General features: G+C 39.4%; 1 protein-coding gene and 1 pseudogene across 4 annotated transcripts; both read left to right on the forward strand.

Annotated features, from left to right (window-relative positions):
* The first annotated feature begins 20,780 nt into the window (after positions 1 to 20,780).
* Positions 20,781 to 159,315, forward strand: PRRG1 (proline rich and Gla domain 1). 4 transcript variants are annotated; one of them, XM_070257788.1, is made up of 4 exons: positions 20,781 to 20,914; positions 93,543 to 93,593; positions 117,577 to 117,737; positions 155,235 to 159,315. In XM_070257788.1, exons 2-4 carry the CDS (start codon positions 93,584 to 93,586, stop codon positions 155,718 to 155,720), a joined length of 657 nt encoding a protein of 218 aa, XP_070113889.1. In that variant the 5' UTR covers positions 20,781 to 20,914; positions 93,543 to 93,583; the 3' UTR covers positions 155,721 to 159,315. The 4 variants fall into 4 exon arrangements, with proteins under 4 accessions (XP_070113889.1, XP_023489809.1, XP_023489810.1 ...); XM_023634041.2 differs by lacking the exon at positions 20,781 to 20,914 and adding an exon at positions 37,680 to 37,831; XM_023634042.2 differs by lacking the exon at positions 20,781 to 20,914 and adding an exon at positions 38,508 to 38,861.
* A 35,999-nt stretch (positions 159,316 to 195,314) lies between these two features.
* LOC100054781 (ferritin heavy chain pseudogene) lies at positions 195,315 to 203,145 on the forward strand (annotated as a pseudogene).
* Positions 203,146 to 288,358: the final 85,213 nt, after the last annotated feature.

A 288,358-nucleotide genomic window follows, 5' to 3' on the forward strand; every position in this document is an offset into this window, starting at 1 on the left:
TATGTGGGGGATCCGGGACAGGGTACAGAGAGCAGGTAGGGTGGAGAAGACTGTGTGGAAAACCTCAGGCAAAAGGATGCTTATAGTGGTGAGAAGAGAGAGGGTTGCATGAGAAAAATATGAAAGGACAAGTTTCAAATGAAAGGATATTCCACAAGTTTTCCCATGGCTGCTTTGTTCCCCAGTGTGTCCTTTCTCCTTATCTTTAGAAGCATTTATTGCTAAAAATATGCAGTGTTTCCGTATTGCTCCTATCACGGCAGCCAGGGTTATGTGTCAGCTGAGCCTGAGGAACCCTCGCTTGTTCAGTTTGTAAGCTATACTACAAACGAGGAATACGAACCATAGGACCAAAGGGATGAGTAACTGTCATATCAAATTGCTCAGAAAGAAAGCTTACTCCACATATCTTTAAGAAGAATCTTAAATACTCAAGATTCTTCATAGCACTTTGACACAATATTTTAAAAAACACTGAAACAACATTCACAAACATCACCATATTGTACAATAATTAATTACGATAGTTTGTTAAATAAGATCACCTTTTCTAACCCCTAAAAAATATTTAACACTGAAAAGTGAGAATATTGTATAAGATGTAAAGGTGGTTTTGGCCTCATAAAAAGATTTCAGCATTTAACAGGCTCAGGGCCTTATATATTTCCTGGTTCAAAAGAGGTATGCCTTATTTTGGCAACTTGCGTTTTATCTTCTTCCTGAGACTCTGTAAACATTTTAAGTATGGTCAAAGACCTCAACTAAGGTGAACATTGAAAACTCCTCTAGTGAGAATCAAAGGAAAAGAATAGAAAAAATAAAATGAAAAGCACATCTACAGTTGGTAAAAAGGGAAGGGAGACACGGGGAAAGTATAATCATATTCACTAAAATTGAGAGTAAATGTAATATTGATAGAAAGTTTTAAAGTTAAGAGACTAAAAATTGTTCTCCAACTTCAGTGCACACCTATATCACCTGGAGAGATTCTAAAGGACAAATTACTAGTCCTCGCCCCAAAAGTGTCTGGTTCAGAAGTCTGAGGGGAAGCCTAATAATTTGTATTTTTAGCAAGTTTCCAGGTAATGCTCACGCTGCAGGTCTGGGGATCTATACTTTAAGAACTACTGGACTAGAGCAATGCTGCTTATACTTTCAAACCGACTACTCCCAATAGCACAGGAGAGCAGACAACCACCGCCTGCATGTGATTGTCTTCTGCCAGTTGTTTTTTCAGGAGTGTAATATTTCTCCATGTAGATTCATGTAACCTTGGCTTATACATTTTAACTGATCCGTACCATGTAATGTTATAACTATACCAGCCATTTTTTTAAATTCCTGTTCTCAAGCTAACTCTATACTTAATAAATTAGTCTCTGGGGATGGGTCCCAACCATCAGTATTTTTTCAAGTCTCCCAGGTGATTCTAGTGTGCCATGGAATTTTTCTTTTTTTTAGATTGGCACCTGAGCTAACAACTGTTGCCAATCTTTTTTTTTTATTCTTCTCCCCAAAGCCCCGCAGTACATAGCTATAGATTCTAGTCGTGAGTGCCTCTGGTTGTGCTGTGTGGGACACCGCCTGAGCATCGTCTGATGAGCGGTTCCATGTCCGCGCCCAGGATCCGAACTGGCAAAACCCTGGGCCCCCAAAGCGGACCTTGTGAACTTAACCACTCGGCCACGGGGCCGGCCCTGTGCCATGGAATTTGAAGATCAGGGCCCTACCCTAGGACTTACAGTTTTACTTGAAAGATTAAGGGGGTATAATTTTTGTATGAAAACAAACAGGGATATATCATAGAGTAGAATGCCAAATTCATGAAGCAGTCAAGTACCTTAGCCAAGGTCTCACAGTTGGACCCTGCTGTGGGGTGCTGAGAAAGTCTGAGGGGGGGGGTGTCTATTTTTTGAGAAGTCCCCCAAATATTTGAAATTGCGTCCCTTTATTCAAAAAGAGTCTTCTGGGGTGAGAGTTCTCAGAATGGTTTTGAGGAGCACTGCTGTATTGGATGGTGGACACCATCATCAAACATTCAATGTCATTATTAGTCACCCCAAATGAGTGTAACTTAAGTCTATAATGGGTGGACTGTCATAGTCATCCTTGAGCTCCCACCCCTGCTAGCAAGTTAGAATCGGGCAATTTAGATCTGCAGGTAGTTCAAAGTCTGGAGGTATGCTGGGGATCCTCAATACCACAACCACTTTCAGAGATTCACTAGAAGGACTCAGGGAAAATGACTCTTGGGAATCAGCATATAGTTATATTCAGGGTTAAGATTTATCACAGCAACGTAGTAAGGATACAGGGCCAGATCATAAAGGGGAAAGACATGGGTGGAGTCTGGAGGAATCCATGTGCAGGCTTCCTTATGCTCTCTGCCTTCCATGAGGGGTCACACAGAGCACCCTCTTCCCCCAGCAATAAAAATGCAGAAACATGGGTGATGTTTCTGCCCAAAGAAGCCCTTTGAGACTCAGTTTAGGGTTCTTACTGGATGCTGGTCACATGGGCACCCTCTGCTTATCGAGTAGCAAAAGTCCAGAGTTCCAGAAGAAGACAGGTGATCAGAATAAAACATTGTTTGTATAAGGAGTCCAGGTGTAGTAAACACCCTTATCAATTAAGGAGTGTTAAGAACCCTCCCGAAATCCAAGCTTGGAGACACCAGTCACGGGATAAGTTTGCAAGCAGGCCTTCCTAAGGATACCAGTCTTGGGTCTGCTATGTTGATGCTTTTCTGCAGAGGACAGTTGGTGGACACCTCAGATAATACAATCAGAAGTATTACGGAACTCTGTGGGATAGAATGATGAGGTGAAACCAACAAGGTGAAGCCTATTAAGGGAAAACAAAAGCCTTGTATTGAAAGTCCAAAAGATCGATTACTAGTCTCTGGATAGAGGAGACCCAGCTTGACAGCAATTAATGTGAAAAACACCCAGGGGAGTTTGTTGCTCAATATCAATTAACAGTGTTAACTGAGCCATTGGAAAAACTAATGGAAACATTCTAAATTAATGAGAATGTCATGTCCAGATCAATGGACGGAGAACTCCCATGGTATTCTGAAATGATCCAACACCAGTTGGAAAATGTATGCATTTCTAAGGTTCTTATTCTAATACAGGTGTGACTAAATAAGAAGTGCACTGGGTAGTGCGGGTCACTGGGGTAACTCTGATATGTGAGCAGTCTTACCATTTGTGAAATGAGGTTTTGAAAATTTTGGAATGAGTCATGGTTATTCCCTTTGCTCCATTTGGCAAAATTGAGAACAATGGTGGCAGCTTCAGGGAGGCAGATGGACAAGCAATATAAAAAAGAATTAGACAGCCCAAGTATGGGAGTAGCTGACTTGGACAGGAACGTGTTTCCCAATAACAGAAATATTTGTGCGGCTGGATGAACATGTATCTTTAGACTGGATAAGACATTGAACCTGAAGGTCTATAGAGTTTCTACTCGAAAATTCTTGACTCTATGCTTCTATTAATTTAGACATTTTCCATTGTGCCTGTGGCTTAGATGCTGCTGAATGGAAAGCCAAAGTAAAAGCCAGTGTCTGAATTTTATTCTGTGTGTTGCAGCAGGAACCATGGGAACGCTCACAAGTGCTGTGGGCTCATTTCATAACATTTCCTCATAAAAGCAGGCCTTAAATTTGGAGACAAAACCTTTTTCATTGGGAATATTCAGGCTTGAAATTTCCAGCCCTAGAATTCATCTTAAAGGATTATGTGACAAACATCAAGACACTACCTAAATGAGGGACCCTATTAAATTTTAGATGTGATTTCATGAACACCAGGAAGTTCCTTAGTCCCAACTGGCCAGAAATCCTCAGATAATACTGTTAAATATTCATTCCTCTACATCTTGGAGATATGTTGACTTTCACAAAACCCCTATTAAAAACAAATATCACTGGGGGAAGTAACGCTTTAGCTAATATCATGTAAACCAGGGGTCTCTAAACCTTTTGTATCATGTACCCAATCAGTAAAAAAAATTGAGTTGTATCCCCACCCTTTATATATGCATTTATTTACTTACATCCTTGACACCCTTGTGTCTCATTCAAACTTACATCCTTAAAACAACCACAAGCCTAGTCCCGGCCAGCTCTCTGCTTGCTCTGCAGCTGTGCCCTGCTAGTGCATTTGGCTGGAGTAAAACTCATAACCACACAGATGGGTCTCTCCAAATTTATGCTGCAAACCTCATGTGGGCCCTTAATGCTGCTGGGCCATCAGACTACTCTTTACTAATCTAGTCACTCTCCCTAAAGTGTGTCCCAAACATTAGTGTGCTATAAATCACCTGAGGATCTTGATAAATACACTTTCTGATCTTGCCATGGAGTATGACAGACTGCATTTCTAACAAGCTTCCAGGTGATGCTGACACAGCTGGTCCTTGAGTAGCAAGGTCCTACATGACTATTTTATACCTTATTAACTCTCTTCAAACTTCTAAAACCTCCTCCCCACCCTCATTTCCAGCCAGTGACCTGCTTCCTACTCTACTGAGAACGTTGTAGGAATCATAAGAGGACTTCATAGACACCAACACCTCATCTAGCCACCTTTCAGCATCTGGACTTATACATTCTGCCCTCTCACCTGTTAATAGCTATCTAAAACATATTTTGCTCAAAAGTGAACTTCTAATGTTGCTCCCACAATTGCTTCTACCAAGTTCCATATACCCATCTATGCTGGTGGCATTGTCATTTCTCTAGTTGCTCAAATCAAAAGCCTTGAAGTAATCCTTCTCATGTTTCTTGCCTTCACACTTTATATTCTATCTTATTTGCCTCAAAATATATCCATAGTCTGAGCACTTCTCCCCAAGTGTACTGTTACCACCCTCTCCAAGTCATCTGGATCACCATAATCATCTGGTAAATGGCGTCCCGGCTAGGGTCTATTTAAAACCAAGTAGTGGGAGTGATCTTGTTAAACTTACCATATGTTATTGAATCTAAGATGCCATCTATTGTAAGAAGCAGCCTTATTTTATGTATAAGTGACATTTCCATGAATTAAACTATGACACTTTACCTTAATAATAATCTTGTGCAAAACATCACTTAGTCTCACCAGGATCTGTCTGCTTTGAAGATTCTTCCACAATTCCGGAATATTTGACACTTTTTAATGAATCCATATTCATTGCTTAATGTAATGATAGACAGTCCTTTCTGATGTATATGAACAAAATAAAACCCAAGTCCATCTACTCATTACATATTTTCTTTTGTCTTTTAAAGTACTCACTTGGTCATTGCTTTGCAAGAAATTATGGACTTTCAATCATTCCTCCAACAATGAACATTCATTTCACTAGTATCAAATTTTTACTGTGCTGCTGTGTTTCCATGACATTCTATTACACCCTGACTTTTTATTTCAATACCAAATCATCATGTAACTCTTTAGAAGACATTTTTAAAAGCAATTAGAGGAGTGACATCAGCATCATGGCAGAGCAAGCTCTTCCCTTAGTCTCTCTCCACGAAAATACAATGAAAAGGACATTCATAAACCAATAGAGGACATTCACACAAGACAATAGATGTCTGAGAGATCCACACAACCATATATCTGAAGGCGAAGGTGCTAGACCTCCCTGGGAGGCAGTGGAAGGAGATAAGGGGATCTCCTCTCCCTCCACAAATGGCAGTGATCTAGGGCATGGGACAAAGTACAGCAGCTGGCACATGACTCTGAGAGGAGGGGGGGAAGGGCAGACCTCCATGAGAATGGCTTTGCTCTCAGAATTGTCTACCAGCCCGTGGGAAGGGTCCACACTGAGGAGGCTAAACAATCATGGGGGCATCTTCACCAAGCCCAGCAGCCCAGGAGGGCAAAAAGTGAGCACAGAGCAGGAGCACCCCTGGAATTGCACATGCAAAAGAATGAGCCCCTCCCCCTCGCCTGGCACACCAGCTGGGCCAATTGGCCAGAGCAGGGGACCCATGCCAGAGCGCCTGCACACCTATGTGTGTAAAGCAGCAGCAGGCAAATGCAGAAAGGCCCAGTTTGGAACAGCTTCCAAAGGACAGGCACAGCTGTCAGGGATCATAGCAGGCTCAGAAAGCACAGATCCTGCCCCCCTCAGTGGTGGCAGATGGAATCTGCAACTGGATACTACCACTGTGCGATGGCACAAGTCACCCCATAAAATAGCATGAAGAGATATATTAACACTCAAGACCAGAAGGAAAATGACAAGTACCCATAAATCAATCCTGAAGTCACAGAAATTTACAATCTAAATGACAGAGAATTCAAAATAGTTATCATAAAGAAACTCAATGAGTTACAAGAAAACTCAGAAAGACAGTTCAATGAAATTGGGAATAAAATGAATGAACAGAGGGAATTTTTCAGAAAAAATATTGAAACTATAAAAACATAGAAATTTTGGAGATGAAAAACACAATGGATGAGATAAAGAAAACTCTGGAATCCTTATATAACAGAATTATGGAGGACAGAATTAGTAATTTACAGGACAGAAATATAAAGCTTCAGATGGAGGAGAAGAGAGAACTAAGACTAAAAAGAAGTTAAGAAATTCTCAAAGAGATACCCAACTCAATTAGAAAATGCAACATAAGGATTATAGGTATTCCAGAGGGAAAAGAGAAGGAGAAAGGAGTAGAGAGCTTGTTCAAAGAAATAATAGCTGAGAACTTCCCAAACCTAGGAAAGGAGCTGGAATTACATGTAAATGAAGCTAATTACATCAATGAAAAAGACCTTCTTCAAGGTCTTTTAGTAAACTGGCAAAAGTCAACGCCAAAGAAAAAATATTAAGGGCAGCAAGGCAGAAGAAAATAACCTACAAAGGAACCCCATCAGGCTTTCAGCAGATTTCTCAGCAGAAACCTTACAGGCTAGGAGAGAGTGGAATGATATAGTGAAAATACTGAAAGACAAAAACTTTCAGCCAAGAATAGTCTATCCAGTGAAAATATACTTCAGATATGATGGAGAAATAAAAACCTTCCTAGATAAACAAAAGCTGAGGGAGTTCATCACCACAAGAGCTTTCCTACAAGACATGATCAAGAAGGACCTCATATGTGAAAAAAGAGAAAGTGTTTTAAAAGCCTTGAGCAAGAAGATAAACAGACAGACAAAATTGGAAAATTGCAGCTCTCTATCAGAACAGGTTAGCAAACAATTAAAACATGAAAGGGAAAGGGAAAGGAAACATCAAAAATCACTATAGTCACTTCATTTTAATCACAAACTCACAACACAAAACAAAATAAGTTGTGACAACAATAACTTCAACAGGATAGGGGAACAGGATGGAACCTGCTTAGACTAAGGAAATAAGAGGCTATCAGAAAATGGACTGTCTCATCTACAAGATCTTTTATACAACCTTCACAGTAACCACTAAACAAAAAATCAGAACAGAGACACAAATGAGAAATAATGAGAAAACCATCATAGAGAACCACCAAACTGAATTGGCAGTCTGAAATACATGGGATGAGAAACAAGGGAAATACAGAACAACCAGAAAACAAGTGATAAAATGGCAGTATTGAGTCCTCAGATATCAACAATCCCTCTAAATGTAAATAAGTTGAATTCTCCAATCAAAATACACAGAGTGCCTGGGTGGATTGAAAAACCAGACCTAACAATATGCTGCCTCCAGGAAACAAATCTCAGCTCTCAAGACAAACAGGCTCAGAGTGAAGGGATGGAAGGTGATACTCCAAGCTAATGATAAACAAAAGAAAGCAGATGTTGCCCTACTTATATCAGACAAAGTAGACCTCAAGATGAAAAAGGCAATGAGAGTCAAAGAGGGGTAGTATGTAATAATAAAAGGAACACTCCACCGAGAGGACATAATGCTTATAAATATATACGCACCTAACAGAGGAGCACCAAAGTACATAAAGCAACTATTAACAGACCTAATGGGAGACATTAACAGCAACATAATAATAGTAGGGGACCTCAACACCCCTCTTACAACAATGGATAGATCATCCAGACAGAAAGTCAACAAGGAAATAGTGGAATTAAATGAAAAACTAGAGCAGATGGACTTAATAGATCTATATAGAACACTCCATCTGAAAACAGCAGAATACACATTCTTCTCAAGTGCACAAGGAACATTCTCAAAGATAGATCATATGTTGGAAAACAAGACAAGCCTCAATAAATTTAAGAAGATTGAAATCATATCAAGCATCATTTCTGATAATAATGCTATGAAACTAGAAAACAACTACAAGAAAAAAGCGGGGAAAGTGACAAATATATGGTGACTAAACAACATGCTACTGAACAACCAATGGATCAATGAAGAAATTAAAGGAGAAATAAAAAATATCCCAGGAGAAATGAAAATTACAATACACCAGACCAATTCACATGGGATGCAGCAAAAGTGATCCCAAGAGAGAAATTCATAGTAATACAGGCCTTCCTTAACAAACAAGAAAAATCTCAAGTAACCAATCTTAAACTACACCTAACAGAACTAGAAAAAGAAGAACAAACAAAGCCCAAAGTCAGCAGAAGGTGGGAAATAATAAAAATTAGGCAGAAATAAATGAAATTGAAATCAAGAAAACAGTAGAGAGGATCAATGAAACTAAGAGCTGGTTCTTTGAGAAGATAAACAAAACTAACAAACCTTTAGTAAGACTCACAATAAGTAAAGAAAGCATACTTATTCACAGTAAGAAAGAAAGAGAGAAGTCTCAAATAAATGAAATTAGAAAGGAAAGGGGAGAAATTAAAATGGATACCAGAGAAATATAAAGCATTATAAGAGAATACTATGAAAAATATATGTCAACAAATCGGACAATATAGAAGAAATGGGTAAATTCTTAGAATCATACAACCTCTCAAAACTGAATCAAGAAGAAATAGAGAATCCGAATAGACCAAGCAGAAGTAAAGAGATTGAAACAGTAATAAAAACCTCCCAAAAAATAAAAGTCCAGGATCAGATGGTTTCTCTGGAGAATTCTACCAAACATTCAAAAAAGTTGTAATACCTATCCTTCTCTAACTATTCCAAAACATTGAAGGAGACAGAATACTTCCCAACACGTTCTACGAGGACAACACCACCCTGATCCCAAAGCCAGACAAGGACAACACAAAGAGGGAAAATTATAGGCCAATATCACTGATGAAAATAGATGCAAAAATCCTCAACAAAATATTGGCAAACTAATACATTAAAAGGATCATACACCATAATCAAGTGGGGTTTATATCACAGACACAAGGATGTTTCAACAGCTACAAATCAATCAATGTGATACACCACATTAACCAAATGAGGGATAAAAGCCACATGATCTTCCCAATAGATGCAGAGAAAGCATTTGACAAGATCCAACATCTATTTATGACAAAAACTCTCAATAAAATGGGTATAGAAGGAAAGTACCTCAACATAATAAAGGCCATATTTGACAAATCCACAGACAACTTCATACTCAATGGTGAAAAACTGAACCATCCCTCTGAGAACAGGAACAAGACAAGGACGACCACTCTTGCCACTTCTGTTCAACATAGTACTGGATGTTTTGGTCAGAACAGTTAGGCAAGAGAAAGAAATAAAAGGTATCCAAACTGGCAAGGAAGAAGTGAAACTCTCACTGTTTGCAGGTGAGATGATTCTATATATAGAAAAACTTAAAGAATCCATCTGAAAACTATTAGAAATAATCAACAACTAAGCAAAATTTCAGGATACAAAATCAACCTTCAAAAATCAGTTGCATTTCTATACTCTAATAACGAAGTAACAGAAAGAGAAGTCGTGAATACAATCCCATTTACAATCACAACAAAAAGAATAAAATATCTAGGAATAAATTTAACCAAGGATGTGAAAGACCTATACAATGAAAACTATGAGACATTATTGAAAGAAATTGATGATGACATAAAGAAATCTAATGATATTCTATGCACATGGATTGAAAGAATAAATATAGTTAAAATGTCCATACTACCTAAAGCAATCTACAGATTCAATGCAATCCCAATCAGAATCCCAATGTTCTTCCCAGAAATAGAACAAAGAATCCTAAAATTCATATGGCGCAACAAAAGACCCCAAATAGCCAAAGCAATCCTGCGAAAAAAGACCAAAGCTGGAGTTATCATGATCCCTGGCTTCAAAATATACTACAAAGCAATAGTAATCAAAACAGCATGGTACTGGTACAAAAACAGACACACAGATCAATGGAACAGAATTGAAATCACAGAAATAAAACCACACATCTATGAATAGCTAATCTTTAACAAAGGAGCCAAGAACATACCATGGAGAAAGGAAAGTCTCTTCAATAAATGGTGCTGGGAAAACTAGACAACCATATGCAAAAGGATGAAAGTAGACAATTATCTTTCACCATACACAAAAATTAACTCAAAATGGATTAAAGACTTGAAGGTAAGACATGAAACCATAAAACTCCTAGAAGAAAATATAGGCAGTACACTCTTTGACACTGCTCTTAGAAGGATCTTTTCAAATACTGTGTCTACTCCAGCAAGGGAAACAAAAGAAAAAAATAGACAAATGGGGCACATCAGACTTTAGAGCTTCTGCAAGGCAAAGGAAACCAGGAACAAAATGAAAAGACAACCCACCACCTGGGAGAAAATATTTGCACATCATATATCCAACCAGGGGTTAATCTTCAAAATATATAAAGAACTCAGACAACTCAACAACAACAAAGCAAACAACTCATTCAAAAAATGGGCAGAGGATATAAACAGACATTTTTCCAAAGAAGATATACAGATGGCCAACAGGCACATGAAAAGATGTTCAACGTCACTAATCATTAGGGAAATGCAAATCAAAACTACAATGAGGTATCACCTTACTCCTGTTATAATGGCTATAATTACCAAGACAAAAGACAACAAATGTTACTGGCCGGCCCGGTGGTGCAGCAGTTAAGTTCACATGTTCTGCTTCTCGGTGGCCTGGGGTTCACCGGTTCGGATCCCTGGTGTGGACATGGCACCACTTGGCAAATCCATGCTGTGGTAGGCGTCCCACATATAAAGTAGAGGAAGATGGGCATGGATGCTGGCTCAGGGCCAGTCTTCCTCAGCAAAAAGAGGAGGATTGGCAGTAGTTAGCTCAGGGCTGATTTTCCTAAAAAAAAAACCAAGAAATGTTAGAGAGGTTTTGGAGAAAAGGGAACCCTCATACACTGCTGGTGGGAATACAAACTGGTGCAGCCACTATGGAAAACAGTATGGAGATTTCTCAAAAAATTAAAAATAGAAATACCATACAACCCAGCCATCCCACTGCTGGGTATTTATCCAAAGAACTTGAAAGCAACAATTCAAAGAGACTTATGCACCTTTATGTTGATTGCAGCATTATTCACAATAGCCAAGATGTGGAAGCAACCCAAGTGCCCAACAACTGATGAATGGCTAAAGAAGATGTAGTATATATATACAATGGAATACTACTCAGCCATGAAAAAGACAAAATAGTTCCATTTGCAACAATATGGATGGACCTTGAGCGTATTAAGTGAAATAAGCCAGACAGAGAAAGACAAACACTGTAAGATTTCACTCATATGGCGGAAGATAAACAAACACACAGACAAGGAGAACAGATTAGTGGACCAGAGGGGAGGGGGTTTGGGGGTGGGCATAAGGGGTAAATGGGCACATATATATGGTGACTGACAAATAATAATGTACGTCTGAAATTTCACAGCTATAAACTATTATGACCTCAATAAAATAAATAAATAAATAAAATTTCTTTAAAAAGTGAAAACAAATATTGAAGTCTAGTTAATGATACACAAGTTGAAGTGTTTAATGATGAAGTATATGATGCCTGCAACTTACTTTGAAGAGAGAAGAAAAAACAAAAGATGAATGGATAGTCAGATAGAAAGATGGAGAGGTTGATAGCCATATAATAAAACAAGCATGATATTAGTTGTGGAATGCAGGAGGTAGGTTCATGGGTATTCACAACTCCTTCTACTTTTCTGTATGTTTGGAATTTTTCATAATGAAATATTGGAAAAAGAAGACCAAAAAAACCACTGACAACAATAAAATAAAATTGAAGAAGAAAAAAAAGCAATTAAACTCAACATGTGTAGTATTGATAATGCACAGAACTCAATCAAGGGAAGAAAATAAGAAGTTCCTTGAACAAGGTCCTCTTTGTGCAATGACAACTATGTCTGAACTGCCACCTGGCAGCTGACTATTGTAAGACAGTTTCTACTAAGATTATCCCAATAACCCCAATTCAAGATATGAAAAAATTGTGTCTTGGAATAGGTAAAATTCAATAAGTCAGATCATGTTGCTTCTATACTCAAAACTATCAAAGGCTCTTCACTGCACTTGCCAGAATCCTTACCGTATCCTACAAGGTGCTATGTGAGCTCCCTGCCCCACTCCCAGCAACTACATCTTTGCCCCAGGGGGATTTTGTCATTAGAGTGACCAGGTGGGTATTTGGAATCTAGCCACAGGGACATCAGTTTGGGGATATATTTAGTTCAGATTTCTGAGATGTATTTATGTGGTCCACAGTCCTACCTAGAGGTAAGCTATTTCTAACTTTTCCATCCCTGGAAGGAATGGCTTCCAGAATTTTCCCGGCCACTGTGCTGGCTCACCTACAGTTGGGACATGAGGATGCAAGGCCAAACAGTGTTTGGTGACATAAACATGTTCTATGGCTCTTGGTACCTGAAAGTATGTAGGTAGCGGGAGAGAAACAAACTGAACTGTATGGCACCAGAAGCTAGACTACGGGAAACTTGTAATCACCAGACATATAGAACTGTATGCAGAGTGGTTTGCTCACATCAGTGCTTGTCCAAACAGAAGTTCTCTACTATCAGGAACATACCTGAAAATGTAGCACATCCAATTAAAAGCTGCTCTGTACTTCAGGATGTTTTATGTTTGTGTTATTTGCTAGCGTTTTAAAGTTTGTAATTCATTGCAATTTCTTTTGTCATTCTACGAAAATCTTCAATTTTATACCTAATTTTGTATTTGTACATTTGAATTCTTTCTCTTAAAGAGGAGTCGGAAATTGTATAAGATTCGGGCCTCACAAAACCTAGATGTGCCCCTGCTCTGGCATCTGAACCACTGCCCCTGCCCCCATCCCCAACAGTTGCCCTGGGCTCTTGCCATGCTGGCCTGCTCGCTGGTCCTGGACAATTCCGACATTCCCTGGTCTCTGCACTGGTGATTCCCTCTGTCTGAAGCCCCTTCTTCCAGACAGCTGCATTGCCTGCTTCCTCTCCTTTTGAAAATCTGTTCTCAAAATTTACTTTCTCCATAAGGCCCTCCCTGTGCTGTCCTTTCCTTTTAAATGTACAGCCCATATCTATACACACTCCTGAAACTTCTTACTCCACTTTTTCTCCTTTCTATAGCATTTTTCAGACTCTAAGGTAGATGGATTGGTAACGATTGATTGATCAATAGATAGATAGATGATAGACACTGAAGCCAGGTACCTGAGGGGTACTGTAGATATTAAACCAATTTGTTATTTTCCTGTTTAACTTGAGGGGTGACTCAGGGGTCTCGAGGATTTGTGACCTTGTTTTGCAGAAGAAAGAGAATGCCTTCTGGGAGGTTGTGATCACCGGATGGCTGGCCCTCAGCAGCCATTGAAGCCTACAAGTCAGATTGCTTAGGGGTTCATCGGAAGTGACCCCTTTGTTTCTCCGAAGCTCCTCCTGCCAAGCCCCTTAGGTCTACAAAACCCCCCTGCTTTCTGTTCTTGGGGAGGCAGATTTGCTCCAACCCAGGCTCCCACCTACTTGTTTTGGCCAGTTCCAATAAATCTTCCTCCATCTCCCAGTGCTGATGTCTCAGTGTTTGGCTTACTGTGCATCAGGCACACAAATTTAAGTTTAAGAGGTTTGGTATCAACACTATCAAAAAATAATCAGGTTATTATGCTTCAAGTTTATTGCCTGCCCCTCCACTAGAATGTACTCAATAAGTGTTTGTTAAATGAATGAAACTCTCCTTATATCAAAATCTGTGAAATTCTCCTTATATCAAAATCTATGAATCATTTACTTAAGTAACATACACACACACACACAATGCTCTTCTAAACCAAAATGAAAACAACTCCTTCTGAGACCTTAAGTGAACCCTTCACTATGCCTTGTGGAAATTTAATATCAACATGTTACTCTGGGCCCAGGAATGTGAAAGTGTGGGGCAAATGTGAATCTTTAATTGAAAAGCCCCAGGGATATATTGTAGGGTTCAGTTGTAATCAGTCGTTGCAGATTCTTTTTTTCTTTTTTTGATTGTACGAAGACATTTTTTAAACTATTTTTTAGAGCAGTTTTAGGTTCACAGAAAAATTGAGAGGAAGGTACACAAATTTCCCATGTCCCCTCTGCCCAGAGGTTGCAGATTCTTACTACAGAAAAATGACAGGACAATCTTTATAGTTGAATGACTGCATGACAAAAGACAGAAGCTGCCTTTGAAATAAAGCTTCTCATACTCATAGTTCTCAGTTCAGGAAACCAGAGTATTCTATCATGGTCATTATTTAGAACAATGAGGAAAATGCACACAGCAGAAAACGTCGAATGCTGTGAGCATTGGACACAAGCCAAACATTTGAAATGATTGTTTATTAACTTCTTTCCTGCCTGAATTTTAGTTTTCTTTTCCTTGACTGAGAAGTGAGGATCATTTTTCTACATCTGCATGATACCGTAGCATCAGGGCCATGTTTCCATCCCAGTGCGCGAGGGGACGGCAACAGGATTCTGTGGATGTAAATTTGGCCTATGGCTCAGAACTTCACATTTGTTCTTCCTCCTTGTCTTCAGCAAAGTAAGTTATAGTTAACATCTATGTTTCTTGTGTTTTCCCCTGGCTGTGGGTTGCTGCAAGCAACTTCTGTCAGTGTGTGAAAGGTTAGATGTTTCTCCTTTTTGCTGAAACAAAAGAAAGATTCAGGCATAATGTTTTCTACTTGGCTTAGCACATGTACTGGGACACTTACAAATTTTGCATAGCTGTTCTGTGGAAATTTTAATTTCAAGAGCAAGTATCCCCTATGAGAATCAGTTATTGGGATGGTAAACCATTTTTTCTCTTCATTTATTTTACAAACATATATTTGTAGCTTTGGTTCATGTCTCATCTTGACCCTTGGCAATTGTCAGCGAGCTGTTGTTGTCTGTTCACAGCATGGTGGACTGGCAAGAGATGGCCTTCAATGGGCACAGGCTTGTGGGGCCTGATGGCTTATGGGACAGAGGGAGGCCATATGTGCCAGGGCTTGTGAGGCTGGTCCTATGAGGTTTGTTTATTTGATCATCCAAGTGAATAAGATACTAGGCTCATCACCTCCACCCTGGCCCCCACAGTCTACTGTCAACATAGCAGCCAGAGGGATCCTGTTAAACCAGAATCAGACCATGTCACTCCACTGCTTCACACTGTGTTCTCATTTCACTCAGAGTAAAGGCAAAGTCTACACAATGGCCTGAAAAGCCCTCCTAGATCTGACCCATGCCTTCCTCTTATCTCTCTAACCTCTTCTATTACTCTCCATCCCCGTCACTCCACTTAGACCACACTGGTCTTCTTGCTGGTCCTAGAACACGCAAGCACACGCCCTCCTCCAGTTCTTTGCATTCGCTTTCTTCTGCCTGGAATTCTCTTCTCCAGATTTCTTATGGTGCCCTCTCTCATCCTCTAAAAGTCTCTGCTCAGAAGTCACCTTCTCACTGAGGCTTACCCTGACCACCACATTTTAATTAGCACCTCGTGCACACGCACAGATTCTTTCTTCCCTGCTTTATTTTTCCCATAGCCCTTTATCACTATTTAACATTCTAGATTATTTTTCTTGATTATTGTATTGTCTCTCTTCCCTACTAGAATGTAAGCTCCAAGAGGGCACTGAGTTTTGCCTTGTCTTTGCTCTTCACTGCTCTAATCCAAGCCCCTGGAGTAGCACTTGGAATGTAGCCAGGTGAGCATCCATACTAGTTTGCCAGGACAGCCCCAGTTATGCCTGTTTTCTTGGTGTGATTATTAATTACACTTCCTTCACTGTGCAAAGTGTTGGGTGATTATATTTATGATCAGCATACCCAGAAGAGATGCTCAGTACATAGATTTTAATTGAGAGGCTGCTCCCTCAGGGGTAGAGCCTTCTTCAGTTGTGGTTCAGGCAAATAGTACCAGGAGAAAATCAGAACACCCATCAATCTGAGGCAGCTGAGGCTTAAAAAGGGTGGTAGAGAAGAGCAGTTGGCATCTGGAAGTGTTACTGAGCCCTAAGGGACTGGTGACCTGCAAGTGGGTCCTTTTGCTTGGAGCTGCTCACACCAGTAGAACGAGACTGGGTTCAGGACAGCAGAGCAGAAATTTTATTAATTGATCAACAAATGCAGAGGTAGAGCTCATGCCCTAAAATATCTCCCTGAAGGGAAGGTGAGCAGGGTTCTTATGGGATGTGAAGGAGGCAAAGTCTCCAAGTCGTCACTCAGGGTGGGGGCATTTGGGACATGCGCAGATCTTCTCTTCTTGCACATGGCACCTTCTGCACACATTTCCTTTTGCACTTGGCACCCCATCACCATCTCGGACCTTTCTGGTTTGGACCAGTTCTGCAGTTTGGCCATCTGGCAATGTTCTGCCTTGGTTCCTATAAGCAAGCACAAGTTAAAAACAAAGCAGTAGACATGGAAAATGTTGTAGGGACTTCTCTGCGTGACAGGTCAGTCTTTGGACTGTGGTCCGTCAATCTCTATATTCAGGAGCAGACTTCCAATTTCCAACAAAAAGCACAGCTGCTCCTGCAAGAAGACTTGAGGACTAGAAGGTTGACCAGAGCAGAAATACAGAATAGCATCTAAAACAGAAATCTAGCTTTATAAACTGGGCTGAGGAGGGTCGCAGCCAGGTAATCACAAGTTCAGTTAAAAACTCAGCTAACAAAAAGGATCCTTACTGCTTTACTCTCTTGAACAAACACTTTGAACCCTTTATATATATTCAAAATCATCCTTTTCATAATGAAGACTGTGGCTCCCCTTCTATTCATCCTATCTGTGACTTTTCCTTTTTTCAAAATATATATTTGAATTATCTTTTTAAATGTATATTTCACTTTGATTTCCATTAGTCCCTGTACTAGTTTTCTATTGCTGACACAGCAGATTGCCACAAACTTAGCAACTTAAAACAACACAAATTTATTATCTCACAGTTCTGTAGGTCAAATGTATGAATTAGATCAGGAGGTTTCTCTGCTCCAGGTCCCACAAGGCTGAAATCAAGGTATTGGCTGGCCTGGGCACTTGTCTGGAGGCTCTGGGAGATATTTCCCTTCCAGGCATATTTAGGTTTTTAGAAGAATTCAGTTCCATGCTGTTTTAGGACTGAGGTCGCCATTTCCTTGATGACTGTTGTCTGGGAGTTGTTCTCAGCTTCTGGAGGCTGGCCACATTCCCTGGTTGGTGGTCTCCTTTATCTTCAAAGCCAGCAACAGTAGGTTGAGTACCTCTCACGCTTTGAATCCCTCTGATCTTCCTGTCTACAGTGTCTCTCCTGCACTCTTCCCTTCTGCTGCATCTCTCTGACTTTTCTGCCTTCATCTTTTGCTTTTCCGGATTCATTTGATTATAGTGGGCCCACATAGATAATCCAGGATATTCTCCCTGCTTTAAGGTTAACTGATTAATAACTGTTAACCAGTTATTAATAAACAGATAATTGTAATAAACTGTAATAACTGCAATAAACTGATTAATTACATCTGCAAAGTCCCTTCACAGCAGTACCTAGGTTAGTGTTTGATTGATTAATCAGGAAAAGGGAATCTTGGGGGAGTCACCTTTAGAATTCTACCTACCACACTCCTTCTGTATTTGAAAATGTATACTCGAATTGCGTTTCAAGATATTTATTATCAGGCAATTGAGGTTTCTTTACTTGTGACTATGAGGGCCTCCCTGCCTTGCAGCTCCAAAAATTATGCCTGTAAAGGTAGTGAAATGGGTGGGCAGAATCTTGGGCTGAATTTAAATAAACTCATCTGGTGAGAACTGATGCATGAGACTCTCCAGCTTCTGGCTGTTACTCAGTCCCTTCATTCCTTCCTACCAGCAGTGTTTAGCAAATAGCAAAATCATATAGCAAAAATACATGTCCAAGTCTCTTATTTCCAAGGCAGGGTCAATGGATAGCAGGATATGCACAGTGCTCAGAAAACTCCAGCACAGGAGCATAATTATCAAAATGGTGCACCCAGGAAATGGAGGTGGGAGGTTTACACAAAACTGAGACCCACCAGATGTGAATTGTGACAAGGTGCGTGTGGTGATGATTCTGAAGTGACTGCAGTGTCTCCTGTCTGGATCCAGGATAGATCAAAGGCAGTGGTTCTCCAGGTGTGATCCCTGGACCATCAGCATCAGCATCTCCTGGGAATTTATCAGAAATGTAAATTTAGGGCCCCAACTTAGACCTATTGAATCAGAAACTCTGGGGATAGGCCCCAGCTGTCTGTGCTTTAACATGGCCTCCAGGTGATTCTGATGCAGGCTAAAGGGATTCCAAAGTGGGCTGCTTTCAAGATAAAGGAGAGAAAAAAAACACAGGTTTTCTCTCTGGTGGGGTACCCTTCCTTTAGGCCACCACATTACACAATAAACTGAAAGACACACATTATCTGAAGGAAGTAAGGATGTAATATAAAAACATCACGGAGATTCTCAATTACCTCTTAAGCATAACACTATGGTAGTGATTTTCCAAGGAGATCTGGACACAAAATTTTTTCCTCTAGAAGTTTACAAACAAGACACAGTTCTTTAATACCAAATTTGAACATTTCCCCTAGAACAGGAGTTTTCATTGCCCAGAATCTCCGGGGACATTTTCAAGTTACAATAATCTAGGGTTATATTTAGTGCCCTGGAACAGGAATATCTGAATTTTGTTTTTGAGAAAGATTAGCCCTGAGCTAACATCCACTGCCAATCCTCCTCTTTTTGCTGAGGAAGATTGGCCCTGAGTTAAAATCTGTGCCCGTCATCCTCTATTTTATATGTGGGACACCTTCCACAGCATGGCTTGATGAGTGGTGCATAGTTCCTCGCCCAGGATCTGAACTGGCAAACCCCCAGCTGCCAAAGCAGAGTGCATGAACTTAACCACTACGCCACCAGGCCAGCCCAAGGAATTTTGAAAATATCTCAATTTTGAAAAATATTCCCCAAGAGATTCTGATCAGTTTCATCATATTTCGCCTCCTGGTGAAAACCATTAAGGAAAAAGTGTTAACTTCAGCATTTCACCCAAATTTCTAACCCGAGTTGAATATATTCCTAAATCATTCAACTGAAGCAAGATTCAGATCTGTCAATGTTTCACTCGTGACCCGGGGTGTGGAGGGCACTGTTACCAATTTGGCTGCTAAATGGCTAGTGCTGAGTAAAAGTAAGGGTCTAAATAGCAACAGTGAGCCCTATCTCTCTACACAGTGAGCCTCTCCTTTGGCTGAACTTGGCAAACTGCCTGGCCCATCAGAGAGTGAACGAATTTATTGTGAGTGAATGTGGCAGGCAGAGGGAGTGGAAAAGGTCAAGGACATGGTTGAACTCATACATCTGCCTGAGCTCTAAAAAGAGAGGGGTGAACCTGTTTAGAGGAATTGAGACTTTGTCCTGTCTTTCCTTGCTAAATAATGACTGACTCCCTTTTCGCTAAAAGTATATGCTTTTGGTTTTGTTTCGCTTTGTTTTATTTTTTTGGTTGATCTGGAAGCTCTTAAGACCAAAAGAAATGGCTTTTCTTGATGTTTTTACATTCAAATTTTGACATACCAAAGAAGCAACTCCTGAAACATGTTCCCTAAGAGCTGCTTGCACCCCAGTGCTGCCATTGCCAAACTGTGTGAGCTTGGGCAAGTCACTTAGTGTCTCACTGCCTCCTCTGTCAAATGTCAATATAATCATTCTTACCTTTTAGGGTAATTTTAAGGATTAAATGAGTTCATAAATGTCAAGCACTTGCAACTGTGCCCTGCATAGGATAGGCACACAACAAATGAAAATTATTATTGCTGTTGTGGGGGTGGTTTTCCTTGCCCTGGATCTTTCACCTCTCACACTTCCCATTCCTCACCCAATACATACCACAGGCCTGGTGAGCATAACTAGGGGAGAAGAGAGAGGCTGTTGATTGGAGGTGAAACAAACATTGAAATTCCCCAAATCACCACACCCCATCTGCGTGCACAGTACCTCCTGTCTTCTCTCACTGACCATGGAGTCATTAATAAAATGGCAGGAAAGTGAAAGAATAACAAAGAGTTACTCTAGTGACCTTGTAGCATTCAGAAATGCAAAAAGTAGAAACTAGCAAAAACAAATTTTTAATCATTCAACATAATGTGGAGACTATATCAGTTAGGGTAGGCAAAGTCTTGTACAGTAACAAAGAAGCCCAGCATTGTAACAATGTATAACAACAAGGGCTTATTTCTTGCTCACATAACCTGTCTGTCATGGAGAGGCTGGGTCCCTACTCCATAGCTACTCCATAGCTGACTTGGGCTGATAAAGCAACCAGCATCTGGAGAGTTGCTGTACAGTCACCATGACACATGAAAAAGGAGATGAGACAAATCATGCATTGGCTCTTAAAACTGTATCCTGGAAATGAGCCATTTCTGTTCACATTCCTTTGGCTAAAGCAAGTCAAATGTCTGTGCTTAACTTCAACAGCAGATGGAAAAAGGCAATGCTACCAAGAGAGGAGACACTGGAATATTTGTGATCCATCCTAATGCCTACATGCAGGTAGATTTACATTGCTCTCGTTTATATTCAGATGAAGAAAGATGCCACACCAATAAGCAAATGCCTCCTGGCCTGAACAGAGAAGCTACTTAAAGGGATAAATAGCTTTATAATTTCTTAGTTGATCTTTCTCTCTTCCTTTTTTTTTTCCTAGATTTTTTTTCTGCTTTTTCTCCCCAAATCCCCCCAGTATATAGTCGTATATTTTAGTTGTGAGTCCTTCTAGTTGTGGCATGTGGGACGCCGCCTCAATGCGGCCTGATGAGCGGTGCCGTGTCTGCGCCCACGATCCGAACTAGTGAAACCCCCGGCCACCGAAGCAGAGCCTGAAAACTCGACCACGGGGCTGGCCCCTCTCTCTTCATTTTTGAAAGCAGTGGTCACTGTTCTGTACTTGTAATATGCTATTGGGTATGTTCTTGATATTAATGGTTAATACACGGAAGTAGCTATAAGGTTTGTATAACTTTGTACTTCTTTGTCCTTTAAGAGTCATACTATTATCTCCACTCTTTCTGTTAATCCCACTGTGGAAAACGGGTGCACGCTGAGACTCCATCCTTAAATACTAAGATGGCATTCATTGTGGCAGGGGTTTTATCAACATACATGTGATTAGGCAGAAAAATATTTTATTAAAACCTCCCAGAGGAGCATCTTCTTGTCACAATATTCTGATTCCTTCAATAGGAATAAGTTTGACTAAATAAAGGGCTCAAGGGAATTTTTAAAAATAATTTAGAGATACTTTCATATTTTTTTAGGATGAATGTTTGTAATCATCTGCCTGATTTTTGTTATCCAATCTTTACTCATGGTAATGTTATGAGAAACCATGACAATATTTACTTGAATAACAGTGACCCATACACCCAAAATGCATTACTTTAGAAATTGCTATTTTTGTAATAAAACTCTGGCATTCTCTTCAGAAAACTAAAATTATGCTTAGCAGAACATGTTTCTGATCTCATTTTTAATCAAAGTCAGTCACTGGTATAAGGCAACATAGGATTGCCACTTATAAAATTAAATGTTCAGACAAAAAAATATATCATTTATATATATATGTATATACATATACATATATATATGTATATATATATATATACAGTGCCCATTTCCTATGTAATTATAATATTCTAACATTCAAGGGTAGGCCAGATCATCTCCCTTTCTACATTCCTGGAAAAGATGGAGGAGGATGCCACAAGTTTAATGTTTATTTGAAATAATGTTTATCTAAAAGGAATTCTCTCAGCCACCTCCCTCCACGCTTCACTCATCCAAATACTTCTCCATCTGGAGGTGAGGAAGTGAAAGGGGGCACAGGAGGAATAGAATTGTGATTTGCTTGAAGGCTTATATGGTGACTTTGTCTTCTCTTTCTGATAAATACCGTATCATAAATTTATCATTTCATTTCTAGTGGTGCTACTTATATGTGGTTGTCTTGTTGTAAAGTTGCTGCTGGTCATGATAGACTGTTTTAAATTGGGGCGGAGAGGGGAAAAAGAAGATGAGGTGGGGAATACATTCTGCATCCTTTACGAGACATTTACATACCTTAATCTCAGAAGGATATTTTCTCAGATCTTTAAATTGCCTTTTTTCTATGTATAAACATCTTAGTATGTTTGCTGACATAGTAATTTAGTTAGTAAACCATGTTTCCTGCCATTAATTAAAACTTTTACATGTTGAAATAATCAGGATAAGTAAATAATATCCATGTTATCTCCTTCATTATTGGCCTAACTTGATTTTATGTGTGTTTCAATGGTAGAGAATATTCATGGTGAAAGTTAAGATCTTGGTTCTCTCTGTCCTCTTTGGATTGTATTATACCAGAAATAGTCTGCTCTTTCAGCCTGGATCCCACTGTATAGACAAATTGGAGGAGAGCACAATCCTTTCACAATGATCATGTAACACAAAGAATAAAATACGTTTGTTGTACACCACTGAGATTTCCAGATTATCTGTTATGGCAATATGTCCTAGTCTACTCTCATCCATATACTTTATAAACCAATTTTTTTGTAAATGGAAGCAAATTTTAATGCATTTAATAAGTTTGCTTTTTTTAAAAAAAAAATCCAATGACAAATATTTTACTAAAGCAATCTCTAGCCTACTTAATTTATATTTTGGATAAAATCAATTTCATATAGCAAATGTGGTTAAACTACAGTGTGCATATTCAAAAAGAGCCTGTAATGGCCAATAATATATTTGGACCCATTCTTAACTCCAATTACTGAAATGAATATTCTGAAAAATCCTTATTTTGATATTTTTCCTTTTTAGTTTTGACTTGAATTTGACTTGACATTAATAAATGTAGTTTCAAATACTGAATAAAAGTTCCCTCACAGACACTTTAATGGGTACATTAAATCTTTGAAGTTATATTCTAATAACCATAAACATTATAACCTGTTGCTTCAAAAGAAATAATTCAAATATTTATTAATTAACAGTATAAAAACACAAATCAACCTGAAATGAATCATCTCAACTCTAACTGCAAATTATATAAATCCAATTTTTTTCAGTCTTTAATATTTACATGATTAATATACTTTTCCAAAACCATAATCACAGAAGAATGACGTAATTTTCAAACATTTCAATTGTCTAAGAAACAACTGCATAAAAAGATCAATCTCTTTCCCGTTTTAGGACAATAGAGAGAAAAGTAGAACTTTTTCTTGAGTTTTTGTATTAACCTAAATTCATAGATACATATATAATTCCTAAAGTACATTTTCTGTAATATTTTTTGTTCCTGGTGTTCAGCGTGTGCATATATGTATTCAAATTGCTTTAATCCAAGTAACTCCTTAAAAATGTACTTTGGCTAGGAAGTATATTTTTGAGAAAGTCTATCAAATTTATTAGGTTGTAAACATGTACTATTTTTTTTTTAAGGTAACATTGGTAATTCCAGCTGTACTATTCAATGTTTGCATTTCAAGCCTTTGTTTTCTTAGGGTGGCCCAGTGGCACAGCGGTTAAGTTCACAGGTTCGGCTTCGGTGGCCCGGGGTTCTCCGGCTCGGATCCCGGGTGGGGACAGGGCACCGCTTGGCACGCCATGCTGTGGCAGGTGTCCCACGTATAAAGTAGAGGAAGATGGGCACAGATGTTACCTCAGGGCCAGTCTTCCTCAGCAGAAAAAAAAGAGGAGGATTGGTGACAAATGTTAGCTCAGGGCTAATCTTCCTTTAAAAAGAAGCCAACTGAATTATCCATAGTCAGGGAATAATAATAATAATAACAACAGCATCTTAATTTACTAAGTTTTCTGTACTTATTTCATTTAATCCTTTTAATACTCAGAAGCAGGAGCTATTATTTCCCCCTATTTTACACATTTGGAGATTGAGGAGAGGCTAAGGGCCTTAACAAGGGTCACACAGTAAGTAGAGAGAGAACACTCAAATTCTAGTCTCCTGGCACCAGAGTCGGTGCTTCTAAATACCACGCCAGGCTCAGTCTCTGCCCAAGCCCCACAAAGTGAAACAGGACAATTTCAATTATCCAACTAATTTATCCCTGAATATATAAAACAAACAAAGGGTTACTTAGGGCCAGACAAAATACACCCCAGTGAGATAAGAGTACATATAACTTACCCCAAAGCATCTTTTACGATCTGCCCACTAGTGGAATGAGCCCAACACAATGATATCTATGCTTAAAGTATGTACTATTGAGTAGCAGGCTTTCATAGGTTCAAAGAATGAAAAAACAATTGTGCTTAAAGATAAGCAGCTGAATTCCTAATGTTGAAGGAAAAATAATTATAAAAAAGAATTGCGTTAAACTGATAGACAAGCCAAAGCTTTCATTATTAAAAGTAGAGATGAGCAGCAAAGAATGTGCAGTAGTTTCAACTCACCTGTTAAAAAATGAACCTCCAGGCATGCCTAGAGACTTATAGTAGCCGAAGGGTCATAATAGGCTTTTAGTTTTCAATAGGATCAGAGAGGAATTACATTTTAACTCAGATTAATTCCAACATTCTGTTAATTGAATACCTTGACAAGCTGGTTAATGAGACCATTGACCGAGGAATGTAAGATCAATTGTTTTTTATTGTGACTTTTCAGTTTACATTCTCTTCATAAAGAAAAGCTGATAAATGACGTTAGAAAATCTATATTTGTAACCAGGAAATAAATTGCTATTACAATAACTTTGCTGAGGTAGGTAGCCTACAGGAAAAAGGGCATTTATTTTTAGGTCAATTGCTGGTTTTCAAGAATTTTCTATTTGCAAGGCTAGCTTGGTTAGCCACTGTGCAGAAAAGAGTTAAGATGCCAGGCCTGAGACTGCTATCCTAAGAAAGGTCTGCTTTTAAGGTTGGACCTAGGCTGGCATTTGGGAGCTTGAATTTCTGGAGTGTTCCCACCATTCCCAGAACGGATAAGGGTAGCTCACTGCGTCTAAACTGTTTGTGCAAACAATTGGTTTCTGCTGAACTCCTGCTTTCCTTTTGGGGGTCTGGAATTTTGATATCTGATTGGCAGAGGGCACCTACGTGACCAGCCCCCAATAAAAGCCCCAGATGCTGTATCTCTAATAGGTTTCCCTGGGCAGAAACATCATGCACATGTTGCTGCATTTTTGTTGCTGGGGAAAGAGTGCCCTCTGAGTGACCCTCATGGCAGTGAGCATAGGAAGCCTGAATATGGATTCCTCCAGATTCTGCTTGTGTCTTTTCCCCTCATGATCTGGTTGCATATCCATACTACATCGCTATAATAAATCTTAGCCACGTGTACAACTGTATGCTGAGTCCCATGAGTCCTTCTAGTGAACCTCCGGATGTGGGGATGGTCTTGGAGACCCTTAGCACAGCCACTTTCCACAGGCATTTACCTCCACAGGCTTTAATTTAAAAAGCAGTACTGAGAGGGGACTGGCCCGGCGGCACAGTGGTTGAGTTCACATGCTCCACTTTGGCCGGCCGAGGGTGTGCTGGTTTGGATCCTGGGTGTGGCCATGGCACTGCTTGTCAAGCCATGCTGTGGCAGGCGTCCCACATATAAAGCAGAGGAAGATGGGCACAGATGTTAGCTCAGAGCCAATCTTCCTCAGCAAAAACAGGAGGATTGGTGGCAGATGTTAGCTCAGGGCTAATCTTTCTCAAGAAAAAAAGGGCAATACTGCGTTTGTCTCCTCAGAAAGTTGTGGAAAGACTTGGCGTTTCGCCCCTCTTCTGACAAGATAAATAAAACTCCAAATATATTTGCAATCTGTGATTTCAGTACATCAGCTTGCAACAAACATTTTACACAGTAAGAAGCTCTGGAAGGGAATCAGGAAGGCAGTGAATGCACACAGCAGAAACAATAGCGCACTTTTAAAGAAAAATAAGCAGAAGTGTCATTGTTCCTTTAGCCTTGGGGCACAATTATTCTTTGTTCTGAAAATTGTGAGAAAAAAAAATCTAAGAAGCCATAGGAAGATCTCCTGCGGACCTCCAAAACTACCAGCTGAGGGAGAAAATGGCAGAGATAGGAGGGATCATGTTATTAACGAATATCATCTTTTAAAATTACAACGTCACCTTCACTACAACATTGTATGTGTTTTATCTACTCTTCTTTTTCAGATGCTGGAAGGCTGTTAAATATTTGTGAACAAAGGAAGGAAAAATATTCACACAGGATGTTTTGAAATGGAATTGAAAACAAAAGAAAAGAACAAAGCAGAGTGTTTCTTGATCTCATCACATTTAACAGAAATGATGCCTGACATCAGATAGAATTAAAATGCCAATTCCATAATAAACATGTCATGAATAGCTACTGTAACACAATATAACATGTTGGGAAATAATAATGCAATGTACATATCTTTTAAGCATCACTGTAATTTTTTCTCAACCTTTCAAACAATGTGATTTTTCAGAATGCGTAAAATGCAATGTTTTGACAGTGTTTAACACATTTCATGTAGTTGCACAGGATGTTTCTAGAAAATGAGTAATAATTTAAGAAAGAGATTTCATCCATTGAGAGTATGGCTCAGATGCTTTTCCGTCCCTCTGAGATTCCTGTGACATTTATGTATCCTTATCATCTGCCCTCCTTGTCTTTCCCCTTGTCACCCACTTACTACTTTGTAATTAACTTTATTTTTCTCCTGAAAACTAAATGACTTCTTAATGGAAGAGGAGTTAAAAGACTGGCCTTTAAGGGGAAATGGATTTTGAGAGAAAGTTGCAGGAGGATAAGACTACAAGAAGAAAGGTAGTGAGAGAGATGAATGGTTTGAGGACTATAGATTTTTATCACTGGTGTGGAGTTATTCTAATTGTAATGTGAAAGCTTATTGAAATGATCTGTCATTAAAATAGAAGTGATGCGGGGCCTGTCCCCGTGGCCTAGTGGTTAAGTTTGTGTGCTCCACTTCGGCAGCCTGGGGTTCACCAGTTCAGATGCTGGGCACGGACCTACACACTGCTCATCAAGCCATGCTGTGGCAGCATCTCACATAGAAGAACTAGAAGGACTTACAATAGGATATCCAACCATGTACTTGGGGCTTGAGGGAGAAAAAAAAAAGAGGAAAATTAGCAATAGATGTTAACTCAGGGCCAATCTTCCTCACCAAAAAGGCTGGGAATCACCAGCTGCTCTTTAAAAAATAAAAATAAAATAGAAGTGAAGTGACAAATAGTCATCTATCAAATAATTTTAATATTGTCATAAAAAGGATTTTAGGGGCTGGCTCCGTGGCCGAGTGGTTAAGTTTGTGCACTCTGCTGTGGCGGCCCAGGGTTTGGATCCTGGGCACGGACATGGCACCGCTCGTCAGGCCACTTTGAGGCGGTGTCCCGCATCCCACAACTAGAAGGACCTGCAACTAAGATATACAACTGTGTACCAGGGCCGTGGGGGGGGGGGGGGGAGGTTGGGTGTTTGGGAAATAAAGCAGAAAAAAAAAAAAAAGATTGGCAACAGTTGTTAGCCCAGGTGCCAATCCTTAAAAGAAAAAAAAAAAAGGATTTTTTTCCAATTCTCCTAGTCAGAACATTTAAAATCTTTTATAACAAAGACATTTTTATCTGTTACATCCCTCATAATAAAGGTGAGTGGATTTGGCTTGACAAAATTCTAAGATTTTAAACTCCTTTAAGGAAGAGAAGCAAATCCATTACCCTTTACTTACATTTTTCTCCCCACACCCTCAGACTCTTCTCTGTGCTTACTCCATAATAGGAATTTGGAGAAAAGGGTAGAGGGTGATGGGATGATTTTACTTTGTAATTCATAACTGAGAGGTGGACTGCAACTCGTATGATTTCACTTCTAGAATTTCCGCTGCGTTCTTTTTTTTTTAAAGATTGGCACCTGACCTAACATCTTTTGCCAAGCTTCCTTTTTTTTTTCCCTTCTCCCCAAAGCCCCCAGTAAATACATAGCTGTATATTCTGGTTGTAGGTCCCTCTGGCTGTGCTATGTGGGACACCGCCTCAGCATGGCCTGATGAGTGGTGCTACGTCTGCGCCCAGGATCCAAACCGGTGAAACCCTGGGTCACCAAAGCAGATTGTCCGAACTTAACCACTCAGCCCGGGGGACCAGCCCCTGGGTTCTTTTTTATAGTTCCTGTTTCTTTGCTGAGATTCCCTGTCTTTATATTCACTGTGAGGGTATTTTTATTTACTTCTCTGAGCATAATTAAAATAGCTCCTTTAATATCCTTGCCTAATAAATTAGACAACTGGGTTATCATAGGGTTGATCTCTGTCGATTGTCTTTTCTCCTAAAAATTGGGCCACGTTTTCCTGTTTTGTTGGGTAGTTTTGGATTTTACCCTGGATATTGTGAATGTTATGTTGTGGAGGCTCGAAATTCTGTTATTGTCTCCTGAAGAGTTGATTTTGCTGTTTTGTTTGTTTTGAAATCAGGTACATCGTTTGGTTGGTTTCAAACTGCATGATCTGAGTCTCCTGAGGTGGCAACATCTCAAATTTCAGTTCTTTTAGGGTTAGCTGTGTTAATCTGAGCCTACTTCAGCACCTGTGTGTTCAGGGGTCAGCCACAGACTTGAGCAAAGTTTATAAGGAGAAAGTGGTGCACTTTGCCTCTTTCTCCTTTTTGGTGTCACTCCCTTGCTTTCCAATGGCTGTGGTTGTCCTGGACTCTGTCCTCTGGTTCTTCAGGCCAGAAATACCGCAAAGTTTCTATCAGAGTTTTAGACACTCCATGTAAACATATCTTTGTTCTGTCCTCAGGCTAAAAGATGGAAAACTGGCACTGTGCCCTGTTCTTTCTTCCAAGGTTCAAATCCCCTCCAGGATCTACTTCTTTTTGTTTATTGTTCTGTGCCTTCCAGTCACTGTTTTGTATTATTTTGGGTATGTTTTCCAGAATGTTAAATTCTTTCCTGTGGCAGGGTTGGATCTAATAGAGCTACTCAGCTATACTTATAGCAAGACTTTATAGCTCTATGTGATTTCAAATACTATAACTGTAAAATAAACTTTGTGACTAAAAGTTTCTATGGTGTTTTGGCTAGTGAGATATTACAATAAAAATAATAGATCTAGCTAATAAAGGTTGAGCCTACCAAAGATAACTTTTATATAAGCTATTTTTAGAAACTTTCAAGATTGTAACATAAAATAAGTAAATAGAAAGATAGTTAAGGGGCCAGCCCGGTGGTACAGCGATTAAGTTTGTATGTTCTGCTTTGGCGGCCTGGGGTTCGCTGGTTCGGATCCCGGATCCCAGGTGTGGACCTACGCACTGCTTGGCAAGCCATGCTGTGGCAGGCGTCCCACATGTAAAATAGAGGAAGATGGGCACAGACGTTAGCTCAGGGCCAGTCTTCCTCAGCAAAAAGAGGAGGACTGGCAGCAGATGTTAGCTCAGGGCTAATCTTCCTGAAAAAAAAAAAAAAGAAAAGAAAGAAAGACAATGACTTGGAAATTCATATTACAAATTAAGGACATTTGAAGGAAGAATAAGTGGTATTACAGACACCATAGGGCAGGAAGTAAGTAGAAAGACTGTGAGCTCGATTCTAAGTCACTATAGATGAAGATATTGGACCTCAGTACGTTTTCTCCCTCAAAGTCTGATGTGGATTGGCAGGCTCTCTCTTCCATTTAGTGATTCAGGGATCCAGATTCCCACCATCTTGTGACATTGCCATGTAAACATGTGGCTTGCATAACCTCTGCTTCAGGGAAAGAAAGAGCCAGAGAGTTGCTCGCATGCTGGCTTTTTATAGCAAGACCTGGAAATGGCATGCCACTACTGTCTACATCCCATTGGCTAGACCTCAGTGACATGGTCCCAATCCATCTGCAAGCGAGGTTGGCAATGTTGTTTTCCTGTGTGTCCAGGAAAAGAAAATGGTATAGCGGACACATAGCATTGTGTGTGCTACATTCTCCTTTTATTTAAGGCTATTAGGAGAAAAAGAAATGATTTTTGCTCCACATCTCTCTTCGTAATAGGAGAGAGAAATTACTTTCTTTCCAGAGTTGCTACTTCTTGCATATTACAAGAATATTGATAGGACCAAGACTACCTCAGAAAAGTATTTATGCAGTTGATCCAAAAGGAACAAAGGGGCCTACTTGCCATGAAGAGTAATATCTTTTTTTATAAACAGAATATTTTGGGGGTTTCTGGTATTCTAGAAAATGTTATTTCTACTCCCTTTTCTCAGTAGTCCTAGCAACCTGCTCTTTATTATAAAGGCAATATAGTGTGTGGTTGTCTACAATAAGAGATATAGTGTATGTAGTTTTTATACACAAGAAAGTAATTTACAGCCTATACGGAGGGTAGGAGCACTGGGGACCTGCCACTGAGGGTTGGTGAAGCTGGGGCTGCCTTCATGCCGATTGCCCTTTATCCCCAGGGAAGCCAGTGAGCTAGGCTTTGACCTTTCTCTCTTGGGGCTCTCTGCCTTAACAGGTGTGAGAGGCCTAGATGTAATCCATTCAGGAATCCCAAAACCTTAAAGGTTCTCCACTGATTACCCATTCTCTCTTTAAAAGTATACCCTACATTGGATTTTGGACTTACCATGCATAGATTGTTTCATTGTTATAGTTGGATTTTAATTGGTTTTTTGTGTTTTTTTTTTCTGGAGGAAGATTAGCCCTGAGCTAACTACTGCCAGTCCTCTTTTTTGCTGAGGAAGCCTGGCCTTGAGCTAACATCCGTGCCCATCTTCCTCTACTTTATATGTGGGACGCCTGCCATAGCATGGCGTGCCAAGCAGTGTCATGTCCGCACCCGGGATCTGAACCCGCGAACCCTGGGCCACGGAGAAGCGGAACGTGCGAACTTAACCGCTGCGCCACTGGGCTGGCCCCCAAGATTTTAATTGTTTTTAAACTTAGAATATCTTAGCTGATTTTTCATAGTTTATCTAGTAGGTTTCTGTGTATTATTGTAACTATCTAACTTTAAACTCTTTCCTCAATTTTATTAAGTAAATATTTTAAATACTTAGTTTTATTTTTTTTAGCTCTTTTCATATACATTTACAGAAAGGGGGAGAAGTGGAGAGAGAAATTAAAAGACACAGGAACAGATGGACACTTCTATACAGAATACCGTATTTTTGTGCAGAAATTATCAAAGACTATTTTCTGAAAGAGCCAATATCCCTGTCACAATAGATTATTTTAGCAAAAATTCATCTTATTATTTTAATATAATATATAGTATTTTCTAGAATTATATATTACATATAACGTATAGTATAAATGAATATATTAATATGTTATATATGGTATTTTCTGGAACTCATACAATGTAAAGTATATAAAAAATACACCAAAAAGTCTAAAGAAAAAGAAAAAATCACTCATAGTCTCATCATTCACTCATTGTTTACAGTTGAGAAAACTTCTGACCTGAAAATAATGATATTTGTAAGCAGATAGCAAATCCACTACAAAATCATGAACAGCTGGTTAGTTGAGGAGGCAATCTGTAGAAATGGAGAGGATGGAAGATTTGAAACATTGACATTAGAAGAGCATAAAGCCACTAAATGAATGAAAACGAGTAAAAATATTATACAGGGACAATTTTAACATTTTTAAGGGGCGAGAAAGCGATAAGCCACAAGCAAAATCTCTTAGATCATGAAAAATCCCGAGTGCTTGTTCCTCGATAGAAAAAAGCTAGAGATAGCTCATAAGCCCCCAATATAGAAAAACTGATGTCACCCCAAAGACTAATGACATTAGCCCTGAGAGCCCTGTGGGACTTCAGAGTAGCCAAAGTGCCTCAGAGTGTTCTTCCCGACGGAGATCAACAGCATGAGGGAAAACTAATTCATCTAATTTCATGGCCTAAGTTGGAAAAGAGCAATCTGGCAATTTCCTCACTGAAAGCAAGAAAAATAAATTATTCTGTTTACAGTTATTTTGGTTATACATTTTATATGTAAGTCTAGACTCTTTTTCAAATAAGTACTGCCCTTCCATTTAGGATTGATAACAGAAAAATGCACATTCAGGCTGGGATTTTACTTATTATTGAGTTCAAAATTGAATAAGAAATGACTGTAAAAGCTCAGGAACTTATACAGAATCATGAAATAATTTATGGAGGAGCATATCTGAGAGAAGGAAGGGCAGAAGACTAGGAAGCAGATAGCACAGGAGGGAAAGAAGGAAGGCAGGTAGGAGGGAGGATTTTTCCTTAAATTTTAAATAGATTTTGTTTGTAAAAGAAATGAGCCATGTTTGCCATAAGTTCACAAATTCAGTCTGAAAATCTCCATTACCACAGTTCTTTAGATGCTTTTAAAAGTTAAATTACTGTTTAATTTCTCACATTATATGCGTTCTAGGCATTCCTGTTTAAAACATTGACGTGATTTTTCAGTTTACTCTTTTGGAAATTAGTTCTTTACTCTCTACTTACGCCGAACGTGGTAAACTGAATAACGACCCCCAAAGATATCCATGTCCTGATCCCTGGAACCTGAGAATATATTATGTAACATGGGAAAAGGGTCTTTACAGATGTAAGTTAAGGATCTTGAGACGGGAGATTGTCCTGCCTGATTTAAGTGGGCTTCAAATGTGATCACAAGCATTCTTATAAGAGGGAGGCAGAGGAAGATTTAGCAACAGAAGAGGAAATGTGACCATGGAAGAAGGGGCTGGAGAGAAGCAAGAGACTGGAGTGATGTGAGGAAGGGGATGCAGGGGACCATTAGCCAAACAGTACAGGTGACCTCCACAAGGCAAGGAAACGAATTCTCCCCTGAAGCCTCCAGAAAGAACACAACCCTGCCAACACCTTGATTTTAGACTTTTTTTAGATTTTAGACACTTCTGACCTCCACAACTGTGAGAAACATATGTTGTGTTAAGTCACTAAGTTTGTGGTAATTTGTTACAGCAACAACAGGAAACTAATACAGCAAGCTAGTTTGAATAGATCTAAAAGCTTTAAAAAAGTCCATATATAAAAAGGCCATATTCATATATATATATACACATATATAAAGGATATATATAGAAGTTATTGATATATATTCATATAAAAAGCCTTTTCATATATATATATGAATCAAATATGTGACATGATAGACTTAATAAAAATGGAAAATACAACACGTTCCTGTGGAATCATATGAAGGTACTGTTGTGATATGCAGTATCACTATACTACTTGCAATTGTGGTAAAACACAAACGAAGTTTAAATATGGCAGAAACCCTCTTAACTATGCAACCAGAATACAGAATGTTAATATCACCTCATAAAGTTATCTCATGCCCCCTTACCACTTCCCAGGCTCCCAAAACTCCACAGGGAAATACCAGTCTCCTTTTTTCCCACCATAGATGAGTTTTGCCTGCTCCAGAAATTCATGTAAATGGAATCATATATACTCTTTCATGTGAGGCTTTCTTCTCTCAGCATACTTTTTTTTCCGATTCATCCACATTGTTACTCGTTTCCGTAGTTCATTCCTTTTTATTCCTGAGTAACATCTCATTGTGTGAAGATAACTGAGTTCGTTTCCCCATTGTCCTACTGACGGACACCTGTGTTTCCAATCAGGCTGCTATGACCCTTCTTGTACTAGTCTTTTTTATATATACTTGTTTTCATTTCTCTTGAGTAAATACTGAGGAGGGAGATTGTTGGGCTATAGAGTAGGCATATGTCTAATTTTAGAAGAAATCGCCAGGACATTCTCCAGAGTAGTTGCATGGTGTTTCACTCCCGCCAACAATGTATGAATGTTCTAATAGCTCCATATCTGCACTGACATTTGGTGGTGTAAATCTTTTCAATTTTGGCCAAACTAGTAAGTGTGTTTGGTTAGCTACTTGTGGTTTTATTTTGCATTTCCCTGATGACTAATGATGGTGGACACATTGTCATGTGCTCATTGGATATTTATATCTCTTCCTTTGTGATAGTTCTACTCAACTTTTTTGTTTTCATTATTGAGTTTCAGGAATTCTGTATGTATATTGATACCAATATTTTGTGAGATATATGTTTTACAAATTTTTCTCCCAGCTTGAAGATTATTCATTTTCTAAATGGTATCTTTTGATAAGCAAAAGTTTCCAATTTTTATGAAGACTAATTTACCATTATTTTCATTTGTGGTTATTGCTTTCTTTTTTTTTTTGAGGAAGATTAGCCCTGAGCTAACATCCACGCCCATCTTCCTCTACTTTATATGTGGGACGGCTGCTACAGCATGGCTTGCCAAGAGGTGCCATGTCCACACCCTGGATCCGAACCGGCGAATCCCGGGCCGCCAAAGCGGAACATGCGCACTTAACTGCTGTGCCACCTGCCGGGCCCACGGTTATTGCTTTCTTTTTTCTATCTTAGAAAGCTTTGCCCACTCTCAAGTCACAAAGATATTCTATGTTTTCACATAAAAGATTTATGTTTTACTTTTCACATTTAGGTCTATGTTCTATCTCAAATTAATTTTTGTTTATGGTATGAGGTGAGAATCGAGTTTCATTTCTTTGCACATAGATATCCAGTTGTTCTAGCATTATTAATGGAAAAGTCCCCATTAGTAAGAAAGAGATCAAAGATATTTCCAAGGCTTTATTCCTTAAATACAGTTGTTCCATGGTGAACATTTTTTTTTTTGTCTGTCCCGCGCTTCTCTCTTCTGCAAATAGCATCTTCTTCTACTTTTTTTTGAGGAAGATTAGCCCTGAGCTAACAACTGCTGCCAATCCTCCTCCTTTTCACTGAGGAAGACTGACCCTGAGCTAACGTCGTGCCCATCTTCCTCTACTTTATATGTGGGACACCTACCACAGCATGGCTTGCCAAGCGGTGCCATGTCCACACCTGGGATCCGAACCAGCGAGCCCCGGGCCACTGAAGTGGAACATGCAAACATAACCTCTGTGCCACTAGGCCAGTCCCTACTTTTTGTTTTTTTATTGAAGTATAATTGACATACAATATCCTATTAGTTTCAGGTGTACATCATTGTGATACATTTATATACATTACAAAATGATCACCATGATAAGTCTAGTTACCATCTATCACCACACAAAGTTATTATAATATTATGACTATATTCTCTATACTGTACATTACATCCCTGTGACTTATTTATTTCATAACTGGAAGTTTGTACCTCTTAATCCTCTTTACCTATTTCGCCCAACTCCTCCACCCCCCCACCCTCTGGCTACCATCAATTTGTTTCCTGTATCTATGAGTCCGTTTCTGATTTGTTTGTTTGTTTTGTTTTTCAGATTTCACATATAAGTGAAGTCATTCTATCCTTTGTTTTCATTTACAAATTTTCTCTTCATTTTTTTCTCCAATGATGTGGTTCTGTTGGGGGTACCATTCTTACGTCACACATATACTTTCTTTCCAAGAATGGTTATGTTACTCAATCTCGCCCAGTCACGCTCTTTATCTGGTGTTCTAAAAAATGGAAGTGAGGGAAGAGAGGCACATTCTGTCTGTTAACAGCTTGGTAGGTGTGAGTCCACAGTTTATCAGAAGCCAGGTTCCAGGCTTACAGAACATGACTTTCAGAGGTTCTGAAAGAATGACCCTGGCTGAGAGAGGCAGGGTTGAGAGCATAACCTGGAATTTGAAGCATTCCAGTTACTGGTTCCATTTATTCCTAAGGCCAATCGTAGACTTACCCTTTTGCAAGTTGGGTTACACAATAACTTTCTTTTTTTGGCTTAAAAGACTTCATTTTAGTTTTGGTCACTTCAATCAAAATATCCTGACAAATTCAGACATAAAATAAGAAAATAAACCCAGTAATCAAATGAAAGTTAACAAACATATATACATATCTATTAAGGATGCAAAAATTATCTTTATTAACCCAGTGTTTTTGTTTTAGCATCTTTGTATGTGAAACAGTTTACTAGTGAAATGAGTAGGGCAAGGTCCTATTTCCAGGCACTTACAGCTTTAGTCATCCTACAGAGTCTGTGTCTACATTTACGAATATGCATACCCTCTTGCAATACATCCTCACTACAGGTCCCCATGCTTATTTGACAAATGCAAAATAGAAACAAGTTCAAGAAGGTCTGGTTTGTAAAATACACAAATGGAAGAACCACAAAAGTTAATGGAAAAAATTTCAGGATATTCAGATCTCTAAGGGCAATTACCAGACTCTCCCAAAATATGCTCGCTTCACAGTCAGAATACTTGCTGGAAAGGACCATTGGTGTGGCCCTTTGACAATTCTTTTATTCTTAATAAGCCAAGTGTTTCTCAATTCCATCATAATGAAAGTCAAAAGAAGAAGAAAGGAAAATCTGGAATAAATCACTTCAGGCCCACAGGCCAACTCACTTTGGATTCACTCAGGTGTGTTTATTTTAATGGCTGATCTGAAGGCACGTGAGATACCACAGCTGACCAGATTCTAAACAGAAAAGCATAGAACTTAAAACTAAGCACGCATGCAGCATGGAATAATAATCAAGTTAGGCTTCTTAAAATGCTAAATGCCAAAAAACCTGAAACCATTAGGGCAAAGTCCACACAACAACACAGGCCGAATATTCTGTTTCTCAGAGGGGCTTTTAGAAAGCTCCAATTCTAAGGTGGTTACCTAAAAAGCCGTCAGAGATGGGTCTTATTTGACAACCTGTGTTCTTTTTCCCAAGATATTCTGCTAAGTTTGTTCAAGACTTTTTTTAAGAAAAAGCAGATTGTTGTCACCAAAAGTCCAGACACAGCAGCAAGAGTTTGTTCCCAGGGAAAGGGCTGAGCTGCAACAGTGGGCAATGGTCAGTAGTCACCAACCAGGTTCTGGACTCGGACACAGCAGAGATATGTTAACTAGGGTGCCCTGCACAGGCGGCCTGTGGATGAGAAATTTCCATGCCCCTCACCTCCGGAGGACTAAGGACTGCGCGTGATGAGGAGAAATGCCCGCGAGGGGAGCGGGCGGGAGGGGGAAGAAAAACGTGTGGGGAGGCAGGCATGCAAAAGGGTGAAAGGCCAGGGAGTATCCAGGGTGGCTCCAGGGAGAGGCATGGTGGCCCAGGGGGCTGGCTAGCTTGGCGTCGCGCCAAGCCAGACTTTCTAGACAGTGACTGTGGGGGTGCACCGAGGGGCCTCGATGACTTCTCTGCCAGCGTTATAAATAGACTTCGAGTGGAAAGCTCCAGCCTGGTGCCCTGAGCCCTGGGGCTTCCGGACCCAGGCGACGGAGGCCCCGCCCCTCCCTTTCCCACCCCGCCTGGCCCCACCCCTCCCCTCCTAACCCCGCCCGGGCCCCGCCCCCGCCTCTTCCCTGCGCTTCGCAGGGCTTCGCAGCGCCCTTCCCATCCGCTCCTGGCTCCAGGCTCCAACCGGGCTGGGCGGCGGGGAGAGCGCGCAGGCGCGGCTGGCGGCTGGCAGAGCGGGGAGTAGCGGCGCGGTGAGTGAGGTGGCCCCGCGGGGCTCGGTGCGGGGGGACGTGGTTCGGGCCGAGCGTTCCGGGAAGCATCGGATGTCTGCGGGCGACTGCCCCGGGAACCTTCGGTTCCGTCGGGAGAAACCCGCCAGACGTGCGGCAGCAGGCTTGGCCGCGCTGCCTCCGGGGGGTCCGACCCGGCCGCGTGCGGAGCGGCGTGCGTGGTGGCGGCAGCGCGGGAGGGTCTGTGCGAGGAGGCAAAAGGAAGGACAGGGCTCCGGAGCCTGGCAGTCCGTCCTCGGGCTTGGCGGGACCCGGAGGCTCGCCAAGGGCGCTGGGGGTGTCCCAGTTTCAAGTTCAGCGCCCGGCGTTTGGTGCCCCTCAGTGGCGTCCCGGCCCATCCCTTCCCCCGCGCTGCGGGCTCAGGGTGCGGAGTTGCCAGGAACAGTCCTCGTCGCAGGCAGAGGATTTGGGGGAGGTGGGCTGTGTCCCAGGCTAGTGCCAAGGAGGGCGTGGCGTTCGTGTGACTTTCCTTCAGCCCGCCCCGGGAATGTGTCCGTCTTCTGGTACATTGTGCTCATGGACATTTTAACAAAGGCTTTGACTGTTTTCTGGGCAGTGGCAGTGACAGCGGGGGCGGCTCAGGGCGGGGGGAGGACGAGGTCGCGGTGCGGTCCTGGGGGCAGGGGGAGCGAGGCGGGGCGGGCGTGGGGGGAGTGGGAGGAAGCGAACAACCTTCCTCAGCTTTTTCCTTCTTCCTGGTCCGCTGATTTTGATCAGTGCTAGGATCAGCCTCGAGAGGGATATGATTGGAAATTAGTGTTCAGACTCTTGGCTGCAGCCGATTGGTTTTGTAATTGTGCTGTTGATGTATTTTATAAGTGTCCCTTCAGGAGAAAAGCGAAACTAATGGAATTGAAAAGGAATTAATTGAACGAAAGGGTGAAGAGGTGGAGTGTCAAAACTTAGAGCTAAATTAATGCCCTGTGATAGTCATGGTATAAATAAAGCCAGACTCTCAGACTCTGGAGGATGTGAAGGTGCCCAAGTCAGGGTAAGTGGCAAGTTGATTAGGGTGCTGTTAATTGTTTCAATCAAGAGTGGATTACTGGATATATGTGTGCAGAGGTGTTGCCAAGTTCTTGGGCAGACTCACTTTAGAAGCCTGAAAAATGATCTTGAAAATATAACACACTAGGGCAAATACTGTAATATTGGATAAGATTCCAAGGCTTTCATTTTCAAACTTCGGATCTTTATGAAAACTAGTATATGTGTTCCCAAGCATAAATGTTGATATTTTTGCTCATTTGTTTAACTTAAAACAACAAAACAAATTGAACGTCTTCCTCCTCCACCCCTTTCCCTTGATTGTGAATCCTGTTTTATAAACATTTACTTTCAGATCTGAAGTGTGGTTAAAGGCACGATGCCCCCCCCCCACCCCAGGCATGAAGTGAATAGGATTTCTTGTGTTATTGTCATTTTACTCTTTCTTTTCCTGTTATTTTAAGTTAAATGCCACTAAAGTTACCAGATTTGGGGAGTGAGGTGTTAGGGATACCTTCTCCCTTTTCCATTGCCTAATGAACTCCTTTTCGTCCTTTCAGACTCAGCCCAATTCACTTCTTTTTGCCAAAATTTTCCAACTCCCCCAGAATGAATTAATCACCCCCTTTCCTGATACCCCTGGCCTTATTTCTCTCTTGCTATTAGAACCTTGGTCTTCTATGTTACTCCAATACCTAGGGCTGCTGGGTGGGTACTGAGTGCCTAATAAATGCACTTACAGTTAGATGTTAATAAATGCTGTTTGAAAGATAATTCGTATTGCATAAAGTACATGGGATAATAGGAGAAATATAGAATGCTGAAATTATATTTACTATTTGAACAACATTTGGAATGTGGATAAGAAATAAGTATGGAACTACGTTGCCATGTATTAGTCTGTGGTTTATCCTTCTAAAAGAGGTGCAAAAGCTTTGCAGATATAGGCAAAATGAGCACCGGAAAAGCCCCAATTTTAAAAAAGGTCACCTTCTGATACTGAACCTATTGAAAAGTCAACATGAAACAGAGGTTAATGATTTGTAGAAAGACACAAATAGGGTGCTGTTGGAACCTAGGAATTGACAAGTGAAGCAAGCTGGCCAGATGGTATCCGCTGAAGGCTTAAACTGTAACCCATTAGACCTGTTAGACTGATGAGTTGTATTATACTCCTAAATCTTAAGGTGCTTTGAGCGTTTGAGTCTCTTCACGTTATAGTGCCCTCAAAGGGCTTGGCCTGACTATTTCTGCCAGCCTGTCTTTGACATCTTTCTTAACGCCACCAGCGTCATTGGCCTTCCAGTCACCTCTAGCTTTTAACAGGAATTATGTTCCTCTGCTCCTTACCACTCAGGCTCATCACTCTCACTACTAGCTTTCATCTCCTCAATGGGTTTATCCATTGAAGAGAATATTGTGAGCAACTGATCACTCAATTTATACGTGAATAGAATTGATACTTTAGTTTAAAAATGAGTCAGGATGGGCTAGTTGGTTAGTCCAGGTTTCTGTGCCTGCAAAATAGAGATCCTATCCTGGCTAGTAGTAACTTCTGTTTTTCTCCCCTCACTTAATTTATCCCGTCTCCACCTAAATGTAAAAGCACTTTTTCTCCACGTCACTTTTTTTTTTCTTTTAAATAACATTAACTGTTGTTCCTTCCACAACACTTCACATTAGTGCCTGGTTTTTGTGAGTAACACTTGCGACTCAGAGAAGATGAGTAGAGTCCATAAAACTTCTTTTTAAAAAAGTTCTACGTCCTCTGTGGTCTTTAGACTGACTTACTAAAAAAAGTATTCCAAAACACTGTGATTAAGCCTTCCTTCTTAGAACTTTCTCACCTCGACTTCCCATACTTCTGGTTTTTCCTCTACTTCTTTGACCAGTCAACCTCAGCTCAGTCGTCGTCTTAAGGTTCTTTCCAAGACTCTCTTTCTTTCCCATTCTATATAGGAGACAATAATATGGTGATCAAGGGCATGGAATTTGGAGGCAAGATGTTAAACTTCATTCTCTAAGTGTCAGTTTCCTCATCCGTAGAAATTATACTACTTACCTGATAAGTGAGATTGGGTGTATTAACAGCTTATCATAATATCTAGCACATGCTAATTGTCCTAAAAATGGAAGTTATTGTTATTTGTAATTGCTGTTTCTTATGAGAAATATAATTTTAGTAGCAGTTCAAAATGTGGATGTATTGACATCTTCTACTCTGAGTATCTGTAGATTCCTCCCATATGTCTAAAACAGTTGGCTTAGCACAGTGGTTCTCAAACATCAGCATGCACAATAATCACAAGAGTGTGCTGATTTCTAGGCCTCACCCCCAGAATTTGTAGTCCTGTATTTGTAGATTCCTCCCATATGTCTAGAACAGTTGGCTTAGCACAGTGGTTCTCAAACATAAGCATGCACAATAATCACAAGTGTGCACTGGTTTCTGGGCCTCACCCCCGGAGTTTCTGATGTCTGGGATGGGGCCTGAGAATTTTCACTTCTATCAAGTTTCCAAGTGATAGTGATGCTGTTGGCCCTCGGATCACATTGAATTGCACTGATCTAGATGGCACCCAGACAAGTTGGCAGGGAGGAGATCAAAAGACCAAAAAGTTATCAAAGTTAAGAGAGGTGTGTGCTTAAAGATGGTGGTATCATATAAAGTTTGGAAAGGATAGAACTAAGAGAACACAGTTGGATTTGGTGACCATGATCCTTTTTATTTGTTTTTTTGTGTGTGTGTCAGGTGCAGAGGGTTGATTTAATTGTACTCCTCAGTTGGTGGAATATTACTATTATTATGACTAGAAAAACGCATGGCAGATATTTGAGGAAATGGTTCTTAATCTGGGGTTTGTATTAGACTCTTTTACGGAGCTGTTTTTGTCAACATGCTTATGTTTAGTACCCCTCCCCCTGATGTAAACCTGTCAGATCAGAATTTCAGAGCGTGGAACCTGGGCATGAAAAAATTCCAGGAGATGTGGATGTACACCCTGGTTAAAGAACCACTTTTTTGAACAATCATGGTCAGGAAGTGGAAACAGTGAAAGTAAATTAATGTTTTGGTAAATTGTTGGTGAAGGGAGAAGGGAAGGAAAAAAAAACCCTGGAATTTGAGAACATTAAGGGATCAAGAAAATGCGAATGAGTGGAGAGAGGTGAAAAGCCAGCTGGAGCAGGGCAGTGATTGAAGGTATAACGCTAAGGGGGTATAATTGATGGAATAGAATACTGGAGCTGAAGAACAGGAGAGAATGGAATCAGGGATGCCAAGAGAAGAGAGGAGAGAAGAATGAGTGAAGAAAAAGAAATTTAAAGATAGAGAGCGGAGGGCCGGCCCCGTGGCTGAGTGGTTAAGTTCCTGCGCTCTGCTTCTGCAGCCCAGGGTTTCCCCGGTTCGGATCCAGGGCGCAGACCTGGCACTGCTATCAAGCCATGCTGAGGCGCTGTTCCACAGCAGAATTAGAAGGACCCACAACTAGAATATACAACTATGTACTGGGGGGCTATGGGGAGAAGAAGAATAAAAGTTTGGCAACAAACGTTAGCTCAGGGCTAATCTTTAAGGAAAAAAAAGAGAGAGGGGAGAAGTTGAAGGAATGCTCTCTAAGAGAGGTTTGTTTGCACGCTACTATTCTTAAGTGGAATTTAAATAGTCCATGAACCCTATGGATTTTTCAAGTTTAATAATGCTAATAAATAAACTAGCAATTTCAGCAGTTCCAGCTACCTCTAATGGTTACACAATTGTGTTTTTTCAAAACTTCTCATTTAGAAGAATTTTTTGAAATTAAGTCTAGACATGCTGTACTGTTACTATAATGCTATTGCCCCAGCCCTTGCTGTAAGATTGACATAAGTTTTTATATGATTACCATTCAACAAATATTTGTGTACCTCTCAATTGCCAGGCATTGTTCTAAGCACTGAGGATAAACAGTGAATAAAACAATTGTATTTTATTGGAAAGTTCTGTCTTTAAGGAGCTTACAGCGTATTTGGGGGGGGGGGGTTGATAATAAGTAAAATGTAAGATCTCTCTCTATATACACACACAAAAACACAGATGTATTAAATTATATAGTGTTGCAGTCTTTGGAGAAATACAAAGCAGGGAAGGTGAGTAGTGGAGCACCTATAGGTGTAGGTGAATAGGATGTGTTGGAGGGTGATGATCAGGGAAGACTTTGCTGTCAGCAAAGACTTGTAAGAGATGAGAGAACCATTTATTTGGAGGAAGAGCTTTCTAGGCATAGAGAACAGCAAGTGCATAGGTCCTGAGGTGGCACCTTTTTGCTAGGAATCACAAAACAGTCCTTGTGGCTAGAGTAACATGAATGAGGGGATGTGAATCATAAAAAGGGTCAGATAAGTAAGAAGGTGTGTTGGAGGGTGAGAAGATAATGCAGGGATATTAAATGCATTATGGGAGGACATTATAAGGATACTGAGTGAGAAGGAAATCCATGGAGGCTTTAGAGAGAGAAGTGATTGGATCTGATTTCTGTTTTGCAAGGGTCAGTCTGAGTGCTTTGTGGAGACTAGATTGCAAGGGGAGCAAGAACAGAAGAGACCAATTAGAATAGAGGTTGTGGTGGCTTGGACTAAGGTAGTGTAATGCTGGAAGTATGATAAGTGATCAGATTTCCTGCTCACTTATTGGAAGGGGAATGTCACAAAGGATGATGCCAAGGATTTCGATCTGAGCAACTGGAAGGATGGAGTAGCCATTTAGTGAAATATGGAGGATTGCAGGAAAAGAAAATTTGAGAGAAAGAAGATCAAGAATTCAGTACTAGGCATGCTGAGTTCAAAATAACTATTTGATATCCAGGTGACATTCAGGAGAGAGGTATGGGTGGATAAGAAGCTCTGGGAATGGATCAAATCATTACAAGGGAAGAGAAGAGGTCACTCCTTTGCTTTTTAAAAACAAATTAATGAACTATTTTTAGAGCATTTTAGGTTCACAGCAAAATCGAACGGAAAGTACAGAGAGTTCCCATATACCCCCGTCCGCAGGCACACATAACCTCCCCCACTATCAACATCTTGCAACACAGTGGTACCTTTGTTATCAGCAATGAACCTACAGTGACACATCGTTATTACCTAAAGTCCATAGTTAACATTAGGGTTCACTGTTGGTGTGGTACGTTCTATGAGTTTGGACAAACCTTTAATATGTATCTACCATTATAGTATCATACAGAATAGTTTCACTGCCTTAAAAATCCTCTGTGCTCTGCCTGTTCATCCCTGGCAACCCTGATCTATTTACTGTTTCCATAGTTTTACCTTTTCTAGAATGTCATATTATTGGAATTACACAGTATGTGGGCTTTTCATATTGGCTTCTTTCACTTAGCAATATGCATTTAATTTTTCTCCATGTCTTTTCATGGCTTGATAGCTCATTTCTTTTCAGTGCTGAATAATAGTCCATTGTCTGGCTGTACCGCAATTTATTTATCCATTCACTTACCGAGGGACATCTTGGTTGATTCCAAGTTTTGGCAATTTTGAGTAAAGCTGCTATAGACATCTCTCTGCTGGGTTTTGTGTGGACATAAGTTTTCAACTTTTTTGGGTAAATACCAAGGAGCGTAATTGCTGGATTGTATGGTACGAATATTAGCTTTTTAAGAAACTGACTGTCTTCCAAAGAAGCTATACAGTTTTGCATCCCCATCCACAACAAATGAGAATTCCTGTTGCTCCACATCTTCACCAGCATTTGGTTTTGTCAGTGTTTTGGGTTTTGGCCATTCAAGTAGGTGTGTAGTGGTATCTCATTGTTTTAGTTTGGAATTCACTAATGACATATGATAGTGAACATCTTTTCGTATGCTTACTTGCCATCTGCATATCTTGTTTGATGAGGTGTCTGTTCAGATCTTTTGCCCATTTTTTAGTAAGGTTATTCATTTTCCTATTGTTGAGTTTTAAGAGTTCTTTGTATATTTTAGATAACACTCCTTTATCAGATATCTATTTTGCAAATATTTCCTCTTAGTCTGTGACTTGTCTTCTCATTATTTTGGCATTGTCTTTCACAGGGCAGAAGTTTTAAATTTTAATGAAATCCAACTTTTTGATTATTTCTTCCACAGATTATGCCTTTAGCGTTGTATCTAAAAGTTATTGCCATACCCAAGGTCAATTGGGTTTTCTCCTGTGTTATCTTCCAGGAGTTTTATAGCTTTGCATTTTACATTTAGTCTGTGATCCATTTTGAGTTAAATTTTGTTAAGGGTCTAAGTTCTGTGTCTAGATTCATTTTTTTTTTGTAAGTGAATGTCCAGTTGTCCCGGCACCATTTGGTAAAAAGACTGTCTTTGCTCCATTGTGTTGACTTTGCTCCTTGTCGGTGATCAGTTGACTATATTTATGTGAGTCTATTTCTGGGCTCTCTATTCTATTCCATTAATCTGTTTGTATTCTTTCACCAATACCACACTCTCTTGATTACTCTACCTTTGTAATAAGTCTGTAAATAGAGTAGAGTCAGTCTTCTGACTTTGTACTTCAATATTGAGTTGGCTGTTCTTGGTCTTTTGGCTCTCCATATAAATTTTGGAATAAATTTGTTGATATCCATGAGATAACCTGCTGTATTTTGATTGGGATTGCATTGAATCTATCAATCAACTTAGGAAGAACTGACACCTGACAATATTAAATCTTGATATCCGTGAACATGAATATTTCTCCATTTATTTAGTTCTTTGATATGTTTCATCACAATTTTGTAGTTTTCCTTGTATAGATTTTGTACCTATTTTGTTAGATTTATGTGTAAGTAATTTGTTTTGGAGGGTGCTAATAGTAATGTATTTTTAATTTCAAATTCCATTTATTTATTGCTAGTATATAGGAAGTTGATTAACTTTTGTATATTAATCTTGTATCCTGCAATGTTGCTATAATTGCTTACTCCAGGAATTTTTTTTTTGACTCGCTGAGGAAGATTTGCCCTGAGCTAACATCTATGCCAGTCTTCCTCTACTTTTTAGTATGTGGGCTACCAGAGCAGCATGACCTCTAACAGAGTAGTGTAGGTCTGCACCTGGGAACTGAACCTGGGCCACCAAAGTGGAGCATTCTGAATTTAACCACTAGGCCACCGGGAACTTTTTTATTGATTCTTTTGAATTTTCTACATTGACAATAATGTCATCTGTGAACAAAGACACTTGGATTTCTTACTTCCCAATCTGTATAAATTTTATTTCCTTTTCTCGTCTTATTGCATTAGCTAGGACTTCCAATATGACGTTGAAAAGGAGTAGTGAAAGGGGACATTATTTCCTTGTCCGTGATCTTAGTGGGAAAGCTTTGAGTTTCTCACTATTAAGTATGATGTTAACTGTAGGTTTTTTGTAGATGTTCTTAAGTTCGGGAAGTCCCCCTCTATTCCTAATTTGCTGAGAGTTTTTAATTATGAATGGAGTTGGATTTTGTCAGATTCTTTTTCTGCATCTATTGATATGGTTGTTTGATTTTTCTTCTTCAGCCTATTGATTTGATGGATTATATTAATGATCTTCAAATGTTGAACCAGCCTTGCATACCTGGGATAAATCCCACTTGATTGTGGTGTAAAATTCTTTTTATACGTTGTTGGATTTGATTTGCTGGTCTTTTGTTGAAGATTTTTGCATGTACGTTCATGAAAGATGTCAGTCTGTAGTCTTCTTGTAATGTCTTTCTGGTTTTGATATTAGGGTAATTCTGGCCTTATGAGTTAGAAAGTATTCCCTTGGTTTCTACCTTCTGGAAGGAGTTGTAGAAGATTGGTATAATTTCTCCTTAAGTGTTTGATAGAATTCACGAGTCAGCCCATCTGGGCCTCTTACTTTCTGTTTTGGAAGGTTATTGATTATTGATTCAGTTTCTTAATAGATATAGGCCTATTCATATTGTCTATTTCTTCTTGTGTGAGTTTTGGCAGATTGTGTCTTTCAAGGAACTGGTCCAGTTCATCTAGGTTATCAAATTTGTGGGCATAGATTTGTTTATAATAATCCTTTATTAACCTTTTAATGTCCATCTGATCAGTAGTGGTATCTCCTCTTTCTTTTCTGATACTGTAATTTGTGTCTTCTCTCTTCTTTTCTTAGCGTGACGTTTATCAATTTTATAGATCTTTTCAAAGAATCAGGTTTTGGTTTTGTTTATTTTCCTTTATTGATTTCTTGTTTTCAGTTTCATTGATATCTGCTCTAATTTTTATTTTGCTTAAATTGCATTTAACTTGCTCTTCTTTTTCTAGTTTTCTAAGTGGAAGTTTAGATTGTTGACTTTAGGTCTTTCTTCTTTTCTAATATATGCATTCAATACTATAAATTTCCCTCTAAACACTGCATCCCACAGTATCTGATAAGTTGTATTTTCATTTTCATTTAGTTCAAAATATTTTTAAATTTCTTTTGAGAATTCTTCTTTGACCCATGTATTACTTAGAAATGAGTTGTTTAATTACTATATTTTGGGATTTTCCATTTATCGTACTGTTACTGATTTCTAGTTTAATTCCATTGTGGTCTGAAAGCAGACATTGTATGATTTCTATTCTTCTAAATTTGTCAAGGTATGTTTTATGTCCCAGAATGTGATCTGTCTTGGTACATATTCCATTGAGCTAGAGGAAAATGTGAATTCTACTGTTGTTGGATGAAGTAGTCTGTAGATATCAGTTATAACCAATTGATTGATGGTGCTGATGAGTTCAACTATGTGCTTATTGAATTTCTGCCTGCTGGATCTGTCTGTCCATTTCTGTTAGGGAGAATTAAAATCTATAACTATAATAGGGGATTTATGTGTTTCTCCTTGAAGTTCTATCAGTTTTTCCCTCATATATTTTGACACTTTGTTGTTATGTGCATACACATTAAGAATTGTTACGTGTTCTTGGAGAATCAACCCCTTTATCATTATATAATGATCCTCTCTATCCCTGATAACTTTCCTTGCCCTGAAGTGTACAATGTTTGAAATTAATATAACTACTCCTGCTTTTTTTGTTTAGTTGTTAGCATGGTTTATCTTTCTCCATCCCTTTACTTTTAGTCTATATGTGCCTTTAGATTTAAAATGGTTTTCTTGTAGACAACATACAATTGGGTTTTGTTTGTTCATCCACTCTGACAATGTCTATCTTTTAATTGGTCTATTTAGACCATTGACATTAAAAGAGGTTATTGATATAGTGTAATTAATATCTACCGTATTTGTTACTGTTCTCTATTTGTTGCCCATGTTCTTTGTTCCTGTTTCTGTCTTCCACACTTCTTCTGCCTTTTGTGGTTTTAATTGAGTGTTTTATAGGATTTAATTTTCTCTCATTTCTTAGCATATCAATTATGCGTTTTTTTTTTTTTTTTTTTTTACTTTTTTTAATGATTTCCTTAGCATTTGAAAAGTATGCATTTTCAACTCATCCAGTTCCACTTTCAGGTAATACCGTACCACTTCATGGGTAAGCATGTACCTTGTAATAACAAAATATTCCAAATTCCTCCCTCCCATTCCTTGTATCATTGTTGTCATTCATTTTACTTATATATAAGCATATTATATGTATGTAAGCATTCATAATCGAATACATTGTTGCTATTATTTTGAACAAACTGTTATCTTTTAGATCAGTTAAGAATAAGAAAAATAAGGGTTTTTTTGTTTTTTTACCTTTAGTTATTCATTCTTCAGTGCTCTTCCTTTCTTTATGCACATCTGAGTTTCTGACCTATATTATTTTCCTTCTCTCTGAAGAACTTCTTTTAACGTATCTTGCCAGGCAGATCTACTGACAAAAAATTTCCTCAATTTTTGTTTGTCTGAGAAAGTCCTTATTTCTCCTTCTGTTTTGAAAGATAATTTCTCAGTACAAAATTCTGGGTTGGTGGATTTTTTCTCTCCACACTATAAATGTTTTACTTCACTCCCTTCTTACCTGCATGGTTTCTGAGGGGAAGTTGGGTGTAGTTCTTATCCTTGCTCCTCTATAGGTAAGGTTTTTTCCCCTCTGGCTTCTTTCAAGATTATTTTTTTTAATCTCTGATTTTCTGCAGTTTGATTATGATATGCCTAGATGTAGCTTTCTTTTCTCCCCCCAGCATTTATCCTGCTAGGTGTTCTCTGAGGTTCCTGAATCTGTCATTTGGTATCTGACATTTATTGGGGACATTCTCAGTCATTATTGCTTCAAATATTGCTTCTGTGCCTTTCTCTATTTCCTCTTTCTAGTATTCTCATTACATATATTATATCTTTTGTAGTTGTTCCACAGTTCTTGGATATTCTGTTCTTTTTTTAATTTAGTCTTTTTTTTTCTCTTTTTCAATTTCGGAATTTATCATCATGTTTTCAAGCTTAGAGATTCTTTCCTCAGCCATGTTCAGTCTACTGATGACCCCATCAAAGGCGTTCTTTCTTTCTGTTACAGCAGTTTTGATTGGTAGCATTTCTTTTTGATTCTTTCTTATAATTTTTATCTTTCTGCTTACATTATCCATCTGTTCTTGCATGTTGTTTATTTTTCCCATTAAAGCCCCATATCATATTAATCATAGCATTTTTAAATCCCTAGTCTGATAATTCCAACATTCTTGCCATATCTGACTCTGGTCCTGATGTTTGTTCATTCTCTTCAAACTGTGTTTTTAGCCTTTTTGTAGGCCTTGCAATTTTTGTTGAATAGTGAACATGATGTACTGGGTGAAAGGAGTTGCAATAGATAGACCTTTAGTAATGTTGTGATAAGGTGTAGGGGTAAAGGAACCATCCTATAGCCCTGTGACTTGGTCTCAGTGTTTGGTGAACCTGTGCCCCTAAACTGTGAACTTCACTAGTTTTTCTCAGATTTTTTTCCCCCTTTACGTGGTACAGGATGGCTAGAGGGGGCTGGAGTTGTGTATTTCACTTTTCCCAGGCAGGTTAGGCTATTATAAAACCCTAACTTGTTAGGCTCTGGTAAAATCAGTTCTCCTGAGGGCAGTCCTTATTAAGAACAGAATGCTTTGGTGTATTTCAAAATGGTTCCTTTGCCCCTTCCCTCACCAGAAGCATGGTGGGGGGGTTTTCTCCGGTATTTAATGTGAGAACCAGGTCCAGCTCCTGAAGATAAATCTCACAAAAGTGTGCTCCTCCTCCATGGCTGGGGCCACTTGAAGAGTTTAACTCGCAGACTTTTCTGTATTGCGCCACCAGCAACTCATCAATTACACTTCAGGTTTTGCTACCTTGGCACTGGTTGCCTCTGTGGTTTCTGCTCTTGGTTAAGCTGTCATTCTCTGTATCTGCCTGCCTGTCTCCAGTTTTGGGGGCAGTGGTTTGCCCTGTGACCTCACTTCTCTAATGGATTTAAGAAGAGTTGTTTTGTCAATTTGGTCAGCTTTTTACTTGTTGTTAAGATAGAGTTACAGCTTCTAAGCTCCTTGCATGCCACACTGGAAACCAGAGGTCCTGCTTTTCTTGAGATTTTACCACCTGCTTGTCTCTATTAGTTATTTTTGCATGTTTTGAACTTTATATAAATAGGATCATCTATGTATACATACTACTTTTGCTCATCATTACATTTGTGGGATAAAGCCATTAGTTTTGACACTTGTCAAACATTGGTGTGCATGCGCATCCCCTGGAGAACTTGTTAAAGTGCGGATTCTGATTTAGGAGGTCTGGGGTTGGTCCTGAGATTCTGCCTTTCTAACAAGCTCCTATGTGATGCTGATGTTGCTCTTCCATAGACAGTACTTGGAGTAATAAGGCTTTAGTTCATTCCATTTTCAACTGCTTGAATACTTTAGGTAATTTACTGTATAGATTTTTCTCCTGGAAGAGGAAAAATGTGGCAAACTGTCCTTTGTCTGTCCAGTATCATTTTCCAGAATTGAGAGCTAGAAGGAAACAAATTATTTCCTATTTAAAATGGATATTGTCATCAGTATAGTAAATTGAAGATAGTATTTGAATAAAATATTAGCAATATAGTCCTGTAAAATTTCTCACATTGCATTTTTAGTTGTAGGTAAGGTTTTGTCAACTTTATTCTCTACAGGTAATTTTTAGTTAAGGCAAAATTAAAAAGGACAAATTGATGTGCTCGTGTGCATGTGTGTGCACTCACCTGGACGTGTGTGGGAGTAACAGACAAGACATAAAGCTTTCTTTTAGAGCTTTTGACAGGAAATAATAACTCCAGTGATTTGTTTTGATTTTTTTTCCTATTCAAAGGGCTTAGAAGGTAACCTCTTCTTATAATAGAACCTTTCCTACAATGGTGAAGTGATTTGGTTATCCTGAAAACCTTGAGGACCATAGAAATAAGATTGTCAGTGCAGTTGACTTTTAGAGTCTCCTAAGGAAATGGCTTTATACAATATATGTCAAACTTTAATCAGTATTTATTGAACTTCTGTTGTGTAAGGGGTGTGTATACTAGCTTTACCCTTTGTAAGGTAGAAACATAAATACTTCGCAAGAATGTTGCGCATAATGAAGTGAGAAAGTGCCACAAGGCAGGGATAATCAGAGCTCTTAAAACTGCTCCATGTTGCTTTGCTTTCCGCATTAGTGGGTGGTAATAACTGGTATACTTATTTTCAAGCTCATTCAAATACTGATGATGAATTTTTGATAGCACTCATTATCTTCTTGAAAGCCTTGGCAGTTAAATGGGCCAGAATTTAAATAACAATTTGAACTTCTTAGGTACATTTTTCAGTGCCTCAGAATTTAGAACCTAGGATTTCTTTAGGAAAATGTGTTATATTTTACATTCCTGACTTGGAGTGAGTTCCTTGTGTTCTGTTTTTCCCCTTCTTTCAAAACTATGTCTTAGAAAATTTGTGTTATTTTCTGGAGTCCTAGGTAACCAAACTCCTCCTTTTTGAGGGACAAAAGCCTTATTATTCAAAGCACTGTATGTTCTGTGTATCTGCTCCGATCTGTCTCCAGTGTGCCTGCTCTTTGTGGTTTGGTTTCTAATGTTATGCATTCCAATTTTTGAAAAAAAAATCCATATGACTAACTTTCCACAGTAATCCTCTCTGACATGTTTGCTTGAGGGAGAAAGCTGGCAAAGTTAGAAACATATGCCTAGTTTTAAAATTTGCTGTCACTGCAAAAAAAAAGTTAATGGACTATATTTCTAGTTTCTTTCTCTGTGTTAGTATTACTCATGGGACCAGATTAATGATTTGGCGAGGATATATTTACTTTCCTATGTAATTTTATCATGCTTCACTCTCTCACTCATTTATCAAGAAAATATTACATATAGAAGTAAAAAAACTTGTTTCGGCTCATAATCAGTCTGAAAATACTAATGTTGCTTTATGAACTATACTGCAAAATTCAGTGTGTTCTTTGAATTTTAAAGTTTCTTTAATTTAAAATGCAAATGCTAGACATTAATATTTATTAGTAGCATTTTCTTTATATTTCATGCTCTAAACTGAGTATTCACCCAGTTTATAATTGACCTTTGCGAAGTTTGAATAGTCCATTCCTTCTGGTTGTCCTAGTTCAGGGTTCATTACTCCTTTCCTAATGCTATAATTGTATTCTTTTTACTGGTTTCCCCATTCATTTATTACCAGTTCTTAACTCAAGTCTGCTCATCCACAGACACTGAAAGCCTCCAGCCTGCAGGCACCCCCCTTCACAGTGCTTCTAGAAAGCCCTATCCACCCCTATAGACCGAACTATTTACTTTCTCAAAGGTTGTATATGCCTAACTTTTCTGAGTTGGCTTCTACTTTTTCCAGTTGCTCACTTGCATTTCAGTTCTTAACTATTTAACTGGGGCTAGTTCTCTGCCAGAATCTCAGCCTCATTAGCCAGGGGGCAGAGCATCTATAACGTCTGTGTTTACTTTGTCTCTGCCTGGTTCTGAACACTAGGAATCAAGATGATGAATACCCCTGCACTCCTTACCACTAGACTTTAGTCTCCTTCAGTAGGGCTGATAAGATGAAGAGGATACCAGGGCCCTCAGAAGATCAGGAAGGGGACTGGGGCAAATCCTGTGTAGAATGTGATGTTGTTTTTTTCTCTGGAACCCAAACCCACTCTTGCAGCCCTCTCCTTCACAATATAGTGAGTTTGTTATTCAGAAGATTGCCTAAATTATTTTTTCTTCTTATCTCTCAAGCAACTCCTGGCCACATGGGTTATCTTCCTTAATAACAACAGCAGCAGCAGCAGCAGCAGCAATGACAATAACCCCTCAATGTTGTACCAGATCTTTTTACTTTCATTATTTTTATTACTCTGTATGGTATATGACATTTATTGCCACTTTTTGTGAGGACACTGCAGTTCAGAGAAGGTAAGTGCCCAAGGTCACTTTGGGGTATGTGGTAGAGCTGGAATTCCAGTCCCTGTCTCTCTGATACTAAATCTTGGACCTTTTTTCAGGAGGCCTCATTGCAGGAAGCATGCCTTTGGGCTGCCTCTTCCCATTCTCAGTTTCACATAGTAAACACACAGTAAAACTCTGTGTTGAGGAAGGGAAAATGTCTGTGAAATCCTTACTGTGCATGGCATGCATTTCAAGCATCAAACATTATGGTCTAGCAAGCATTAAGCACTTAGTCTTGAATAAATGAATGAATGAGAGGATACTATGTAAATTAGAAAAGGTAACCTCACTGTGCTTAACACAGTGGTAGGCATGCAGTAGGTCCTCAAAAAATATTTGTTGAATTGATGGCAATATCCATTCAAATATTGTTGAATTAATGAGATTATCTACTGTACTCTTCTATTAAAACAGATGATGGTGAATATAAGTATTTGAGTCATAGATCTAGTCTTCTGGTAAAGAAAAGATGGGCTTTAATAGACGCTTTTCCCTTTGGATCCCTCAAAGCGTAATTGATAACACATGATGAACTTTCTCTTCCAGAAGAAGGCTTGTTTACCTACTTCATCATAGTGGACCTCTTACTCCCTAAAACTCTTTCCTTCATTTCTGCCCTTCCCTTGGATGATGTCATTAATTTCCATGACTGCAGCTTCCTTCTGCACACTGACAATTCCCACAGCTATATCCATTCAGAAATGTTCCGTGAAGATCCAGGGTCATATAAATGACTGTCTAGCTTAAACTAAAATGTCTTAGAACTTCTCCACCTGCCCACTACCCCACGTATATATCTGCTGCTTCTCCTTTATGTCCCATATTGTTAGAGGAGAAGGAAGTTCTATTCAGGATGAAGACCTCTGGGTAAGAAGCAGCCTGAGTATATTAAGCATGAATGTGATGACATGGAGTTTTCTTAGCCACTCCTTTGGAGAAATTGCAGTCCTGGTCCTACAGTTAAGGCCCCTAAATTAAGGGGCTAACAGTAGTCTCAGCCACCCCTTCCAGAGAAATTTTTGTCTTTCACTGCTTTTTTGTGCCAGCTGACCTACTCCTCTTTGTTGATGCAAGTAGAGATGGCAGGAGAGTGATGCCCCTTTCTCATTACCTCCTTTTCTCAAGCATATGTGAGAGAGTGTACTCTGATTAGTATTTATAACAAGTCTCATTCCAAATTTTATCTAAAATACAAGTCTTGGGATTAAAATCTTTTCATCTAATATTTAATTGACTACAATAGTCATATGACTTAGTAAGTTACTTTGACAGTTTGTACTGCATTATAGGTTTAGCTTATCCCAGTGTCTATCTGTAGCCCTTAATTAGTGAAGACAGTTATATTATCTTGAATCTTCATTGTGATTTCACATTCACAGAACTCTCTCAAAGGTTTGTGTGGATTTTCCGCTCATTGTGTGTTTCTTTCGTAGCTGGATAATAGACCATAAATTGTTTTGTGAGTTATTTTTCTTGTATTCCAGGAAGTGTTACCAGACCCGGAGAGTATCCTTCTGTAGGACAAAGAATGAGTGGTTAGGGAAGTCATATAGCTGGTACAGCGCTTCCTTCATTGTGCAATACACATACCTCCCACCAAGAGGCCCCTGCTTCAAGGGTGCCTGCATTTGGAGTGGTTAATTCCATTAGCCTGTATGGGTAGATGACAAAGGATATTCTGTTAAAAACTTCACACTCACCCTCCTCTACCATCACTTTCTTTTAACTAATTCAGGGCCCAGCTGAAATACTCAGTGTCACCTCTTAGTGCTTCAGAAATCTTGGCAGTGAATATCAGTCTAGTACTTCTGGTTCACAGAGTAGCAGGTAAGTTCAGCACATTCTAGAAAAGCTACTCTGTGCAGCACCCTGGCAACCTTGCACGTCTTCATTCAGGCCCTGGGGGCAATGCTTGACTATAGTCTGACTCACGTCTTGGTGAAATGCCCTGCGCTTCCTCCCAGAGCAAGGGTTGATAAGCAGTCTGCTGAGGAGCCTCCATGAGGCAGTTTCTCATAACATATCTTGTGGGAAACGGCCATAAGGCCATTTCTCACCCGTCTCCTAGTTTCAGTTGACTGCAAGACTTTCCACCTTGTACCCTGTGGGGTGCAAATTCAGTTTTCTATATAAGGCTGTATAACTGCTTGGGTTTAGTTTGGAGGTGGCTCCTCAAAAGCAGCATGACACATTGCTTGGACCATCTGTCAGCTGGACCCTCCTGTTTGATGTCATCATGTGGGACTAGGGACTTGGGAAGCTGACACCATGATGATTTTGCTTTTGTTGTCTATATGAGTAATAAATTGTCTGAGTCCACTTGAGCTCATTGTCTCCTTACCAGCCGAATCTATGGAAGTGTGGCAAGCCAGTCTAACAGCTTCAGTAATAATACCTGTGGCCCTGTTAGCCACACTTGCTGCTTTGGGAGTGTTTGACTGTCTGATACAGTGGGGCTCTCTCTGGCTGCACGTTCAGCTGCTGTATGTACCATGGGATACTCTTTGAGCCTTGGACTTGTCTCTGGGCAGAATGGGATCCCCAGTTTACAGGTGGACAGAAGCCAGGGCTTTCTATTAGAATTACCCTTTGCTTTTATTGCCAGGCCAAGGAAAATTCCAAGACTGGCTCATTAAAAAGTCTTATTTTTACAACTGGAAGGACCACACAAATTCTGAAGCTGCCTCCCTAACACACCCCACTAAGTGTGGTAGGAAACCAAGTGTAATCACAGTGTTTGGACCTACTTAGAGTGGTGTATTTTAAATGGTGCATTCCTACTCAGGGACTGGTTGCCTCCTGCTCATAGATCCTGTGGTCTCTCCAGTCTATGGTATTTTGGTTTCCAAAGAAACCATATGTTTCACTATGTAAGCATCTACAAAACGTTCCTATTCTGACATTAGATCTGGAAAAAGTAGAAGATAGTGTGGAGGGTAATTTCTACTTAGATATTTTTGAAAAATTTTCTATAGTATTTGTTGATTTTGCATTATGCTTTTTTGTAGTATCAACATTTTAAGGCTATAAATTTCCCTCTAAGCACGACTTTAACTGCATTTCACAGATTTGGATGTTGTATTTTTATTACCATTTAGTTCAAAATATTGTCCAATTTCTCTTGTAATTTATTTTTTGATCCAATGATTAGAGTTTTATTGTTTACCTTCCATATGTGCAGAGTTTTCCTGGTTTTCATATTGGTGTTTGTGAGGAAAATCTTAATGGGTCTGGTTGCTAAGTCCTTCATGTCTCTAAGGGAACCTGGAACCATGCTTGACTGTTGGTCAACCCCTGGGAATGTAGCCCTCTGAATGTTTTTGTGTTAATGGTTGATTTTGTTTTGTACACCAGGAGCAATAGACCGTGCTGTACCTGTTTGTCAGAATCACTTTGTACAAATATCCAGATTGATGATGTGTGTCTGGTTTCATTATTGGGGTCCTGAGTTTCAGTTACCATGGTTGGTCACGTAGCAGGATGTGCTTGCTTGACCAGCCCTCCATACAAGCCATGAACACTGAGACTCAGATTCTCTTTCTGCTCTTCCCTGGGCAGAGATGTTTTGCCCATGTCCCTGTATTTTGTTACTAGAGAGAAAGCATGTATAAGAAGCCTGTGTTTGACCTCTCTCTGTTCTACCCAATGCATATCTTTTCCCTGCTGCTTTTACTCTGTACCCTTTGCTGTGATAAATCTTAGCCATGAGTATAACCTACTGTTGAGTCCTTCTGGTGAATCATAAACTTGAGGGTGAGCCTATGTGCCCTAAAACTGTATCCTAATTTAATTCTATTGTGGTCAGAGAACATACTCTGTATTTCAGGTTTTTAAAAAAATTATTGACTTGTTTTATGACCTAGAATATGGTCTCTGCTGGTAAGTGTACCATGTAAGCCTGAAAAGAATGTGTATTCTGCTGTTATTGGTTGTATTGTTCTCTAAATATCAACTAGGTCAAAGTGGCTGATAATGTTGTTCAGATCTTCTATGTCTTAGCTAATTGTTTTTTCTAGTTTAATCCATTGCTGAGACTAGAGTGTTAAAGTCCTCAACTATGATTGGGAAATTGTTTATTTCACCCTTCAATTCTGTCAATTCTTGTATCTTACATTTTGAAATTCTGTTATGGGATGCGTACACATTTGGGATGATGCCTTCCTGTTGAATTGACCCTTTTTTTTCCATTATGAAGAGTCCTCCTTTATCTCTGGTAATACATTTGGTTTTGAAATTTGTCTTGTGATATTAATGGCCATTCCAGCCTTTTGCTTACTCTTTGCAACGTATATATATTTTTCATCTGTTCGCTTTTAACCTGTTTCTTTATATTTAAAATGAGTGTCTTATAAACAGCACAGACTTCTGTGGGGGTTCCTTTTTACTTCTCACAATCTCTAATGCTTAACTGGAGTGTTTAGACTAATAAACTTTAATCTTTAACTATTGACATGATTGGGCTGAGGGCTAATATTTGATTTTTTACTTTCTACACATCTCCTCTTTCTCCTTCCTCTCTTCCTCCTTCCTGCCTTGTTTTAGAGTATTTGAATATGTTTTGAGAATTCTGTTTTATTTTTTCTATTGATATTTTAGCTTTTCTTTTTTTGTACTATTTTTATAGTGGCTGCCCTAGGGATTACAATATACAAACATAACTCTTAACAGTCCACTTAATTAGTTAATAATGTACTACTTAGTACATTTGTTAATAATGTACTACTCCAAGTAAAACATGGAAATCTTACAAACTTATAGACCCGTACCCTTCTCCTTTTTGTTATAGTTGTTACATGTACACACACACACACACGCACGCACACACACCCACACCCCACAAGACACTGTTATCATTTTAGTTTTGAACAATTATTTGATTTATAAAGAAATTTAAAGGAAAAAAGCAAAACATAGTCTTTAGCATTTACTCAGCCATTTACCATTTCTGATGCGCTTTATTCATTTTTGAGTATCCCAATTCCATCTGGTATCATTTCCCTTCTATCTAAATAAATTCTAGCATTTCTTAAGGTGTAAGTCTGATACCAACAAATGCACTTCTTATAGTGCAGGTCTGCCAGTGACAAATACTTTTTAGTTTTCTTTTATCTGAAAGTATCTTTATTTTGTTTTCACTCTTCAGTGATACTTTTGCTGGATATAGAATTCTGGGTTAACATTTCTTTTTTTCCCCGAGGCTTTACAGATGTTGTTCCAGTCTTTTTGTCCTTCATGGTTTCTGATGAAAAGTTAAGCACTAATCAGATCATTATTCTCTTGACTGTGGTATGTCATCTTTCTGTTGCTGCTTTTGAGGTTTGCTCTTTATGTTTGGCTTATAATGTACTTTGGGCTTCTCTGATTCTCCTGCTTTGTATTCATTTATTATCTTATGTCTGTGAATTTCTGTCTTTCATCAATTTTGTGAAATTTTCATCCACTGTTTCTCCAAATAGTTTTTCTTTCTCCTATTTGTGTGGTATTCTGATTACACTTATTTATGACTGTTTAGTATCATCTGACAGGTCCCTGAGCTTCTGTCCATTTTGTTTTCATTTGTCTATTCTTCACCTTCTGTAATTTCTATTGATGTGTCTTTAAGTTTTCCTACTCATTCCTCTGTCATGTCTGTTTCTCTGTTAAGTCAATCTAGTGATTTTTTTTCAGAAGTTGTATTTTTTCATTCTAAAATTTCCTCTTATTTGTTTCTATACTGAAACTTCCACCTTCTCTGCCGAGGTTTTCATGAATTGATCATTCCAACATCTCTGCCATAATTGAGTCTGATTCTCATGCTTTCTCTATCTGATCAAACTGTTTTTCTTTTGTTGTTTTATTGTGCTTTGTAACTTTTTGTTGAAAGCTGGACATGATGTACTGGGTAAAAGGAACTGACGTAAATAGGCCTTTAGTGTGAGGTTTGGTGTTTATCTGGCTAGAGGTTAGACTGTGTTTAGTGTTAGCTGTAGGTGTCAGAGGATAAAATTTCCTCCAGTATCTTTGTTTTTGACTTCCCTGTTGTCTTTGAATTCCCCTAAGGAGTTGTTCTTAAAGTTTCAGATGTGCAGTTCTTTCAGTTGTATTCCCTGTTATTATCCAGGAGTCTTATTGATGTGGTGGTAAGTTTTGGGGAGAGAGGAAGTGTTCTATAATCCTATGATTGGGTTTCAGTCTTTTAGTGAGCCTGTGCCCTGGACTGTCACCTTCACAAGTGCTTCTAATTTATTTTGTGTTTCCCCTTTAGATGAGACAGAAAGGCTAGATAGAGGCTGGAACTGGGTATTTCCTTTTCCCCATATGGAAGTCTGGCGGGGGTTAGAGCCAACTGGGTATCTGGGCATTTTGAGCCAATTTGGGTATTTTATTTCCCCAAGGTTGGTTAGGCTCTGGTAAATAGTTTCTCTGGAGGGCAAGCCTTGTTAAGAAGAGAATGTTCTGTGCATATTACAAAATGGCTACTTTTCCTCTCTCCCTGCTGGAAGCCTGAGGGAGTTTTTCTCTGATTTTCGCTGTGAGAACCTGGTGGGGCTCCTGGAGGTAAAACTCAGAAAAGTGTGAGGGTTCCCCTAAGATTGGGTCCCCTAAGATTGGGTCCCCTTGGAATTGTTAACTCTTACACTTGTCTACTGAGCCTCCAGCAATCAACTACAGTTTAGATTTTCCTACCCTGGTACTGGTTCTAGAGTTTTCTGTGTGTTCCTGAGCTTCTGCTTTGGTAAGTTTGATTTTCCATATCTACCTGTCTGTCTCTACAATTTTGAGGGCAGTGGTTTGCCCTGTGAGCTCAATTCTCTGATGGATCTAGGAAGAGTTGTTGGTTTTCAGTTCGTTCACCTTTTTTCTTGTTGTACGAATGGGAGTGATGACTTCCAAGGTCCTTATATGCCAGACCAGAAACTGGAAATCAGGTTTTTATGAATTGAAAACATGCCTCCTTGTATTTTATTGAGGATAGCTACTTTAACATCTTTGTTAGTTCCAGCGTCTGTTTCATCTTGGAGATGGACTAGAATGACTTTCTTTTCTCCTGGTAACGTGCTATATTTTCTCAATTCTTTGTGTGCTGGGTACTTTTGGATTATATCTTGGATATTATGAATGTTAAATTGAGGAGATTCTGGACTATATTATTCTTATCCAATAAGTATTATTATATTTGTTTTAGTAGCTAGTTTTCTTGGCTGAGCTTGAACAGCTAGCTCTTTCTTATGTGGTGTCTCTTGTCTTTCTTCAGATCTCTTGTTTTTGGATAGGCTGCTGAGAATCTACTCTGTACAAGCATTGTTCAAAGTTTAGTCAGATGTGGGTAGTCAGGGTTTAGGGATCTACTCTTTGGCTTTTTCTCTTCAGTGCTCATGGTTTCCTGGATTCTTTTTATCTCTTTGTTCCAGGCCTGCATGACTGGATTTTGCACACATGCTCACTTCTGCTGTGAGCACTTGGACTGCATCTAATCCCAGAGTAAAAGGCACACCATCTCCCCTCCTCCAAGTTGAGTGCACACTCTCTGCCAGTGTCTACTTCTTTTCACTCACCAGCACCTTCTGGGCGGCAGCTATAGTCTCAGCTCAGAATTTGTTCTTTTGCTTTGCATTTGTTCCACACCAGCATGGTTCAGGGTTCAGTTAAAGATGTGGGTAGACAAAGTTTGGGAATTCCCTCTCTGGCTTTCTTCCTTCTGGGATTCCCCAACTTCCCTCAGCATTTTCCCAGCTCAACTTTTCTGGTTCCCCAGGCCAGAATAATAGTGTTTTTTTCCGTATATGCCCCCTCCATTAGCTGCTGTTCACCACAAGTGCTGGACTTAGTCCCGGGCTAAAAGACCATGGTGATGAAAACTTATTTGTATAGCTCCCTGTCTCTATTCCTCCTAGCAATTATGAGTTCCCTGTGAGAGTCTATATGCTCTTGTTCACTGTCCAGTATCTTAAGTTCATTTTTCTATTATATCGGGTTTTGTAGTTTTCTGTTTGTGTGCACGTGCACATGAGAGAGAGAGAGAGAGAGAGAAAGAGAAAGAGAGAGAGTCCTATAGGTTCTGAGTTTATCATACCCAGGAATGGAAGGTTTTGAGAAATATTTCCATGAGGGCAAAAAGAAAATCCAATTTATTTTACTGAATTACGTCTTAGAAACCAAGACCATGTGTTCCTTTAGTGAATGTTGATAAGGAAGAATTCTGCCATGTCCTAGCCTCATGTTTTCCGTACAAAAGGAAGTAGGGGAGGGAGAAATTTTAGAGATAAGCAGAATCCTTTGAGGACTATGAGCAACCTATGTGATTTCACCTCAATAAGTTGTGTTGAAAAATAGAATAACTTTTCACAAAGCCTGGAGATTTTTAGAAACCTATTTACAACTGCTTTGAACCAAATGCTAGATTCTACTTTGCTTAGTACAATGCCTGTCATAGGTATTCAGTAAATGTTATTTGAATCTGTTAATTATGGATTCACCATAATGAATTACTCACCATTAATAAATTAGTTAAGAGAGAGCATTTTCATTATCTCAGAAATAAGGTGATTAAAGAACAATATTTGTATGTTTTTCTTCTTGTACTCATGTAGATACACAGCTAATATATTTCAAGCTATTTTAAATAAAAGATTAATTTGTCCATGGTATACTTTGTTATATAGTGCTATGTAAATGAATTCTTTGTCGGGGGAATCCCTGTAATGGTTATTTCTTCTAACTCATTTGTTGAAGGACTGTAGGGAATAGTGAGCTAGGTAATTTAATAAAGTTCATTTTGTAACTTTATACTTCATATAACAGCCAAAGTAAATGAGATTATTAACTTGAATGCCTTAAGAATGTGTATAATAATTAGGAGGCTTATAGAAATCATCAAGGAATTTAGGTCATAGACTAGCAAAATATTAAATTTAATATTGGGGTTAAAGTATTCTGGAGAGTATGCCTACACACATAAAGTGTAAGATTCATCAAACTACAACTCATAACACTTTTGGCTCATTACCTTTTTGTTAATTCACATGTAAGAGATTATGTGGGGTCTTGATGTCATTCTAGTAAATCACAGGCTGTACTGTAGGTGCTACTCACTATTGAATGGGAATGTGAGATCAAAGCAGACATTGGTCTGTCACCAAAATTAAAGATTTGGCATTGACTTGTCAGTGTGATTATTATGAAAGAGATGTAGTATGGAACTATTTCCTGAGATTAATCCAGGTATTCAGCATCATAACTCAGAAACTCCCTTCAATTCTCTGCCCTAGGTCTCCATTTACTCAGTGCTGTAGGCAGATTGATGAACCTGGAGAAGGCTTCGGACTTCTAAGGGGCTGTGGTAGCTATCTTCCTGCTGGCTCTAGTGACCCATAGCTATGGATCTCCCTGTATGCAGCCTCCTTCTTCCTTAGGTAACCTGGGTTGAAATCCAGTGCCCCAAAACTGCTAGAGGCCTTAATTGCATGAGTGAGCACTGAAAATGTGAAAACAGTCGTAGACTAGAATAACAAGGTAAGTAAGGCCAAAGAATGTTTTTATGGATATTCATGCATGTTGCCCAGCAGGATTCAATTTTTTTCCAGATGATTCTGAAAGATTCATTTATAATTTAACAAATTTATGTTTGATTCTTCTGAGCACATTTCTGTTGCTTCTGTTCCAGACCGCATTAATTACTACCTTTCATCTTACTTGTTCTCTTCTAAGGTAGGCGAATGCTTCAGTTGAATGGGAGGTAAAGAGCTATGTTTTCAAGGGACTATTATGTTTCACAGTGTCTGTGTGATAAGAAGGGCAGGGAGAAAGTCTGTTTTAGAGTAAACTGCACAAGGTGTTAGAATTCTATAACGCTTATATGAGGTTTGGTGAAATGCTTTTCCAAAGAGAATTTTTTCCTCGAATTAGTAACTAAATTGGTATGTGGGAGGAAACTTCCCTAAGACTGACTCTACTTGGTAGTGAAAGCAAGACATTGCAGACATTTCAGAAGCAGTTTGCAAGGAGGTGAATAGATGGTAAGGTAGTTTTCTTACGTATTGAATCCTAATTGTCTCCAGAAGATTTGGAGCTGTGAGTTACAGAATAGACTGACCTGATCTCTTGGGATCTTTGCCAGGTTCATAATTCAGAGATTTTTAGTGATCACAAATGGCAATATGATGTCCTTCCCTTTACTCTAGGAGAGAGGCAATTCCTAGGTGATAAGGAAGAAGAGTAGTATTAGTTTGGAAAACTTGGAAGATCAAACTTCTTATAGGCCAAACACAGCAGTATATCTAAGATACAGTTATGCAGTCACTGAGTTGTGAATCCTTGTTTTACTGAGATAGCTTTGAAAATGTCAGTTAGACTGTAAGCAACATGAGGGCTGGTTTTATGTCATTTTGGTAATCACTGAGTCCTGGCACAATGCTTGGCTGTGATAGACCCTTGTAAATTTTTTTGGAAGAATGGGAAATCTATTGTATTGCAGTGTTGTAGGTTTATTTACTTGTTTTAGCATGGGAATAGAGGTAGCCGTGTTGGACAAAAGGCAAGGTGAGATATTCTTTCCCTTCTGCTCCTGGCAAACAAGTCTTCATTTTTCAGGACTCTCAAGTGTTACCTGGTCTTTGAAGCCTTCATGTCTTTTCTGGGTACGATTGACCTGACCACTCTTCCCTTAATGAATCCTTTACTTCTTTTACAGCTTTTACATGACATTTTTATTGCATTTTTGATGTGTATCTGCCTCTTTATATCACAGTGGAGACCTCAATTACTATTCATTTGTCTACTCCTGGTATATTAGTAGGAATCAATTTGGCTGCAGCTAGCAGGAAATGCAGTTAATAGAGGCTTAGATAAGGGTGTAGCTATCTTATAAAATAAGTTTAGAGGCAAGCAGTTCAGAGCAGATGTCTTCAAGGGAGCATATCTTTCTGTTTGTCCAATCCACCAAGCTTAGCATGTGGTTCTCATTCTCATGATTGTACAGTGGCTATTCTCCACACCTCGTATCTGTATTCCATGCAGGAAGAAAGAGGGCAAATGGCAGAAGGATTTGCCAGAAGTATGTACTCTTGAAAAGAAGACTTTCCCCTTACATCACATTGTGTAGAACTGGGTCACATGGCCACCCTCAGTTGCAAAGGAGACTGAGAACTTTTCCAGCCCTTCTACTAGAGAAAAGCAGGGGACAAAGGCATTGTGGGTGGCATTGATGTACGTAGTCTACAATGTCATGTTCATAATTGGGGTCTCCCACAAAAATGTCCTGGCACGTATCCAATCAATTATGTCACATATTGAACATATTTTGGTGGTAAGCTTACCATCTTAAATCTCAAGGACAAAATATGTTTCTTTGCTATTTCTTCAGATTCTTTGTTTCTATTTTAAAAGTGTGGTCTGGCTCATGGTTTCAAATTAAACTTGCTTGGCCATTTGCAAGATGAAGGATATGGTCAGAGATGGAAATAGCTGTAGTACAAGAGAATGCGGTACCAGGAACTTGGCCACAGCAATATGGAAACCATTTAACTCTGTAAGTGATGGACTCCATAAATAATCTGTCTGCTTGCTAGGGTTCTCTGATTTCTAGATGTCCTTTAGCTTTCATTTCCTTCCTCCATTTGTGAATTGCATTTGCTAGAGGGAGGGGCTGCAGCATTTGATAGATCCCCTTATTTGTAGTGCGAATTTATTTTATCAACAAAGAGTGTCTGAGTGTCCTCTTCTTCAAGCTGGTTGGAATGAAGCGGAGGGCAGCTGGGAACCTGTAGGACACTCTAATCCTTGTTGCTGCCCCCTTCTCTTACTCTGCATTTTCTTTTTAGGGCCTTCCTTCCTTTGATTCATGAGTTTACATGCATTCTTTAGATAGTTGTGAATTTTAATGTCTCTTTCTTTATCCAAATACAGCATATTTGTTTTCAGCCATAAATTCCCCTGTGCCTGTTTACCACAGCAACAGGAAAAGCTTACAGTCATATCTATTAGACAAACCCCTTTCCTCAGAGACCAAGCTTTCCTCCACAGGCCTTCTAGTTAATTGTTCTAGGAAAGGAAGTAGTTTTTCTGAAGGCCTTTCTATTTTTTAATTGCTTCTAGGAAATTTATGTTCAATTCAGTAGTGGAGAAATTTTTTCCTTTGAGGGCCACAAATAAAAGGAGGAAGAGATCAAGTAAGGGCCACACATATAAAGATCCTACTTAGAGAGTGGTCCTTTTGGGTAGAAGTGTTATTTTTGAGAGGTAATGTTCTTCATGCATGCTTTTGAAATTAAAAACAGAGAGTTCACATACCAATAAAGAACAGAGAGCACAAAAATTTAACCCAACGCTGTAGGTTCATAAACAAAGAAAGAAATACAGCTAGCTCAGACATTATATATTCAACCCGACTGGTGATCAAGAGCTTGTAAACTAAAGCAACAAGATACCATTTTTAATTTATTGAATTCACAAATTTGAAAAAATGCTAATACTCAGTGCTGACAAACATGAGGAATGGTTTTGTTTTTTTATTTGTTTGTTTGTTTTGAGGAAGATTAGTCCTGAGCTAACTACTGCCAATCCTCCTCTTTTTGCTGAGCAAGACTGGCCCTGAGCTAACATCCGTGCCCATCTTCCCCTGCTTTATACATGGGACGCCTACCACAGCATGGCTTTTGCCGAGTGGTGCCATGTCCGCACACGGGATCCGAACCGGCGAACCCCGGGCCCCCAAGAAGTGGAACTTGCGAACTTAACTGCTGCGCCACCGGGCCGGCCCCGAGGAATAGTTTTTTAAAAATTTTTTAATTATTGGGGCTGGCCCCGTGGCCGAGTGGTTAAGTTCGCGCGCTCCACTGCAGGCGGCCCAGTGTTTCGTCGGTTCGAATCCTGGGCACGGACATGGCACTGCTCGTCAGACCACGCTGAGGCAGCGTCCCACATGCCACAACTAGAGGAACCCACAACGAAGAATACACAACTATGTACCGGGGGGCTTTGGGGAGAAAAAGGAAAAAATTAAAAAAAAAAAATTTTTTTTAATTATAAAAGGTTAAGCATACCAAAATGAAGAGGCCTATATGATTAAAACTTCTATGTCCACCATTTTATTTCAGATCTTCTTTTTAAAGACCCAACCCTCCCTAATCTGGTTCCCTTTCTTCCTCCCTCCTCCTTGCACTGTCAATCCCCCTAATACTAACCACTCTCTGTAAACAAGCACTCTTGTACATTGGTGGTGAAAATGAAATTGGTTCACACTTTCTGGAAGGCGAGTTAGCAATATGTATCAATCGCCTTAGGAATTTCATGTCAGAAAATAATAAGAAATGTGCATAAAAATATAGGTGGGTATATATGTCAGCATTATTTATCATAAAGAAATGAAACCATCCTAAATGAACACCAGTAGCAGACTGGTTAAATAAATGATGAATATTTATAGAATGAATTGTGAAGCAGCAATGAAAATTTATGCATGTTCCAAGTTGTCTGCCTTAAGTATACATCAGTTTGCCAAATTCAGAATATTTCCCATGCATGTTAAGCAAGAATCTGTGGTCAATCCAGTGTTAAAGTATATAATTTGGTTTTGTGTTATGGACAGTTAAAGTAGACAAAGAAAGGTAAAGGGGAAAATGGGAAACTAAAAGATTGGTTGAGTTATAGTGAAAGAAAGATAGTGAAGTGGGCAGCTGGTTGGTTTAGGCTATTCAGTGGACTTGGTGTCTTAGCCATCGGTTAGTGAGTCCTTTCTCTGTATCACATGGGTACTGGATGCTATGATCAGTGCAGAAAGGCCTTATCCCTCAAGCATCTTGCAATCTGGGAGAGATAATACACACACAGTTAGAAAATTGGTGAGTAACAAGAGAGAGTAATATTTGACAAATGAGTACTAGAGATTTGAATGCTACAGAAATTCAGAGGGCAGAGAGATTATATCCTGCTGGGCTGATAGAGATATATTTTTAAGGAAGTGAGGAATTATACTATCATTAATAATGGATTAGGATTCAGATAAGCCAAAAGGAAGGGACATCATACTTAAAGGAGATGATATGAACAAAGGCTTGGAAGTGGAAAGTATATAGCATTTGTGGAAGGTGGCTTGACTTGATTTCTAGGATTCTTGTTGGAGTGGAAAAGTAAATAAAAGGGGCCAAAACAGCCTAGAATGTCAGCCTCATTTTAGGACCTCTGATTCAGGTTTGCATGCAGTTGTTGTATTTGTTGCTTTTAATTGTAAGTCGCAAAAGTGGCCATTTTATTATTGGAAAATCTGCTGTAGGACATATGAAATTAAGCTGAGAGCTGAAAATTTTCTGTTCTTGGTTCAGTACTACAGTGGGGACAGCATCAAAGTGAGAATCAGACCTGGGCTGTGGTCCAGGTTCTATCAAATAGTGACTCTGTAACCAAACCAAGCCTTGGTTCCCTCATCTGTAAGACAAGTAGGATATTATTTGCCTTACTGGATGCACAGTGTTCCTAATGTGAAGATCAAGTAAAATGATATAAAGATTCTTCTTAATATAGAGCTGGGAGAGCAAAAAAACAGTCTTCAGACGGAACCCCCCCCCTTGTATCCTCTGCACCCTCACCTCAACTCTGATGAAAAGTAGTGTAACTAGGGGAAATAAAGGATTTATAGAGAAATTTGACCCCACTTGAAAATTGAGTACTGAAGTGGCAGTAGTCCAGAAAAATGTTTTCCCCACCGGGTACCATAATCTTTAGTGCGTTGTCCCTGGACAGTTGGACTCCAGTATAAGGTTTTGGGGTTACCGTTTAGCCATTACATATCATAACAAACATCATCTTTTGTTTTGGCTGATTAATCCCAGGACTGGACTGATTTGGTAAACCAACTTGGCAAGCTTTCCACAATGTATTTCCAGGGATTAGTAATTCTTAGCGACCCAAGGGTGGCCTTGGGTCCCTAAGATGAACTATAGTCCCTCACCCTTAATTATTTAGAATGGAATGATATTCTCTTGGCCCATGGGGTTGCTTATTGGCGTTTCTTTCAGGGCTACTGCTCTTTTTTTTGGAGAAGGGCCAGCAGAGTGAATCAGATTTTTCAGGTTTTGTTTATAAAGTGGCTGTCAGGATAGTTGTCTGGATCAGCCAGGTGCAATGAGTTTCCTTTGGCTTGGCCATTCCACTGGGCCTCGTGTGTTTTCTGTTGTATCTAGGCTGTTTTAGGAAGCCGTTTGAGTGGGTCGCTTTCTAAACATATTATACAAATATAGGGTACACTGCTTCTGTGCTGTCTTGCCGTTGGCCTACTTATAAGAAAGAAACTATAAGAAATTGTGCTATAAAATGCCTTACTGTGTTTATTATATGGATGTTGAAGATGTCGTTCATTACATATCTTCTTTTGTGGACATAAGGGATCATTTTTGTCTCTAATCTCAAAATCCTAAGTAACAAGGCTTCCAGGCACCTGGTTTGTTTTTATCTTAGGGATACCACGTCTTGTGTAACTAATTGTGTTGTTCTCTTGGCTTGGTTTCTGGGAGGTTCGTCTCTTCCTTTAATAAAGATACAGAACCTTGCAGCATGTTTTTTGTATACAAACCTGAATCCTCTCTATTTAGGTTATATTATTCTGAATCTCTTCTGTACTTGATTTCTCCCTTTGTCTTATTTTCCTCACCTCTTATATTTTTAAATTTTATCTTTTATTATGTGATTTTATATAAATCATCTTTAATTCTTTCCAGGACAAGGTAGGGTATGAGTAAATGCAGTGAATTTGATACTGAAATGTCAAGTTTAATGTGTTGAATTGGTGTCTGTTTTCCTTTTTTTGTTTATCACGATTTGGTGATGATCTAGGGTGCAAAATTAGATGATATCCTGAAGTATATAACAATTGAACTTTTACATAAGTTAGCATGAGAGGTAAAGCAACAAGTGGTCATATGAGTACCTCAAGGTGTGCACAAGTTACATCTGGGCCCTTTCCTCCCAAGCTTCTCCAAGTCTCAGTTCAGTTCACCAGGAAGCCTTTCATAGGAGAGAAAAGAGAGTCCTAGAAATGTCTCCTAGCTGATTAAGTAACAAGAGGAAGGACTAGGCCACTGCATAGTCCCTGGTCAGGATGAATTCACCCCACCTACCCTATGTGATCCAGCCCTTTCGCTGCTGGACGGTCTCCACTTTACCATAGGAAAACTACAATTTTTGTAGTCTGTTTCAGCTAGGTATTAAGAAGCAAGCTGACTAAATTAATTTACACATATCTGAAGAGCTGATAACCCTCTCTAATTTTCCTAGAAATATATGCTTCTTGCTCCAAAGGATAAGATAGCTCTATCTATAGATGTCTAAATCCAGCTTCTCCCATTTATCTGTCCCAAGGAAATTATCAGAAATGAGAATAACAATTTCTATTTAAAAATATACACTGCTACATTGTTTATGACAGCAAAAAAATAGAATCAATTCTTAAAGGTTGCATAATTGTTTATTGTATGGATGTAACAAAGTTTATTTCTGAATGATAGAACATTTAGGTAATGGTTAAATTATGGTACATAAAAATAATGCAGCCATTAAGAATCATGTTTATGAAGTATTTAATTTTATAGGAAAATTATTACAATGTATGAGTGAAAAAGGTTGGACACAAAATAGAATATCATATGAGCTCAACTTGTTAAAATACAATATTCAATAAATTTTTTATTCAATAAATTTTGCATGTCTAGTATATGTCAAGTATAGTGATGAGTATGAGGATAGCATCAAACAAGATACATACATGATCTCCGCCAGCATTAAACAAAATAGGACATCATTATGAAATTAAATCTCCCTTTGGGGTTTGGTGATTTTTAGTCAAATGTGATTAAGCTCATTTTCTAGTTTGTGGACTCTCCAAGACCTTGGTTTCATTTCTCTTCTACTTTTTGTCTGAGAGTTTATAACTTTCCAGTTCAATTAGATTGAGCAGTGGAGTGTAAAAACAATAGCAACAGGCAATCAAGCCTGGCATTCCCCATCATCTTTAGATTTTTTTTAACCTATGTGGTCAGTGTTGCCCAACATCAGTGTAACAGCTTCTCCTAGGAATCCATTATTGTGATTTTTGTCTGGGCTGCTTCTGCAGGAGAACATATTAGTTTGCAAAGGAAAAAAGCATTTCTACATGCACCTTTTTATTTTACCTTACAAACAAACTTATACTTTCATAGAATGGGATTCTTCTTGTTGTGTAGTGTTATCAACTTAATTTTGTTCTTGATACAGATTTGCTTCAAAAAATGTGAATGATACTTCCAGGAAATAGACCTTTACTGAAAAATAGTTTTTATTGAAAAAGCTATTAATTCTTTTTTTGAGGAAGATTAGCCCTGAGCTAACATCTTTTGCTGAGGAAGACTGGCCCTGAGCTAACATCCGTGCCCATCTTCCTCTACTTTATATGTGGGACGCCTGCCACAGCATGGCTTGCCAAGCAGTGCGTAGGTCTGTGCCGGGAATCTGAACTGGCAAACCCCAGGCCGCCAAAGCAGAATGTGCAAACTTAACTGCTGTGCCACTAGGCCAGCCCTTAAATCTTTTTTTTTTTTTCCTTCTTAAAGATTGGCACCTGGGCTAACAACTGTTGCCAATCTTTTTTTTTTCTTTCTGCTTTTCCTCCCCAAATCCCCCCAGTACAGTTGTATATTCTAGTTGTAGATCCTCTGGTTGTGGCATGTGGGACGCTGCCTCGATGTGGCCTGACGAATGGTGCCATGTCCACCACCAGGATCCGAACCAGTGAAACCCTGGGCCGCTGAAGCAGAGCATGCGAACTTAACCACTTGGCCATGTGGCTGGCCCCTAAGTCTTTTTTTTTTTTTAATAGTTGCTGTTTATTTCATCTTTGCCTGTCCACATCTTTGAAATACATGTTTTCTACTGTAACTATAGCTGTTTACAAACCTGTTTTTCCCTTAAGTGTATTGGTAAACACTGGGGATAAAGGAATGTAAGATGAAGTGAAAGGTATTTACATTTGAAAAGGAAAATTTTGCAACAAAACCATTTTTTGTTCTTACATTTGATTACTTAAAAACACAATGTTTGTAAATATAAAATTAATATAGCAGGAGATTTGGAAAAATATATCAGCATGAAGAGAAAAGAAAATGTTCTTATAATCCCAATAATCAGAATTAACCATTGTTAATATTTTCGAGTATGCTTTTTCAGTCTTTTTCTCTAACCATATACACACGTAGATATGAAGTGTAAAGAAAAAGATATATATATTTATACATATACACTCATAAGATTGTAGCTGCTTCTGCCTTTAAGAAGATGATGGAATTCATCTCAAGGAAGATTTATTTTAATTTAGAAACATTCCTAATGGTCTTCATATAGTGTGAATAGTAGACACCTCTCACCCCTACTCCCTTCCAGGGCTTGGAAAGAGGAGGTGAAACTAAAAGAGTAGTAAATTACTCTCCACAAGAACAAGAGGAAACTTTGAGCTGGCCGCTTGACAGACGAGGGGATGAGGGCCCGGGAAGTAGAGAGAAGGGGAGATGAGAGAAGGGGAACTGGGGAGAAGCTCGGGAAGCGTAGAAAAGGGTAAATTCTCTGGAGGAGCACCACCAGCGAGGAATGCCCGCTGGCAGGGAATGTCTACTGTTAAATGTGAAGTGCTTTCCTGCCCTGGGCTGTAACTGTACTCCGTGGTTCAACCCTTCAGTAAAAGTTTGCTATGTACAACACCCCCCTTGGGTTCGTGTTGCTTTGGTTGAAATAAAGCATGGAATAAAGTGGAGTGGTGAGAGAGCAGAGGAGGTGGGAGTAGAGACTAGGAGCAGACATTATGGAGAAGCAGAATATACCACGGACAAAGAATTTTGTACTCAGCCTTTTTCATTTAGTGAAAAAAATAGCAGCAGCATGTCCTCATTTCATTAGATACTCTACCACGTCGCTGTTGTAGTACTCAACCTTATAGTTCTAGCACTCTTACAAATACTAGAATTTTCAGTGACACAGTTGAAGAGATTAAAGGACTCAAGACAACATTAAATATATCAGTAATAATTATGGTACAATTACAAATACAGTAAAATACTGTTTGCAGTTTCTCTCCCTCAGAATCTGGGTAGAGACTCTGCTCCTAGGTTATACATATAACGCTGTAATAAACGTCCTTTAACCTCAGCGTTGCCCACATCTCTGGTTTTTTCTTTTAAAATCCCAGACATGAGGGCCAGCCTGGTGGCCGAGTGGTTAAGTTGGCACTCCAGTTCGGGGGCCCAAGGTTTCACCAGTTTGGATCCTGGGCACGGACATGGCACTGCTCATCAGGCCATGCTGAGGTGGCATCCTGCATAGCACAACCAGAGGGACCTACAGCTAGAAATATACAACTGTGTACTGGGGGGCTTTGGGGAGAAGAAGAAGGAAAAAAGAAGACTGGCAACAGATGTTAGCTCAGGTGCCAATCTTTAAAAATAAATAAAATCCCAAACGTGGAACTACAAGGGTCAGAGAAGCATTTTAGAACACTTGACTGGCATTATCAATTGTCTTCCAAAAAAGTGATATCACTGTTACTTCCTTCCCAAGACTGGGTAATACTATTTCATATTTTTTCACAATTTCATTTATAGTTTAAAAAATAGCCCATGACCATTTTTATTTTTATTTATTTTTTTATGAGGAAGATTGTCCCTGAGCTAGCATCTGTTGCCAATCTTCCTCTTTTTGCTCTAGGAAGATTGTCCCTGAGCTAACATCTGTTGCCAATCTTCCTCTTTTTACTTGAGGAAGATTGTCCCTGAGCTAACATCGGTTGCCAATCTTCCTCTTTTTGCTTGAGGAAGATTGGCACTGTGCTAACATCTGTGCCAATCTTCCTCTATTTTATGTGCGATGCTGCCACAGCATGGCTTGGTGAGTGGTGCCAGGTCTGCACCCGGGATCTGAACCTGTGAACTCTGGGCTGCTGAGGCGGAGTGCGTGAACTCAAACGCTATGCACTGGGCTGGCCCCTTTATTTTTATCTTTTGATCACTACTTGTGAAGTTAAACACTTTTCTGCCCGTCTGCATTTTTCTGTTATGGATTGTCTGTTTCTGTCCTTTGCCTATCTTTCCTATTAGGGTGCTCATCTTTTTCTTATGAATTTTTGTAATCTCATAAAATAATAATTATTCTTTGGTTAATATATTGCAGGCATTTTTTCCCTAATTTGGCATTTGCCTTTAATTTTAGTTATGGTGTTTTGGGACTGATAGATGTTTTAAAATTTCGTGCAAATTTGTCTTTTTCTTTATGGATTCTATATTTGGTGTTATAGTTTAAAAGACTTTTCCAAACCCAAGATTATATGTTTTTGTCTAGTTCTTTTATGATTTCATTTTTTTACATTCAACTCTTAGTCCATTTGGAATTTGATATAAGGAATGAGGTGGAGCTTTAGCTTAACGTTTCTCCTAAAGACTAGCCAATTATCTCAGCATCCTTTATTGAATAATCTATCTTTCTCCACTGGTTGTAAATGTCACCCCTACGTTATGCTAGATTATACTAAACGCTTATGTGTAATTTGGTCTGTGCTTCACTGCTAGAGACATCCCAAAATCCCTTCTCCCCTTCACCTTTAGTAATAGAGCTTTCTAATATAACAGGGCACATTGTTCCCCTAAATCAAAACTATGTTTCCCAACCTCCTTTGCTGCTAGGTACGGTCATGTGATTATGTTCTGGCCATTGAAATATAAGGGGGAATGTTGTATGTAACTTTCAGGACATGTCCTAAATGAGAAGGGCCATACCCTTCTTTATTCTTTTCCTCCTGTCTGATAGATGTAATGTACGTGTGATGACAAGAACTCTGGCAGCCATGGTGGGCCGTGAGTAGAAATTACTTGTTGAGCATTATTGCAAACTAGAAGAAGTCTTGGTGTCTACAGAGTCCTTGATGACTTTCTATCAGCTATAGATTGCTTATCTTTAAAATTCCAGTATGTGAGAGAATGGTAAACTTCTATCTTGTTTAAATCATTGTTATGTTGTTTTTATTGGTCACTGCAAGTGAACCTAATTCTAACTGATGGGGTTTCTTATTAGGTTCCACTAATATCTGTATATTCATGTAACAAGGCTATGCAGTATGGTTTTAACATTGTAACATTTTAATATGTGTCAATGCATATACTTCTCTTTCTTCTTTTTCATTGTTTTCTTGGTTATTCTCATCTGTTATTCTTCTTGGTAGACTTTATGATAATTATGTCAGTTTGCAAAAATAATTCCTTTGGGATTTTGATTGAAATTGCATTGAATTTATGAATTAATATAAAAGCACTGACATTTTTACAATATTGAGTTTTACCATTCAGTATATGGTATGTCTCAAATCTTTTATAATTTTTTCTTATATCAGTTCTATATACTTTTAAAAAATTTGTTATTTTTTGAGGTAACATTGGTTTATAACATTATAAATTTCAGGCGTGCATCATTATATTTTTACTTCTTCTTTTTTTTTTTGAGGAAGATTAGCCCTGAGCTAACATCTGCTGCCAATCCTCCTCTTTTTGCTGAGGAACATTGGCCCTAAGCTAACATCCGTGCCCATCTTCCTCTACTTTATATGTGGGATGCCTGCCACAGCATGGCTTGATAAGCCGTGTGTAGGTCTGTGCCTGGGATCTGAACTGGCAAACCCTAGGCCGCCAAAGTGGAGCGTGTGAACTTAACTGCTATGCTACTGGGCTGGCCCTCATATTTTTACTTCTATATAGACTACATTGTGTTCACCACCAAAAGTCTAGTTGCCATCTGTCACCATACACATGTGCCCCTTTACCCCTTTCACCCTTCTTCTACCCCTTTCCCCTCTGGTAACCACCAGTCTGTTCTCCGTATCTGTTTGTTTGTTTATCTTCTACATATGAGTGAAATCATATGGTATTTGACTTTCTCCCTCTGACTTATTTCACTTAGCATAATACCCTCAAGGTCCATCCATGTTGTCACAAAAGGCAAGATTTCATCTTTTTTTTATGGCTGAGTAGTATTCTATTGTATATACATACCACATCTTCATTATCCATTCATCCATTCTTAGGTACTCACGTTACTTCCAACTCTTGGCTATTGTGAATAATGCTGCAGTGAACACAGGGAAACATATATCTTTTTGAGTTATTGATTTCATTTCCTTTATATAAATAGCCAGAAGTAGAATAGCTGGATCATATGGTAGTTCCATTTTTAATTATTTTGAGGAATCTCCATAGTGTTTTCCATAGTGGCTGCACCAATTTATGTTCCCACCAGCAGTCTACAGGGGTTTCCTTTTCTCCACATCCTCTTCAACACTTGTTATTTCTTGTCTTTTCAATAGTAGCCATTCTTTTTTTTTCTTTCTTCTTCTTCTTCTTTTTTTTTTTTTTGGTGAGGAAGATTGGCCCTGAGCTAACATCTGTTGCCAATCTTCCTCCTTTTGCTTGAGGAAGATTGGCACTGAGCTAGCATCTGTGCCAATCCTCCTCCTTTTGCTTGAGGAAGATTGGCACTGAGCTAACGTACGTGCCAATCTTCCTCTACTTTGTATGTGAGATGCTGCCACAGCATGGCATGATAAGCAATGTGTAGGTCCACACCCAGGATCCGAACCCACCAACCCCAGGGCACTGAAGTGGAGCATGCAAACTTAACCACTACATCACTGGGCTGGCCCCAATATAGCCATTCTGATGGACATGAGGTGATATCTCATTGTGGTTTTGATTTGCATTTCCCTAATAATTGGTGATGTTGAACATCTTTTCATGTACCTGCTGGCCATCTGTATATTTTCTTTGGAAAAATGTTTGTTCAGATCCTCTATTTTTTTTTTTTTTGCTGAGGAAGGTTAGCCCTGAGTTAACATCTGTTGCCTGCCAACCTTCCTCTTTTTTTGCTTGAGGAAGATTAGCCCTGAGCTAACATCCATGCCAGTCTTCTTCCACTTTACATGTGGGTTGCTGCCCATCATGGCTGATGGGTGGTGTAGGTCTGTGCCAAAGATCCAAACCTGTGAACCCGGGGCACTGAAGCGGAGTGCACCAAACTTAACCACTACACCATGGGGCTGGCCCCACCTTGTCCTTTCTTTGATCAGGTTGTTTGTTTTTTGTTATTGAGTTATATAAGTTCTTTATATATTTTGGATATTAACATATCAGATATAAATCTTGTTTATTTAAGAACTTCATCCTGCAAAGTATACCTTATTTAGAATTGAGGTTAATGTTTTAGTTGTCTGTGTCAGACCATTAAATTTTGATTCTCCCGGTAGCTTTAATGTAATATCCTCAAATATATTCACTACATAGTGATGCAACATTATTACATGTCATAGAAGGAACTCTCAGATGTATATCAAATTTTTCCCATATACTATTTGTGATGATTTCTCAATGCCATTTTTTGTAATGTGCATACATAATAGGAGAATGGGAATATTAAAAATGTGAGAACCTGTTTCTTTCTGGTTGAATTGTAAGTGTTGAACTCTTGAAGTTATTTAGTATATCTGACCTCATTTATTGAAGAAAAAAGAAGGAATACCTGAACTTCTTATATGATCGCATTTAACGTGCTAATTTGTTACATTTGGGGCTAAGGTTCTGTGCTGTGGTATGCCTAGGATAATCCAACCAAAGCCACATTATTTATTCTTCTACTTTTTCACTCACACATGGTGTCCATTATGCATTGATCTTGTCTAGCAATATTAACTTTCTTTAACTGATTGTTCTGCTATCTGAAGAGTCTTATTAAAATTTAATCAGTAAACTAAAAATAAGCAGCTAATGACATAGTGCACTCTGGAAACTCATGAAAGAAAAGAAGAAAGTAAAGCCTAATGTAAGCTTGTGAGGTTAAAGGAAGGTGAATATACGTTTATTGGCTATTCAAGGGTGTATATAAATTAACATTTTCTCTCTCTCAAAGTGTGATGTAATGGGATTACACTTATCGGTGCTATACTTTTCCATTTGCAGAATATTTACTATTTTTCCTAGTAGCACTGAACTGCCCTGAATTATATAGCACTATATAATATGGGTAAAGCCCATCTGTACCCCTTGTTTTCCTCAGAAAGCTTTTCTGGACAGTGACTATGGCTACCATGATTCTTGAGCGATGTCCTGTGTGTGCTGCTCTTCCATCCACCAAAATGAAGGAAATTGTACTCACATGCATCATCTTCATAATGGCCTCTCCCTTTTTGTCTCATTCTTATGTTGAAGGTTCCTTCTGCCTTAATGCTTTTCTAGTTTTTCTTCCCAAAACATTTTTAGATTTAGAAGAGTCACCTAACCATATTCCTACTATTCTATCTTACTTTTTCTTTTTGGTGACTCTCTTTTGCGCCTCAAAGGCACTTGTTTTCACAATACCACAGAGAAAACCCATTAGTTTATAAAATTATGGCGTTTTGCTGATCTTAAAAGTATTATTTGCTTAAATGGACAAAAGACTTGAAACAGGCACTTCACAAAAGATGTCCAAATGGCCAACTAACATAGAAAAAGGTGTTCAACTTTATCACTCATCACGAAAATGAACAATGTGATACCACTCCCACCCACCAGAATAGTAAAGATGAAAAAGACAATACCAAGAATCTGCAAGAATGTGGAGCAACTTGAACTCCACTGTATTCCTGTTGAGAGTGTATATTGGTACAACCGCACTGGAAAACTGTTTATCGGGTAATGAGTAGAACTGAATATAGACATGCCCGTGACCTAATAATTCCACTTCTAGGCATATGCACAACAGAAATAGGTATATAGGTTCATAAAAAGACATGTACAAGAATGTTCACAGCACTATTTGTAAACTTGAAACAACCCAAATGTCCATCAATAGTAAAATGAATACATTAATGGGGATATATGTCTAACACGGAATCAGTAGTGAGAATGAATGGACTATAGCTACTTGCAACCACGTGGATGAATCTCACAAACATGATGTGGAGCAAAAGAAGGTAAATCCAAGAGTATATACTATGATTCCGCTTATATGAAGTTCAAAAACACCTGAGCCTCATCTATGGTGTAAGAAATCAGACTAGTGGCTACCCTTGTTGGGAGGTAGTGACTGGACAGGGGGCGCAAGGGAGGCTTCTGGCATGCTGGTAATGTTCTGTTCGGTGTCCTGATTTGGGAACTGGTTACATGGGTGTGCTCACTTTATGAAAATTCAACAAGGTGTATTCTTATGATTTGTGCACATTATGTATGGTCTATTTTAATAGTATTTTATACAAAAGAGTAGTAAGTGCTCTATTATTTATCTACTGCAGAACAAATTACTCCAAAACTTAACAGCTTAAAATAATAAGCATTTATTATCTCACACAGTTTCTGAGAGTCAGCAGTCCAGGAGTGGCTAAACTGGTTGGTTTTGGCTCAGGGTCTCTCATGAGATTGCTGTCAAGTTGTCAGCTGGGCCTGCAGTCATGTGAAGGCTTGACTGGGGCTGGAGGATCTGCTTCAAGGTGTCTCAGTCGTCTGCATGTTGACAGAGGCCTCACTGAAAGCTCCTCCTCTTACCACGGGCTGAGAAGCCCCCACAGATAGCATTTTATTTACTTATATAAGTATATATATATTTTTTCAATTTATTTTTACATATGTGTTTATATATATTTAACAAATTATATCATGAATACTCTCATAATGTTTTTCTCCATTCAGTACATTGTGGGCATCCTTTTTTTTTATGATTGGTTCATCTGTAGATCTAATTTATCATTTTTTCATATAGCTCTGTTGAGGTATAATTGACATACAAGCACATAAAGCGTACAATTAGATAAATTTTTGTGTGTGTATATACCCATACAATTGTCATCACAATCAAGATAATGAGTAATTTATCATCCCAAAAAGTGTCCTCCTGTCCCTTTTTAATAATCCCTCCTCTCATCCTTTTTAATGGCTGAAAAGCTTTATTTACATGTATAAAGTGCCTTTAAAATCCACACTTACATGTGCTTACACATAACTCAATCTAGTTTGTTTAAATTGTAGAACTCTCGTCCCATTTGGATGAAGAAATCTCCACCTCTCCAGTCAAGAACATGCAGCTAGATTGCCTGACTTAGAATCTTAGCTCTGCCACTTTACAAACTGTGTGACCTTGGGCAAATTGCTTGCCTACTCTGCATCAAATTCCTTATCTGTACCTCTAGTACTAATGATAGTACTATATGTAACTCATTAGATTGCGAAGATTGAAGGAATTAACAAACATAATGATCTGATAACAAAGCACTATGTTACTGTCTGCTCCTGTTATTATTCTCATGGGTTGTTATGCTGAAAGCCTAGGCTCTCAGGTTCTCCTGATGATATTAAAACTATGAGTTGGTAGGGCCCTGCATTCATATATCTTACCAGCCCTTCCTCTTCCTGTCACTCCTTCTTCTGTATCACCTCCCTCTGAGCTCCTTGCTAAAGGTGAGCAGGGGTATATATTTAATGCTAGGCTCTTTTAGTATTCAGATAATCTCTTAGGGACTTTCATCTGCTGAGAGATACCTAAAATAAGATGCTTAAAAAAATGCCAAGACCTTAGAAGTCAAGATATCAGAAAGCCACTTGCATTTCTACGTTAAAAATTGTTAGTGATCACTTTGATAGTAGTGATTACACATGTACAATAGCTATTCCTTGAATGCATATAAGTGTATATCTTATGAAAGATCCAGAGATTTAAGATATTTCCTGTTCTTGAGAAGCTTACTACCAACTTAAAGAACTATGATTAGATTTTTAGTGGTGAATATGAAAAGACTGGGATCAGGTATTAGAGATACAGGAAATGAAGAGTGAGTAGGTCTTATTGGTTAGTTATGTTTGATTGAGCTAAGGATACTGCCACTGTTGTAAACCCATGTAATGGGAGTGTGTTTTACTACTTTGCCTAAACTGGAAACAGTCCAAATGTCCATCAGTGGTAGAATGAATAAATAAATAGGGATATATACCTAATATAGAGTCAGTAGTGAGAATGAATGTACTACAACCACATGCAACAATATAGATGAAATTCACAAACATGAAGTTGAGTGAAAGAAGGTAGTTCCAAAAGACTATACACTATGACTCCATTTATATGAAGATCAAAAAACATGCAAAACTCACCTATCGTGTAAGAGATTAGGCTGGTGGTTACTCTTGCTGACCTCCCATCCCCCGCCTTTTCCTCACCTTGTTGATTCCAAGTATAGGGCTTGCCCTCATTACCATAACCACCACTACTACCATCACCCCCGTGGAGTGTCCAGGGCTGTTTTCTTCTGGGCTTATGGTCCAGGGAAGTTGCAAAGAGGGCTGTCTTGGGGCTGTCAATGGGGCAAATTGGATGCTGCAGACCAAATAAAGCCTCAGGCATGGATAGGCATCCTTCTAGCAGGGAGCTCATCAGCAAGGGGATGACTACTATCTAAGCGGAGCCCTCGCCATGTACCACCAGGAAAGATTCTGTCCATATGCTTGCTTTTATGTTGATGCTAAACCCACTCCCAAGGGACTCCTGGGCATTCAAGCAATGCCCCTCACTAAAAATGGCGCATCATTTTGAATCTCTTCGGTCCCTTCAGGTCTGGCCCTTCTATCCTAGGCTCCACTGACTGCTCGCCTCTCCTTCCTTTAACCCAGGGGAACCTTTCTAGCCTGGGAGTGAGTAAATGGGATTAAAGGGGGAACCCCCTTGCTCTCATTATTTTCTTCAATCATGTTTTCTCTGCTAGAAGACCTCTCATTTCTCCCAAGTACCTTGGAAGACAAAGTTAGGCAAACTTTTTTTTTAAATCTTTTTCTGACCCAAGCTTATCTTTCATTTGAAGCAATGAGCACAAAATGGCTTAGCTACTTCTGGGGGAGGTGGTAGGTAAGGATTAAAGAAAGAAGGAAAAAAGTGAACTCTTGAGAGAAACAAAACTTTGAATATCTTAAAATGTCATCCCACAACGCTTGAGTTGGATGAGAGAATGAAGATATCGTTAATGTAATTTGGAATTTAGAAGGGAAGCTAATTTGTATGTGTGGTGGAGAAAATATTTGGTTTTGGATCCACGATGTTTCAGTTGGTAGCATGATATCCAGGTGTAGATTTCTCTGAGGCATTTGGAATTGTGGAAGTTAGGGAGAAGTCAAGGCTGATTGTATAGATTTGTGTTTTGTTGGGAGGGAAGTGATAATTGAAACACCATCATGGATGAAATGAACTATTTTTGTTAGGGATTGAAGTTGTTTTCATCGAGTGATTTATAGGGCATCGAGATTATTTGATGTAGTTTGTGATGACTTCTTTTTGTTCACTGAGGTTCTTCTATAGTTTTAGCATGATTTATTTAGATGGTTACACCATTATCTTTAATATTTTATTGTGTACTTGAAATATAAGTCCCACTGTCATATAAAATTAATATGTCTAACTTAAAAGTTATTAAAGAATTTTCTAACTGTTGTTATTGATGGTGCTGGATCTTTGTGTTTCAGTAATGTTTATGCTGGACTGACTTGTATTTCTTTTGGCTTGTAGATTTATGAAAATTCCGTAAGCTGTTTCATTGTATACTCCAGGGGTTGACAAATAATGGCCTGCTACCTGTTTTTGTATAGCCCGTGAACTGAGAATGGTTTTTACACTTTTAAATGGTTGAAAAGATTTTTTAAAAATTCATGACACATGAAAATCATATAACATTCCAATTTAAGTATCCGTAAATGAAGTTTTATTAGAATATAGCCACACACAAATTCGTTTCTGTGGCTGGTTTTGTGCTACAAAAGCAGAGTTGAGTAGTTGCGACAGATACCATATGGCCTGCAAAGCTTAAAATATTTACTCTGGCCCTTCGCAGGAAAAGTTTGCTGACTCCTGGTATACGCCAACAGCTGTGTCACAGATAAACTACTAAAAGACAAACAAAAAAAGTGCTTGTCTGACACAGACGATCATCATTTAAATAATTCCTGTCCTCCTTTCCTGCCTTGTTTTTTTTCTCCTTATGTACCACTATATATCACGATTTAACAGGCTAGACATTTTTTAAGATTGGTACCTGAGCTAATGACTGTGGCCAATTTTTTTTTTCTGCTTTATCTCCCCATATCCCCCCAGGTACATACTTGTGTATCTTAGTTGCAGGTCCTTCTAGTTGTAGCAAAGACATTTTGCTTGTTCAAATAAACAAGCACAAGTTAATTATTTCTTCCCATCTAACTTTCATGAGGGTAGGGATTTTTGTCTCTTTTTTTACTGCTGTATCCCTAGCACTTAGGCATGTGGTAGAAACACAATGTGTATTTGAGTAATCACGCAGTATATATTTATTGAATTGAAAAGATGGCTGCACTGAATCTGCTGCATATTACTTTACCAAAATCTGAGCATAACTGGAAAACAGACTGAAACAAAGTATACTTGTATTCATTTGCATAACTTGCCCAACTTTGCTCTCCAGAGTCTTAAAGGTAAGTATCCAAGGAATTCAGCAACATCTGACAGCGCTTTTGATGCTGCTGCCTGTGTATATCACTGGAAGGAACAGCATCTATAAACACTTATGTATTACATATTTTAATTTATAAGATTATTTGATAATATATTATGATTTTATAATTTATAATTATATTAGTGCATAGTATTTATATGTTATAAATATATACTTCCAAGCCCTTATGTCAGTTATTGTATTTATACGTTGAGGTTAATAAGCCTAGCGAAGTGAATGGTACATAGTAAGTACCCGAAGCTTAGGGTAATTGAAGAATTAAGCAAGCTCTGCAGCAATAGGTTGTTTTTTTTTTTGTTTTTTTTTTTTAAGATTTTATTTTTTCCTTTTTCTCCCCAAAGCCCCCCCGGTACATAGTTGTGTATTCTTCGTTGTGGGTTCTTCTAGTTGTGGCATGTGGGACGCTGCCTCAGCGTGGTCTGATGAGCAGTGCCATGTCCGCGCCCAGGATTCGAACCAACGAAACACTGGGCCGCCTGCAGCGGAGTGCGCGAACTTAACCACTCGGCCTCGGGGCCAGCCCCGGCAATAGGTTGTTTTTTGAATGCAGGGGTATTATTTAGTGGTTTTCCACCACATTTAGAATAAAATTCAAACCCTTTTTTATCCAGTAAAAGCTTATATGATTTGACCATTAGCCTCTGTCTCCACCCTCTTCTCTCTTGCTTGCTGTGCTGAAGCCATACTGAATTCCTTTACATTCCTCTAATACCTTAAGTTCCTTTATATATAGTTTAAAAAAAATTATTATGATTCCACCATAGACTCTAAGCTCCATTAGGGCAGGGATCACATCTGTCTTATTCACCATCAAATCCCCAGCACTTAGCAAAATTACTGAAATGTAGTAAGCAGTAAGTCAATATTTACTGAATGACTGCATATGTGGTTGGAAGACCCCTGGACTTGGTGTCAGAAAGCCTAGGTTAACATCCTAGAATGTGTTCTGAATCTTTATCTGGATGCTGGTAAGATAGATGTGTTTGTGAAGTCATCGAGCTGTACAGTTAGATTGTGAGCGTTTTTTTGTTTTTCTAGTAAGTATGGAATGATTGAGTAGTACATGATTTTATTCCAGATGAGGCACAAAAAGAGCTCTGAAAACTAGACGGTGATTGGGTGACCAAATGCCTAATTAAAAAAATTAAAGCTGTAGAAATATGTCAAGTCTTAGAATGAAAGACACCTGTGATCCCTGTGTCCTAATGATATTGAGTTTGGGGGTGCCAGCATGTGTATAGTTGACAGTGACAGGGATAGGAAGAAAGTAACATCATCAAAGGAGGATGAAAGGAAATGGCCTAGAATTGGTAATGACCTGGAGGTTTTTATCCTTGATTCGCATCAGCTTGATGACATCCCAGGATTCAGTTTTCAACATGTGGTGCCTGTACCAGCAGCATCAACATCACCTGGGAACATCTTAGAAGTGCATGCAATTATGAGCACTTTTTATGTAAATATGTTGATAAGTTAAAAACAGCAATCCTGGAATGACCCTACTTACTAATTATATAAACACGAATAGTTCAATTTCTCTGAAATTTAGTTTTACCAATATCAGTAGGTATCATTGTACTTACCTCATAAAGTTGTTGCAAGCGCTAAGATGACATATGTGAAATTGACATTATTGTAGATATACAACAAATCCAGTTTAATCTTTATTATTTGAAGGATGTGCAAGTGGAGAAGATACAGAAGGGAAGCACTCAGAAACCCAGTAGAACAAACCCATCACTTACAGAAGGGCCCTTAGGAAGCTGAAGAGAGCTGAGGCTTTAAGAGACACCATGAGAAAGAATGGATTTCATCTCATCTCTAGAGTGTGCCACAGGTCCTTTAGGCCCTTTTACTCTTAAAACTTAGAAGGGCCTTGGGGCTTGGGGAAGAGCAGGAGACTAGGCCTAACAAAGCCTTTAGTAGGGTGGCCAGAAATTAATGTAGTGGTGTATTTGGACACACTGGAGGACAGTGAAGTGATTGACCTACCTTAACTAGCTGTGAGAGAGAAAGGTGGCTGAAAAACAAAGCCAACCTTGAAGTGCTTCTCTACAAATTAAAATGTGGCCTGCAGTGTTTCAAAACTAATAAAGAGCTAGATATAATTGAATCTCAGGATTACTGGAAGGAGAATCACAACCAGGATTAGGAGTTACCAGGCTGATTGTCAGTGGAAGGCTGGGAAAAGAGGGGAAAGTGTGTGTAAGGGATATCAAAAAATGGCAATGGAAGCTCTTAAAGAACTTGAGGGTACACATTCCAAACTTAATTAGTACATGCAGCTGAAGCTAAAACTTTAAAATCAAGTTTTAATTTTAAAAATTCAGCTTATAAAATATATATTATACTCCCCTCTATCTTAAGTAGTAATGGTTACATTTAATGTGTTGAACTAGATTGACCAACTAGAAAATAAACTACCGGAACTAGATTGAACCAAGACATTTTGGGGAAAAAATATCTTGGTTATCATCCTCATAGGTTCTGCTTACTGTGCCTTTATTGCTACCAAGAACTGTTCTAACTGTTCTCATTTAATCTTCCCTCAAAGCTATGAAATTAGGGCTACCATTAATAACCCCATTATGGGTGAAGAAACTGAGGCTTAAAGAGGTTAAATAAATTGCCCAAGGTCAGATAGCTAGTGTTGGTAACGCAGGACTCAGACCTTGGTATGTGTGGTGGTAAAGCCCATACTCTGACCTGTTCATGGTATTCTTGTTGGGATGTATATAACCTGCCGTTATGTAAGAGGCCATGGTACTGGAAATCTTCTCAGTGCCAGCATACCTTCCATATATAAGAAATCCACACAGAAAAGAAATTCTGAAAAATGTAGACTAATGAATCTTACTTGAATATACTGGAAGAGACTGTCATCTGTAATATTCTGTTACTGGATTGTAAGCTCAAAAAAAGCAAGGATTTTTCTTTCTTGTTTGTCACTGTTTCTCTAAAGCAAGGTTTCTCAACTTTGACACCATAGACATTTTGGACTGGATAATTCTTTGTTGTTGAGGGCTATTCTGTGCATTGTAGGATGTTTAGCAGTATCCCTGGCCTCAACCCACTAGCTGCTAGTAGCGTCCCTCTCCAGTTGTGACAAACAAAGATATCTCTAGACGTTGCCAAATGTCCCCCAGGGGTAAAATCGCCCCCATTTGAGAATGACTGTCCTGAAGAATAGAACAGTGCCTGGCGAGTAAAAGACACTCACCAAATATTTTTGAATTGACTGAAGACAGGAATGAACAGTGTTCCACAAAGTTTACTGCTTGTGATATGCAAAATAAACAAAGGGAACCTTGAAAAAGTTCTAGAACTTAATAGTTATGCATTTTTAAATGTATTAGAAAAATATAGCATCAAACCCATGCTTGTATATACTTTTTTTATAGCACAAGGCCAAAGTGGATACTGAAGTAAAAACAATGACTTAATTAAAAGAAACATTGAGTAAGTATAGGCAATGAATGCATTTAGCAAAAATCATAAAATTGATTTAGGTGGTGTGTAAATGATTAGACTTTGATGCACTGATTTGTCCTAAGGGAAACTCAGGCAAACATTATGTGTTCTGAACGCACGTGGTATGAGAGCTTCCCCTAAGTCTGGTTCGTGTAGGCCACTAGAACCCTCATTGGGAATGATCTAGTGCCCTGCACGAAGTAGACACAGATGTAGAAGACAAATTGCCTACCCTCTGAGAATTGGACAGTCTGAGAGATACTATAAGGTCTGCACGTCTGTATGAGATAGCACCTAAGTTCCATATTGTATGAGAGTTCAAAGGAAAAAGAGATTACTTCCTGTTCAGGTAATGAGGAAAGGCTTCACTACTGATATTGAAGGATGAATGGAATTTTGGTAGGTGTGGATAATGCATAGGAAAAGAGCAGAGGCACAGAGTTGGAACAATTTAAAGGCATATTTAAGGGATGAGTAGAGGCTGGTTTCGCTAGAGCATGGTAGAGTTGTTAAGGAAGATGGAACCTGCTTGTAGAGAGTGTTTCATGCCAGGCTGGGTAAATCCGTGAAACAGTGATTTTTATTTCCTAATGTCTGGCTAAAAGCTGCTTTGTTGTTGTTTTTAAGTGTGTTCCATTACTATAGAGGTAATGTTTAGTTTGGGATGGGGACCTGAGAATCAAGATTGACAAATACTCCTGCTTAGAAAGGTATAAAAACTAGAACACACATACCAGCTGAAAAAAGAGAACAGAGCAACAGGAGATCAGAGTGGAAAGAGCAGGCTGAACCCCGGCAACAGAAGAAGCTGGAAAGTAACCCGGGACTGGGGGAGTTCAGGGTTTGGGGGTGATACAGATCGTGGGCCTTGAACCCCATATCTCTCTCCGGATATTGTCTTCTTTCAAACAAGATTCTGATCTTTGGAAGTTTATTACTGGAATACTAGGTGAGGCGGCTGACAGGTAATAGTGATTTTTGCCTCCTTGGTTTCATCTTTCCCTGGATTTTTTTGCCTCCGATGCCTGTTCTCTCCCCCATGTTGACCTCTGGAGAGGCAAGCTGGCTTTGAAAATCCTGGCCCATGCCTGACAACCCTTTCCTTTGTGGTTCCCCTGGCACAACTGAGAATGGCTTGAGTCTTTTCAAAAAGATTTTATTAAATATTAAAGAATAAACAAATAAAATACAAGAAGTCCTGCCAGATATACCTAGCATCTCTGATATCACTGTACTCTCACCAGTCAAATCTCTTTTCCTTACTGCCTCCAGAGATATCTTCTTAAAATCCATATTTAGCCATATGACTCCTCTACTTAACTCCTTCATCGCTTCTTACTTATACAAGGATTGTATTTTAGTACATTAACTTTCTTATGGTTTTTCTAGGAATGAGAAAGATTTATAATTCTCTTTATATAATGCTTGTTTTATTTATCTCATTTGGAGGGGTTACAATTAAAATTGAGAAAATACTTGGGAAGGGTGAAGGACCTTCCTGTGAATATGTATGAGGGTTCCAGCTCTTTCCTAAAGCCTTCCCAGAATAGCTTCATCTGAAGGGTCTGGAGTCAAAAATTCAAACTCTGCTTTTTGTGGCACTGGGTTTCTGATGAGGCATACCTAGGCTGCCTCAAGGAGAAATCCCAGTGGGTGGGACTACAGCCCTCCACCTCAATTCAGCCTGAAGAGTTCGGCCCTAACCCATTTTATATATGTTAGTGTTCTGCATACGATCTCTTGAGAGTGGTCTGCTGCTTTAAATAAAAGGTGGGGTGGTGAGAAATCATTAGATAATTTCTAAAGTTTATTTTGGTTCCAGAATTCTCTGAGAATTTAACCCCCTTGACTTCTTTCCTGATTCACTTTATGTTAATTTTGTTCCATACAGTTAATACCTTGTTAGAAAATAATGACATTTCAGAGCTGCAAGAGGCTTTAGCAGTTATCTTGTCCAAAAAAGGTTATGTAGCCAAGTACATTGAGAGACCGTACTTTTGTCACATTGCTAATTAGCATTTTTAAAGCTCTCTAAAAAGTCTTATAATAAAGAAAACTATTTAACCTTAAGACAGCATTGCTTATATTTATTTGATCAGAGTCCTGTTTTGAATAACGTACCTTTTAACATCCTGTGGAGGTCAATTTGGGAAACACTCATCTAGTTCAGCCTGCTCCTTTTGCGAGGAATTTGAAATAGAAAATGATTTTCCTGTGTCACACAACTAGTTATCAGATCTCAGTCTCATATTTATTTCCTGATTATCTATTTCATATATGCTTCACTCTTTTTCAGCTTTATCGAGATATAATTGACATGTAACATTATGTAAGTTTAAGTTGTACAACATGATAATTTGATACATGTATATATTGTGAAATGATTGCCACAATAAGGTTAACAGATCCATCACCTCACATAGTTTTTGTGTGTGTGTGTGTTGAGAACTTTTAAGATCCACTCACTTAATGTAGATCTTTCAAATAGACAATGCAGTGTGGATAACTATAGTCACCATGCTGTACATTACATCCCCAGAATTTATTCATCTTAAAACTGGAAGTTTGTGCCTTTTGACTGCCTTCACCCATTCCCCCACCCCTGGCAATCACCAGTCTATTCTCTGGTTTTATGAGTTTGGTTTTTTTATATTCCACATGTAAGTGAGTTCATACAGTATTTGTCTTTCAATGTCTGACTTATTTCATTTAGCATAATGCCCTCAAGGTTCATCCGTGTTGTCACAAATGGCAGAATTTCCCTTTTTATGGCCAAATAGTATTCCAGTGTGTGGGTGTGTACGTATGTATATGTATCACATCTTTTTAATCCAGTCATCTGTCGGATATTTAGGTGTTTCCGTGTCTTGACTATTATAAGTAATCCTACAGTGAACATGGTGATACAGAAATCTCTTTCAAATAGTGATTTCGTTTCCTTCAGAAATGTACCGCTAAGTGGAATTGATGGATCATATGGTAGTTCTCTTTTTTTAATTTCTTGAGGAACTTCCACACTGTTTCCCATAATGGTTACATTCCCACCAACAGAGTATGAGGGTTTCCCTTTCTCCACATCCTCACTAGCATTTGTTATCTCTTGTCTTTTTGATAGGTGATATATCATTGTGGTTTTGATTTGCATTTCCCTGATGATTAGTGATGTTTTCTGTTGTTTTCCTATTGTATATTTCATTCATTTCTGCTCTAATGTTTAGTGTTTCATTTTTCTGCTGACTTTGGGCTTAGTTTGTTCTTCTTTTACTAGTTCCTTGAGCTGTAAAGTTAGGTTTATTTGCGATCTTTCTAATTTCTTAATATGTATTGCTATGAACTTTCCTCACAGAAATTCTTTTGCCGTATCCCACAGGATTTCATATGTTGTATTTCCATTTTCATTTGTTTCAAGATAATTTTTTATTTCCCCTTTCTTGTTTCTTAATATTGATGTTTATTGCTGTAAACTTTTCTCTTAGAATTGCTTTTGCTGTATTCCCTTGGTTTTCTTATGTTGTGTTTATGTATGTGTCAAGATATTTTTTTACTTCCTTTTTAATTTCTTCTTTAATCCATTGGTTGGTCAGGAGTGCGTTGTTTAATTTCCATGTATTTATGAGTTTTCCAGATTTCCTCCTGTTATTTCTGCTTTCATACCATTGTAGTTGGAAAAGATACTTGATATAATTTCTGTCTTCTTGAATTTCTTGAGACTTGTTTTGCAGTCTGCCATATGATCTGTTTTAGAAAAGATTCCATGTATCCTTGAGAAGAATGTGCATTCTGCTGCTATGGATGGAATGTTCTATATATGTCTGTTCTGTCCATTTCATCTATAGTGTTGTTTAAATCCACTGTTTCCTGACAGATTCTCTGTCTGGATGATCTGTCCATTGTTGAGAGTAGGGTATTAAAGTCCCCAACTATTATGGTATTGCTGTTTATGTCTTCTTTTAGTTGTGTTAATATTTGCTTTATATATTTAGGCATTCCCATGTTGGGTTCATGAATATTTATAATTGTTATATCTTCTTGATGAATTGACCCCTTTTTCATTATATAATGACCTTCTTTGTCTCTTATAACCATTTTTAGCTTAAAGTCTATCTTGGCTGATATAAATATAGCTATCTCTGCTTTCTTTTGGTTATCATTTGCTTGGAAAAGCTGTTTCCATCCCTTCACTTCATTCTGTGTGTCCTTAAAGCTAAAGTGAGTCTCTTGTAGGCAGCATATCATCAGTATTTTGTTTTTATCCATTCAGACATTCTGTGTCTTTTGATTGGAGAATTTAATCCATTTACATTTAAAGTAATTGTTGATAGGTAAGCACTTACTATGGTCATGCATTGCTTAATGACAGGAATATGTTCTGATAAATGCATCATTAGGTAATTTCATCACTGTGTGGATATCATAGAGTGTACTTACACAAACATAGATGGTATAGCCTACTACACACGTAGGCAATATGGAACTAATCTTATGGGACCATTGTTGTATATGTGGTCCTTTGTTGACCAAACGTTGTTTTGCAGCACATGACTATATTGCTGTTTTGTTCTGTTGAATTCTTCAGTCATGATTCTTCAGCTCTTAAGATTTTTTTGATGGCTTCTGTTTCTTTGTTGTACTTCTCATTTTGTTCATGCATTGTTTTCCTAATTTCTTGTAGTCATCTGTGTGTTCTTGTAGTTCACTGAAGTTCTTTAAGAGAATTATTCTGAATTCTTTTTCAGACAGTTCGCAGATCTCCATTTAATTAGGGTCAGTTATTAAAGCTTTATTAGTTTCTTTTGCTGGTATGATTTTAACCTGTTTTTTTTGTGATCCTTGATTCCTTGCATTGGTATCTGTGCATTTGTTTAAGCAGTCTCTTCTTCGACTTTACCGGTTCACTTTGGCAGGGAAAGACCTTCACCAGTCACTACAGCTTGAGGGTACTGGAAAGGTCAGCTGGTAGCCTCTATGGGCAGGCAGGGCTTTCTGTTGGGTCTCTAGTTGGGTTAGGCTACTGCCCATGCTCTGAGGTTGGGGGATACTGCTGGCTGGGCTCCAGGGTTGGGTGGGCCTGTTGGCTAGGCTCCATGTTTGAGCCAGGACCACTGGGCAACCATCTCCCTGTTTGGATGGGACTGTTGATTATGCTCTGCAGTCAGGTGGAACCACTAGCTGGGCTCTGCAGTCACCTCTGGTTGGCTGAAGTCCCAGGCTGTGTTCCCTGGCAGGGTGGTGCCACTGGTTGAACCCCACGATTGGACAGGGCTATAGGCTAGGCTCTGCAATCTGCCCCTGGTTGTGTGGGGTCTCAGACTTTGCTCCACAACAAGATGGTGTCACTGGCTGGACTCTGTGTTTAGGCAGGGTTACAGGCAGGGCTTAGTGGTCTGAGGTTGCCTCAGGCCATGCTCTGAAATCAGGCGAGGCTGAAGACTGTGCCCTGAAGTTGAGCAGGGCTGCATTCTGGTCATTGTGATCACGTAAGTCATTGGCTGTGCTCAGCTGGTAGGCAGGGTCAGTAGCTGGGCTTTCTTGTTGGATGGGGCCACAGGCTATGCTCCTTGATTGGGTGGGATTACTGGTTGGGCTTTCTGCCTGGGCAAGGCTGCAGGCTGCGTTCGGTAGTTGGACAGGGCAGTAGGCTGGGATCCTCTGTTTATCAGGGTTGTAGGCTGGGCTCTGTGTTTTGCTGGTACCATAGGCTGGGCTCCCATGTTGCCCAGGGTCACTTTTCAGGCTGCCTGGTTATGTGAGGCCCGAAGCTATGCTCACCAGTTGGGCGGGGCTACTGGCTTGGATCCCTTATCAAGTGGGGCTGTAAGATAGGCTCCTCAGCTGTTCTAGTTCTCTGGCAAGTCCTTCTGGAAGGGTGGGACTGGAGTGTATGCTCAGCACTTGGGCACGGCTTGGAATTTGCTTCCCTTCCTGGGCAGGGTGGTAGAATAGGCTCCACTGCCAGTATGGACCATTGACTGGGAATCCAAATCAGGCAGTACTGCCAACTGAGCTCCCTAGTCAGAGGGGGCCACTGGCTTGACTCTACAGATGGCCAGAGCTGCTGGCTGGGATCTTTGCTGAGGTACTGCTGCAAGCAGGAACACCATTTGCCAAGACCTGGGCACTGTTTTTTATTAGTCACTCCTCTTCTCCATCTCTATCAGATCCCCAGTGGTCAAGCCCTGCAAATTCCTTCAGTGATCCCTGTGAGACAAGCCCTGAGTGGGCCTCCTGGGCAGCATCCCACATGCTGGGGAAGCTGGATGTCCACCTTGGGCTCTCTTTTCCCACTGTAGAAACCATAGGCCCCTGGGGTTGGGGAGCCCTCTTGGTGTGGCACTGTGCCAATGTGGGGGAGGGGCAATGCAGTCAGAGTGTATCTAATCCTCTTACCCTTCTAATGTGGAATTTTCACAGCAGTGTCTTTTCTATGGATAGTTGCTAGTAGGTCTTCTTGTGGGAGGAACTGAAGTTGAGAATGACCTATGTGCCCATCTTGATGACATCACTCTGCCCTATATGCTTAACTTCAAATAGGTTATACATTCCTTAATAGACTGATAAATTGTCTTATAGTTTTGCTTCTCTGGTGCTTAGCTTCATATTGGGAATGTGGCAGGTGAACAATAAATGTGTAATTCTATGATTGAACCCTGTAAGAAAAGGAAGCATTATGGTATGAATTAGCTTCTGTGTATTTATTTTCATCTTTTAAAAACAGAATTGCTGCTCTTCTGTGCATACCTGCATTTGCAGTATGTAGTTTTTTTCCTCCAAAATTTCTGTTGTCAGTAGTTCACAGTTATTGTTTATTGGTAATAACTCTGTGGGCTGCTTTGCCTCAGGGATAATTTGATTAGGGGTACTGCTGTTTGACACCATTCAGGAAAATGTTACACTATAAAGGGTATTGGATTTGTCACAGAATGACATTGAAGAGAAACCAGGGATAGGCAAACTAATAACATGCTAGCCTGAGTCTTTTGGCAATTTTGTCCACCATTTTTTGTTGATATCACTGCCTTCCTAAGAGATAAGCATGTGACCAATTTGGTGACTTATTTGGCAAGGGCAGAAATTAATACCAGATAAACAAGGTCATAGTAAGTTGATTTAGAGCCCATGCTTCTAGAATACTGTTTTTCTATCCTGTGAGGCTATATATCTGTTTGTGATGGAGAAAACATTTGTGTAAGGAGACAAGATTGGGATGCACTGAAATGAAAGGCTCATGTTGACCACATCAACTTTAATGGAGCTTATTTGATGTAGTGACTCAGCCTCTGTGAATCTGACTGTGATATGTGTTGTATTTTGTACAGGAAATCATCATCCAGGGACCTGCCAGAGACCACAAGAAAACATGGGGAGGAGTAAGTTTCTCTTCACTTTTAAATTATTTAGACTCTCTCCGTATTAATCCGCTGTATCCAGGAAATTAGATTTGTATCTCAGAGTGTTTTTGTGGACACATAAATTGTATTTCTGGTTAGTGTTAGTAACTTTTTGTCTGAAGCAGGGCTGTACAGAGAAAGACCAACAGACCACATGCACTGGCAAGGGTCTTTTTTTTCCTTCTGTTCTTTTCTGGATATCTCCCAGTACAGAGAGAGAAGGCTCAAACTTGATACTATATAGAGCTGCCCTAATCCAACTTCTTTACAACTCTTAGCAAAGTTACCCATATGCTTCCAATGGCTTCTAAGTTTTGTTGATAATAACATAAACAAAAAAGTGCTTCTACTATGCAATCAATGACAGTATTAAAAAGTTCATCTTTGAGGTTGATTTATAAATGGTTTTGATTTCCCCTGAAATGTTAAAGCCTGGCATTAAGAACTGTTAGATTAATTCCTTTTGTTTATTTTTCCTTTCTCACAAGGCTACTTATGGACAGTGGACAATAGACAAATTTAAGGTCGTTTTGTTGTTAATATTAACTAGCCACTAGTGACTTCATAAATAATCCTAATCAGTGTAGACCATAAAATCAGATGCTGTAAAGGACCTCAGAGGGAAACCTGGTGTTGTGTAGCACAGTGAGAAGAGTACTGAACATAGAGAATCAGAGGCCCGAGTTCAAGTTCTACCTCTACTACTTTGATCAAATCCTAGAGCTCCCCTCAACTTGTTTTTTCATCTCTGAGGTAGGATTAATACGTTCTGCACTTCTAGCCTCAGAAAGTTGTGATTGGCGTAATGTGATAATACAGATGCAAGTGTGTTAAGAACTCTAAAGTATAATGGAAGAGAGCAGTGGTATCTGCTCATTGCTGTCCTTATTGAATTTGAACAGTTAAAATGAGGCTACTTGATCAGATGCTTCTGTAGGCAGCAGGGCTGGGACTGGGGTTGTGCAAGTGACAGACAGTGCTTCCTTATGTTTTGTGCTCTGGGTACTTTGCTTGCCCCACCCTAGTATGGGCCCTCGTGGGCAGCCCAGGATTATGGATGAATCATGGAAAATACTTTCCTGAATCTTGCTGAGTCAGATTTTGCCTCTTTTCTCTGGAGCTTCCCTTGGAGATTGATTAGCCTAGGGATTCTGGTTCTTTCTCAACCTTCACAAAAGATACCAATCTCTGATAGTTTAGAAATTTAAAAAAATGAACAAATTAAAAAAAACTGGTCAAAGTTCTGGAACTAATTCATGCCATATCCTAACCCCAAGTCAGCTGTCAGTAGAAGCTTCCAGAATAACTATTGTGCCTTAATCCTTACCTAATCTCAAGCTTTAGGTGGATTTGGAGAATGTTCTCATTGTTGGATTTCATCATGGCCATATGGAAAAGAGAGCTGCACTGAAACAAGTCAACACATTTCTTCTTGTTTCCTCTCTTCCTTTTCAAAATGATCGTCAGGTCATTAGCGAGTAGATCATTAGGTGCTTACTTTAAAAGGTGCCTCAGCAAGTATTTGTTTAAATGGCCAGGCAATTAATAGAGTTCTTGCTAAAGGACAGGACATGGTAATGTAATCTGCAAAGATGGGCATGTTTCCAACCTGGAGATGAGATAAGGAAAGTGCTTCAAAACATGCTGCTTTTACAAACAGAATCTTGTAATAGCAGCATTTTGGCTCTTTGTGTTGACCACTTTAAAAGCATCCTTAACATCCTGAATCGCAAAGACTCTGTCCTTTACTCTCCAAGCTTTACTTAGTTTGCCTGATTACACTTGTTAATTGCTGACACTGTTAGTGGAAAAAAAGATGCTACTGTGTGCTTATTTTTTTCTTTTCTGGCAGTGTACAATGAAGTTTTTACTGGGTTTGGCAAAGACTCTCACAAACATAGCTCAATGTGTCATACAAAGGGACAGCAGAGGAAAACATCACAAAGACATGGGACCAGCCTCATTAATTAAGGAGCCATGAAAACAAAGAACACAGCTGGAAAAACATACACTGTAGGTGAAAAATTAAAATTGAGGTGAATTTCTTTTAGTATTTTTTTTCTCTTTTTTTCTTTTGTGTGTTTGTTTGTTCTTTTGAGGAAGATAGCCCTGAGCTAACATCTGCTACCAATCCTCCTCTTTTTTTGCTGAGGAAGACTGGCCCTGAGCTAACATCCATGCCATCTTCCTCTAGTTTATATGTGGGACACCTGCCCCAGCATGGTTTGACAAGCAGTGCGTAGGTCTGCACCCCAGATCTGAACTGGCAAACCCCAGGCTGCCGAAGCAGAACGCAGAAACTTAATCTCTGTGCCACTGGGCTGACCCCTCTTTCAGTATTTTTTGATATTGGATGAAGAAATTATTTATAAATATGTGTTAGATGAATCATTCTTTAATTTATGTGACATGAAAAAATTTATAAACAAAGTCTTAAAAATGGTGGAGAGGATGAGAACAGACTTGTGTTTTTAATTTCTTACTAGGCCACAGTCAGTATCCATTGAATGTGGCATTGAAATGCCATTTGCTATATATGAGTTCTGAGCTGGGGCTTAGTATTTAGGACTCTTAAGAATTATTATTTTGATATTAACAAGTACCTGTAGAGCACTTCATAACTCACAGATATTTCTCTTATGTTATTTTATTTGCGTTCTAAGAAAACCTTGTGATCTAAGTAGGGATTATTATCTTTATTTTATGTATTCTAAAACTGAAGGTCATGAGAGAAAGTCTTAGCTGAAGTCCACAGCCTATAAATGGAGAGCCAAAATGCAAACCTAGGCCTCCTTATGGCATATCCAGTTTTTATTTTCTTCCAATAAACCATGTTCTGAATACTCTAGTCATCAGTAGTGTAGAAAGTTTATTAAAAACTTAGGAGCTGGGGCTGGCCCTGTGGCCAAGTGGTTAAGTTCACTTGCTCTGCTTCAGTGGCCCAGGGTTTGCCTGGTTTGGGTCCTGGGCGTGGACATGGCACCGCTCATCAGGCCGTGCTGAGGTGGCATCCCACATAGTACAACCAGAAGCACCTACAACTAGAATATACAAGTATGTACTGGGGGGCTTTGGGGAGAAGAAGAAGAAAAAAAAGAAAAAAAGAAGATTGGCAACAGATGTTAGCTCAGGTGCCAATCTTTAAAAAAGAAAACAACTTAGGAGCTGTCTGTTGCTGTGAGAAGTACAGAAGAAAATATTTTCTAAGATCTACAATGATGTTCATATATTTCTCACAGCATGGGGGACTGGACAGATAGGCAGAGAGAAATAGCTCAGTGTTCATCACCATTTATGGCAAGAGCTAAAGCACATGTGTATCAGATAGTGGAGTGCCTCAAATATCAAAATCCTCTGAGCAGCAATGATCCTTGGCTGCAGTGATTCGAAGGCAGCAGCACTGATTGGCAGTCACCAAGTTAAACAACAAGATAAGTCAACTCTGAAGCTTCTTATACACAACCCACGGTGGGAGATGCCTAGAGTAAGGGGCCTAAGACACCACTTACCTGGGGAAAGTCATCATTCTTGATCGATAGGGTTTTATTTTTGCAGTTTTTCTTAACACAAAGAATATAATACATCATAAAACACTAGAACAGTATGAGACATTCAAGGGGAGATGCTGTTACAAGAAAGAACACTATGTATAAATAAAATTATGTATAAGATTTTAGCAGAGAATTAACATTTTCACAAAGAAGAGAATGTAAAGATTTTACAGATGCGTGTATATAGGCTCACAAAATATTATGTGTGTAATACTAGAGTGTTTATCTTTAATCATCTTCAGATGGAAATTAAAACTTTATTCTGCCTTTTCATTCCCCCCTGAGCAGCTGGTTTATTCAAGACAAAATTTCAAAAGTTTCAGTACTCCACAAAGCAATTTCTTGCTAAAAAATTTTGGGGTTATTGTTTTTGTTACAATGTTTGAGTAGAATTTGATTTTTAAGTCAAACCTATTTTCCATCTGAATTTTTTTCTATGAGAGAACACACTTCTCTTACTGCATGTTCTTGTGCTATAGCAGCAATTTATGGCATTTATTAGCCTAATATCAGTTATTAATGGCTAATTTCACTGTCTTTAAGGACACAGCTTCTGGAAGAAATTCATCATGCTGTCTTTAATAGCAAACCACAAGCTGCTCCTACTCTTCTTTTACCAATGAGAGTAATATTTAGCCACAAAACTTCAAAAGGATTAATTTTGTTTAGTTGTATAAAAAACAATACCTGGAATAGCTGAATGACAGTAAGCAGATAGTCTTATTTGTGGAGAATAATTAAAATAAAAATATGAAGATACTTTAGCATTTTTTTCTGTTTCTCCCCTTCCAGTATTTAGTCTTTGGGAATAGCTTTTACCTAGCATAGAAGAAAACCCTCTCTCTATAAAATCTTAATCTGAAAAGTCAGTTTCTATCTTTATTTTCTGTACTTCATGATAACATGCCCTTGATGTTCTAGTATACATGAACATATTTCTGTGCTATGAAGAAACAGTGGCATTTTTGCTGCCAGTTAGTCTTTGTTTTTTATTAAAACACAGCAGCATAATTCCTTTGGGTCCCTGGATGTGCTTGGCTCCTTTAGCCCAGGGAACCCAAATATGTCCCCCTACTTATCAAGACTTAATGGAAGGAAAGATGGGTTATAGCTACCACAGTAAATCTCTAAGCTCTTAGATTCACTGCTGCTCAGTTGAGGCCAATCCTAAACGTTAACTCTGAGCATACAGCTCCATATTTTCAAACAGAGAATGAATGTTCAAACTGGTAAGGCTTGTAAAGTGACTATCTCATAATGTAGTGCCTAATTTTATTTGACAGCTCCCTGGTTTATAGTTCAAGTGAAGGCACATATTTAAAGACAATTAATTATTTCATTTTCTGGCCTATATTAAATCTGAGAGTCTCTTTATTACAGTAGCATATTCGTGCCTCTGCAGTTTAGATGATGTCACCAATTTATCGTAAACCCTTATCTTCATAATTTTATAACAGTAATACAAGTCTGCTTGAGGCTGACAACAGCCATTATTTTTTCCTGGCGAGTCTTTCCCACCAGAGAAAAATGAGCTATTTAAGGGTCAGGCCACTTTTCTTTTTTTTAACTCATTATAGTGCTTGATGCTTTTTGTCTTTGATGGAGTCCTCTCTGCCTTTTACTTTTTTAAGAAGAAGAAAACCTTTGGTATGTAAATTTAGAATGGTTTCTCAACCTCAGCACTATTGACTTTTTTTAAAAAAAATTGAGGCAAAATTCACATAACATAGAATTGACCATTTTAAAATATACAGTTCAGTGGCATTTAGTACATTCACAATGTTGTGCAACTATCTTGTTCTAAAACATTTCCATCACCTCCACCGGAGACCCCATACCCACTAAGCAGTCAGTCTCTATTCCTTCCTCTCCCCAGGCCCTGGCAACCTATAATCTGCTTTCTATCTCTATGGATTTATGTATTCTGGATATTGCATATAAATGGAATAATACAATATGTGACCTTTTGTGTCTGGCTTTTTTCACTTAGCATAATGTTTTTTAAATTTATCCATATTATATTAGTATTATTCCTTTTCCTTTCCTTTTTATGGTTATTCCTTTTTATGGCTGAATAATATCCCATTGTATGAACATACCATATTTTGATTATCCATTCATAAGTTGATGGACATTTGGGTTGTTTCCACCTTTTGGCTATTGTAAATAGTGCTGCTATGAACACTGATGTACAAGTTTTTGTTTGAATATCTGTTCTCAGTGCTTTGGAGTATATAGCTAGGGAGTGACTATTGACATTTTGGGCCAGATAATTCTTTATTGGGGGGGGTACTGTCCCATGCATTGTAAGATGTTTAGCAGCATCCTTGGTCTTTGCTCACTAGGTGCCAGTGGCACCTATTCCAAGTTGTGACAACCAGAGATGTATCTATACACCACCAAATGTTCCCTGGGTTGTAAAATCGCCCAAGGTTGAGACCATTGATTTAGAATAAAGGAAAGGAAATCTTTAGACATAAGCCATAATTCACATATTATGTTGTTTTTCATAGACGTAATTTGAGTCTAAAGGAGAGTATTATATGGTTCCTGAAACCAAGGTGTAGTCCTGCCTCTCTAATTAAGCAGCCATGTCCTTGGATAAGTTACTTAACCTCTGGATTTCATTTTTTTGTCAGTAAAATGAAGGGATTGAGATGGATCAGTGGTTTCCAGTGTGCTCAGTGAAGCCCCAGGGTTTCTGAAGTGGTCCCTGAGGAGCCACCATGAGGGAAGGGAGGAAAATGAAATCCTCCTGGTATGTAGCACCTCCCTTTCAGATAGAGCAAGCAAAAGTTTGAATTCTGCTATCATTTCTAGAGCAAACTCAGATATAAACAACATTGATTTCACCAGTGAAAAGTCATTTCTGAAATCAATGTGCTAACTAATAAAAGCACTAATTTATCAATGAGACTCCATTTCTTAAATCCATTATGCTCTGCTGTTGTGGGCAGGAGGGAAAGATAGCTGAATGCTCTCTTTGAATGCTATTTGAATAGCCACCACTGGAATGTGGCTTTTTGATTAAATGTAGTATGTGTTCTATTAGGACAATTATCCACTCCTAGAGTCTAGATTACAGCTAACTAACACATAGATAATATCATACCATCTGTGTTGACAAGTTGTAAAGCATTCACCATAACATAGAGTTATGTATTTAAAACTATATTTTATATTTGGTGCGTTCTATCTACTTACCTTTTTTCCCAGTAAATGGTGATTATTAGTTATAGTTATTTCCATATTCTTCCATATGGGACAGAACTGTAATCAGTGTAGATGGGAATCCATAACTAAAAAGAAAGTTTTATGATTGTAACAACTGTAAACCCTAGGACTAATGATATTCTTGCTGATATAATTGAAGTACTAGTGATAGGAGAAATACCCATCTTTAGAATTCTCCTGTTTTGATGATTCCACATGATTGTGTGCTTAATTTTGTGCAAATTAGAGCATTTGATATTGTTACCTGCCACATACACAGGTTCTTGACCCGCTACACAAGAGGAGCCAAATAAAAAGTGGAATGCCAGGCTTATGGCAAGAAAAGGGTTTTTATTTCGGATGACGTCAGCCAGGAGATGAGACTGAGCCCCCAAATTCATCTTGTCTCCCTGAAAGATGGGAGGCAAGGGGTTTTTAAAGGTTGCAAGGAATGAGGCTGCTTGTAGGGAGGGGGGAGCCTGTGGCCTTGCTAGTCAGCACTTTCCCACCAGCCTGCATTTGACCTTGTGAGGCTGCTGCTTGGAGGGAGGGGGAGTTAAGGGATTCTGCAGGTGGCTGTTCTTGGCCATCTGTCTCTGTGGTGGATGGTGGATTCTGGCACCAGGAATTCAAGGAGTTGCGGGCCTGGGAAGCTTTAGTTTCTTGATATTCTCTGGATATCAGTTTCCCTACAATAAACTTCAGGGACCTGTGATTAGCCAAAACTTTAGTGTGAGGCCACCTGGGCTTTTAACAATTTGTAACTTTTATTTGGTTGTAAAGCTCAGGGAGTCAAAGGTTAAAGAAACAGATATTTACATATGAGTGTAACTGAAGAAGCAGGGGAAAGGAATGAATGCTTTTGGTTTTAACCCCATATATGCTGGGTTCAATGTAAGGGAACTGATATCAGGGCTGGTATCAACTCCCTCCATTTTATGTTTCTTGCTCAATCTTGAGGGCTTTGGGACGACAGCCCATCTAGCTACTTCCTGCTGAATCAGGGTGTAGATCTGGGCTAGAGGAATGAAGCTGTTTAGCACTCATTTGAAAATATTCTTTTGTTCTTGACTTTAGGTTGACATTTTTTAGAACTTTTGTACCTTGTTCAACAAGTTGGAACAACATCTAAAGGCACATTAAGTATATAACCAGAAGGATAAGAAATATAGACAAGCCAAATTTTAACAGTCCCTGAAAAATGGGCTTAATCTTTTGAGGAATCCAAGAAGACAGCCCTGAAAATCGGTCTAGACCTGGTACCTCTGCAGATACTTGCTGATAAGGGTCATAGGTTGTTCCATCTTATTGAACCAGTCTTTGCATAAGGTGGTGATGCAGGTGGGCTCCCAGAGTTAGGCCTGTCTTGTATAAGTAAGTATTTAATAAGGTATTTAATAAGAGGTATTTTTAGAGAAAGAAAAACAAAATCAGGGTTAATGATTGGAGTACATTATAAATTAGTTCCTGAGCCCCAAGGGGCAACCAATCAAGAAGACTTTTAGGAGTTAGGGTCAAAGCATCTTTTGCAGTTTGAAATGTCTCTGATGGTGTCATTGGGCTCTCAGGTATCTTGCTGAGTGACTTACATAGTAGCAGGCATGAATCTTTTTAAGTTTATATTAAGATGACTAGCTTCAGTTTGCAAGGTTTCAGGAAAAAGGGCGGATTCAGTCTCGATTCTCAATGAAAATGATGGAAAAAGTAGAAAACGTTAGTTTGGAGATTTGTTATTTTGGATATTTCAGGAGACTAGAAGAATTCAGGATCCAATCCAGTTAACAGATATAAAACAAAAAGCTCAAAGACAATTATCAGAACCAAAATCCAATATTCATGAACCTGTACCATAGTTTCTACTGAAACATAATATTTTCTCTCTCTAAAATCACCCTTATTTTTACTAAAGATGGTCAAATTAAGACCCATTGGTTTACAAAATAATACAAAAACTTATTTATAAAAATAAGTTTAATAAACTTGGCCCAGTTAGTTACATAAATACAGTAAGAACAGCAATTGATCATATAGGCTCTTTCAAATTTGCTTTGCTGGAACTTTTTATGAGGAGTTTTAGACTGAACTTAGATTGAAGGCCTCTCAAGGCCAGGAAAGGCAGATCAAGAACTTGTTATTAGACTCCTCCTGTAATACATACAGATTTGGGTGAATTCCTCTCTTCTCTTGAGGCTCCCCAAAAAGATTTTGAGGTTCCCTGCACCTGCTGGATAAGTGACCTTACTTACTTACCAGGTAAGGTTGCTGGGAACGTGTAAGCAAGGCACCAGGCAAATATTTACAAGTGGCTTTATTCCAAAAAGTCAACCTTTATTCCTCAAAAGCTGTCTTGTCATATCTGAGTCTTTATTGTTACTCTCAAATATGACATTCCAGTAAAGCCTCAGTAATATAACCAGTGTTTCCAGTTGTGTCCTGTTATAAGAAGAACAGATCCTTATTGAACTTATACAAACAACCATATTGCCATGAAAATAAGAATACTTATTCATCAGGAGTTTTCACATTTTGGAGGGATCAGATAGAAAAAAATAAATGTTTCAATTCTGTTTACAAATTGTTCTAAGTTATAGTTCCTTAAGAGAATAAAGAAAAAGTTTTCTTAAATCTGAAAAAACAAAAATTTAAAAATCCACAATATGTTAAACAAAAATTCATAAAAATTATAATCACCCCATCAGTTTATTTAGTTTTATATAACCAACTCTTGATCTTCTGTTGGCGGTTTCATGAGGCCATCAGTTTTTCAGTTCTATAATTTCTTGCCCAGTTCAGTTTCATAATCTGAAAGTTTATCAGAAAGCTGTATTCTAGAGCATGTGTCAGAGTCCTTTCCATGAATCTCTCTGAAGATGAAACATATTTGCAAAAACATCAGAGTAAAACAACTGTCTGCAAACAACAAAACACTTTAAAAAATGGCAATTGACAAAAAAACTTGGCTATTTCTTTGACATACAACACTTTGAAACAACCAGAATTATGGTTGATAATCAGGACAGATCAGAATTTTAGGAATGTTACATAATTTTCAAAACATTTATATCAATAACATTTACCCATATAATATTATAGGTCCCCATGAAACAGTGTTTAGTTATCCCTTTAACCATGGTGACAACCAAAGATCTTGAAGGCAAACAGAGAGAGCCAAATAGTTAAAAAACAAAAAACAAAAAAAACCTTAATAGAGAGACCTCAGTCTTTTTGAACATAGGAGATTATTTCAACAAAACATAGTTTTTCTGTCTTTTAGGTAAACTTAAAGGTAAAGAAAAACCTTTTATAACCTCTTTATCAAGAGCAGACTAAAAGTTCAGGAAAATTGTTCTTTTAAGAAAGAGAGTGAGTCAAATTTTAATTTTCGCACCAGTGTCTTTTGACATCAAAACTTACTTATTTAATTGGCTTTACTTTAATCTTAGTCAACTTGACCAGGCATAAAACTTTTCAGGATTTTCCTTTTACAAACTTTCTGTCACTTCCTTTTTACATTAAGAATTTGTCCAATGTCGTCTTTTTTTTTTAGTACTTTAGGATAAATTTATCATTTTTAACAAAACAAAAATATCTCTCTTTTTATCTTTTTTTACTGGAAACATATGTTTTACTTGTCTTGTATACAGACTTTTTAGAAATACGTGTTTTCTCATAGAAAATTTCTCAGCATGTACAAAACATGTTTATCAATAAACTTAAGCATCTTTTAGTTTCTCTGAGATAAGAAACCACAGGCAGACAAATCTATGCCCAATAATCAATTTCTACTATTTTATATTATGTGAAAATGACCTAGATACTCAACACATTTTATCATTTAACTTAATTTAGTAAAACTCTAAAGTTGTAAGTTACCAAAAAGATTTTGGGAGCTGATTTTCAAATACACAGACCATAAAACATAATTATTGCACTCAAAAACTTTTGCCCATCTTTATCTATTTAAATTCTTTGTTTCCAGCAATTATGTTTAGATTATTCTCGAAGAGTTTGTGTGACATTAAAGCATTTAGCCACCATCTTAAGTTGTTTTAAGTACATACATCATAATACATAATTATTGTTAAAAAGTTTCTCTAAAAACTTTTATTTTTTTACATCTATTTAGTTTACTTGTCCTCAACAATTATATTTAGATCATCTGTAAAAACCATCTACAAAAAACATGAGACATCAAACAAAATCAGCTATTATTTTAAGTTGTGAACTTTTGCTGACAAATTTTGTAACAGATAACATGTCTGTATCATATCCAATGTTGATAACTCTGAAAATATATTTATTTTAATCAAACCAACAAACTTAAACAGGCTTTTATTTACCAAAGATTATTTTATACCATGTTACATAATTTTGTCTTTTAGAAGTTTCTGCATATTAAGTGAAGACTGCATTCTATTATGAGAGGTTTTGAATCCCCTCTTTTAAGGGTAGCCCTTAAGGTGGACTCAGCTGAAACAGAGGTTCCCCAGAATGGCCATTACAATTTCAAATTATCTCAAAAGTTTATACTTATTTTCACGTGCTGAATTTTAGATCAGGAATTTCAGGGGAGTTGAAGTGGGGAAGCTCAGCAAGAGAGGAGAGAGGAGCAGCAGATTTGGCTTTGGCTGCTGGCATGTTTAATTGTTTAATTATTTTCTTTTAAAGAAACAGTAAAATATTCCTGATTTTATTTAGAACCTTCAAAAGATTAAAATAGGCTTCCTATTGGTTGTTTAACTTTGTAGCTGGCTTTTTCCAATTGCATATGTAAATACACCAGTTTGGGTGAACTGAAATTGCCCCATTTTGGCCATTTTAAAGTGAGTTCTCCTTTAGCATGTTTAATTAACATTGCCTGAAGGGTGGATTTATATGCTCTTACAATATCAGGCAGGGGAAATGTTCCCCAGTGAGACATAATGTTTATCCCCATAACATAATCTATAGCACAGCCAGGCAAAAGAGATACAGTCATTTTACATAAAGCTCATTTAAATATACTGAGTTTTATAAAACTTTATCTTTTATCAACTCTTATACCTCTAATTATAACTTATATTAGAATTCCATTAACAAGTAATATTGTGTAGGGGAAGCATTTCTAGCCAGACATGACGTCTGTTTCCAGAAAAACATTCAGGCAAAGTTAACATGACCTCTTTATATGATATTAGCTTAAACACTTTAATCTTTATAGTCTTAGCATCCTGAGTAGCCTAACTGTTGCCCCAAACAATTGTTGGTCAGGTTTCTCATCGTGATTTCTGTCTTCTGGCTTTTTAAATTCTTTCAAATTGGGGTGAATAGAACAGGCCTGTCTGAGTTCCTTTAATGTCCTTTGTTTTAACTTTATTTATGTCTGTTCTATTCATCCCATTTTCCTTTTTAATAACTAAAGATTTCCATCCTGTTGGGATGAGTCCTGTGACTCTTCCCTTTCTGATTTCTCTTCGTTAACTTAATGTTTTCATTAGCACCTGTAAGACCACAAGAAGAAGCTGAGACCCCAAGTTTGATTATGTTTTTAAGACTAGTCATTGTATTTTCCTTTTAATTTGGTCTTTTCATAGGTATCAATAAAACAGTTGTTATGATGAGAGCTCTCTAAAAATTTTTCCAACTTAAGGAGCCATTGTTTGGCCATTTTCCCTCCAGAGTCTAAAGAATCTTGTGGCTATGTGGTGTTACAAAAGAAAATTATCCCTTTTAGACATTGGCTTATGACTATAGGTTAACCAATCAGCCAAAATTTTTCCCAAGGGGCTCTTAGGTAGAATAGATGCAGCACCACCCATGTTAACACTTTTCTTAAAAAAAAAACAGAAATAGAGATGGACAGACACACAGCTCCAGACAGAGAAAAAACAGACATCAGTGAACCGATTTAGGGTAGAAAGTCCTACAACTGTTCCCACTCCAAATGTGCACCCAGATGGCCCCTCCATGAATGGAAAGGACCCCAGAAGGAGGAGAAGGAAGTTCACAGGTATCTCCGAGGTGACTTACCCTATTCCAGATTGAGTCCTTTGACTCATCAGAAGCAAAAACAAACAAACAAACAAACAAATCTAAGCCTGTTTCCTTGCTATAAGAAAATGTGCCTAGGGCCAGTGGTGCTGGGTCAGAGAGAAAGTACTAGGGGCAGCCTCTAGGGCAGATCATCTAGGCAGCTGCTGGACTGCTTCCCAGGAAATCCCAGTTGGCCTGGGGCCGCAGAGCCATGGGCAAAGAGCCTCCTGGCTGGTTTGCCAAATTGTTACCTGCCACATACACAGATTCTTTTCCCTCCACACAAGAGGGGCCAAAGAAAAGCTGGCATGCCAGGCTTATGGCGAGGAAAGGGTTTTACTTCAGGTGACATCAGCTGGGAGACGAGAGTGAGCCCTCAAATTTGTCTTGTCTCCCTGAAAGATGGAAGGCAAGGGGTTTTTAAAGGCTGCAAGGAATGTGGCTGCTTGTAGGGAGGGGTGAGCCTATGGCCTTGCTAGTCTGTGCTTTCCCACCAGCCTGCATTTGACCTTGTGAGGCTGCTGCTTGCAGCTAGGGGAAGATAAGTGATTCCACAGGTGGGTGTCCTTGGCCATCTGTCTCCGTGGTGGATGGTGGATTCTGGCACCAGGAAGCTGAGGAGTTGGGGGCCTGGGAAGCTTTAGTTTTTTGATATTCTCTGGACATTAATTTTCCTATAATAAACTTCAAGGACCTGTGGTTAGCCAAAACTTGAGTGTAAGCCCAGTGTGAGGCCACCTGGGCTTTAACAATTTATAACTTTTGCCAATGTTTTCTTATTTTTTTCTTCTCCCCAAAGGCCCCCAGTCCTTGGTTCTATATTGTAGTTGTAGGTCCTTCCAGTTGTGCTACTTGGGTTGCCACCTCAGCATAGCCTGATGAGTGGTGTCATGTCCGCGTCTAGGATCCCAACCAGCGAAACCCTGGGCCACCAAAGCAGAGCACATGTACTTAACCAGTCAACTACGGGCGGCCCCTAACAATTTGTAACTTTTATTTGGTTATAAAGCTCAGGGAGTCAAAGGTTAAAGATACAGATATTTACATATGAGTGTAACTAAAGAAGCAGGGAAAGAGGATGAGTGCTTTTGGTTTTAACCCCATATATGCCGAGTTCAATGTAAAGGAACTGACATCAGGGCTGGTATCACTATTTCTATATTTGTTTCCTGCAGGTGAGGTACATCCCCTGGTCCATAAATATCATGCATTACAGTACCATACATTTAAACCAATTGTTATAATTGCTAGTGACTTGGTTGCTGTCATCTACCATTTCATGAAGAATTCTTTTTGATAAAGAGTTCTAAATTGTAAAATTCCTTCAAAGAAAAGTTGGCCTTTTGCCTTCCTTTGTTGGAGAATCTATTAGACCATTTCCCTGTATTTCTTATTCCTTACAAAGAATAAAATGGTTAGACAAGAGACATCTGAATATACAATCTAAAATTTGGCTTTAAAGAAAACCATACTGAGTTAGTAAGACTCACTCAGGGGGGAACCATGTTTATTTTGTTTTTAAAGAATATTGACTTTATAGATGTACATTACCTCTTTTGTCTTCTCTCCTATAGAACTCCATTTCTGGCATTTTATCCACACTTAGTCCTGGAAACCTGCCTCTTATCATCTGGCATTTCTTTGCATATCTCCAGTAGCACAAAGATACATTTTTTAAAAGTCTTAGGTAGCGATCATAACCACCACATTATCCTTAAGAAGCAGGTTCAGGATATTAAAGATATTAATAACAATTATTTCTTCTCTCAAACCCTGAGAATTCCTACTCTGACTAGCTCAGTGCTACAACCTTCAAATTATTTTTTAAATATCTAAGTTCTTGAATAGGTTTCTGCTCCCTAATTTCTGTGAAAATATATAGTATGTGCCACTCTAACTAAGTTATCAGTTTGTGACAAACTTGTTGGGTACATGAACACCACCATACAACAAATTCTCAATTATAAACCTACCCGCTATGAAAGAATAAACCTTTAATTTCCACAAATAGGTTACAGTGGTGAAATACAATTGGGAAATATTCTATTTTTTCAGCCTTCCTAAATAATAGGATGATCCAAATAGCATCTTTTTAGTTTGCATAATTTTCTTTTAATATGAGACTTTGTTTTTCTAGGGAAAGTTATTTCCATCAGTCTGTGATTAGAAATACCTGTTTAATACCTGTTTCGGTAGAAAAAGCCTTGAAGGCATTGTATGCATGTACAAATGAGTAAATAATAGTATCAAAATGGCTTAGAAGCAAGAAAACAAGGAATTATGAGTATGAATGACACTTCCTAAGATTTCTTTTTTTATATAAATCTGAGAACAGAGTTGGGTGGGGAGGTTGCCTTGTTGATTTTTCTCTTCTTGTTTATTTTTGTTGTTGTTGGTTTGGGGCATGATGGTTGCTTGCCTGGAAAATGATATAGTCCTATCTCAAAAAGATTTGGATGTGATACATTACTGCCACTTGGCAAAACTTTTCAATTATAAAATGCTTCACAGTTACAACTGAAAGGACCTAAGAAATCATGTATAACAACTTAGCTTCACAAATTTGGAGACAGGCCTAGATAAATTAAGCAACAAATGCAGAATCATGCAGCAAGTTTAGTGCCAGAGCTGAAATAGAAACCTTCATATCCTGACTACAAATTCAGGACATTTTCACCATACCTCACTTTTCTCTTTTCCTGCAGTTTCATATATCTGAATATGGGGTTGGTGAAAGTGGTGAACAGATACTGGCTTTTTTAGACTTCGACAAGATAGTCTCAAAAGGCAGTTTTCATGTGACAAACAGAAGGTTCAAATAATTGGATAGCTTAGCATGTTCTGCAATCTTTTGTGAGAAATTCACAACTAAATAAGGTATTAGAGATTTATAGCTTCATGGTTAGCCTGTGGATTCATTATAGATTCAGTCTGTGGTTCACCAGCATTTACACACCATTGTCTAGGAACAAACTTTCTGATGAATACATACATTTTCCAGATTGTTGATGCTTACCTTCTTACTAAGTGTTAAAAGAAAACTTTTTGAAAACTGTTTTTATGGAAATAGTTCTAAAATAGATAGTATAATTTACTGCATTCCTAAACAATATCCTAAACATCACATGGTCCTTTCTTGATGACTCAGATTCACCATTGTAAACATAATCATTGATGCCTACAGCTGTGGAAGCTGTTAGTGTGAGGGGGGTTAGAGCCTACTCTAAAATAACCCTCAAAGAGCCCTCTGTCTCTTTTCCCTTGTCTTCAGATTAATCAGCTTTCACTTCTTGTTGCTGTCAGTGTGTTGATCTAGTTCAGCCCACCTCTGCCCCTTCTACTTTTCAGCTTTAATGTGTGGTGAGGCTTTCAATTCCCAAAGCCAGGCTCATGGATGAGGGTTGAATAAATTGATTGATTAATCTAAGGGAGTTGGGGCTCCCTGTAGGTAAAGTATAAGATAAGTTGTAATGCACGTCCTTAGTCATCTCGTGTTTCTAAGTTCATGAGACTGGGTTTATTTGAGTGACTTCTGCATAAATGATGTATTACTATCATTAATATCCACAATGATTATGTAAAATATTCACTAGCTACCTGAACTATCAAATAACCTAGAAATCAATAGAACATAATTTCTTTATTGTTTTTTGTTGTAGCTACTCATGATTCTCTAAACATATCTGTCATGGGTGTAATTGTCATTTCTTAATCCTTCTTAAGAGCTTATTTGTGGTCTGTTGTTAAAATTCTAATGATGATAGGCTATCAACATACCAAGATTGAAGTTAATAAAAGTAAGCATATAAGTTATGGTAAAGGATGCATACCATGAGTTTGTTACAAATATCAGGTCCTTATAAATAAGGACCAGAAATAGACCTTAATTTACATTCTGATGAATTTCTGAAATTTTCAAATCTCGTGATATCCCCAAAATATTTATGAATCATCAAAGTATATTATAGCCACTGCATGATGTTACATAATTGAAAGGACCTATGAGATTCTGATAAGGCTTTAATAATGGCCAAAGGTACAGTGCAGCAGGAGAAAGATGGCTCCTAAGGCCATTTTTAGTTATACAGGTCGTGCTTTGTCTTCTAATTGTGAACCACCAAGATATGTGCAAGATAACCTTGGTGTCAGGAGAGCCAAGGCACAAGTTTACTGAGAATCTTTGACCACACTGGTCACATAGCTGAAAGTAGGCTTCATAATCAATTAAATCAGATTCAAACCATCAATCTATACGTTTTCAACAATGTCGACAAGCTAGTACAGAGTGCCTCCAAGGGAGTTTCAGACTTTTAAACAGCACTTTATAAAGCTAGTACGTTTCATCCCAAACTTGACCAAGGAGACCAAACTCCCAGGCATCCCTGGAGTTAAGCATATAGACTCACTGCAAGTTAACCCTGTCCTTACTCATTTATTCTGTATTTTCTAAGTGTATTTTTATTATTGGCTTGGTAAATCTCTTGTTTTTCCTTTCATGGAATAACTGCCACCATGACAGTGACAACTAGTCATACTACTGTTTATTGAACATCCATTCTTTGCCAAGATCTGAGCAAAGTGCTTCATGTACATTACCTTGTTTATAACCATGAGATTGGAGCTGTTATTCCGATTTTACAGATGAAGAAGGGAAGCTTAGGGTTTTTGCTTTCCTCACATAGCTGTTTGCACTAACAAGTCTTTTTGCTACTTTCTAAGTGTATAACCGATGTGCATTACTTAACAAGCTTGGGATACCAATGAGATCACTTTTGTTATTCAAATTAAACAACCACAGACCTTGGTAATACAAGAATGTCCTTCTTCCTTCCCTGACCAACCCTGTTTCTATGAGAAATTCAGGAACTCTAGGGTTGCATATTAGGTCTAGAGGAGTAGGCCATGAGCCTTGCATTGAAGAAAAGATAATAGAATGCTACGTTCATTTGTAGAAAGTCCCTATTCTCTGTTACTTTTCATGTTCTTGCTACCATTACTACTATTGCTGGTATACGTCAAAACGAGGGCACCCAAACCAGGCTTTCACATACCCAGAACAGTTCCAAGGACACTGAAGGGATCACTAGAGTAACTGAGGCATAGATTGCCTCAGCTGGGCTGGTAGTAATTTCCAGCAATGCTGGGAAAAGAAAAGGGCCCCCTTCCTACCTAGCATTTCACTCACCTGTGCTCAGTCCATTAAACAGCAGGCCTGATTTCCCAATGTTTCAGCTATTTAGTGACCCTGTTGTTTCAGTTTTCACATCCCTAGCCTTTTCCCCAGGCAAGCTCATAGAACCCGAGTGGCTAATTGAGGAAAGACTAGCTTAGGAAAACCTACAAATGAATGATATGACTGGATAGTGTAGGGGGCTACACCGTATTCTTTCTCTGCTAGCTGTAACTTTTATCAGGGCGGCAATAACCCATCTGATGGGTTTCAGTAACTGAACTTTCAAAAGGGATCTTGGTCTCCTTCCTCAGAGAAGGAGCTTCCCAGCCCATTCAAGCTTGGTGTGCTAGATTTGAGAGAGCAGTGGCAAGACTCCATCTGTCTTCAGAACCCCTAGGTCAGAGGTTCCCAAACTTTCCGAATTTATGGTGCCCTGAGTTGTCACAGTGATTTTTTTGTAGCAGCCACAGCCTAAAAGAAATACCTGATAGTTCCATTTATTAAGTAATAAGGTCTAAACAACTTAATAAGTATTTACATCCTGACAACTTAGTAGCCATTTGAAAAAAATACTATACATAAATTGATAGAAATTAATATTTTTATTTCAGTCTTAGATAGCCATGGAATTACTTCCTAACGGGATGTATGTGCCTGTTGGGCACCACACAGCTTCTTAAACCTTGGAATAAAATTGGATACTGTCACCTCCATTTCCTGTTCTGCATTGATTTTTCACATAGCACTTGTTTTTTTTTAATCACAGTCAAAAATCCATCTTCACAAAGGAAATGCATGTGGAACTATCTAATGGTGAAACTGTGAACCACCTTAAGCTAGTAGTTTGTGTGATGTCCAACAGATATTGAGTATGAATGCATTTCCTTCAAAAATCTAAAATATCCTGCACATTCTCCATGAATTTGCTGCAGCAACCTGGGGGGCCTTGGTGCACACTTTAGGAACCATGGTGCTAGGTTTCTTGCTAAGCCAAAAAGCATCTGGCTATGTCCTCTTCCCAAAACACTAGGCATCCAGCTACTCTACCTCTACATAACTATCAGGGGAAATCATATGGTTCTTACAGAACAAAAACTGTCCGCTCCAAGAGGAGCACAAATAGAAATATTCTACAGATTTCAAAAGGTAGGTTCTCTTGCTAAAAAAAAGGATATTCAAGTGCTGTCTCACTAGAAACTTTGTTGTCAATGTATTCAGTATTTCACAATCAAATATTAAGTTTGCAGTGCAGTTTCATAATTAGAGGTACGATTCATGGCTTCCCAGCTTCTAGTCTTCAAGTTTCTCTCATTCTGCCTTTTCATTTATTCCACACTTACTGAATCCTGTTCTGTACCAAGTTCTTTACTAGGTGTTACGAAAGACAGTGGTTGGATCAAAATATTAATAATACATGGGCTCTGCCCTCAAGAAGCTTATAGTCTTGAGGAGGACCCAGATTATAATTCAGTTTAATTAATTGCTAAAATTGAAGTATACATAAATACTGAGAGTCTATAGCGGCTCTGTTGAAGTGGGGGGTAGAGTCTGGGAAACGTTTTTAGAGGATGATACATCTGAATGGAGTAGAAATTCACTAGGCAGAAGAAATATCAGGTACAAAATTATGGAGGCAATAAAGAGCCTGTTTGGAGAATGGTAAGATTTGGTTTGACTGAGAAGTAAGATACATGGTGGGTGTAGTGGCCAAAGAAATCACCCAATATCCATATCTTTGACTTCTGTCCCTTTCTTTCCACCCCTGCTGCCACCATTCTAATGCATGATCTCATTATTTCTTAACCTGGTCTATTGTAAGCAGCCTTTTACCTGACCTTTTTCTCCTCATCCTACCTCCAAATCTGTTTTATATATATGGTTTCTACATTATTCTCCCTGAAGTATTGGTCTAAAATCTTAAATGCTATCAAGTAGTTTAACTATCTTAGCCTAACATTAAGTGCCTCAATGGCATGGCTCTTGGCCTGTTTCCAGTTTCATTTCCCACTCTTCCTATTTTGAATCTTGTACTTTGACCCTACTGACTGGCTCACTGTTCCTCATTTATACCCCTCGCTTTATTCAATTCCAAGCCCTCACTCACTGTTTTGTTTTCATAGGATGTCTTTCCTCACCTTCTTTCCATGTCCCAATCCTGCCAATGCTTAAAAGGCCAGCTCAAATACACTTTTTAGGATCTTTCTACAGTTCCCTCCCTCACCACCAAACACACCTACCTAGTAGAAATATGCCTGCCTTTGACCTCAAAAAGCATCCACCATGTTGCCTTGCCTTAGAGCTCTTTGTGTATCTCTTTTAGCTTTATTATGTCTTGCACTGAGGAGCCTTGAGGGCAGAGGCCATCTGCTACTCATCTTTGGCTTGTCATGATCTCATTGTACTACTTTGTGTTCAGTAAATACTCCTAAGAAAAAGAATTTTATTTACTTAAAAGAAAATGTAAACATTTGCAACTTTAAATAGTGGCTCCTTCAGTGAAATCAGGCCCAAGATGAAAGAACTGATTAGATAATTGGAGTAGAGATTTTTCCAAGTGGGCTGTTAATTTTCAGGCCCTATGATCTGCTGTTTTTTGCCAAATGTATGCATGTGATTTTACTTGGCTGAGGATTTTTGGCATTAAAATATCAGTTTTAGTATCCTGCAATGCATTAAAAAATATATTACACAACTACATATTTTGGTTTAAGGCCATAATTTAGGGAGTTACTTGAGAAGCCATCTTATTTTATTCTTTTTGAAGAGAAAGCATGGGTGAGAGCTCTTTATTTTGAAATTATGAAAAAGTAATTACCCTTTTTGAATAAATATACTTTCTTGTGGGTGTATGTGTATGTATCAGTCTTAGATTTTAAATATTTTCTTTTGTAAAGGTGTTTCCCATCTGAATCTAAAGAAAACAGTTTAGGGTTTTTGGGTTTTCTTTATTTCCTTTAATGAGAAAAGCACACATTTTATCCAACACCTCAGTTTGACTAACAACATAGTTCTTAAAGTAAATTTACATTCTGTGTAGTTGTCACATCATGTTATCTCTGATGAAGGCATACACATGACTCCAGACAGCTGTGGGCTGACTCACACAATTTGATAAGGAGGCAGTGGGAAGTGATCTACTTTAGTTTCAAACATCACTTCTTTAGTTTTAGAAGTCCAAACACAGGCCCTTGAATCATGGAAATTGCCCAGTATTTTAGGAAGAGATAGTCTGACCCCATGAATAGCAGCAGAGCATTGTCTGATACAGCACCAGAAGGTCAGAGGATGGCGCAAAAACGGGCAGCATTCTGCTCTGCTGTACACAGGGTCACTAGGAGTCGGAATCGGCACCCACAACACCGTCGGATCTTATCCTGTAGGTTCAAGCTGCCACCTTCCCCTTTGTTTTGTTTCTACACTGAAAAAAATCCTAATTCTGGTGTCATCCATTAGGTTTCCAGATTACTTTCATGAGGACTGGAAAATACGCTGCCACAACTTCCTGTTTCCTATTATATGGCAGACATAACTAGTCTATAACAATATCTTTCCCAGTCAGATTCTTATTCTAGGTGGTATCTTCTAATTGACCAGATTTGGCAAGTGAGATAAAATCTACTTGCCAGCTTATTCCATTTAGTGTTTTCAGTATTATATTACCTTGCCTCCCAGTACAAAAAATACACAGAAAGTGTTTGTAGCATGCTCTTAGTAATTTGACTAGGCTGGGATTAGAACCATGTCCTGCTACATTACCTTATAGTTGCTTAACCTTCTGAATTAGATGGCTTTCTGGTTACAACAGTTAGCTGCTTTCCTTGATCCTCCTTTTCCATGTAGATAGCATATAACAAAATTATTTTATCTTAGAGTTTCAGTTTTTTTCTCTTAAAAGCTTAAGATACATTTTGTTTATTGTTTGGTTTATCTTCGAGAAAACTGTCCCAAAAGCCAGGGATATCTTAGACTGAATAGCATATCTATTATATTTAAAAACAAGGGGCAGATAGTCCTGATCAGTTTTGCGCTTGTCAGACCATACATAGAGTATTGCACTCAGTGAAGAACACTGTATTTTATGAGAAGAAGATGGTGCAGAGAGTCGTATTTATTTTATATGACCAACAGATGAAGGAACTAGACAAGTTTATCCTGGAAAAGAGAAACCCCAAGGGAAATCAGTTACTGTCTTCATATATTAGTTGGCCTGTTATATGGAGGAGACTTATGTGTCATTTCAGAGGGTGTAAATAAGACCAATGGCTAGGAAGTTAATTCAGTGAAATGTCCCTTGAAAAAGGGCTCTGTAGTCAAATAAATATGACAAATGCAAGTGTCATGTTCCTTTTCTGGAGATTTATAAATATATATTAAACATATATTAAGGGCCCTAAAAAGTCATGCAGTGAAAGATCTTTTTAAGTATGTTAATACCAGCATTCCACAAAAACCTTCCTCAGAACTAGTTTTCTAAGATACTCACATTTGGGTAGTGGTTCTCAAACTGCGGTAGTGGGACCAGCAGCACAAGCATTACCTGGGAACTTATTAGAAAAGCAACTTCTTGGCCCCACCCCAGACCTATGGAATGAGAAACTCTGGGAGCTGGGCTCCACGTTCTGTGTGCTGTTAAGTCCTCTAGGGGATTCTGATGCTCCTAAACTGTGAGAAGCAATGCTAAAAAATTCCGCTGTCATTCTCCAATTCAACAGCATCCTTTTAGTTTCCTTCATAGCACTTACCACAATTTTTACTTTTTAAGATTTCTTCTAAAGATATTCTATGACTCTCTGATTCATTTTATAGATGGTTACCCTTATGAGGTACGGAACAAGGGAAATACTTAGAGAAGGCCTACCATAATTTTCAACCTAGTGTAGGTGCCATCTAGCTGCTATCAATTTGGATACTTTAAAGAATCCTAAGTAACAAATCCATATCTTCTGTACAGTGAAAACACATTTCTATAATGAGGCAAGCCTTAAATTCATTGCTATTGTTGCCATTTTTAAAAGAGCACTGACTGTTTTTCATTTACTTCAAAATGTTCTTTGCAAAATGTAAACTTTTTTTAACATTTGAAGGTCCTGTTGCCTTCTCCCATGTCAGAAGTCTATAAGATTAGGGAGTTCTCTAATTTCCTTGCATTAGCAGAGATTAAATTCTGGTAGCATTGTATTCATCTCTCCAAACAAACAGGACACTTTTTGGAAAAATGTAATTGAAGTAAAGTTTAAAATTAATCTGATGTAAAAATAAAAATAATTCCCCGTAAGTGTGCATATAACTATTGCCTTATTTATTTTACTGGGTATCATAAATATACAGTTTGAATGTTTATATAAAATGCCTCTATAAGCCATACAGAAGTATTTTCTTTTTCTGAAGGACAATAAAATGGGGTTGAATATATTAAATTGTCACAATATGTTTAACTTAAGTGCATTTAGAAAAAATTATTAGTAGTATTCCTTGGAATGAATTATGGCAAAATTTATCTTAATTTCTTGGTCATCTCTTCTTTTTCATACAACTAAGCATTCTTTGGGTTTACATTATTAGGTCAATTGGAGAATTATTTATTTATTTTTGGTTCGGGGGACAACGACTGACAGTCTAGAGACTGGATTTTGATTTGCTTGCTGCTGTCCAACAGCAGCATGCCTTGGGATATCCACTTAGAGTGATGAGTATAGTATAGCGGTCTCATTAGTACTGTATTTAAACACCCATGGTTGGCAGGAATGTGCTAAAGTCTGAATATAACATGGTTAATTATGTCACTGTCCCTGCCCGGGGCAACTGCTACTGAAAGGACACACTCACATGACGAGGAAGATGGCAGATGTGGTGGTTTGGAGCTAAAATGTTACTTCATTGCTGACTCTCAGAAAGAGGTTTAGGATGTTGGCTGTGTTTTCTAAAGAGCATCTAGCAGTTTTCATCTTGTATGTTAACTTTCCACACGGTTTTTTTATTACACTTTTATGCTTATTATTATATCTCTTTTTAGTTTTCCTCACAGAAGAAAAAGCCAATTCAGTATTAAAACGTTACCCAAGAGCTAATGGCCTTTTTGAAGAAATAAGACAGGGCAACATTGAGCGTGAATGCAAAGAAGAAGTCTGCACATTTGAAGAAGCAAGAGAAGCTTTTGAAAATAATGAAAAAACTGTAAGTATATTGGCAGTTTTTAAAAAATTTTCACAGATTTGCCTGCCTTTTTGATGTATGAGTGAAATCTGCACCCCAAAATTGTCTGCATTGCTATCAATTAAAAATTACCCTCATAAAGAACTCTGAAAGTAGCATCTAACTAAGAATGCTCTGTGGGCAGGAGAGCTGGGATCACTTCCCTGTATGTTGGTCTGTTTTTAAGGACTCTATTTCCATAGGGCTCTGCTGAGCTGAGATTTATCATCTTAGCAAAGGGGGGAGCATTTGTTTCCCACGAGGCCTTGTTTGGGGACAGTTATAGATAACTTCATCCCCTTACTCTGCCTGATTAGAGAGAAGGTGTGGAGGAAGCATATAGATACTGACACTTTTAAAATGTTTTACTTCTCGTACAAAAGAAAAGGCATACCCAAACTCCCCTCTCCACTCTGAGAATACTCCTCTTCACCTCTCTTTACTCTGGACTGCATGCTACTCAAGGAGAGCAGGGATGGGAAAGCACAGGGCGGTGGTGTAAATTCTACAGAACTGCTCTACAGTTGGCAATGGCATTACCAGAGGTAGCCATTATATGGAGATCCATTCCTGTGCACCAACCGTGACAATAACAGAGTAGATATTAAACAAGTGATGTCAGTTGTGCTAGAAGACAGATATGTCTCAGGAGCAGCAGAGGCAGAAGTTCTAAAAAAAAAAAAAAAAGGGGGGGGGGTTGATCTCTTGTTAGATAGAGAAGGACCTGGAGGTAAGAGGAAGGAGCTCAAGGAGAGATGACCAGAGAAGCATCATTGCTAGATTCCAGGGTTCACAGCAAAAGCAAAATCAGTTTATAAGTTGATAAGCTGTGAGCATCACTTTTTAAAAAAATCTTACTTAAATCACAATTAAAAATGGAAAAAAAATACATCATCCATAATCCCATCATGCAATCACAAAGCACTGTTGGCTTTTTAATTTCTTTCCAGCTTGTTTTCTTCTGCATCTGCTTAGCCCTTGTTGGTTTTATTTTATACCTTTATTTTTTCTTCTTATAAAATGAATTAATGTTCACTATAGAGAAGTTGAAAATGTAGTAAAACATGAAATGAATAAAATGTTTTGAATTTTTAGCACCACTAGTTTTATAATTTTGGTATATATCATCCTGGCCTATTTTTAATAATCATCTTTAATAACAGTAGGATTATAATATAGTGTTTTGGAGCATGCAGTTTTTAATAAAAATTGGCTCATGTCCTTAAAACATAAACAAAACTTAGTTTTTGATACAATCATGTGCCGCACGAGGACATTTCAGTCAACAATGGACCGCATGTACGACCGTGGTCCCCTAAGATTAGTATCACAGAGCCTAGGTGCACACTAGGCTATACCATCTAGGTTTGTGTAAGTGCACTCTGTGATGTTCACACAACGATGGAATTGCCTAATGACACATTTCTCAGAATGTATCCTCCTTGTAAAGTAACACATGACTGTATTGTGTTTTTTCAAAAAATGCAAATTTTAGTCAGTCTGTGGTTTTCATAAAGCTAATGACTTACCCTGCTTTTTCACTCTCTTTGAAAGGAAAGCTAAGAACTTTAGTGGGAAGATACTTTGAAACTATGTAACTATTCCATTCTTCACCAAACTTCTACCCACTAGTTTTAACATCTGCTTTGATGATTCTTGACTGAATCAATTAAATTACAGTTGAGAAATAGTCAATTTCTAACTGCATCATTCTATGTACATTTGTTAGTTGGAATTCCACTATGGGCAGGAGCTTTCCCTTTATCTGTCTGTCTGTCTATTTATTTTTCAGTTTAGCCTCAGATTATTTTATTCAGTGAGTTATAATCCAGTTCTCCCAAATTTGGCTAATGGAAGTTTCTTCAAGCTGGCTTCTCTGTCTTTTGACATGTCCTTATCATTTTTTGAGCATTTTTAAACTTTTTGTCCCAGCAAGACGTTCCAGGATAATCTTGTACTTTCCCTGCCCCCAGCCTTGGCATTGGCTGTTTCTCTGAGGAGCCCTGGTTGCTTTTAGTGAGGAATAATATTTAGAAACCGAGATCTGGGAGCTAGAGGGTCCTCACTGCTGTTAATCACCTCTTCCGGGCCTTCTAGCAACAGAGCTAGAAAAAAAAAATCACACACATATATGCATATAAATGTATACACACACACACACACACACACATACACTCACATACACATACATACATACATACATACATACACATACAAACGTACAAATTTATCCTGCTGATCTCCAATTCCAGTACCCCTCAGGGTTTTTCCTCGTTTTCCCCATTCTGTATTTGTAGATGAGATGTAGATATTCTTTATAGATGTTCTTCCAAAATAAGAACCCTGGCTCCGAATAACATCACTATATTAACCCATTTGCTCAGTCCTACAACACTCATACAAGGGTTTCAGAATTGTAATACCCATACCACAGTGGGGAGGGAGAAGACTTTTATATTCATTCATTTATCCATCCATCCAGGAAATCACTCCCTATGTATTCACAGAGATTATCCTATTTTTTTAAAGTGATATAGTACTTCTTTGTAAGGATATGCCACAGTTCATTCAAGCAATTTACTCTATTTGGGTATTAAGTAATTTTGAATAAGAATTTTGAATTATTTGCAATTAAAAATAATGTTGCAGTAAATAATTTCATGCATATGTATTTTTGCATTATTGGAAGTGTATCTTCAGGGTAAATTCTTAGAATGGATTGCTGGTCAAAGGGTTAGTGCATATGTAGTTTTGTTAGATATTGCCAGAGTACCCTCCGTAATGGTTGTACCATTTTGCATTTCCACTAGACATATGAGAGTGCTTATTTCCTCACAGTCCTACCAGCAGAGTGTATTTTGAAAGTTTTGACGTTTTTGTCAATCTGCTGAGTGAGACACGGTATCTTGGTGGTGTTTCAATTTGCATTTCTCCTGTGAGTGAAGTTGTATATTTTGCCATGTATTTATGGGCCATTTTTATATCTATCTGTGAATTATCTTTGTCTTGTCTTTTATCCATTTTTCTATCAGATTTATGATCTTTTTTCTCTCAGTTTTTAAAAAGTATATTAGAGATACTAGCTTTTACTGGTGATATATATTTCAAATATTTGCTTGCAGTTGTCATTTATATTTTGACTTTAATCGTGGGTTTTTTTCTATGCAAATTTTTTTCACTTCCCTTGTGGCCATAAACATATTTTATTGAATCCAGATTTTTAATCACAGTAGAAAACCTCCCTCTGTACCTTGGTAATAGAGGAATTCACAGTTTCTTCTAATATATTTGAGTTTTTACATTTAGATTTATGATTCACTTAGTTTATTCTTGAGTATGGTGTGAATTATGGATCTGATTTTTTTCATATGGCTATCCAGTTGTCCAAACATCATTTATTATAAAACCCCTCTTTGCCCCAGTGACCCTTATCATATACCTAATTTCAATATGTATTTAGTTGATTTCAGGATTGTATATTCTGGTCCATTGGTCCATCATTCTGCTCAAATGCCAGTACCACATGGTTTTAATTAGAGGATTTCTAGTATATTTTAGCATAAATTAGAGCTAGTTCCCCCTTATAAGCTCTTCTTTTTCAGTGTTTTGTGAGCTATTCTTGCATGCCCATTCCTCTATGTAAATTTTAGTATTAATTTGTATAGCTCCAGAAAAAATAACTTGTGAGTATTTTTTTTTGGATTTCTTTCCATTTGTAAATTAACTTAGGGAGAACTAATGTCTTTAAGATATTAAATCACCTTCTCCAAGAAGAGATTCCTATTTGTTGAAGTCGACATTTCTGTCTTTCAGGAATCTTTTATAGTTTTCATCATGTAGGTTTTGTATATTTCTTAGGTTGATTCCTAAGTATTGCTTTGTTGCTATTGTAAATGGGGTGTTCTTTTCCATGATATATTCTAACCTGTTATGATTTGTGTATGTGTAAGCTATTGATTTTTTCAAACCTTATTGAGTTATACTTGACGTATGATTAACTGTACATATTTAAAGTATACAGTTTAGTAAGTTCTGACATATGTATATACCTGTGAAACCGTCACCACAATCAAGATAATAAACAAATTTATCATTCCCAAAAGTTCCTTCTTGCCCCATATAATTCCTCCTTCCTGCCTCTTTTCACAAACCTCTACCATCCCCAGGCAATGACTGACCTGATTTCTGTCACTATAGATTAATTTATATTTTCTAGCATTTTCTATAAATGAAATCATACATTATGCATTCTCTTGTCTAGCTTCTTTCACTCAGCATAATTATGTTCAAATGCATCCATACTGCACATATCAATAGTTCATTCATTTTTATTGCTGAGGTCTGTCACTGTATATATATGGATATTTGGGTTTCCAGTTTGGGGCTATTACAGATAAAGCTGCTATGAACACTCATGTACTAGGCTATTTTTTTAAATTAAAGAATGATATATTTATTTTGATTTGAGTTCTAAGAAATCCCATTGTCAAAGATATACTTTCAAGAATGCATTTGATTATTTAAAACTTTTTATTTTGAGATAATTATAGGTTCACAGAGAGGTCCCATGTAGCCTTCACCCAGTTTCCCATGATGGTTACATCTTCATAATTGTAGTACAATATCAAAACCAGGAAGCTCACATTAGTACAATCTGTCTATATAGCTCTATGCCATTTTATCACTTGTGTAGGTTCTTGTAACCACCTCTACAATTAAGATTCAGAATTCTTTCATTACCACAAAATTCTCCCTTAATAGTCACCCTCTTCTCCCCTACCACCATCCCTAACCTCTGGTAATCAATAATCTGTTCCCCACCTCTGTAATTCTGTCATTGCAAGAATGTTATATAAGTGGAATCATATAATATGGAACCTTTTGATATTGGCTTTTTACACTCAGCATAATACTCTTGAGATTGATCCAAGTTGTTGTGCATATCACTAGTTCATTCTTTTTTTATTACTGAGTTAGTATACCATGATATGGGTGTACCACAGTTTGTTGAACCATTCACTCATGGAAGGACATCTGGGTTGTTTCCAGTTTGGGGCTGTTACAAATAAAGCTGCTGTGAATATTTATGTACAGGTTTTTGTGTGGACATAAGTTTTTATTTCTCTAGGGTAAATCCCCAGGAGTACAATTATTGGGTTGTATGGTAAGTATATATGTAGTTCTTTAGGACAGTGACAAACTAATTTGTCATTGTACACATTACCATTTTACATTCCCACCAGCAGTATTTGAGTGATCCAGTTTCTCTGCATACTCGTCGGTACTTGGTGGTATTACTGTGTTTTACTTTGGTCATTCTGATAGGTGCGTAGTGATATCACATTGTGGTTTTAATTTCCATTTCCTTAATGGCTAATGATGTCGAACATCTTGTCATGTGCTTATTTTCTATAGTCTCTTCCGTGAAACCATCCTCCATGTCTTTTGCTTATTTTCTAATTGGATTGTTTCTTTTATTATTGAGTTTTGAGAGTTCTTTATATGTTCTAGACACAAATTCATTGTCAGATACATGTTTTGTAGGCTGTTGATTTTTGTGTGTTAATTGTATATCTTACTACCTTACTGAACTCTTTTATCGCTTTCAAGGTAAACAGTGTTTTTAATGCTTACCTCTCCTGCCCAGATGCATCTCAGTGCTTCTGTGAATCCCTTCCTGTCTGCAGAGACAGGACGCTGCATTTCAGCAATCTTTGAGGCAAACAGAAGAAGAAACTCCTTTGGCAATTGCTCAAGCAATTCTCTGTGCTCTCCAGCGTCACTGTTTCTTCTCTATAGAATCATTCTCGTTAGCCTACAGACCTTTTAGAAAAAAGTAACTCTCTTCTCCCCACATCCTTCTCCAGCAACCACCTCATTTTTTGAAATTCTACTCTGCTCTGTCTATACTCATTCCCCTGGTGAGCTTTCCTAGTCTCATGGCTTGAAATGCTAATGACTCTCAAATGTATATCCTGGAGGACTACCCTGAACTGCAGACCTGTATGACTGTCTACTCAACACCTCCATGTGAAATTGAATATGGTTCTCAAAGTAAACATAGACAAATTTGTGTCCCTTCTTAAAATATCTGCCCCGCCACAGCCATTCTGATCTCAGTAGGTGGTAACTCTGTCCATCCATCACTTTGCTAAGCCCCAAAGCTTGTTCTCATCCCTGACTCTTCTCTCTTTTTCATATCCACACCCCATCTGCCAATACTGTTGGTTCTAACATGAAAATTTATTCAGAATCTAGCCACCTCTCAGCCTCTCTACTTGTTAGCATTTTACATCCAGGCTACCATCACTCTCTCATCTGTATGATTTCTTGACCCCCTACTCATAGTTGATTCTCAAAACAGCAGGCTAGAGTGATCCTTTAAAGTGTATTCTCTGTAACACTTCCCATCTCCTTCAGTAAATGTCAAAGTGCTCAGAATCACCCACAAGGCACTACACTATCGGTCCTCATCGCTCTGCACTCCACACCTCCCCTGTGGCTGCAGTTTTTTCTGTACCACATGTCCTATGATGCTCCACCCCTTATTCACTTTACTGTGGCTTTCTTGTGGCTCCTTATACACACACACACAACACATGTCCTGCATCATGGCTTTGGCACTTGTTCTTGCCTCTTCCAGATGGGTATGTCTGAGCTCCCTCACTCACAAAGGCAAGTTTACTTTCTCAGTGAGGAAGTGTCCTACCTTGAATTGTAATCTCTTGCCCCTTCTGTGAATTATTTTTCTTCCCAGCACTTATCACCATCTGACATCTATTTGTTGTGTTTGGTTTTTGTTGCTCTTCCCCCAGAACTGTTAGGTCGATGACAGCAGCATTTCTTGTCTGTTTTGTTCATAGCTATGGTTCTTAGCATATAAAACAGTGCTGGCACATAATAGGAACTAAATAAATATTTGATGAATGAATGAATGAAAGAATGAACAAATGGATTGGCATATTATAAGGTACATTTAATTCATAGGAAGAAGTGATTTAAAACTTCACAAGTGGCTGATAGACGTAGATTTCATTGAAAATGTTTTTTTCTTATTATGTTGGTGTTAGGTTCCTTTCCTTATGGTTTAAAGCCTATCATCTGAGTTTGCTTATGCCATTAAAACCATACTATGTACAATAAGATCATACTGTTTACATAAAACCATACCATTTACCAAGGACTTTTGGTCTAATAAGTGTCATAGAAATGGTATTCTGATCCTTGATCTATTTCAGAAGAGTGTTGGGTGTATGTTAAGAAGGATTTGTTCCGTGTTAAGAAGCATTGACCAGCACAGTTTCATCTTTGAAGTTCATGATTGGTTAACCCTGGCAGTGAAGAAAATAATTGGCTTTTGGGATTTGCCTTCTACTCTTAGACTACTATTAACTATCTTTTTGTTTACTAAAATTTCTCACTTAGAACATGTTTACTCATATATACTTTCATCATCCCCAAATCTGAACTGTGTAAATTTAGAAGTATGATTTCAGTAGAATGGTTTTTTTTTGTAATTTTTTACCTGATTTGGGACAGAAGTCTAATTATAACATATAGTGGAAAAAAAAAAAAAAGTATTGTGCTTCCTGGCCTTCATTTTCACCATATAGAAATCTGGTCAGATTTATTCAGATGTTGTCTGCTGAGTGCCTACTATATACCAGACACAGGACATGCAACAATGAATAAGCTGACCCTCCCTCTTGGCATTTGAGATCTGGTAGAGACAGCAGATATACACACAAAAGCTCACATGAGCAGTAGTTATCAGAATGCCATGCCCAAATCCTCTGCTTTGAGAATCATGTGGACCTGATTTGGTATCTCAGCTCTGCCACCTACTGACTGTGTTGCTTTGTGCTGACGTTTCACCTTTCTAGGCCTCAGTTTCATTATCTTTTCAAAAGGAGAAATTATACCTACAGCATTAGGTTTGGGGCTGTGCACTTAGCTTAGTGCCTTGCACAGAGAAGGCCTTCAATAAATATATTTTATTCTAGTTTTTAGGTGCTGAATTATAGCCACTTTATTTAGGAATCATTGGAATCATTATTTGATCTCTATGGGCCCATCGAGTACTTTGCGTTTTGGAACTTTTAATCTTGAACTAATATGAAGAAAATAGTAGTAGTTCTTTAAAACAACTATTTCAGAACTTTTCTTCACAAATTATTTCTAGTTTATTTATGCTTGACTTTACAAAATGGTGGTCCTCAAACTTTAGAGTGCATAAAAATCAGCTTGGCTGCTTGTCAAAACTGCATAGTCTCACTCAGCACTCAGATCTGGGTTTCTAATACCATTCCGTAATAAAATAAATCAGGACTATTTGGGGAAACGGCTGGTTCTAGGGCTGGGACAGGGAGAATACAAGATGAGCTGGAACATACTGTAGTACCAGTAAGTAAGGAAGTGCTCCAAAAAAACAAAGAACAGGAGCATGTTAAAGGGACATAGAAGCCAACCTGAAGGAGCTCTCAATGGCCAAAGCTGGAACCATTTGAGTAACAGAATAAATAATGTAGTATTGGATTATAATCCAAAGCATACAATAAATACACAAGTCCATAATGATAGAAATCAATGAAAGAATAAATAAATAGGTGAGAAGAGACAAATCTACACTACACAAGAATTCCAAATTATGTATGTAAATACTCCTCTCTCCAGGAGGCAGAGCTTAATTCTCTGTCTCTCTCCAGTGTGGCTTGGACTTAATGATCTGCTTCCAAAGAATGGAGTGTGGAAAGTGGGGGGAAATTAACTTTACAGTGGAGAAATCTGGCAAACACTACCTTGACTGATCAAGGTAACATCATCAGTGATAGGTCGTGTATATCATGTGATAAGAAGGGACTTCACGTCTGTGGTATTTTTCCCAAAAACCCATAACCCCAGCGGGATCATAAGAAAATTACCAAAGATATCCAAATTGAGAGACATTCTACAAAATACCTGACTCCTCAAAACTGTCAAGATCATGAAAAAGAAGAAAAGACTGAGACACTGTCACAGACCAGAGGAGACTAAAGAGACATGATGATTAAATGCATTGTGGATTGGATTCTGGAACAAAAGGTCATTAGTGGGAAAACTAGTGAATCCAAATCCATTGTTAATAGTAATGGACCAATATTGGTTCATTAATTATAACAAATGTACCATCCTAATGTAAATTGCTAATATTAGGGAATACTGGGTGAGGGGTACAGGGGAATACTCTGTACTATCTTTGCAACTTTGCTGTACATCTAAAATTATTCCAAAATAAATTTATTTTAAAAATGCACGTTTTGCTAAACATTACACTAAACGAAGTAAGTCAGACAGAGAAAGCCAAATACCATATGATTTCACTCATATGTGGAAGATAAAAACAAACACATAGATAAGGAGAACAGCTTGGTGGTTACCAGAGGGGAAGGCAGGAGGGGAGAGGACAAAAGGGGTAAAAGGGCACATTTAAAAAAAAAAAAAAGCTACTGGAGCTATATTATTGAACAGAAAAGATAAAGTTCTTGTCCTCACGGAATTTATAATCAGATAAAGGAGACAAACCAAAAAGCAACCAGTAAATGCAGTACTTAAAACTTGTAACAAATTTTGTGACACAGAGTATTGAGAGAATATCAAGAGAGAAGCTACTTCATTATATCGAGTAATCAGGAAAGGCCTCTTTGAGGAGGTGACATTCAAACTAACTTTGAATTTTAAGAAAGAACCAGAAAGTGGCTGGCAGAACATTCTAGACATGTGAAAGATTATTAAGGCGTGAAAGACCTTGCCTTGTTAAAAGAGCTAAAGAAGATGCTGTAGTGGTAATGGGGAAACCACTTTTTGGTGGTGAAGGGGGGAATCAAAAGTTAAAAAAAACTGCACAGTTCAGAGTCCACAGGTCTCCATGGGGCCAGGGAACCTGCTTTAATGGCCAGTCAGGGATTCTAATGTAGGCGCTCAGCAGATAACATTTTGTTAGCTTGTAAAGCAAATGGTTTAACTAAAACTGCTTAGTTGGAATACTCAAAAAGCTTTGCAGTGGGTTGTATTTCTGGGGGTGTGGATGGACGACTGTCCTGTCTGGATACATCATCCCAAGTCCTCATGCCGTTCCCTGTGCTGTTCATGCTCCACTCACCCCCAAGTCGTGGTTGCATTTTAGAAACTGAGTTAGTAACGTCCAAGGATTTTAAATCTTAGTCCAGTGATTCCTTTTTAGATAATACCTCTCATTCCAAACTGTTGCCATTTAAATTTGTTTTGTGTGAAAATTGTTGAAAGAGAAATTGAAGAAAGAGATGTGTAGTGCCCCTTCATACTAGGATATGTTATAAAAGCTACACTGGAAATCTCTGAATTCAGAGTCCATGGCAGGAGGTAGCCAGTAGATGCTTGTGGGTGGAGATGGCAATTACATGAAGTGCTCAGTGTCTGAGGTATTTAAGAGTTGGTCACTAGCTCCCTGGAGATTACTCATCACACTTGCAGGCAGAAACTTGGATTGTGTGGCGTTGTTCGGAAACTCCTATTTCACTTAGCCTCTCACAATCCACTGACGGCACTCAAGCCACCGATTCAGAACTTTGCCCTTTGAAGGATGAGGGAATTCAGGAAGGAAGGGAGGTGGGAGTCAAGTCTGGACATAGACATATAGGGGCGAACATGGGGCATCACTGGCCGGTTCCCGGCCATACTGTATGCATTTCCATCTAAATCTTCCCACACCTTCCCTAGATCCACTCCAGACCCTCCTGGGAGAGCCAAATATGAGGCTTCCCTTCAGCCACGTGGGGTTGGCTTCCTGGGGCTCCCACAGGCTTCCTCGCTACTTCTTTTGGGATCTCTTGCAAGTAAGTTAAACAGGGCCAAAGTATGTTATTTTGTGCAACTGGTATTGTGAGCTACTGGAAAGATGAGGAAGGTCTGACTTCTGCAGGCAGACATCACTTTGTCCATTATATGCTCATTTAAAGTAACTTTTTATTATATTGTTGATGTTATTTTTTAAATTAGTGGTGAACTTTATTCTCTGGCACCTGGGCCCTTTTGTAGATTATAAATCCTATGTAGTCTCAGTTAATTCTTTTCAGGTTATGGTAGTAACTTAATTTGGAGGGTTTCAGCCTGTATATTACCAAAGCAGTGGACTTGCTAAAGTGTAGGTCTCTCCTGCCCATGCCAGCAGTCTGTTAACACTGACCTGAAGTTACCTGAGCAGATTTCCTCTCCCGGTGCCAGTTAATCTTTTTCAGACTTGCCCTCAGAGGCTGGGTACTGGTGGTACTGACAGGTCCATTTTTTTTTTTTGTCACTTGTAGAATCCTCGGCTCCATAGATTTAATATAAAAACTCTGGATATTGTAGGCAGCAATGTCTAGTTAGTAATGCCCTGTTTAACCTCCAAATATGTTGCCATTTACCTATGATTACACTGAAGGCACATTTAGAATTTCAGAACTCATCAGTGCTCCTCATTACAATTAATTTCCCAGAAGGAGTACTTCAAATGGATCTGGTAGAAACCCAAGGGTTTCATGGCAATATTGCACCAGAGTTTAAGGTCACATAAATGATGAGTCAGGTGTATAAAAAGGCCCTGCCTTGTGTCGACACTCTAGTTTGACAGTCTAAACTCTTGTTCTTTAGAGACAGGCAGATCTCATACCTTCCTGTGCACTTTCGGGCATAGAAACTCCTATTCACTCTCTTCCATTTAAAACTTTGGTGTTGGATTCACTTTATGCTCACCTTTTCCTCCTCCACTCCTCCAGCTCCTGCCACACCTTGATCTTAAGATCGTGGAGTGAGGAAGAGGGACATAATCTGCTCTTTAACCCTTTCCCCTTCCCATTTCTCTCTCCTCTGGCATTTTGAGGACTGGGGAAAGGAAGGGGAAAGAAGATGGATATCTCTAACTTAACTGGTATTGCTGTAGTTCCTTCTTGGCTGTCACTAATTCTTTGGTGGGCCTAATTATAAGTTGGGTGGGAAGTATACAGTGTTCTTCAAGGGGTCCTAGAAGAAGCCTCCCCACAACACAGTTCCAGAAATAGGAATTCTGAATCTGTGTTGGCCTCTTTTGACCCCTTCCCAGCTGGCTCCTATCCTGGAATGCATACCTCACTTCCTTGTTGGGGCCCTTTGCCTGGCAAACAGCCCTCTGGGGCAGAGTAGCAGCAACATGTCTCAGGCTTTCCACAGTATCTACCTATCCTATAGGAAACTCTTACACCCTCATTTTAATCCTTGGAAAGAGTCTGCTTTATATCTGACCCTCTTCTCTACCTTGCTTTTCCTCAAATCCATCCTGCCCTTCATATGGGCACAGGGGGCAGGGGTGGAGCACATCAGCCAGTCCACTGCTTAAGCGGATGTCCACTTGGGGAATGAAATGTAAGTTTTCTCTGCTTGCAAGTACCTACAACTAGCTTTCTTGGAGCTCCCCTCAATAGTTCAAAGTCTTTGGGGTCTAAACAGTACCTTTGAATCTATGAAAAAGTGTGACATGCCAACCTAGCATGTGCAGTAGTGATCCTATGGCCCCGTCAGCCACCGTGCTGCCGCTTTAGGATGCTTGACTGCTTGATGGGCAGTACTGTCATTGTTAGAAATGGCTCACATTATCCAGCAGTGAGCTGTAGTCAGTCAGTGGAATTGATGAGAATAAAACCTACACATTCAAATTGGGATTTGAGTAGGAACCTAGATCAGCAAGTTTGCTTGGTAAGTGTGTAATGCATCTATTATTTCATCTGAAAAATGATGTCATATGCCTCCCATAACATGCTAAGAAGAGGTTAGCTATGAATTCAGAGAACAGGGCTTTACCTGTTACCCAAGGAATTACATTCCTCAGCCTAATACACTAAACCTCTCCCTCTAAAAAGGAAAAGAAAGAAGAAAAAAGTCAGAAACCACCCATTCTAGGATGAAGATGAGGTGTTGTAAAATGACACAATATCTAACAGAAAATGACAATTTTTCTTATTAATGTTTTCTGTCTTTGTACATGATGCTGTAGACTGTTAATTAGGGTCACAAATAAATTACCAAAAAGTATAAATAATTATGAATAGTAAAAAAAAGTAGCTACTTTGATAAATGTATTCAGGCAAGTGGATGACAAAACCCAATAAATATTACCATATTTCATCAATTCTCCAATCATTTATTCACATTCTAACTTTTCTCAAATCAAGGTGCAGCCTACAATCAGTGATATATCATGGATTAGTTAAAAGAATGTGTTTTTCTTCTTTAATACATAAAAAAATAGTGTGCTTTTCAATTTATAGTATATTTGATAAAATACAGCAACCCATCACCACCCCTGCCCACTCCGAAGAGATTCCCATCTTGGTGGGGCTACTACTGTAAATCATTTTATGTCACAGTAGGTGGCCACTATTCCTTAAGATTGGGGGTTGTCACTGGTTCTCTCCCTCAGTGGTAGGGCACAGTCCCCCCAGGGCAAGGCTTCTGACCATGGCTCTCACGGTTGGAATCTCAGTAACTGTAGAAATAAGATTCAGTTTAGCCACTTCCAAGGTTCAATAAAGTCAGTGGCAAAGGAAATTGGAACTTTTCAATAGCCCTGTGTTGTCAGCCCTAGGTCTTGGCTACCATTAAGCTGAAGAGGGGATACATTCCCCCACTGCACATACAGCAACAGCAGAGTGAAGAGGACTTTGCCTTTTCTTAAATTGAGGGTCACGCTAATGCCATAACTTAAAATAATAGTAGTATTTGAATGTTAAGATATTATCCCATTCCCAAAGCTAATATTTGATACCAATCACTGCTCATCTTGAATAGACTAAAGGTTGATTTTTCTTTCCATTACATTGTTGAAGAAAGACTTATGGAATAGGCTCCAATCTTTTTTTTTTTTTTTTGGTGAGGAGGATTTGCACTGAGCTATCATCCATTGCCAACCTTCCTCTTTTTTGGCTTGAGAAAGGTTACCCTGAGCCAGCATCTGTGCCAGTCTTCCTCTATGTTGTATATGAGATGCCTCCAGAGCATGACTGATGAGTGGAGTAGGTCTGTACCCGGGATGCAAACTCGTGAACCCAGGCTGCTGAAGCAGAGTGCATGGAACTTTAACCATTTGGCCCCTGGGCTGGCCCCTCCAATCATCTTTATAACTGAAAGGGCCCATGAAAACCAAATAGGTCAAGCTCTTCATTTCACCAATAAGGAAATAACAGTTCCAGAGAAGTTGTCGATTTGCTCATTTTCCCATAGCAAAATACGAATAGGTGCAACCTGAAATAGGACTCAGGTCTTCCTAATTCAGTGTCTTCTTTGCCCTCCCTTCCCTCCACATTGAACACAGTTCCCTCCTAATTTAATTGGTGATGGTTATGCTGGAAGTTTTACGATGGAACAGGTTACCTCTAGGCTTCTTATGCCAGTTCTTATTAGGCCATTAGTAAAGGTACATCACAATATAGTTATTCAAGCCCAGATATGATTGAAATGGAAAAATTGGTGGCTGGTACCTACTCTTAGCGGTATTTTTATTTTTACTGTTTCAAAATGCTTTAGAACAATACCACCTGGGGCAGACAAAGGAAGTGATATTCTTTCCATCCTTAGACCAATATTGTAAGTGCCAAAAAGACCAATGATGCACCCAATTTTTGTAAGGAAAGTTGTAAGGAAGGTTGGCCCTGAGCTAACATCTGTTGCCAATCCTCCTCTTTTTGCTTGAGGAAGATTGTCGCTGAGCTAACATCTGTGCCAATCTTCCTCTGTTTTTTTAAGTGGGATGCCACCACAGCATGGCTCGACCAGTGGTGCTAGGTCCGTGCCCAGGATCCGAACCCATGAACCCCAGGCCACTGAAGCAGAGCATGCAAACAATGAAATTAACCACTATGCCACGAGGCCGGCCCTGATGCCCCCAATTTTTGACTGGAATTGGAACTCATGGCTTTCGATTCCTAATCTAGTACTCATGAGCATCATATATCATGAGCTGACACGCATAGAGTATGAGGCAAGATGTCTTGAAGAAACCCTAATAGAACTTGCAATATAATTGGGAATATTGCCAATTAGGAAGGAATATAGGGGTAGGCTGAGATTTCCTGTTATTACCTGAGAAGTGGCAACCAGAACTTTTAGACAATTTTGGACTTGTCTGGTTTGATGTGAGATCATTTTCAAGGGAGCTGTCTTTAAGCTAAATAAACTGGTGAAGTTTCATTATAATTCTAGAGTAATGTCTGAAGAGATAGAGGAGATGATAAAGAATTAGTTCTATTTAAAGTTAATGAAACTTTTCACTTCTACAGAGATTCATTTTTATTACTTTGAAAGACATTACATTATAAAGATCCAGGTATGTACTAATAACTAAAATGAGATAAACTAGTAAAAAATAATAATTCCCCATAAACCTAGCATTTATATTAGTTTTTCATTAAAACTGTTCTATTCCACTTTGCCGTTTTCTATTTTAAAATATTAAAGTTCAGGGCTAACTCTAGACACAACAGATAAATAATTTATCTGCTAGGGATTTTAGTATCTTTTCAACTTACCATAACAAGATATTTTGTTCCAGTATACACCATTCTATTTGCCTTCTCCACTCCACCACCTCTTGTATTACTCACTTCCATTGTCCTAGAAATCCTGTGCTCATTGCAGTTTGATTATGGATTGCCCTACCACCAACATTCTTGGGGAAAAAAGAAAGTAATTGCCTGAATTAATGTATTCTAAGTTGCTAATGAAAAGAAGTGTGGCAGACACTTGATTATTGATCTAAAAACCATTTTACCTCTTTCTTCCTTTCTAAGAGAACCCTGATTTGGGGGAGTAATAACATACCCAGCTGCTAGAGGTGAATCATAATTAGCCTGAGTCAGTCATGGCAATTTTTTTCCCTTTTCATGATCTGTAGTAATGGCTTCTCTCTCACTCTTGATATTGGTAATTTATGTCTCTACTTTTTTCCTGATCAGTCTGTGTAGAGGTTTTTTTTTTAATCTCAAAGAATCTGTGTTTGGTTTTAATTATTTTCTCTATTTTTTGTTTGTTTTCTATTTCACTGAATTCTGCTCCTTTATCATTTCCTGCCTTCTGCATGATTTGGGGGTATATCACTCTTTTCTAGTTCCTTAAGGTAGAAGGTTAGATTTTTTATTTGAGATCTTTTTTCTTTTCTAATGTTGTGTGATTTGAATCCTTTGAAATTTATTCAGACTTGGCTATGGCCCAGAATATGATTTGTTTTGGTAAATATTCCATGTGCACTTGAGAAGAATGTGCTTCTAAAGAATATATTTTAAAGTTTCTTCACTTCTGTCTCTTGAGTATTATTTCTTCCTTTTCTTCCTCCTCTTCCTCCTGATTATAACAAGTAATACCACACTGGTTGCCTGCAGGGAAGAGAGCTGTGTGGCTTTTAACTATGTGAATATATTAGCTATTCAGAAGATTATTTACAGTTTTAGAAATTAAAAAATGATAATTTAATCATGGTAGTGATTAAACACACCCAAAAAAACCTACACACAAACACATGCGCACGCGTGAAAGAGTATCATTAGCAGAACAGAAATTATGAGGAATTCTTGGCAGATAGAAAAAGTAGATGCTATCAGATTGGTTAATTCAGAGAACTTGAAACACCTGCATAGAAAACCGAGCACAGAGAAGCTTCAAGAACAGTCAACAAAACTGAAGCATTGCAGAGGGACCTCGGTCAACTGTGAGATTAAAGAGCTGCTCTGTGAACAGCAGATCTGTTTTACCCTGCCCTGACCCTCCCCCACTCCTACTTACACTGGGAAGTAAGCATTTGTGGTATTTAACCCCATTTAAGCTCCCAATTCTTCACTCCAAAGACAGTAAATGAGCTTGAGACAAATGTAGATCTGCACAGCAGAGGGGAAACAACAGAAGCACACATCTACCTAGAAGGAAAAACACTGGTCTTCCATTGTCAGAAATGCCATGTTTATTTTAGCAACAGGGAGGGTCTGTATCCTCCCTACAAGTATGCCATGTACCCCCAAAGGAGAAGACCACTGAATAATTGACACACTCTGCCTTCTCATTCCAAAGAAAAGCTTATTAGTGAAATGGACATCACAACTGTAGATCAAATCCATGCTAATTACCCAGGCTAATCAAATGTGCCCTTTATTCCTAAATATGAATGAACAAAGGCTTGCAAAATATTTGAGGAAAGAGAAAATCATGATAAACAGAACTGTTTCTGGTGGGGAAAAAACCCATATAATACAAGGAAAGAGAAAAGAACTTGAACAAAAAATTCAAATTTATATTCTCAGAATTTTAAGGGAAGATGATGGGTTTATAATATAAGAACAGGCTGCAACAGAAGTGATCAATTGGAGAATAAGAGAAATATTTGGAAAATAGAACTGTTGCAAAATTAAAAACTTAATAGACGCCAGGTCCTCAGCACAGACTCGCCCTTGCCTCGTTCAGCCTCAAATGGACCCTGGAACACCGCACTTATGCACTGGCTTTCCCCCAACACCACTCTTACCCGAACCTGCCTCCCCTCCTTTCCCCATAAGGGGCTCTGTTTCCGGTCCCATCCCCAACTGCTGCTTGGACCCAAAGCTCACCTGGTCACACCCTCCTGGTTTACCCTGAGAGTGTTCCGAGGTCCCCACCGCTGCCGCAGACTCGGCTGCCAGGAGCCCTCATCGTCCACCCTGGAAACACTCCGAGGCCACCGCCATCTTTGCCGTGGCCCTGCTGCTGCGTGCCCTGCAGTCCCACTTCTGCGTCACCAGCCATGATGACCACGCAGCTCTCGCAGGTGCATCAGCACTACCACCTCGACTGTGAGGCCGCCGTTAGCATCCAGATGAACCTGGAGCTCTACGCCTCCTACGTGTACTTGTCGGTGGGCTACTACTTCGACGGGGACGATGTAGCCCTGAAGCCCTTCTCCCACTTCTTCCTGCAGCTGTCGTGCGAGGAGAGGGAGCACGCCCATAGGCTGACGCAGCTGCAGAACCTGCACGGAGGCCGCCTCTGCCTCCGTCTCCACAATATCGGGAATCCAGACCAAGACGACTGGGAGAGCGGCCTGGAGGTCATGAAGTGCACCTTACATCTGGAGAAGTGCATCAGCCAGAGCCTGCTCGATCTGTACCAGCTGGCCACCGACAAGAATGACGCCCATCTGTGCGACTTCCTGGCGAATCACCACCTGAAGGAGCAGGTCAAGTCCATGAAAGAGTTGGGCGGCCATATCACCAACCCGCACAAGATGGGGGCCCCAGAAGATGGCATGGCAGAGTACCTCTTTGACAAGCTCACCCTGGGTGACGGCAATAAGAACTGAGCTTGGACTGCCTTCCCCAGAGCCACGGGGTGACTTCCCCTGGTCACCATGCTAAGCATGCATATTGTAATATTACCCTTGCAAAACATTCACTTAAGCTTTTTTCTTCCAGTTTTGCCATTTTTTCCAATAAAGTTATGTGGTTCCTAAATAAAGGTCCCTCCTTGATTCATGTGTGCAAATCTCTCACCTTTTAAGTTTTAAGACAGGTATCCAGGAGTCTCTCCACCCACCCACATCCTGTCCAGGATCTCTGTGGATGGGGGGAGAAGGTATTCCATGGGACTCGGGAAAACACAAAATTAATCTTCCCCTTATGAACAGTCTAGGGGTGGCTGGTCTTGGGCCCTGGTGAATGTGAGTGCCTTTGCATGGTAAAAACATAGGCTGAAAATCGTGGTTGGGGTTGATCTAGGGAAAGAGTGAAGGGAATGGGATTGGACAGGGATTAAGATAAACAGGGTCTTCAACTTTACCTGAAAACTTCTAGTTTATTAAAACATGCAGGTATTAACGTTTGTTGATTCTAGGTAGCAAGGAGGGAACCCCAGAAGCCACCATGGCAGAGTATCTCTTTGACAAGCTCACTATGGGCAACAGCAATAAGGGAAACTGAGCCTTAGGCTGGCTTCCTCATAGATGTGAGGGTGACTTCCGGTGGTCCCTGTGTAGGACATGCATGCTGTCATTAGAAAAACCTCTACTTCCCCTATAAACAGTATGGTTATGTGGGGTGGAGAGAGATGGGTGAGATCATACAGTATTTGTCTTTCTCTGTCTGACTTACTTCATTTAGCATAATGTCCTCAAGGTGTTGCAAATGGCAGAATTTCCTTCTTTCTCAAGGCTGAATACTGTTCCATTTTACACACACACACATATATGTATACACACACATCACGTCTTCTTTATCCATTCATCTGTTGATGGACACTTAAGTTGTTTCCATATGTGGGCTATTGTGAATAATGTTGCAATGAACATGGGGATGCAGATATCTTTTTGAGATCTTGTTTTCATTTCTTTCAGATAAATACCCAGAAGAAGGATTGCTGGATCATATGATAGATCTATTTTTAATTTTTTGAGGAAACTCCATACAGTTTTCCATAGTGGCTGTACCAATTTACATTCCCACTAACAGTGCACAAAGGTTCTCTTTTCTTCACAACACTTATTACCTCTTGTCTTTTTAATGATAGCCATTCTAATAGGTGTGAGGTGACATCTTGTGGTTTTCATTTACATTTTTTGGATAGTGATGTTGAGCACTTTTTATGTATTTCTTAGCGATTTGTATGTCTTCTTTGGAAAAATGTCTATTCTGGTTCTCTGTGCATTTTTAGTTGTGTTTGAATTTTTTGCTATTGAGTTTTATGAGTACTTTATATATTTTGGATATTAACCCCTTATCAGATATATGATTTGCAAATATTATGTCCTATTCTCTATGTTGCCTTTTAGTTTTACTGATTATTTCTTTTGCTGTGCAGAAGTTCTTTAGTTTGAGGTAGTCTGGGTTATTTATTTTTGCTTTTGTTGCTTCTGCTGTTGGTGTCATATCCAGAAAATCATTGCCAGGACCAATGTCAAAGAGCTTGTTCCCTTGGTTATCTTCTAGGAGTTTTATGGCTTCGGGTCTTATGTTGAAGTCTTTAATCCTTTTCAGGTTCATTTTTGTGAGTGGTATAAGATAGGGATTCAGTTTCATTCTGCATGTGGTTGTTCAGTTTTCCCAGCACCATTTATTGAAGAGACAAGATTATCCTTTCCCCATTAAGCCTTCTTGGCTCCCTTGTCAAATATTAGTTGACTATATATGCATGGGTTTATTTCTGAGCTCTTGATTATGTTCCATTGGACTACGTGTCTGTTTTTTATGCCAGTACAATACTGTTTTGATTACTATAGCTTTGTATTATAGTTTGAAATCAGGAAGTACGATGCCTCCAGCTTTGTTCTTCTTTCTCAAGATTGCTTTGGCTATTCAGGGTCTTTTATGGCTCCTTAGGAATTTTAGGATTGTTTTTCTATTTCTGTAAAATATGTCATTGGAATTTTCATAGGGATTGTACTGAATCTGTAGATGGCTTTGGGTAGTACAGACATTTTAACCCTATCAGTTCTTCTGATCAGTGAGCACAGGCTATCTTTCTAATTATTTGTGTCTTCCTCAATTTCTTTCATCAAAGTCTTAAAGTTTTCATTGTACAGATCTTTCACCTCCCTGGTTAAATTTATTTCTAAGTATTTTATTGTTTTTGATGCTATTGTGAATGGGATTGTTTTCTTTATTTCTTTTTCAGATTTTTTTGTTGTTAGTGTATAGCAATGCAACTGTTTACTCTATGTTGATTTTTGTATCCTGCAACTTTTCTGAATTCATTGATTGGTTCTAACAGTTTTTCGGTGGAGTCTTCAGGACTTTCTATATATAAAGTCTTAGCATCTGTAAAGACAATTGAACTTCTTCTTCCTTTCCACTGTGAGTGCCTTTTCTTTCTTTTTGTTGCCTAACTGCTCTGGCTAGGACTTCCAGTATTATGTTGAATAGGAGTGACGAGAGTAGGCACACTTGTCTTGTTCCTGATCTTAGAGGAAAAGCTTTCAACCTTTCACCATTGTGGATGATGCTAGCTGTGGATTTGTCCCATATGACCTTTATTATGGTGAGGTATCTTCTTTCTATATCCAATTTGTTGAGAATTCTTATCATGAAAGTGTGCTGTATTTTGTCAAATGCTTTGTCTTCATTGGTTGAGATGATCATATGATTTTTATCCTCCACTCTATTAATGCAGTGGATCATGTTTTTTTATTTTCATGCGTTAAACGATTCTTGCCTCCCAGTGATAAGTCCCACTTGATCGTAGGGTATGATCTTTTAAGTGCTGCTGAATTCGGTTTGCTGGTATTTTGTTGAAAATATTTGCATCTATATTCATCAGGGATATTGGTCTTTCTTTTAGTAGCCTTATCTGGCTTTGGTATCAGGGTAATGCTCGCCTCATAAGATGATTTTGGGAGTGTTCCCGCCTCTTCAGTTTTTTGGAAGTGTTTGAGAAAGATTGGCATTACTTCTTTAAATGTTTGGTAGAATTCACCAGTGAAACCATCTAGCCCCACGCTTTTCTTTTGGGGAGATTTTTGATTACCACAATCTCTTTTCTTTCATTATTGTTCTGTTCAGATTTTCTGTTTCTTCATGATTCAGTCTTGGTAGGTTGTATGTTTCTTAGAATTTATCCATTTCTTCTAGGTTCCAATTTGTGGGCTATAACTGTTCATAGTAGTCTCTTATGATCCTTTATATTTCTATAGTATCAGTTGTAAGGTCTCCTCTTTCATTTCTGATTTTATTTGCCTCAGTCTTCTCTCTTTTTTAGTCTAGCCAAAGTTTGTCAATTTTGTTTATCTTTTCAAAAAAACAAGTTCTTGGTTTCATTAATTTCTGCTATGATCTATCTTATTGTCTTCTTTCTGCTAACTTTGGGCTTAGGTTGTTCTTCCTTTTCTAGTTCTTTGAGGTGTAAAGTGAGGTGGTTTATTTGAAATCTTGGTTTTTTCTTGATGTATGTATTTATCACTATACACTTCCCTCTTAGAACTGCTTTTGCTGCATTCCATTCATTTTCATATGTTGTGGTTTCTGTTTTTGTTTGTTTCAAGATACTATTCTATTTCCTTTTTGAATTCTTCTTGACCTATTGGTTGTTCAGGAGTATGTTTTTTAATTTCCACATGTTTGTGAATTTTTCAGCTCTCCTTCTGGTACTGATTTCTAGTTTCATACCATTGTGTTCAGAAAAGATCCTTGGAGGGGTCAGCCCCATTTCCAAGTGGTTAAGTTTGCATACTCCACTTCGGCAGCCCAGGGTTTTACCAGTTTGGATCCTGGATGTGGACCTAGCTGTCATCAAGCCATGCTGAGGTGGCGTCCCACATAGTAGAACTAGAAGGACCTGCAACTAGAATATACAGCTATGTACTGGGGGGCTTTGGGGAGAAGAAGAAAAAAAAGAAAAAAAAAAGATACTTGTTATGGTTTGAGTCTTCTTAAATTTGCTAAGACTTGTTTTGTGACCTATCATGTGATCTATCCTGGAGAATGTTTTGTGTGCGGTTAAGAAGACTGTGTATTCATTCTCCTGCTGTTGGATGGAATGTTCTGTATATGTCTGTTAAGTCCATTTGGTCTAAAGTATAGTTAAAGTCCAACATTTCCTTGTTGATTTTAAGTCTGGATGATCTATCCTTTGTTGAGAGTGGAGTATTAAAGTCCCCAACTATTATTGTATTGCTGTTTATTTCTCCTTTTAGTTCTGTTAGTATCTGCTCTGTATACTTAGGTGTTCATGTTGGGTGCCTAAATATTTACAATTGTTATATCTTCTTGATGGATTGACCCTTTATCATTACATAATGGTGTTCTTTGTGTCTTTTGATCATTTTTAGCTTCAAGTCTATTTTGTATGATAGAAGTATAACTACTCTTGCTTTCTTTTGATGACCATTTGCTTGAAATATCTTTTTCCATCCCTTCACTCTATCTATGTGTGTCCTTAAAGGTAAAGTGAGTCTCTTATAGGCAGCATATCATTGGATCTTGGTTTTTTTATCCATTCAGCCATTCTATGTCTTTTGATTGGAGAATTTCTCTCTTTTATGTGTAAAGTAATTATTGATAGGTAAGGACTTACTATTACCATTTTGTTAATTTTTTCTGACTGTTGTAGATCCTGTGTTCCTTGTTTTCTCTCTTGCTATCTTCCTTTGTGATTTCATGACTTTTTGTAGCAGTATGCTTCGACTCCTTTATCATAATTTTTTCTATCTAATACAAGTTTTTCCTTTATGTCTTTGGAGTTGGTTACTGGGAGATTGTTGTGATCCTTTGGTTGTATCATGTTTCGTTGATTTTTTTTAATATTCCTTGAAGTTTTGCATTGCTGTCTTTTTATTTGAAGTAGCAGTCACCTCCTACAGGCTTTATTAATTGCCTTCAGGAGAGAAATACTTGCCATTGGCTCTGATAGCGATTCTGAGACTTTCTCAGACCTTCTGTGGATACAGCTGCTCTGTACTTTTTGCTCTCTCTTGTGGCAGAATTCTTAAGCTTTCTCTTATGTTTTCTCTTGATCTGCAATGCACCAGGCCAGGTGTTTAGTCTCACTTTTGTTTCCAAAAAAGTGGCGCTAAAGCTCAAGTTTGTGGTCTCTCCCTGGTCTGCAGATTTGGGCTGTTTTCTGTGTTTGCTCACTAGTCCTTAGCCAAAGCTCACTCTTGCTACCCGCGTTGGGAGTACACACAGGGAGCTGACCACAGTGTGGAGGTGTGTGGAGGAGGCATGCCAGTTAGAGTCCTCCGTGGGCAAGATGTTACCAGTGGCTCATGGGCAGGCTTCTTAATGGAGTACACAGCACAGTTAGTAGGATCCATGTCTCTTTAATACCCTCTGAGAGCCCTATCTGCTACTTTCCCAGCCTCTTTATGACCCCTAGTCATGCAGCTCAGGATTCAGTACTCCTCTCCAGTGTGTCCCAAGTTTGTATTATTTTGTTTCAATGGTGTGCTGGAACTTCCCTGGAAACCTGGACTTCCGCAAAGGCTCTCTCATGTGTGGGTGATTGTCTAAAACAGTGTTTTCCAGAGGTTCCTGGACCATGGCCAAGAGGGGCTGGAACCAGTTCATAGGCCACTGCAGTGTCCATAGCCAGGACCAAAGTTTATTTGCCCTTTACCCAATGCACAAGTGGCCGAGACTCCTTCCGAGTCACTTGGCATATGGAGCTGGATCATCCCATAGCTCCCACAAGGCACTTTTGTTCGTGGATGGAGGCCAAATTGTAGCCGGCGGGGTATGACAAAATCAAGGGATGTCTTCTTCCACCATGATCCTGACATCACTCTCACCAATATTTCTGATTTTGCATCTGTCTGTACTGAAACATGTAGTTTTCTTTTATATGTGTACTATCTTTATCCTGCTTTCTTATTAGGATTATTCCAGCCTTCTAAAATAAATTGGGAAATTTTCTCCATTTTTATACACTCTGGAATAGTTTTCATATCAGAGAGTTTTTTGTTCTTAGAAGATTTACTAGAATTCACATTAAAATTGGATCTGCTCTCTTATTAAATATAGACACTTTTATTTCTGTTAAAAATGGCTTTGGGATTTGATAGGGATTGCATTGAATCTGTAGATTACTTTGGGTAGTATGGATATTTTAACAATATTAAGTCTTCTAATCCATGAACACAGTATGTCTTTTATTTCTTTCCTGTTTAATTTCTTTCAGCAATGTTTTGTGTCACATTGATTGATTTTCATATGTTCCACTATCTTTATATCCCAGGGATAAATCTCAAATGGTCATGATGTATGATCCCTTTAATGTGTTGTTGAACTTGGTTTGCTAGTTTTTTGTTGAGATTTTTTTGCATCCATGTTCATCAGAGATATTGGCCTCTAGTTTTCTTTTCTTGTGTCTTTTTCTGGCTTTGAAGTCAGAATAATACAGCCTCCTAAAAGGAGTTTGGAAGTGTTCTCTCCTCTTCAGTTTCTTGGAAGAGTTTGAGAAGGATTGACATTACTTCTTCTTAAATTCATATGGAGCCACAACAGACTCCAATACCCAAGACAATCTTGAGAAAGAAGAGCAAAACTGGAGGCCTCACACTTCCTAATTTCAAACGATATTGCAAAGCTACAGTAATAATAACAGTATGGTACTGGCATAAGGACAGACATATAGACCAACAGAACTGAATAGAAAGCCCAGAAATAAAGTTACACATACATGGTCAAATAATCTCCAACAAGGGTGCCAAAAATACACAGTGGGGAATAGATAGTTTATTCAACAAATAGTACTGGGAAAATTGGATATGTACATGCATAAGAATGAAATTGGAACCCTACTTTACACCAGACACAAAAATCAACTCAAAATGGATTAAAGACTTTAACATAGGACATGAAACTATAAAACTCCTAGAAGAAAACATAGGGGGAAACCTTCATGACATTAGTCTTGGCAGTGATTTCTTGGATATGATACGAAAAGCACAGGCAACAGAAGCAAAAATACGTAAGTGGGACTACATCAAACTAAAAAGCTTTTGTACGGCAAAAGAAATGATCAACAAGATGAAAAGGCAGCCTATGGAATGGGAGAAAGTATTTGCAAACCCTATATCAGAAAAAGGGTTAATATTCCAAAATATAGAAGGAACATATGTAACAATAGCAGAAAAACAAATAACCCAATTAAAAAATGGGCAAAGGACTTATAGCCATTTCTCCAAAGAAGACATACAAATGGCCAACAGGTACATGAAAAGATGTTCAACATCACTAATCATCAGGGAAATGCAAATCAAAACCACAATGAGATATCACTTCACACCTGTTAGGATGGTCATTATTTAAAAAACAGAAAATAAGGTTTGATGAGGATGTGGAGAAATTGGAACTCTTGTGCATTGTTTTTGGAAATGTAAAATGGTGCAGCCACTATTGAAAACAGTATGGATGTTCCTCAAAAAATTAAAAATAGAACTACCATATGATCCAGGAATCCCACTTCTGGGTTTTTATCCAAAAGAATGGAAATTAAGATGTCAAAGAGAGATTTGTACTGCCATGTTCATTGCAGCATTGTTAACAATAGCCAAGAGATCGAAGCAACCTAAATGTCCATTGACAGATGAATGGATGAGGAAAACGTGGTGTAGAAATATAATGGAGGGGCCGGCCCAGTGGCACAGTGGTTAAGTGTGCATGTTATGCTTCAGCGGCCCAGGGTTCGCTGGTTCGGATCCTGGGTGCAGACATGGCACCACTTGGCAGGCCATTCTGTGGTAGGCGTCCCATATATAAAGTAGAGGAAGATGGGCACGGATGTTAGCTTGGGGCCAGTCTTCCTCAGCAAAAAGAGGAGGATTGGCAGCAGATGTTAGAAAGAAATATAATGGAATATTATCAGTCATAGGGGAGAAGGAAATCCTGTCATATGCTACTACACAGAACCTTGAGGACATTATTCTAAGTGAAATAAGCCAGTCACAGAAGGACAAATACTGCATTATTCCACTTATATGAGGTATACAGAGTAGTCAAACTCATAGAAACAAAGTAGGATGGAGGTTGCCAGGGACCGCAGGGGAGGAGGAGATGGGAAGTCGCTGTTCAGTGTGTGTAGTTTCAGTCAGACAGGATGAAAAAGTTCTAGAGATCTGTACAATGTCGTGCTTATAAACAATATTGTATTGTACACTTAATTTGTTAAGAACGTAGATCTCATTTTATGTATTTTTTACAATAAAAAAATCACTTATAATAGATGCTTTATAGATATGAAAAATAAAAATAATCTTATTTCTTCTATGCTTAGCAATCTCTTAAGATTCTTCCTAATTTAGATTTGAAGATATAAATTGCCACTGCATACCATTTTGGCCATCCTAACATATAATTCTCCTATTGCTTGTGATTTCTAAATAGCTTAGAATTTCTATTTTTATTTTCCCTTTAACTCGAAATTTAGAAAGATGTTTTTAAACTTTAAAATAGATGTTTTGGGCTACGATTTTTTAAAAAATTTCTAATTGTATAGGATATGTAGTGAGAGAATGTAACTGCCCTATTTTCATTCATTTCTGTGTTCATTCAATCATTTAACAAATTTATTGCATGCCTACTGTGCATCATGCACTATACTCATCAACGAGGATATACTATGGTCGGACAAAGGCCCTTGTCCTCGAGGAAATTAAAACCTAAAAATAAATAAGTAAAAGATAAGTTTTAATTTGGATTAAAGCCATAGAGAAATGTTCAGGTTACTGTGATAGAGAGTAACTGTTGCTGGAGGACACATTTTTATTATCTTGAATAAGGCGAACAGGGACATTTCTGTGGGTTGATGTTTGAAGGCCAAAGGATAAGTGAGAGTCAGCATATAATAGCCAAGTGAAAGCATCTTAGATGTTAGGGTATCAGAAGGGAGGTGTACATTGCTGGGCTATAATGAATGAGGTAGAGTTGTACCAGGTAAGGTAGAGATGTAGGAACTTGTAAGCTATTTTAGAGTAGTCCAAATTATATTCCAAGCACAACAGGAAAGCTGTAAAGGGGTTTAAGCAGGCAGCTGACTCTGGCTGCTTTGAAAAATGCAGAGGTTGGGGGAGAGTTGAAGCAAGAGGACCAGGTAAGAGTCACTGCAGTGGTCCAGGTGAAAGACCTGGTGCTTTGAACAACAATGGTGGCTGAGGAAATGGGGAGATGTAGACTAATTTCACATGGATTTTGGACAAGTTGACAGGATTTGCTCATGGGCCAGAGGTGAGGAATGAGAAATGGAGAAAATAATCTAGATTTGGGGGTTTGTACTTGAGCACCTGGATTGATGGTAGTGCTATTTATTAATTTGGGGACTTTTGCCAGGGCCACATCTGGGGTGGAAGGTGGGGAAGGCCTGGCATATAAAATCTGAGATGCCTATTACATATGCAAGTGGAAATGTCATGCAGGGAGCCAGTGAATCTGGAGCTCAGGAGGAGGTCTTGTTTTGAAATACACATATGGGAGGCATCAGCTATAGATGGTGTTAAGGTCACTGGACTGGATAAGCTCGCCAGAAAGAGAATGTAGAGAGATTATGGCCCAGCCAGCCCCACGCCCAGGGCAGCTGACATTAAGGATGGGTTGAGGTGTTGGAACACCCAGAGGGCTGCTGGCCCCACCTGGGTCATTACCTCATTCCCAACTGCACCCCCCTGTGGCCACCCCCAGTGTCCCCAAATGAGCCTGTTTCTGACTGCAGTGTGGCCTCTGGTTCCTCCTTTCAGGATGTGGAAAGGAGTTAGCCTGTTACCTTGTCTTCATGGCTATGTATAGAATGAAATTATTTCTCAGCTAAAAAAAAAAGGATCTTTAAGGAAATGATCTGGTTTTTTTTTTTCTGTTCTCCTTTAAAAACTCAGTGCCTCTCTCAATCCACTTTATTTGACCAGATGAAATCTGTACCCTTGTAAACCCTAAGGTTGTTCCCGCCTGGAAAAATACTCAAAACATGTATCTTCTGTGCCAGATGTGGTTACAAAGATAAAAGTTAAAATTTACAGATTCTGCATGCTTTATCAAGGACACATGGCTGGCTTAAGTCTTTTTAAAGTTTGCAGATTGCTTTGAACATTTGCTGAAATATGCACAAGCTTAGCTACACAGTAATTATCTTTCACATTTTCTTATGACGTGCTTTAATACTCTCTTAAAAGTGAGGATTATGGCCCTTCAGTTTCCAGAAAATGCTCTTGCCCCCTTTCCTCTTGTTAGTCAAACTTGATGTTTTCACTCTGTTTCTCTGCCTGCTTGGAGGACCTCTCCTCTCTCTGACTCTATCTCAGTTCATATATATATCATTTAACTGTTCTCCTCCTGATGTGAAGAAGCACAGGGAAGCAGTTTGCTGTGGTGGTTTCTTAACCTCAGATTGCCTGGGTTCGAGTCCCAGTTTAGCCACTTATTAAAATAGATGAACTTAGGCATGTTATTGAACTCTGTGCCTTGGTTTCCTCACATGTAAAATAGGGATAATAAAAGTGTCAACCCCATAGGGGTTTTGCAATTAAATGAGTTATATGTAAATTATTTTGAACAGTGCCAGGCTTCATGTAATGTTTTCCATTCAGTGTGAGTCTAAACAGTGATCACTATAATGGCAGGATGGGCATGGTACCAGGCAATGTATATCCAAGTGAGGAGAGGGATGGCCCTGGTGTGAATATTGGTGGTTCTAGGGGCTTTTCTCTTCCCTTCTCCCAGTTCCTCCTCGCTTGAGTCCTCAGTAACCCTGTCAACTTTTCCCTTGTGGGCAGGGACACCTCTTGAGCTGTGTTTCTTGCTTCTGCCCTGTTCAGGGGAAAGCTGAGGGGGCTCAGGATCTGTGGTATCTCAGAGGAAATGAGCATATAGCCTAGATGGATCTTTAAGAAGTTTATGGCTTTTAGAGTTACCTTTAGAGATACTGACTAGTTGACTATTTCGGCAGCTATGAGTAACGATTCAGAGTCCATTCCTGAAAAACCACAAAAGCCAATTAGTTCCCCTTTCTCCTTCCTGTTGTAAAAAATCTTTAAGAAAGTTTTGAATTTCAGTTAAGGTATAGTTCTTTTTTGACTTGTTTCTACTTCTTGATTTTCTCCCACTACCTTAATCTTACTTACATAGTTGCTGGAAAATTTTGGATGACATCCCTGTGTGCCCTTTTTGTAGGCAGCTGCTTTCCTTTCCTGGGATCAGGATCTGCCTCCACTAGCACAATATGCACAAGGTTTTGGGAGAAGCCCCTGGGCCTCTGGAGCATAATACCAGAGCCTTGGCGTGTTGGTATACTTGGTATACTGTGGCACTGCACCATGCCCAGGAAGCTTCCAAGAAGTTTTGCATTTATCAAGGAGCTCGTGTACTTCTCGGGGTTCTCAGGAGGCACTGGCACCAGATGTTCAGGACATTTATATTTGTACATTAATTTGTCAGCAACACTGTGCCAGGGACTGGGCCCATGATATCCCATTGGGTCAGGGGACAAAGAACAACAGTAGTGAGTGAAGTGGTGACACAGAGACCATAAGCCTCTGTTGTAGTTCCCCTTATCATGGTGCCATTGGTTTCCTGTTGCAGGGCAATTAATTTCACTCTTCTCAGTTAAGACCCGTAGTCCAGGCATAACCCACCAACTCAGTGGTTGTAGGCAGAGGTCTCCCATCCTCCTTAGGTACGAGGATCCTTTCCTCCTGGCTTTAGCCCAGAGCCTCCCCTTGGGTGGTGACAAGAGCCTTGTAATTCAGTCCACCCTCTTTAGCTCTCAGCCTCAAGGTTCAGAGAACCCTCACGCACATTAATAGTCAATTAAACGCCTTTATAATTAGCGGCCTAATTCTCTCATAAGACCATATGGCCTTGACCATGCTGCTCTGAGGAGATTGTTGAATTATTATAGCAGCTGTGATATTCTGGGATGGATACTGCAGACAACACAAGACAGAGGCAATATGCAAAAGCACATAGCAGTGCAACAGACCTCCAGTAAGCACGGTAAGCACAGTAAGCAGTGCTCCTTTCCCAGATGGGGTTACCCACCTGAGTTAGGTGATTAGTAAGCAAGTTGCAGCTAAAGGGCATTCTCCTTGGTTAACGGCAAGGGCAATCATGCAATCCTGCTTACTATGCCAGTTCTTGTGTGCAGGTCTCAGCCTATGGATAACCAGTGTTGTGGCTGGACCGGCCCTTGTGGGTTTTATTATGACTGCAAGACACACTCAGCAATAACTATCAGGAAGCTTTGAAATAGATAAGGTTTATTACTTCTAGGTCCTGGGAAGCACATGGCACACCTAGGATCACAGAGCAAGGTCATGGGTAGAGAAAGAGAGGGAGAGCATGGGCCTGGGGTTCTGATTTTACTGAGTTTGAAGTAAGGGCTGAGAGTTTTGTGGGTTTACTTGTTATTGGTGAATTTAAAGCTTAAGAGCAGGAATTTAAGGCACAGGAAGAGAAAAACAAGAAGCCCAAATGGTCAGTTATCTAAATCAACGAAGGTCTCTAAAGCAAAGGAGCCACAGAAGGGGGGCCTGGCTCTTCATCTAGTCATGTGGTGGTCAATTTGTTTGTTTGAGATCACCATCTTTGAAGTGGATGCCTGTTTGAAATGGATGCCTTGTCACTCAAGCTTAAATCAGGCACTTGCATTACAAAAAAAAATTATGAGAGCTTGCACTACAATGTCTTATAGTTTTCATTGTACAAGTTGTTCACCTCCTTGGTTAAATTTCTTCCTAGATATTTTGTTCTTTTTGATGCAATTGTAAATGGTATTTTCTTAATTTTTCTTTCTGATACTTTGTTGATAGTATATGGAAAAGCAACAGATTTTTGTATATTGATTTTGTGTCCTGTAACTTTTCTGAATTTGTTTATTCTAACAGGTTTTTTGGTCAAGTCTTCAGGGTTTTCTATATAATATAGTGACAGTATTACTTCTTCCTTTCCAATTTGGATGCCTTTTATTTTCTCTTGCCTCATTTCTCTGGCTAGGACTTTAAAAACTATGTTGAATAAAAGTGATAAGAGTGAGCATCTTTGTCTTCTTCCTGATCTTAGAGGAAAAGCTTTCAGCTTTTCACCATTGAGTATGGTGTTAGCTGTAAGCTTGTCATATATGGCCTTTATTATGTTGAGGTATGTTGCCTCTATACCCACTTTGTTGAGAGTTTTTATCATAAATTGATGTTGAATTTTGTCAAATTCATATGATTCTTATGCTTCATATTGTTAAAGTCATGTATCACATTGATTTGTGAATGTTGAACCAACTTTGCATTCTTGGAATAAATCCCACTTGATCTTGGTATATGATCCTTTTACTGTATTGTTGAATTCAGTTTGCTAATATTTTGTTGAGGATTTTTGCATTTATGTTCATCAGGGATATTGGCCTATAATTCTCTTTTCTTGTGGTGTCCTTGTCTGGTTTTGGTATCAGGGTAATGCTGGCCTCATAAAATAAGTTTGAAGGTGTTCCCTCCTCTTCTGTTTTTTGAAAGAGTTTGTGAAGGTTGATAGTAATTCTTTAAATGTTTGATAGAATTCACCAGTGAAGCCATCTGGTTCTGGACTTTAGTTTGTTGGGAGGTTTTTGATTACTGGTTCAATCTCCTTACTAGTAATTGGTCTCTTCAGATTATTTTATTTCTTTATGATTCAATCTTGTTAGGTAGTATGTTTCTATGAATTTATCCAGTCTGTTGCCTCTTGCTGTGCCCTGAGGGTGTCAAGAACTCTTTCTCAAGTGTTTACAATCCTGTGGGACCTGTGAGCATAAACCCTGCTGGCCACCAGGGCCAGGTGACCTAGAGGTGTCCCCTGGGTGGCAGCTGCAAAAATCGGGGTGCCAGACAAGGGTACAAAGTCCTTTCTGGGAGATACCGGTAAGCTGAAGCAAGACAGAGGGAGAGTGTAAAGATCGCGCCTGCTGTCTCCGTCCTCAGAAAGTATTTCAGTAGGCCCCTAGATGTGTGTTAAGTTAGGTGTCTTCCTCTCTTGCTGATGCTTTAAGATAAGCACATAAGCCTCTTTCACAGAAAGTCCAAGCGCTTTTCAGTTGACTGCCTCTGTTTTGGGTGAGTCCACTCATGTGAGGCCTTTAAGGGCCATTTCTCAGTTTGCTGTAGTGTTGTGGGTCTTGTGGGTCTTGTGGACGCAGGTCCCATTGCCTTCCAAAGCTAGATGTTTTGAGGGCTCGCCTCTCAGGTGCAGGTCTTAAAAGTTGGGGTGCCCGGTGTGGGGGTCCAAACCTTTTGCTCCTCAAGGAGAAGCTCCAGGTTTTGAGTTCTTTCCTGATGAGGGGGTCATCACTCCGGGGGTGGGGTTTATGGTGATAGTGTGTCTCAGCCTCTCCAACCCCCTTCCATGTTTTTTTTTTCTCATTTGCCCAATGTGTAGGAGTCGCTTAGCTAGTTTTTGGGGTTTTTTCTGGAGGAAATTATTCCATATGTAGCTGTAGATTTGGTGTGTCTGTGGGAGGAGGTGAGTTCAGGATCTTCCTACATTGCTATCTTGAATTGGAACACTGAAAGAATTAATTTTTAACAGTCAATTTGTAATACTGGTCACTAGGGATATTTGGGGACTTGAGATTCCTCCTGTTGCCTCTTACTCTGGGACAGCTATCAGTTCTCCCCCTCAACTATCCTAAATCCAAACCTTAACAGTTTCCAAATAATTTTAGCTAAATTGAAGAGGTTTTGCTTTAAGCTGTATGCCACTTTGCAAAATAGTAATCTCCATAATTAATTTTAGAAAGATGCAACAAACCGTACCCTCTTTCTGCATCCCCCAGCTACAACATTTTCAATTTGTAGTAAAATATATTAACACCATACTCAGCATAAATATTCTTTCTCAGCAACTTGTCTACACCCTAATGGTAATTTTCAAGATAATGCTTTCCTTTTTGTCTAGTACTTTACAATTTACAAATGTTCTATTTTCTCAGAAGTTAGATCTACATCATCCTACCCTGTTTAAGGAAGGAATTAACAAAAAGATATTAAGTGACTTTTGTGTAACTCCAGACATTTTCCCTAGAACATCCCTCTTGATAAAGAATCTTAAAATTTTTAGACAACCTCTTGCTGGAATGTGCCAACTTAGCAAGGCAGCTTTTGGAGTTAGGATTGTGGTTTTTGTCCCTCATCTCTGATAGTCTTTCTTTCCCTTTCCTGTCCTACTTGTTCAAGGAAAGGGAAAAGCCATGTGAGTACTGGATATAAATGCTGCTTGGCCCTCCTCAGCAATACAGACTCACTGGGAGCATCACCCGCTTTCAAACTAGGTAGTTGTAAGCTGATTAATCCGATTGTAAAATATGCTCCACTCTGCTCTTTCCCATCTTGAGTCCTGCAGGTCTCGAGTCACTCAAATCCCTTTCAGAATTCAAAACAGAAAAACACGCAATTTATACATGAGCAACAAATATTGTTTAATAGAATCTTGCACATACTGAATTTTGTTCTAAAACACCTACCATGATGAAACATCTACCCTGGGGCTCTTCTCTCTGAAATGGTTCAAACCTCTCTGGCAGGTTCAGATTACATTTATTATTGGTATAATTTTAGCCTGATCTAAAACTACTGGGACCTTTTAATTTTTTTTTTCATTAAACAAATTTTCATTACCTCTAAAGCACTGCTTTGCCAAGTCTTGAAATCACTTGCTCTTTCTGAATATCCTTGGGCTGCTTTCAGTAAGATAACTTTTTAAGTAGCTTAGAGAGACATGAACTGGGTTTTTTTGTTCGAATGACAATTATAATATTAGTCTTGATTGCAAGTGAACTTTCATCTGATTCTGTGGCCTCAAGGACAGTCTAGTTCCCAAAGAAATAAATCTGTCAATACTTTTTTTATTCAGATCAATGTTACTTTAATTGAAAATATTTACTTTATAAAATGAGCCAACTCACTTTTGACTACACATTTAACATGATGGGAAGATGGAATTTTCCAGGAAAGTGGCCAAACAGGTTCAAAATATCTTATATATCAAGGCAGGTTGCTTTTTGATTTGCTCTGATGCCGGGCCTCTTGCATTCAACTCCCAGCTCCAGTAGTTACGTGTTCAATGACCTTAGGTTTATTATTAGGTAACCTCTCTGGCCTTCCACTTCCTTGTCTGCAAGTGGGGATGGTAATTACCCCTTCATTATTTGGCGTGGATTCATTGAGCTGCTGTAGGTAAAGTAAGAACTTGGTTTTGTAATTCTACTTTTGTCTAAGCTTTGCTGTTAAGTCTTCAAATAAGAGCCTGATTATTTTCTTTTAAAGGCTTTTTTCAAAAAAAATCTATTAGTCTGTAGATTTATTTCCCAGTATGCCAAAGAAAGCAGAGAGATTGAATTATACAAGCATGAAAAAGAAGAATCCTTTTCATGTGCATTATTGATGCTTGATTATCCCAAAGTGATGTGCGCAATATAAGAAAGCCACTTTTTATTATGTTTGTCTAAGGTTAGATTACATAATTATTTGAAATCATATATTTATTGGTTTTCTGGATAAGGCTAAATGTGGGACAAAGGAGATAGTGATCTGTGAGATTAGGAAGAGAGAGGGGACATCCTCATCTGTAGATAAAAGAAAACTGACTACAAATACTTGGTAGGGCTCTGTAAGTAGATGATTAAACATTTTATTCTCAGTTACTAAAGTTTGATTCCAGATTTCTAAAGAATGTATATTTGCATAAGGCTTCAACTGTGAGTTGATATGAATGTGGAAGAAAGAACAGATGGAAAACATTTTTAAATGATGTTAACCAAAACTGGTAATAGTGATTATATCTTTGTAATATAACTGCAGATGATTTTTTTCTTTTTTAAGATGTTTCTGCATTAGTAAAATTTCATACAATTAATATATATTACTCTATAATCAGAAATAAAGTTGGCAATCCTAAATTGACAGTTATACAAAAAGTTGAAAGTGTACAGTTTTAGAAGCACATTTATTGGGGTTTGTTTGTTTGTTTTTAGGAAGACTAGCTCTGAACTAACATCTGTCAATCCTCCTCTTTTTGCTGAGGAAGACTGGTCCTGAGCTAACATCCGTGCCCATCTTCCTGTTTTATATGTGGCATGCCTACCACAGCGTGGCTTGCCAAGCAGTGCCATGTCCATACCCAGGATTCGAACCGGCGAACCCTGGGCCGCCAAAGTGGGAATGTGTGCACTTAACTGCTCTGCCACCAGACCAGCCCCTAGAAGCACATTTATTGTTAAAAAAAAAAAACAACTTGGGGCATAGTGGTTACTTCAGCAGCCCGAAGTTTACTGATTTGAATCCTGAGTGTGGTCCTACACACCACTCACCAAACCATGCTGTGGCAGTGTCCCACATACAAAATATAGGAAGATTGGCACAGATGTTAGCTCAGGGAAAAAGAGGAAGATTGGCAGTGGATGTTATGTCATGGAAAATCTTCCTCACCAAAAAAAAAAAAAAAAGCTTCATGCATCGGTGTTTCATGAGTTTTCACCTGTGATTGATTTTTTATTATTGAAACAAATGAATCACTTGACAATTTCAGGTTTTTTGGTATTGTCCCAGAATGAACGCTGTATACTTTGGGGTGTACTATTTCTTACAACATGCCCAAATTTATCTTAGAATCACAGAATGCTGGAGTGATAATTTAGTACTTTATAGAAGACCTAGCGACACTGATGACTTTGGTTCGTCGTTAGGCCCGCAGAGTACTGTAAAAGCCTGTATGACTAAGTAAATAAAATATGACTGTAACAAGCAGCATTAGTGTCCACAGTCTAACCTTCAACCAGATTCATAAATTTATGTTAATGCCGTGGCCCCGTGGGACATCTGAGATTGCAGTCCCTGACCTCATCCACCTCCCTCTCTTTGTCCATTTGGATAGTGACCTAGTTCCCTTCCCAACTCCACTCTTTCCAGTTTGGATTCCGAGGGCTCCCTCCCTTGAAACCAGATATTTAAATACTATCAGTGACCTGTAGTGCCTGCACATAAATATGAGTGTGGGAAAAAGCACTTATTGGCTAAGTTTAAGCATTGAAAATAGAATCAACAGCACTGGGATTGGGGGTGGTCTGTGTACCAAGGTGTGGGATAGATTAATCAGCCAATTTGAAGCAGAGACTTGATTATGATAAACAAAAATTAATAATCATCACTACTACTTATTAAGTGTTTATACGGCAGGAACTAAATTAGATGTGTTATATATGTCCTCTCGTATGATGCCCAGACAGCCTGTAAGACAGGTTAGTATTTTCCAGTTTTACAGGTGAGGAAACTAAGGCTTTAAAAGGGTAACTTGCCCAGGTCCCAAGCCAGTAATTGGGTCAGGTTTCCTTGTTATCTTTTCCGTGTTTCCCCACACGCACATTAAAGACTTGAACTACTAGACCATATGTCTTTTGGAATGACAGCCTAGGTTTGAAAAGAACCTGACACAATTTCTTCACTCGCCTCAGCTTTCTACTAGGGGCAAAATGTAATTACAACATTCAGTCAACATCTGTGTACTAAACTTGGAGGGTGGAGGAGCTGGGAAAGAATGTCAGGTGGAAGGGGACCCCAAACAGAGCCATTAGAAAACAAGGTGTTCAGCTGTGACGCATTCGAGCCCGGAAAGCCCACAACAGCCTCAAGTGGCACAGACTGTGAATGCTGAGGGGGCTCAGCGATGAGAACTTTGTGTTTGGACGTGGAAAATGATACTCGACTTCTATTTTTAAGGGAAGATTATTTGGTGTGATTGGGAAAGGGGGCATCCCTGATGCTTATTTTTCTTTCTCAAATGTCATAGCTGAAGATACAACTCCAAGTCTTGAAATAGAGCTTGGATTTCTGACTGATTTTTAGGAGGATCCAGAGTGTGCACCATGATTTATTTGTAATTTCTGGTCATGGAAAATATAGGCTGTAAGTCATTTGAACCAACAACTCCGGTTTTGGTTTTTTTGTTCATTTGATATTTCCCATCTTTTTGATCATACCGATTTTCAATTTATTTTGTCTTTTATTTTCAGAAGGAGTTTTGGAGCACCTACACAAAAGCGCAACAAGGGGAGAGTAACAGAGGAAGTGACTGGTTTCAGTTTTACCTTACCTTTCCATTAATCTTTGGCCTCTTCATTATCCTCCTTGTCATTTTCCTAATCTGGAGATGCTTCCTAAGAAACAAAACTCGTAGACAGACAGTAACTGAAGGCCACATTCCTTTCCCTCAGCACCTTAATATTATCACTCCGCCTCCCCCACCAGATGAAGTGTTTGATAGCAGTGGATTGTCACCAGGCTTTCTGGAATATGTAGTTGGGCGCTCGGATTCTGTCTCCACTCGCCTGTCCAACTGCGACCCCCCACCGACCTATGAGGAAGCCACTGGCCAGGTGAACCTGCGGAGAAGTGAAACAGAACCTCATTTGGACCCACCCCCGGAGTATGAGGACATCATCAACTCCAACTCAGCCAGTGCCATTGCTATGGTGCCTGTGGTCACCACCATCAAATGAAACTGCAAACTTCTTTTTACTATAATCATTTTTAAAATACTAATGAAAGAACTTTCTAGCACTTTACCACTACATAAATGTGCATTGACTCATTTGATTGGACTCTGACAGCATACCACATTTTCTGATTTGATTTTCATTAGTTTTATTTCCTACTATAAAATTATTATCCATGCTCATTTTTGCTGATGGAAATAGTTAAGAGGGAAAAACATACTAGTGGACATCTTCATGTGATGAGATATATATGTGTGTGTGTACATGAGCCAAGTATATGTGCAACTGTCTTAAAAGGCCATTAACTTCTGTCTAAATCACCTGTAAAGAGAACATTACTCACCAAAATTGGAAAAAAAAGGTACCAACAATTTGTGTAGTAGATAGCCAGCAACATGCTGTTGATTTTTGAAAATAGGATGAACTTAGCACGTTTTCTAATTCTTACTGGCTTTTGTTAACCTCCTCCTTCTTCAACTACCTTAAAAGGAAAAAAAAAATGCAAGTAGTCCATCTTGATTTTAGGACCATCTCAGAAAGAGAAGACAGACACAATAAACAACTTGCTTATAGTGTATAGCAGGAAAATCAGTGGTCATTAGTGGCCTTTGGCCAGTTTTGTAGGAGGGATGATTTTGTTGTTGTTGACTGCCTCCTCTCCCAAATTAAACAGCATTTGCTTAACATCTTTGAATGTCTCATGCTATTTGTATTAACATCTTGATGGATAGGATTTCCTGGCAACAGAATAATTTCTCAAGTAGATATATGCATTAATGGTAGAATAGATAGAGCTCTCTCCTTTGCTCATCAATTTTTGGTGACAATTATTTTCTTCTCGCTGTTTCCTTGCATTTTACTCTGTCTACTCTCTCTCTTCCCACCACAGAATCTTCAAGCACCTAAGAGTTTAGTTAAAGTAAAACTCTTGAAATTATTTTCTTAATGTTTTTGTATAGACTGAAACCTGCCTCAAGATGAGTAGGAGGCACTTTCCCATTAAATTAACAACTGTGATTTTTATATTGCTCTCCAGTTGTTGGAGGAAGATTGCAAAGTCTGTGTTGTGCCAGGTGCACAATAAATCTAGTTATAGCTTCACATAGATCTCATTATTGTTGCTATTTCATTTTGTATTTTCATCAAAGATTTTTTTTAACTGAAGGATTTTTATGTTTCTCTTGGAGCAGAGGGAACAGGCTGTGAATGAACTGCCAACATAAACCAGCTCAGAAAGAAAAAATAAGATGGTGGTTTTGTATGAAGTTCCATTATGTATGCACTGATCGAAAATTCATCATATTGGTCACTCTCAAGACTGCTCAGTGTTGGATAAAATGGTTGAGGAGGCAGAAGGAATGCAGGTTTCAGAAGTGTCATACCCTACTGCCTCCATCTCCAGCCCCACCAACCCTTCCCCTAATCCTGCCCTGGAACCCAAGGAAGGAGGAATGCTGGGGAGAACCCTAAACTAGGAGTCAGCTGACCTGAATTCTAATCCAGTTCTGCAATACACTTGCCATGGTAACTTGGGAAAGACCCATATCTGACCCTCAAATTCCTCACCTCTAAAACAGTGATAATATTATTCATCCTGCCTCTCTCCAGGGGCTTTAAAAGGATCTAATGAGATGGTGTATGTGAAAGTAATTTGTAAGACGTGAAGAGCTATCTAGTTCTAAAGTCGTAGCATTGTTCTTATTGTGCTTAAGGAGAATTTTCTCCCTCTGTGTCCCTAAAATTTTTCAGAGCTTTCACATAGTGAGAAATAGAGTAGACTGCTCCATACACGGCTAACATGTTCCTAATCTGAGTGTGGGGGCTATTAGTTAAACTCCTGTCATTCTCTGGGCTATACCAAGGCTGTGCCAACTTCAAGACAACTGCCAGCTCAGCACAAACAGGATTAAGTAAATGTTGGAAACTAAGATGTGTGTGTTTAGTTAATAGCTTTTGTAGCTTTCCTGGGTTAAAAATGAGTAAATCTTGACCCTGATCTCAGCAGAAATGACAATATTGTTTTGAATTTGGCCATGAATACATGGTGACCTTTGGCTTCTAGTTAAACCTGAAAGGGCGAGTGTTTGACCCAGCAACTTGTGTGTGTGTGTGTGTGTATATTTGGGGTTATTTTTAAATGAAAATTAAGGTTCCTTTTGTGTGGACTTTTTTTGGTCATTAATACCAAGCCTTAGATTAGACCAGCAGTTTTCAAAGTGTGGCCCATAGACTCCTGGGAGTCCTGGAGAGCCTTTCAGGGGATCTGTGAGATCAAAACTATTTTCACAATAATATTGTCTTTTTCACACTCTCTCAAAAAGTAGTTGAAAATATAAAACAATGCCATCTCCCCACAAATCTTTTTTCTGATTTAGAAAATATAGCTATTTTCTTAAAAATGTTATGTTAGCACATAATGGACTTTTTAATTTTTAAATGAATAAATACTTTTAAAATTTTCAGTTTTATTTTCTGTGTCAAATACTGATAGATATAAACTCCATAAACAAAAGCTCTTTGGTATCCAGATCCCCCATAAATTTTAAGAGTTTAAAGGGGTCTGGAGACCAAGTGTTTGAGAATTACAGAATTAGACAAAGGAGCAGGATGTTCTCTTACTAAGTATATATTCTTACAACTTTATTTTACATTTTAAACTCCTGATATTGGATTTAATGCTGCCTCTTAGAGATACCTGAATTGTAGTATAAGAATGAATGTTGATCCTTGCAGCAAAAGCCAAATGCTTAAACTGATCAATGACTACAGCTTTTTAGACTGTCAAAGAAAACACTGCTCCATAGTGATAACTGGCATCAGCCACAGGTCTCATGGTGGCATTTGCGTGATAACGACAGGATAAACAAAATACCACTTTCTTCAAGAACCATTCTCTTAGATTGGTTTATTTTGTTTGATTTTTGGTTTGGGTTTTACATTTTTAAAAACCCTTTTGCTATCCCATCTGGTTTTATAAACTGAGTTTCTTAACATTTGTTATAATTAAAGGGGCTTGTCTGGAATAATATATATTTTTTATGCTTTTGCCTTTCTTAACTGATTGATATTACATTCACCTTTGATCATTTTTAATAAAGGTTTATTTTTGCAGGATATATTTAGTACCTTTCTTAAACAGTAACTAAATTGAATCAACCACTTTGCATTTAAATCAAAGAATGGGCGTAATGGTCGTCCAGCAGAATGGTTTCCAAGCCTCCACGTGCAGTGGTTGTGTCTGGAACCCTAGAACTGGCACTTTCTGCCTCCCTGCTTTGAATGTCACAATGAATTGTATCTGTTTAAATTAAATGATTTCTTTTTCTCCTACTGACCAGTAGAAATACAGATGCTGTGTTTGATTCATTGTTAATGAAGACTGATAAAACTGATGATTGATGATATGATATGATAACTGTGGAGGTAGCTTTAACTTGGTTCTGTGTAAATAGCATGTATTTTATTATAATATTTCACATTTTTAAACACTTGGTTTACATTAAATTATGGTATTTAACTTTTTATGTTTATACTAGCTAAGGTTTTTCTTATGTTTCTGTGTTTTTGGTATGCTAAATAAAGCTATTTTTAAACCCAAGAGATTTCTTCTGCCACGTGTTAATTATATTATGGTTAGGTGCTAAACATGCTGCAGAAGCTCTGATTAATTATGGCCTTTTTAACAAGGTAAAATTATGTTTCTTTTTTTCTTATGAATTTCGGGGTTATTGCTCAATAAATCAGAAATTATCTGGTGAAAACCTTAGGGTGTTCTCAGCATAAGAAAGAACTTTCTGTACTACTTTTGAACGATGCTAGTATGATGATACAAAACAGGAACACTTGCTCCAAAGGGATCGATTGAGCTGCCTGCTGTGGTCTAGTTTGTCAAGTACTGGAATAGTGTTGTCTGCAGATACCAAGGAGCTGGGTTTTTCCTCCTTAGCAGAACAGCTTGTATTTGACATTTGAGAAGATGAGAAAAGAAAGCACAAGGTGGAAACATTTGTGACCACAGGGCATCATCCTAAGTGTAGTTACCTCAAAGACGAAAAGCTGATGTGACATGCCATTAACCAAGGAAATGTAAATATGACTTGGTGTTTATGGTATAAAAAATTTAAATTATTATCATTTATATTTAAAATTCCTTCTTAACTATAAATCTGAGTATCCATTTTGTAAGCGTAAGTCCCCAGAGAGTTATCCAAAATGTCATAAAAAGGTACTTTAAAAAATACATAATTTCTAAAAAATATATAACTTACAGATTAATATAGACATAAAACTCAACCCTTAGATAAGACATTTCCAGCACCCAGAAGGCTCCCCTTATAGCCCTCTCCTTAAAGATAAAACTACTCACACTTATCATAAGAGATCAATTTTTAAAATTTCATACTTGGTTGTGGCCATATGGACTTGCCTCTTTTCCTTTTTTAAATTCTTAAAGTATTTCAGAAAATTTCAAGCTAGAAGTTCCAGAGCTGCTCTTCCATTTCTTGGCCCTCCTTGAAATCACCTACTAGTTCTCTCTAAGCCTTTTCTACATACCTGAAGATTTTTGAGGGCAAGAATTCTGTTTAATCCTTTTAATTCTGTTCCCCAAATATATCAAATACCTAAAAATGGGGGCTTTTTTAAGACTATGAATTGACTAAAACATCAGCTTTCTGGCTGGTCTCCTGAATGCTTGTCTTTCTGCTGTAATTCTTATCGCCTGCCATTTCCTTCATCTTTGTATGATGATTTTTTGTTCTCTGTAATTTTATTTACTATGATTTTTAGACCTCAAACCCACTAGAATCTGGTCCGACAGACTTACCTAACCTTATTTCCTTCCATAGCTGATAGGATAGATACTTACAAAGTGCCTACCTTGTGTGAGACACTAAGGGGTTTAGGAAGTAGTGGTGCCGATAGCCCTTGACCCTGGGGTTTCACAATAAGATTAAGACTGGGATAACCTTCTAATCATCTAAACTAATGTAACCCTAATTCTGCTCCTGCTAAGAGATTCTTTTTGTGCTGAGTCCCATGGTGTTTACAGTCATCTTTATCATGCAGTCCTGTATATAAGTCTGTTGTGATTTTTATATGTTGTTATCAATGGAAACTAACTTTCAAAAAAATTTTCATAGGACCCTAATATATGAAACAGATGAGACTGTTGTGATTGACTACAGAAGTGGGAAACATGGAATCCCACTGTCTGTGACCTTCCTTGTCATTCCCCCTGACTTCAGGTCAGTCCAAGTCACCTCTGCAAACATTAGAATTTGATAAACATAATTAGAAGACCACTGTAATATAACATCTATTGATGTCCAATTTCATAGTCCCTCATCTTTCCACACACACACACAAAATCTACAGAATCTCCTCCACTAACAGACTGCTGACAGTTGAAAATGCTCTTTTTAGTCCAATTGTTCCTAACTCACAAGTGTATTCCACTGGCCACCAACATACACTATCTATTCAATTCATGTTTGAAGAGAACCTTGGAGTATTAATAGTTCTGATTCTTTGTTTACATCTTTTCCATCATCACCATACTTGTTATATTTTCAATACTCAGTCCTTTTGTATTTGTGGGAAAGGATGGTTTTAATATACTCATAAACCATATTTTAAAATAAGCATAGAGTGACGTCAATGAAAATAGGAGTAGGGAATTCCAAAAGCATGTTCTTCCATAAAAGCAGCAAATAAACTAGCAAAAACTGGCAATCAACTTCATCAGAACTCTGGAAACTAAAGCTTACAGCAACCAGGCAAGAAAAAAACCCTTTAACTTACCCTGGCCGTATCCACTGTTTCCCTTCTCAGTGGCATCTTGGAAGACAGACAACAGCCCACATTCCAAGTATAGGTTCCTAGTACCAGAGGGAGCAAAATGAACTTTATTGCCAAAGAATTGAGGTTGTTTGTTTAGCTCTGTGTTTCAGCTTCCTGAGGTATCAGCTCAAGGGCATGTCTTTATTTTGCCTTACTTGGAACTCTGAAGTTGGAGGCAACTGGCAACTACCGGGGGTGGGGGGGTTGGGGGGGGTTCAAAAGTACTTAAAGGTAAAGGCATTAGCTGCTACCACCTGGACAAAAGATAACAAAGGCTGGGGTAAACAATAGACAAACTGAAAAACTTTGGGGGAGGGGCTGGGGAACAAAGAAAATAAGGACTTTAAAAAGTTCCCACATAGTCTTAGGAATCTATAAAGCTAATAAGCACATATCCAGAGCTGGATGCATACTCTAAAAAATTCTGAGATTCTCTAAACTCTCACTTTTGTCTGATATTCAGGTTCTACATAAGCAGGAAGTGAAGGTTATGATAGAGTTATATATTGTCTGGCTGGAAGTTGAAGGTTTGCCCCAACACACAGAACCCATCTACAAAAACTAGGATACTTTTTTGGGGGTGGGGGGTGATTTCCAAGTGTTTGAGGAACTCTGTCAAATTACTGCCTGAACACTACAATAACAGAAACAAGACTTCAGTGGCTATACATGACAAAGAATACAGACTTCACAAAACAACTTAAAAACATCCTTAAAACAGCAAACAACAAACTATAACAAGTATCAAAAACAAACCCTGAGGAGAGAGGAGAATCTGATATCTGGAATTGCCATTCTAAAATATTAATAGCCCCACCCACTGCTGAGTATAGTACCTAGTTCTGACTATCTAGGAAACCTGTCCAGAGAACCCGGGGAACAGAAGAGCCGCTCTTGGACAGGGAACCAAGCCAAGAGTCCTATCGAACTGTTCTCAGCCAGGAGCACACACCCCCAACCACAGAGCTCAGGCAGTGGCCTCACCCGAAAATAGACCCTTATAGCAGGCCCCACCTGCCCAATGATGTTACCAGCAGACACATCCAGAAACCTAAACTGAGCTGACTGGCGGAGAACTCTCTCTGCCGAAGTGAAAATGTAAAGTCTAAAAAAGGAGACCACCTACTCAAATGTGCAGACACCAATGTAGGGAATCAACGATCATGAAAAATCAGGTAAATATGACACCACCAAAGGAAACTAATAAAGCTATAATAACTGACCCTAAAGAAATGGCAATCCATGAACTGTCAGAATTAAGAGTAATCCTTTTTTTAAAAAGTTTCGTGAACTGCAAGAACATACAGACAGATAACAAAATTAGGAAAATAATCCATGAACAAAAATAGAAGTTCAGCAAATAAACCATTAAAAAAAAGAAGAAAAACAAATCCTAGAGCAAAAAAGTAGGACTGAACTGAAGAATTCAATAGAGAGCTTCGAAAGCAGACTTGACCATGCAGAAGAATCAATCAATGACGCACAAGATACGACATTTGGAATCTTCCTGTCAGTGGAGCAAAAAAAATAAATAAATAAATGACAAAGAGTGAAGAAAGCCTATGGGACTTACAAGACACAATCAAAAGAAACAATATCCACATTATGGGAATTCCAGGAGACAGAAAGAGAAAGGGATAGACAGTATATTTAAAGCAATAATGGCTAAAATATTCTCAAACCTGGAGAATAAAATGGACATCCAGGTCCATAAGACCCAAAGGCAAAGGAACTCAACTAGATTGAGTCCAAATAGGGCTACACAGAGACACACTGTAATTAAATTGTCAAAAGTCAAAGACAAACAATTTTGAAAGCAGCAACAGAAAAGAGAGAAATTAGATAGAAGAGAACTCCCATTAGACTATGGGCGAATTTCTCAACAGAAATATTTCAGGCCAGGAGAGAATGGGATGATGTACTCAAAATATTGAAAGAAGAAACTGTCAACCAAGATTTCTATACCTGGCAAAGCTGTCCTTCAGAAATGAAAGAGGGATAAAGACTTTCCCAAACAAACAAAAGCTGATGGAGTTCATCAACACTAGACCTGCCTTACCAGAAACACTAAAGGGAGTTCTTTGAGTGGAAGTAAAAGGACACTAATAAACATGATAAAAAAATAAGAATGTAGTGTAAAACCTACTTGTAATGGTAAATATATAGTCAAAGTTAGATTCTGTAATATGATAATGGTGATACATAATTCACTTGCAACTCTAATTTAAAAATTTAAAAACATAGTAAAAATAACCATAACCATAATACTGTTATTAACCAATATAAAACATATGTATAAACTGTCAATAGCCTAAATGTTATTGTAATAAATTTTACAAAAAATATCAATAACCTAAAATGTGAGGGGGAGAAGTAAAATTGTAAAGTTCAGAAATTCAATTGAAATTGTTATCAGTATAAAATAGGATGTTTTAAGTTATTTTATGTAAGCCTCATGATAACCACAAGGGAAAATCCTTTAGTAATTACACAAAAGAACACAATAAAGAATTCAAACTGATACAAAAAGTGAACAAACACACACACACATAAAAGGACAGCAGGACAAGAAGGAACAATGGATCTAGAAAACAGCCAGAAATAATTAACAAAATGGCATTAGTAAATTCTTACCTATCAATAATTACTTTAAACATAAATGGATTAAATTTCCAATCAAAAGACATAGAATGGCTGAGTGGATTGAAAAAAAGATCCAAGAGACTCACTTTACCTTTAAGGACACATATAGATAGAGAGTGAAGGGATGGAAAAGATATTTTAAGCAAATATTAAACAAAAAAAATCAGGAGTAGCTATAGTTATATCAGACAAAATAGACATTTAAAAATGGTAAAAAGAGGCAAAGGAGGTCATTATATAATGATAAAAGGGTTATCTATAAGAAAATATAGCAATTGTAAATATTTATGCACTCAACATTGGAGCACCTAAATATGTAAATTAAAAACTAACAGAGCCAAAAGGAGATATAAACAGCAATACATTAATAGCTGAGGACTTTAATACCCCACTCTCAACAATGGGTAGATCACCTAGACAGACAATCAATAAGGAAACAAGAAATTTGAACACTATAGACCAAATGGACCTAACACACATATACAGAACGTTCTATCCAACAATAACAGAACACACATTCTTCTCAAGTGCACATGGAACATTTTCTAGGATACACCATATGTTAGGCCACAAAACAAGTCAGCAAATTGAAGTAGGTTGAAATCATACCAAGTATCTTCTCTGATCACAGTTGTATGAAAGTAAGAATCATAACAGGAGGAAAACTTAGGAATACACAGAAATTAACACTTTTCTGAACAAAAGGGGGAAAGAAGAAACTAAAGGAAAAATTTAAAAGTATCTTGAGGGGCCGGCCTGGTGGCGCAGTGGTTAAGTTCGCACATTCCGCTTCTCGGTGGCCCAGGGTTTGCCGGTTTGGATCCCGGGTGCGGACATGGTACCACTTGGCAAAAGCCATGCTGTGGTAGGCGTCCCACATATAAAGTAGAGGAAGATGGGCATGGATGTTAGCTCAGGGCCAGGCTTCCTCAGCAAAAAGAGGAGGAGTGGCAGCAGTCAGTTCAGGGCTAATCTTCCTCAAAAAAATTTTTTTTAAGTAGAAATAGCATATGATCCAGCAATTCTACTTCTGGAAATATATCTGAAGGAAATGAAAACACTGTGTTGATGAGCTATCTGCCCACCCCCATGTTCATAGCACGATTATTTATCTTAGCCAAGACATGGATATGACCTAAGTGTCTATCAATGGACAAATGGATAAAGAAGGTGTGGTAGATAAGGAATATTCAGTTATAAAAAAATGAGGATACCCTGCCACTTATGACAATGTGAATGGGCTTTGCAGGCATTATGCTAAATAAAATAAGTCAGCCAGAGGAGGACAAATACTGTGGGATCTCACTTATATATGGAATCTAAAAAAACAAAAACAAAAAACAAAACTCACAGAAAAAGAGATCAGATTTGTGGTTACCAGAGGCAGGGGGTGGGGGAGGGGAAATTGGATGAATATGGTCAATAGGTACAAACTTCCAGTTATAAGAAAAATAAGTGCTAGGGGTGTAATGTACAACATGACTATAGTTAAATTTTAAGAGAGTAAATTCTAAGAGTTCTCATCACAAGGAAAAAATATATATGTATATTTTCCTTTTTCTTTATCTTTTTTAGATATATGAGATGGATGTTAACTAAATTTATTGTGGTAATCATTTCACAATATATGTAAGTCAAATCATTATGCTATATACCCTAAACTTATATGATGCTGTGTGTCAATTATATCTCAATAAAGCTGGGAAAAAACATGAATCCCCCCAAATCATTTTCAATAACATAATATGAGGTTTTGTGCAAAAAAGTATGACTCATACATATGAAAGAAGAAATTAATGGAAACTGTCCCCAATGAAGCACAGTCATTGCACTTATTAGACAAAGATTTAAATGATTAGACATTTAAATAAATTATTTTAAATTCATTTAAAGAGTTAAAGGACACCATGTACGAGAAACTAAAGGAAACCATGAGAATGGTGTCTCACCAAATAATATCAGTAAGGAGAAATTTTAAAAAGAAAAAAATATGGAGTTGAAAATAACTGAAATGAAAATTTCACTAGAGGGAGACAAGAGCAGATTTGAGCAGGTATTAGAAAGAATCATCTATCTCAATGCTAAGTCAGTTGAGATTACCCAGTCTGAGGAGCAGAAAGAAAAAAGACTGAAGAGAAATGAGCAGAGCTTGAGAGACTTGAGGAAACTAACAACTGTACCAATATATACATAAAGGGAGCTCCAGATGGAGATAAAAGATAGAAAGGGGCAGGAGGATGATTTGAGGAAATAGCCAAAATCTTCCCAAAGCTGATGAAAAACATGGATGTGCACATCTAAGAAGCTCAATGTTTTCCAAGTAGGATAAACCAAAAATATCCACACCAAGACACATTGTAATCAAACTGTCAAAAGACAATGAGAAAATCCTGAAAGCAGCAAGAGAGAAGCAACACTCCACATACAAGAGATGCTCAGTTACATTAATGGCTGAATTCTCATCAGTAACCATGGAGGCCAGAGACAGTGGAATCACAATCAAAATGCTGAAAGAAAAATACTGTCAATAAAGAATTCTATATAAAGCAAATGTATCCTTCAAAGTGATGGAGAAATAAAACCTTCCAAGATAAGCAAAACCTGAGAGTGTTCTTCACTAATAGACCTGCTCTAGAGAAATGCTACAGGGAATACTTAATGCTGAAAAATAGACTGACAAAATAAGAATTCTATATGATACAAACTTATTATATGTATATATTTCATATATGTCATATTTCAAATACTTGAGCATAATTATTAAATAGTATTGCAATCATCATATTTCCTTAAGGAATGCCATAAGATGACCATTTCAAGAAGAATGCAGAGAGCTGAGTTCTTTATAGTACTCTTTTTTTTTTTTTTTTTACAAACCTGTAACTGTTAGGAATCACTCCCTTAATAGATGTCTTGTGTTCTTGGGCCAGAAATATGACACTCTTAAGAACCATTCTTCCTGGGATACATTTATGGCTGAACCAGTTTTGCAAAATGCCTTCTTAATATTTACAAAGGAGATCTACAAGTTATTTTTTCCCCTTAACGTAAGAAACATAAAAGAAACTTGAGAAAGTACTTTAGTAATTCCATGTCAGCTAGTATATAACCTGCAGTTGTATTTTTCCAATCAAAGGGGGAAAGCATAACTCTTAATCTTTTGTGACTGCAGTGCATTGCTCTTTAGAGATGTATCTCATGTAACTGCCAATTTACATAAAATATTCTCTTGGCAACAATCACCTACCTATAAAGCAATAAACACACTCTTTTTGACAACAAAGTTTTCACCTTTAAAAGTGATCATATTGCCTTTATAATTAGAAATCCACAACATTTAAATACAATGTCTAATTGCGACAATATTTTTACATAAAAAGAATTCTCACTTTAAAAAATATACTGAAATTTTTATAGATGAATTGATACAATGTCCTAGATTTTCTTCAAAATAATATATCGGGGGAAGGGGAAATAGATCACCATGAGTTAATAATAGCTGAAGCTGAGAGATGAGAACATGGGAATTTATTATACTATTATATTTACTTGCATATGTTTGAAATTTTCCATTATTAAGAGACAATTCATCCCCCCAAATGCAATTTAGATAGAACACAGCAGATCCTTTCACACATAGTTTCATCACACAAGTATTACAAAAACGATAGCTTTAGTGGTTTTATGTTTACTTTTGAGATTAGTATACAGCACTATTTTAAATTCAATAAGTCATGTTTGCACTAATAACCAAAAGAGAAAATAAATTCTAGTTAATTCTCCCTCACACAAATTGGTTTCATAAGAAGTGAGTTTCTCATATTTATACTATTTTTTCTCCTTTTTTTTTTCCTGAGGAAGATTCACCCCAAGCTATCATCCATGCCAGTCCTCCTCTGTTTTTCAGTATGTGGGCTGCCAGCACAGCATGGCCGCTACCAGAGCAGTGTAGGTCCACACCCGGGAACTGAACCCGCACCACCAAAGTGGAGTATGCTAAACTTAACCACTAACCCACCAGGGCTGGCCCAATATTTATACTATTTTTAAGTAGATTCTAGAATTTTCTGATAACTTTTTCTAATATTTAAATACCACCATTGTTGGATAACTTAACCTTAAGAAAACAGTTTCCACTCCTGATTAAAACAATGATCCATAAATATTTTATTACACACAAACTCAGCTCCCATAGAGATTTGAAGAAACTAAGAGAATGTGTAGATTTGTTTTATGTATAGGAAACATATGGTTTTGCTATTTTTAGAATTCTTGGTTGACAATATAAAAATGATTTAAATTTAACTTCCAAAATTAACTTTATTCATAAAAATTCCTTTTGGCAATTAAGACTTCAAGAGCACATGAGAGGCAATGATTTCTCAGTCCACTTACAGAAAATGTAGCTTTACAGGCTTTTTCATCAAACAGCTAATCTAATATGTAGTTCATGGAAACTTAATCCATTGCCATGTTCTACAAAGCAACAATTGTACTCAGCCTTAATGACTAAAATAATTGGCACTAACTTTGGAAATAACAATATAATTTGAAGCTTATTTCAAACATGGACGAATCTAGAAAATGTGTTTTTTTATGAACTATAAACATAATAAATGGATCCAACTGATAAATATGGGTCACTTCATACCCTAAAGAGTTTTTCTCCTGTGTAAAGATCTCCACCAGAGACAACATTGCTCATGGCCCTCAACCACCAACAACACAACTATCTCCTCTTTCCCTTCCTCTCTCCTCACATATTTGCTCATGTGACATTTGCCTGTGCAAGCCCCAGACCAGAAGTTTGAATTCTATGGCATAGTTGGATGGTGATGACTGAAGAGTATGCAGGCACTTGATAGCTAGGGTTTGATATATTGATCAACATTGTAGCTTGCTTCTAGCCTATGGGCCCACAGACTTATGTTATACCTACTTTTACACATGCCCTTATCTCATGCATTACCCACTGTTTATAGCCTTTCATCACAGTTGCTAAAGGGTATGTATTATTAATCACTTTCACCAGAACACAGCAACAAAGCATATGAAATACCATGCAATGTTCAACCAGCTTGCTGCCATAGGCAACTGGGGCTCAATACCACTAGGGAGTCTCAGAGAGACTGAAGTATGTATCTCAGAACTGTCCCTTCCATGACAAGGAACATGTAGTATTTACGTACCAACTACTGTTCTTCCTTGTTTGAGGGCTGTTCCTATGGGCATTAACTCCCCAGAACTTCTGACTGCCATCCATGGACTGAACTCACTTCTGGGGACAGAGAAAACCCTCAGGCAGAAGGCACAGGAACTATCTTCAGATGACCCCAGGGAAGCCAATGGTATATGGGCAGTTGACTAAAAAACTTTTTTACATATATTTGTATTTTCTTAATCACAAGACAATCTACGTACTTAGGAAAATAGCAGTCCATTGCAAGCCATTATTCAACCCTCAGACAAAGCACAGTGAACATGTAGATTTGTAGGCCACCTGCAATAACTCTGAAACTGCATTCCGCCCTACAGCCCACACATTCTCTACCAGGGTCTACATCCCAAAGATTAGGACAATTGTCCTACATAATTTTAGAAATAAATGTTACAGTAAAGTGGCAATATTATTTTTATTGAAAAAAATCATATAGTGAGGGGCTGACCCCATGGCCGAGTGGTTAAGTTCTTGTGCTCCACTTTGGCAGCCCAGGGTTTTGCCAGTTCGGATCCTAGGTGCGGACAGGACACTGCTCATTAGGCCACGTTGAGGCAGTGTCCCACATACCACAACTAGAAGGACCCACAACTAAAATATGCAACTATGTACTTGGGAGACTTGCGGACAAAAAGCAGAAAAAAAAAAAGAAGATTGGCAACAGTTGTTAGCTCAGGTGCCAATCTTTAAAAAAAAAATCATATAGTGGGAGTGACTTCACCGAGATAGTGACATAGGTTGTTCCTGACTTTGCTCCCCCTCACAAAAAGAACAACTAACAACTATTCGTGGACAAACCACTAGGAGAATCCTAGAACACAGGAGTAAGACTGAAGCACTCCCCTGCACCATAGAGACCAAGACAGACTATATTAGAAAGGCAAGTGGAGTAGCTACATGCTGATCACATTGCCCTTCCCACTAGCTGGTGGAGTATCACATCAAGAGGTCACCCCTGAGTTTACAGCTCCCCCAGTGGGAAAGGAGGGCCCATGGTGGGCATCCAGCTCCCCTCCATCATTGTGTGACACTTCTTGGGAACTCCCACTCTAGTCTTGCCTGATGAGGATTGCAGGAGAATCTGAAGGGCTTGAGCACTGGGAATCTGATGGTGACAGAGACGGAGGGAGGGACTTGCAACAACTGGCATTCGGATCTTAGCAGACCAAGTTTTTACCTGCAGTACCCAAGTAGTAGTCCCAACCAGCAGCTTTCCTCATCTGAGGAACCAGTCTGGTGCAATCTGACCAGGGAACTCATCAGGGCACAGTTCTGCCTGATTTGAGTCTTCATATGAAAGATTTGCTGGCCTGGAGCCTGGTATGCCCCCACCTAGACAGGGGAGCTGAGTCATAGCCCTGTCCAATGCAGATTGAAGCTCCCAGCTCCCTGCCTGACAAGAAAGGCTGGAAAACACACCTGGAAGCTGTATAGTCCAGCAATGCTCAAGCAGAGAGTCTGGCAGGCAGAGCTGATATTCTGCAGAGCAAAGCCAGTAGCCCTATTTGGCCAAGGAACTTGAGGTTCAGGTTGGCTTGAGTCAAGACCTCAAGACCACAAACAAAGAGCCTTACTGGTCTTGGAGCTGCTTCTCCTGCTGTGCCCTGGCAGGGAAATTAATTCATAGCTCTGCCCATTCCTGAATACAGCTTTCAGCCTGGCCAACCAGGAAACCCAACCAGAGCACATGGGAAAATGTATAGACCATCCAACAGCCCTGTTAACAGTGGCATTTGCAGAGAGCACAGCCCATGGCTCTCCCCATCTGCAGAGCAAAACTAGTGCCCCCATCTGGCTAGGGAATTCAGTGCACAGTCTTGCCTAATTTGGGTCCCCAAACAATGAGCTGTGCAGGCCCCGGGGCCCATCCTGCTACTCACCAAGGCAGAGAAGCTAACTCATAGCCCCACCTACTGCTGAGTATAGTAGTCCTGATCATATAGGAAGCCTGACCAGAGAACCCGGGGAACTGTAAAGATGATCCTATAGCTTCACTTGGGCAGGGAACCAAGCTAGCAGTCTTATCCAACTGTACTCAGCCATGGCACCACCCCCCAAACCTCAGAGCTTGAGCAGTGGCCTCACCCAAAAGTAGACCCTGAGAGCAAGCCCCACATGCCCAAGGATGTTACCAGCAGTTACCCAAACTGAGCTGACTGGTGAAGAACTGTCTCTGACAAAGTAAACCTATAAAGTCTAGAAGAGGAGACCACTTACTCAAATGCACTAATACCAATGTAAGGAATCAAGGATCATGAAAAGTCTGGTAGACATGACACCTCCAAAGGAAACATAAAGCTCCATAATGGACCCCAAAGAAATAGAGATCTATGAACTGTCAGGCAAAGAGTTCAGAATAACTACTCTTAAAGTAGTTTAGTGAACTAAAAGAACACACAGACAACTAAACAAAATTAGGAAAACAATGCATGAACAAAATGAAAAATTCAACAAAGAAACAGAAACCATCAAAAAAACCCCAAACAGAAATCCTAGAGCTGAAAATCACAAGGACCAAACTGAAGAATTCAATAGACAGCTTCAAAATCAGACTCAACCATGCAGAAGAAAGAATCAGTGAGCTAGAAGACAAGACATTTGAAATTATCTGGTCAAAGGAGAAGAAAAATGAATGAGAAAGAGTGAAAAAAGCCCACGGGACATATGAGACAATCATAAGAAATAATATACACATTATGGGAATTCCAGACTGATAAAAGAAACACAAAGGGACAGAAAGTAAGTTTAAAGCAATAATGGTTGGAAGAGAGAGATCAAGATGGTGGAGTAGGAGGATCCTTGGCTTACCTACTTCCACAGATACACCAAAACTACAACTACATGTAGAACAACTATTGCTGAGAATAACCTGAAGACTAGCAGAAGAGATTTTCCATAATTAAAGATATAAAGAAAAGGCCATGTTGAGATGGGTAGGAGCAGTGGAGATGCAATCTAGTCAGGACGCATACCCTTGGTGTGGCAACCCACAAGTGGAAGGAATATCATAACTGTGGATGTTCTCACAGATGAGAGAAGCTCCCAGGGAACCTGCACCAGGAAGATGGACCCCCACAATATCTGGCTTTGAAAACCAGTAGGGCTTACATCCAAGAGAGACAGAGGGCGATAGAAAACCAAGACCCCATTCCTCAATGGTGCACACACAAACTCACTGACTCCAAATCTCAGTGAAGAGACAGCAGTTTGAAAAAGGCCTGGGTTATATATGAAGGAGTTTCATTGACTAACTTTAGGGCATGTGCTGGAGGGGCAGGGATCTGTTGGAACATTCTCTGGGGGCAGAAGTGCTGGTGGGCACCATTTTTTTGCTCTCCTTCTACCTAACTGGCTCAATCCTGATGGGCACCACTTTCTAACACTCTCCATTTACCTTGCTAGCATCACTTTCCCTGCTCAGCATTACCCTGCAGATCTGCCCCACCTGATGCCCCTCCAAAGTGGCTTTTGCCCTGCCCAACCTGGCAGGCAGCCCCAGCCAGCACCACAGCCCCTCCAAAGCTGTTCCTGTCCTGAGGGGCCAGCCCTGCACACCAGCATACCTGCAGCAATCATGGCCCAGGCAGAACAGGAGGGTGCAAGCAGCCTACACATGGGACACACCTGGAGCACCTGGCACTGGTGACTAGGGGGGATTGCACTACATGGTCCCACAGGATATCTCTACATAAAGCCACCCCTTCAAGACAAGGAGACATAGCGGATCTACCTAATACATAAAACAAACGCAGAGAGTTAGGCAAAATAAGGAGACAACTTAATATGTTTCAGACTAAAGCTCTCAGAAAAAGAATTCAACAAAATGGAGATAAACAATCTACCAGCTAAAAAGTTCAAAGTAATTATCATAAAAATGCTCACTGAACTGGGAAGAAGAATGGATGAACACAGTGAGAACTTCAACAAAGAGGTAGAAAATATAAAATAGAACCAATCAGAGCTAAAGAATACAGTAACTGAAATGAAATACACACCAGAGGGAATCAATAGCAGTTTAGATGACGTAGAAGAACAGATCAGTGATCTGGAGGACAGAGTGCTGGAAATCACCCAATTGGAACAGCAAAAAGAGAAAATAATTTCAAAACACCAGGATGGCTTAAGGGACCTCTGGGGCAACATCAAGCATACCAACTTTTGCATGATAGGGGTCCAAGAAGGAGAAGAGAGACAGAAAGGGTGAGAAAACCTATTTGAAGAAAAGATGCTTGAAAACTTCCCCAACCTGGCAAAAGAAACAGACATCCAAGTCCAGGAAGCACAGAGAGTCCCAAATAATATGAACCCAAAGAGCCCTACACCAAAGTTAAAGATAAGGAGAGAATATTAAAAGCAAGAAGAGAAAAAAACTAATTACGTACAAAGGAACCCCCATAAGACTATCAGCTAATTTTTATAGCAGAAACTTTTCAAGCCAGAAGGGAGTGGCATGATATATTCAAAATGCTTAAAGGAAAAAACTTACAACTAAGAATACTCTACCCATCAAGGTTTTCTTTCAGAATTGAAAGAGAAATAAAGAATATCCCAGACAAACAAACGCTAAAGGAGTTCATCCACTAAACTGCCTCATGAGAAATGTTAAAAGGACTTCTTTAAGTGGAAGAGAAAAGACTATAACTAGAAATGAGAAAATTATGAAAGAAAAAAAAATCTCACTGATAATGGCAAACATACAGTAAAAGTAGTGAATCAACCATCTGTATAGCTAGGTTGAAGGTTAAAAGACAAAAGTAGGAAAGTCATCTATATCTACAATAATTAATTAAGGAATACATAAAATAAAAAGATGTAAAATATGATGTCAAAAACATAAAATGTTGGGGGGCCAGCCTGATGGTGCAGTGGTTAAGTTTGCACATTCTGCTTTGGCAGCCTGGGGTTCACTGGTTTGGATCCTGGGTATGGACCTCTGCATTGCTTGTCAAGCCATGTTGTGGCAGGCATCCCACATATAAAGTAGAGGAAGATGGGCATAGATGTCAGCTCAGGGCCAGTCTTCCTCAGCAAAAAAAAAGGAGGATTGGCAGATTTTAGCTCAGGGCTAATCTTCCTCAAAAAAAAAAAAAAAAACCATAAAATTTTGTGGGGGAGTAAAATATAGTACTTTTAGAATATACTGGAACATAAGTGACCATCACTTTGAAATAGACTGTTAAATACATAGATTGTTATATATAAACCTCATGGCAAATACAAACCAAAAGCCTATAATAGATACACACAAAATAAAGAGAAAGGAATACAAACATAATACTAAAGAAAGTCATCAAATCACAAGGGGAGAGAGCAAGAGAAGAAAAAGGAACACAAAAGAACAACAAAAACAAGCAGAAAACAATTAAAATGGCAATAAGTACATACCCATCAATAATTACTTTAAACATAAATGAACTAAATGCTCCAATCAAAAGACATAGGGTGGCTGAATGGATAAAAAAAATAAGACCCATATGTATGCTGCCTACAAGAGGTTCACTTAAGATCTAAAGACACACACAGATCTAAAGCGAAGTGATGGAAAAAGATATTCCATGCAAATGGAAATGAAAAGAAAGCTGAGGTACCAACACTTATATCAGACAAAATAAACTTTAAAATCAAGACTGTAACAAGAGACAAAGAACTGCAGTGCATAATGATAAAGGCATCAATCCAACAAAAGGATATAATGCTTGTAAATGTCTATGCACCCAACTTAGGAACACCTAAACTCATAAGGCAAATATTAGCATAAAGGGAAAATTTGAGAGTAATACAATAATATTGGAGGACTTTAATGCCCCACTTACATCAATGGATAGACCATTCACACAGAAAATCAACAAGGAAATATTGGCCTTAAATGATACATTAGACCAGATGGATTTAATAGACATATACAGAACACTCCATGAAAAAAAGCAGAATACACATTCTTTTTAAGAGCACATGCAACGTTCTCTAGAATAGATCACATGTTAGGTGAACACAATAAGTCTCAATAAATTTAAGAAGACTGAATTCATTTCAAGCATCTTTTCCAACCACAATGGTATGAAACTAGAAATCAATTATAAGAAGAAAACTGAAAAAAACCACAAACATGTGGAGGCTAAACAACATGCTACTAAACAACCAATAGGTCAATTATGAAATCAAAGAAGAAATCAAAAATACCTTGAGACAAATGAAAATGGAAACCCAACATTACAAAATCTATGGGATGCATCAAAATACTTCTAAGAGAGAAGTTTATAGTGATACAAGCCTATCTCAGGAAATAACAAAAAAAATATGAGATAATCTAACCTGACACCTAAAGGAATAGAAAAAGAAAACCAAAGCCCAAAGTTAGTAGAAGGAAGGAAATGAGAAAAAATCAGAGCAGAAATAAATGAAATAGAGACTAAAAAAAATTAAAAGATCAATGAAACTAAGATCTGGTTCTTTAAAAAGATAAACAAAATTGATAAATCTTTAGCCAGATTTATCAAGAAAAAAAGAGAGAGGGCCTAAATAGAATCAGAAATGAAAGAGGAGATGTTACAACTGACACTGCAGAAATACAAAGGATCATAAGAGATTATTTCAAACAATTATATGCCAACAAATTAGACAACATTAAAGAAATGGATAGATGCTAGAAACATACAATCTTCCAGGAACGAATCAGGAAGAAATAAAAAAACATGAACAGACTGATTACTAGTAATCAAATTGAATCCATAAAAAAAAAAAAAAAAAAAAAAAACTCCCTACGAACAAAAGTCCAGGACCAGACAGCTTCACAGGTAAATTCTATCGAACATTTAAAGAAGAGTTAATTCCTAGCCTTCTCAAACTATTCCAAAAAATTGAAGAGGAAGAAATGATTCCAAACTCATTCTGTGAGGCCAGTGTTACCCTGCTAACAAAACCAGACAGAAACACTACAAAAAAAGAGAAAATTACAGGCCAATATCCCTGATTAACATAGATGCAAAAAATCCTCAACAAAATATTAGCAAACTGAATTCAACAAAACATTAAAAGGATTGTACACTATGATCAAGTGGGATTTATCCTAGGGATGTAAGGATGGTTCAACATCCACAAACCAATCAATGTGATACACCACATTAACAAAATGAAGGATAAAACTCATATTAGCACCTCAATAGATGCAGAAAGCTTTTGACAAAATTCAACATTGACTTATGATAAAAACTCAACAAAGTGGGTATAGAGGAAACATACCTCTATACATAATAAATATATATAATAAAGGCAATATATGACAAATCCACACCTAACATCATACTCAATGGTGAAAAGCTGAAAGCATTTTCTCTAAGATCAGGAACAAGACAAAGATACCCATTCTCACCATTTTTATTCAACATAGCATTGGAATTCCTAACTACACAAATCAGATAAAATAAATAAATAAAAGGCATCCAAATTGAAAAGGAAGAAAAAAAACTGTCACTATTTGCAGATGACATGACACTATATATAGAAAACCCTAATCACTTCACCAAAAAAATATTAGAACTAATAAATGAATTCAGTAAAGTTTCAGGATACAAAATCAATATACAGAAATCTGTTGCATTTCTATACACTAATAATGAAGAATCAGTAAAAAAAAGAATTAAGAAAATGATCCCATTTACAATTGTGCCAAAAAGAGTAAAATACTTAAGAATAACTTTAACCAAGGAAATTAAAGACTTGTACACTGAAAGCTATGACATTGATGAAAGAAATTGAAGATGACACAAAGGAAAAGATATACTGTGCTTATGGATCAAAAGAATTAATATTTTTAAAATGTCCATACTACCCAAAGCAATCTACAGATTCAATGCTATCCCTATCAAAATACCAATGGCACTTTTCACAGAACTTGAACAAATGATCCTAAAATTTTTACGGAACCATAAAAGACCCCAAATAACCAAAGCAATCTTGAACAAGAACAAAGCCAGCAGTATCATGTTTCTTGGTTTTAAGCTATACTACAAAGCCATAGTAATCAAAACTGTATGGTACTGACACAAAAACAGACACTTAGATCAATGGAACAGAATAGAGAGCCCAGAAATAAGCCCACATTTATATGGTCAATTAATCTATGACAAAGTCGGCAAGAACATACAATGGGGAAAACACAGTCTCACCAATAAATGATGTAGAGAAAACTAGACAGCTACATGTAAAAGAATAAAACTGGACTGCCTTCTTACAGCATTTATAAAAATAAACTCAAAATGGATTAAAGATTTAAATGTAAGACCTGAAACCATAAAACTCCCAGAAGAAAATATAGACAGTAAGATCTGTGACTTAGGTCTAAAATACTTTTTTGGCTCTGTCTCCTCAGGCAAGGGAAACAAAAGCAAAAATAAACAAATGAGACTACATCAAACTAAAAAACTTTTGCACAGCAAAGGAAACCATCAACAAAATGAAAAGTCAACCTACTAAATGGGAGAAGATATTTGCAAATGATATATCTGATAAGGGGTTAATATCCAAAATATATACAGAACTCATACAACTCAATATAAAAAAAACCCCACAATATGATTAAAAAACAGGCAGAGTACCTGAATAGACATTTTTCCAAAGAAGGTGTACAGATGACCAACAGACACATGAAAATATGCTCAATGTCACTAATCATCAGGGAAATGCAAATCAAAACCACAATGAGATATCACCTCACACCTGTCAGAATGACTATTATCAAAAAGACAACAAATAACAAGGGTTGGCAAGGATGTGGAGAAAAGAAAACCCTTGTACATTGTTGATGGAATGTAAATTGGTGCAGCTACTATGGAAAATGGTATGGAGGTTCCTCAAAAAATTAAAAATAGAACTACCATATGATCCAGCAATTCCACTTCTGAGTATTTATCTGAAGAAAATGAAAACAATAATTCAGAAAGATATATGCACCCCTATGTTCACTGCAGCATTATTTTCTGTAGCCAAGATATGGAAGCAACCTAAGTATCCATTGATAGATGAAGGGATGAAGAAAATGTGGTATATATACACAATGGAATATTACTCAGTCACAAAACAGAATGAAATCTTGCCATTTCTGACAATATGGATGGACCTAGAGTGTATTATGGTAAGTGAAATAAGTCAGAGGAAGACAAATACCATATGATTTCACTTATATGTGGAATCTAAAAAACAAAACAAAACAACAATTAAAGCAAAACAGAAAAAACTCATAGATACAAAGAACCAACTGGTGGTCACCAGAGGAGAGGTGGGTCAGGGGATGGGCAAAATAGGTGAAAGAGATTAAGAGGTTACAAAATTCCAGTTGTAAAATAAATAAGTCACAAGGATGTAATATATAGCATAGAGAATATAGCCAATAATATTGTAGTAACTTTGTATGATATTAGATGATTAATAGATTTTTAATTTGTACAAATGTCAAATCACTATATTGTACAACTGAAACTAATATAATATTGTATATCAACTATACTTCAATTTAAAAAAATAAAATAAGGCAACAACGGCTGAAAAATTCCCAAACAGGGGACAGAAATGGACATCCAGATCCACGAGGCCCAAAGGACCCAAATAGGTTGAATCTGAATAGGGCTACATCGAGATGCATTATCATTAAATTGTCAAAAGTCAAAGACAAAGAAAGAATTTTGAAAGCAACAAGAGAAAAGAGAGAAATTACATACAAGGGAACCCCCATAAGACTATAGGCAGATTTCTCCACAGAAATATTTCAGGCCAGGAGAGAATGGGATAATATATCCAAAATACTGAAAGAAAAAACTGTCAACCAAGATGTCTTTATCCAACAAACGTGTCCTTCAGAAAAGAAGGAAGGATAAAAACTTTCCTGAACTGACAAAGCTTAGAGAGTTCATCTCCTCTAGACCTGCCTTACAAGAAAAGCTAAAGGAGTTCTTTGAGTGGAAGTAAAAGGCTGCTAATAAGCATCATAAAAACATAAGAAGGTAGTGTAAAACTCACTGATAATGGTAAATATATAGTCAAAGTTAGATTCTGTACTATGATATTGATGATGTGTAATTCACTTACAACTCTAGTTTAAAAGTTAAAAAACAAACATAATAAAAATAACCATAACTACCATAATCTGTTATTGGCTACTAAATATAAAATATATGTAAACTATAACATCAATAATCTAAAATGTGAGGAGGAAGAGAAGTAAAAGTGTAAAGTTTAGGAATTCTGTTTAAGATGTTATCAGTTTAAAATAGGGTATTATAATTTTAATATATTTTATGTGAGCCACAAGGGAAAAACCTGTAGTAATTACACAAAAGAACATGATGAAAAAGTCAAATCATATGGATACCAAAGCATCAAAACACAAAAAAGCAGGTTATGAAAAAAGGAACAAGAGATCTACAAAATAACTGGAAAAACAATTAAGAAAATGGCAATAGTGAAAATGGCAATGTTTACTTTAAACATAAATGGATTATATTCTTCAGTCAAAAGATATAGAATGGTTGAGAGGATTAAAAAACAAGATCCAACAATATGCTGCTTAAAAGAGACTCACTTTAGCCTTAAAGACATACATCCTGAAAGTGAAGGGATAGAAAAAGATATTTCATGCAAACAGTATCCAAAAGAAGCAGGGATATCTATATGTATATCAGACATAACAGACTTTAAATTAAAAATGGTAAAAAGCAGCAAAGAAGGTCATTATAGAATGATAAACAGGTCAATTCATCAAAAAGTTGTAATAGTTGTAAATATTTAGACACCCAACATTAGAGCACCCAAATATATAAAGGAAAAAATTAACAGAGCTAAAAGAAGTAAATAGCAATACAATAATAGTTGAGGATTTTAATACCCTACTCTCAACAATGGATAGCTCATCCAGACAAAGAATCAACAAGGAAATTGCAAATTTGAACAACATTATATACAAAATGAACCTAACAGACATATACAGAACATTCTATCTGACAACAGCAGAATACACATTTTTCTCAAGTGCACATGGAACATTTTCTAGGATACTCCATATATTAGGCTACAAAACAGTCTTAGCAAACTGAAGAAGACTGAAATCATACCAAATATCTTTTCTGACCACAATAATATGAAACTAGAAATTAATAACAGAAGGAAACTAGAAAATTCATAAACACATGGAAATTAAAATATACTCTCCTCAGCAACGAATTGATCAAAGAAGAAATTAAAGAGGAAATAAAAAGCATCTTGAGACAAACAAAAATGGAATCACAACGTACCAAAACTTATGAGATTCAGCAAAAGCAGTCCTAAGAGGGAAGTTCATAGCAATAAATACCTACATAAGAAACAAGGAAGATGTCAAATAAATGCCCTAACTCTATACCTTAAGGAACTAGAAAAAGAAGAAAAAACTGAGCCCAAAGTTAGAAGAAGGAAAAAAAAATAATAAAGATTAGAGCAGAAATAAATGAAATTGAGAACATGAAAACAATACAAAAAGTTAACCAAACTGAGAGTTGTTTCTTTGAAAAGAAAAACAAAATTGATAAACCTTTAGCTAGATTAACCAAGGAAAACAGAGGACCCAAATCAACAAAATTATAAATGAAAAAGGACACATTACAACTGATACCACAGAAATACAAAGGATCATAAGAGGCTACTATAAACTATATGCCAACAAAATGGACAACCTAGAAGACATGAAAAAATTCTTGGAAACATACAACCTGCCATGATCGAATCAGGAAGGAAAGAAAATCTGAACAAATCATTAGTAAGGAGATTGAATCAGTATCAAAAATCTCCCAAAGAAGAAATACCCAGGACCAGATGGCTTCATAGTTGAATTTTACCAGCTATTTAAAGAAGAATTAACACCAATATTTCCCAAACTTGTCCATAAAATTGAAGAGGAGGGAACCTCTCCAAACTCATTTATGAGGCTAACATTACCCTAACACCAAAGCCAGAAAAACACAGCACCAGAAACAAAAACTACAGGCCAATATCCCTGATGAATATAGATGCAAAAATGCTCAATAAAATACTGGCAAACCAAATTCAGCAGCACATTAAAAAGATCATTCACCATGATCAAGTGGGACTTATCCTTGGGATATAAAGATGATTCAACATACACAAATCACTCAGTGTGATACATTACATTAAAATAATGAAAAATAAAAATCATATCAGCATCTTAATAGATACAGAAAAAGCATTTAACAAAATTCAACAACCATTCATGATAAAAACTCATCAAATTAGATGTGGAAGGAATTTACCTCAACATAATAAACACCATATATGACAAAGCAACATCTAACATCATACTAAACGTTGAAAGGTTGAAAGCTTTCCTCTAAGATCATGAACAAGACAAGGGTGCCCACTCTCACCACACCTATACAACATAGTACTGGAAGTCCTAGCCAGTGCTATCAGGCAAGAAAAAGAAATAAAAAGGAATCAGAATTTGAAAGGAAGAAGTAAAATTATGTCTATCTTCAGATGACATGACTTTATATATAGAAAAATCCTGAAGACTCCACCAAAACACTATTTTATCTAATCAACGAATTCAGTAAAGTTTCAGCATACAAAATTAACATACAAAAATCAATAGGGTTTCTATACTCTAAAACAAAATTACCTGAAAAAGAAATGAAGAAAATTATCCCATTTACAATAACATCAAAAACAATAAAATATTTAGGAATAAATTAAACCAAGTAGATGAAAGATCTTTACACTGCAAACTATAAGACATTGATGAAAGAAATTGAAGAAGATACAAAGAAATGGCAAGATATCCCTTGTTCATGAATTGAAAGAATTAACATTGTCAAAATGTCCATATCACCCAAAGCCATCTATAGATTCAACGCAATCCCTATTAATATCTCAATGGCATTTTTTACAGAAGTAGACAAAACAATCCTAAAATTTAGATGAAACCACAAAAGATCCCGAGTAGCCAAAACGATTGTGAGAAAGAACAAAGCAGGAGGCATCTTACTTCCTGATTTCAAACTATATAAGCTATAGTAAACAAAACAGTATGATACTGGCATGAAAACAGACACATAGACCAATGGAACAGAATTGAGAGCCCAGAAATAAACCCATGCATATACACTCAACTAATACTTGACAAGGAGCTAAGAATGGAGAAAAGACAGTCTTTTTCAATAAATGGTGCTGGGAAAATTGGATCTTCACTGTAAAAGAATGAAATTAGACCCCTATATTACACAACTCACAAAAATTAATGGAAAATGGATTAAAGACTTAAATGTAAGCCAGGAAACCATGAACTACAAGAAGTAAACATAGAAAAAAAGCTCTTAACATGGGACTTGGCAATGAGTTTTTGTATTTGACACCTAAAGCATAAGCAAAAAGAAAATGATAAGTAGGTGGGACTACACCAAACTAAAAGGCTTCTGTATAGAAGTAGAAACAATCATCAAAATGAAAAGGCAACCTACAGAATGGGAAAAATATTTGCAAACCATATTTCTGATAAGGGGTTAATATCCAAAATATACAAGGAACTCATACAACTCAATAGCAAAGAAATAATCCCATTAAAAATGGGCAAAGGACCAGAATAGGCATTTTTCCAAAGAAGATATATGAATGGCCAACAGGTACATAAAAAGACGTTCAACATCACTAATCATTAGGGAAATGCAAATCAAAACCACAATGAGATATCACCTCACACCTGTTAGAATGGCTAGCATCAAAAAGACAAGTGCTGGCAAGGAAGTGGAGAAAAGGGAAACCTTGTGCAGTATTGGTGGGATTGTAAACTGGTACAGTAAGTATGGAAAATAGTATGGGGGGGTCCTCAAAAAATTAAAAATAGAACTACCATATGATCCAGGAATTCCAGTTCTGGGAATATATCTGAAGGAAATGAACATACTATATCGAAGTGATTTCTGCACCCCCATGTTCATAGCAGCATTATTTACAATAGTCAAGACATGGAAACAACCTAAGCGTCCATCAATGGATGAATGGATAAAGAAGATTGATAGATTGATTGATAGATAGATAGATAGATTGATTGATAGCTAGATTGATAGATAGATTGATAGAAAGATACAATGGAATATTATTCAGCCATAGGAAAGGAGGAAATCCTGCCATTTGTGACAACATGGATGGACCTTGAGGACATTACACTAAGTGAAATAAGTTAGACAGAGAAAGGCAAATACTGTATTATCTTAATTATATTTAGAATCTGAAAAAAAAAATCTCATAGAAAAAGAGATCAGATTTGTGGTTACAAGAGGTGCGGGTTGGGTGGAGGAGGAATTGGATGAAGGTGGTCAAAAAGTACAAACTTCCAGTTACAAGATAAATAAGTACAGTTATGCATCACTTAATGATGGGGACATTCTGAGAGGTGCAGTGTTAGGTGATTTCATCATGGTGTGAACATCATAGAGTGTATTGAAGATGAACAAAATTTGCTGCCCCAAAATGTCTCTTTAACATAAGGATTAATTTAGACTGTTTATTTTTAAGAAAAAACCCAGAAAATTTTTCTTGTTACCTCTCCCTTAACTGCCTAAAGAAATTCAGATAAAAAACCTGTCTCAGGAAGTGAGCTATCACCTTAGCATAACATGAACTAGGTGGCAGGGAGGAAGCCTATTTGTTGGGCTTCTCACTATGTTCTTCTGTTTCTGTGTAGCCAAATATTTGTTTTCTAAACGTTTGCTTTTTTTCACCTACCTGTGAATCGCCTGCCTTCACTTTGAAGTCCTTGACTCTCCCACTCCCAACATCTTCTTTCATCTTTAGCTGAGGATGGTATTTAAGGTGAGGGCCTTGGCCATTTTGGCAAGTTACTTAGTTTTCCTGGGTTTCTCCCATGTATGCATGTTACTAAACTTGTTTTTCTCCTGTTAATCTGTCTCATGTCAATTTAATTCTTAGACCAGCCAGAAGAATCTAGAAGGGTAGAGGAAAATGTCTTCCTCCCCTACAGTACTTACACGAACCTAGATGGTATAGCCTTCTACACTCTTAGGCTACATATGACTAATCTTATGGGACCACCACTGTATATGTAGTCCATTATCGACTGAAACATCATTACGTGGCGCAAGACTGTACTAGGGATGTAATGTACAACATGCTGACTATAGTTAACACCACTGTATGGTATATATGAAAGTCAAGAGATTGAATCCTAACTATTCTCGTCACAAGGAAAAAGATATTTTTTTTCTTTTTCTTCTTTTTGTATCTATATGAGGTAATTGATGTTTAAACTAAACTCATTGTGGTAATCATTTCATGACATAAGTCAAATCATTATGCTGTACACCCTAAACTTATACAGAACTGTATGTCAATTATATCTCAGTAAAACTGGAAAAAATCATATAGTACATTTATGTGTTTGAAGGACACCCTTGTTCCCTTAACCATTTTTGCTACCAATCCCTGCCTTAGAAGATGTAAAGTAAGATGTGGCACTTTTATGTAGATATAGTGCAAGTTCCTGACCATTATGTTTTTTTATTGTATGCAAGTGCCTGACATTAAGGTTTTGATTGCTGAGGTGTCCACATCAAAGACAGCTATCTTGAATAAACATATTGCCAGCTACATAATTAGGTAAGAGCCAGGACGCCCCACCTCTAAAGCTTTCTTTGTTCTGTTGATGTCTGGTTGACTTAGATAACTGACCATTTGACCACTTGTTTTTCCCTTTCTGAGTTTTAATTCCTGCTCTTATGTTTTAAATTCACCAATAAAGAGTGAACCCTCAAAACACTAGACACCCCAGCCTCAACCCAAAAAAAAGCAAAACCGTAGGCCTTCATGTTCTCTCTTTCTACCCTCAACTCTCTGTGTGGCCCTGCGCATACCATGTATGCTCCAGGATTTGTGAGTAATAAACTTTGTTTTTTTTTCAAGTTCGCTCATGGTTGTTGCTGATGTGCATCTTGTAATCATAAAAAGAACCACAAGGGTTTGTCCAGCCACAACATTGGCTCCAAAAGGGGAAATGTCTATGGGGGCTCAATACAAGTAGCCTGGACCCAGGTGAGTGCCCCCAGGCATTTCTAGTCAATAGTATCACTATTGATAGGCTAAGACTGGCACAAAACAATTGGCATAGTTGGCAGCATTGCATGATTGCCCTTGCAATTAACTGAAGGGAATGCCCTTTAGCTGTAACTGGCTTACTAAACTGACTAACCCAGGTGGGTAACACCATCTGGGAAGGAAATGCTGCTTGCTGGAAATCTGTTATGCTGCTATGTGCTTTCACATATTGCCTCTGTTGTATGTTGCCTATGGTATCCATCCCAAAGGTCATTACTGCCATAATAATTCAATAATATCCCCAGAGAAACATGATCAAGACCACATAGTCCAACAAGATGATTAGACCACTAATTATAAAGGCCTTAATTAACTACTAATGTATGTGCAAGTCCTCCCTGCCTCGAGGCCAGGGAGAGCTAAGGAGGATGGACTGGATTGAAAGGCTTGTCACCACTCAAGGAGAGGCTCTTGGCAAAAGGCACGATGTAAGGATATTCCCATAGGTAAGGAGGAGGGGAGACCTCCGCCTGTGACCAGAGTCAGTGGGTCATGCCTGGACTATGAGTCTTAACCCAGAAGAGTGAAATAGCCTAGCAAGAGGAAACCAATGTTACCACAAAAGGGGAAATGCAGCAGAAGCCTATGGTTTCTGTGTCACCACCTCACTTGCTGCTGTCACCCTGTCCCCTGACATGATATCATGGGTCTAATGCCTGGCATGATGTTGCTAAAGCAATTAATTGGCAAATATGTGTCCTGAACATGTGGTGCCAGTACCTCCTGAGAACCCTGAGGAGGTAGACCAGCCCCTTGATAAATGCAAAACCCCTATGGAAGCTTCCTGGGTACTGCTCAGTTCCACAGCCCACCAACATGCTAAGGCTCTGGTATTACACTCCAGAGGCATAGGAGCTTTTCCCACAGACCCTAGGCATATCTCAGACCTCAATCCCAAGGATTTTGATTAGGACACCCTGGATAAAAAGCGGCTGCCTATGAAGAGGGTTCACAGGGATGTCATCCGCAAATTTTTCCAGTAACAACATGTAATATTAAGGTAACAGAAAAAAATCAGGAAGTAGAAATCAAGATAAAAAACTAGACCTTAACCGAAACTCAAAACTTTCTTAAAAATTTTGTGCAGCAGAAAGGAGAAAAGGGAGCTGATTGGCTATTGTGGGTTTTTGGAACAGGCTCTGAGTTATTACTAATGGCTGCTGAAATGTGTTACTTGCCCAGTATCTCTAAAGACTCTAAAATCCATAACATCCTTAAAGATCCATCTGGACTATATGCTCATTTCCTCTGAGATACTACAGATCCTGAGCCCCCTCAGCTTTCCTCTGAATGGGGCAGAACCAAGAAATGTACTTCATGAGGCATCTCTGCCACCAAGGGAAAAGCTGACAAGGTTATTGAGGCCTCCAGTGAGGAGGAAGAGGGAGAAGAGAAGGCAAAGGCCCATTTACACCAGGGCCCTCCCTCTCCTCACTTGGATATATATTGCCTGACACCATGCCCATCCTTCCATCATAGTGATCACTGCTAAAACTCACAGTGAATGGAAAATGTTAGATGAGGCCCATCTCCTGCTGTGCAAAATTGGCATGGTCCAACGGGTTTATCATTTCCATGAGCAACAACCCAAATGACCCCCTCTTCATTTCCAATCCTGAAGAGGCCCCATCTGACCCTGAGTCCAGAGAATTCTTTTTACAGGGCATTCCCCCTAATTACAGGGCAGTGCTACTATGTTTTATTGGCACTGTCAAACCCATCCAAAAGGCACTGGAGGGCATTGACATGGTTTCTAGTCATGGAGGAGATGCCCACTCAGACACTCAGATACTTCAGACTCATGCCCCTCTGCTCCCACTGCCCCAGAAGGATCTCCCTTGAAGAAATTTCCCTCAGAAACAAAGTTTCCTTACTCCCTCTCCAATAAACCCCCGATCTAATTTTGTCCCTTAGGGGCCAAACAGGCAAACATCTACTGGGAGTTATGAAATCTCAGCCTCTTAATCTCTAGACAGCCAGTTTCTAAGCTCTAGACCCTGAAACTAGCATTCTCCCAGCTACAGCCCCCTTCTGCCATCCATCCTCTTGCCACACAGCTGCCCTCTAACCCCTCTGGCCCTGAGCCAGTCCCTGCTACCTCTGCCCCCTTCCCTAATCTCCAGGACTGGCAACCATCTAAGTACCACTCTTGGAAATTGGTGGCTCCCCAGGGATTGTTCCACCTCCTGGGGACAATCACCCCTATACCACTCTGGTGGTCCCTTGGGACAATAAAAACACAGTCCTTTTTGGCCCTGTTAGACACCAGGGCCCAAATCACTGTCATTCCAGGAAATCCCTCTAAATTCCTGAAAGGGGATCTCTTCTACCTACAGGGCATTGCTGACAAAACAATCAAAGGTGTACAAACCCATTTAGATGTAACTATTGGGATCATTCACCTCAAATAGCTCCCTCTGATGGTGGTCCTTCTGGCTCTTTGTTTCTCTGTTATAGGCATGGATGGACTTACATGAGCCACACCACATGGAACAAGCCCAAGTTCTTGGCCTTCCTTGTGGGACCCACCAAATGGGTGCTGGTGACTCTTCTTCCCCTGGTCAAGATGGTAAACACTCCCCAATACCAACTTAAACAGAGCACTGACTTAAACTCTGTCATTAAAGATACACTTGAGGAGGTGACATCAGCAACATGGTGGTGTGAGCTCACCTGGGACTCTCTCCCCTCCAAATTACAACCAAAAAGAGCAACTGCTTTCCAACCAAAAAAAAATCCTAATAACAGAAATTGTCAGAGACCCACAGCAGCCAAACAACGGAAGGTGGAGAGGCTGGTGCTGCCCTTGGAGGAGCTGAAAGGGGTAGGAGAGAACTTCACTCCCTCCCCTAGAGACTGAGATCGCTGCTGTGGGTGCAGGAAGGAGTGGGGCTGGGGCCGTGTGTCCGGGGATCATCCAGGACTCCCACTGCCAGTGCAGTGGAAACCCTCTAACAGGGGAAAGCTTTTGCATGCAGGGACCCCATCAAGCCAGGGCCCTGGGAGACCAGAAAGCGACAGCTGATCCAATCCAGGTGGGTGTGAGTGAAAGTGCCCCTCCTCCCCAACCCCTGCTGTGCCACCATCACGGCTGAAGGCAGAAGGATCAGAACGCATGGCTCTCAACCTCCATCTAGTGGTGACAGGCTGTAATTGCAACTAAATAACAGCATCATGTGCAAAAACCACTCCTCTACCATCCAGCAATTTATAAAAGCTCCAGTCCAAAAGGAAAACAATAAAAATACAGAAGCAGATCCTGAGGGCTTGGAAATGGGTAAACTAAGTGAAGACGAGTTCAAAATAGCTATCATCAAAATATTCAATGAGGTAAAGGGAAATATAGAGAAACAAGTCAACGAGTTCTGGAGTTACTTCACAAAAGAGATTGAAATCATAAAGAAGAATCAATTAGAAATACTAGAGATGAAAAATACAATGGATCAGATAAAACAGAATACGGATTCCCTGAATGCCCATGTAGACACCAGAGAGGAGCAAATTAGCATAATTGAAGATAGACAGGCTGAATGGCTCCAGAAAGAGGAAGAAAGAGAACTAAGAATTAAAAAACTGAAGAAAATCTCAGAGAAATAGCTGACTCAATGAGAAAATGCAACTTAAGAATCACTGGAATTCTGGAGGGTGTGGAAAAGGAAAATGGAGCAGAAAGTGTGCTCAACGAAATAATAGAAGAGAACTTCCCAAATCTGGGGTTTGAGAGAGAAATGTGTGTGGAGGAAGCTTTCAGATCTCCCACATTTTTCAATGTAAAAAGACCTGCTGCAAGGCATATTGTAGTAAAACTGGCAACAATGAATGACAAAGAAAGAATACTCAGGGCAGCAAGGCAGAAAAAAAAACCTACAAAGGAACCCCCATCAGACTTTCAGCGGATTTCTCTACAGAAACCTTACAATCTGGGAGAGATTGGAGTGACATATTCAAAACTTTAAAGGATAAAAATCTTCAGCCAAGAATACTCTATCCAGCAAAAATATCCTTAAGATATGAGGGAGAAGTAAAATCTTTTCCAGACAAACAAAAGCTAAGGGACTTTGTAGTCACAAGACCTACACTACGAGAAATCCTCAAGAAGTCTCTCATACCCAAAAAAAGAAAAAAGGGGAGAAAGGGGTCACAAAACACAGAGTAGGGAGACACATAGATAGAATCTGAATAGGATAGCAAATATTCAACTATAGCATTAGGATAAAGGGAAGGAAATCACGAAAGCAAAGACAATCTTATCACCCTAACCACAAACTCACAACACAAGTTGGAATAAGAGATGAAAATAATAATTTAGGAGGGGAGGAGGAAAGGGACTGAAACAGTCTAGGTTAAGGAAGTAAGAGACCACCAGAAAATGGACTACGTTATACACGAGATTCTGAATACAGACTTCAGGGTAGCCACTAAACTAAAAAACAGAACAGAGACACAAAACATAAATAAGGAAAAATCTAAGAAACTCAGCATAAGAAATTGCAGAAGTCAATGGGTAGGCTAAAACACACAGGATGAGAAACAAAGGAAACACAGGAAAACCAGAAAACGAGCAACAGAATAACAGCACTAAGCCCTCATGCATCAATACTCACCCTCAATGTAAATGGATTGAACTCTCCAATAAAAAGACAGAGTGGCAAAATGGATTAAAGAACAAGATCCAACAATTTGTTGCCTCCAGGAAACACACCTCAGCTCCAAAGACAAACAGGCTCAGAGTGAAGGGGTGGAAGACAATACTCCAAGCTAATAGCAAACAAAAAACAGCAGGTGTCACAATACTTATATCAGACAAAACAGACTTCAAGATAAGGCAGGTAAAGAGAGACACAGAGGGCCAATATATAATGATCAAAGGGACACTTCATCAAGAAGAAATAACGCTTATAAATACCTATGCACCCAACACAGGAACACCAAAGTTCATAAAGCAACTATTAACAAACCTAAAAGAAGATATCAAAAATAACACAATAATAGTAGGGGACCTCAACACCCTACTCACATCAATGGACAGATCATCCAGACAGAAAATCAAGAAAGAAACAGTGGAGCTAAACAAAGAGCTAAAACAGTTGGACTTAGTAGACATATATAGAGCACTCCATCCAAAAACAGCAGAATACACATTTTTCTCAAGCACGCATGGAACATTCTCAAGGACAGACCATATGTTGGGAAACAAGGCAAGCCTCTACAAATTTAAAAAAATTGAAATAATAACAAGCATTTTCTCTGATCATAATTCTATAAAGCTAGAAATTAATTACAAGAAAAAAGCTGAGAAAGGCACAAGGATGTGGAGACTAAAGAATATGCTATTGAATAAGCAATGGATCATTGAAGAAATTGAAGGAGAAATCAAAAAATACCTGGAGACAAATGAAAATGGTAAATGCCATACCAATTCATACGGGATGCAGCAAAAGCTGTATTAAGAGGAAAATTCATCACAATTCAGGCACATCTTAACTAACAAGAAAAATCCCAAATCAGCTATCTTAAACTACACCTAACTGAAGTAGAGAAAGAAGAACAAACAAAGCCCAAAGTCAGCAGAAGGAGAGAAATAATAAAAATCAGAGCAGAAATAAATGCTATTGAAGCAAAAAAGGCAGTAGAAAGGATCAATGAAACAAAGAGCTGGTTCTTTGAGAAGATAAATAAAATTGACAAACCCCTAGCCAGACTTACAAACAAAAAAAGAGAGAAAGCTCAAACAAACAAAATCAGAAATGAAAGAGGAGAAATAACAACAGACTCTGCAGAAATACAACGGATTATAAGAGAATACTATGAAAACTATATACCAGCAAAATGGATAACCTAGAGGAAATGGATAAATTCTTGGACTCCTACAATCTCCTAAAGCTCCCTCAAGAAGAAGCAGACAATTTGAACAGACCAATCACAAGGAGAGAGATTGAAACAGCCATCAAAAGCATCCCAAAGAATAAAACCCCAGGACCAGATGGCTTTCCTGGAGAATTCTACCAAACTTTCAGAGAGGATTTAATACCTATCCTTTTCAAGCTATTCCAAAAAATTAGGGACGATGGAACACTTCCTAACACATTCTACAAGGCCAACATCACGCTGATACCAAAGCCTGACAAGGACAGCACGAAAAAGGAGAATTACAGGCCAATATCACTGATGAACATAGATGCAAAAATTCTCAACAAAATTTTGGCAACCCAAATAGAGCAATTCATCAAAAGGATTACACATCATGATCAAGTGGGATTCATACCAGGGACACAGGGATGGTTCAACATCCGCAAGTCAATCAACGTGATACACCACATCAACAAACTGAGGAATAAAAACCACATGATCATCTCAATAGATGCAGAGAAAGCATTTGACAAGATCCGACAGGCATTTATGATAAAAACTCTGAACAAAATGGGGATAGAGGGGAACTACCTCAACATAATAAAGGCCATATATGACAAACCCACAGCCAACATCATACTCAATGAGCAAAAACTGAGCACCATCTCCCTGAAAACAGGAACAAGACAAGGATGCCCTCTATCACCACTCTTATTTAACATAGTACTGGAGGTTTTGGACAGAGCAATTAGGAAAGAAAAAGGAATAAAAGGAATCCAAATGGGGAGGAAAGAAGTGAAACTCTCACTGTTTGCAGACGACATGATCTTATATATATAGAAAACCCTAAAGAATCCATAGGAAAACTTTTAGAAGTAATCAACAACTACAGCAAAGTTGCAGGGTATAAAATCAATTTACATAAATCAGTAGCATTTCTATACTCTAATAACAAACTAACAGAAAAAGAACTCAAGAACACAATACCATTCACAATCGCAACAAAAAGAAGAAAATACCTCTGGGTGAATTTAACCAAGGACGTGAAAGACCTATACAATGAAAATTACAAGGCTTTTCTGAAAGAAATGGATGACGACATAAAGAGATGGAAAGACATTCCATGCACATGGATTGGAAGAATAAACATAGTTAAAATGTCCATTCTACCTAAAGCAATCTACAGATTCAATGCCATCCCAATCAGAATCCCAATGACATTCTTTACAGAAATAGAACAACGAATCCTAAAATTCATATGGGTCAATAAATAGATCCCGAATTGCTAAAGCAATCCTGAGAAAAAAGAACACAGCTGGAGGCATCACAATCCTTGACTTCAAAACATACTACAAAGCTACAGTAATCAAAACAGCATGGTACTGGTACAAAAACAGGTGCACAGATCAATAGAACAGAATTGAAAGCCCAGAAATAAAACCACACATCTATGAACAGCTAATCTTCGATAAAGGAGCTAAGGGCATACAATGGAGAAAAGAAAGTCTTTTCAAAAAATGGTGCCGGGAAAACTGGAAAGCCACATGTAAAAGAATGAAAATTGAGCATTCTTTTTCACCATTCACCAAAATAAACTCAAAATGGATCAAAGACCTAAATCTGAGACCTGAAACCATAAGGCTTCTAGAAGAAAATGTAGGCAGTACACTCTTTGACATCAGTATTAAAAGGATCTTTTCAGATACCATGTCTTCTCAGACGAGGGAAACAATAGAAAGAATAAACAAATAGGACTTCATCAGATTAAAGAGCTTCTTCAAGGCAAGGGAAAACAGGATTGAAATTAAAAAAACAACCCACTAACTGGGAAAAAAATATTTGCAAGTAATACATCCTACAAAGGCTTAATATCCATAATATATAAAGAACTCACACAACTCAACAACAAAAAATTAAGCAACCTGATCAAAAAATGGGCAGGAGATATGAACAAACATCTCTCCAAAGAAGATATATGGATGGCCAATAGGCACATGAAAAGATGTTCATCATCGCTGATCATCAGGGAAATGCAAATCAAAACTATAGTAAGATATCACCTTACACCCATTAGAATGACAAAAATAACTAAAACAAATAGTAACAAATGTTGGAGAGGTTGTGGAGAAAAAGGAACCCTCATACACTGCTGGTGGGAATGCAAACTGGTGCAGCCACTATGGAAAACAGTATGGAGATTCCTCAAAAAATTAAAAATAGAACTACCATACGATCCAGCCATCCCACTACTGGGTATCTATCCAAAGAGCTTGAAATCAGCAATTCCAAAAGTCCCATGCACCCCAATGTTCATTGCACCATTATTTACAATAGCCAAGACGTGGAAGCAACCTAAGTGCCCATCAACAGATGACTGGATAAAGAAGATGTGGTATATATATATATATATATATATATATATATATATATATACACACAATGGAATACTACTCAGCTGTAAAAAAGAACAAAATCGTCCCATTTGCAACAACGTGGATGGACCTTGAGGGAATTATGTTAAGTGAAATAAGCCAGATAGAGAAGGACAATCTCTGTATGACTCCACTCATATGAGGAATTTAAACATGTGGACAAAGAGAACAGATTAGTGGCTACCAGGGAAGGGGGGTGGGGGGGGGCAGAAAGGGTGAAGGGTTGCACCTACAACACGACTGACAGACAATAACGTACAACTGAAATTTCACAAGATTGTAACCTATCATTAACCCAATAAAAAAAAAAAGATACGCTTGAGACGGGAGTCATTAAGCCCACAATCTCCCCCTTTCAATGGCCCCATTTGGCCAACACTTAAGCCAGCCACCAATGAATGGCACCTCACCATTGGCTATTGATACATCAATGTTCAGGTTCCCCCAATAAGGGCCCAGTTCCTAATATTATAGAATTGATTGAGGACATACAAAGGGCCCAAGGAGCATCCTTCGTGGTTATTGACCTAGCTAATATATTCTAGTCTGTTCCCTTCACGGAAGAATCCCAGACTCAATTTGCTTTCACTTTTGAAGGGGCTCAATATACATTTATGGGACTCCCAGTGGACTATTTAAACAGTCCTGCAATTGCACGTAACCTCTGCTGCCAGGATTTGAATATCTTAAGATTGGAAATGTGCTGTTTTTGACATTATACTGATGACATTATGTTGAGGGGTCCCTTTGAGGAAGCAGTAAGGGCAAATTTGCACACACTCAGAGACCACCTACACCAATGCTGCTGGGCAACGGCCTCTCACAAGATCCAAGGCTGAGCCTCATGTGTCAAGTTTCTGAGCATCATCTAGTCCTCTAAGGGATGAGAAATTCCCCTAACAGTCAAATATCAATTACTGACCGTTAAACCACCCACTACACTCAGACAGGCACAACACATACTAGGTCTTTTCACATTCTGGAGGCAACACGTCCCTCACCTCTCACTCGTTCTTCACCCTATATATGTAATCACATGCATGTCTGCCACCTTCCATTGGGGCCAAGCCCAATAGTGTGCTTTGGAAGCTGCAGAGCAGGCAGTCCAACAAGACTTACCTTTAGTCCTGCCTGGCTCCACATTCCATGTCAAGTCCTTGGCCACATCTTCTATGCCTCCTGGAGTCTCTGGACCAAACATGAGCTTCCTGTGGGATTTTAGACTAAACGCTTTCCCCCAGTGACAGCCCAATATACTTCCCTTCAGCACCAGCTTTTGGCAACCTGTCAGGTTGTTTTAGAACTGAGGCCCTAACCAGCCCACACCCAGAACTAGTCTGTACCCAAGTTCCTATAGTGCCCTGGGTTTGAGATACCTCCCAGAAGAAGCTTGGCACAGCTGGTGATGGCTCCTTGGTAAAATGGAAATGGCACCTTTCCACTGGTACCATTGGAAAGTACCAAATGTATCTTCAGGAGAGGGCTAAACCTGACATCAAAGGCCTTTCCAAATTACAAGAGGATGTGGCTTCCCCCATGCTCAGCCCCTTGTCCAAGAGCCTTGAGGAAGTGGTAATGATGCCCCCACTTCCTCCTCTGCTGGTTACTTGGGGTGCTCCTTGGGACCAACTGTCTGAAATGGACAGGGAGTGGGTGTTCTTCACCGATGGCAGTGCCACTACTGTATGCAATGAAACTCACTGGAGGCCTGCAGCATTTCACCTGGCCTTAGGCACCTCGCTAGTCAAGGAGGGTACTCCCAGCTCAGCCCAATTGGCAGAACATGTAGCTGTTCACCTAACCCTTAAAAAGGCCACAAAAAGGGGCCTTTGGCAAATCCACATTTTCACAGATTCCTGGGCTGTTACTAATGGCTTTGCACTTTGGTCTGGCCAGTGGTTAAGGGACAATTTTCTCATACAAGGCAAGTCCATCTGGGCACTCAAATATGGAAGGAATTAGTGGAGTCCCCAGTTCCTATCATTGTTATTTATGTTTCCACTCACAATAACTACTCTACACCAGAAGCCATTTTCAATAATATCCCAGAGTCCCTCACTAAGCCCTTCACGCTCTGCCACGTACAGACGCCTCAGGGTACCAACCCTTCCCACCAGCTCTCAAAATGGGCCTAGACAACCTCAGTTCATCAGAGAATTGATGCCTTAATAACTTAGGCTCAAGTGAGGGGACTCCCCCTCTCCACAGCAGTAGCCAGTGTTGTGATGGACAAGCACATTCTCTGCTCCCAAACTAAACAATGGAGGTTTGGTCCCCCAGATGGGGACATATTCCCTGGGGAGACTGACTGTACTCCTACTGGCAGATTGATTTCATCAGGCACTGCCCTCTTCTGCTGGGACTTCCAGATATGCCATCACAATCATTAATACTTATATAAGACTCCTATGGGCGACTCCCTTCCAGAATTCTTCCTCAAAACAGATAATCTCTTTCCTTACTAAACTTATTATTATTCCCTTCCACTATAATTTTTCAATTATCTTGCCATCTGCTTCAAGCTACTGACCTGATTGAGGACAGATAGTCCACTCTGATTCCCTCATCGCTGAATGACACCCAGGCAAAAAGTCCATCAAGTTAGTGCAAGATCATTTCTTTGGAAACCCTGACAATGGTGAGGACTGTCCAAGAGGAGCCACCTCCATGCCAGCTGCTCTCACTGAATATAGTGGCTACAAGTGCTGGCTAATGAAACCAAATTCCCCACTAATTTATAGGAAGTAGAAGTCACCGCCCTGGGACTAACCACTGGCACAGTTTGCGTGTCTGAAAGAGGGAAAGAAACTCTGCTTGGTAGATGCAAGCCATATTCAGAGATGAGATATGGTGAGAAAGCTACAAGTCATGGCCTTACCACACACTCCGTGAGGTAACCTTACTTTCTTCTAAGAGCAACCATATTTAGCCATTAATCAATATACAAATAGCTCAGCCAGAAGGAACACAACCCAAGCTCATCAAATGTCAATGCTCTATATGGATATGGCTATTCTTGTTGCTTTGTACGGTCTGAGTGATAGGGTTACTGGTAGACCCCTCAGGCCTAACCATGACACAGATACAATGCTGGAACAATACCACTCCAGTCCACAATTGCAGCACAGGGTGGAAATGTGGGGAATATTGGAAAGCCCTGTTAGAAGGGCTCAGGCCAGTGTGCCACTGAGTCTGGGCAGCAGAAGGATTGAATCTCTTTAAGGCAATGGTCACTCTGGAAGCGATGTCTAAATGACACTTGCCTCCTGATTTCTGTTGTACATCAAATGTTGCTACAAGCTAACTGGCCCTATGATGGCCTATACATAAAATCTATCTCATTACAGGGACTGTGCTCCCATGATTTGTCCAGTGCCCTTATGGGTTGGGCCCAGGAATGTCTAAATAGCAACCTTAAGCTCTCCCTAGGGTATAGATGTGCCCAGAAGCCTTATCTGCGTTGGATGAACCCCTCAGGGAATGAAAGGGCAGCTACTCATTCTGTTGCTAATGTGCCCCTGATTGGTATCAAACCTGAAGTGAGTTCGCTCACCCAGTGCATAGCAAGCCAATCTCTGACTCTGGGTGTAGTGAAAGAAAGCAGGAATTTTATTATTGCACAGTGCTGAGCAAGGAGAAAGGGCAACTAATGCTGAAATCCCAAACTCCACGAAAAGCTAAAAGTAAGGGTTTTTATTCGGGGTTTTAGGTAGGGGAGGGGGAGCATATGGTCTTGCTGGTGGGAGCTTTCCTACCAGCATGGGGGGACCACTTGTAGGAAGGAGGAGGAGGAGATAACAAATCTAGGTGGATGTCCTTAGCCATTTGTCTCCATGGTGGAAGTGGATTCTGGAGCTAGAAAGCCAGGGAGTAAGCAGGAATGAGTGCTTTGGTTTTAACCCCATATATGCTGGGTTTAATGTAGGGAAACCAATATCAAGGCCGGTATCATGATGCCCCAGAGAGCTCTCAATAATTTGTCCCACTAGAAGCAGGCATCAGATACGTAGCTCAGTCCTCAGGGAAGCCTCTAAGTTATATCAGGCTAGCCTACCCACAGCCCATGACCAATACCGCAACTGGATAGCCACATGGGAAGGTCACCTGCCCCCTGAGTAGCCACCATTCCAAAGGACCTCACCTCCAAATGAGACAGACTCATCACTGGAGAGGACACCATCTCAGATGATATTGCCCCAACCCTAGAGCTCACTGCCAGAGATTCCTATGCCTCTCACACCAGAGATGATACCCCAGGGACATATCACCCACCAAAATGGAGACCTAGCTGCTCACTAGGTGGCCCCACTGTCAGTTTACAGTGAACTAGGCAAAATACCACAATGGAGACTAAGACCTTCCAAGAACAATGGGCTAAATGTACTGCCCTGATGGAATCAGGGGACAACCCACTGGAATATGTTGACGAAAATAATCCATAACCGATCTATAAATGAAAATTTGGGTGAGTTTATTCTGAGCTTAAATCTGAGGATTATAGCCCGGGAGAGTCTTTCCACAAAGGAACAGAGCACTCCAAAGAAGTGGGGGTATACAGGGTGGTTATATATCCTCAAAGAGTATGTTTCACATATGATTGAAATGTCCCTTTTACAATAGTCACGAGGCTGCTCTGTCAGCACAGCGATTGATGGAAACAGCAGATAGGCCTGCTGTCTCGGTGAACCCCGTGGGGTGGCGGGTGTGTTGCCTTGGGCTGGACGGTCACAGATGAGCACTGCAATTGGTTCCCAGCCTAAAGAAAGATGCTTAATCTTTAAGGAGATGCCAACGTTGGGAGGGGGAGAGAAGTTGCACCTTTATCTCAAGGGCCTTTGCTCTTGCCATAGGGAATCTCTAAAGCAGATATACAATGCATGCTCAACGGCCTTGGTCAGGCCCTTTTGGAAAGACAAGGTCAGGCCGAATTAGGTTTACACCAAATGGCTTCCTCATATTCTCCAATATATCCTATTACTTGCCATTTTTATTTGTCAAATATTATTTTGCAGAATTTGCTGGGTGCTTGCTGACTGACCCTACCCTATACTAAGAGGCCTGTCAGACTGTGAGCATGCCCCTGCGAACTGCAGGGCCGCATTGTATCATATCTCCCCATTGTGGCAGGTCAAAATGTACACTCTGAACCAGATAGCTCCCCTGCCTACAAATACTGCAGGTTGTTAATGTCCTCACCATTAACATTGATGCCTCAGCATCACAAGATAGATTGTGTAAGTGCCTGGCACATTACCAGCTACATGACTAGATAAACAGCCAGGTTGCCCCACCCCGAAGCTTCCTTTGTTCTATTGAGGTCTGGTTGACTGACCATTTGACCATTTGTTTTTCCCTTCCTGAGTTTTAATTCCTTCTCTTATGTTTTAAATTCACCAATAAAGAGTGAACCCCCAAAACCCAGGTCCCCACCCTTGACCCTAATAAAAGCAAAACCTCAGGCCTGCATGCTCGCTCTCTCCCCTCAACTTCCCTGTGTGGCCCCAGGTGTGCTGTGTACCCTCCATGACTTGTGAGTAATAAATCTTTTTTTTATAAATTGCTGGATGGTAGAGGAGTGGTTTTTTCTCATGGTGGTAGAATTCAGTTGCAGTTACAGCCTGTCGCCACTAGATGGGGGTCGAGAGCGGCGTGTTAGCTCTCCGCCTTGGGGCAAGATGGCTGCGCCCACTGGCTTTGTTAGGGGGGAGGGGCTGTTACTCACACGCGCCGGTCTGGGTTCAGATCAGTTCTGTTCTCTGGTCTCCCAAGGCCGTTGATTTATAGGGTCCCCGCGGACGGAAGCTTTCCCCCCCCCGTCAGCGGGTCTCCACTGAATCAGCGGCAGGAGTCCTGGATGATCCCCGGGTCGCGCGGCCCCTCCCCCACTCCTTCCCGACCCACGCCGCAGCGATCGCAGACTCTAGGGGTGGGAGCGATGTTCTCTCCCACCGTTCCGGCGCCTCCGAGGGTGTCAGCAAGGTTTATGATCTCCGCCTTCTTGGTATTGTAGGTCTCTAACGAGCTGGCATTATGTTTATTCTCTGAAATTCAGTTCTTCCAATCTTTTGTTGTATTTTGGAGGGGAGAGAATCCCGGGTCAGCTCACCCCGCCATTTTGCTCCGCCCACCAATAAATCTTTTTTTTTTTTTCAAAGTTCCCACATGGTTTCTACTGAGGTGCATCTTGCAGTCATAGTAAGAACCACAAGGGCCAGTCCAGCCACAACACTGGCTCCAAAAGGGAAGTGTCTGCAGGGGCTCACCACAAGTAGTATGGACTCAAGTAAGAGCCCCAGGTGTTTCTAGTCAATAGCATCACTATCAATAGGCTGAGGCCAGCACAAAACAGTAGAGCAGCACCCCCAACCAAGACTTCTGCTGTTCACCTTCCCCCTGTAGAAATTCTTCCACACTCCTCCTTGGGTGAAACTGGTTATTTGATAAGCAATGAAGTGGTCACTGGGGTCACTGCTAGACTAGAACTCTCCACAAGAGAGTCACAGTCTCTGGCCACACGTGACAGAGGAATCATTTGAACTCCTTCTAGAATGTAAAGTACAACTGAGGTATTGGATTTTTGAACCACACATGCTCAATCATAAAATAACTGTCAGGAGAGCATTAAGGACCAATGATGATCCCCATTGCTCTGTGTGTTAGTTTCTACAAGAAATGGGTCCAAGTCTGTTGCTGGCCACTAAATGCAGAACACGGACCCTGAAAATTATCTGACATACCACCCTCATCCCTTACTGCAGATTCAAAAATTGGATGTGAAGAATTATGGTCTGAATTTGGGAAGTGTTGGTTTAGTTAAGTCAAGAAGTACATATAACCAGTAAGAAATTATTTGGGACTTATGTGCACCAAACTATTGAGAGATGGAGGGGGGAAGATGATCTTCATAAGACCTCACAAAATACAGTCTAGTTGAAAATAAGCATACATGAACAAGGAGAGACTGTTCTGTGTAGCTGTGTAAGGGAAACTTGGCCTTGCCAAAGGATAGGATGTCCCAGGAAAGCAAGGGGGCAGTTCATATTCCAACAAGGAAGACTAAATGGTAGCATCCCTTGTACCATCTTCTCAGCCCTGCTACCAGTTCTGGAATAGCATCCTCCTTTTCTAGGAACTTCCCCACACAAACACATACTCCAATTATGTGGTTCTGGGGGGTGCCCCCTGTTCTTGCATGACCCACATCTCCCTCACCACAGCTAACTGGCTCAGGGGTCATGGACCCTTCCCCTTGTGCCTTCTGTTGTTGGCTTAAGGTCAGGCACCTAAGGACCACCCTGATTTGTTTTCCAGCATTGAGGGAAAAGGACAAACTTATTCCTTGCTCCTCATGCGTCCTTGAAGAATTTTTCATTCCACAGTCCATGAGGGAAAAAGGGAGAAGAACTGGTATATATTGGTGAATTTAGCAAAAGAAATAGAGCATGAAGATTTGGCTATCTATACTTTTGCTCTTTTTGTATCTGCATTCCCACCAAGAGGAAATGCTATAAGCCTACAGGGGCCTTGTGGGCAAAACGTGTATTTGCCTAGAACTTCCTTTGAATGGGTAATTAGGGTAGGCTAACTGCTGTAACAAATGCTCTAAGTCTTCCTGGATTAACACAGTAAATTTTTATTTTTTGTTCTTACCAAGATCCTGTGCACACTGGTAGCGCAGGTGATGGGAGGATATTCTCCTTATTTTGTTCAAGACTCAAGAAGGGAATGCATATTACAGAAGATTCGAGACAACTGCAGACGTGCACAACAGAAGGGAAACAGAACAGAAGGTCACATGACCTTCAAGAGAGATGCACTGAAATCTTCCAGTGCTGTGCTCTTGGCATTCGGGAGGGTCCCTATCCTACCTGCAAGCTCTAAACCAGTATCCCAAAGAGAGAATACCACTCCCTAATTGACACACTGTGCCCTCCCATTCAGAGAAGTCTATTAGTGAAATGGACATCACAACATAGATCAGATCCATGCTAATCACCTCGGTTAATGAAACGAGTCCTTTACTCCCAAATATGAATGGACGAATGTTTGCCAGATATTCAAGAAAGCGAAAGAGAAGATGATGATGGACTAACAGAACTATTTCTGATAAGAAAAATATATATATATATAATATATATATTATATATAAAAATATATATATAAAATACAGAAAATAGAAGAGAACTTTACCAAAAAATCCAAATTCATATTCTCAGAATTTTAAGGAGGACGATGGGGTTTTTAATGAAAGCAGGGTGGTATAAAAGGGAGTAGAGAACAAGAGAAAGTCCTTGGGAAATGGAAATATTAATGCCAAATTAAAAACTTAAGAGATACCAGGTGCTCAGCACAGAGTCGCCCTGTTTCACCCAGGCTAGAATGAGACCTGGAACACCGAAGTCGAGACCTCCCCGCCCCCGACGCTCACCACCAAAGTAACGGATACTCCCTCCTCCTCCCCTGCCCGCCATAACGGGCCCCATTTTGGTCGCATCCTAGAGCTGCGGCCCAACCAGAGCGCACCCGACCACGCCTTCATCGCCCACTCTGAGAAACTCTGAGGCAGGCTTCACCTTCGCGCCCGCGCCACCAGCCAAGACAACTGTGCCGCCCTCGCAGGTGCGTCAGCACTACCACCCCGACTGCGAGGCCGCCATCAACGGCCGGATCTGCCTGGAGCTGTACGCCTCCTACATGTACATGTCGACGGCCTACTACTTCGACAGGGACGACGTGGCCCTGAAGCACTTCTCTCAGTTCTTTCTGAAACTGTCGTGCGAAAAGAGGGAGCACGCCGAGAGGCTGATGCAGCTGCACAACCAGCGCGGAGGCCGCCTCCGCCTCTGTGACATTAAGAAGCCAGATCGCGACGACTGGGAGAGCGGCCTGAAGGCCATGGAGTGTGCGCTCCAGCTGGAGAAGTGCGTGACCCAGAGCCTGCTCGATCTGCACCAGCTGGCCACCGACAAGAGGGATCCCCATCTGTGCCACTTCCTGGAGAGTCACCTCCTGCTCGAGGAAGTCAAGTCCATGAAGGAGTTGGGGGACCATCTCACCAACCTGCTCAAGATAGGGGCCCCAGCAGACGGCCTGGCAGAGTACCTCTTCGACAAGCTCACCCTGAGGGACGGCAGTAAGAACTGAGTTTGGACTGCTTTCCCCAGAGCCATGGGGGGACTTCCCCCGGTCACAATACCGAGCATGCATATCGCAATATTGCCCTTGCAAAACGTTCACTTAAGGTTTTTCTTCCAGTTTTGCCATTTCTTCCAATACAGTTATGTGGTTCCTAAATAAATAAAGCTCTCTCCTTGATTCATGTGTGCAGAGCTCATCTTTTAAGTTTTAAGTCAGGTATCCAGGAGTCTCTCCGCCCACCCACGTCCCATCCACATGCAGCTCGGGATCTCCGTGGATGCAAGGAGAAGGTATTCCATGGGACCCTGGGAAACACAAAATTAATCTTCCCCTCATAAACAAAGTGGGGGTGTGGGGTGGCTGGTCTGGGGCCCTGGTGAATGTGGGTGCCTGTGCATGGTAAAAGCGTAAAAACATGGCCTGAAAATCACAATCGTGGTTGCCTCTGGGGAAGGAGTGAAGGGAATGGGATGGGGCAGGGATTAAAATAAAGGGGGCTTTCACTTTGTCTGAAATGTTAATGTTAATTCTGGGTGGCAAGATGGGGGCCTTGGAAACCACGGTGGAGTACCTCTTTGACAAGCTCACCCTGGGCTGCAGAGATAATGTAACTGAGCATAGGGCTGGCTTCCTCATAGACGTTGGGGTGACTTCCTGTGGCCACCAGTCCTGGGCATGCATATTGTCCTTACAAAACATCCACGTGTGATTTTTACTTCAACTCTACCGTTTCTTGCAATAAAGCAACATGGCACCCCCCAAAAATTACCTCAATACAAGTGCTGAAAAATATAAGATCATGGATGAAAGTCAAATTTGTGATATTGAACATGAAGTAGAATAAATCCCCGTGAATATTATGTCAGTGACTCTGGCTGCTTAGAAGAATGTAGAGGGGTGGGGGAGAGTTGAAGCTGGGAGACCAGTTAGGAGGTATTGTAGCCCATCCAGATGAGAGAGATAGTGGCTGAACTGTGGTGGTGACTAAGGAAATGAAGAGACCAAGACAAACTCCAGATGGATTTGGATGGATCAATAAAATTTGCTTGTGGACCAGAGGTGAGAAATGAGGAAAATAATCTAGGTTCTGGCGTTTGGACTTGAGCACCTGGGTTGATGGTAGTGCTATTTATTAATTTGGGGACTTGCGGCAGGGGCACCTCTGGGGTGGAAGGTGGGGAAGGCATGGCATATAAAATCTGAGACGCCTATTACATATGCAAGTGGAAATGCCATGCAGGAAGCCAATGAATCTGGAGCTCAGGAGGAGACGTTTTGAAATACACATATGGGAGGCATCAGCTATACATGGTGTTGAGGTCATGGGACTGGATAAGCTCGCCAGAAAGAGAGTGTAGAGAGATTATGGCCCAGCCAGCCCCACGCCCAGGGCAGCTGACATTAGGGGATGGGTTGAGGTGTTGGAACACCCGGAGAGCTGCTGGCCCCGCCTGGGCCATTACCTCATTCCAGACTGCACCCCCCTGTGGCCACCCCCAGTGTCCCCAAATGAGCCTGTTTCTGACTGCAGTGTGGCCTCTGGTTCCTCCTTTCAGGATATGGAGAGGAGTTAGCGTTACCCTGTCTTCATGGCTATGGGTAGAAAGAAATTATTTCCCAGTGGAAAGATTTCCAAAGGAAATGATAGACCTGCTTCTCTGTGGGTTTTTTCTGTTCCCCTTAAAACTCTTCCCCTCTCTCTGTCCACTGTCTATGTGACCAGATGAAATCTGTACCCATGTAAACTTTAAGGTTGTCCATGTCTGGGAAAAATACTCCAAACATTTTGTTTCTTCTGTGCATGTGTAGTTTACAAAGATCAAAGTTAAAAATTTACAGACTTTGTATGCTATACTCAAAGACACATGGGTAGCTTGAGTCTTTTTAGAGCTAGCAGATTCCTTTGAACATTGACTAAAATATGAACAAGTTTAGGTAAGTAGTAATTACCTCTCACATTTTCCCATGACTGTATTCGAATACTTTCTTAAAAATGAGGGTTATGGCCCTGTGAGTTTAGTTTCCAGAAAATGCTCTTGCCCCTTTCCTCTTCTTAGTCAAACCTGATCTTTTCCCCCTCTTTCTCCACCTGTTCAGAGTACCTCTCCTCTCTCTGACTCTCTCAGAAGATATCTATCTCAGAAGATATCTATGAGATACCTCATATATATATATAATTTAACTGTTCTCCTCCTGATGTGAACAAGCACAGGGAAGCAGTTTGCTGTGGTGGTTTCTTAACCTCAGATCGCCTGGGTTCAAGTCCCAGTTTAGCCACTTATTAAAATAGGTGAACTTGGGCATGTTATTGAACTTCTCCGTGCCTCAGTTTCCTCACACATAAAATAGGGATAATAGAAGCATCAACCTTATTGGGTTGGTGAGAAGACTAAATGAGTTAATATTTTTTAAATGCTTAGAACAGTGCCTGGCACACATAGTACGTATAGTATCTGTAAGCCATCATTTATCACCATTACCATCATAGTCAACCACTCACATCTAAGTTCCTTTGTGGCGTTTATATACTTCGGGGAAAAGATTTCACATCTATACTTTGCCACTGGAGGTCTCTCTTACATTTCGGCCAACTGTGTCCCTCTACATACTGAGAAGGAAAAATCCTTCAAAGCTGCTTGTTGTCAGGTGCTGCCAGGACTCAGGAGGGTGGGTTGCTGTTTCCACTGCTCCAAACTCAGGCCCCAGCCTGGAGCTGAGTTTTGCTTTGGCAGCTCTGTGGTAATCCCCCATTTGTCACCATCAGCCTCCTCTTTAAATCACCCCCTGAAACACTTTTTGCTTCTTCTTCCCAAACCTGGGTTGTCTGAGCCTCCTCTTTCCGTCGTGAACTACATTCCACTCCTCAGAGGTGGGAAAGACTGAAAGAAGGAAGTGCTAATCCTGATCCCACCATCATCTGGATGTTTGGACCCAAAAAGGAGAGGAATGAGTCAGGGTGTGGGGGAATGGTCAGAGAAGACCACATTAGGGCTCCTGATAAAATAATAATTAAAACTGATAAATCACCGCACACTTTGCCATGGAGGTTCTCAAGCTTTGCTGTATGTTACAATCATCTGCAGAGCTTTTAAAACTCCATATGTCCCTGGACACCAATTACATCAAACCAATTACGTCAGTCTCTGGGGCAGGACATAGGTATCCTAGGCAATTTCAACCAGCATGAGCACCTTGCTATTGAAAATGTGTTTTGTGAACCAGCAGCATCAGCTTCACCTGGGAGCTTGTTAGAAATGCAGTAGTCTTAAGCCCTACAGAGACCTACTAAATCAGAATCTACGTTTTAACAAGACCCCAGGTGATGAATATGCACACTGAATTCTGAGAAGCACTCTTTAGCATACTGGTTGTCAAACATGGCTGCACCTTGGAATCACCTGGGAAGGTGGAAAAAAATAATGGTGCCTTGATTTAAACAACTCATTCAGCCATACCCTCGTGTAAGTACAGAACCAAACATAATAAAACCTTACTGTATCTTCAACAGCAATTAATGAATTGGCAAATATCCAAAGGGACTTGAAAACCTCTCATTTCATTTGGTGTTGCATACAGACAGACACACGCACTTTTACCCATTTTGTTTTATCACAAACTGGTTTGTCTTATACCATGGGTTGTCATACTTTGGCCTGCACCAAATCCAGCCCACTGTAAGATGTTTCATTTTTTAATTTGCTAAATATTTTTTAGAGCAGTTTTAGGTTCACAGCAGATTTGAGACAAAGACACAGAGATTTGCAATATATTCCCTGCCCCCACATATGCACAGTCTACACCACTATCACTATCCAGTACCAGAGTGGTACATTTATTGCAATTGATGAACCTACATTGACACATCATAATCACCTAAAGTCCATAGTTTACATTAGGGTTCACTCTTGGGGTTATACATTCGATGAGCTTGGACAAATGTATAATGATATGTATCCATTATTATAGTAACATAGAGTATTTTCACTGCCCTAAAAATCCTCTGTACTCCATCTATTCTTCCCTCCTCCCCTCTCAACTCCTGGCAACCAATGATCTTTATACTTTCTCCATATTTTTTAAATTGAGATATAATTGACATATAACATTATATTAGTTTCAAGTGTACAATGTAATGATTTGATATTTGTGTATATTTTGAAGTGATCACCACAATAAGTCTAGTTAACATCCACCACCACACATAGTTACACAATTTTTTCTTGCCATGAGGACTTTTAAAATTTACTCTCTTGGCAACTTTCAAATATACAATACAGTATTATTAACTATAGTTACTATGTTGTACATTACATGCCATGACATTTATTTTATAACTGGAAAGTTGGTACCTTTTGACACCCTTCACCCATTTTACCCAACCCTCACCTCCACCTCTTGCAACCATCAGTCTGTCCTCTGTATCTATGAGTTTGGTTTTTGGGTTTTTTCATATGTTTTGTTGTTGTTTTTAGATTCCACATATAAGTGAGATCATATGGTATCTGTCTTTCTCTGTCTGACATTTCACTTAGCCTAATTCCCTCAAGGTCCATCCATGTTGTTACACAAGGCAAGATTTCCTTCTTTTTATGGCTGAATAACATTCCATTGTACATATATACCACATTTTCTTTATCCATTCATCCATCAATGGACACTTATGTTGCTTCCAAGTCTTTGCTATTGTAAATAATGCTGCAATGAATGTGGGAGTGCATGTATCTTTTTAAGTTATTGTTTTCATTTCCTTTGGATATGTACTCAGAAGTGGAATTGCTGGATCATTGCTAGTTCTATTTTTTTAATTTTTGAGGAAACTCCATACTGTTTTCCATAGTGGCTGCACAAATTTACATTCCAACCAACAGTGCACAAGTGTTCCCTTTTCTCCACATCTTCATTAACACTTATTTCTTGTCTTTTTGCTAATAGCCACTCTAACAGGTGTGAGGTGCTATCTCATTGTGGTTTTGATTTGCATTTCTGATGATTAGTGATGTGGAGCACCTTTTCATGGACCTGTTGGCTATCTGCATGTCTTTTTTAGAAAAGTATATATCAGAACCTCTGCCCATTTGTTAATCGGATTGTTTGTTTTTTTGCTATTCACTTGTATGAGTTCTTTATATATTTTGAATATTAACCCTTTTTCAGATATATGATTTCAAATATTTTCTCCCATTCAGTTAGTTGACTTTTCATTTTGTTGATGGTTTCCTTTGCTGTGCAGAATCTTTTTAGTTTGATGAAGTACCACTTATTTATTTTTGTTCTTGTTGGGTTTGCTTTAGGTATCAAATCCAAAAAGTCATAGACAAGACTGATGTTAAGGAGCTTGCCACCTATGTTTTATTCTAGGAGTTTTATGGTTTCAGGTCTTACATTTAAGTCTTTATCCATTTTGAGTTGATTTTTGTGTATGGTGTAAGATAGTGGCACAGGTTCATTCTTTTGCATGTAGCTGTCCAGTTTTCCCAACACCATTTATTGAAGAGATTGTCCTTTCCCTATTGTATATTCTTGGCTCCTTTGCTGTAAATTAATTGACCATATATGCATGGGGTTATTTCTGGGCTCTCTATTCTGCTCCATTTATCTATATGTCTGTTTTTATGTTAATACCATAATGTTTTGATTACCATCTCCATATTTTTGCCTTTTTCAGAATGTCATACAGTTGAAATCATATAGTATATAACCTTTTCAGATTGGCTATTTTCACTTAGTAATATGCATTTAAGTTTGTTCCATGTCTTTTTGTAGCTTGATAGCTCAATTTTTTTTAGTGCCAATTAATATTCCATTGTCTGAATGTATCACAATTTATTTATCCATTCACCTACTGAAGGATGTCTTGGTTGCTTCCAAGATTTGGTCATTGTGAATAAACCTGCTATGAACATCTTCATGCAAGTTTTTGTGTGGACGTAAGTTTTCAACTGCTTTGGGTAAATCCTAAGGAGCATGATTGCTAGATTATATGGTAAGAGTATGTTAAGTTTTGTAGGAAACTGCCAGACTGTCTTACAAAGTGGCTGTACAGTCTTGCATTCCCACCAGCAATGAATGAGAGTTCCTTTTCCTCTATTTCTTAGCCAGTATTTTGTGTGGTTAGTGCTCTGGATTTTGGCCATTCTAATAAGTATGTAGTAGTATCTCATTGTTGTTTTATTTGACATTTCCCTGATGACATATGATGTGGAGCATCTTTTCATGTGCTTATTTGCCATTTTTATATTTTCTTTGGTGAGGTGTCTGTTAAGGTCTTTCTCTCATTTTTAAATCAAGTTGTTTATTTTCTTATTGTTAGTTTTAAAAGTTCTTTATATATTTTGGATAACAATCCTTTATCAAATGTCTTTTGGAAATATTTTGTCCCAGTCTGTGTCTTGTCTTCTCATTCTCTTAAAATTGTCTTTTGCAAGGCAGAAGTGTTTAATTGTAAGGAAATCTAGTTTATAAATTTTTTTTCATGGACCATATCTTTGGTGTTGTATCTAAAAAGTCATTGCCATACCCAAGGTCATCTAGATTTTCTCCTATGTTATTTTCTAGGAGTCGTAATTTTGCATTTTACGTTTAGGTCTAAGATCCATTTTGAGTTAAACTTTATGAAGGGTGTAAAGTCTGTGTCCAGATTCTTTTTTTTTTTTTTGCATGTGGATGTCCAGTTGTTCTAGCACTATTTCTTGAAAAGACTATATTTGCTCCATTGTATTGCCTTTGCTCCTTTGTCAAAGATCAGTTGATTATATTTACATGGATCTATTTCTGGGCTATTTTGTTCCAACAAACTATTTGTCATCTCTTTCACCAATACCACACCGTCTTGATTACTGTAGCTTTGTAGTAAGCTTTGAAGTCGGGTAGTGTCAATTCTCCAAATTTATTCTTCACCTTTAATACTGTGTTGGCTGTTCTGGGTCTTTTGCCTCACCATACCAACTTTAGGATGATTTTGTTGATATCCACAAAATAACTTCTTGTGATTTTCACCATCTGATTTTTAAATTAATTTTTTATTGTAACATTGGTTTATAACATTATACAAATTTGATGTGTACATCATTATATTTCGATTTCTGTGTAGACTACATCATGTTCACCACTCAAAGTCTAATTGTCCTCTGTACACGGTACACATGTGCCCTTTGACACCCTTTGTCCTCCCCCATCCCCAATGCCCATCTGGTAACCACCAATCTATTCTTTGTATCTATGTGTGTGTTTGTTGTTGTCGTCGTTTTATCTTCCACATATGAGTGAAATCATACATATTTGTCTTTCTCTGTCTGACTTATTTTGCTTAGCATAATGCCCTCAAGGTCCATCCATGTTGTTGCAAATGGCAAGATTTCATCTTTTTATGGCTGAGTAGTATTTCATTATATATATACATATTGCATCTCCTTTATCCATTCATCCCTTGATGGGCACTTAGGTTGTTTCCAAGTCTTGACTATTGTGAATAGTGCTGCAGTGAACATAGTAGTGCATATACCTTTTTGAATTAGTGTTTTAATGTTCTTTGGATAAATACCCAGAAGTAGAATAGCTGGATCATATGATAATTGTATTCTTAATTTTTTGAGAAATCTCCATACTGTTTTCCATAGTGGCTGCACCAGTTGGCATTCCTGCCAGTGGTATATGAGGGTTCCCTTTTCACCACACCCTGTCCAACACTCGCTATTTGTTGTCTGGTTAACAGCTGTTCTGACAGGCATGAGGTGATATCTCATCATAGCTTTTTAAAAAAAAATTTTTTAAGGTTTTATTTTTTCCTTTTTCTCCCCAAAGCCCCCCAGTACATAGTTGTGTATTTTTTTTAGTTGTGGATCCTTCTAGTTGTGGCGTGTGGGATGCCACCTCAGCATGGCTTGATGAGCAGTGCCATGTCCATGCCCAGGATCCGAACTGGTGAAACCCCAGGGTGCCAAAACGGAACGCGTGAACTTAACCACTTGGCCACAGGGCCAGCCCCCTCATTATAGTTTTGATTTGCATTTCACTAATAATTAGTGATGTTGAACATCTTTTTATGTGCCTGTTGGCCATTTGTATATCTTCTTTGGAAAGATGTTTGTTCAGATCCTCTGCCCATTTTTTAATTGGGTTGTGTTTTTGCCATTGAGTTATATGAACCCTTTATATATTGTGAATATTAACCCCTTGTAAGATATAAGATTTACAAATGTCTTCTCCCAATTGTTGAGTTGTCTTTTCGTTTTGTTGATGGTTTCTTTTGAAGTACAGAAGCTTTTTAGTTTGGTGTAGTCCCATTTGTTTTTTATTTTTTTTCCCTTGCCTGAGGAGATGATATTCAAAAAGATACTGCTGAGACCCATGTCAAAGAGCATACTGCCTATATTTTCTTCTAGAAGTTTTAAGGTTTTAGGTCTTACATTCAAGTCTGTAATCCATTTTGAGTTAATTTTTGTATATGGTGTGAGATAATGGTCTACTTTTATTCTTTTGCATGTAGCTGTCCAGTTTCCCTGACACCATTTATTGATGACACTTTCTCCATTGTATGTTTTTGGCTCCTTTGTCAAAAATTAGCTCTCAATAGATGAGTGGGTCTAATTCTGGGTTCTCAATTCTGTTCCACTGATCTGTGTGTCTGTTTTTTGCCAGTACCATGCTGTTTGATTACTATAGCTTTGTAGTGTATTTTGAAATCAGAGAGTGTGTTACCTCTGGCTTTGTTCTTTTTTCTCAGGATTGCTTTGGTTATTTGGGGTCTTTTGTTATTCCATATAAATTTTAGAATTCTTTCTTCTATTTCTGTGAAAAATCATTGGGACTTTGATAGGGAATGCATTCTTGATTTATCTTTCTGCTGTTTTGTTGTTAGTGTATAGAAACAGTGTTTATTAGGTTTGGGTGGGCCCAGCACAGTTGGGTGCAAGGTCTAATAGCACATTCCTGTTGCAGTTTTTCTGTTAAGTTAGTAGGCCCCCAGTGTGGCTGGTTTTGAGGATCAGGGGCTTAAAATTGCTGTAGGCCTCCAGCCTGCAAGGCTGTTGTCATGTCTCTCAGGATTGCAGCTGAGTGTGGCTGGCCCCAGGCATGGGAGCACCCAATTGTTTCAGGCTTTGGATGGCAGGACTGATCACCTATGTGACTGTTTGAGAAGCACAAGTCTTTGCTGATAAGCCCCACGGCCCACCGGTCCACACCCACTGTCAACATAGTCCTGGCCCATGCATACTTCCTGACCCCCTCGACCAGACCCAATCACTGCACTTCAGAGGCCCCCACACACTCCACCAATGCCCCACACTCTGTACACGCACCTCACATACACTCTGCACCACAGAGATGGAGCCACTTGCTTGCCTACAGAGGATCCAGGCACCCAGTCTATGCAGGCCAAAAAGTTGCCTAAGGGCTTGCTGTTGGGTGGAGCCATTTCCCTAGGGTGGGCTGCCTACCTTGGCTGAGCTGGGGTAAATCAATGCTCTACTGGATGGAGCAGGCCTTGGGCTTACAGGCCAGTGGAAGAACTCCAATGGCGTCTGCCAACATCTGTGTCAGTACACCTGTACTAGGTCACAATAATGGCTGCTACCATTGTTTCAGTCCCTGGAGACTTCTCACCTCTCACAGAGATGCACCCAGAGCCTATCAGGTGAATCTCTTTTCACCAAAGGACTGTGCACCTTTCCTTCTGGTGATTTTAGGTTTCTTTCTGAAATGGGTGAATTTGTACGTGGATTCTTTAAGAGCTGGCTTTTTCTGCTTACGTCCGATAGTTTTTCTAGGAGTATTCTCCGTTGTATTTAATAGCCCACAAAGCCAGATGTTATGACACTCATCTCGGTTATGCTGAGTCTGAAGGATGCTTATGGTGGTAATGTTCCACCACTCAGGCCCCCTGCTCCTCCAGGGAGGGCTGCATACCTTAGGATTGCTCCTGGCTGGCTGGCTGTGAAGCTCTGTGGCTTGAAGGAGGCTTTTTTCTCTCCAGACAGGAATTTCTGCCTCTTCTGCCTCAGCCAGGACTGTCCTTGCTGTGGGGCTTCTTTTTATCCAGTTTTCAGTTCTCTCTCAGGGGTAATTGTTCCAAAAATGGTTTTATCTTGGTTGTGTTCATGGGAGGAGGTGAGTTCAGAGTATGCCTTTGCCACCATCTTGACCCAGAGTGTATCTTTAATTCTCGACATTTTAATTATAATGTGTATTGGTGCGGGCCTCTTTGGGTTCAGCTTGTTTGGTATTCTCTATGCCATGTGGATATCTGTTTCCCTCTGCAGCTTAGGGAAGTTTCCAGTATTATTTCTTCAAATAAGTTCTCTGCCATTTGTCTCTCTCCTCTCCTTCTGAGATACCTATAATGCAGACATTAGTATGCTTGATGTTGTCCCAGAGGTCCCTTAGACTGTCCTCATTCTTTTTAATTCTTTTTTTTATTTTCTGTTCAGTTTGAGTGATTTTCCTCTACTCTTCATCCAGATCACTGATCCATTCTTCTGCCTCATCTACTCTGCTATTGATTCTCTCTAGTGAATTTTTCATTTCCATTCTTGTATTCTTCAGTTCTGATTGGTTCTTTTTTATATGTTCCAATTCTTTGTTGAAGTTCTCACTGTGTTCATCTATTCTTCCCTCCGGCTCGGTGAGCATCCTTATGACTATTAGTTTGTACTCTTTAACAGGTAGGTTGTTTATTTTTGTTTTGGCTAGTTCTTTTTCTGAGGATTTTTCCTGTTCCCTTATTTGGAACATATTCCTTTGTCTCCTCATTTTGCCTACTTATCTGTACTTATTTCCATGTATTAGATATGTCAGCTACATCTCCCAACCTTGGAAATTTGGCCTTATGTGAGATGCCTTGTGGGGATCAGCAGCATGCTCCCTTCTCATCACCCATCCTACATGCTCCAAGGGTATCCCCCATGTAGGCTGCATGTGCCCTTCTATTGTGGCAGGTTAGTTATTGCTGTGGGCATGTTGGTAGGTTAGGTGGTCCCCAGGCCATCTGGTTGTAAGACTAGGCCACATGAGGCTGCCATGGGCACTTTATTAGCATGGCTGGCTATGAGGTTTCATAGCATACAACTACTGCAGTTTTGCTAGTAAGCAAGTTAGGCCCCCAGTGTGGCTGATTGCTATGCTCAGGGCACACAACTGCTGCAGGTCCCTGGTGCAGCTCCCCGTGGTGCTCAGCTACCTCTGCATTGGTGGGTGGGGTAGGCTTCAGGTGCGGCTAGCTGCACAGCACATGGCTATTTTCAGGTCACTCTTGGACAGGGCAAGACACTGGCAAGAATTGGCTATGCTGCCGTGCAGTGCACAGCTGCTTCAGGATGGCTGATGGGCAGTGTAGGCCCCAAGTGTGGCAGCCAGAACCATTTCAGGTGTTGGTAGGTGGAGAAGATCCTCTGTGGGGGTTTTGTGTATTGCCCTGCAGCACAATTCTGCTGTGGGCCTGCAAGTTTGCCATGGGCTCACAAGTCTGCCATGGGTCCACAAGTATGCTGTGGGCTCACTGGTGAGTGAGGTCAGTTCCTGGGGTGGGATGCCTGCTGCCTGGCTGAGCTCAATTGCCTCAGGTGCTCTCATGGGAGGGGCAGACCCCTGAACTAACTGGCTAGAGGAGGGATTCCGATGGCACCTGCTAGTGTCTGTGTCAGCATGACTGAACTAGTTCACAATAATGGCTGCTCCCACCGTCTCAGTCCTTGGAGGGTGGGCCCAGCTGCTTCCTGCCTCTCTGAGATGCTCTCAGAGCTTAGTAAGTGAGTCTCTTTTACAAATTGACTACACACTTTTCTTTCTAGTGTTTTTGTGCTAGTTTCTGGGTCGAGTGAGTCTGTATGTAGGCCATTTAAGAGCAGGGTTTTTTTTCCCCTGAAGTTCTAGTTTTCCTGGGTGTGTTACCCATTGGTTTTCAAAGCCAGCAAAGCCAGATATTAGGGGATCTCATCTCTGTTCTGCTGAGTCTAAGGGCTGGGGTGCCTAAAGTGGAGCTCCAATCCCACACTCCTCCGGGAAAAGCTCCCTACCTTTAAGATCACCAGCGCTGTGGCTAGGGTGTGGTTTTTTCCTCAGTAGGGCTGCATCTCTGCCTCTTCCACCCCTGTCTGTGTTGTCTCTTGTTGTGGAAGTTCTTTTTATCCAGTTTCCAGATCTCTCCCAGAGGAAATTGTTCCACAGGTAGATGTAGATTTGTTGTATCCATGGGAGGAGATGAGTTCAGGATTCTCCTACACCACCATTTCCAAACTCTCTCCACCATCTGTTTTTGTAACAAAGTTTTGTTGGAACTGAGCTATGACTATTTATTTACATATATCCTGTTGCTGGGTTTGTGCTACAAAGGCAGTTAGTAGGTGAGACAGAGTTCATATGTCCCGCAAAGCCTAAAATATTTACTATTATGTCTTCTACTGAAATGTCTGTTAATATTTGTCTATAGTAGCAGGCCCTAAATTCACCTAAAACTGCCAAATATTTCTAACATTTCAATTGTGGTTATACATCTAATATGCTCATTGCAGTTTTACCATCAATTTCCCTACCACTGCCACCGTTTGGCAGAAAAGAAAGCAATTGCTCGAATCAATTTAATCTAAAGGGCTAATAATTTAACCCATTATCTCAGCAAAGAGAGTGGCAGACACTGTTGATTACTAATCCAACAGCCATTTCATCCCTTCTTCCTTACTAAGAGAACCCTGAACTTTTCAGAGTGACAATGTGCCCAGTTCCTTGGCATAAATCATAATTAATCTAAATCAATCATGAAAGTTCTCTTATTTCAAGATGCTTCTTTTTGTAGTCTCTCCTGCTGCTATAGTTGACTACATGACTGAGTTTTGACCTAAGATGTAAATAGAAGTAGCCTAGATTTCTGATAAAATAGCCTGATAAAAGTGATGAGCTTTGTGAAAAGAAATCATTCTGATTGTGATGCTGGTATGAGGATGTGATGCCAGGCGCAAGGGCAGCCACTGCATAACCATGAGGAAAAGACCAAGAGAATTGCAGGACTCAGCGTAGAGCCCTGATATAATTGAGCCAGAGGCATAAACTATGACCTTTCCTTCCCACCTTACCCACCATCTTCTTGATAAATAAACACAGTTAATCTTATTGCTTAAGCTCCTTTGTGGACATTCTGTTAGTTAAGACGAATCTAACAGAAATAAGAAGAATAAAAGGAGAAGGCATTTTTCAACCTTACTCAAAATTAAATCCATCTTTCCCCCAGTTTTTAAACACCCAGTATTTGCCAAGTGCAGGCTATATGTGAGGTACTGTTTCTGATTCTTTCCAGACATTGTGTCATTCTCACAACAACCCTGTGAGATATGGCTCGTCTCTAGTTTACATCTGAGGAAATGATTTCACAGCAGTGTCACTGTCTGAAACAGCACAGCCAGTAAGTGATGGAGTTGGAATCATTTGGCTTTAGAGGAGATAATATCTTAACATCATTTCTGCTCTTCTGTCATCTCATTTTGGGGGACTATGTGCTCCACACTACAGAGGTGATTTAATTTAAGCAACAGACCTGTGAGATGGGTCTCTGTATTCCAGTTTTATAAATAACTGACAGTTAGGTTTGTGGGCAGGGTTTGCATGTCCCCTCCAGATGTTCAGACCCAGAGTCCATGCTCTCCCTGTTGCACCCAGCCCGAATGACCTCTTTCACCTTTGATGTTCACTAAGCACGCAGGTCCCTAAACCTCCTCTCCATCTCAAACTGGCTGCTCTCTCTACCTTTAATTCATAGCCAGGCTTCTAGAAAGGACTATTTGGACCTGTTCACCTCCCTGAAAGAATGAATGCCATTGTTTCAAAATTGCTAATAACATCCACAAGTTTCAGAAATCAAAACATATAAAACAATTTATGGTGAAGCTTTTTTCCTAACATTGTTCTTCAGTCTCCCAATTTTCTCCACCTTCTAAAAAGTAACCTCCTTTGAATTTTTCTGCATATCCTCAGCTATACTTGTTTAATGTATATATAAGCACATGTAGATACAGAACACCCTTATCTAAATAGTAGCATAATACACAGGATCCTGCACTTTGCTTTTTTTCTCCTTAGCAATATGAAATAATTTTTTTTAAAGTTTATTCATTTCACTCAGACTCAGGTAGCTCTTTTTTTTTTTCCTGGCAAAGAAGATTGGCCCTGAGCTAACATCTGTTGCCAATCTTCCTTTTTTTTTTTCTTTCTCTCTCCAAAGCCCCAATACATAGTTGTGTATCCTAGTTGTAGGTCATTCTAGTTCTATGTGGGATGCCGCCACAGCATGGCTTGATGAGTGGTGTGCCTGTCCGTGCCCAGGATCTGAACCAGCAAACCCTGGGCCACCAAAGTGAAGTGCGTGAACTTAACCACTCAGTCACAGGGCCGGCTCCCTGAGGGAATTAATTTTTAACAGTCAATTTTGCAAACTGGTCACTAGGGATACTTTGGGACTTGAAATTCTTTCCGTTGCCCCCTACTCCAAGACAGCTACCAATTGCCCCCCTACTTGATTGGTTTCATTCAAGGGTCCTGAATATAAATCTTTAACACTTTTCAAAAAGCTACATCTATGTTAAAGAGGTTTTACTTCATCTAAGCTGTGTGCTACCTTGCAGAAAATATATAGTCTCTGAGGTTAATTTTAACAAGATGCAAACAACCTTTGCCCTCTTCTGTTTCCCCTAGCTATATAATCTTCAACTGGTAGTAAAATAAATTTGCACTGGTAATGCACAGCATAAATATTGCTTCCCAGCAACGTGTCCACCCCTTCATGACAGTTTTCAATAGCACACCTTACCTTTTACATAGCACTTTCCAATTTGCATGTGTTCTATTTTTCTATTTTCTCCAGAAGTTTGAGCTTCTTATTCCTATTTCATAGATGGAGGAATTAAGTAAAGATGTTAAGTGACTTGTGTGTTAGTCCAGCCATTTTCCCTAGAATAGCCAAGTTGATGAGAAGGAATCTTAAAAAATTTGAACAACTCCTAGATATACAGCTCCCTCTCTGTTGAATGCCCCAACTGGCAGGTATTTTGACGTTATATTCTCAACAAGGCAATTTTTGGAGTTAGGATTGTGGGTTTTGTCCCTTGTCTCCTACAGTCCTTCTTTCCCTTTCCTGTTATACTTGTTTAAGGAAAAGGAGAAGCAGTGTGAGTGAGTACTGGATATAAATGCTTCTGGGCCCTCCTCAGCAATACAGACTCACTGGGAACATCACCCGCTTTCAAACTTTACTAGGCAGGTTCTGAGATGCTTAAGCAGTTTGTACAACATGCTCAGCTCTGCTCTTTCAATGATGAATAGGGTCCTTCAGGCCTTGAGTCACTCAAATTCCATTCATAAATTATACCTAGAAAATTCAAAACAGAAAAGCTGACATTCTATCAGAGGGCAATGAGTATTTTTGATGATTCTTGTATACACTGAATTTTGCTCTAAAACCTACCTACCGGGTGGAACATGTACCCCTCTGAAATGGTTATCAGACCTTTCTGACAGCTTCAGATTGTGTTTATCATTTGTATAATTTTGGTCTGATGTAAAGATACTGAGACCCTTTAATGATTCTTTTCTTCATTAAACAAATCTTTTACATTGTGCTTATGATTGTTGTAAAAATGTGATGTACTTGATTAGATACATACAAGTTTGTGCTACTGTGAGCATAATTATCAACCACTAATTTTCCTTCGCTCTAAAGCACTGCTCTAGGGCGTCTTGAAATCATTTATTCTTTAGGTTGCTTTCACTGAGATAAAGGCCTACTTAAAGAGCTTACAGAGATATAAAACAGGTTTATTTGTTTGAATGACAATTACAATATGAGTCTTTATTTCAAGTGAATTTTCACCTGATTTGCCGATCTCGGGCAAAAACCCCCTCTAGTTCCCAAAGATATAAGTCTGTCAATATTTTATTATTCAGATCGTTGTTACCTTAGTTGAAAATATTTAATCTGGAAAATGAGCCAGCTCACTTTGACTACACAGTTAACGTGATGGGAAGATGGAATTTTCTAGGAAAGTGGCCAAACAGGTTCAAAATATCTTATACATCAAAACAGATGGCTTTCTGGCTTCCCCTGATGCCAGGCCTCTTGGATTCAAATCCCAACTCCAATGTTTACATGTTAAGTGACCTTGGGTTTATTACTAGGTAACCTCTCTGGGCTTCCACTTCCTCATCTGCAAGTGAGGGTGATAATTGCCCCTACAGTATTAAGGGTGGATTAATTGAGTTAAATGTGGATTAATTGAGTTACTATAGGTAAAGTAAAAATCTGGTTTTATAATTCCATTTTTGTCTAAGCTTTGTTTTTAACCCTTCAAAATAAAAGTCTAATTATTTTCTTTAAAGCTTTTTTTTTTTACAAAGAAAATAGGGTCTTGGTCAGTAGACTTTTGATTTCCCAGCACGCCAAAGAAATGAGAGAAATTGAATTGTACAAGCCAAACATGCAAAACAAAATCATTTTCATGTGCATTATATATGCTTGATTATGCCAAAGTGATGTGGTAATATATAAGCCCTTTTTATGTGTTTAACACATACAATTATTTTGAAATTACATACATCTATTGAATATTCTTAAATATTTAGAAAAGGGGAAGAGAAGGGAAAGGAAGGTGGTGATCTGAGAGACTGGGAAGAGAGAGGGAGAAGTGTTATGTAGAGATAAAAAAATTGACTATGGATGAGATACTGAGTAAGTCATTGGAAATTGCTTCCAACTTTGTACAATTTGAACACAAATTTGTAAAGTTTTTGTGTGCAGGGATGCAGCTGGGAGTTGGTATAAGCATGGAGAAAGAAAAGAGGTAAAACATTTCTTAAATTATGTAAACCAAAGTGTTATTAGCGATTATTAGCTTTGTGATGGAATTGAAAGTAATTTATTTTCTTTTTATATGTTTCTGCATTAGAAAATGTTTATATAATCAAAATATGTAGCTTTATAATCAGAAAAATTAGAGTTGGTAATCCTAAAAGTGATAATTATTCAAAATGTGAATCATACACATCTTTAGAGGAAAATTTTTTGTTTAAAAAGCTTCATAAATCTGTCTTTATGAGTTTTCACCTGTGATTACATTTTTATACTAGTGAAACAAATGAGTCTTTTGAGAAGTTTCAGTTCTTCGGTATTGCCCTAAAATGAATGCTGCATATGAGTATACTATTTCTACTTTTCGTTTATTTTAATTTTGAAACTTGCATATTTTTATTTGTACATAGTAAGTCATACAGTATTTCTTACAACATGCCCAAATTTATCTTAGAATCACAGAATGCTGGAGTGATAATTTAGTACTTTATAGAAGACCTAGCTCAGGGGTGCGACACTGATGACTTTGGTTCGTCGTTAGGCCCGCAGAGTACTGTAAAAGCCTGTATGACTAAGTAAATAAAATATGACTGTAACAAGCAGCATTAGTGTCCACAGTCTAACCTTCAACCAGATTCATAAATTTATGTTAATGCCGTGGCCCCGTGGGACATCTGAGATTGCAGTCCCTGACCTCATCCACCTCCCTCTCTTTGTCCATTTGGATAGTGACCTAGTTCCCTTCCCAACTCCACTCTTTCCAGTTTGGATTCCGAGGGCTCCCTCCCTTGAAACCAGATATTTAAATACTATCAGTGACCTGTAGTGCCTGCACATAAATATGAGTGTGGGAAAAAGCACTTATTGGCTAAGTTTAAGCATTGAAAATAGAATCAACAGCACTGGGATTGGGGGTGGTCTGTGTACCAAGGTGTGGGATAGATTAATCAGCCAATTTGAAGCAGAGACTTGATTATGATAAACAAAAATTAATAATCATCACTACTACTTATTAAGTGTTTATATGGCAGGGACTAAATTAGACGTGTTATATATGTCCTCTCGTATGATGCCCAGACAGCCTGTAAGACAGGTTAGTATTTTCCAGTTTTACAGATGAGGAAACTAAGGCTTTAAAAGGGTAACTTGCCCAGGTCCCAAGCCAGTAATTGGGTCAAGTTTCCTTGTTATCTTTTCCGTGTTTCCCCACACGCACATTAAAGACTTGAACTACTAGACCATATGTCTTTTGGGATGACAGCCTAGGTTTGGAAAGAACCTGACACAATTTCTTCACTCGCCTCAGCTTTCTACTAGGGGCAAAATGTAATTACAACATTCAGTCAACATCTGTGTACTAAACTTGGAGGGTGGAGGAGCTGGGGAAGAATGTCAGGTGGAAGGGGACCCCAAACAGAGCCATTAGAAAACAAGGTGTTCAGCTGTGACGCATTCGAGCACGGAAAGCCCACAACAGCCTCAAGTGACACAGACTGTGAATGCTGAGGGGGCTCAGCGATGAGAACTTTGTGTTTGGACGTGGAAAATGATATTCGACTTCTGTTTTTAAGGGAAGATTATTTGGTATGATTGGGAAAAGGGACATCCCTGATGCTTTATTTTTCTTTCTCAAATGTCATAGCTGGAAATGCAAATAACTTCAAATCATGAAAAGTATTCATGGATTCTGACTGACCATATTAGGGAAGACCCAGAAGGAGCACCAACATTCATTTGTAAATTTTTGTCATGAAAATTATAGTTGGCAAGGTGTTTGAACCAACAAATTTGGTTTTGGTTTTTATTCATTATGTTAATTGAACGTAGACATTTGTTTATCTTATATTTCTCATTTTTTTTTTTTTTACCATACTGATTTTCAGTTTATCTTCTCTTGTATCTTCAGGAGGAATTTTGGAACAGCTTCACAAAAGTGCTCCAGAGAGAGAAGAATTTACGGAGGGAGATGGCAACGTCTTTGTTGTGCCAGGTACACTCTGAATCTAGTTACGGCCCCACATAAATCTTGTGACTGTTGCTATTTCATTTCGTATTTTCATAAGATTTTTTTTTAACTGGAGGATTTTACTCTTCTCTTAGAGTGGAGGGAACAGTTTGTGGTTGAACTGGCTGCATAAAGTGGCTCAGAAAGGAGACAAGATAGTTTTTTCATATGAGGTTCCAGGCAGAGGAGAGCAGAGAGGAAACCAGCGTGAGGACTGTCTGCTTCCCGGATGCACCTCTGGCTTCTTCCTCTGCATGGCACTCTTCTGTCTCTCCACCAGGTTCAGCAGGCTGTGGTTTTCACAGTCAGTGGCCTGAACATCCACTAGTCACGTGAGAACCAGGCCCAGTGGCATATGGGGAAGCACTCCTAAGCATCTGGTCTATAGGGAGGGTGATACATGCAGCTATTTACTAAGGGGGCACAGTGTGTCACACAGCAGTTTACTAACACATGTTGACTTAATCTTTGGCAAAACCTGAAGATGGAGGAACTCTTATTATTCCCACTTGACACACGAGGAAACTACTGCTCAGAGGGAATAGACAAATGTCCAAGATCACATGGCCAGAAAGTGGTGAACTGGGATGGCCAACCCAAGTCCTCTCATTCTGCTTTGAGTGTGTCATACCCTGCTACCGTCTCCATCCCCACGGACCCCTCCCCTAATCCTGCCCTGGAATCCTAGGAAGGAGGAACGCTGAAGGGAATTCTGAACTAGGAGTCAGACCACTTGAATTCTAATCCCATTCTGCAACATACTTGCCATGGTACCTTGGGAAATACCCATGTCTGACCCTGAAATTCCTCACCTCTAAAATGGTGATAATATCCTTTGTCTTGCCCTTCTCCATGGGTTTTAAAAGAACCTAATGAGATGGTGTATGTAAGGGCTGTACCAATGCTGTGCCAACTTGAAGACAACAGCCAGCTCAGTAGGTAGTATATGGGAATTCTCTGTGCCTTCTCCTTAATTTTGCTGTGAAACTAAAACTGCTCTAAAAGCTAAAGTTAATTGAAAAAAAAAACATGTCTCATTATCTTCAGACTCTGAGCAGAACCTCATTTATGTATAATGATAATATTTATGCATAGTCAAGTCTGTTTCACAGAAAAACCTAAGGGTGGGTAATTTGTACTGTCAGTGGACTAGCAGAGCTCAGAACATGAACAACCCAGGTTTCTACATTGGCACACATCCCTTATACAATTTCTCAACATGGCAGAAACAAACGTGTTTACTGAAAGACCCAAAGATATAGCCTCCCTAGCATATACAAGTAAGGATCAAAAGTACATAAACTTAAAATTGTACTTAGTAATCAATGTTTCAGTATTCTGTCTTACGTAGAAGTGATCTAAGTTTTCAATGAATGTCCATCAATTAACTGAATATATTATCAGTCCAAGAGTTAAGTTATCTAAAAATCTTGCAAATTATCTTCAGGCTATAACACTACAAAATCTTATTACAGTGGAAATACAAGATTGTTAGAATAATGGTTCAATTTGGCTAGACATAAGTTTATATTTTTCATAATGTTATACAATAACTAGAAGTAATAGTAGTTTATGTGATCAGTAAGCTGGTATAAGTTTAAAAAAAAACATATCCAAGAAGCATGAAAGTGTGTTAGTATGATACTTAATATTGATAAATTAGATAAGATATAGTTGCTTTTATTAAACCCTAAAGATTAAATTGGTTTTGTTTGCCAAAGATGTATGTAAATTGTGTGAATTTGAATTCTAAAATGATTCTGAGTTGGTTTCTAGGAGAACATATATTTTTTTTTCAGAATTTATATAACTGTATTTGAAATTTTCGCTTCATGCATACACATATGTCCACACACAGAAACACACGTGCACACACCATGATAGCTTTATTTCTAAGTTCATACGAAATTTTCTATGTTCTTTTAATATATCCTGAAAAATCTTTGCTAAGTTAGTTTATAAGCACAACCACTGTTATTCAACTCTTGAGTTACTACACCTTAAAATAACACTTTTTAGAAAACAAAAATCTAATAGTAGTGTTAAATGTGATTCTGAGCCTATTCATCCTCCAGGTTTAGGGTGAGAGAGGGTGATCAGTGAGACTCATGCAAGGCCTATAGCCGTAGACCCTAAAGGTAACCTCATTCATTATTGGTACTGCCAAACCGATGGACACTTGCCTCTTAGTTATGCCAGAAGTCTCAGACACATCTGTCCAATCTCTTTTTCATTCCACCCTAATATGGATTTCACAGTAAGAACATCCTGCAACTTCTAGGAGAACATATATTTTTAAATCTAGTACACTGGAACAACAGTTTTCGATTTCCCTATTTCCAGGGAATTTTAGGAATATTCAGTTTATGTAAGAAATTATTAATCTAGATATTCCAGTCAGAGCAGTGCTCCTTTAATTTAAGAGGCTTTATAATCTAATGTATTAATTTCATCCAGATGGAGGGAAACATACACTAGGAAGGAAGGAGAGAAGGAAGGAGGGATGGAAAAAAACAAATGTCTGGATCCCTGTTGGCACCAGTGCACAGCTGAGCCAACGCTGGAGATTTATGTGAGGCTAATGATGTATTTTTAAACTGGAGTTCTCTATTCCTTGCAGTTAAAATAATTCTAAGTAATGGAGCCAAATTTTAATGGACCTTACCAACACTAGTGTTGGTCAATACAAGTGTTCTTGTACAAACAAGGTCAAGTATACTATTGTTTTGACTGTATTTTTACGGGTTTTGTTTTATGCTTTTCCTGCTTAAAATGCTTTTATTTGTTAACATGCTTCATTTTTGTTACAACTTTAAAAGTCATGTGTAGGTGAAGAAAGACGTATATTGAATGTGACAGTTTACCTAAGATAAGGGAACAAGTTGAGGGTGGTGGGGAGAATATGGTGGATCAAATCTTGATTTTCCTGACCATGTCTTATCTTATGGATTTGACTTGGGAACTACAAAATATTTTGCATAACTGTAAAACAAAACTATTTTTTTAATAAAAGCAATCTCTAAAAACAAAACCAAACTCAAATAAATGAATGTAACTGTGTGACAGTTGGTGGCTTAACTACACAAAAAGTAGTTTTTTGAAGGACTTTAAAACAGTAATTTGACTCTACACCCTTTTAAGATATATCCTAAGTACAAAAAGAGCTGCAAAAGATGAAATAAAACAAATTTAAAAACATTAAACCGTTTAATTTTAAGACTATTGTATGTGTGTATTGTAAGCGACTTTATTGAAGTCATTAGAAACCTGAATTTTTAACTTGGGAGAAAGGCGATATAGAAGTATGATCAATGAAGTTAAGAAAAAGTCATGTAGTCCTGAACTGAAGAATTTAACTGAAGAATCAGTGTGATCTTATGAGGTATGCCATCGTGACATATAGATCTATCCACTGAAAATTCCTCGAAAAAATTACCAACCCAGTAGGATGAGCATCCCTAGGGCCCCAATTGGAGTCTCTAAATACCATTTCTCTCTAAGGGAACTAAGGCTCCTTGGGGAAATGGCTGATTTCAGATTTAGTAGCTAGGATTTCTTGTTATACAGAATCCAAAGAAAGTATCAATGACAACTGGGTCATATCAAAGAGCTTTGGGAACCAATTTGAAGAGGATTCCACAGGCCAAATATGGGACAATTTGAGCATCAATAAAATCATTACTGCAATTAATTGTAAACACCAAATATGTCTAAATCCAAGATTACATGTTTATATTTGAAAGATCTTTTCTCAGAAGATAACAGAAAGCAATATATTGTTTGGAAAACTGATAAAGTGAAAGAGAGAAGTGTTTATCCTGACTTCCCATACAAATTTGTATCTCAGGCTAACCAAGCCTCTAGAACTATCAATATGTAGGAAACAGAGCAGAGGAACATATTAAATTACATGATAGGAAGTCAATTAGCAAAATCTTGACTCTGGAAATGTCTGTGGGACAATTGACCAAATTTCTCTAACAAATAATTTACAAGGAAAAGTATCAGAGAAGGAGAGGGAACCTAGAGATTAAAGGAAATTTAAGAGACATATTAACAAACTGTAATACAAATATGTATCAGATGCTTTGGGCCATCGTTTGAGTGCTTCCGATTAGTGCCTTTTCTTATTCCAGTCATTGTGGAGGTGATCATTTTACACACAGGTATCATCTGATAGGGCCTTGCCTTGGACCTATGCAGTGTGTATCTCATTTCCTGCCTAGGGGCTTCTCCAATGCTAAATCATGGGACGATTTATAGACTGTTAGGCACTCAAGCATGTACAAACTGGAAGTGTAGAACAATTAAAGTATGTGGGATTATTTTGACTATAACGAGAGATGGGAGCTATTCGATAACTCTTTCCCTCATATGCCCCTTAAGCAGACAGTTCTAAGACTCATTTCTTGAGGCAACTTAGAAGGTTCCCAAGATAACATACCTGTCATCCTTAGCAATGGCCAACTCAATTATGCATCCTTGTATTGGCTTTCCCTCCCTCCATTAACACTTCTTTATATTTCACTTATTTATTTATTTATTTTAGTAAGATTAGCCCTGAGCTAACATCTGCTGCCAATCCTCCTCTTTTTGCTGAGGAAGACTGGCCCTGAGCTAACATCTGTGCCCACCTTCCTCTACTTTATACGTGGGACGCCTACCACAGCATGGCTTGCCGTGAGGTGCCATGTCCGTACCCGGGATCCAAACCAGCAAACCCCGGGCCACCAAAGTGGAACGTGAGAACTTAACCACTGAGCCACCGGGCCAGCCCCTATACTTTATTCTTGCTTCCTGGAATCACCTTTCAAATAAACTACCTCACAGAGCATTTTGTCTGTTTTGGGCAGAACCCATGCTAAGACATGAACAATGAGAAACATGCACACTCTAACCGGATATTTGATGATATTAAGGAATCATTGTTAATATTTTTGTTTGATCATGATATTGTGGTTGTGGTAGATAGTTTCCAAAGATGGCTCCAATGACCTTCACCTCCTGGTGTTCAGGCCATTGTGTAGTTCCTCCCACCTTGAATCTGGACTGGACCTGTGATTTACTTTAACCAGTAGAATGTGGCAAAAGTGATGCTATGCCAGCTCAGTGTCTAAGCTTTAAGAAGTTTTCATTTCTACACTTTGGGGAGTCCTGAGTTGTCATGCAAGAGGTCTAGCTACCCTACTGGAGTGATAACTTTTAGAGACCACACAGAAAGGAAGAGGCTCTGAGATTACACTAAAAGAGAAAAAGGTCCGGCGGCCCCAGCATCTCATTCTGAGCCATTCCTTCCAGCCACCTGCCAAGGTGCCAGACACGTGAGTGAGCCATTTTAGACATTCTAGCCCACTCAAATCCTCAAATGAATTCTGCTCCAGCTGACATCAGGTGGAGCAGAGATAAGCCATCTCTGCTGTGCCCTGTCCAAACTTCTAACCAATAGAATTGCTAAAAATAATAAAATGGCTGTTGTTTTAAGGATCTAAATTTTGGGGGTAGTTTATTACATATAAATAGATAACCAAAGTAGCGGGTTATGGGTTTTTGAAAAAGTTCTTATCTTTTAGAAACATATATTGAAATATTTATAGATGGAAAACTTTACAAACCATATGGTTCACATACATCTGATCATCTATCCCACTGCTGAATCAACCTAGACTTCAAACAATGATACGATGACCTAGGCTAGGGTTTGTATTTGGGTAAGAAACTTGCTCTTTGCTTCTCTTAAAGCACCTTCTTTGGTCAACTCACAGTAAGTGACAGATATAGAATTCAAACCCAGAACTGCTGGCTCTGAGACTTGTGATTTTAATAACCCTTATGCTGTTCCACTACTGACAATTTTATAAACTGTCTCTATATATCTGTGGATAAAACGCACTAGAGAGAAACCCAATGATAGTAAGATGAACTCCTTATCTTTTGGTCTCAGTTCGGTAAAATACAAGATACTCCTGGTGGTGCCGAAGGGCAGGGAGTAACCTTTCTTCCAACCAGACAGATTGCTTATTAAGGGAAGATGTTTTTATTCTTCAGTGACTCAGGCAAGGAGGTCATCTCTCTTTATCCTTGGATTGCGTTTAACTTCTAGACTTTCTGTCAACCATGGCATTTTAAAATGATTTTAGGAGATTTGAATCTTCCTAACCCCCTGCCCTCACAGAAGGTTTCTTTTCATTCTCTTGGAGATAAGTTGGCTCCCTTTTAGGCATTTAATTCTTTTCTTTTCAGCAATTTCTCTTGAGGGCATATTTCACATGTGAAGACTTTCGTCGTATTTTTCCATAAACGCCATATAACCTGTCAGATGTTTACTCCTGAGCTATGGAATTGTTACTTTTGAGATTATCTAGACTTCTCCATATACTCTCAAAAAAGGTAACGTGACCTTGGTTTCCTCAGGCCACGGGACTGATGCTTATTAAGGTTCATGAGAACCCAAGGGTGACAATCTTCTGCAATCTGATGTGCTAGACATTCTCAGGGAAGGAAAGAGAGAGTCAAAGGGAATGATAGGAATGATCTCTAGCATCTTGAGGTTTGGCCAATTATCTGAACATGACGACCTTGGGGGTGGGTGGTAAGCAGGTCATGGCCCTTGTGGTATGATTTTTAGCTTCTGAGAAGGCTTCTTACCCCTACCTCACAGCCCAGATGACCGCACAGTATATTCCCATCAACTAAAAATATCATGTTTGACATAGAAGGCAAAGTACTTGCGCCTCTTTTCTTTATTAAAAGCAATATCTGATAAGAGAGGAGAGAGCACTTTCTCTATAACAATGGTGAGTACTTGAGGGGGCTATGAAAGTTTGTAATGAAGAGACGGAGGATTCCTAACACAAACTTTTTTTGGCATAAGGCAGCATTTCCCAGAGTGTACATTTGGGAACATTTGGTCTGAGATATACTTATCCAAAAAAAAAAAAAAAGGTTTATGATCAATTAAGTTTGGAAAACACTGTATATTATGACCTATTTCTTGGAGATTCATAGTGCACATTATCAAATTAAAGCTCTAAGAACCACTGCAATAAAAAAGCAAGCTAAATGCTGTTAAAGACTACTTTTGATTCAGAAAATAGAAAGGACCTCTTGCCTTTGTGATCTCTGGATATTATGTACAACTGATAAAAATTGTACATACTGTTTAAAATCTAAGCACAGAAAATCATAGCAAATCAAATTCATGTAAGGAAAATGCAAAATTTTTTATTAAAAGTGGTGGAAATTCCAGGAGAATGAATCTGGGATTGAAAATAATTTGAAAAAGATATGCAGAAGAAAGTTTTATAAGCAAATTGACATGAGTAAATCTGGTCCAGATAAAGAAAATGGAAAATATAGGTTAGGAAAGCTCATGGATGATTCTCAAATGACATTTGTTTCATTGCTCTATATTTTTATGAAATAAAGTTTCCTGTGTCCCTACCATGACTACTGAAATGCTGAGCTGACGGTCCACGATAAGATAAGGAGTTTGTACCAGAATGTAAACTAACTCACTGCTTCCTTCATTGATAAAGTCTTGTTTCCAAAAATATGTTAGTTAAACTAAACAGTGTGCTTGGTGAAATATTTGATTTACATCCTGGACCAAACTCTTATCTTGTTGCAGGTAATTATTCAAGTTTTCATATAAACAATTTAAGTAGCACTCTACTGGATGACATAAAGTATACGAGCCCAAAGATAGAGCCCCAAAGGCTTGAAAATTAGGCAGGCATATTGTTAAGTAAATTAGTTCAGGTTACAGAAAAGCATGACGGCATTTATGAAAATATTGTGAATATGTTTGTGTTCTGTGTGTATGTGTGTGTGTGCATGAACTGCTAACTACAAGAATTAGCTTCAAAATAATAACTATGGTTATTTTGGGGTAGTAGGATTTTGGGAGAATTTAACATCCTTTTTATAATTTATTATAGTATTTGTATGTCTTTTTACAATGACCATACATCGTTGCCCTCTGTAGACTAGAAACTGCAAGGAATCCCTGAAATCCGGAAGGCAGATGGGATGAAGCTGAAGAAGGAAATCACGGCCTAAAATACCCAGGATAGGACTGCTACAAAACCATGCTCCATTTTAAGAGGTGGCGAACATCATGAGGAACAGGGAGCCTGGAGTCAACGAAGAGGGTGATTAGTTGGATACACAGGAGGAACACATACTGTTGCCCATGGCCTCTTTCTACTCCCAGTGCTTAGCGGTAGCAACAGGAGTAAATGCTTTGAGATCAGAGCAGCATCATGGAACCTCAGGTCAGAGGGGTGGGACAGTTTCCACAGGTGGTTGACAATACCCAGGAAGAACAAGAAGCATCCAGACCCAGCAAACCAGCACCTCACCAAAAATATGAGCTGCCTCTCTCCAATTTCCCTAATGACTGGCTGGAGTACAAGCTGCCCCACCCCCGGTCCCACCAGGCTTTCTAAATCCATATAGTTGAGTGTCTAACAAGGAATCTCAGAATCAGACATGAGCATGCAACCAAGAATCACCATGAAATATCTGAAGAAAATTTATTCTGAAATGAATTATAAAAAAGAAACATTAAACTGAACAAATGGAGGAAAAAAACCCTTACACCCCAAACATTACGCAAACTCAAATTCAGAGACATTCTACAAAATAACTGGCTTATAATCCTCCAAACTGTCAAGACCATGCAAAACAAACAAAGATTGAAGAATTGTGCCAGACTAAAGGAGGCTAAAAGACATGACAAATAAATGTAGCAGGAGATTCTGGATTGGGTCATTTTGCCATATAGGACATTATTGGGATAACTGAAAAAACTTGAATGGGGTCTGAGTATTAGATGATAGTATTATATCAATGTTCATTCCCTGATTTTGATTGTTGTATTGTAGTTATTAGGAGAATTTCTTTGTTTTTTGCAGAAAATTCACACTAAAATATTTGGGCCAATGAAGCATCAGGTCAACAACCTGTTCTCAAATGGATCAGAAAACAAAAGTTCTTTGTACTCTACTTGCAACTTTTCTGTAATTTTGAAACTATCACAAAACAAAAAAATACACCCAAAACCCCACTTACACCCAAAGATAAAGCATTAGTAGAGTAAGAGTGGAACTTTAGAATAAGTATATTCAATATCCCCAGACAGTAAAAATATATTGTATCCACAAAATAATAAGCTAGAGATCATGGAAATTAAAACATGGATTGTTGGAATAAAAGTTCAATTACTGGACTGAATAGCAGAATGGGCATTGCTGAATAGCAAATTAGTGAGCTGGAAAATTAAGCAAAGTAATCGTCGCACCATGTAATAAAATAGGACCAAGAGATAACAAAAATTGCAACCTGCTAATATGTTTTCAAAAGAAAAAGAAATAGAGGAGGGAAATTCTCAAAGAAGTAACATGTAGAAAATATATGAGAAAATAGAAATAATATATAATAATGAATATAATAGATGGAAAAATTCCCAGAACTGACCAATACATGAGCCTTAGCCTCAATCTTCAGAAAACAGAGCCTGAGGTTCAGTTTAAATGCTGTTAAAATGTTGATTTAGTTAGAATATGCAAACCTAAAGCAATGAGGGTGAGGAAAAATGGAACGTTAGGCAAGGAAAGATGTGAAGAAATGTGATGTTATGTGTCATCATGCTGGCCACTGTTTCACAAGGCAACACAAAGACTCAGCCTATCATTCACCAAGCAGGCACAATGGACTTGTCCAGAGGTTTGGAAGGCAAATCTGGAAGTGTGGAAGTGTGGTAGAAGAAAGTGGTGGTGGTATTTATCATCCAGGCTCCCTCCTGCCTCCCATTTCTCAGTCGACAAGGTTCATGCCATGGGAGCTTGTCCCACACTGCAGAGATGTATTATGCAGCCCCTCATTACCTCCCTCAGGAAACTAGATTCTACACTCTATAGCATGACCATTTCCCCCGAGTCAGGTAGTAGGTGAGAACCAGTGCAGAGACACGGAGTGAGGCTTTTCTGGATTGTATCCCAGCAGCTGATTGCTGAAATCCTCTTGTAGTGCATCTCCAACAGCCATTACTCCACAGGCAGAAAGAAGGAGATGGTCAAGGACTCCATGACTCCACGGAGGTACCCACTGTCCAATGCAGTCTGCATAATGAAAAGATCTGCTGGGTAATGAGCAGGATAATTTTTTAAAAGTGTTTCACTCACAGACAAAGTATAATACATATTTCAGATAAGTAGGATTAAAAAAAATAACTAAAGGGCCAGCCCTGGTGGCCTAGTGATTAAGTTTGGCATGCTCCACTTCAGTGGCCCAGGTTCAGTTCCTGGGTGCAGACTTATACCACTCATCTGTCTGTGGCCATGCTGTGGTGGCAGCTCACATGCAAAAAGAGGAATATTGGCAACAGATGTTAGCTCAGGGGGAATCTTCATCAGCAAAATAAATAAATAAATAAATAAATAAAAACCTTCATAGGAAAAAGAATACCTACAATGATTCAGAATGTGATTGATATCAGAATTTTTACTAGCATTATTAGGTAAAGGAGACATGGAATAGTATTTTCCAAGTACTGAAAGAAAATAACTTTGCCCTCATCTTGCCATACTCTACTCAGCTATCACTCAAGTATGAGGGCAAAGTAAAGATAATCTCAGGCAGAAAACAATTTAGAACTTCTCTAACATTGAGACTTTTCATGAAATACTACCTGACATACTTAATCAAGGAGAAAAATAAATCTAAGTGGAAGTGAGATACAAGAGGCAACGGTGAGTCAAAAAGATGACTAAAATTTAGTTTGGAGATAAATAAGTGTTGACTGTTAAGAAACAATGTTTGATAGCAATCTAGATCTGAAATTCCAGAAGATATTGACATGATAGTTAGAGTTAAATGGTAGAGGGAGTAGAAAAAATGAAAAGCTTGCTAAGTTTTTTGTCTTGTTGAGAGGGAAGCCTATAAACTGCAATTAGTTCTAGAGAGTGTAAGAAAATCTTAAGTGACGACTTGACTAAATTCAATACAATTCTAATCAAAATCCAGGTGGAATTTTCACAGAACTTGATAAGCTAATTTAAAAAATCTACATTAAAAGTATAGTGGAAGATTTTGCTCTATCAGACATCAAAATATATTATAAAGTCGTTGTAAATAAAACAGTGTGATAATGACACAGGCAGAGACAAATATACTGCTGGAAAACTAGAGCCCAAAAGAGATTTATTATATATGGGAATTTAATGTATGATAACAGCGACATTGCAAATTGATTAAGTAAAAACAGAGCACTCAATAGATGATGTTGAGACATCCGACTATCCATTTGGAGGAAAAAATAATATCATAATCTTACATCAAAACAAGAGATAGATTTACTGTGAAGCAATGAAGCTTAAACCTGAGGGCCCCTATTAATAACATGAAACCCCCCACACCCGAAGGCCTTGGAGGGGTCCTAGGAATATACTTAGGATAGGAGTGTGGATTTAGTCAGCGGAGTATATTTATGTGATTGACAGTAATTTCTGTGTACAATAGCTCCTTGTTCTAGTATGTAAAAAAGGCTTCCAAGACTATCCCGATCGCCTTTGGGCTAACGCACATAGAATATAAAGTTGTAGGCCAGTGGTCATATCAAGATATGAATGTGTCCCATGACTCCTGCGCTGAAGAACGTGATGGTTGAGGGGAACAGAAAAGCAAACTCTCTCCTGTCAGGAGAAAACTTGTAATGCAGTTTATACAATTATAAACATACAATATATCTTTTTCTTTTATTGGGAAGAGGATAAAATAAAATTTATTGGCATGCCTGAGTTGGTTGGACATAAACCTGTTACAGTACTGCAAACAGCAAATGCAGCTGAATGTGAGGTAGATGAACATTTTATGAAGCCCAATGATTAAGAGTAAGAAATTTCATTCAACCATGCTAGAAGGAAGTATAAGAATGCTCAAGGCTCTCCTGGCAGCGTAAAACTCCCTTTAACTTAGGAAATTTAAAAAAAACCTTTATCGGTTTTGCACAAAGACCAGAAGTACCTTGCCACCAAGTACATTTTCTTTTGCTTTTACTTTGCCACAAGAAAAAGATAAGAGATATCCAGTCTTACTTTCTGCTAAACAACACAAGGAAGCCCAATCTGGCCATTCTTATTATATTAGTCCAGATATTAGGAAAATACAGTCACTACTATATCTACCTCTTACCAGATCAAAGAATAAATGATGCTGGTGCTTTTGATGCAAAGTTGTTTAAGATTTTTCAGCAGCCAAAGACAATCACCCAGAGAAGGAGCAGCCAAGAACATTAAGTTAATTTCACTTTATTTAAGCAAAGGGAGTGGGAAGAAATGTTAGGTCAAGCCTTGATTGAGAATAGTTAAAAATTAATGAGAAAAGTATCTGTCTCATTTCTATCAGTGTTAGCGATCATATTTCTTTCTCTAAATTATACATCCTATTTTAGTACCACATATTTTATTTTTATATTAGTTCTTTAAAGAGCTCGAGTATTACAGAAAAAGAATAATTGAATGTGAAAGCTACATTCTTTTCCATTTAATCAATTCCTTTGGCGGAAGTCTGACTACATAAACTAGGCACCAACATCCACTCAATGGCCCTGATACCCACTAGAAGCACCCTCGTGGATTTTTCAGCACATCCCTTGTTTCAGTTAGGGAACTTAATTGCAAGCAACAGAAACTGACTTTGATTAACTGCATCAAAACAGAATTTATTGGAAAGGTATACAATGCCTTGAAGAATTGGCGGGAAGTCTGGGAAATGGGGAGTGGAAAATAGGGAAGAACAGAAGGGCGCTGGCACGTCAGAAAGCCAAGGGGATGCCAAAGGAAAACCTCTGGGTAAGGGGCATCTGCCACCAACACTGGCAGTAGAATGAATTCTAAACTCTCCTAAGTCTTTTCATCACTACCTCCAGATACAAAGTCCTGGGAGCACCCCATTATGTTTGCAGTCTTTCTCCAGCTGCCAGGGATCAAAGAGAATAATTATTTCAGTTTTTCATCTTCTAATACGATGATGGATTCCTTTAATAAAAGGGGCTTTGAAGGCTGGGTACCTAAGGATTGACTAATTTCCTTTATAGCACCTATGAAGAAAAAGTTCTGCTAGGCTTTTGGTCACATCCAACCACATATGCCTTTTCCAGTTAAGGGAAGGCTGTCTATAGAAATAGTACTGTAGAAATCCCTGCATTCATGAGACGCAGATAAATAGGGAATCAAAGGCTAGAGATTCCACCACCTTTACCTGTCTCCCCTCAGTACTTCAACCCACAGGCAGTGCATCCCCCTCTGGTAGAGATTGGAAAGAGAGTGAGTTTCAGCAGTAATGTACAAAAAGTATGTACAATGGTGTGCTGGTAAATATTCAACAACTGAACCTCTGTAGATGGGGAGGGAGCCCTGATTTGCAGAGTCTGACAATTTCTATGGTATAAATACTTCCACTATGGCTGATTTCAAGGATGTTTGTATTTAGCAAATGGCTCACAAAATTTCTGAAAATCTAACAATTAGTTCTTGCGAGCCAGTACAAGATGGCCCCAGCATACCACTGAGTGGTTAAAAGTGAGAAAAAGAACAGAACATAAGATAAAAATTAAAACTGCCAAGAAGTATTTGTAAAAATAACTTGTAAAAGAGAAAAAGATTTATGTAAGAAATTAGAAAGTAGGAAAGAAGGAAATTAGAGTCAGAGTTTCAAGGACCATCAACTGAAAAGTTCGGGGAGATGACCAAGAGACAAGTGGGCTAGGATAAGCGAAGTGAAAGGATGCCATGAGAAAAGGAGGAGGAGAAGTTAGTACTTCACTGTTCTGATCGAGAAAACTCATTTTAAAGATGTTTTGAAGAAAAGAGCAGCAGAAATGGAGTTATGGGCTGGATATACTATCATCTTTTGCTACAAAAATTCCACATGACAAACTACCCCAAAACACAATGGCTTCAAATAATAGCTATTTATTATTTTTGTCCCTAGGCCTATGGTTCGGCTGAGTGATTCATCTGGTCTTAACCAGGCTCACTCACGCATCTGCAGTCATCTTTAGGCTGGGGAGGCAGCTCTGGGGATCTTAATTGGACTCTTTCACATGTTTGTAAGTGAGCTAGCTCTCGGCTGATCCAGGATGGCCTCACCTTTTCCCCATGAGTTTCTCTTATCCTTCCAGAAGGCTAATCTGAACATTCTTTCAGGATGAGGCAAAAGTTCAAGAGGGAGCAAAACCAATCACACAAGTGAGCAAGTAGAAACATGCAGAGGCTTTTCAAGCCTCTGCTTGCATCACATTCACTAATATTATTTGGGGCAAAGCACGTCACCCGGCCAGGTCCAAAGCTAGAGTGAGAGGGCGCTACAAAGTTATAGACAAAAAGTGTGGATATAGGGAGAGCATTTGCTAAAGACTGAATGTTTGTGTCCTCTCAAATTTCATATGCTAAAACCTGATTCCCAATTTGATGGTATTTGGAGGTGGGGCATTTGGGGGTGATTAGAGCCCACATCAGTGGGATTAGAGACCCCAGAGAGCTCCCTTGTCCCTTCCACCATGTGAGGACACAGCAAAAAGATGGTCATCTAGGAACCAGGAAGCAGGTCCTTACCAGACACTGAATCTGCTGATACCTTGAGCTTAGATTTCCCAGCTTCCAGAACTGTGAAATAAACTTGTTGTTTATAAGCCACTCATTCTATGCTATTTTCTTACAGCAACTGAATGACTAAGAAACCATTACTTGGTACTATTAATGCAAGCAACATACCATACACGGTACTATGGAAACAACAGTGACCATGACAAACATGGTCCTCCCATTCTTCGTGGAACTCATACCCTAGCGGATGATGCAAAAGTGTTCACAGGCAATTACCATATAGTGTAGTAAGTGGTATAACAGGGGAAGTACAGGGCAACGTGGTACTAAACAGGAGTTGGCAGTGGCATTTAACTAGGTCTTGGAGACAAGAGATTTCCTAGAACTGATTTCAAGGTTGAGATCTAATGAATGAGGAGGATTAGTGGCCAGAAAAAGCCAACTTTAAGAGCATGCTCTGTAGAGAAAACAACATATTCAAAGGTATGAAGGTAAGAGAGAAAATGGATCAGTGAGAGATCTACAAATAGTTAAGGGTAGTAAAAATTAAGAGAGGGAGGAAGGTAATGCCAAGATATGCAGCAGTTAGATGAACAATCAGGGTGCCAGACTATGGAGGAGTTTGTTATGTATCCTTAAGATAATGGTGATTCACTGAAGGTTTTTAAGAAGGGGAATAGAGTGATTAGATTTGTGTCTTAGAAGAACACTGTGACTTTAGTAAGAAAAGAAATTGGAAGGGAGCACTGTAGGTAGGAATAAAAGTTAGGAGGCTACTAAAAGTGTCTAGGTAAGTATATAAGTTGACTATTACTGTGTAACAAATTACCCCAAACTAAGTGTCTTAAAATAAATCCAATTATTATTTCTCATGAGTATGTGGATCAGTTGCACATTGGTTAATCTAGGCTGAGCTCAGTTCTGCTGGCCTTGGCTGAGCTCACTCACACATCTATAGCCAACTGGGAGTAAATTGATCTAGACTGGGTTTGACTGACCATGGCTCCACTCCATGTCTCTTTTATCCTCCTCCTGGGACCAGCCAGAAAGCACACTCAGGCACATCCTTCTCTTCAGAGATGAAAGAGGTGCAGAAGAGCAAGCCCAAACAGATGAGTGCTCTTTCAAGTCTCTGCTAGCATCATGTCTGCTAACATCCCATTGGGCAAAGCACACAAGATGGCTGAGCTCAATTTGAAAGGAAAATATTGCTTGCCCCTTGATGGGAGGAGCTGTAAAGTCACACAACAAAGGCTGTGCATATAGGGAGAAGTGAAGAATTGAGGACATTAATGCATTCTATCTGTCATGTAGGATTCTATCCATCATGATGCAATGGTGGCCTCCAAGTACACTACCGGGCAAACTATCTAAGAGATCACAGAAAAGGCAAACCCATGGATCATGTGAAAAAGCTTGAATCACATAGTTCATCAAATAAATTTTAAAACACACAGCAAATGGCAAGAGGAAAGAGATGATGCAGGTTTATGGACAGATTACAGGGTGAAAACAAGCAGAAGGACCACACCTCCTGAATCCTGGGATATGCGGTGGGTATAGGTCCTGTCTCTCTCTCTCTCTCTGCTGCATCAGCCTTCCCTGATGGTGGTGTGGTTACAAGCAGCAGAGCTGAGGTTTGAACCAGGAGTCTACAGACAGGAGGAGACTGGGACCAATGGCACACTTCCTCTGAGAGATGCAGAAACAAGTATAGCTGGCCACAGCTGTAGCTTGTTGATAAGGCTGCTGAACCACTAAGAGTTTTATTTATATTTCTTAGGAAGAGAACTCATGGTGCCAGGATGGGTGTCAACAATGAGTGGCTGAAGTGAGACTTCATAAATATGGAGTGTCTCATAATCCTGATGTGAAAATAGTATACCTTATGTACCTCATATTTATTTATCATATGCATCAAGAGTATTAGTGTTTCCTTGGTCTTTCCATCCTTTTCTATCTATGTTTACACATATATGCTCTATTTGCTTTACTTATATCTCACATATCTTCCAAGTTAATAACTTACTCATCTATGCCTAACACATCTTATGAATCACGTGCCTCGCATTTGTTTTCTTGCCTTTTACAGCAGAATTGAATATTCTCAAACAATACAGCAAATATACATTATACTCCCACCGAGAGAGATGGTAGTGATGTGAATTAGACTAGAATAGACTGGAAAAAAATGGCAAGGAGAGAAATGGAAGGCCTAATAACAATATTGCCAGGATTTGTTGACTGAGGAATTAGTTGGATGAGACTGAGGGACAGGAAGGAATCCAGGCTGACCTCTGCTTTCTCGCTTGGGCATTAATTTTAATGCCCTCTCTCAGAGAAAAGTGCCTGGAAGAACAGCCATTATGTGGAGGAAGGTAATGAATTCAGTTTTGCACAGGATTGAGTTTCGGTGGGTTGGGAAGGGGAGATCTCCAAGGGGAAGCGTTGGCTGGTTAGCTGGACGTACGAATGTGGAGGTCAATAATGAGGTCTGGCTGGGACACAGTGTGGGTGTCAGCAGGAAGTCGAAGGTAAATAAGGTCATGGGAGAATGCAGCAGTACGAAAGGAAACCCTAGGGCAGGCACTTCTTGGAGACTTTGGTTTGAAGGAAAGCAGAAGAAGAGGAGTCTGAAATGGAGAAGAGGAAAGGCAGTCGGAAAAGAGAGAGCAAACCTACAACTATGGGGCTTGGCAGCCACTGGAGTCTTGGGTACCAGTCATTTGATGCCGAGAGTTTATGTATCAGACAGACTAACTGACCCCTGGATTTCACAATAAGGAAGTTCTTAGTGACCTCAGTGAGAGGTTTCAGTGGACAACAATGAAGGGAGCCAGATGTTAAAGGGTTGAAGTGAGGGAGTGGAGTCATGTCAAAATGGCCGGCTGTGATAGGGAGGAGAGAGCTTGGCTGGAATTGAAAAGACATGCAGACACCAAAGGGATTTGGTTTCATTTTGTCTTTAAAAAGGAGCTCGTAAATGTTGTTGAGAAGGAACTAGGACAAAGGGAGAGGCTAAACATGGAGGATCTTTGAGAGAGCACAGTTCCTGAGCACATGGAAGGAACGAAGTGGAAGGAGTAGACAGGAGGAGGGGCCTCTCCTCCTGTAAAAGGAAGGAAAGAGAGTGCAGACGCAGGAAGGTTTGTAGGGCTGGTGGCAGGAGGTTGAGGGACTTCCTCTTTGTGGTTTCCATTTTCTTTGTGAAAGAGCAAGAAACACTTTCTGTTGAAAAATGAGGTAGTAGGTGGATATTTCAGGAAAATGAAGAAAGTTTTCAATATTGGTTCTGTTGTTCAGAAGTGAGGCTTGACTATAGAAGCCAAAATAATTTCCAGACAGATTAGGGACCCAGTTGTGCCTGGAGATCATAAATCGGTAGTGGTATGAACTTGCAGGTAATTTTGGTAGCTTTCCTTACCAACTCATGTGCTAGGGTAGAGGAGGATGGCAGTTGAAGTGATCAGGATAGGAGTTCTGCCTGGCAGAGGGTAGAGAAGTACAGTGTGTGAGGGAATTCAGGACATGTGCAAGAGGAAGGCTGAAGCGATAGATGGTAGAGTGTAAGATGGGCAGAACACCAAGAAGTGAACACAAGAGGGAAGTAAAGTAAAAGAGTCAAAAAGAAACTAAAGATCTTGATGAGGTCGAATGACAGTCATCTTAGGCATGAGTGAATGAGGAAGAGAGAGGAGCAGGAGGTGGTGGTCTGAGGGGACATGTCTGAGATGGAGATTTTAAATATGATGCACTCTGAGAGATGACCAGGTTCCAGAGTGTGGCTATGAGGATGGGTGGCTGAAATGGAGGGAGGTGAAGATTTCTGAAGGAGAAGGCAAAGGAAGAGTGAGGCAAGGTTCTGGGTCCACTTAAGTTACCCAGAATGAAGGCAAGTGTTAACGTGAGAGGTAGACTGTACTGCAGGTGGCCGAATTCTCAAAAAAGAAACTTGGAGGTCAGTACATGACCTCAAAACAGGGGAGCGGAGGGAGTTACTGCTGAGTGGCCTGCACCTCAGAGGAGCACAAGGATTTGCATATGGGTGGAGGAATGAAAGTCCAGAAATGTCTATGAGGAGTGAGAGCAAAAGCTATTCCACCTCCCACTCTTATAGCCATAGTATGAGGGAAAATCAACTACTCTAGCTCAGTTGTCTGCAGGCCAAGTGGTCTTATGAAAGGAAAGAAGGCCATGAAGTGGAGGAGATGTTCACATAAGAGCTGAGGATGTAGGGGAGGTTGTTAACCACGGGATGAGAAATACAGATGTTCAGTGGAAAGGTTTTGTAGGGGACGGGGAAGTAGATCAGTTTAAGCCCAGGTGGTTGCCCAGATGAGTATGGAAGAAATGTGATAATTGAAATAGCTGACCTCACTTGATCCTACTCCCTCCTGTTTACAAGAATCCCTCAAATATATTTTGACAGTCTCTTAGTTCCTTTTGCTTAGATTAAACACACTCAATCCTTTCAGTTCTTCCTACATGGCTCAATAGCCGAATCCCTTCCTACCCTATTTGCCTTCCTTCAGTTGCAAAGAAGTTTGATGAAGTCACATAGAATTGTTTGAATACAGACCCTCTACTTAGCAGCTGTATGACCTTGAGCAACCTATTTAACCTCTCCTGGTCTCAATTCCCTCATCTGAAACATGGAAAAGGAGTATTAATGCCTACCTCGTTGGGTTGGTGGGATGATGAAGGGCACACAGTGCACAGAGTACTGTGCTCAACATGGTAGGTGACAATGCATGAGTTTTACCTCCCTTTTTAAATGCGGTACAAAGAATTGGGAAAAATGTTCTAGGTGTGGTCTGACCGGTCAAGAGTGAAGGGGAATCTTGGCTTCCTATATATTTGGAGGTAACATGGTTATGGTACAAACTCAGATTGATTATGCTACCTTTTTTTTGAAGTCTTGCCTCACATTATTGGCTCACATAGAAGTGTGCATTCAACTTCAACCACAAGAACATTTTTATATAAACTTCCGCAATTTAGTCAGTGTAGCTGAGATAAAAAAATATCTGGCCAGATATACATATATAAACTGAAAAGCCTCATGTGAAGAGGGTTGTGAATGAGAATACCATTTTTCACACACTGGAAAATTCATCAGGGCTTCTGGTCACATCTTAACACACATTAGAAATAAAAAAGTAAAAAAGTTGAGAAGCAATAGAAATGGTTTCAGTAACATATATTAAGGGATAGGACCATTTCATATCAAAGGGGAAAAACTCTGAAGAATTATTCACTGAGGGAAGAAATAAATAACACATCTTGTTTACTATAGACAAAATATACAAACTTGTCTAAGAAACCAGAAAAAACATTTTATGTGGGTAGGTGGTCCTTTTCTATATGTAAGGGCTGGGCTGGTGTTTGGATACTTGTTTCTTCCTGGAAACATGGGCATAAACGTTAGTTAGGAGTTTCAGCTACAGAAGAAGCTCTGCTAAAGAGCTGCAGTGACGGTGCTGCTGCCCCACACATAGGGCCTTGGAACTACTGTTGGAGACACAGAGATTGCACTAACTCATCTGAATTCTCTCACCCAGACCTAACTTGGAGGTGACACAATTTCAAGATAACCACGTAGGTCTGGGAAGGAAACCAACATTTCTTGAATATCAACTATTGGCGGGTGCTGAGTTGGATGCTTTGCATAAATTAATTTGATACAGTATTCACATCAAGATTAAGAAGTATCTCTTCTCATCTCCTTTTTATAGATGTGTTTGTTGAGTGTCAGAGAAGCCAAGTAATCTACCTAGAGTCTCATGGCTGGTAATGACATAGGTAGGATTCAAACTTAGGTTTGCCGAAAAGCAAAGCATACATTCTTTTTTTCTTTTTTTGAGGAAAATTAGCCCTGAGCTAACATCTCCTGCCAATCCTCCTCCTTTTGCTGAGGAAGACTGGTCCTGAGCTAACATCCGTGCCCATCTTCCTCTACTTTGTATGTGGGATGCCTACCACAGCATGGCGTGCCAAGAGGTGCCATGTCCGCACCCAGGATCTGAACTGGCGAACCCCGGGCCGCCAAAGCAGAATGTGCGCACTTAAGTGTTGTGCCACAGGGCTGGTCCCCATTATTTTGATTATACAGTAGTCCCCCCTTATCCACAGAGGATATGTTCCAAGACCCCCAGTGAATGCCTAAAACCACAGATAGTACTGAACTCTATATATACTATGCTTTTTCCTATACATACATACCTATGATAAAGTTTAATTTATAAATTAGGAACAGTAAGAGATTAACAACAATAACTACTAATAGAACAATTATAACAATATACTGCAATAAAAGTTATGTGAGTGTGCTCTCTCTCACTCTCTCAAAATATCTTATTGTATTATACTCACCCTTCCTCTTCTTCTGATGAGGTGAGATGATACAATGCCTACATAATGAGATGAATTGAGGTAAATGATGAAGGCATTGGGACGTAGTGTTAGGCTACTATTGACCTTCTGACGACATGTCAGAAGGAGGATCATCTGCTTGCAGACCGTGGTTGACCACGGGTAACTGAAACCTTGGAAAGCAAAATCGGGGATCGGCGGGGGTGGGAGTGGGGGCACTGTAACCTATCAAGTAGGTCTAGTGTTGTGCAATATGGTACACACTAGCACCAAATTTTAACACTATAAATTAAATAAATCAGAGAAAGACAAAGACAAATACTGTATGATATCACTTATATGTGTCTAAAAGTTCTAAAAAAGCTGAACTCACATAACAGAGTAGAATGGTGGTTCCCAAAGGCTGGCAGCTGGCGGAAATGGGGAGACGTTGGTCAAAGGGTACAAACTTCCAGTGTTAAAATGAATAAGTTCTGGAGATCTAATGTACAGCATGGTGACTATATTGAATAATAATGTATTATATACTTGAAAGTTGCTAAGAGAGTAAATCTCAAATGTTCTCACTACAAAAAGCAATGGTAATTATATTAGGTGACAGAGCTGTTGGCTAATACTATGGTGGTAACCATTTCACAATATATAAATGGATCAAATCAACACATTGTACACCTTAAGCTTATACAACATTGTATTTCAATTATACCTAAACAAAGCTGGGAAAATTTAAACATTACTTAATTTTAAACAAAAATTTAAAACTCAGTTCCTCAGTCACAGTGGGCACATTTCAAGTGCTAAATAGCCACATGTGGCTGGTGGCTCCCCTATGGGACAACAGAGGTACAGAACATTTCCATCATCACTGAAAGTTTTATTGGACACTGCTGGTCTAGAATAGGTCCTGACATAATTTAATTGAATAACTGCTTCTGTGGATCTTTCATTAGCAAGATGTTTTGCAGAAACTAATAAAAACATGTAGATCGAAAGTAACATTTGCATGTTCTATTTAAAATATTTTTTTAAGTTGTGAAATATGCATACTGAACAATGCTTATAATTTAAATGTACAATTTAATAGATCATTTTAAAGTGACTTTCCATATAAGAACCAGCAGGGTTAAGAAACAGAATATTGCCAGTCCTCTGGTAGCCCCCATTTGGTATATCCATTCCTGATCGTAGTCCAATTCTCTTCCCTCCAGGGGCAACCATTTCCCTGATTTCATGTAATTATAATTTTCATTTATAGTTTTACCACCTATGGATGCATCCCTAAACCATGGAATTTAGCTTTGCCTTTGTGAAACTGTGTATAAACTCAATCATAAAGCATGTATTCTTTTTTATCTTGTTTTTTATGTTCCACACAATGTTAATATGATTCACCCATGTTATGCATATAGCTATAGTTCACTCACTTTCTTTGTCATATATAGAATATTCCCACTGTATAATGACGCCACACTTTATTTTTCTCTTTTACTGATGACGGCCATTTGAGTTGTGTCCAGTGTTCGCCTGTTACAAACATTGTCCTTCTCTGAAAAAAAGAAGCAGGGTTTTCCCTCTGGCAAGGTGAGACTTGGGTTAGCAGCAGTTTACAAACGTTTCTACCACAATAAGAATACATCTTATATTGTGACCCAGTACATTCGTAAATGTATAAGAACCGAAAATTCTCCCAAAGAATAACTGACGATATATGCAATGTACTCTGATATTTTCCCTTGTATTCAATTCTAGTCTATTTCCTTTTAAAAAAAAAAAATTCTCGTGTGACTCACTAAGTGATTGTGGATCCCTCAATGGTTTGCAACCCACAGGTGGAAGAATTCTGGGAAGTAAGTTACAAAAGCATGGGTGGGAACACTAGGCTAGGAGGGCCCTTCCAGAACGAGCCTTCCAGAGTTTCCAGGACTACCCATTCTTCAGGCCGACAAAATCAACCATGCAGTGAACCAAAACGATCACAACAATCTGCTCCTTCCTCCCTTCTCCATGAGAACTGGGATGACAGTGCAGCACACAGGAAGCAGCAGGAACGTGGAGCCCGTCCACAGCGCACTCAGAGGGAGTCTAGGCCAGTCTTTGTAGAAAGCCCCAGTCCCAGGCAAGGTTTGTCACCATGTCTCACCCCGGCTATGGCTACGGAAGAGCTGACCCCTCCCCTCAACTCCACAGCCGTTCAGCGGAGCATTTCATCTCTTTATGGGCCCTTCAGGGGCTGGCCCCTCCCCAGGGGGTGGAGGAATGTTCTCCAACCTCAGCTCCGAATCAGAGCACGTGGCTCCTCATAAGCCTCCCCCGGTGTTTGCCCCACTTTCCCAAGTTCACCGGGCTTCCTTCAGCGCTGCAGTGAGTGTCACCTCCCTCCCCGTGTGCCGGACTAGCGTTTTCAGTGGGTTGACTTGCCTATCTGGATTTGTGAGGGCTCTTTCCCAGCTTGCTAGAGGTAGAGCACCACAGCCTTTCCAAAGCCGCAGGTCAAGCTGCCAACTCTGATTGTTGTGCAGAGCTGTGAGCTGCGGGGTGGGGAGGGGCAGGCGTCTGGGAATCGTGGGTGTGGGGTGGGCACGGGGGTGACGGCCTTGTTCTGCTTTCAGCTGCTGAGGCAGGAGCATGTGATGTCCTGCAGGACCTCAAGGCAGTGGGAGGTTGGAGCAAGGGTTTGAAAGTCAGGGGGCCCGGACTCAACCCCGGCTCTTCCGCTTCCTGGCTGCATGACCTGGACCCACTGTTTAACCTCAGCCGGGGTTTCCACATGGGTCACTGCCACTCTTCAGCCCTGCTCTGAAGGTGAAATGAGATGAGGCATGTCCGTCACCTAAGGCCTTGTGCACACAGGGGCTCCTTGGTGACAGCTGGTGTTGTTCATGCTTTGCTGTTGTTCTCGCTCCTTTTGGGGAGAGGAAAGGCGGGGGAGGCAGCTAAATGCAGGATGGGCGGCCTGGGACTGCACACACACGACGCTCGAGCCCAGAACCTTGCCCTACCTGGGACGGCAAACACGTGTTTGACTTGCTGGCCCGTTGGGTACTAGAAACTTCCTGGAGAGCTGTGCTGAGAAGGACTGTGAAGCCGCGGCAAGCGTCTGGGTGGCAACCGAACGTCCTGCTTGGTCATCTTGGGAGCCGTGGGCTCGGAGTTAGACCAGTCGAGCATTTGCCTTTCCTGCCTCTTTAGTGATTTAATACTTCGCGATTTAATCCTGACTTTTCCAGGATTTTCAAGGTGGCTCTTTTATAAAGCATGATTTCTAGTCGGCACCTTGCCGGGTGGTCTGTTAGCCTCAACCACCGTGACATCTACAAGGCCACGGCCCACAGGCGCCCATTTGAGGAGGGGGTTAGATGTATAACGGCGGTGGGGCAAGCAGGCGAGGGGCAAAGAAGCAGCAGGAAAGAAACAGCCAGTCACAGGCTAAGGAAGGTGAGCCGGAGGGAGAAAATGAGAACGTGCGCAGCTTCTCACCTGCCGGAGCTCCTGCTGGGCCCGCGCAAGGAACCGCCGAGACGCTGGACCTGGCTGAGCAAACACCGCCACCTGGTGGCCAAGGAGAGTGTGGCTGTCGAGGGGTCAGTTTGGAAATCACATATTTGAAAAACGAGGAAACAGGTGAATGGGTAGAAAATTTAAAATGTTTGAAATGCCTTTTGCCACCTGCGTGTAAATGTGTGCTTGGGGTATAGAAACCAGAGGGTCGCAGAAGTGAGTGGGAAAGGTAAATGAGGGGCAGACACCCAGTGCTTACAGCTGACATTTATTGAATGTTTACGACGTGCCAGGCGCTAGTCTCACTGTTGAATGTGTCTTAGCTCATTTACTCCTCACATCAACCTTACCAGATAGCACAATTAGATCTGCATTTTCCACTTGTGGAAACTGAGGCACAGAGGCATGATTGCACCCAGCCTAAAGTCACTCAGCAAGGAACGGGCGGTGCTAAAATTTCACCCCAGGCAGTTTAGCAGAGAGCGCAGGGCATGGCTTTGAAATAGAAGGAAGCCCGAGAGTGAATGTAAGCTTCAGAGATTTGAAGAGTAAGAAGCAGGGAAAGGGGCTGAAGGAATAATGAAGACAGAGAGAAACTATCTTTTCCCCAGTGAAACGCTCCACAAATGTTTACTGAGCCGCTACTCTGGGCCCCACACCGGGCTGGGCCCTGTGGGATCCGCGAGTCTGAGCTGGGATCAGGAGCTCACAGTCGAGTTGAGGACATAAAACACACATGTAGGACACGATCAGAAGGCGACATCCCATTGCATCCAAACACTTAGTCTAGGTGATGAAGACAAGAAATCAGGAGGTGGTCACGAGTGAGGCCCCTGAGTGGAGGTGGGAGTACTTTACAACAAGCCACACTAGGTCACGGAAGTGTCCCGAATTCCAATGAGCCTGAAGCAGGCATGAGGACTCCACAGAGACGGACTAAATACTGTTGGGAGGGGGAACTTTGATGATTGATAATAAACCCAACTGAAAGCCTCTTCCTGCACGTTTACTTCTTAAATACTGCACTCCAGCTCCTTCCAAAAGCATTTCAGTAGTGAGATCTCCTGGGCCTCCCGTGTCAAAAGAATGCTTCCTTGCAGCTCTTCATCTTTGTGTCTCCCCAGAGGAGAAGTGGGGAGCGTGCAGAGGAGAAGGCCACATGGAGGGGGAGAAGAGCTCCGTGGTTAAGAGCCTGGACTCTGGAGCCGGTCTAGATTCGAATCCCTGGTTAACCTTGACAGCTGTGTGACTTTGGGCAAGTTACTTAACCTCTCTGTGCCTGCTTCCTCATTAGGTTGTGATCAGGATTAAGATGATTAAATTCATATAAAGCACACAGAACAAGGCCTGGCACTCAATAAACTGTTCCCATATAAGAATAATAATTGTACCTTAAAATGCAGATTAATGAACTTTTCTCTAGGCATTTCCATGTGGCTGATTCTGTCCCTAGTCACCCTGAAGTAGCACCTGCCCAGGATGGGGGAATTAGGGGTGTAATTTGAGCTAGAGTTGGAGAGAGGAAGGCAGAGTGTTTCCTCTTAGACCTCGGAGTAGGGAGGCTGGTGGTGAGGACCCTGGGTCCTGACGGCCCCCCTGAGACCTAAGCCTGGGAAGGGGCATGTTGAATCGGTTGAGAGAAGACATCAGGTTTCGGGGCTTTTGCTCCTCCTCCCATTGATGACTCTGAGGGACACTTGTCCAGGGCCCCACCAATTCACGCATTACTGAGGAGGAGAGGTGCCGACAAAGAGAGGGCAGGGACTAGCCCTCTGGTGTGGCCACAGGGCTCTGGAAGCCCAGCCTTGCCCAGGGGAGGGGGGGATGTACGGCTGAGGCCGAGAGCCTCCCATGTGCCCCTTCCATGTGGGGAACAGCCCAGCCCCCGGCCCTAGGTGGGAATGGTGCGCCCTGTGGGCCCTGCAGCTCCCAGGGAGCCAAGGAAGCATCCGAGGACAGGCCCACCAGCTGCGGACCCGGCAGCAGGCTCCAGCAGATGGTGGAGGGCCCAGGTGTGAGCCACCAGGGCCTCACCTTTCCCTAGGACCAGCCTCGGGCCAGGAGGTCCGGCTGCCCCTGTGCCATGAGGTGGCCCATAGTCTCTGCCACACAGCTGGCTGCTGCCTGAGTCAAGGAGGCGGGCGGGGAGGCGTTCTAAAAGACAGGGCATTTTAAGTCTAAGATGCCCACTTATTCCAGGGAGACCATTCGGTTTAGCAGAGATGGGGACACCAAGCTTCAAAAGGTATGTGTTTGTTTTTGGTGCCAAACGGGGATGGGGAGTCCTGAGGAAGTTCAGGTCCATTCTAGACTCTAAAGAAGCTACATTTTCTTTGGAGACTGCAGCCCAGTGTGAGGAAGCCCTGCTTCTGCTACCTTTAGACACACTATCTGAGGAGAGAGTCACCTGTTGTCAAGCCCCAGACACCTGCCTCTGCATATAAAGCAAGATTTCTGGAAGGCAGAGAGCCCAGGGGCTTTGTAATCCCCTGGGGAACCTGAAAAAGCTGAGTACCCCTTGCAGACATTACTGTGTAATTAGTCTCAGGTGTGGCCTGACTTCAGCATTCTAAAGCCCACAGGTGACTCCAGTGGGCAGCCAAGTTTGAGAGCCACTGTGTAAGAAACCATTTTCCACGTTGCTGGGCCTCTTTCGACACAGAAATGAGAGAGAGAGGAGCACCTGTTCTTACTGTAAGTACAACTTTCCTGACCCGAGGGTAGGAAAATGCCATCCAAGGAGCAGACCTGGCTGACTTGACATTTTTCTGGTGCACTTAGCAGTCTTCATAGAAAGGCAGGTCTTCTAGGTGTCTGTCTGTCCAAGTGTCTGAACCAGCACTGTCCAAGAGAACACAACCACCAATGCTGGCCACACATGATGCTTACACTTTCTAACTGCCACATTTAAAATGGAACTAGAGAGAGTGACGTCAGCAAAATGGTGGAGTGAGCAGTTTTCTTTGTCTCTCCCCCTTCGAATCTACAGCTAATTGGACATTCATCAGTCAACAAAGGATATCCACACAGCATCTCAGGACGCCTGAGAGATCTGTGCTGCTATACATCAGAAGGTGGATGGACTTCCCCCCGGGAGAAGGTGGAGATAGGTGAAAACTCTCTGACCCCCCAACCCCTGGATAGCCTAGTACCTGCAAGCAACTTTCTTCCAGCGGACATGCTCACAACATCACCATGCACAAAGGGCAGGCATGTGCGGATATTGGCAGAGCAATGGTGCAAACCGGTGACTGCAGCCCTACCTAAAACCTCCGAGATTGCCCCAAAGCTCAGGGTGAAAATCCATGGTCCTGCACCAGTGGGAGGGAAAGCCTCTACTCGCCATTAGTGGAGAGGCTCCGCCCAGCATTCAGAACACTGGGAGGCTCCAGGAGAGGAGGATCCCAGGCAGGGCAGCAGCCCACCAGCCGCTCTGACTCATGGACTCTGGCTGTGTCCCAGAGGGGGCAAGGGACACCCAGTGTAACTGTGTGCAAGGGCAGGGGCACACTGGAGTCCCAGCCACCCTGCTCCATGGTCCAGGGGGTAAATCCACTATCCCGCACCAGCAGCAGGGAAAGCCTCTACTCAGCATTAGTGGAGAGGCTCCGCCCAGCATTCAGAACACTGGGAGGTTCCAGGAGAGGAGGATCCTGGGCAGGGCAGCAGCCTGCCAGCCGCCTCTGACTCACGGACTCTGGCTGTGTCCCAGAGGGGGCAAGGGACACCCAGTGGGACCATGTGTGAGGGTGTGTTGGAGTCCCAGCCACTCTGCTCTGTGGTCCAGGGGTAAAATCCACAGTCCCACACCAGCCACAGTGAAAGCCTCTGGGCAGCATTAGTGGAGAGGCCCCACCCGGCAATCACAAGGCTGGAAGACCCTGAGGCAGAAGTAGCAAAGCTGGGTGAGCTAACCACAGACTGCAGTAGATACCCATAGCTCTGCTGTGGCCCATAGTGGACAAGTGAGATCTTGTGGGCCCTGATGGTGACAGAGCTGCGAATCTAGGTGAACCTGCTCCCAGCCAGTGTGAAAGCCCATAACACCACTGCAGATCCTAAGGAGGGAGCATGTCTCGGTGGTCTGCAACAGTAGGCACCAGCAACCTGAGGCCCCCTTGCAATTGTCCCCACAGCTGACGAGGGACCACACAGGACCACTGTGACTACAAGGAGGGGCCCAGGTCCAGGCAACAACAGCTGACAGGGGTCCTGGTTGGTGCAGATTAATAAAAAGCTCTCCCCCCTGACTCCCGTAGAAGCAAGTGGAAGCAGTAACTAAACTCTAGCTGTATGCGGAGGCACAAATCCACGCCATCAAGCAGTATGAAAAAATATATTAAATCTCCAGAATAGAAGGAAAATGACAAGTACCCAGAAAACAATCCCACAGACAATGAAATCTATAACCTAAATGACAATGAATTCAAAACAGCCATCATTAAAAAATTCAATGAGTTAAAAGACAATACAGATAGATAACTCAATGAGTTCAGGAGCTATGTCACAAAAGAGCTTGATACCATAAAGAAGAACCAATCAGAAATATTGGAGATGAAGAACACAATGGAGATTAAGAAAAATCTGGACTCTTTGAACAGTAGGGTCGATAATATGGAGGACAGAATTAGCAATTTGGAGGATAGGAATATAGAAATGCTGCAGATAGAGGAGGAGAGAGAACTAAGACTAAAAAGAAATGAAGAAACTCTCTGAGAATTATCTGACTCAATTAGGAAATGCAACATAAGGATTATAGGTATCCCAGAGGGAGAAGAGAAGGAGAAGGGGGCAGAAAGCCTGTTCAAAGAAATAATGGCTGAGAACTTTCCAAACCTGGGGAGAGAGATGGAATTCCATGTGACAGAAGTGAATAGAGCTCCAAACTTTATCAATGTTAAAAGACCAACCCCAAGGCATATATTAGTGAAGCTTGCAAAAGTCAGTGACAAAGAGAAAATACTAAGGGGAGCAAGGCAGAAGAAAATAACCTACAAAGGAACCCCCATAAGGCTGTCAGCAGATTTCTCAGCAGATACCTTACAGGCCAGAAAAGAGTGGAATGATATATTCAAAACTCTGAAGGACAAAAACTTGCAGCCAAGAATACTCTATCCAGCGAAAATATCCTTCAAATATGATGGAGAAATAAAAATCTTCCCAGATAAACAAAAGTTAAGGGAGTTCATTGCCACAAGACCTCCTCTACAAGAAATGCTCAGGAAGACCCTCATACCTGAAAAATCAAAAAAAGGAAAGGGGCTACAAAACCCAGAGCATAGAAGATAAGTGGAAAGACAAAATCAGAAAGTTGCAGCTCTCCATCAGAACAGGTTAGCAAAAATTAAGTATAACATTAAAGATAAAAGGAACGGAAACACCAAGAATAAATATAATCTTGTCATTTTAACCACAAACTTACAACACAAGAAGGAAGAAAAAAATAAAATCTGATAATAACAACCTAGAAGGGGAAGAAGAAAAGGATGGAACGTCTTAATCTAAGGAAATAAGAGGCTATCAGAAAATGGACTATCTCATGTATGAGATGTTTTATAGAAACCACTTGGTAACCACTAAACAAATAACAAGAATAAAGACACAAATTACAAATAAGAAGAAAACCAATATAGAAATCTACCTACCTGAATTAGTAGTCCAAAAATCATGGGACGAGAAACAAAGGAAATGCAAAAGAATCAGAAAACAAGTGATAAAATTGCAGCGTTAGGCCCCCACATTTCAATAATCACTCTAAATGTAAACGGATTGAACTCTCCAATCAAAAGACACAGAGTGGCAGTATGGATCAAAGAACAAGACCCAACAATATGCTGCCTCCAGGAAACACACCTCAGCCCCAAAGACAAACACAGACTCAGGGTGAAGGGATGGAAGATGATACTCCAAGCTAATAATGAACATAAGAAAGCAGGTGTCGCCATACTTATATCAGACAAAGTAGACTTCAAAGCAAAACAGACAAAGAAAGACAGAGAGGGGCAGTTTATAATGATAAAAGGGACACTTAACCAAGATGACATAACACTTATAAATATATACGCAACCAAGACAGGAGCACCGAAATTTGTAAAGCAACTATTAACAAAACTAAAAGGAGACATCAACAACACAATAATAGTAGGGGACCTCAACACCCCACTAACACCAATGGATAGATCATCCAGACAGAAGGTCAACAAGGAAATTATAGAATCAAATGAAAAACTAGACCAGATGGACCTAATAGATATATATAGAATGCTCCATCCAAAAATAGCAGGTTACACATTCTTCTCAAGTGCGCATGGAACATTCTTAATGATAGACCATATCTTGGGAAGCAAAGCAAGCCTCAACAAATTCAAGAGGGTTGAAATAATATCAAGCATCTTTTCTGATCATAATGCTATGAAACTAGAAATCAACTACAAGAATAAAGCTGGGAAAGGGGAAAAATGTTGAGACTAAACAACATGCTACTGAACAAACACTGGATGATTGAAGAAATTAAAGAAGAAATCAAATATTATCTGGAGACAAATGAAAATGAAAACATGCCATACCAACTCATTTGGGATGCTGCTAAAGCGGTCCTAAGAGTGAAATTCATTGCAATATAGGCTCACCTCAATAAACAAGAAAAATCTCAGATAAGCAATCTCAAACGACACCTAACAGAATTAGAAAAAGAAGAACAAACCAAGCCCAAAGTCAGTAGAAGGAGAAAAATAATAAAAATTCGAGCAGAAATAAATGATATTGAAACAAAAAAAGACAGTAGAAAGGATCAATGAAGAGATGGTTCTTTGAAAAAATAAACAAAATTGACAAACCCTTAGCCAGACTCACCAAGAAAAAAAGAGAGAAGACTCAAATAAATAAAGTTAGAAATGAGAGGAGAAATCACAATGGATACCACAGAAATACAAAGGATCATAAGAGAATACTATGAAAAACTATATGCCAACAAATTTGACAACCTAGAAGAAATGGATAAATTCTTAGACTCTTACAACCTCCCAAAACTGAAGCAGGAAGAAATAGAGAATCTGAATAAACCAATCACAAGTAAAGAAATCAAAACGGTAATCCAAAACCTCCCCCAAAATAAAAGTCCAGGACCAGACGGCTTCTCTGGAGAATTCTACCAAACATTCAAAGAAGATTTAATACCTATCCTTCTCAAACTATTCCAGAAAATTGAGGAAGATGGAGCACTCCCTAACACATTCTATGAAGCCAACATCACCCTGATCCCAAAACCTGACAAGGACAACACAAAGAAGGAAAACTATAGGCCAATATCACTGATGAATATAGATGCAAAAACCTCAACAAAATTTTGGCAAACCAAATACAGCAACACATTAAAAAGATTATACACCATGATCAAGTGGGATTTATACCAGGGACACAGGGATGGTTCAACATCCACAAGTCAATCAACGTGATACACTACATTAACAAAATGAGAAACAAAAACAACATGATCATCTCAATAGATGCGGAGAAAGCATTCGACAAGATCCAACATCTGTTTATGATAACAACTCTCAATAATAAAATGAGTATAGAAGGAAAGTACCTCAACATAATAAAGGCCATATACGACAAACCCACAGCTAACATCATACTCAATGGGCAAAAACTGAAAGCCATCCCTCTGAGAACAGGAACAAGACAAGGGTGTCCACTCTCACCACTCTTATTCAACATAGTACTGGAGGTTTTGGCCAGAGCAATTTGGCAGGAAAAAGAAATAAAACGAATCCAAATAGGCAATGAAGAAGTGAAACTCTCACTGTTTGCAGATGACATGATCTTATATATAGAAAACCCCAAAGAATCCATAGGAAAACTATTATAAATAATCAACAGCTACAGCAAAGTTGCAGGATATAAAATCAACATACATAAATCAGTAGCATTTCTATACTCTAACAATGAACGAACAGAAAAAGAACTCAAGAACTCAATCCCATTCACAATCTCAACAAAGAGAATAAAATACCTTGGGGTAAATTTAACCAAGGAAGTGAAAGGCCTATACAACGAAAACTACAAGGCTTTCCTGAAAGAAATGGATGATGACATAAAGAGATGGAAAGACATTCCATGCATATGGATTGCAAGAATAAACATAGTTAAAATGTTCATACTACCTAAAGCAATGTACAGATTCAATGCTATCCCAATCTTTACAGAAATTGAACAAAGAATCCTAAAATTCATATGGGGCAACAAAAGACCCCTAATTGCTAAAGCAATCCTGAGAAAGAAGAACAAAGCTGGAGGCATCACAATCCTTGACTTCAAAGTATACTACAAAGCTACAGTAATCAAAACAGCATGGTACTGGTACAAAAACAGGTGCACAGATCAATGGAACAGAATTGAAAGCCCAGAAATAGAACCACACATCTATGGACAGCTAATCTTTGACAAAGGAGCTGAGGGCCTACAATGGAGAAAAGAAAGTCTCTTCAACAAATGGTGCTGGGAAAACTGGACAGCCACATGTAAAAGAATGAAAATTGACCATTCTTTTTCACCATTCACAAAAATAAACTCAAAATGGATCAAAGACCTAAAGATTAGACCTGAAACAATGTCTTCTAGAAGAGAATATAGGCAGTGCACTCTTTGACATCAGTATCAGAAGGATCTTTTCAGACACCATAACTCCTCAGTTGAGGGAAACAATAGAAAGAATAAACAAATGGGACTTCATCAGACTAAAGAGCTTCTTCAAGGCAAGGGAAAACAGGATTGAAACAAAAAAAAAATCCACTAACTGGGAAAAAATATTTGCAAGTTATTTATCCAACAAAGGGTTAATCTCCATAATATATCAAGAATTCACACAGCTCAACAACAAAAAACCAAACAACCCGATCAAAACACGGGCAAGGGACATGAACAGACATTTCTCCAAAGAAGATATACAGATGGCCAATAGACACATGAAAAGATGCTCAGCATCACTAATCATCAGGGAAATGTAAATCAAAACTACACTAAGATATCACCTTACACCTGTTAGAATGGCAAAAATAACCAAAACAAAAAGTGACAAATGTTGGAGAGGTTGTGGAGAAAAAGGAACCCTCATACACTGTTGGTGGGAATGCAAACTGGTGCAGCCACTATGGAAAACAGTATGGAGATTTCTAAAAACATTAAAAATAGAAATACCTTATGACCCAGTCATCCCACTACTGGGTATCTATCCAAAGAACTTGAAATCAGCAATTCCAAAAGTCCCGTGCACCCCTATGTTCATCGCAGCATTATTTACAATAGCCAAGACGTGGAAGCAACCTAAGTGCCCATCAACTGATGATTGGATAAAGAAGATATGGTATATATACATACAGTGGAATACTACTCAGCCATAAAAAAGGACAAAATCATCCCATTCACAACAACATGGATGGACCTTGAAGGTATTATGTTAAGTGAAATAAGCCAGATAGAGAAAGATGAACTCTGTATGACTCCACTCATACGTGGAAGTTAAACATAGAGACAAAAGAGAACTGATTGGTGGTTACCAGGGGAAAGGGGGGGTGGTGGGGTGAGGGCACAAAGGGTGAAGTGTTGCACCTACAACATGACTAACAATAATGTACAACTGAAATTTCACAAGGTTGTAAACTATCATAATCTTAATAAAAAGTTAAAAAAAAGGAACTAGAAAGAGGTGAAATGAAGTTTAATAATAAATTTTATTTAGCTCAATATATCCAAAATATTATTATTTTGACATGTCATAATATAAAAATAAAATATTGTATATTTTTTGTACTAAGTTCTCAAAATCGTGTGTTTTATACTTACAGCATATCTCAACTCTGTCTAGGAACATTTTGGGTGCTCCATAGCCACACGTGGCTAGTGGCTGCCATACTGGACAGTGCTGGTGTACACACCATAGCATTCACTAGTTAGATGCCCAATCAGAGGGCTATCTAAGGAGATGACATCAGCATAAAATTTATTTCCCTTTGGAAACATGTTGATGATCTCAGAGCTCGGAGAATGTGATATTTTCTTTTCCTCTTGTAATCCCAGCTAGGCCTGTCAGGTCACAAATACTCCTGTCTTAGCAGATGCAGAAAATTAATTCTGACTTTCTGCTGCATTAAATTCTTTGCTCATATAGAGTCACCTTCCTCTGGGGGTATTCATGTGGGGTTATATGGACCACTGAGTTATAAACAGTGCTTGGAAGTACTCACTTTCTATTTTAGCAGAAAAAAACACATTTAATCCATTAAAAGAATGAATTTCAAAATGCTGAAATTGAAGGCACGTCAGTTGATTCCAAACCTTAAAATGTCTCTTGTCACCATTGCTTCTACTCTATGGGGAATCTATTTTACAAAAGGTTAGTGTGGATCCAAAAATCAGTTTATCCACTATGCAACACTGCCTTCCAATGTTGACTCTTATAAACTCTTGAGAAGATGACTGTAGCAAACGTGGGAAGACCACAGAGAGTGGAAAGACAAGATGCATAGCTGGAGAGGAAGTGTCTGCAGAAGTGCCTGAGGAGGACTTCTTCATTCAGCACTCAAAGCACATGCCAGGAACTAGCACCAGCCAGGAGCCTAAAGTTTGACAAAGCAAATATTTTCATTCAACAAACACTCATTGAGCACCTACTATGTGCGCAGTACTAGCAATTCAATGCTGAAAGATGTGGTCCTTTCCTCTTATTGAGTTTGCAGTCTAGCTTAAGAGACAAATAATAAAGAAGTAAACAAAATAATAAATTGAGTAATATACTCTGGTAAAAAAATAATAAGGGTTATCTATTTGATCTCTGGTGGTTAGGGAATACCTCTCTAAGGAGATATTTCAACTGAGGCTTGGAAAGGAGAGTCCCCTGTGTGGGACTTCCTGCTATGTAATAAACTACCCCAAATCTTAGAAGATCCTTTTTAGCTCATGATTCTGAGGGTCAGCACTTTGGGCTGGGCTTAGCTGGGCAGAACTTCTGGCCTGGACCAGGCTCACCTGGTCTTGCCTTGGGGCTCTCTCAGGCATCTGTGGTCAGCTGCAGGACAGGCTGGGAGCTGGCTAACTGTCAGCTTACTGGGGCACCTCAGTTCTCCATGTGCTCTCTTATCTTCCAAGTCTCTCTCAGGATTGTTCATATAGCAGGAGGTTTCCAAGAGCAGCAAGAGGGTCAGCTCAATGCATGAGCAGCCATTATTGTGACCTAGTACAGTTGTGTTGACACAGATGCTGGCAGATGCCATTGAATTTCTTCCTATGATCTGTTAGTGCAGGGGTTTGACCCACCCACTGGAGCACCAGTTTAATCCAGCACAGCCAGGGCAGGCAGCCCACCGAGGGACTGGTCCTGCCCTCCAGCAAGCCCTCTGCAAACATGTGGGTCAATGTAGGAAGGGTATGTGGGGCCTCCACAGTGGCACAAGTGGGTCCAACTCAGCAGGGCATGCATGCAAGCAGGCCTGTATCGGTGGGGTGTGTGGGCCTGCAGACAGTGGGGCATGTCAGGGGCAGCAGACTTGTGCCACTGGCCATCTCAAACAGCCACACAGGGGATCTGCCCTGCCTTTCAACACCTGAAACAATTGTGTACTGCCACACCTGGTGCTGGTCCCACGTGTCTGCACTCCTGAGAAAGCCAATAACAGCTGCACACTGCAGGGAGCCTCACCAGAGGCTTGCAGCAATGGTGAGCCCCTGAGCCTAGCAACTAACTACACTGGGGGACAGACTTGCTTAGCAGCAAAACAGCAGTATTTGTGTGCTATTGGACCTCACAGCCAGCTGTGCCAGAGCTTGCCTGACCAATAAAGTGACCATAGCAGACCATAGAGCTTTACAAGCATTTGGCCTAGCGGCCAGCCTAACCTACCTGTGCACCTGTAGCAAGAGCAACCCCACCACCACAACAGAGGAGCACATGTAGTCCACACAGGTGACACTCCTGGAACATTTGGAATGTTTAAAAAAAGGGAAGCACACTGCTTGGCCCCATAAGGCATCTCTTACATAAGGCCATATTTCCAAGATCAGGAGATGTAGCTGATCTACCTAATACATAGTTATAAACACAGAGATGTTTGCAAAATGAGGAGACAAAGGAATATGTTCCACAGAAGGGGAAAGGACAAATCCTCAGAAAAAGAACTAAATGAAACAGAGATAAATAATCTCCCTGATAAAGAATACAAACTAATAGTCATAAGGATGCTTACTGATCTTGGGAGAAGAATGGATGAACACAGTGAGAAATTCAAGAAGAATTGGAAAATATAAAAAAGAACCAATCAGGGCCATCCCCAGTGGTCTAGTGGTTAAGTTTGGTATGCTCCTCTTTGGTGGCCCAGGTTTGGTTCCTGGGCATAGACCTACATCACTCGTCAATGGCCATGCTGTGGCAAAGGCTAACATACAAAATAGAGGAAGATTGGCCACAGATGTTGGCTTGGGGTGAATCTTCCTCAGCAAAAAGGAGGAGGATTGGCAACAGATGTTAGCTCAGGGCAAATCTTCCTCAGCAAAAACGAAAACAAAAAAAACCTCAGAACCAATCAGAACTGAAGAATACAAAAGTGGAAATGAAAAATGCACTAGAGGGAATCAACAGCAGAGTAGATGACACAGTAAAACAGATCAGTGATCTGGGTGAAGAGTAGAGGAAATCACTCAAGCTGAACAGATAAAAGAAAAAAGAATTAAAAAGAACAAAGATAGTCTAAGACCTCTGGGACAACATCAAGCATACTAACATTCATATTATAGGTGTTCAAGAAGGAGAAAAGAGAGACAAAGGGTCAGAGAACCTATTTGAAGAAATAATAGCTGAAAACTTCCATAACTTCAGGAAGGAAACAGATATCCAGGTACAGGAAACAGAGAGGACACCAAACAAGAGGAACCCAAAGAGGCCCACACCAAGACACATTATAATTAAAATGTCCAAAATTAAAGATAAAGAGAGAATCCTAAAAGCTGCAAGAGAAAGGCAACAAGTGACATACAAAGGAAACCCCATAAGGCTATCAGCTGACTTCTCAGCAGAAACCTTCCAGGCTAGAAGGGAGTGGCACAATATATTCAAAGTTCTGAAAGGAAAAACCTATAGCCAAGAATGCTCTACCCAGCAAGGTTATCATTCAGAATGGAAGGAAAGATAAGGAGTTTTCCAGACAAGCAAAAACTACAGGAATTTATTACCACTAAACCAGCCTTATTGAAAATGTTAAAGGGGCTTATTTAAGTGGAAAAGAAAAGCCCACAAATAGGAATAAGAAAATTATCAAAGAAAAAATCACTGGTAAAGGTAAATGTACAGTAAAGGTAGTGGATCAACCACCTATGAAGCTAGTATGAGGCTCAAAATACAAAAGTACTAAAAATATCTACCTCTATGATAAGAGGTTAGGTATACACACACACAAAAAAAAGAAGTAAAATATGATATCAAAAACATAAAATGTGTTGGGGGGAGTAAAAGTGTAGGGTTGTTAGTAAGAGGTCAAACTTAAGAGACCACCAACTTAATATAGATTGCTATTTATATAGGTTATTATATATGAACCTCATGGTAATCACAAACCAGAAACCTGTAATAAATACACAAAAAATTAAGAGAAAGGAACCCAAATATAATACAAAAGAAAGCCATCAAACCACAAGGGAAAAGAGCAAGAGAAGAAGAAAGGAACAGAGAAGAATTACTAAGATACCCAGAAAAAAGTAACAAAATTGCAATAAGTACATACTTATCAATAGCTACTTTAAATATCAATGGACTAAATGCTCCAATCAAAAGACATAGGGTGGCCGATTGGATAAAAAAACAAGACCCATATATATGCTGCATACAAGAGACACACTTCAGATCTAAAGACACTCACAATCTGAAGGTGAAATGATGTGAAAAAGATACTCCATGCAAATGGAAACAAAAAGAAAGCTGGAGTAGCAATACTTATATCAGACAAAATGGACTTTAAAACAAAAAAAAGTAACAAGAGACAAAGAAGAGCATTTCATAATGATAAAGAGAACAATCCAACAAGAGGACACAACACTTATAAATATCTATGCACCCAATAGGAGCACCTAAATATATGAAGCAATTATTAACAGACATAAAAGGAGAAATTGACAGTAACACACTAATAGCAGGGGACTTTCACACTCCACTTACATCAATGGATAGATGATCCAAAGAGAAGATCAATAAGCAAACATTGGCCTTAAATGACACATTAGGCCAGATGCATTTAGTAGATATACATTCCGTTTAAAACCTGCAGAATACACAATCTTTTCAAATGCACATGGAACATTCTCCAGTATAGATAACATATTAGGCCACAAACAAGTCTCAATAAATTTAAGAAGATCGAAATAATACCAAACATTTTTTCTGATGGTATGAACTAGAAATCACCTACAAGAAGAAAACTGGAAAAGCCACAAATATGTGGATATTAAACAAAATGCTACTGAACAACAATTGGGTCAATGAAGAAATCAAAGGAGAAATCAAAAAGCAGCTGGAGAGAAATGAAAATGAAAACACAATGTACCAAAATTTATGGGACACAGCAAAAACGGTACTAAAAGGAAAGTTTATGGTAATACAAGCCTACCACAAGAAACAAGAAAAATCTCAAATAAACAATCTAACAATACATCTAAAGGAACTAGAAAAAAGAAGAACAAATGAAGCCCAAAATCAGTAGAGGAAGGAAATAATAAAAATCAGAGAGGAAATAAATGTGAGTAAAAAAAATGTAGAAAAAAATAAATGAAACCAAGAGCTAGTTCTTCAAAAAGATAAATAAAATTGACAAACCTTTAGCTAGACTCACCAAGAAAAAAAGAGAGAAGGCTCAAATACATAAAATCAGAAATGAAAGAGGAGAAATTACAACAGATACCATAGAAACACTAAGGATTATAAGAAAATAATATGAAAAGCTATACGCCAACAAATTGGATAACCTAGAAGAAGCAGATAAATTCTTAGAATCATACAACCTTCCGAAATTGAATCAAGAAGAAATAGAGAATCTGAATAGACCAATCACAGGTAAGGAGATTGAAACAGTAATAAACAAACCTCTCAAAAATCAAAAGTCCAGGACCAGACGACTTTTCCAGTGAACTCTACCAAACATTCAAAGAAGATTTAATAGCTATCCTTTTCAAACTCTTCCAAAAGATTGAAGAGGAAAGGATGGTTCCTAACTCATTCTATGAGGGCAACATCACCCTGATACTAAAACAAGACAAGGGCAACACAAAAAAAGAAAATTACAGACCAACATCACTGATGAACATATAGGGCATTCCTTCTGCTCTTTTGTAATGATTTTTTTTTATTCATCAAAGGCATGATCTTAAAATACACATATGCATATGTTCAGCTTTAGTAGATAGTGTCAAGCTGCTTTCTAAACTGGATATACAAAAATACACTCCCAGCAGCAGCCTTTAAAGTTCACCTCCTAGCTAGGCCTTGTTTTAAGTCCTATACTATGATGACATCTGCTGGTAGTTAGTGCAACCCTCTCATAGCAAAGCAGTTAAATGTAGGAAATAACTGTTCTTTTTAAGATGTGAAGATTTTACCTTCTCCACCATAGATTCAGTTGAATGCATTCATTTTTATGTTGTATGTCATACAATTAGGGGAGAAAAACTCAAATGAGGAAAAAATATGTATTAAAGATGCACAGAACTTTCTACAACAGAGCAGCTATGGCATCAAGACCCACGGCAAGGGTGAGAAGAAGTTAACATATGATTATTGTTAAATACTCTGTATTTAGAATTTTGGCCTTCTCAAATTTTCCCAGCCAAAATGTACTCATGTGCTACTGGTAATTCATTTGGTCTGTAATATATTTAGAGGAAGCCTACTATGTACTAGGAATAGAGTAGTTGTTGAGGACTCCATGTTGAGTAATATAAATATAGCCCCTCCTCTCTGGGAGCTTACTATCTAGCTGGCAGAGAATCAAGCAAGTTCTACTTAAAAGTGTGATCATTATCAAGATAGGTCCATATATCATTGATTAAAGATGCAGACTCAAGCTGGACTGCTCGGGTTTGGAGTCTGACTCCATACTTAATAGCTTAATGATGTGGAGCAATTTTTAAAACTGCTTTGTGCCTCAGTTTCCTCATACATAAATGGGGATAATAACAGAACAGACCTCATAATGGTTTTGTGAAGACTAAATGAGTATAAACACACTTATCATTAGTGACTGACACATAAATGTCATTTGAGGTTGTTGCCATTATCATTATTTTCAGGGAAGTCCAGGGTTAGAGAAGTTAGAAGAGAGAAAACAGGACTAATGGTTGCATTTGAATGACTGAGTCAGATAGGCCTTGGTTAAAAAGAGGGAGCGACACAATTTCCTTAACCAAGTAATGCACATAAAACTTACTAATTGCAAGCATAAATGAAGGAGTGGACTTTGGGCCCCTTTCTTAGCTCTATCTTTGTTCCAATTATCCATTGCTGCATAATAACTCATCCTAAAACTTAATGGCTGAAGACAATTTATTATAGTCTTTCATGGTTCTATGTGTTGACTCTGCTTAGCTGGATGTCTCTCATGTGGTTGTAGTCAGATGCTGGCTAAGGCTAGAGTTTTCAGAAGGCTCTCTTAGAAGGGATGCCCAAGACGGTGCACTCACAAAGCTGGCAGTTAATGTCTAGTTGATGACAGGGAATGTAACTAGGTCTGTTGACTAGAGCATCTGCAAGTCCTCCATGTGGCTTGAGCTTCTCCTGGCATGGCAACGGGGTCCTGAGAGAAGGGTTTCCCAAAAGTGAGCATTCCAAGAGGCCCAAGTGGAAGCTGCAAGACTTCTTGAGACCTAGCTACAGGTCTTAAGTTCCAGAATGCCACTTATACCACATCCATTGGTCACACAGAGCCAGCCTGGATTCATGCCGGATGTGACTGCACAAAAGTAGGAATACCAAGAGGTGAGGATCATTGAGGGCCACCTTGTAGACTGGCTTCCATTATCAGTAACTCATACACTGGAGTTGAAATCAGAGTCACAGGCTGCTAGTTAGACGCTAGCAACTAACTAATCTTTCTCATTTGTAAATCGAGGGGACTGGAATACTAACATCCCTTGTGATTCTATGATTCCCCATCTGTTTCTCAGTCACTGAGCATCTTTTTATCTTGATGCCCTTTTGTTTTTAGTCCATTTAACAATACTCACCATCTAACAAGGATATTGTTTATATTTATCAAATGCTGTTTGTAAAAGCCCATGAAATTTTGTAGAAGCAATTAACAGTTGGAATCAAATATGTTCTTCATGGAAAACTTCAAGCTACCTAATTTTGTTATGCAGCTCTGTTATCTTACTAAAATTAAAAATTGTATAGATAAATGGTAGATAAATTGGCAGGCAACACTTAAATTTTTATAATCAGAATTAGTTTTAAATTCCAGTGTGCATGTCTATATCATCAATTCTGAGAATTTTGAGTAAGTTCCAACTTTAGAGTTTTGCTGTTTACATTTTAAACTTAAAGTAACAAAATCAACACTTATCAGAAACATAAGCAGGAATAGGATTTTTTAAATTGCAGCAACATTGGATTATAACATTATATAGCTTTTGGATGTACACTGTAATATATTTCGAATTCTGTGTAGATTACATCATGTTCACCACCCAAAAACTAATTATAGTCCATCCCCTCACATGTGAGCCTAATCATCCCTTTTGCCCTCCCCCCACTTCCCCCTTCCCCTATGGTAACCACCAATCCAATCTCCAATGCTATGTGTTTGTCATTGTTTTTATCTTCTACTTATGAGTGAGATCATACGGTATTACGGTATTTGACTTTCTCCCTCTGACTAATTTCACTCAGCATAATACCCTCAAGGACCATCCATGTTGTCACAAATGGCCAGATTTCATTATTTCTTATGGCTGAGTAGTATTCCATTGTGTATAAATACCACATCTTCTTTATCCATTCGTCCCTTGATGGGCACCTAGGTTGCTTCCAATGCAGCATTATACACAATAGCCAAGACTTGGAAGGAATAGGATTTTAAAGTACTGTACAGAGTATAGCACATAGCATTAAGCAACTGTCTGCCATAAAGCAGCATTTTCACAGAGAGTAATATTTTCACGATTTGACAATGAATTCATTCTGTGGAAGTGGGGCGCCCCCAGAACTCTCACTTGTTTCTCTTTATTCTGCCAGCTCAGATTGCTACCTTTTCACCCTGAAGTTTGATTCACTTCCTTCAAAGAATGAGGCAGCCTGTGGATCTTCTGTAACCAAAGAGATCCCATTCTGCTCAGCTTCTTGTGGTTTTATGGACAGAAAACTACAGGTGTTCCTTTGAGGTCTGGAAGTAACATTCATCAATTTTTTTTCCTCTTTATTGATGTCACAGCCCCAGAGCTGGGAACAATGAAAAGTTGGATTATTTTCCAGAATGCTTCTCTTAGGCCGGACAGACACCATTATCATCACCTTCTTGTTTCCATTCTCCTGCTGGGTGCACTACGCTCTATACTCTCTACACAAAGACTTTTTTTACTTGTCAGAATTTCCATGTCCCACACTGTATGTATTGGAACTATTCTAGAGTATGCCATGAAACTTTTTTTCCTTAGAATCTTACTTTGTAAGGAAGTTATTTGTAAATTTTTCTGTTACTGCTTTCAAATAAAGCATGAGTTACAGTAGCTTTTTGTTCAAATCAAATAAACCTTAGTTCGAGTGCAATTTTTGCAGGACTGTCCATGGGGAAACCGTTTTCCCTAATACAGTATGATTTTCAACACTTGAGTCTGCTTTCCAATTTCTAAGCTGGTATGTGAAGCCAGGAACTAAAGTGTAAAGCTTCCAGGATTTTAGACATTTTATTAAGAGTTAAACTGTCTTCCTTTGCCTTTTGAGCCATTTACATAAAGGCACTTGAAATACAGACTAATACATCCTATGAGCCTCCCCACTAATGTTCATACACACACACACACACACACACACAGTAACACCGCTAAAGTATAATTTCAGGCCCCTGCCACCACTTTCAAACTCATTTTAAAAATTAAACTCTATTTTAGACATCCAGCAGTCCTCAATGATGATTAAGATGTTCATTTGCATCACACATATTCATTACCTATGTAGCAAAATCAACTTAGTACAAATGCGTATATAGTTTTATTTCCTGAGACACCACATGACACTATCAATCTTGTAGGAATGTACCTTATTTATCAACACGTCACTGCTTTACTTTGAGAAAGTCTAGAAAGGGCCTTACCAAGCTCAGTCCTGTTGTACAGACCGATTTTAACCGAGAGAGATTATGGATAGACAGACTCCTCCAAGCCCTCCTCTTTCACCCAGGAGTGCTAGAACTTTTGCGATCCCTTTCCTTACAGACCATCACCAAAAAAGACTAAAGTGATAAGTTACATGTACCAAGGGGCACGAGCTCTGACAAAGGCACAGCAAAAATGGAGAATCACCAAGACAAAAGCAAAATTTGAGATTTGTCTTCTTTTATTACCATAGGCAAGTTTTCAAGTATTTTTTTTAAGTCAGTACTTTTCAGTAAAATCACCTTTTTATCAACATTGTTCACAACTGGAGAATATAGGATTCAAGATGGTCTAGTTATTATAGAAAATATAACTTTTCATTTAATAAAAAGTCATGTTAGGCTGGAAACTACCCTATATCAACAACGATGGAGTGTTCAACAGTAGAATAAATAAATGCATTCTTACATTCACACAGTGGAATGTTATATATCAATGAGAAAGAAAAATTACAACTACGCCCATCAGTTTGGATGAATCTCACATCATGTTAAGCAAAAGGAAGCCAGACCCCAAAGACTACATACTGTGCGATTTCAATCACATAAGATTCAAACTTTGGCAAAGGTAATCTCTAGCATTAGAGGTCAGGAGAGCACCTACCCTTTGGGGGTGATGACTAAAAAAGGGGCACCAGTGTCTTCTGGCATGTTGGTTCTGTTCTGTTTCTTGATCAGGGTGCTAGTTTCACAAGTATGTTGATTTTGTGTCCATCAAGCTGACTCTTAGGATTTATGCACTTTTCTGTATTTCATATTTCTCTTTCAAATTCTCCATCTCATATTTCAAATGAAAGTTTGGTATTAGTGCCAGCCCGGTGGCATAGTGGTTAAGTTTGCATGCTATGCATTGGTGGCCTGGGGTTCGTGGGTTTAGATTCCAGGTGCAGACCTACACACAGCTCATCAAGCCATGCTGTGGTGGCATCCCACATACAAAAAATAGAGGAAGACTGGCACAGATCGTAGCTTAGGGACAATCTTCCTTAAGCGAAAAGAGGAAGATTGGCAACAGATGTTAGCTCAGGGACAATCTTCTTCACCAAAAAAAAAAAAAGTTTGGTATTTTTACAATAATTTTATGATAAGCCCTAGGTTTATGTGTGGGCTAATGGTAAGTGGAAATGTGGCTCTGGAACAAAAGAAAAATCTAGTAACTTTTCTAAAGCATTAATTTTATTTCTAAGTTTCAGTGGGGGTGATCAAGGCTAAGATTTATCATTTAGAAATTAATACACACATGTTCATTTACTTCAAAAAAAACACAACAGATGGAACTCTTGACTATGAAAATTTACTGACTCCAGAGACAGTCATCTTTCACAAAGAAGGTTGGATGACTTATCTAACCCACACCCAAAACTGACAGAAATAACTTCATCCTGATTATTGCCCTCAGGCTATTTAGAGTAAACTGAGCCATTTGAAATGTTTAAAAATCCTACAGGCATATTCCATCATCCATTAGTTCTATTTTTATGATCAAGAAAATTTAAATGCAATGCTATAAACTTAAGAAGGGCAATTTTAAGATGAAATTTACATGTGGCAGTGAAAGTCAAGGATTTAATGTCTAATATTTCATTGTGTTTGAGCAAAATCATCTTCTAATTTGGTTCAAAGCTCCATTCTTGGTGAAAGAACATTATTAACAATAAATACAAGTGATAGTTTAAATTTCAAAGTGACTTTTTTTTTACATGTAATTCTTGTGGTTAAGTGGTCTCATTTTCAGAGATGATAGAGTGTGAGAAATGAGCACTGAACTCGAAGCCCTAAGTTAGATTCTAAGCACTGCCATGCTCTGGCTGAGTGATTTTGGGCAAGTTCATCTCTCTCTTTGTTTTGTCACCTGTGAACTGCAAGCATTGGACTAGTATATTAGTTAGGACATAAGTTACCTCCTTCTCATGTAGAACTCTAGGCATAAGCATCCCAGGGTAGTGTGGTAACTTCAGGGTAACGGGGCTCCAGACTCCTTCCATCTTGCTATTCTCTTTACAGGGTGTTGCCCTCACCTAAATGGTCCAAGATGGCCCACCACCACCACCTCTGCATTCCACTCAGCAGATAAAGGGATAGGAAAGTGGAGGAAACCTATTACTTCTGTTCATATCTCTTTGGTCAGAACTTAGTTACCTGGCCCAACTAGCTACAAGGGATACATAGGAGACAAGTCTTTGTATTGGGTGGCCATGGGCCCAGCTAAATACTGGAACTTCTATTAAGTAGAGAGAGGAGATAGAAAAAATATTGGGGGACAATTAGCAATGTTTCTCACAATGGGATAGCTTCTGAGGCCTCACTTAGGGTCACGCTTCTTAGGTTCTAAGTTGTAACTTTTGCTTTCAACTATTTTGCTTTTGGATTTGCAAATTCTGCTCTTAGGAGACAGTTTATGAACTGATTAGGAAATGAAGATATGCTACTAACAGATGAAAGTAGTATCTTATATGAATACAAGCGGACTTCTCATTGGTAAAGATTGGGAAGACATGCCAGGCTTTCCTTCAAAAGGTCACTAATGTGTACATTGAGCTGTAAGTATTTATGAATATTTTGATGGACAAAATAGGAATCCCATATAATGCAAACTTAATATACTCATATATTTCATATAGAAAGAGTATGCCAAATAACTAAGGATAATTATGAAATAGCATTGCCAATCATCATATTTAAATAAGGTATGACCATTTCAAGAAAATAAAGGACTGAGTTCTTCACAGTACTTTTGTCACAAACCTATAATTGTTAAGAATCACTCTTATATAGCTCTTGGGTATTTGGGCTTGAAATATGGAACTCTTAAGAACCATCCTCCTGGGATGTATTCATGACTGGGTCAGTACTGCAAGATGCCTTCTTAATACTTACAAAGGGGACCTATAAGTTCTTGATTTTTCCTTTTAACACAGCAAATATAAAAGAAACTTGAGAAAGCACTTCAGTACCTCCAAATTTGCTGGTATGTAATTCTGTAGTTTTATTTCTCCAATCTGAAATGGAAAGCATAGCTCGCAACCTTTTGCTGACTGTAGAGCATTGTTCTTCAGAGCTGTATCTCATGTAACTGCCAATTTACATGAAATGGTCTCTTGGCAACAATCGCTCTCAGAGTAAGACACTCTGATGCACTCTTTTCTGACAGCAAAGTTTCCATCTTTGAAGGTGATTGTTTTATTTTTCCAGTTATAAATACAAAACTCTTAAAGGTACATTTAAGAGTAGTGTGGCATTATTTTATTTAACAAAGAGTTCTCAATTTTAGAGATACATACTGAAATATTTATGGATGAAATGATGTATCTTATAGTTTCTTCAAAATAATAAGGGGGAAGGGAGAAATATTGTCATGAGTTAATAATTATTGAAAGTGGGAGATGGGAACATGGGAATATATTATAATATTCTGTCTACTTTTGCACACACTTGAAATGTGACCATAATCAAAAGATAATTCATACCCTCCAAAGCACATTTAGGTAGAACACAACATATTATTTCACACAAATAGTTTTGTCACAAAATATTGCAAAAACAATAGATTTAATTGTTTATAGTCATTGTTAAGTTTATTATATAGCGCTGTTTTAAGGTAAGTCTTGTTTATTATAATAACCAAAATAATTTGAGCATAAAATCTAGCTAGTTCTCCCTTACATTCATAGATCTCATAAGAAATGAGTTTCTAGTATTTATACTATTTTTTATAGTATATTCCCAGAACTTTCCCTGGTAACTTTTTTTAATATTCATATACCACCATTGTTGGATAACTCAACCTTGAAAAAATATTTTCCACTCTTGACAAAAACAACAATGCATAAATCTTTTTTTTTTTTTGAGGAAGATTAGCCCTGAGCTAACTGCCGCCAATCTTCCTCTTTTTGCCAAGGAAGGCTGGCCCTGAGCTAACATCCGTGCCCATCTTCCTCTACTTTATATGTGGGACAACTACCACAGCATGGCTAGTCAAGCGGTGCCATGTCCACACCCGGGATCTGAACCAGGGAACCCCAGGCCGCCGAAGAGGAACGTGCGCACTTAACCACTGAGCCACCAGGCCGGCCCCGCATAAATCTTTTATTGCACACAAAAACTGCTACCATAGAGATGTGAAGAAAATAGGAAAATGTGTAGTGTTGTTTTTCTGTATAAGAAACAGACAGTTATGCTATTTTTTAAAATTGTTGATTGACAATATGAAAAATGATTTAAACTTAACTTCTAAAATTAACTTTATTCAAAACAATTCCCTTTGGCAATTAAGACTTCAAAAGTAGATGAGAGGCAATGATTTAATAGCCCACTTACAAACGTAACATTGCAAGTTATTACCTCAAACAACCAATCTAATGTATAGGTCATGGCCACTTAAACCATTTCCCAGTTTCACAAAGCAATAATTTTATTCAGCATCATCGACTAAAAGGGTTAGCCCTGAATTTGGAAATAATAAAATATTATTTGAAGCTTGTTTCCTAACATGGACGAGTCTAGACAATGTGTTTTGTTTCTAAACCATAAATATAATTAAGGGATTCAACTGATAAAATGTGACTTCAGACCCTAAACAGCTTTTCTCCCATGTGAAGATCTCTTCTCTCCCCAAAGAGAGCATTGCTCAGGGCACTCAACCATCACTACCACCACATCTCCTCCCTCTCTTGCTCTCCCCCAACAGATGTGATTATATGATCTTTTCCTGTGTAACTCCAGAAGCAGGCACGGTGTGAATTCTATGGCACAGTTTGATGGTGATGACTGAAGAGAGTGGGGGCAGTTAACACCAAGAGTTTGGTATATGATCCAATAATGTGACTCACTTCTAGCATGAGGGCTCACAGACTTATAATTACTTTCACACATGCCCTTAATTATCTCATTCTTTACACACTATTCATAGCCTTTTACCATGTTTGCAAAAGGTATGTACTGTTCATCACTTTCATCAGAACAAGCAACATAACATATGAAATACTACATCCTATCCAACTGGTATTCTGAATGACATTAATGGCACCAAACTGATGTTTTACCCTATTTGGTACTTTTCTCTCTTAGTTGATTTTAAAAGCTAAGATCATGCCTGAAACCTCCCTTACTTCTCTTAGTAACCTTCTATCTTCCATGAGTTCATCTAATACTTTATGAAGCTCATAAATATTTTGAGGCTATATACCGTCCTGGAGAAATACGTTCTTCACATTTACTGTCTACTGTGTAAAGTATGCATTGCTGCCTTTAATTTGAACTAAACTATCTTTTTCAAACTCCAAAGAGTGACTCTTCATTCTGGAATTTGAAAAACAAACAAGTCTGAGTTAATTTTCTCTATATACGTTCAGATTTCATAAGCTTCAATCTTATTCTCTTGTCCATGTCTGCCTTTGAAGACTGAAGAGTTCTTACTTAGGAAATCTCCCTCAGTAAGGTTCTTCAGCCCCTCAATTATACAAATTGCTGTTACTGGAGATGCTTCCAGCACTGCTAATGTCCAGCCTGAACTCTGTGACTAGAACTGAACAAGGAAATCTAAATGGAAAAAAAGTCAGTGTGGATTTCTGCTGGGCGCCATGACATTTGGAAGCTTATTTTTGGGACAGATACTGCCTTGCTCAGATTGACACCAAGTCTAGAGCACATGATTTCATTCATTAGTCAGTTGTTTCACCCATTTGTTAATTCATTCATTTTTAAAAATTTGTCTAATATTTATTGAGTGTCAATGTATGTCATGCCCTGTTCTGGGTGTTGTTGATACAAGGGTGACCTTGCCCTCATGGCATTTATGGTATAGGTAGTTATATGTCTTTCTCTTTCTAAAAGAAAATATAATTGGCTAACACTCAAAAACATGTATATCAGAAGGCTGTTAGAAATGCATAGCCAAGTCATGAGGAAGAAGAAGAGAGGGAGCAAGGTTTACTTAGTATTAGTAGCAGACATACCCAGGTATTTTTAAAGTGAATGTCCAAAAATTTTTTTGTTCAAGGACAATCACGAGGACAGTCACTTTACTTTGAGTCTATGTTCCCACTTTTACTGTGTTTAAGGACTCCTTTTTAAACTAAAACGAGATGCATATCTCCCCCAACACACACAGCCTAATACATAGTAATATTTTAATATCTAATTAAGAAGACACATAATAATAAAAATTTACTAGTAATGAGTAAGGCTTTGTCTTAGAGTTCCCCTAAGCAGACCCTTGAAACAGGGGTTTGATTGCAAGAAGATTGTTTAGGAGGTGAATACAAGAAACATGAACAGGGGAATGAGGAAGTGAGGCAGGGAAGAGAAAGTATCTAATAAAGAATAAGTTAATGAGCACGTTGCTGCTGTAGGCAACTGGGGCTCAATCCCACTTGGGAGTCTCAGGGAGAGTGAAGTATGCACCTCAGAATTGTCCCTTCCGTGACAAAGAACCTGGAGTGTTTACACACCAACTACTGTTCCTCCTTGTTTGAGGGCTATTCCTGAGGGCATTAATTCCCCAGCACTTCTGACCACCATCCGTGGACTGAGCTCACTCCTGGGGACAGAGAAAACCCTCAGGCAGAAGGCACAGGAACTATCTTCAGATGACTCCAGGGTAGGCCAATGGTACATGGGCAGTTGACTGCAAAAAATTTTTAAATAAATTTGTACTTTCTTAATCACAAGAGAATCCACATACTTATGAAAATAGCAGTCTATTGTGAGCCATTATTCAGCCCTCAGACAAGGCTCAGTAAACATAGAGATTTGTAGGCCACTTGCAATAACTCTGAAACTGCCCTCTGCCCTACTGCCCGCACATTCTCTACCATGGTCTACATCCCAAAGATTAGGACAATTTCCTATATAATCTGAGAAACAAATGTTATAAGAAAGTGGCAATATTTTTGTTATTAAAGAAATCATATTGCATAGTGCTGTCTTTGGAGGAGACCTCTGTTCCCTCAACCATTTCTGTGACCAATCCCTGCCTTAGAGGGTGTAAAATAAGATGTGGCAGCTTTGTGTAGAGCAGCCCCCACCACCGTGACTTCTGCGGTTCACCTTCCCCCGTAGCAATTCTTCCACACTCCTCCTTGAGTGAAACTGGTCGTTTGATAAGCAGTAAAATGGTCACTGGGGCCACTGCTAGACTAGAACTCTCCACAAGAGAGTCACAGTCTCCGGCCACATGTGACAGAGGAATCATTTGAACTCCTTCTAGAATGTAAAGTACAACTGAGGTATTGGATCTTTACACCACACATGCTCAATCATAAAATAACTGTCAGGAGAGCATTAAGGACCAATGATGATCCCCATTGCTCTGTGTGTTAGTTTCTACAAGAAATGGGTCCAAGTCTGTTGCTGGCCACTAAATGCAGAACACGGACCCTGAAAATTATCTGACATACCACCCTCATCCCTTACTGCAGATTCAAAAATTGGATGTGAAGAATTATGGTCTGAATTTGGGAAGTGTTGGTTTAGTTAAGTCAAAGAGGTACATATAACCAGTAAGAAATTATTTGGGACTTATGTGCACCAAACTATTGAGAGATGGAGGGGGGAAGATGATCTTCATAAGACCTCACAAAACAAGGTCTAGCTGAATATTAAGAATACACAAATAGCAATGGTTATTAGTCGAATTGACTGAGGAAAAATAGGGAAGGGAGCTAATAACTTTCTAGAAAACTAGTTTTAGTACTACAAGAAAAGCCAATCCAAATCTCTTCTCTACCCTGACAATGAGCTATTAATCTTTCCCCTTGAAGAAGGACAGAAGACCACTTCCATAAAAGGAAATGTCACCTATAAATTAGAAGTACAATATTGAAACCCAGAGTAACACAAAAGCGTGATGTTCTAACCAGCATGAAAGTGTAACTGCTAATCATGGATTACTGATCATTAACCTATAAGGTAACCAGGCTATTGTACAAAGGCCACAGGGACATGTTCTAACATGTTGCAACAGTTTCTCAAATCTGAAATGAAACTTTTCTGACATTGGAATCAGCTATTTTTCAGGAACCATAAAGGGATGAGGCGGCGCAAGAGCAAAACCCATCATTAAGGAAGATAACGTAGGACCCTGCGGGAAGAACAGAAGACAAGAAGTCTGGAGAATGGGTGCCAGAAATAGCCTGACCCCTTCCCTATTCTTTCCTCCTCCCCATGTAACTGCCTCAAGATTTTGTTCTTAAGATGGTCTTTGGGATATGAGTCCACCATCTTCTGGTTTGCTAATCTAGAATAAATGCTTTTCTCGACCACCAACTCGTCTTGCAATTGATTGGCATCAGGTTGCAGCGAGCAGAATGAGCCCTTGCTCCATTACAATTTTTGAGACCCAGATGGGACTAGACTCTGCCCATGGCTAGTTGACTCCGGGGAAAATCTCGGGACACTCCCAGCAGCTGCTGGGGTTTCATTTTCTCCCTGGGACTGTCCCTTGACTTTCCCTGATTGCCGACTCTCTTCGACGCCTTCTCAGTGGATGGAGAAATGGACAAGCATCTGAGAGTTGACCAACTCATACCTGGAATGGGTAAGTCGCCTCAGAGTGCATTCCTGAGAACTTCCTTTCCTCTGTCTGGGGGCCCAAGCCATCTTGGGTTTTTTAGAGGGAATAGTTGTAGGACTACTTGGAATATCTGGTGGACTAGTCTCTATTAACTGGTGTGTGTGTGTGTGTGTGTGTGTGTGTGTGTGTTATCTGTGTTGTGTGTGAGGATGGGTGCTGCGCCATCTGTGCCCAAGAAAAGTCCCCTAGGTCTAATACTGACCTGATGGACAGGTTTTAGTTATGAATCAATATCAAAGAAAAGATGGTCTTTTGCTATAATACTGCTTGGCCTCAGTACTCTCTAGGTTCCAGGGAAAAATGGCAAACAAATGGGTCACTGAACTATTGTACTATATTGCAATTGGAGCTCTTTTGCAAAAAGGTAGGAAAAGCTGATGAAATCCCATGTGTGTGAGCTTTCATGTTATTATTTCAGGATAAAAAGGAGGGAAAAGATTATTTGATGGTACAAAGACCCCCTTTGTTACAGGAAGGACAAAAGTATGATGAGGATTTGATGATTTTACAAACTCTAAATCCCCCAGTGGCAGTCCTGGTGACATCCCCTCTTCCAGGGACACCAGCTGCCCAGGGAGGAATGTCTAACATGGGACCAGGACTGGGAGAGGTGGTTTCCCCTTACCAAACCAGACAAGGGACCCAATTCAGCCAGGGGGATCCTGTCAGAGTGGGGCAATTTCCACTGCAACAATATCCAATAGGGGTAAATGGCCAGGGCCAACTGGCAGGATTCCTATGGATGCATAACCCCTTCTCCACCTCTGACTTGTTTAATTGGGAGAACAATAATCCACCCTATAGAGAGGATCCACAGAGAACGAGTTATTTTCCTCCATTTTTGCTACTTACCATCCCTCCTGGGTAGATGTTCATATCTTGATGAATATGCTCCTAACCAGAGATTTAAAAAAAAAAAGGTAATTGATAAAGCAAGGGAGGAAGTGCACCATCTCCATCTAGTGGATCCTGCTGGAACCCCGGAGGCAAATGCCCCTATTTCTATTGCTGATCCAGCCTAGGATCCTAATGATGCCACAGGGAGATGCAGACTAGAACATTACAAGAGCTGCATTCTGGCTGGATTAAAAATGGAAGGCCCTAAACAGGAAAGTTTAACCAAGGTACAGGGTATCCAACAAAAACCTGATGAAGATCCTTCTGAATTTCTAGAAAGTATCTACCAAGCCTATAGACGATATACAGACACAGATCCAGAAGCCCCTGAAAATCTTAGGATGGTAAATACGACTTTCATAGGACAGAGTGCCCCAGACATTAGAAAGAAACTGCAGAAACTGGATGGAGCATCAGGTATGAATCCTTCTCAGTTGGTAGACATTGTGTTTAAGGTATATAACAACAGGGAACATGAGACAAAGCAGGAAGATGCTAGAAGAATGCCGCTATTCTCATGGCTGCTGTGGGAGGACAGAAACCAAATTGTCCCAGAGAAAGCCCAAGCCAACTGAAGGGAGGTAAGTGCCCCTTGGGAAAAAAACCGATGTGCCTATTTCAAGGAGGAGGGACATTGGAAAAAGGAACACCCTAAGAAAGATAAAGGAAATATTGATAGGAAGAGAGGGGAAGCTACTCAGATGATCAATAGAGAGGAATGCTCTGATGAGGATGAAAGATGCCTGGGGACTCTTTTGGACGTAAAACACCCTATCCCAATTTCCCCACAGGAGCTCCAAGTACAACTTACACCAGGGAACAATTTAGCTGATTTTTTTAGTGGGTACTGGAGCCACATATTCAGTCCCAAATACCAAATTAGCACAAAAGACATTGAACTCAACTCCAGTCACGGGGTCTCTGTTGAAGTCCAAAATTGTGCATTCCTGCAGCCACTAGAATGCTACAAAAGGAACCTAACTTTAAAACACAGTTTCCTCTATGTGCCAGAATGCCCTATCCCACTGTTGGGCTGGGACTTGCTTTGTAAATTGAATGCCCAAGTAACCTTTGCCTCAGACAACTCAATACACGAGTGCCTCCAGAACAGTCCCTGAGCTTGCAGATGTCTTTGCTGGGGGACAAGGAACCAGAACCAGAACTGTTGCCACCTGAAATCTGCAAGAAGGTAGGGCCTGACGTATGGGCAAATGGGACCTCAGGGAAAGCAAAGAATGCCCAACCAGTACAGATACCTTTGAAGGAAAAGAAAATAAAGCCAACCTGAAACAATATCTGCTAAAACAGGAGGCTCAAAAGGGCACACAGCCTATTTTCAAAAAGTTCTTGGAGGCAGGATTAATTAGACTCTGTCAGTCTGCATATAACACCCTATTCTCCCAGTAAAGAAGCCTAATTCTAATGAATATCACTTCGTTCAAGATCTGCATGTCATAAATTAGGTGGTTCAAGACTTACACCCTGTGGTGCCTAGCCCCGACACCATATTAACAAGTATACTGGGAGAATATAGTTGGTTCTCAGTCTTGGACTTAAAGGATGCATTTTTCTGCATACCATTAGCAGAGGAAGCCCAACAATTGTTTGCTTTTGAATGTCATGATTCAGATACTAGACAACCCAACAATATTGTTGGACGGTCCTCCCCAGGGGGTTTAAAAATTCTCCCACTTTATTTGGGGAAGCCCTGGCCAGAGACCTAGGCCATCTGAAACTACAAGAGGGGCTATTATTACAATATGTGGATGACTTGCTGATAGCAAGCCCCACTTATACACAATGTTTGGCCAGAACAATAAAGACTTTAAATTACTTGGCAGAATGTGGATATAAGGTGTCTCAAAAGAAAGCCCAAACTTGTAAGCAGAAAGTCACATACCTGGGATTTACAATATCCAAAGGCCAAAGAGAATTATTACCAGGTCATAAAAAGGCCATAGCATGCTTAGGTCCTCCCAAAACCCATGGTCAACTGCGAGGGTTTTGGGGAAAGATAGGCTTCTGTCAGATTTGGATCCCTAATTATGGACTCTTAGTGAAACCTCTCTGTGAGGCTCTGAAGGGTATGGACTCAGAACGCTTAGACTGGGCTAAAGAGTGCCAGCTGGCATTTGACACCATTAAGGCTAAGCCGACTTCAGCCTCTGCCTTAAGAATGCCAAACCTGGACAAGCCCTTCAGTCTCTATGTACATGAGAGACAGGGCTTAAGTCTGGGAGTATTGACCCAAAGGTTGGGAAGAAACTCTAGTCTGGTGGCCTATTTTCCAAAACAGTTGGATCAGATGGGCTGGCCCCCTTGCCTCCAGGCAGTAGTAGCCACATGTGATATTCCTCAAGAGGCAGAAAAATTTACTCTAGGCCAGCCCACCATAGTATATGCGCCCCATCACGTCCTCACATTACTGGAACAGAGAGAAGGATACTGGCTCACCTCAGGAAGGATGGGCAAACACGAAGCTATCCTCCTGGAGACCCCAATCGTCAGGTTACAAGTCACCTCAGCTCTAATCTGGCCACTTTGCTCCCCAGTGAAACCTCACAAGCCTTGGAACATGCCTGCTCGCAGGTTATTGAGACAGTTTATTCCAGCTGGGCAGATTTGAAGGACCAGCCATTGGAGGAACCTGACCTGGAACTCTTCACGGACTATAGTAGCTTCACGGACCAAGGTAGGAGATGGGCCGGATATGCGGTTGTGACCTTGCAGGAAACCCTAGAGGCCAAGGCATTACCCCCTGGGACTTAAACTCAAAAGGCTGAAATCATTGCCCTCAACAGAGCTTTACTCTTGGCATGAGAGGGAGAAAAGTAAATGTCTATACAGATTCCCAGTATGCATTTTCAGTAGTACATGCCCACAGACAATTTGGAAAGAAACAGGACTCTTAACAACAGACAAAAAAGAAATTAAACATGATGATCTGGAGATATCGCAATTGTTAGAAGCTATCAATGAGCCCTCTAGGTAGCCACCATACATCTCCCTGGCCATCAAAAGGGAGAAACTCCTACAGCCAGAGGCAACCAACTGGCTGACCAAGCAGCCAAAAGGGCCGCTAAGACAGAGACCGGCACCATGATGCACTCTCTACTGCCACAGATAAATCCATCTGAGTACCAGCCAAAATAGAGAAAGACCTGGATGGAGCAAAAGAATGGGGGGTACGATGTCAAACAAACACCCAGCAGGCTGGAGAAGTGATACCCAAGGAACAATTCTGATCCCAGAAACCCTCTTGTACCCCATCGTAAAACGTGTACATGAAAGTACCCCATATGGAAGCGATCCTACCCTACAGTGGGTCCAGAAGTACATCACAGGAAACCATACAACAGGTGACCAAGAGCTGCATGGTCCGTACAAAAAACAACCTCAAGATAGTCCTGGGACCTCCTCATATGGGAACCCAACATAAAGGGGATTGGCCTACTGAAGATTGGCAAATAGACTTTACTCAGATGCCACAAGTAACTAGGAACTTCAGGTACATACTAGTGTTTGTGGATACTTTTTCTAGGTGGGTAGAAGCTTTTCTCATCCAAACTTAAAAGGCATCAGAAGTAGCCTGCCTCCTACTAAAAGAAATTATTACCAGATTTGGCCTGCCCACCACTCTGCAGAATGACAATGGACCTGCCTTCGTGTCTCAGGTCACCCAACAAGTGTCTAAAGCATTGGCTATCAAATGGACTCTTTGGCTATTCACTTGGCCTAGAGGCCTCAATCAATGGGAAAAACAGAAAAGATGAACCACACCTCAAAAAGGAGCATCACACAGGAAACACAATTAACTTGGGATAACGTGCTACCTCTTGCCCTGCTGCAAATCAGGGTAGCCCCCAAAGTAGGCTTCAGTTAAGCCCTTATGGGCTTATGAAATGGTTGTTATGGCCGAGCATTTCAGGCCTCTTCCCTTAGGAAAAGCTCCCCAGAAGCCTTAAGGGACGTAATGACCACCAACTATGTAAAGTCTCTGAACTCTGTGTTAACCTCTGTTCATGAGTTTGCCTCAAACAGGTCAGTTTACCCATCCGATGTCCCCTTACACTCCTGTGGACCAGGTGACTGAGTCCTGCTGAAGACTTGGAGAGAACAAGGCCCTGAGACCCAGTTATCTGCCAGACGGATAGGCCTTTTTGACGTCCTTCTCACCACACACCCTTCCGTAAAACTCACCGGAGTGAAACCATGGCTACATCACACCCGGATAAAAGCAGCCCCTTCTGATTTGGAACCTGGTCCAGGAAGCCCACAATGGTGGAAGTGTGAGCCTCTACAAGAGCTCAGATATATATTCAAAAACTGCTCTTGAGCTGTTGCTATTGCTTCCCCTGCTTCTGCCCCCGACTAGGGAATGGCAAGAAAATGCTCTAGGGACAATCTCTCAGGCCATTGCATCGGCTGCTAAGGTGACAAACTGCTGGATTTGTTATCCGAAGCCCCACTCTGTCCATGATCAGGGGGATCCCCTGGTATGTCCTGTTTATAATTTTTCAGGTATTCCTCCTTGTTAACTCCATGACCCCAGTCATGTCTCTCCCATGGTTTATAGGGGGTGTATAGCCCGTTTCTCTTTTGAGACTCAAAAACCTCCTTGTTTATCCATTCCCATTGAAACTAATAATGAAGAGACTCTAGTTATAGTGAGGGTGCCAGAGGGAAAAGGACTCTATCTGTAGTAATAAAACCATCATTTTTCCTTTAGCCATGGATGAAGATGGGTCTTCCCATGACCTAACCTGGCTACAAAAAATGGCCTTATCTATTGGCGGTACCAGTCATATAAAGGGCTGTGCCCCCGAGGCATATGTTTTTGTGTACAGTCATAAAGGGATTTCCTGGGCATATAATTGCCTTCATAATAAAACGGATTCCAGAGAGTGCCTTCTAGTTTCCCTAATAGTACCCCTTACCTTACATCCTATTAATGAAACCAAATATTGGACCACTTCCTTAAAACTATTCTCCAGGGTGAGCTGAGATCTCCCAGGAGGCATCCCCAATGGGGACGCCTACATTTTTGGTTACACATCACTTCCTTGATGCGGGGTAGCTGCACACCAATATGTATTGGGAATCTTTCCTGCACACTGGTAATCATTACTGATAAAACTGCCCATGCTCTAGCAAATCTACAAACCTCTCTTGACTCTCTTGCCTGCATGGTTTTAGATAATAGAATTGCCTTAGACTATTTACTGGCTGAACAAGGAGGGGTATATATGGGCACCAATACCTCATGATGTGCCTATATTAATAACTTCTCATAGGTGGAAACAAGTATAAATAAAATCAGGGAATAAGTCATCTGGCTACAGCAAACCTAGATCATCACCCTCCATTCTCATCTGGGATAAGCTACTGGTTTACTAACTTATTTTCCTGGATTCCCTCAGGTATCCGTTCAGCACTGAAGGGCCTCTGTTGTTTTTTTTTTTTTCTTTTGAGGAAGATTAGCCCTGAGCTAACTACTGCCAGTCCTCCTCTTTTTGCTGAGGAAGCCTGGCCCTGAGCTAACATCGTGCCCATCTTCCTCTACTTCATATGTGGGACTCCTACCACAGCATGGCGTGCCAAGCAGTGCCATGTCCCCACCCAGGATCCGAACCGGCGAACCCCAGGCCACCGAGAAGCAGAACGTGCAAACTTAACTGCTGCACCACCAGGCCGGCCCCTTTGAAGGGCCTCTTAAAGGGTGGACTAGTTCTGCTTTTATTACTAATTTCAACATATGCTACTGTATGGTTCTGTCTAATGTGTATTACCAGATGTATTTCTTCATTGTCAAAAGGGGGCACTAAGCAGCTCCCATTAAGGTTCTCAAGACACTTTCCAAAGGGTACCCGAGAATACTTTAAGAAACAGGTCAAATGTTTTCACTCTATGACTCCCCTACTACACCCCAAGCCAGCAGGAAGTAGCCAGACAGACTCTGACAGCCCTATTCCCAAAACCATCATATGATTATAAGAGAGTCTGACGGTGGGGAATTGTAACTGCTAGTCATGTATTGCTGATCATTAACCTATAAGGTAACCAGGCTATTGTACAAAGACCACAGGGACATGTTCTAACATGTTTCAACAGGTTCTCAAATCTGACATGAAACTTGGCTGACATTGGAATGACCTATTTTTCAGGAACCAAAAAGAGATGAGGAGGCCACCTGAGACCAAAACCCATTGTTAAAGAAGGAAATAATGTCAGACCCTGCAGACGGAACAGAAGATGAGAAGTCTGGAGAATGGATGCCAGAAGTAGTCTGACCCCCTCCCTATTCCTTCCTCCTCCCCATATAACTGCCTCAAGATTTTGCGTTTGCTTAAGATGGTCTTTTGGACATGAGTCTGTCGATGAAAATAATCCATAACCAATATATAAATGAAAATTTGGGTGAGTTTGTTCTGAGCCGAAATGTGAGGACCATGGCCTGGGGCCTACCTTCCCGAAGGAAGGAAGGGCACCAAAGAAGTGGGGTATACAGAGTGGTTATATACCCTCAAAGAGGATGTTTCACATATGATTGAAATGTCCCTTTTACAATCGTCACGAGACTGCTCTGCTGGCACAGCAATTGATGGACACAGCAGGTAGTAGGTCTGCTGTCTCAGTGGACACAGCAGGGTGGCAGGTCTGTTGTCTTAAGCTAGGTGGTCACAGGTGAGCTGCAGCAATCAGTTCCCAGCCTAGGGAGAGATGCTTATCCTTAAGGAAATGCCAGTGTGGGGGGAAGTTGCACCTTTATCTTAAGGGCATTTGTTCTTGTCTTTGGGACATAGCAAATGCTTAAGCAGATATACAATGCATGCTCAATGGCCACGTCAGTCCCTTTTGGAAAAACAAAGTCAGGCCAAATCAGGTTTATACCAAATGGCTTCCACATATACTCCAATATATCCCATTGCTTGCCATTTCTATTTGTCAAGTCCACCATCTCTGGTTTTGCTAGCTAATCGAATACACCCTTTTCTTGACCACCGACTCGTCTTGCAATTGATTGGCATCAGGTTATAGTGAGCAGAACGAGCCCTTGCTCAGTTACGACCTAAAGTCCCTCATCCCATCCGTGGTCAGAGGCTTGGCAGCCCACTGAGGAAAAGTTTTGTTCAATTTCAAACTGTAGCCCATCGTGATTTTTAAAAATTCACTTAAACTCATTTTGTAGTAGAAACTGAGCAAGGAGAGACTGTTCTGTGTAGCTGAGTAAGAGAAACTTGGCCTTGCCAGAGGATAGGATGTCCCAGGAAAGCGAGGGGGCAGTTCCTGCACTGCATAGAATCACGACAGCTATTCACATCTGTCTGCACCTCTTTGTTTTCATATTACTTAAAGCTGGAGAAGCCTCAAGAAATCACACGATCCAGCATCCTGCTTATACCCCATTCTATTAAAGAAGTGACTGAGCTCACCAGGAGGTATAGTTGAGAGTCAGATGTGACTTTTAATCCAGTTTCCATGTCATCTTGGGCAAGTAATTTAAATTCTGGACTTCAGTTTCCTTGTGTGGGAAATGATAAAAACAATTCCTACCTTAAAGAATTGTGAGGATTAGCGAGAATGCAGGAAATCATCTAGTCTGGTAAATCTTCTATTTATTATCTGGTGACAGAACTGGGACTGGCTCCCTGGTCATCCTTCTTAACCAGTGCTCACTGTGGCCAGGCTCCTGAACCCTGGGCTTCATGGAGAGCATTGCCAGACAACTCTGCCAAAAGGCTTCACGTCTGTATTTGAGAGTTGAAGCTATTTATCATTCCCCACAGGTGTCTCGAACAGGTTGTTCCAGGGCTTCCTGAGCCCACTTTTGTTTCTCTTTTCTTTCCAAACACTTTTCCAAAGACAAAGAATCGCTCAAGGAATTATGTGCTAAGTGCCTGTCATGCTGTACAATGTAGGAGACACAAGCAGATATGGAACTCACTCTAATTCTATAGACCTCACACTCCAACAGGGAAAACTAAATGGTACCATCCCTTGTATCATCTTCTCAGCCCTGCTACCAGTTCTGGAATAGCATCTTCCTTTTCTGGGAAACTGCCCCACACAAACACATACTCCAATTATGTGGTTCCAGTGGGTGACCCCCTGTTCTTGCATGACCCACATCCCCCTTACCATAGCAGACCGGCTCAGGGGTGATGGACCCTGCCTCTTGTGCCTTCTGTTGTTGGCTTAAGGTCAGGCACCTAAGGACCACCCTGATTTTTTTCCCAGCATTGAGGGAAAAGGAAAAACTTATTCCTTGCTCCTCATGCGTCCTTGAGGAATTTTTCATTCCATAGTCCATGAGGGAAAAAGGGAGCAGAACTGGTATATATTGGTGAATTTAGCAAAAGAAATAGAGCATGATGATTTGGCTATCTATACTTTTCTTCTCTTGTATCTGTATTTCCACCAGGAGGAAATACTATAAGCCTACAGGGGCCCTCTGGGTATAACCTGTATTTGTTCCAAATTCCTTTGACTGGGTAATTAGTCAGGCTAGGCTAACTACTGTAACAAACAATCCAAATATCTTTGGCTTGTTAAGTAAATTTTCATTGTTTTCTTATCAAGATCCAGGAGAGGTTGGTGGTGGAGGTGATGGGAAGATATTCTCCATAAGTCAGTCAAAGACCCAGGCCACTCCCATACTGTGGATATGTCATAATCTCAGATATTTTCCTCTTCTGGATTCAGCCAAAGGATTGCACAGGGAGTTTGTTATAAACTAGGGTTGATTATGGCACACATCACTTCTCCCCATATTCCATAAGCCAGAACTCAGAACATGGATCCACCTAATCATATGGGAAGCTGGGAAATAAAGTCCAGTTGTGTGACAAGAGTATTAGAAATCCATTTGGCTACAAATCTAAAGCCTAGTCTTGTGTCATCTGAGTCTTATGTCTATTAATTGGTTTCAAATTCAGATGGTAAGATACAGGGGTTATTTTTTGAGTACCCTAAAACACTAATGGACAGGATTGTTCAGTTTAGAGTTTGGGTTAGAGAGTCTTTTCTTTGGGGTTAAAGCTTTGAACCTACAAGCTACTGGAAAGCATGTTCCCAGCCGTGTGGAGGAACCTAGTACACAGAGAGAATTAAGCTTCCAGGCATGGAGAAGCAGAGATAAAAGTTGCAATAGGAAGAGAAAATGCTGGTGGCAATTCCTGGATTCAGTAATCCCCGAGGTTTACATGAAATACCTCAGTGTCCTTCCGCCAACTTCTCTTTTGTGCTTAAGTCAGATTTATTTAGGTCACTTGCAACCATAGGATTCCTAGAGGAAAGATTAGTGTGTTAAAAATAACTGAGACTGACAATACCAAATGTTGGAAAATATTTGAAGCAAATGGAATATTTGTATGCTGCTTGTGGGGGTGTAAATTGGCACAACCACTTGAAGAACTGGTAACATCTCCTGAAGCTGAACGCTATGACCCAGTAATTCTAACCCTAAGCATATATCCAACAGAAATGTACAAATATGTTCATCAAAAGATATATACACCAATGTTATTCTTAATATTACCAAATTGGAAATAATCTAAATATCAATAATAGTATAATAGATCAATAAGTAGCTGTTGCCGGATGAATAGATAAAGAAACTGTAGTGTGTGTGTGTATATATATATATATATATATTCCACTACACATATATATTCCATTATTTGTATGTGTATATAAATATATTCATATATATGTGTGTGTATGTATATGTGTGTATATATATATATATTCAGCCTTAAAAATGAAGGAGATCCTGCCATTTGTGACAACATGAATAAAGCTGGAGAACATTATGCTAAATGAAATAAGCCAGACACAGAAAGAAAAATACTGCAGGATCTCGCTTATATACGGACTCTCAAAGAGTTGAACACATAGAAGTAGAGAGTAGAATGGTGGTTATCAGGGGTGGGGAGGTGGGGGAATAGGGAGATGTTGGTCAAAGAGTACAAAGTTTCAGTTACATAGTATGCATAAGTCTAGAGATCTAATATACAGTATGGGGACTATAGTTAATAATACTCTATTGCATACTGGAAATGTGCTAAGAGTAGATATCAGGTGCTCTCACCACACACACACACACACACACACACAAGGTAAGTAGGTGAGGAGAAGGATATGTTAATTAGCTTGACTGTAGTAATCATTTCGCTATGTGTATGTATATCAAAACATCATGTTGTACACCTTAAAAATATAAAATTTTTATTTAAAAACTTTAAGAAGTTAAAAGTTCTATGAAGAAAAATTGTTTTTGAAGGAATAAAGATACGAAATCCATCCCCTCCAAAAAAAAGTTGTGGCATATTCATAAAATAATCAATGAAAATGAATAAACTATTGCTACGTACTACAATATGGATGAATGTCACAAACATAATGCTGAGTGAATGAAGCTAGACACAAAAAAGGAAATATTGTATAATGCCGTTTACATAAAGTTCAAAAACATGCTAAACTAGTCTATGCTGTTAGGACAATGTTTTGTAGTGAGCACTCTGCTGAGCCACTCACATTTCCCTTTGGGACTGAAAAGCTTATTCCTCAGAGCTGGCGGAGCTGTTGGCTGACAGCTCTCAGCTGTCAGCCCTCTCGGGGAGTTAATCACTCTTGACTATAGAGAGCCCGTTTTCTGAAAGTCATGCTCTTTTCCTTTATTAGTCCACATGTAATGCTGTTTCATGTGAGACTTTTAAGGCCCAGTCCCCTTGTCTCAATTTGGGACAACTCTGCAGGGCCACCTCAGCTTCGCAGTACTTTGTGAGGTCAGCTGAGGCCTCTGTTGTGACTGCATTGCAGCCCACTTCCACCCTCTATCTAATCCTGTTTCTTTCACTCCCCCTTAAGTGTTGATCCAAAATCACTTCCTAATAAATTTTCTGTGAGAATTCACCATCACAGAGTCTATTTCCCGGGAAATGCCCTGCAACATGGTTACTCTTTGAGGACATGGTGAGTGGGAAGTGGAACAAGGCAGGGGCTTCTGGGCTGTTGGAAACGCTCCATTTTGAGATCTGCTTACTGGTTACATGAATACATCCATGTTGTAAAAACAATATTAAAGTCTTCGTGCGTGTTTGTGTACCTTTCTGTGTGTATGTTTTACTTCAATAAAAAGTCAGGAAAAACTGGATCCAAGAGGAAGAAGAGAGGTTAAAACAGGATTATAATCTCAAATTTACTATATAGAAATGAAGACCCTGAGAGGCTTAAGGTCATTCAGCTAAGTACAATCTATTTGTTATTTGTAGCAGTTATGTTCTGTAAAGTCACCACAAACACGGCATTAGTGAATATTGAGCCATTGCTCCTAGGGGAAATACAGGGTTAGGTTCCTATGAGCCTCTGGTCACAACATTTTTGTCAACTGATCAATACAGAATCTTGTTTTCTGTGTGTTTCTGTTTAAGGACAACTTATTTAATATATACTATTGATTCATGAACATTAAACTCACAGCCAACAATGCTAACTCATAACTGAAGGAAGCTTATTTAACACCTGTATTTTCACCATAAGGCACATCATAGCCTTTGTGCACCTAGGAACACTAGCCAGCCCTTCAGCACTATACTTGGGGGCCACTTTAAACAGTGAAATTCACCAACAAAAATGCAAAAAAACATGGTGCTAAATAGATCATGAAAAGGATACTTTTTTATAGTATGAGAGCTGAATCAAGAAGGCAGAGTGGGAATATGTGTTGAGCAACTCAAATTTTTTGCTGCTCTGTGCATGTCTATGAATGATAACAAAAGTGCCACAAGTATTTATTCTAGGGTTCCAAATAAATTTTAGTGAATAGGCAAATTCACAAATACCGAATCTGTGAAAAATAAGAATCAACTGTAATTGCAGAGTTGGGCTTCAAATCCAGAGACAGATACCATAAAATCACTCATAAATGTTTCTAATGTGATGTTTTCTACCTTTAGAAAATATTCAACAGAAAAAAATCCACATAAAAATAATCAACACAATAATGATTTATTTCATTTACCATTTTCTATAATATAGAGATTTGAAGACAAAAGACCTTGCTGTTTTAAGGAATTCTTAATCCCTTTAAAACTATCCTTTTGAGAGGAAGATTGCTGTGTATCACGTATTAGTTTATTATTGCTGCTGTAACAAATCACCACAAACTTAGTGGCTTAAAACTGTTACCCCAGCCTCTGGCCCCATAAGACATTAACCACAACCCTGCTCAGAACAAGCCTAACACCTTCTCTTTAGCTTACAGGAAACCACAATGAGAGGAAGGAGGAGATGGCTGAGACAATAGTTGAAACCAATTAAAACTGGTTGAAGGCAACATGGCAGTCTGACTTGACCTGACATAGACCCTGAAGCTCTTTATACATCATTATACACTCATTATAATACATTACCATGCTACATAACACACTCACCAGCACCGTGGCAGTTTACAATTGCCATGGCAACAGCAGGATATGACTAAATAAGGAAATGAAGGAGGTGGCACCCTTGTTTCCCTGAAAAGCCTACCCTGTTCCCTGAATACTATGAATATTCCTCCCTTTCATTACCTCGACCCCTTATAACAGCTGCTTACTTGCCCCAAGAGCTGAGAAGTTGATTTGTGAACATAGTTCTCACTTCTCCATTCTTTGGCCATTGAATAAAAGCTGGTACTGTTGAACACTCAGCTTCAGTTTTGTTTCAAATCTGTGACACACTGGGGACTGGTGCAGTGGTGTAGTGGTTAAGTTTGCACTCTCTGCTTCAGCAGCCCTGGGTTCACAGGTTTGGATCCCAGGCACAGACCTACACACCACTCATCAAGCCATGCTGTGGAGGCATCCCACATACAAAATAGAGGAAGACTGGAACAGATGTTAGCTTCGGGACAATCTTCCTCAGCAAAAAAAAAGATCAAATTCATGACACCGAACAGAAAAGAAGCCTCTGAGGAGGAAGGGATGGATTGTAGGTATGAGGCCCACCTGTGGACCCTTCCTCAGAGCTCCTCTGAATGTGGGTTGGAGTCCCACCAGAGTGAGGTGAAATTGATAGCAAAACAGCATGCGTTTATCTTGTAGTTTCATAGGTCAGAAGTCTAACACAAGTCTCACTGTGCTAAAATTAAGGTGTAAGCAGGGCCTAATCCCTCTAGAGGCTCCAGGGTAGAATCTGTTTGTCTTTTCCAGCT

Source organism: Equus caballus, chromosome X (genome assembly GCF_041296265.1).
Source record: "Equus caballus isolate H_3958 breed thoroughbred chromosome X, TB-T2T, whole genome shotgun sequence".
Classification (NCBI taxonomy): domain Eukaryota; kingdom Metazoa; phylum Chordata; class Mammalia; order Perissodactyla; family Equidae; genus Equus; species Equus caballus.

What these genes read in the sequence shown, in the direction of transcription:
- PRRG1 (XM_070257788.1), top strand. An exon ending in TTGAAAATAATGAAAAAACT is followed by an intron (nt 117,738 to 155,234) that starts GTAAGTATATTG and finishes TTTTATTTTCAG; the next exon opens with AAGGAGTTTTGGAGCACCTA.